The 281,810-nt window shown below is 38.3% G+C and overlaps 34 protein-coding genes, 1 long non-coding RNA gene and 2 pseudogenes across 40 annotated transcripts in view; 20 read left to right on the top strand and 17 right to left on the bottom strand.

Moving 5' to 3' along the window:
- LOC141814145 (thaumatin-like protein 1) overlaps window positions 1-970 on the top strand; it is a 1,498-nt gene extending 528 nt beyond the window's left edge. The window contains exons 2-3 of the mRNA XM_074702105.1: window positions 1-561; window positions 654-970. The exon at window positions 1-561 is cut by the window's left edge and continues 118 nt beyond it. Of these exons, the coding sequence (XP_074558206.1) occupies window positions 1-561; window positions 654-867 (775 nt within the window). The 3' untranslated portion in view covers window positions 868-970. The remainder of the gene's footprint in view (window positions 562-653) is intronic.
- Window positions 971-6,903: 5,933 nt separating this feature from the next.
- On the top strand, window positions 6,904-9,431 carry LOC141815320 (subtilisin-like protease SBT1.6). Its single transcript, XM_074703255.1, has one exon. It carries the CDS (start codon window positions 6,929-6,931, stop codon window positions 9,299-9,301), a length of 2,373 nt encoding a protein of 790 aa, XP_074559356.1. The 5' UTR covers window positions 6,904-6,928; the 3' UTR covers window positions 9,302-9,431.
- Window positions 9,432-9,908: 477 nt separating this feature from the next.
- LOC141815697 (uncharacterized) lies at window positions 9,909-13,138 on the bottom strand (annotated as a pseudogene).
- A 2,014-nt stretch (window positions 13,139-15,152) lies between these two features.
- Window positions 15,153-17,443, top strand: LOC141815321 (pentatricopeptide repeat-containing protein At1g20230). The gene has a single exon (XM_074703256.1). It carries the CDS (start codon window positions 15,153-15,155, stop codon window positions 17,439-17,441), a length of 2,289 nt encoding a protein of 762 aa, XP_074559357.1. The 3' UTR covers window positions 17,442-17,443.
- Window positions 17,444-17,518: 75 nt separating this feature from the next.
- Window positions 17,519-21,144, bottom strand: LOC141815322 (putative protein phosphatase 2C 60). Its single transcript, XM_074703257.1, has 4 exons — window positions 20,375-21,144; window positions 19,504-19,871; window positions 18,758-18,994; window positions 17,519-17,900 (listed from the first exon to the last, which is right to left on the bottom strand). The coding sequence occupies exons 1-4, from the start codon at window positions 20,691-20,693 to the stop codon at window positions 17,634-17,636; spliced, it is 1,191 nt and encodes a 396-aa protein (XP_074559358.1). The 5' UTR covers window positions 20,694-21,144; the 3' UTR covers window positions 17,519-17,633.
- A 4,430-nt stretch (window positions 21,145-25,574) lies between these two features.
- LOC141815390 (uncharacterized) lies at window positions 25,575-26,807 on the top strand. Its single transcript, XM_074703338.1, has 3 exons — window positions 25,575-25,765; window positions 25,873-26,149; window positions 26,412-26,807. Exons 1-3 carry the CDS (start codon window positions 25,660-25,662, stop codon window positions 26,635-26,637), a joined length of 609 nt encoding a protein of 202 aa, XP_074559439.1. The 5' UTR covers window positions 25,575-25,659; the 3' UTR covers window positions 26,638-26,807.
- Window positions 26,808-30,838: 4,031 nt separating this feature from the next.
- On the bottom strand, window positions 30,839-33,468 carry LOC141814515 (L-ascorbate oxidase homolog). Its single transcript, XM_074702471.1, has 7 exons — window positions 33,331-33,468; window positions 33,102-33,217; window positions 32,735-33,008; window positions 32,393-32,498; window positions 31,856-32,201; window positions 31,271-31,636; window positions 30,839-31,175 (listed from the first exon to the last, which is right to left on the bottom strand). Exons 1-7 carry the CDS (start codon window positions 33,466-33,468, stop codon window positions 30,839-30,841), a joined length of 1,683 nt encoding a protein of 560 aa, XP_074558572.1.
- Window positions 33,469-33,830: 362 nt separating this feature from the next.
- On the top strand, window positions 33,831-35,675 carry LOC141815630 (mitochondrial import inner membrane translocase subunit Tim13-like). Its single transcript, XM_074703579.1, has 2 exons — window positions 33,831-33,976; window positions 35,306-35,675. Exons 1-2 carry the CDS (start codon window positions 33,851-33,853, stop codon window positions 35,453-35,455), a joined length of 276 nt encoding a protein of 91 aa, XP_074559680.1. The 5' UTR covers window positions 33,831-33,850; the 3' UTR covers window positions 35,456-35,675.
- A 596-nt stretch (window positions 35,676-36,271) lies between these two features.
- Window positions 36,272-37,913, bottom strand: LOC141814166 (flavanone 3-dioxygenase 2-like). The gene is made up of 4 exons (XM_074702120.1): window positions 37,695-37,913; window positions 37,375-37,622; window positions 36,974-37,298; window positions 36,272-36,514 (listed from the first exon to the last, which is right to left on the bottom strand). The coding sequence occupies exons 1-4, from the start codon at window positions 37,881-37,883 to the stop codon at window positions 36,272-36,274; spliced, it is 1,005 nt and encodes a 334-aa protein (XP_074558221.1). The 5' UTR covers window positions 37,884-37,913.
- Window positions 37,914-40,072: 2,159 nt separating this feature from the next.
- On the bottom strand, window positions 40,073-46,126 carry LOC141814556 (MADS-box transcription factor 6-like). Its single transcript, XM_074702503.1, has 8 exons — window positions 45,945-46,126; window positions 42,039-42,117; window positions 41,459-41,520; window positions 41,159-41,258; window positions 40,708-40,749; window positions 40,551-40,592; window positions 40,291-40,418; window positions 40,073-40,163 (listed from the first exon to the last, which is right to left on the bottom strand). The coding sequence occupies exons 1-8, from the start codon at window positions 46,124-46,126 to the stop codon at window positions 40,073-40,075; spliced, it is 726 nt and encodes a 241-aa protein (XP_074558604.1).
- Window positions 46,127-50,282: 4,156 nt separating this feature from the next.
- On the top strand, window positions 50,283-52,700 carry LOC141815639 (scarecrow-like protein 21). The gene has a single exon (XM_074703590.1). The coding sequence runs from the start codon at window positions 50,800-50,802 to the stop codon at window positions 52,555-52,557; it is 1,758 nt and encodes a 585-aa protein (XP_074559691.1). The 5' UTR covers window positions 50,283-50,799; the 3' UTR covers window positions 52,558-52,700.
- A 16,244-nt stretch (window positions 52,701-68,944) lies between these two features.
- LOC141815612 (brassinosteroid-responsive RING protein 1-like) lies at window positions 68,945-69,607 on the top strand (the record flags this gene model as incomplete). Its single annotated transcript, XM_074703560.1, has 1 exon — window positions 68,945-69,607. A coding segment is annotated over one exon (567 nt), but the record flags the coding sequence as incomplete, so codon positions are not given.
- A 4,613-nt stretch (window positions 69,608-74,220) lies between these two features.
- On the top strand, window positions 74,221-74,929 carry LOC141815664 (brassinosteroid-responsive RING protein 1-like). Its single transcript, XM_074703617.1, has one exon. It carries the CDS (start codon window positions 74,346-74,348, stop codon window positions 74,922-74,924), a length of 579 nt encoding a protein of 192 aa, XP_074559718.1. The 5' UTR covers window positions 74,221-74,345; the 3' UTR covers window positions 74,925-74,929.
- A 586-nt stretch (window positions 74,930-75,515) lies between these two features.
- LOC141815522 (uncharacterized) lies at window positions 75,516-77,472 on the top strand. The gene is made up of 2 exons (XM_074703468.1): window positions 75,516-75,763; window positions 76,959-77,472. Exons 1-2 carry the CDS (start codon window positions 75,557-75,559, stop codon window positions 77,352-77,354), a joined length of 603 nt encoding a protein of 200 aa, XP_074559569.1. The 5' UTR covers window positions 75,516-75,556; the 3' UTR covers window positions 77,355-77,472.
- A 220-nt stretch (window positions 77,473-77,692) lies between these two features.
- LOC141815474 (expansin-like B1) lies at window positions 77,693-79,519 on the bottom strand. Its single transcript, XM_074703416.1, has 5 exons — window positions 79,135-79,519; window positions 78,964-79,070; window positions 78,573-78,754; window positions 78,309-78,441; window positions 77,693-78,204 (listed from the first exon to the last, which is right to left on the bottom strand). The coding sequence occupies exons 1-5, from the start codon at window positions 79,274-79,276 to the stop codon at window positions 78,004-78,006; spliced, it is 765 nt and encodes a 254-aa protein (XP_074559517.1). The 5' UTR covers window positions 79,277-79,519; the 3' UTR covers window positions 77,693-78,003.
- Window positions 79,520-82,462: 2,943 nt separating this feature from the next.
- Window positions 82,463-83,218, top strand: LOC141814288 (uncharacterized). The gene has a single exon (XM_074702223.1). The coding sequence runs from the start codon at window positions 82,463-82,465 to the stop codon at window positions 83,216-83,218; it is 756 nt and encodes a 251-aa protein (XP_074558324.1).
- An 803-nt stretch (window positions 83,219-84,021) lies between these two features.
- Window positions 84,022-85,394, bottom strand: LOC141815464 (BOI-related E3 ubiquitin-protein ligase 1-like). Its single transcript, XM_074703407.1, has 4 exons — window positions 85,140-85,394; window positions 84,955-85,022; window positions 84,597-84,865; window positions 84,022-84,528 (listed from the first exon to the last, which is right to left on the bottom strand). Exons 1-4 carry the CDS (start codon window positions 85,184-85,186, stop codon window positions 84,022-84,024), a joined length of 891 nt encoding a protein of 296 aa, XP_074559508.1. The 5' UTR covers window positions 85,187-85,394.
- A 2,177-nt stretch (window positions 85,395-87,571) lies between these two features.
- Window positions 87,572-90,586, bottom strand: LOC141815006 (ATP synthase subunit delta', mitochondrial-like). Its single transcript, XM_074702967.1, has 2 exons — window positions 90,257-90,586; window positions 87,572-88,191 (listed from the first exon to the last, which is right to left on the bottom strand). Exons 1-2 carry the CDS (start codon window positions 90,530-90,532, stop codon window positions 87,847-87,849), a joined length of 621 nt encoding a protein of 206 aa, XP_074559068.1. The 5' UTR covers window positions 90,533-90,586; the 3' UTR covers window positions 87,572-87,846.
- Window positions 90,587-96,409: 5,823 nt separating this feature from the next.
- LOC141814281 (uncharacterized) lies at window positions 96,410-97,942 on the bottom strand. The gene is made up of 3 exons (XR_012600475.1): window positions 97,700-97,942; window positions 96,757-96,958; window positions 96,410-96,493 (listed from the first exon to the last, which is right to left on the bottom strand). It is a non-coding gene; the product is annotated as an uncharacterized LOC141814281 (long non-coding RNA).
- A 4,526-nt stretch (window positions 97,943-102,468) lies between these two features.
- LOC141814513 (uncharacterized) lies at window positions 102,469-109,684 on the top strand. Its single transcript, XM_074702470.1, has 3 exons — window positions 102,469-102,561; window positions 108,469-108,903; window positions 108,998-109,684. Exons 1-3 carry the CDS (start codon window positions 102,469-102,471, stop codon window positions 109,682-109,684), a joined length of 1,215 nt encoding a protein of 404 aa, XP_074558571.1.
- Window positions 109,685-137,110: 27,426 nt separating this feature from the next.
- On the top strand, window positions 137,111-138,232 carry LOC141815625 (E3 ubiquitin-protein ligase ATL4-like). Its single transcript, XM_074703575.1, is given in 3 exon segments — window positions 137,111-137,161; window positions 137,164-137,229; window positions 137,231-138,232. Coding segments are annotated over 3 exon segments (1,119 nt in total).
- Window positions 138,233-139,883: 1,651 nt separating this feature from the next.
- Window positions 139,884-187,320, bottom strand: LOC141814315 (uncharacterized). Of its 2 annotated transcripts, none has more exons than XM_074702252.1 (24): window positions 187,153-187,320; window positions 179,117-179,332; window positions 178,242-179,016; window positions 174,143-174,255; window positions 172,824-173,032; window positions 162,272-162,391; window positions 160,025-160,153; window positions 159,813-159,938; window positions 156,893-156,948; window positions 156,707-156,806; window positions 155,059-155,176; window positions 154,704-154,916; window positions 151,425-151,749; window positions 145,935-146,028; window positions 144,656-144,764; window positions 144,263-144,531; window positions 144,003-144,130; window positions 142,907-143,141; window positions 141,796-141,984; window positions 141,416-141,708; window positions 141,124-141,325; window positions 140,798-141,037; window positions 140,603-140,685; window positions 139,884-140,405 (listed from the first exon to the last, which is right to left on the bottom strand). In XM_074702252.1, the coding sequence occupies exons 2-24, from the start codon at window positions 179,181-179,183 to the stop codon at window positions 140,258-140,260; spliced, it is 4,341 nt and encodes a 1,446-aa protein (XP_074558353.1). In that variant the 5' UTR covers window positions 179,184-179,332; window positions 187,153-187,320; the 3' UTR covers window positions 139,884-140,257. The 2 variants fall into 2 exon arrangements, with proteins under 2 accessions (XP_074558353.1, XP_074558352.1); XM_074702251.1 differs by having other exon boundaries at window positions 179,117-179,286.
- Window positions 187,302-252,797, top strand: LOC141814316 (ranBP2-type zinc finger protein At1g67325-like). Of its 2 annotated transcripts, XM_074702254.1 has the most exons (9): window positions 187,302-187,305; window positions 249,227-249,241; window positions 249,431-249,473; window positions 250,137-250,255; window positions 251,176-251,407; window positions 251,653-251,750; window positions 251,824-251,884; window positions 252,320-252,432; window positions 252,518-252,797. In XM_074702254.1, exons 2-9 carry the CDS (start codon window positions 249,227-249,229, stop codon window positions 252,662-252,664), a joined length of 828 nt encoding a protein of 275 aa, XP_074558355.1. In that variant the 5' UTR covers window positions 187,302-187,305; the 3' UTR covers window positions 252,665-252,797. The 2 variants fall into 2 exon arrangements, with proteins under 2 accessions (XP_074558355.1, XP_074558354.1); XM_074702253.1 differs by lacking the exon at window positions 187,302-187,305 and having other exon boundaries at window positions 249,154-249,241.
- On the bottom strand, window positions 188,436-191,297 carry LOC141814506 (putative casein kinase II subunit beta-4). Of its 2 annotated transcripts, XM_074702464.1 has the most exons (6): window positions 191,164-191,297; window positions 190,841-191,077; window positions 190,469-190,687; window positions 189,618-189,727; window positions 189,376-189,541; window positions 188,436-188,809 (listed from the first exon to the last, which is right to left on the bottom strand). In XM_074702464.1, the coding sequence occupies exons 2-6, from the start codon at window positions 191,049-191,051 to the stop codon at window positions 188,679-188,681; spliced, it is 837 nt and encodes a 278-aa protein (XP_074558565.1). In that variant the 5' UTR covers window positions 191,052-191,077; window positions 191,164-191,297; the 3' UTR covers window positions 188,436-188,678. The 2 variants fall into 2 exon arrangements, with proteins under 2 accessions (XP_074558565.1, XP_074558564.1); XM_074702463.1 differs by having other exon boundaries at window positions 190,841-191,297.
- On the bottom strand, window positions 192,368-198,315 carry LOC141814421 (calcineurin B-like protein 1). 2 transcript variants are annotated; one of them, XM_074702386.1, is made up of 9 exons: window positions 198,227-198,315; window positions 197,640-197,791; window positions 196,259-196,341; window positions 195,171-195,230; window positions 194,317-194,425; window positions 194,191-194,243; window positions 193,307-193,387; window positions 193,118-193,230; window positions 192,368-192,714 (listed from the first exon to the last, which is right to left on the bottom strand). In XM_074702386.1, exons 2-9 carry the CDS (start codon window positions 197,716-197,718, stop codon window positions 192,651-192,653), a joined length of 642 nt encoding a protein of 213 aa, XP_074558487.1. In that variant the 5' UTR covers window positions 197,719-197,791; window positions 198,227-198,315; the 3' UTR covers window positions 192,368-192,650. The 2 variants fall into 2 exon arrangements, with proteins under 2 accessions (XP_074558487.1, XP_074558488.1); XM_074702387.1 differs by lacking the exon at window positions 198,227-198,315 and adding an exon at window positions 197,895-198,168.
- LOC141815687 (serine/threonine-protein kinase SAPK3-like) lies at window positions 203,823-207,268 on the top strand. Of its 2 annotated transcripts, XM_074703639.1 has the most exons (9): window positions 203,823-204,157; window positions 204,401-204,475; window positions 205,307-205,408; window positions 205,534-205,587; window positions 205,664-205,756; window positions 205,832-205,924; window positions 206,507-206,611; window positions 206,703-206,801; window positions 206,866-207,268. In XM_074703639.1, the coding sequence occupies exons 1-9, from the start codon at window positions 204,035-204,037 to the stop codon at window positions 207,139-207,141; spliced, it is 1,020 nt and encodes a 339-aa protein (XP_074559740.1). In that variant the 5' UTR covers window positions 203,823-204,034; the 3' UTR covers window positions 207,142-207,268. The 2 variants fall into 2 exon arrangements, with proteins under 2 accessions (XP_074559740.1, XP_074559738.1); XM_074703637.1 differs by having other exon boundaries at window positions 205,664-205,924.
- LOC141815688 ((S)-ureidoglycine aminohydrolase) lies at window positions 207,503-215,742 on the bottom strand. The gene is made up of 13 exons (XM_074703640.1): window positions 215,602-215,742; window positions 215,421-215,543; window positions 214,848-214,935; window positions 214,684-214,760; window positions 211,826-211,865; window positions 211,256-211,322; window positions 209,505-209,590; window positions 209,186-209,267; window positions 208,975-209,031; window positions 208,466-208,504; window positions 208,263-208,333; window positions 207,806-207,859; window positions 207,503-207,719 (listed from the first exon to the last, which is right to left on the bottom strand). Exons 1-13 carry the CDS (start codon window positions 215,648-215,650, stop codon window positions 207,650-207,652), a joined length of 903 nt encoding a protein of 300 aa, XP_074559741.1. The 5' UTR covers window positions 215,651-215,742; the 3' UTR covers window positions 207,503-207,649.
- Window positions 218,172-219,881, bottom strand: LOC141814509 (uncharacterized). The gene is made up of 4 exons (XM_074702467.1): window positions 219,855-219,881; window positions 219,727-219,766; window positions 219,511-219,647; window positions 218,172-219,428 (listed from the first exon to the last, which is right to left on the bottom strand). Exons 1-4 carry the CDS (start codon window positions 219,879-219,881, stop codon window positions 218,172-218,174), a joined length of 1,461 nt encoding a protein of 486 aa, XP_074558568.1.
- On the top strand, window positions 220,503-238,983 carry LOC141814508 (DNA replication ATP-dependent helicase/nuclease JHS1). The gene is made up of 34 exons (XM_074702466.1): window positions 220,503-220,820; window positions 220,899-221,069; window positions 221,162-221,386; window positions 221,463-221,516; window positions 221,599-221,796; window positions 221,881-221,934; window positions 222,033-222,094; window positions 222,785-222,917; window positions 223,053-223,163; window positions 223,269-223,365; window positions 223,460-223,542; window positions 227,518-227,583; window positions 231,073-231,228; window positions 232,472-232,527; window positions 232,625-232,685; window positions 232,753-232,863; window positions 232,942-232,998; window positions 233,094-233,228; window positions 233,311-233,544; window positions 234,352-234,426; window positions 234,640-234,761; window positions 234,845-234,917; window positions 234,995-235,099; window positions 235,339-235,506; window positions 236,313-236,382; window positions 236,474-236,622; window positions 237,138-237,215; window positions 237,295-237,387; window positions 237,490-237,627; window positions 237,704-237,743; window positions 237,819-237,892; window positions 238,045-238,179; window positions 238,577-238,696; window positions 238,813-238,983. Exons 1-34 carry the CDS (start codon window positions 220,503-220,505, stop codon window positions 238,981-238,983), a joined length of 3,993 nt encoding a protein of 1,330 aa, XP_074558567.1.
- Window positions 241,965-242,850, bottom strand: LOC141814443 (ethylene-responsive transcription factor 1A-like). The gene has a single exon (XM_074702403.1). The coding sequence runs from the start codon at window positions 242,814-242,816 to the stop codon at window positions 242,172-242,174; it is 645 nt and encodes a 214-aa protein (XP_074558504.1). The 5' UTR covers window positions 242,817-242,850; the 3' UTR covers window positions 241,965-242,171.
- On the top strand, window positions 248,066-248,786 carry LOC141814441 (ethylene-responsive transcription factor 5-like). Its single transcript, XM_074702402.1, has one exon. The coding sequence runs from the start codon at window positions 248,066-248,068 to the stop codon at window positions 248,768-248,770; it is 705 nt and encodes a 234-aa protein (XP_074558503.1). The 3' UTR covers window positions 248,771-248,786.
- Window positions 252,798-253,240: 443 nt separating the features above from the next.
- LOC141814707 (transcription factor-like protein DPB) lies at window positions 253,241-258,045 on the top strand. Its single transcript, XM_074702649.1, has 9 exons — window positions 253,241-253,606; window positions 253,965-254,047; window positions 254,224-254,267; window positions 254,974-255,036; window positions 255,136-255,282; window positions 255,401-255,469; window positions 256,421-256,519; window positions 256,995-257,065; window positions 257,342-258,045. The coding sequence occupies exons 1-9, from the start codon at window positions 253,359-253,361 to the stop codon at window positions 257,574-257,576; spliced, it is 1,059 nt and encodes a 352-aa protein (XP_074558750.1). The 5' UTR covers window positions 253,241-253,358; the 3' UTR covers window positions 257,577-258,045.
- A 3,263-nt stretch (window positions 258,046-261,308) lies between these two features.
- LOC141815047 (putative cysteine protease RD19D) lies at window positions 261,309-264,270 on the bottom strand. Its single transcript, XM_074703009.1, has 3 exons — window positions 263,626-264,270; window positions 261,981-262,100; window positions 261,309-261,912 (listed from the first exon to the last, which is right to left on the bottom strand). Exons 1-3 carry the CDS (start codon window positions 264,079-264,081, stop codon window positions 261,388-261,390), a joined length of 1,101 nt encoding a protein of 366 aa, XP_074559110.1. The 5' UTR covers window positions 264,082-264,270; the 3' UTR covers window positions 261,309-261,387.
- Window positions 264,271-265,804: 1,534 nt separating this feature from the next.
- On the top strand, window positions 265,805-273,091 carry LOC141814996 (U-box domain-containing protein 33-like). Its single transcript, XM_074702954.1, has 10 exons — window positions 265,805-266,231; window positions 268,740-268,861; window positions 269,024-269,145; window positions 269,543-269,647; window positions 269,951-270,455; window positions 270,747-270,887; window positions 271,025-271,549; window positions 271,658-272,416; window positions 272,527-272,823; window positions 273,037-273,091. The coding sequence occupies exons 1-9, from the start codon at window positions 265,979-265,981 to the stop codon at window positions 272,722-272,724; spliced, it is 2,730 nt and encodes a 909-aa protein (XP_074559055.1). The 5' UTR covers window positions 265,805-265,978; the 3' UTR covers window positions 272,725-272,823; window positions 273,037-273,091.
- Window positions 273,092-273,135: 44 nt separating this feature from the next.
- On the top strand, window positions 273,136-274,088 carry LOC141814995 (uncharacterized). Its single transcript, XM_074702953.1, has one exon. It carries the CDS (start codon window positions 273,278-273,280, stop codon window positions 273,938-273,940), a length of 663 nt encoding a protein of 220 aa, XP_074559054.1. The 5' UTR covers window positions 273,136-273,277; the 3' UTR covers window positions 273,941-274,088.
- A 1,607-nt stretch (window positions 274,089-275,695) lies between these two features.
- Window positions 275,696-277,096, top strand: LOC141814994 (aquaporin PIP1-2-like; annotated as a pseudogene).
- A 3,881-nt stretch (window positions 277,097-280,977) lies between these two features.
- On the bottom strand, window positions 280,978-281,553 carry LOC141814505 (cytochrome P450 86A2-like). Its single transcript, XM_074702462.1, has one exon. It carries the CDS (start codon window positions 281,551-281,553, stop codon window positions 280,978-280,980), a length of 576 nt encoding a protein of 191 aa, XP_074558563.1.
- Window positions 281,554-281,810: the final 257 nt, after the last annotated feature.

Here is a 281,810-nt window from a genome sequence, read left to right as displayed (position 1 = left end):
GTCTCGCGCCGTCGCGGCCCCTGGCGGCTGGTCAGGCCGGTTCTGGGCCCGCACCGGCTGCGCTGCCGCCGGCAGCGCCGGAGTCTGGAGCTGCGCCACCGGGGACTGCGGCTCCGGCCGCGTGGAGTGCGACGGCGCTGGAGCGGCCCCGCCCACGACGCTCGCGGAGTTCACCCTGGCGCCGGCGGCGGGGCGGGATTTCTACGACGTCAGCCTGGTGGACGGCTACAACCTGCCGCTGCTGGTGGAGGCCAGCGATGGCAAGGGGTGCCCCGCAGCCGGCTGCCTGGTCGACGTGGGCCAGCGCTGCCCGGCGGAGCTGCGTGTGGCGGGGCAAGGCAGCGCGTGCCGCAGCGCCTGCGACGCCTTCGGCAAGCCGGAGTACTGCTGCAGCGGCGCCTTTGCCAGCCCGGCCACCTGCCGGCCGACCATCTACTCGCAGATCTTCAAGGCGGCGTGCCCCAATTCCTACAGCTACGCCTTCGACGATCCCACCAGTATCTTCACTTGCTCCGGCGGCGCAGACTACACCATCACCTTCTGCCCTGACTCTGTTCCAAGGTACACAAACACTATCCTTTAAAGTTGATTTAAAGATCGCAAACTACGAAAGCATAATCAATCACCGATCTTTGCCCGATCACCAAAAACAGCATGAAGTCATCAAGAAATTCTTCTTCCTCGCCGTCACCAACTTCCGCAACAACTAGCAGTGGCGGTAGTTCGACGTCAACGTCAAGGCCGGCAGGCGGCATGATGCTCGGCGACGACCCTTGGCTCGCAGATTTGGCCACCGACGGCGCAGTCCCCTCGGCGAACAGCCTCTCATTCTTGCGCCACTCATTAATCCTCATTCTGTTGTTGTAGGCGATCTGTGCCACTGTTCGTGTATCCGATTAACAGGAGAAATGTCTCGGATTCTTTTCCAAAGCAATAATTCGATGTTCTTGGGTTAAAAAAGAAGAAGAAAGGAAAGAAATTGTTATTGTTACCGTCGGAGTTTAAGGATCGAACAGAACAGCGCTAGGCGGAGGCTCTTCCTCGTTCGGTGCCGTGTCGCAGTCACCATTCTGATACCGACAACCATATCACTGCTGCTAGTGATATTGGACAGTGACGCACGACAGAGACAGATTCATTAATAAACTGGACGATCTTTTTATCGACACTGACGAAACGAAAGCGTCGGAGGCCATCAAGAACAGAGTCGGCGCATACTTTCACATGCTCACGACTAATTTGGAGCATATGCTGCGTCCAGAAGAGAAGAGATGGATGGCCAGGAGAAATCCCTACGCTAAACTTTTCTCTGCTTGCTTTATTCTCTGCTGGTTTCGGTGATTTTAGTGGAAAAGATATGGAGGAGGATCAGCCTCTGCCGTTGGAGTGGCTCGATCCCTGTGTTTTGAGTTGGAGTAGATAGATATGGTGCTGGTGCAGATGGAGGGAAGAGAGTCGTTGCCTGTTGAAGTACTTCTCGTGATGTTAAACGATCACCAAACAACTGACAGCCAAATACTTCGGTCTGAGAGAGAATATTCCAAAGGACACTTTTTAGGTGGCATGTCTACACCAAAACCTATAAATTAAATTGGGAAAAAAAATTATTTCATAAAAAATATTTCGATAATGGAGCAAGCGTAGACCACTCCAATCCAACCCAACGGGCCCATTCTGATAGCTCTACTCGTTCCTAGCAAGGCCCGGCCCATTAACATACGTGCGCAGTCCATTTATTGCTCTGTTAATTGAGCATCTCCCTTGTCAGGCGCCTGGTGCCAACGCGACGCGCTGGTCGTTTAAAAGCTGAATTGTTCCTTTAACGAATGGTCCCTCCCTGCTGATGCAGAGACGAGGACTGACGACTCCTGCTTTCTCCTTCATTTCGTCTCCACTCTCATTTAAACAAAAAAAAAATGGAGCAAGCGTAGACAGTCGTGCTCATACTTAAACTAACTGTATATCAAAAGAAATTATTCCGGTCTAACACTATGGACGATCAAGTCATCAATCAATAAATCTCTAACTCACGCACCGCTACTCACACGGACAAAGGAACCTGAGAAGAAGCTGAACGAACGGATTAGTTGGCTGTCGAGAATTTTTGACAGACCACTCCGACGCTTAAATCAGTATTAAAAAAGAAGAATAAGTATATCAAATTGCTGAAGTTACAGAAGAAAACCCTTTCGTACTTGCGTGGTGGAGGAGGGGGGCTTATATACTTATGAGAAGAAATATCCATGTCGATTTGGGGGCAGATATACTTATGAGAAGAAATATCCACATCAGGGGGGCAAACCTCTGTCAGGGGGGGGGGGACAAGTTCGAACGATTGCTGCCAAATGGCTCTGACATGAGGCATTTGGGGGACCAAGCTTGTCAACCTCGTAACCGCCCTGTGGTTTAACAGTGCTGATTATTCTTAACTTTTGACTACAGACGCATACACGAGGGGATTTAGGAAACTGGGCCTGACAAACTTGTAGCTGTCCTAATCCTTTGGTAGGGATTGCATGCTTGAGGGATTTTGGTAACTTCTGGGGTCGGAATGGCTGAATGAGACTGAGATGGTCTAGATCAAGACCGAGAGACCAAAAGACTGAGATGGTCGAGATCAAGACGGCCGAGAGACCGAGAGGGTAGAGGTCAGGATGATCGAAAGATTGAGAGATCGAAATGGTCGAGATCGGGATGGTCAAGAGGGATGACCAAGAGAGACCGAGATGGTACGGGATGGGAGAGACTCGAGATAATCAAGGTTGGGATGATTGACATGGCCGAAAGACCAAGATAGTCAAGATCGAGATGATCGACAGGTCGAGAGACCGAGATAGTCAAGATCGAGATGGTCGAGGTCGGGATGGCCAACTGAGACCGAAGTCTGAGATAGTCGAAGTCAAGATGGTTGAAGATCGGGATGGCCGAGATAGTCGAGGTCGGAATGGTCGAGGTCGAGATGGCCGAGAGGGAGACCGAGGGATTGAGATGGTCGAGATTGACAAGAGATACCAGATGGAGGCGCTAACCCACTTACGATTGATATATTGACTTTCTGACTTGATACCTCGATCTGCTTCTTGACTTTTTCTGTCACACAAAACTAATCACTAGATCCACCACATCAGACATCTAAATCTTTCTTAAATTATATTTTAATATATATAAAAGAAAAACATCTGTCATTAAGGAGAAGAAGATTTTTTAAAAAAAAATTAGTCACCAGATGGTTATCTCTTAAATTAAGCCTCTTAATGTAATTTTGGAGATGTTCCGATCTAAAATTTGAGAGATAATCATGTCAGTTGCTACCGGATCCTTGATTCGTTTCCTTTAGATGGATCGACCTCGTCGAGCACTTTGCTTCATCTCCTCGAGCACCTTGCTTCGACTCCTTGAGTACCCTATTTCTTTTTCTGAAATAGATCAAGCGGAAGTTAGAAGAGAGTCCCGGTGTACCTTAGTATAGTCCTTCCGATAGTTAAGTTAGTTTTTATTAACCGAGTCAAGATTATACCACACAGGAGAATTAGCAGAGACATGAAGATTAAAGGGGTGAATGGATGCAGTCAAATTGGTAGGTTGATTTGTAGGGTCTGCGTGTTTCACTCACTGCTTGATTCCCTCCCTGATGCACTTTTAATTTCCCTTTCTTTCTTTGTTTTGTATTATTGGTGTTTTCTTCAGTCTGAAAGAACAAAAATCTATTCTTGTGGGTCACTTGTGTCCTTCAGTATAGGGTTGCTCGACAAGAACACAGGTAAGGCTGCAGGAAAAATGAAAGGAATTTGGGATTGATTCAGTTGAAGCCTAACTTTATGTTTAACTGGATGGATTGAAGCCGTTAGTTGACTGATCACTTTTATCATGAGCCACTTTCTTCTTTACCAAAAGTGAGGAAGTCTTTGGGGAACGAGAGTTTTAATCTCATTTAGGGGATATTGTTTGGAGTGTTTAAAAAATTTATGATGCAGCTATTTAGTGATGAAAAAATTTTGTAGGCTGAGCCGGTCATCTCCAGAATTAGTTGAATCATAGTGAGGAAGTCCCACCATTGAGCACGGTGGAATGGTAAAAAGTTTAAGGTGGATACTCAGAGTGCTACTTTAGTATGCGTGAACATTTAATTTAGAGGAAAAGACTGTGTAGAGGGATCCATATATAGTTTGAGTATCCAATTTGAAGCCTGCACAATCTTATAATGATGGATGAACTATGAAGGTCAGTTGTCGATGAACTACCACAAGTGTTTTAGGATTTACGTGGTGCGTGAATTAGGGGGTGTGGGTGAACTAGAGGGAGAATCGTTTATCTTCAGGATTAGTCACGTCTGAACACCTAGATTACTAAAAAAAGTTTCATTGATTTAATATAGTAGTAAAATACTTAGAGAAATAAATAAAAATATGAGAGTTCGAATCTTAATAAAGATAAATATTTTGATGATGGATAGGTGAATTAAAAGGAAATGTTATTTACCTTCAAAATTAATCTAACAAAATATAAACCCTTAAAATATAAAAAAAATAAAAAAGTAAAGATTAAAACCTACCTAAACTTGATATGTGTTGCATCATTTTTGGTCACGAAGACTTAAACACATCAATATTAGAAACCCTTTAAAAGGGTTTTTTGTGGTCCCTACAATGCCACGTTAAACCAAACAATTTCACCATCTCTCCACTGTCATAAATAAACCTCCCTCTCAGTCTTTATTTAGATTATATATTAGATATAGATTAGAATTTTATAAAATTTTAAAAGAATGGGTACAATATTAAATAAATTCTTACAAGTCATTCGAAAAATACATAAGATAATTAAGTATATCATATTTAATAAATTAATTTTTTTACATGCCTATAATATGCTAAAAAATGTTCAGCCAAATCGATGACGATGATGTAGTTGATTATCACATAGCTTATAATTTCTCCGAAGATATTTTTAAAATTCTTGGATGGAGCCCTGAAATATTTATGATGAAGGATCTCCTTCATCATTTGGCTAATTTATTACTACATCCCTTCATAAAATGATAAATCTCAATTAGCCTCATTGACTATCCCTGAGGGTGATCGGTCCGACCCTACGGAAGTTTTCCACCGGTCATCAAGGTAATCGAAAAGTGTACGCAATGACCAACTCAGATGCCCAGCATCCTTTGATTGTACTACATCCCTTCATCCTCAATAATCCTGTTGTGCAAAATAATGCAGATATACATGATGTCCTTCAAATTATTCTTGTAAAAATCATCTTAGATTTCTGATTATTACCCATACAGATTAGAGCACCCCAAATGCCCCTTCGACATCCTTTCTAAACATCTTTGAGATCCTCAGGGCATGAAAAGCTTTCGGCAAAAGTAGCCATCCCATTCTAGATATATCCCATCGATTATATAATATACTTTTGTATAAATTATATATTGTTAATCGTAAAATTAACCTCTGATACATTTTTGTGTAAGACGTTGTTGAATAAAGGTGATTTGTTAAGCACATTGATATCATTACACGATCTTGCAATCTCAAAAAGATGTGTCATATCCACAAGTCCACATATATGGTCGTTTCAAACATAATTATCCAACTGGTGGGGTAATTTTTACATTGTCAATGCATACAATTAAGATCATCCAACAGTCGTGTCCCTGCTCATGTATTTCAAATAAATGTTGGAAGTCAGTAATATAGAATCTTCTCATGTATTGGACCCCAAACATTTGAATCACATATTGATAGAAGTTGAATAAACATTCGATGACAGTTGTTTTAGCAACCCGTATGTATTCATCGTAATAATCGACAGAGACCAATTGACGGATAGTCACTATGCATTTCTAAACTGGCGACAAATTTTTTTTTCCCATGTCATCGATCCTCCATTGAAAATATTCAGAATGATTTTTTAAGACAAACTATGCGAAGGAATAACTCTCTTTGCATTCTGAAATCGATGTCGAAATACGTCATCGAATATACCAATTCATCAAAAAAATAATCATTGAAAAGACAAGTATATCTGACTTCATGATCTCAGTTCAAATATTTTCTAGTCAGAGTATTATTTATTCATTTATATCTTTCGTATCTTCCGTCAATTCATTTCTTCATAATTCATGGAATAAAAATGTAAATATAGAATGAAAAATAATAAAAAAGAAGTAGAAAATCGTATGATAAATGAAAAAATGAAATATTAAAGATGTATTTATAAACATTTAAAAATAAATAAATTAATCACGGTTAATTTTTAACTATTAAACAACAAAAAAATTTCATAAAACAAAATTATATTTATAAAATCATTTTTTAAAAAAATTAATAAGGAATGACTTCTCCTTCGAAACTTCATAAGGAGCTTTTTCCGAGCACAAGGAACTTTCATTCATTGATGGATGCTCTAATCAAATAAATCGGATCTATTACCACCACCATAATTTGGTCCTACGCTTGATATTGTTATACTTTAGAAGAGGTTATCTCATGTTTAATATGATAATTGTGTCACATTAACGAACCACTTAAATCAAGGCTACATAACTATATTGGTCGAATCAAATCATCTTTGAACTAGAGCATAGAATTAAAGAACATATAGCTACATAACTATCTAGAAGGCTCGATTGACTCATACCTCACTCAATGTAACGCAAATAGCCAAGTTAAAGAAACATCCTCCTTTCTACCTACATTCTTCTAATTAAATCAAAGGATAAACCTTAAAATAACTCATGGTGAAACATTTAAACCTCGAAAACTATTTATTTATTTATTCTTTAAAAAAAACAAAAAAAAAAATTAAACCTCATCAACACACACCCCCACACGAATTGTTCATTTATATAAAAATATACCCGTGAAGAGTGGCCACTCCACTCCACTCCACTGCCCACGCTTGACCCACATCGAACACCTGTTCCATGGCTTCCCCCTCTTCCTTGCTGCTCCTCATCCTCGCCCTAATGGCGGCGGCGGCGGCGGCGGTGGGGATGGCCGAGGCAACCGTCTTCGCCTCTGGGGCCTCGAGGAAGAAGACCTACATCTTCCGCGTCGACCATCTCGCGAAGCCCTCGGTCTTCCCTACTCTGGCACACTGGTACGCCTCCGCGGCCTTCTCCATCGGCGCCGCCGATCCGCTCCCTCTCCTCCATGTCTACGACACCGTTTTCCACGGCTTCTCTGCCTCACTCTCTGAGATCCGCGCCGCCGCCCTCGCGGCGCACCCTAATGTGCTCGCCGTCTTCGAGGACCGCGTTCGCCACCCCGACACCACCCGCTCCCCGCAGTTCCTCGGCCTACGCAACCAGGTTGGGCTCTGGTCCGATTCTGACTACGGATCTGATGTGATAGTCGGCGTGCTTGACACCGGCGTTTGGCCCGAGCGTCGCAGTTTCTCGGACCGCAACCTCGGCCCCGTGCCTTCGCGGTGGCGTGGCGCCTGCGAGACGGGCCCTGGATTTCCGGCGTCTCTCTGCAATCGCAAGCTCATCGGAGCCAGGTTCTTCTCCAAGGGGCACGATGCAGCCTTCGTCGGTGGCGGCGGCGCCGGAATCAACGAAACGGTTGAGTCGCGCTCCCCCCGCGACGCCGATGGCCATGGTACGCACACCGCCTCGACCGCCGCCGGCCGCCACGCTTTTGACGCGAGCATGGCTGGCTACGCTGAAGGCATTGCCAAGGGCGTCGCGCCGAAGGCTCGCGTGGCTGCCTACAAGGTTTGCTGGAAGGGCTCCGGATGTCTCGATTCCGACATCCTCGCCGGATTCGATCGCGCTGTTGCTGACGGTGTGGACGTCATCTCCGTCTCCATCGGTGGTGGAGATGGCATGGCCTCGCCTTTCTATCTCGATCCTATCGCCATCGGTTCGTACGGCGCCGTCTTCCGTGGCGTTTTCGTTGCCTCCTCAGCTGGCAACGATGGTCCGATCTCCATGTCCGTCACCAACCTTGCCCCTTGGCTCACCACCGTTGGTGCTGGCACCATCGACCGCAACTTTCCGGCTGACATTTTGCTCGGCAACGGCCGACGTCTCTCTGGCGTCTCCCTCTACTCGGGGAAGCCACTCAACGGATCTGCTTACCCGCTTGTCTACCCAGGCAAATCCAGCGGCCTCTCCGCCTCCCTCTGTATGGAGAACTCCCTAGACCCCAAGTTGGTCGCCGGCAAGATCGTGATCTGCGACCGCGGCAGCAGCCCGCGGGTGGCGAAGGGACTCGTGGTGAAGGAAGCGGGCGGTGTTGGGATGATCCTAGCCAACAGCCCTTCTAATGGAGAGGGTCTCGTCGGCGACTCTCATATCCTTCCTGCCTGCGCCGTCGGCTCCACCGAGGGCGAAGCCATCAAGACCTATGCAGTCTCCGCTGCTGCTCCTACGGCCACCATCCAGTTCAAGGGCACAGTGGTGGGCGTGAGGCCGGCCCCGGTGGTGGCGTCCTTCTCCGGCCGAGGTCCCAATGGCATCGCTCCGGCTGTCCTCAAGCCAGACATAATCGCTCCCGGGGTGAACATCCTCGCAGCGTGGACCGGAGCAACTGGACCAACCGGCCTAGACTCCGACGGCCGGAGGACGGAGTTCAACATCCTCTCAGGCACCTCCATGGCGTGTCCGCACGTCAGCGGCGCAGCGGCTCTGCTGAAGTCCGCCCATCCCGACTGGAGCCCAGCGGCGATCCGATCAGCGATGATGACCACAGCGAGCATCACCGACAACCTCCGGCGTCCTCTGACGGACGAGTTAACTGGGAAGCCAGCGACGCCGTTGGACTTTGGAGCTGGGCATCTAAACCTGGGTCGGGCCATGAATCCAGGCCTCGTCTACGATCTATCAGACAAGGACTACGTTGCTTTCCTCTGCTCCATCGGCTACGATCCGAGGACGGTACAGGTGATCACCCATGTACCAGTGGCATGCCCTGCCAAGAAGCCGACCATGGAGGACCTCAACTACCCGTCCATATCCGTGGCGTTCGACGGAGTGTCTGCCACGAAGAACCAGAGCAGGACGGTGAGGCGGACGGCGACGAACGTGGGGGCGGAAGCGTCGGCGGTGTACCGTTCGAGGGTGGAGGTGGAGGCCAGTCACGGACTGGCCGTCGATGTGAGGCCAAGGAAGCTGGTTTTCACGGCCGGCGTGCGGAAACAGAGCTTCTCCGTGACTGTGACTGCCACGTCGTCGTCGTCGGCGGCGGCGGCCGGGAGTGACGGAGGGGGGCAATACGGTTACTTGGTGTGGTCGGATGGGGCGCATCAGGTTCGCAGCCCGATCGTGCTTTCATGGATGCAACCGCTGTAGGACTGTAACGGTCAAGCAAAGCTCCAAGTCAAGGTAATTCTCGATGCTTTTTAGGTTAACCGGGTTTATTTGTTAATTAGACCTGCTGGTTTGGATCGATTTAATGTATGTTATTTAGTGGAATCTACTACACTCCCATAATATATGAAATCACCCCCCTTATAATATATGAAAGTTCAAAATTTCAAATAAGGAGAACAACAAGAAAATGTTTTGGGTGGAAGTCTTTGATTCCATCAGTAGGTATAGGTTTTGATGGAATGTTTATAATTAGCAGACTAAACATAGGCAGTGTCATACTGTCATCAACTCAACTGTCTCTGTTGCATACCCTGAATTATTAACAATGAGTGCACAAGCACTGTGCGTTGGCTCTTCCATGCAGACAAAACTAGTATTTTAGACCATTGATCATTTCTTTAGAATATGCTCAACACCTGTTTGGTTTTGATTAGCAATATATTTCTTCTCTCTTTGACTCTTGTGTCAATTTATTTCCAGATCGATTGATTTGGAACTACGATATTATGATAAGATGCAGCATTTAAGTTGCCTCTAATCAGACGCCAAACTGGTAGAAAAAAAGAAACAATAGAACGGAGTTAGAAATTTCGTATTAGGAGTCTTGGTCGTCATTTGACGGTCAATTAGAGCCCACCTGCCGCAATAATTCGTTGTACGATAAAGAAAAACTTGCTTCTTTTCGATCGAAGCAAAATCAAATCTTGGCGTTGCATGGCACGCGTACTTAGCTTGTTGCGGAGGTGACTCTGGAGGTTAAACGTGAAAAACAGCAAGGTCTGCCAAGTTCGGCCTTGATCTACCTGGTGGGAAGTAATGGATTACAGTAGGGAATGAATACAATCAGACAAATAGAGATTTTTTTTTTGTTTTTTCATTTCAAGATAAATTGAATGCTTGAGGCCTACCCACCTAGAAAATCTCTGCCATTAAGAGCTGTGATCCATGTTTCTGCAGCTTCATACAACGAGGTACGTTCATCTGTAATGCCATATTTCTTCTTGAGTTTCTTGGACACCACGAACATGATTGCTGCTCCTGCATATTTCACAGCGAGTCTCTCTGTAGTAGTGAAATTTCCTGGTGCCACACCAACACCGTTGCTTATTGAGGTTAAACTTGCAGTTTGCAATTGATAGATTACGAGAGGATAAGGTTACAAACTGTAATTGACAAATCTGCGAGAACAAGTATCGCAGTACAAAATACCAAAGGCACTGCTGAAAATGATCACTAAAGATGATAAAATATTTGCTTCAAAATGTGTATTTCACATGCCGACAAATTTGTTGAATGTAGAATAAGTTTAAGAGACACCAAACTCCAACTACAAAACGTACAGAAGGTGGCATTTGCAACTTGTATGTATACCCATTTGCCTAAATTCTACTGGAAATCTATTTTGCCAAGACATACTTTTAAGCACTCAATTAGTGTACCAATTTTTTTTCTGGCTTTAAAGCTATCTCATGATAAAACTAAATACTGCATGATTATACAAAATTATATAAACACAATGTTTTAAATTACCTATGCGATGCTTGGGTTGGAGGACAAAATTATATAAACATAATTGATGATGTTGGGATTTATCTTGATATAGCTGCATTGAAGATTACTTATTGTCAATTATATACATCATTAACAGTTTGCGTTCTCAAGGTTTGTTCTTCATAGTGCCTCACATGGAGGATATACTATTATTTTATTTTTATGTACTATTTTGTGTTATTTTCAGTTTTTAGAATCTTAATGTCAAACTTGAATATTTTATTTTAACCCCCAATATTCTAATTTTTCACTTTGCACCTCTGAAGTTTACCATTTTTTTCATTTGACCACTAAATTCTAAGGTTACTCAAATTTTCCATCTTACCTCTTGAAGTTTTCCATAGAAACCAACTTACACAAATTGACAACCTCCAACTCAGCAAACACGAATGCAATTTGTTACTGATAAAGAATTTCCTTCAAACACTCAACAACTCATTCACCATCTACTTGTGCCTCAAGACTGAGTGCCACAACTTGCTAAAATTGTTTTATGTCGAGTTCAAAAATTATATATAAATATGAAAAAATACTTGCAAAATCTTGTTAAAATGCTCTCCCATTTCACCTGCCATGCGCGTGGGCTGCCATCTAGTTGTTTTAAATGACAGTTGTTCATATGTTTTTTGCTTATATTTAAGACTTCAGACAATGCAAGTGAAACTGTGATTATAATTCTTCTAATCCAATGTATATTTACCTTATGAAAGATAAGTTGTCATCTGACATGTATTACGTAGTGAGCTCAAGTATTGCATGAAGCACTATCTATGAACATTTAACACTTATAGTACAAACTTACCAATGTTAGCTGTGTAATCAAAAGATTCCAGCGCCTCTGAAGTTGTTCTGTAAATGTTTGGTGCCAACATATGAACAAGGTGATCATCAACCCACCTACAATGAGAAGGAAAAAAAATCCCATAAACAATCAAAGTAATATAATGTCGTTGAACTCTTACTGATCATCAATAAATGATCCAATCCTCAAGATAGCTTGCAAGTCTCAGTATGTACAAAATCATATAGACCTTTTCTAAGTTTTCCTGCAGTATTTTTAGTGCTCACGCCATTAAGATTGATAGGCTGTGTGACTGAACTTATTCATACAAAAGGATTGTGATGAACTTTCTTGATTCAGTCCAATTATGCTCTCTCTGTTTGAATGTTTTAATGAAAGGTCTTTCTTGCTGCTATGCACATAAACAATGTTAGCTGAATCGTCTAATTAAGTTATTCTTGCACTCTTATTCCAATTTTTCCCTTCTTATTTTGTTGATTGAAGAGTAGCTCACTAGGTGAAATCATACCTAATCCATTTTGCCTCTTCGTCATCAGTGACTTTCTCAGGATGCAACCTGAAATCCAAGTTTCTCACTATATCTGCAGAAAAGAACCGAATGAAGTATTGGTAAATCTTGCTAGCCAACTACCATATTCCTATGTCTCAAATAACAAAACCAGCCCTTAATTTGATTCAGTTAATTTATTACAAAGAAAGAACAATCAAAATAACCTGATGAATTAATTAGCTGCTCCCCATCCACAACCAGTATTGGAACTTTCTTATAATCAGGCCACTCTATCTCCTTACTTAAAGGATTCACCTCCACAATTTTGTATCGTATATCATGATAGTCAAGAAATGCTGGAAAATAGCAGCAATTGATTAAAAGATACAACACACACTGTGATGGAAAGCAATGTTATATCAAATCCAAAGTGTAGACCAGCAACCAAGGACACTTGTTGAATGCCTGCTTAACTGAATCCAAAACAGGACAGTTATGTGAACAAACTTAACTAGATATTGGAAAGGAAGATTGCCCTGAGCCAAGAAACAGTAATTGTAGATCACCTAATTATGGTGCTTACTAAAGATACTAAAACCTAAAGATAAATGATTACCCTTGGCCTTATTGCAGAAGGGGCAAGCCTCATCCCCCTGGGAATCCGCTCGGGAGAGTGTTGCTCCTTGGCCTCCGCCATGGTCACGAGAGCCAACGAGAAGGTCGCCGGCCGAGCCAACGGGGAAGGTCTTCGACGCAGCGAAAGGTGGAGGTGAAAGGCACCGTCTCGACCAATGCGTTATCGTTAAATCAGATCCGCTGGCGAAAAGGGCGGCCTTCGGCACGGTCCTCGGGGCAGCGACGGCCGAGAAGGAAGATAACGGGTGAGGAGGGAAGTCGCGGCGGAGGACGGATTGGATGAGGTGACGCTGCGCAGCCCTTATTATCGCTTCCATCTCGACGCAATCAAATCCTTCGACTTCGAGAGCAGGCCTCGCCGCGATCGCGGTTACGGCGGAGGAGGCGAAAGTGAGGAATCCGCGAGAGGGAGGGCGGAGGGCGGAGGGCGGAGGGCGGAGGGCGATCGGTAAGGGGGGTTTGCGTTATGTTATTCCTCTGGAACACATTTAGGCTTTCCGATTCCACTTTACACGTAGAAATTAAGTAATTATTACACGTTTGCAACATTGTATTAGTTATTACAGCAACTATAGATAATTGCTGTCTCGTGGATGAATTCGTCAATCGAAATTACTGAGATTTATTATTTTTAGATAATTATTATCCTCAGGATAATGATGTAACGGTACGGATATCCGGATTGTGATTCGACGAAGGTTAACTCACGGTTTGATCCCGACTATGTTATGGCGTATTTGTAAGATTTTCTTTCATATTTTATGGGGAACGCAATCAAAATATGTTTTCACATTTCCTTCCCTTCCTTACACCCCAAATCGATGCTGGGCATCCGGATTGGCTGCCGTATGCGCTTTCCGATTTATCCTGATGGTCGGTGGGGAAACTTGATGGAATATGATAAGCATGGCCAATGTTATGAGGTAGGACGAAATTTTAATTAAGAAATTTTACAAAATAAAAGATTTTACCCCCAAGGAAATAAGTTTTATTATTATTATTTTTTTGATAATCCATAAGACTGACTGAGATTTATCTTTTATTTTAGATAATTGTTGTCCCCGAGGCAATGGTGCCACGGTAGGATATTTAGGTTGTCACTCAGGTATCTAGATCCCCAACTACAGCGTATTTGTTTTTTAAGAATTTTTCTCTAAATGGAGAGCGCAATCAAAGAATGCTGAGTGTCTGGACTGACCGAAAGGATGCTAGGCGTCTGGACTGGCCGCTGCGTGCACTTCTCGATTTACTCTGGTGGCCAGTGGAAAATTTTCATGGGATCGGACCAAAAATATTCTTTATTAATTTGATTAAAATTACCCCATTTTAACTTAGAGATAGTCAATGGGGCTAACTGAGATTTATCATTTTTTTAAAGATAATTGCTATAATATTATAATAATATTATATTTGTTGTTATAGTATTATAGTAGAGATTAAAAAGTTAATATAAAAATTCTTAAGTGATTTTGACTAAGTTAAAATAATTTTGTTAAAGTTGATAAAAATATTTTGATATAAAAATATTTTATGTATAATAATTTAAATTAAAGTGAAATATTATATCAACGAATCTGAAAGTAAAAATATCCTATTGATAAAAAAAATATAATGGGTGTCCATTTGACAGTTTTTATAAAAGAAATATTGATTTAATAATTCCTTAAATGTGGGATGTCTTTTTTTTTAATTTTTGCTCCAAAGTTAATGTTTGATTTGTAGTTAGAGATGGAAAATTATTTTTAAAATTTTCTATTTGTTTTGGTTTGAAATCGTCAGTCGAAAAGCAATTTATATTAATAAAATTTATTTCTCAAGCATGACTTTATTGAAATTACTATATATTTAAAAATTGAATTTTGATAAATTATCTCTTGTCATTTTCTTTTCCAAAATGTGAGATTTGCAATCTACATTAATATTAATGGATCGTTTCCTCCCCAAGCCATTCTCCTGTGAATATTGGCATGTGCACGAATTAGACCACGTGACAGGTGACCACGTGACCACGTGGGAGATTTCTGCAAAGAGCTGACGGCGAAGGAACACGTGCGCATCAACTTCATCGTGATGTACTGGGCCATGCATCCTGATGGGCCAGCTATACTGAACAAGGTAGAAACCGTATTGGGCTTCGGCCCATAAAAGTGGGCCCAAGTAGACCCTCGTAAGATACATACTACGGCAGCGTGAGCAGCAGGACGGCCATATACCGGCTGGAGAAGATGGCGGAAGAAGGGTGGAACCGAGGACTGTGAATGGGGATCCATACTCTCTTTTGAGGGAATTCTAGCGAGAAATCGAATGGTTTGAGAATTGTTGACGATAGTAATAAAGGCTGCAGGCGATAAATGGTCATGGTTTCTTGTAGTTTGTCTCACAGAGGCATTTCGTCGTGCATGTTAGCAGCAGTCGAATTCCTGTTCCAAAGCTCGCTTCCTTCGCTGTCGCCGACGCGGCAGGCGCACGCTGGCCTCCTCAAGTGCGGCATCGTCGCCGGCGATGCCCGCCACACCGCCAAGCTCCTCGCGTTCTACGCCGGCCATCGCTGCGTAGCCGATGTGGAGTTACTCTCGAGGTCCCTTACTCGTCCTGACCCCTTCGCCTTCTCCGGCGTTATTTCCGTCCTCGTCCGCTCGCGCCTCTTCTCTGCTGCGCTATCTCTTCTTCCCTGCATGCTCTCTCTTCGCCTCCCTCCCGATCCCTTCGTCCTCCCCGTCGCTCTCAAGGCCTGCGCCGCACTCCATTCCCTCCCCATCGGCCGGCAGCTCCACGCTCTTTCCCTCGTTGGAGGGATCTCCTCTGATCCCTTCGTCGCCTCCGCCCTCGTCGACATGTATCTCAAGTGTGCCGCAGTGGCCGACGCGTACCAGGTGTTCGACGAAATGCCCGAGAAGAGTATCGTGGTCTGGAGCGCCATGATCGCTGGCTGCGCGACCCACGGTCGCACAGGGGAGGCTTTCCAGATGCTCGACAGGATGCGGAGTTCCGGCGCCGAACCGAATTTGATCACTTTCAATGGATTGATTGTGGGGTTGAACCGCAGTGGGCGGCCTCACGAGACTCTGCCTCTGCTGCGGAGGATGCACTCCGAGGGCTTTGAACTGGACGAGGTCTCCGTTTCGAGCACCCTGTCAGCCGCCAGCGACGTGGAGGATCTCACGATGGGTAGTCAGATTCATGGATACGTAATCAAGACGAGGTTGGAAGCCAACAGCTCCGTGGTGAGCGCTCTCCTCGACATGTATGGCAAATGCGGTTGCGCCGACGAGATGATCCGAGTCTTTGATACGGTGACCTTGCCGGACGTCGGTTCCCGCAATGCTTTGCTCGCCGGACTCTCGAGGAATGGCCGCGTCGACAACGCCTTGAAGGCGTTTGCCGAGTTCCAAGCGCAAGGCGTCGAACTAAATGTAGTGTCTTGGACGTCAATTGTAGCTTGTTGCTCACAGAACGGGAAGGACATGGATGCTCTGCAGCTCTTTAGACGGATGCAGAGTGCAGGGGTGGAACCGAACGCAGTGACCATCCCTTGCCTGTTACCTGCTTGTGGAAATGTCGCCGCCTTGTTGCAGGGCAAATCTGCTCACTGCTTCTCTCTTCGAAAGGGCATCCTGGTGGATGTGTACGTGGGTAGCTCCTTGGTGGACATGTATGCCAAATGCGGCCGAATCACCGATGCTCGGGTCGTGTTCGACGCAATGCCATCGAGGAACATCGTCTCCTGGAACGCGATCGTCGGAGGATACGCGATGCACGGGAAGGTGAAGGATGCGATTGAGCTGCTCCTCTCCATGAAGCGAAACCGGCAGAAGCCAGACTCCATCACCTTCGTCTGCGTGCTCTCTGCCTGTAGCCAAGCTGGGCTAACAGAGGACGGAGAGCGGTACTTCGACGAGATGCAGAGAGAGCATGGGATCACAGCCAGCATCGAGCATTACGCGTGCATGGTGAGCCTTCTCGGCCGAGCAGGAAGGTTGGACGAGGCTTATGAACTGATAAGAAAGATGCAAGTCGAGCCTGATGGCTGTGTGTGGGGAGCATTGCTCAGTGCCTGTAGGGTTCATAACAATGTCACTCTGGCGGAGATTGCAGCAGAGAAACTGTTCGAGTTGGAGCCGGCGAATGCCGGAAACTACGTACTGCTTTCGAACATCTACGCTGCAAAAGGAATGCTGGATGAAGTGGACAGGGTGAGGGATACGATGAAGACCATGGGCGTGAAGAAGAACCCAGGATGCAGTTGGATCGAAATACGGAACAAGGTTCATATGCTGTTGGCTGGCCACAAGTCTCATCCCCAGATGAGCCGAATCACCGAGAAGTTGGAGAAGCTCAGCGAAGAGATGAAGAGACTGGGCTACCTCCCGAGCACCAACTTCGTGTTGCAAGACGTCGAGGAGCAGGACAAAGAGCACATTCTGTGCGGCCACAGTGAGAAGTTGGCGGTGGCTCTGGGACTCATAAGCACTCCAGCGGGGACTTCGCTTCGGGTGATCAAGAATCTTCGCATCTGTGGAGACTGCCATGCTGCGATGAAGTTCATTTCCATGTTCGAGGGCAGGGAGATCCTTGTGAGAGATACGAACCGGTATCATCGCTTCGAGGATGGAAGTTGTTCTTGTGGTGATTATTGGTGACCAAACTCTTTTGCGTTCCCAGGAAGAGATCAGGAATCTCTTCTGTGCAGAAAATAAAAAGAATAACATATCTCCTAATGAGCATGACATTGTTAGCAGGAGAGTAGTTGATTGCAAACAAAATTGAGACCACCCCACTTTACTTTAGAACATAAACATATGGCTCACTCAACCTGCCTTCAGTTAAACGAATTAGAATCCGCCATTCCCATAAGTCGAAGAAGAAGAAGAAGAAGAAGATGGAGGCAGTGTCGTACCACCTCTTAGTGACAAGCTGGGACCTCTGTTAGAGCTGGCCATGCTAATGAGGTTAGAATCAAGGAACAAGATGATGATGGTAATGTCATCATGGAAATGTCGGCGAACGCCTTTATCAATCTTCTTCAGATCCGAGTACCTCATCTCTCTTTTCTTCGCTGCTTCTTGTAGTGCAGTTTTAACAAGCCTTCGTGCACTTCCCTGCGAGTATTGATGACATGTAACAAAGTTAATAATTAACTCGATAAGTACTTCTGAGACTAAAGTTATAAATTGGGGAGCAAAAAAAAAACCTCACAAAAAATTATACCACAGAATGAAATATAGCGAGCGGGACAAAAAAGCAAAAGAAAGAATAAGTGATCTTTAGTTTGGTTCATGGAATAACATAGAAATATGTAATAATTACTCTTATAATGGTTCATTAGAATATTGCAAAGAAAAGAGAAGGAATAATTTTCACATTGATAAAGCATCCCCATGTAAAATATTTTGTTTGATTCTAGCTGGCACTATGAACCAAATGCATCATTAAAATACTTCACCAGGATCCGGCCACACAAATAAATGTTATTCATTTGGATGAACCTAGAGACATTTCTCTTGCACAATACAATATGGTAGTGTACTATGGAATGGAATATATTATCCAAAGTAAAAGGAAATGTGGGAACTACCTAGCTGCAGCTATCAATCCATTTCAGAATAAAGCATGAAGTTCTAGTGGTCCAAGTAGAAATGCAGGAAGATTGTAGGAGAATGTACTAAACCAAATGGAATATTTTATTATTCCTCTTAAACAAATGAAGAACATTATATATTTGCTGAAAGATTAGCACTGGATGCTCACAACTATTGTAAGTATATACATGAAAGAAGGTAGCCAACACACTAACATGAAAAATAGAACATGGCCATTTAAAAAATTTTGCAAACACAATTTAGAATGAGTAGTGATTAGTTTTAAATTATTAGGAACTCAACTTCTTTCTGAATGTAGAAGTCTTAAATGGCAATTGACTGAGAAATACACGAATACTTTATGATAAGAAACATACATTGCGAGGATTCTTTTGAACAATATCAACTGCCTCCTGATTGCTTAGATGCTCCCAAAGACCATCTGAGGCAAATATAACAAACTGATCTTCCAGCTGCAATGTTTGTACAAGAATTGATGGCTCAGAACCTAGAATTGGTCTAGCAAATGGCTCTTTAAGGCGAAACTTTGGAAATAAGGGCTCGCGGTTAAACTCTGTTTTCTTGAGGTAGACATCTCCAATAGATCTAGAGATCTGCAACCAAGATCATAAAGGCTGAGAAATCAAGGGTAACATAACCAACTCCCAAGAAGGTGAGCCCTAGTACATACACACTGTATAATATACAACCTTGTGATGGTTTATTGTATTAATACAAACATGAATTTGTCATTATTTGTAAAAGCACATTATGCTACTTTCTTTTTCTTCACTTGTTTCACTCAAGCACTATTTTAATGCATAAACTACTTTGTCTGTGATCATAGTTTTTTCTTTAAAAACTTTTAGAATAATCATTCTATCTTGTTGGAGTACAAGTAATATGCCAAAAGAATAGTTATGGGGCTGATGTAAAACTAAAAGGACAATAAAAATTCAATTTTAGATTTCCAAAAATAGTGACTGAACCCACTAATTTAGTTTTGGCTCGATTACTACCAATTGTGGTGCTAAGTGCTACTAAAGGTGGTCCAATATGTGAAGTTAACAGCAAAATTTACCTTTTTGGTTTATTGCAAGATGCAACTAACGAAACCACTTGCCTGTATGATTCCTTTGACACGCCAAACATTGTGCTTTAGAACGACAATCTGTGGGTCATCAGGATGCAAGGACTGCAATTCTTGTCTAACTGACTCAATTGCTGCATTGTGCTCTTCTGATAACTGGAGTGCTAGAACTTCTCCAGTGGCACTCACAAGTCTGCCTAAAACAGCACGGGAGTCCCCAAGATTTGCAATATACAATGTTCCTCCACTGATTACACCAACCAAACAGCAAGAGCCAACGGCTGCGATCTGAGGTTTCACAGGCCATTGTCTAGTGACAAGAGACAAAAAGCCTTCTTCTGTAGCTTGGAACGCCTTTCGTATTATATCAGCTGACATTGTATGTTCCTCTGATGCAAATCCTATCAAACATCATGTGGAATATAAGATGTCATGCATTTCTCTGATGATAGTTGGTGTAAAGAATTGGCTATTTAACACGTTTGAATCATCCACAAATGCAGAATGCTCTATACTAGCTTACAAGAAATATACAGAAAGAGTAATTAACTGGAGTAATTATATGAGCATAATAAATCCATTGGCCAAAAAATTACAAATGATTATACAGCAACATAGGAGACAAAATGGCAGAGATTACTGAAATGAGCTAAACAGTATCATAGTTATCACAAATCATGTCTGTAGATTGAATAAATGATGAGTCAAGGAAAAAAGTAACTGGAGTGATAAACAAATTGCAGGATGTGCAACATACCAAACAAGAACACACGAAGACCTTTAATTACTAAAAACCTCAACTAGAAAAGATGTAAACAGTAGGATTAACAATGTGGATTAACGACCAAGATAAACCAGGGAAGAGAGGCAAGGCAGCTTAAAGATTCCAGCTTCAGAACCTTACTCTTGAGATGATGGAAAAGATGATCGTTTATGTACTGGGAAGTTTCAGGACCACCATGTCCATCATAGATGCCCACGAAGGTTCCGAAAGGGCCGCACTCGTTCAAGCTCAGCGAACCTGATTCAATCTGGCTCTGGTCTTCAATTAGGTTATTAGCCTGGACGATGGCCATGGAGAACTCCCCGCCCACATGCCGCCCCGCATCCTTGTACCAAAGCAGCCTATCTTGCCGCCCGGACGAGTCTGCAGGTGAGTTGACGTAGCGGCTCGAGGGCGGCCGGAAGCAGGCCTTGAGGAAATTCATCAACCTCCCTATCATCCCTCATGTCATCTCACAGATTGCCTCCGCCGTCTCGTTGGCTAAATCACTATCCAATGAATCCCCTTTCTCCGCAATCATAAAGCACAAGAAGACAACAAAAATCCGCTAAACTACACCAGATCGGAACCTCTGCCTCCGGGATCGGATTCACGCATAAAAATCCCTGCAAAACGCGCACTCCCACATGTCAAGAACCGACCTCGCGTCCTCAGACCCGAAGCGGCGTCGACGAAGAACCACCACACTCGGTGCCTCCCTCAGATCTCAAAAGCCGCGAAGGAAAGGTGGACGGAGCCCAAAAGAAAGCTGCAAAGCGAGGCGACGCGAGGGATTGCCAGAGAGGAATCAGGCGAGCAGGAGAGGGGAATCGAGGAATGGATGAGGGATGGGGAAGCAGGAGGCGGGCAGCTTCCGGTCGCGGATGGATCGGCTGGATTTGGACGAGGCATCCGGGGGAGGGAGGGAGGGAGGGGAAGTAAGAAGAGGGAGAAAGGAAATAAAAAATAAAAAATAAAAACAGACGAAAGAAACAAAAGAGGGACAGAGAAGCCATAAGAATCCAACAAAATAGAGCTCAATGACAGCGAGGCGCCGGACCCACCCGTGGGATCCACCACCACCACAACCAAACAAATTGCCCGTCCAGATTGGAATATATCAATATAAATAAAAGAGGAGAAAAATAAAATTAAAATAATTGTTAATGTAATGATGCTATCATGGTCATATTTACCACGTTAATTATTATTTTTTTATTTTATCATAATTTATCTTTTTTGTAGAGATAGAATCATAATCATATGTGAACACAGTCAGTCCCACAATCATTTGCGATGAGGTAAATCGAAAAACTACAATTGCTCACGATTTTGTCGAAATTTAAACTCTTGTCTTTTTCTGTAAGTTTACTCCATCGTAACCAACTCAATTATGTCTCAAGAATCTTAATTTATCTTTAAAGTGATGTTCAATCTGTTTGGCTAGTTGTCATCCCTAACCAATTTTTTTTTATTGATATAGTCGTGCAAAGGGAGCATGTGGATGTTGGTGCAACATGGGACCATTTAGTGAAAATGGAAGTGGTTTAGGTCACGATTGGGATGTGTGAAGGGGAATGGGAGACGATATGGATATTGATTAGCTTGAATTAGGGTCTGCCCAACTAAAGTCAGAGGGACGATTCATTTGGAGGCGATGATCTAATTAAACTAACTGATGGTTTTGTTAGGTTCTTATGGATGGAAACATGAATCCGAATTATGGGCTCCTTTGTACATCACCCTCAATTAATTAATTTTATTATATTTAATTAACTATGTGGTAAAAGGTGATCGGCCCTGAAGGGAGATAAATCATGATATTAAACGATCTCTCCATGTAGGAGAGATTTTATTCTCCATGAGATTATTCCCTCGGAGATTATATTTCTATTTTCATATGATAATTTATCATCTTGAATGCTTTTAGTTAGATCCGACTCTGATTCGGAATCGTCGGTTCGATAGTTCCTGGTAAGTGATTATAGTGCTCACGAAACAGTTTAAATTTACATATTAATTTAAAAGAAAATTTAAGATGGGTAAAATAACTATAGTTCACGATTTAGGACTAGTTCATAGTTCGTCGCCTATTAATTTAGAACCGGTTCAGTATTATTATATTAAAAAATTTTAAAAATATGTTCATAGTTATTTAAGTTGCTTAAGTATCCCCTTAGGATATAGAAGAATCAAACTCACATAGTTATCTTATATTTTTTTTATCCTTTTACCTCAAGAAATGATATGGCTACTCTCTTTCATTTCCCGATTCTCATAATAGTCGGTTCTTCGATTTTAAATTCTTCAACTTCGTCATCTGAAAGTTGCATTCTTGGCAGACCTTTTTTTTTGTCTCTTGGCTCAATCGTTGAGTAATGCTTGAGCTTCCAACGAGTCGAGAGACAAAATCGATCGGCGTTCATCAAATATGTTTATCGCCAACATTAAAGATCTGTTCCACAACAACTGTTGATACTAGACAAGCTAAAATTTCTTTGATGATCATAGACAGGGCGGAAAAATTTTGAGTCTTGTGTGACTACCACTTTAAGATATTGAAATTCGCTTCGTTATCTACTTTATTAAAATCAAAAGAAATTGAAAAATAATTCTCAAGTTATTGTGTGTAACTTGAGGATTCTCGTAGACTTTTCATTCGTTCATTTAATAAAATTTATATTTTTGTAAGGTTTAAATTACTACTATTAATATTTTATATTTCAAAAATATTAATTTGTATTTCATATTTTATACTATATTTTTTATAAATATCATATAAATAATTTTTAATATTATATAATAATATTATTAAGAACAAGAAAAGAAGAATCTTTAAATGAATTAAAGTGTCATAATATAAAATTAATATTTTTTTGTAAAACTTCTAATTTATATCTAGGGTCTTGAGCAAATGCAACTAAATATATTTTTAAATATTAAAAAAATATTTTTCTTATTTTACTTTCATTGTTAATAAACAAAAAGATAAATATTCATTGTTTCCAAGTAGAATAATAAAAATCAAAAAGTTATCAATTACATCATTAAATACTTTTAAAATTTTAAAAATATTACTACAAATATTTTATTGGTGTGAAAATAAAAATATATTAATATTATTAATAATTTATGTAAAAAATTAACATAATAATTCTCTATATTGAAATAAATCTTATAACAATTGATATATTGAATTAGGGTACATCACCTGAAATTTTTTTATTAGTTTTACAAAATGTATCCCATTGTTTCATAAATGAATGTGACCATAAATAGAAAATAGTAGTTATAATTATTTTAATATAATTTTCTAAAATTTTTAATCCATAATACATAAATTTAAAATATTACATACATAGCGAATATGAAAAAATAAATCACTAATAATAGGTTGACATATAAATTTTAGTTCATGAATATTATCAATATATTAGAACTAGTATTATCAAATGATATTGAAAATATGTTATGAGTTAATTGATATTCTTTTAAAATTAAGCATAATAATCATGAAATGTTATGAATAGTACGTGATTAATTGAAAACTCTATAAATTAACAATATTTTTTAGATATTCTAGAAGTTATCAATCTAATGATAAATCATTCATATACATGTAGGCTAATGATCACTTCAAATATCAAAATATAAAAAAATTTATATTATTTAATTTACTAAATTTTTTAATTAAATTTTTTCTTATTTTACTAATCTTTTAAATTTTTTTTTGTAAGCATAGTTCTAAGAACACGTTTAGTAGATGGATTGAAAGATTCTTTACAAAAATCTTGAATAATGCATTTAGATCCAAAACTAAATAAAAAAATATTTTACAAAAATAAATCTAGCTAATAATTCTTATAATTATTATCAAAATATAAAAAAGAAATCATAATCAATACTTCCACTAGTGAAAAATCTAGATAATTGTACTTGAGAATGATCGATTTTATATTCAGTTGAGTGCTTTATTTTTACATGTCATTTCAACGGAAATAAATGAAAGATATTATATAAAAATAAATATAACTAATGATTCTCATAATTTATTATCAAAATATAAAAATAAATCAAAACCAGAATTTTCACTAATGAAAAATCTAGATAATTATATTTGAGAACAATTAATTTCATATTTTGTAGGGTGCTTCATTTCTACATATCGTTTCAAGGACCCATAACCGTTGCCGATTTTGAATTTATATGAAGCATTGCAGTGCTTGCATTTTACACGCAATTCTATTGACAGAAAAGTGACCTTCATAAAATATTTAGTAAAATTATATAGAAGAGAAACTTCCCAAACCTTAGAAGTAATTATATTGACACTTTCTTGTGTTTCTTGTGTCATAAGTTGCTCGATCTCATTATCGATGGATTGAATGTTTTAGTTGAACTACTCGGTCTCCTTCCATTGTAGTCGAAACTGGAAAGTGAAAGTCGAAAATATATAGAATTGGAGTCAAAAGCGTATAGAGATTATGGAGTTAAAAATGAGAGTAGAGAAGATGTGTGTAGAAATAATAAAATAAACTTTATTTTGGAGAGTAACATCTACTAAATCATAACTTTAATAAAAAAACGCTCTAATCATCTCAACTGTAAAAAAAAAAAAAAAATCAATGGCTAGAAATGGATGGTCAAAACCATTGATTTCCAATGGTCACACCCAAAAAAAAAAAAATCTCAAATTAACTCCAAGTTCAACGATCTTTAATGGACTGAAATTGTAGCCATCCAACACCTTGCCAGATGGGTTACGATTTAAGCCCATGAGCTAACAGTTGACTCAGTTAGGAATTCAGGTCGGGTCTACTTTTAGTCTACTTGACGTGGATTATATTAAATAAATTAAAAATATAAACTACTTTATTTTATTTTAAAATTAATTAAATAAATTTACATATTATCGAAATATATATTATTATTATTATTTATTTTTTAATTATCTCTAGGGTTCTAAATATTACTTTTTTTTATAACACGATCGATATTAAAGACCACCAAATTAATACCGCTACTCAGAATAAGTTTGTTATTAATAGCTGTTTCTTGGACGACAGCGACGATCTTTGACCATTAGTTGGCGAACGACGAATGAATTTATTTCTGTCAACAAATTCATAACCCCGTCGCTTGACCATTCAAAATCAACGGGACCACTCGGGTACGTTTGGGTAACAAATATTGCTTTATCTGGTTCCGATGGGGACGTCGCCACGTGCCGGTTCGGCCCGCTCCAACGTCGCTACGAGAGGGAAGATTCCCTCCGAATATTCTTGATTTCAAATTAACTCCGTCGTCCGTTGTGACTATGCCCGCCGTTACTCCTGTATAAAGCGCCCCATCTTTCCGTCCCGTCTTCCTCGCTCGGTTCCGAATTCTAACCTTGCATCTCTCTCTCGCATTCCATCGAACAGGCGATGAGCAGCGATCGGACGGACCAGATCCTAGAGGAGGCCTTCAAGATCGGCGGCCGCGACAAGAAGGGCCGCATGGTCCTCCGCATCGTCGGAAAGTTCTTCCCAGGTGAGGGCGATTAGGCGTTTAATCCTTGAATTGTACATTTTTTTTTGTGTGTTGTTGTTTCGGATCGATAGATTTGGGTCGTGATTCGGGACTCGGATGCGTCGCAGCGAAGGATTTAGCGGCCGGCGGAGGGATGGATGCGTTGCGGAGCTTCCTGGAGAGGGCGGTGTTCCCGAACCTCGGACGGGCGCCGTTCGTGGTGGTGTATATGCACGCGTGCGTGCAGAGGGCCGACAACTACCCTGGCGTCGCGGCGCTTCGTTCGGTCTACGAGGCGCTCCCCGCCGATGTCCGCGACCGGATCCACGCCGTTTACTTCGTCCACCCGGGCCTTCAGGCCCGCCTCTTCTTCGCCACCGTCGGCCGCTTCTTCTTCAGCGCAGGGTAAGCCCTCGATCCCCTTTCCTTTCCTCCTCCCCCGTACCGTGCGCACATTAGCAACACCGCGCAAGTTAGCGCGCGGTGCCTTTACATAAAGAAAAAGAAGAAAAATCAAAAGTGCTAACACGCGCCGGAATTTTTCTTTCTCCTCTCGTTGTCTTGTTCCCCTCGCGCGGCCGAGCAGATTCATCGCGCCGTTTGCGTTGATGGTGTAAGCTTTGGATGATCCAAGATATATGACAAATTTTGTGGACTTGGGACGCAGGTTGTACGGGAAGCTGAAGTACGTGAGCCGGCTGGAGTTCCTGTGGGAGTACATCCGGCGAGGGGAGATGGAGGTGCCGGAGTTCGTACAGGACCACGACGACGAGCTCGAGCACCGACCGCTCATGGACTACGGCCTCTTTGAGAGCGACCGCCACCATAGCACCTTCGACGCGCCCGCTATGGACTCCACCGCCTCCATGCACTCCCTCCGATGCATCTCTTAGCCCAGCCCTCCGGTGGCCACCGGCCTCCATGTTTTGTTAGTGTCTTGGCCCTTTATTTTCGTACGGATCTAGACAAAGCCTCCATGTATAGATAAACATATCAGTTCGTTTTAGTAGATGCTGGTAACGAGGAGAAAAAAAGTCTGGCCCACCTTTTATTTTGGTGAGAAGGGCGTTCTATATTAAAAAAAAAAAAAATCATATGTTAGTCAAATTATTTGTGACATCGTATTTTTCATTTGAAAATACTTTTATAACGTTAGTCAAATTGTGAAATATAAAATACCGCATGGAGTATTTTTATATAAAAATTAAAAGATGTCCTAACTTATTTACATAGTCAAAAGAATAATTTTTTAAAAAAATAATCATATGTTTTATTTCTCGAATATCTTTTATTCTTGATTATTGTAGTAACTATAGAAATTATTTTATAATTGTTACAAAATATTTTGAATTGATTTACTTTGATTAAAATAAAATATATAATTTTTATATTATAATAATTATTGAGTAGTTGTTATATATTTATAATTAAATTTTAATATTTAAATTTTTGATCTCTAAACTTTTTATTTTAAATATTATTATATCAAAATATTTTTTATTAATTTATTAAAATTATTTACATTTTATTAAAATTATTTTAAAATGGTTATAAAAGATATTAAATAATTGGTACAATATTATAATAATATTATATTATATAATACGTTATAATAGTTACATAATAAATTTTATATATTATAGTAGTTAATTGTAATTGTTACAATAATTTTTAAAATAAAAAAATAATATTATAGTAATTGTTCGATAACAATAAACTTAGAATAAGGGATAATATCTGCCATCTGATTGGGTGCTTTTTTATTGTTTACCGTATCTTTTAATTGAGGATGTTTTTTAAATTTTTATCCAAAAATATTTTTTTAAAATTGATTAAAATTCCATATTAGCATGAACCGCACAACATAAAATTGATTAAAATTCTTTTATAGACAATTCGATTTTTTATTGGTACATGCATCGATGTTAATTTAATAAAAAAAAACTTAGACTGAATACCATGGGCCGAAGTATCCATGGGTGAAAATCCATGAATTTGTCTTCATAAGCGAAAGTACCGATTTCAACGTTGGAACAATCTTACAAGGATGATGAAGATTGCGAAAATCGACTGATAAAGCCTTGCTGATGCGCTTTTGGAATTTACCTATAGGGATCTATGAAATTTTTATGAAACTTGATCTATCGGAGACTTCATCATTGTTTGACATCCAATCAACCTTAACACTTCATGCTTCATGTCAACTTCATGTTGTATTTCCGACCATCAAATGTCCAGTCAACCATGATTCAATTAGATTTCCTTCTTATGCCAATTTCATATTAGACTTCCTATCACAAAGTGTTCAAGTCAATGATAACTCACTTGAACTTTTCGTTTTGTGCCAATTTCATATTGAACTTTAGATCATCAAGTGTTCGGTCAACTCTGACTTGCACTTTCTACTTCTTTGTTAAGTACCCATTCAATTTTAACCTACTTAACATTTCAACTAATTAATATATTTCAAACATCGAAACCCCAATTTGAGTCAATTCAAATTTAGTCAACTTGATCAAACCTTGACTAGACAGGATCAATTGCACCAACAAAGAAGCGTCGCAACCGCTATAGGAGCAAGAATCTCTTTTATTTTTTCTCTTTATATAAGTTAGTCAATAAGTAAGGTATGCACAATTGATTTCTAAATTACCATTTTCTTACTATTCCCTGTTCCTTTCTCTATTCTTTTCTCCCACCCTGATTTGAATGTCTGAAGGGTTACATCAAGGTGTATCTTAGCCTCTTTCTGACCTCTTATTATCTTGTTCAATCAGGAAGAGAGAAATCGATCCATCAAAATTTTTATTGCTCAATCTGACAATCTCTACCTACTAAGTGCAAACTATTCTGCAAAAAAGGTGGATCAGTCACCTTAGCAGCCCCACACGATCGGTCTTACAACCATCTGTGAGGAGGTAAATCGAGAAAGTGCAGTTGGTTACGACGCAGGAGGATATTGCCTAGCTTCGCCAAGATCCGAACTCGAGCTAAAGGCAATTCGATTGAAGAGATAGATCAGAAAGAGTTGCTATTCATTACCACTAAAGTTATTTCTTGATATGTTCATACTCACGCTTCCCAAGAGCAATGCTTTTCAATCGATCAGAAAGAGTGAAGAAAAATATCGAATGATCTCTCGCAAGGTATTACATCTTTCCTGAGTTATCCATTACCTTGTCTAAGTTTCTTAAACCCATCACATCAAAAGCTGCTGATAATGCACACACACGTTTGGCTTTCTAGTGTTGTACGTGTTAGTTTTCTTTTTACCTCAACCACGTAAGCACAAAAACAACGTTAAACTTTTTGATGGTTGTTTCGGCTGGATGTTATTAGATGGTCAAATGATCAGTCAATGAGCAATCCAATATGTGTGATTTTCTAATAGAGTTCGAGGGAAAGGATGATGAAGACCTGAAATGCACTTTAATATATAGATAGTGAAAATGATGTCGGAGAATCCCGGTAGGCCACTTCGATGCTCCAGTTAGTATTAATTCTGTGGAATAAAAAATGAAAATATTGAAGAAGATGAAAAGAGTTCAGAAAGTTGAACCAGCCAGCAGAGAAGAAGAAGAAGAGCCTCCCCCTTTGAGAAAACCTTGTTTGTGATTTATATAGTCGTCCAGAGGACCTCCCCACATTTGCTAGAGTGGTATCATTATGTAAATGTAGAGGAGACCAAATCTAACGAATATTGATCGCTTCTGTTTTCTTTTTAGCATTATGTGCAGAAAAAAAAGGAATTCAAGGGCACCAGATCTAACAACTTCATAAATGCTTTTTTATGCTTATGTTATCATATGTCTTGGGAATATTCACAGTTTGTTCATGAATTCACAAAAGATAAAGATTGACACTAGTTCATTTGACTAGTACTGCCAAGTCAGCCATAAGTATGACTTTCGTTTGACTCTTGACCTCCATCCGAAAAGAAACCACGTCATCCATTGCCCCTGCATCAATAGTGCTCGATTATTTTTTGAATGATTGGTGCTTCTTGATCAGCCAATTTTAACATGGAGGTACCCCAAATGTCGGTATCTTCCCTGAGCACTAAACCTTCAGCTTCAAAATGACATCCTCAAATACTAAAGGAGGCCAATGTCTCTAAATACTAAATGGGGTCAACATCCCTAAGCGCTAAATGGAGCTAGCATATCGAGTACTAAGTGGGGATAGCATGTTGGAACACTAAATATAATCAACATCATCGAACACTAAACGTTCATCTCTAGAACGACATTCCTGAGTACTAAATGGGATCAACAACCATGAGCACTTAACTTGCACGTAGAGACATCCACTCGCATTCTAAAAAGTTTCTTAGGATCTATTACTTGAGTACTCAATGCTCTTTTTAGGATAACATATTTAGGTTCGGAAGATGCATCTTAAACACTCCGTAAAATTGATACTTGTCTTTAGCTCTTGGTGATTGAGCATACTTACATCATCCACATGAAGAATCTCTTCAATGACTGTTGCCCTTTGGTTCCCTATTAACCCACAAATGGATAGCGGGTGATTATAAACATTTCAAGTAGAGATTCTCCCAAAGATTGATTGTCTTCTAACAATCTTTCAATAGGAAAGCTGACGGACATGCATTACCATCATGGGCATATATCCTAGGAGGAGCGGCTTAGTGGTTGTCGCTCTTTTGTTCCCTAACTATTTCTTCGAGGATACTCATATGAAGATCCTTTTCGCAAGTTATATAATAATTGAGAAAAGTAGATTAAAGATATGATTTTTTTTCTTACCCCGTAAAGTCATCTCTTCTTTGTTCTCTCGCTTTCTCGCATGTTTACGAGCTTTCCTTATTATACCATAGTTTTAACTTGAACATCAGAGTGACCACATCGATAGAATCGGACAACTTTGACACTGGAGTTTAGCCAGCCCGCTAGGCGCAGTCCAATCCGCCTCCATCTCTATTTGGGAGACGTTCGCGAGAGGAAAAGTCCGAACGAACGAATAAAAAGGACACCATCACTTCCAAACCCTGAACCTTGCAACTTAAACACGTATTTAATTTTGCTGGTTAATCTTAATTTCTTAAAACACAGTGAGAGCTAGCTGCTCGTCTTATTCTTCCAACTCTGAAAAGATAGAAACGTTGATAGAGCCGGAGTTGTGCTTGGCACTCAGCTCCTTCACTGCTCTGCCGCAGAGGAGGGCGTTGTCCGGCATCGGGTACTCGTCTCTTCTGGATTCCACAGGCGAGTAAACCCTCAAGTAGAACTGCTGGCCCAGGCTTCGTCGCTCCCACGATTGCGATCGCACATTCCACATCCCCACGTTGTCCAGCGCTACGTAAACCGCAGTCCACGAATTAGGATACACCTGAGTGGTGCAGCGAGACACGGCATCGTTAAGGTTGTAGTCGTTTCGACTCGCCGGACTCCATTTCCCTTTGTTCATGCTGCAAGCAAAGAAGACTAGTGGTGGTGATGGGATAATTTTCACATCAGTCCTTGTAGTTTCAGAAAATATCAAATGCTCTCAGTTTATATTTACCCTACGACCCAGAAGCTGTAGCCGTCCAGATGCCAGCTCTGCACGGTGGGCTCCTCGTTCTCGAAGACCACCTCCACGAACGCGCGGAAGTCGGCGGCCATGACCGCCGTGTCGAGGTGCACCGCCGCGCCGGTGGGGCGGTCGCCGATGCTCCCCAGCGTGAAAACGCCGTCAATCTTGAAGTGGTCGGCGAGCTTCAGCGGCGTGTCGGCCTCCACGAAGGAGACGCTGTTGACGGCGTAGCGCCGCTTGCCGCCCACCAGGGCGGCGGAGTTGGCCAGCTGGATCGTCCGGGTCACCGGGATCGAGCCGTAGTGGTAGGAGCCTTGTGGGTTGGGCCTCGGCCCGCTTGCGCTCAGATTCGTGCTGTCGATTAAAAATATTTTCTTTTAGCACCTAAAGTTTACTTTGTTTTCGAAATTGCCCTTCGATTTTTAGTGATAAACTGTGAGGTAAAATGAGAATTCCACTTGCTTTACTCACCGTTTTAAAGTTTTTTACATTTTACCCCAAGACCTTTGACCACGACCTTGAAATTTATATATCAAGCATACCCTAATTTAAACAATAATATAAAGAAATTACCGAATGGTTCGAGCTTGGTTCATGGACCAATCGAATTGCTCAGTTGGACCCGTGGGGATTGGACCCGAAGCCTTTTGCTCAGAATTGCTATAATGAAGGATGGCAGTAGTGGTTAAGGTGGTGGCGGTGAAACGGGAGGAGACGGCAATGTAGTAATCCTTTGGTGATTGATCGGCCGCGACAAGCACCGACATCGATTGGCCTACATGGATATCGAGGGAGGGATAGTAGTTTTGGATCGTATGGGTGCCCTCTGCCTCCACCAACTTCATCTCGTGGCCTTGGATTCGAATGTTCAAGGAGGTTGTTAATCCTACATTTGAGATTCTCAATCGATAGGTTTTTCCTACAAATCACACCTTATTTGTTGATTAATAGAAACTTTATGCTTAAATATCATCAAAAGAGAGAACTATTGATAAGTAAATATGATGACAAAAATCAAAGAATGAGTTTAAATATCAAATTAAATATAATATGAAATTAAATAATATGCCATCAAATAATAGCAACTTGTGGATAGTTAGGAAAATTCACCTTGATCAACGGTGAAGGATGCCCCATCGGAGCTGCCACGACCGTTGATTAGGATGGCGTCGGGGAAGGGGAGTTCCATGCCACTGTCTAATTTTGCTTTTAATATCTAAGAAAGAGAAAACAACTGCATTTAATTAATTAATTGCTAAGTTGTTAGACAAAAGAAATTAAATAATATTCAATCAATTTAATGAAAATTAGTAACGTTGTATCATAAGTCACTATTATGAGAATCACTTTTATTTAGGACGGTAGATGAATCAAGCATTGATGAGTAAGTTTGATATTTGATTTAGTAAATTACATCATAATTAAGTACTTAATTTGTTTAAATTAACATACCGAGTGAGTAGTCGTCTTATACCAATCACCAATGAGAAGTGTGTATTCCTTGACGGGATCAAGAAATGGCACTGGAACGCCAGGCCTGCTTAGAATACTGATGCCACCGTAACCTCCCATCGCCTTCTGAAACCCTAACGAAGGAAAGTAAAAGAAGCTTCCGATCTGATCCTTGAGATGCATCACGTATGTGTAGTTCTTCTTTGCTGGTATCCCGCAGTTGGTTCCCGAAACACCGTCTTGCCATGAGTTTCCTCTCAATTGCACCCCGTTCCTTATAATAATTCGATCATCAAATCACTATATTATAATTTAAAACAATTTAACTCTTCTGTTCAAAATTAATGAGATAGCTAGGATCACATGCCATGTGATGAGGAAAGGCTCATCGGTGTTCAATCCATTGTGCACGTTGATGATTATGTTGTCATTGGTTTGAGAATATATTTCTGGCCCTGGAAATTGCCCATTGATCAATATTACCTACATGAATAATTAAACAAAATAAATTTCTTTCTTTTATATATATATATATATATATAAAAAAGATTCAATTAAGACTAACTACAAATTAATATATATATAAGATATATAACTTGCTGTCGTATTCCCAAAGGATAGATATCTCCATAGGTGACTTCCCAATCGAAGAATCGATAAGGATCCTCGCCGCCGACAAGCGTAATGTAGGTAATACTTAGAAAAAAGAAGAGAAATTTGGTGTCTTTGAACATGGTTGAGGCCGTGAATCGAATGAATTAGATTGGGGATGAGAAGAGGAAGAAGAGTCTTGATTTCATTGTTCTTATATTAACAAATGGATGGTGAAGAAGTATTTGAAGGGGAAGAAACAATATGTTTGGAATGACAAGATCATGCGATTTGAATTGAGGATCTTTATATCTTTCCTTTCTGGTTATTCTTTCTTTCTCAGTCCAAATAAACGTGATCTAGCGAAACCACACGCTACCTTACCTGGGCCAGGCTACTGTAATATATCGGGCCGCTACCCATTTCGTGGCGGTGCTACCATTATGTTCTCGTAGCGGTCTTTATAAATATGCTGATCTAGGGTTTAGGCTCTCCGTGAATTCAAAGCCGTAGTAGGTTTTCGGAATGGATCCCTTCTCTTCGCCATCGCCGTCGGGCGTCTCGTCGGGACAGTCGGTCCCCTCCGCCGATGTACTCATGGACCAGGTCAAGACGCAGCTCGCACAGGCCTACGCTGAAGAGTTCTTCGAGGTATTCCCCCTGTATTCCATGACGAATTCACATTTTAATAGGTTGCTCTCCATTTTTCTTTCTTTCTTTCTGTTCCTTCCTTCTCTCCATCAGTAGATGCTTCCATGAAGGCCAAATCGATTCGTTTTGAGCGCCGTTTGTGAGGATTTTGGTTGTTACCTTGTACAGACTATTGAAGGTATTCGTTTTGGACAAATGCGTCTGCTGCTTGGTAAAAACTTGCACGAGTCGATTCGTTCGAATTGTTCAGAATATGATCCATACAGTGGTGTCTTGCATATCCAATTCTTCCATGCATTAAATGTAGAATATCATATGTCTCAACTCTTTTGATTGTTGACGCATATTAAGCTGATCTATTAGTCTGAACCAACTGTGTTTCTTCAGAAAATATACTAAACGAAGATGAAATATCGAAGTGTAACTTTAGTTAGTCCAAGTATTGAGAAACAGCGAAGCATTATGATAGATAATCACTTATGTTAAAGGGTAGGATAATCAAATAAATGATTGATTGTTGTTTATTTATGAACACGAGAATGTTGCTGTAGGATCTAGCGTGCTATTTAATTGCATGTGGTTTTCAACTAACCAGCTCCATGTCGATTTTATAACTTTGTTGTGGTAAAGCTATAACAGAGTATATGTCTGCTAGCTACGGCAATCTAATTTTGATCTTGGTTTGCAATGTGACTAAAGGGGTTTTGATCGAGGTGCGTTTAAATTGTGTTGAGTTCATCCTTGTCGGCTCCGTTCAGTAGAGGAGTCAACCTGGGAGTGTGATTTATTCAGCTTCTTCGAACTGCAAATGGTAGGGGTTCAACTTGTTTGAACCACAAGTTGTTCAACTGAAGTTGGGTTGGGTTAGGTGCGTCATTGCCCTTATGGACTTAGGTGTGAGTAGTGGAGGAGCTTTGGATGCGAAAGTTCTAAGCGCTGGTGGGTCGAAGCTTGTACTGATCAGAGTAGAGCTAGAGGCTGGCCAAGCTGGAGAAAACTTTTGTCATCATGGTTGGAAACCTCTTCCTTTTATAAGCCCTGCCAAGCTAGCCCCTTCAATGATGCCTTGCACTGTGCTTTCACCAAACTGGCTTACTATCTCCTGTTGTAGCTCTTCTCTTCTTGGACACTAGTTAAACTCAGATTGAGCTAGCTCAATTCTCTTGAATATACATTGTTCAAACTGATTGATCCATACACCAGACAGTGTTTCTCAGAGCTATTAATTTTGCCCACATGAAACCCCATATTAAAACTAATGAATCAAATTTATTTATCTTTTACTTGTTAAACAAGTCTGTAAATTTTTTCCTCCGATTTGTGCTGCAGACTGTGCGGAGCAAGTGTTTCACAAAGTGCATCACGAAACCTGGTACAAGCTTGAGCGGAAGCGAGAGCAGTTGCATCACACGCTGTGTGGAGCGCTACATCGAGGCAACTGGAATCATCAGCCGAGCTCTCTTCAGCGCCCACCGTTAGTTTCAATCGAGGCTTCAACGGACTCTGTTGCCTTCTTTGGGACCTCACCGACCATGAGTTGCCTAAAAACTTGCAATTTATTTGCCTTCTGAATCCAATGATTCAATGGCATTACCATCGCTTGAGCATTAGATGTCATCAAGAAGATGAACATAATTTATGAATGCATTTATTGAATGATGCGCCAATTCTGTGCGATGTGATATTAAATTTTTTTTTTCTTTTTCTTTATCTACTTAAGACCAAACATTCAAACTTTGATCCTTACATTCAGACAAAGTGAGACAGAATTCTAGCCTATTTCTAATCTGAACTAATAGTTTCCCTTCATCACCATCATCCAATGGGTTTCTTGCAGCTATTTAGCATCCTTAATGTAGATCAAATAGTATAACAACACATCCTTTCGGATAGACTATTTGTGAATTTCATTACATTTTTATCATCATCAAGCGTGCAACCAACTATGTGGGGCTTGCACCATCCGAGACATAGTGTGATGGTAGAGATAAGGATGATTCTTATGCAACAAGGGGTCGAAATGTCCACGGAGTTTAAATCAATGGTGATGTTGGAGTGTCATACCATTACTCACCTACACTTTTTGGATTTACTGGATGGTCGGTCTGTGAGGCCAGACCGTCTATCTTTAAGATTAATCGGATAATAAAAATTGAATACCTGAATTAACACACAAAAAAAAAAAACTGGGGCTTGCATTTTTTATTATTGAACAAAAATATTCTTATTTGGTTGCTGTCCCACCATTTATTTAAAAATCAGAAGGGGCATTGATAGTTTTACATTGTTAGATAATCAGCTTTGGAAGAGCTCCAAACAATGCACATCGTCCAAGTTTCTGCTCCAGAATTTCTTGTAATACTCATCGTAGGTGTAGCTCCGGTACATGGCTGAAGATCCATCTGCGATCAGCTTCTCCGGTGGGTTGATTATTACGTCGTTGCAAGGGCACAGGAAAGTCGCCACTGACGTCCTACCCTTATCCTTGTTAACCACAGCCCGATGCCATACGCTCTTGTATCTCCCATTGCTCAACGCCTGCACTAGTCCAGTTTGGATAAATAAGAGGTCACACAGAGTTCAACATAGCAAGAAGGTACAGTAAGGAGCAGTGGTAGCTTGTGTTTGCTCCTGTAGTAGAAACGACTTAAGTTTTCTTTTAAATAAAAAATCTTTAGAAGAAAATTCTCTCCGAAGGATTGTTGTGATCGATCACTCTTGGCGACGAGCTCCCTGGTCTATCGGTCACTCAGATGTCTATGTTTTGTCTACGTTGCCGGCTAAAATGAAAAGGAAAGGGCAACTATAAGACATTTATAACTGGAAGAGAGCAATTGACTTCAACTACCTCTGACCTTTCAACTATGTCTACTTTGGCCACAGAATAAGTGCACAAAATGACATCTTTTTCTTGTTTAATGAGTTCATTAGCACCTTATTCGAGTCCTTAATGGACAGGTGAGAATGGACTTGTTAAATGTAGGAGAGCTTGATTACCTGCAGTTGGTCTCCGATGTTGATGACCAGTGCATTAGGCTGGGGATTGACAGCGATCCATTGGCCATCCTTGAGAACTTGCAGGCCAGCCACGGTTGGGTCCTGGAGAAGGATGGTAAGGGCATTAGGATCTGTGTGGGCTTGCAAGCCGAAAGTCAGCTCCGGTTCTGGGCACTTGGGGTAGTGGTTGATCGCCATGTGCTGCTCTTGTTCCCCCAGCACCTTCACCAAGTAATCCTCCTCCAGCTCCAGGCTTAAAGATATTGCTCGGAGGATCCTCATCCCCAGTCGCCGGACTTCTCTACAGTAACGGCTCACCACTTCCCTGCAACGTCAATTTGCAGGTTTTCGAGCGCATGGAAATAATCAATTCCAGGTGAATAGTAGTGAATGAAGCTTACTTGAACGAAGGCGGATTGGAAGGCCAAGCAGGCGCAAACTCCTCGAGCGGATAGCAATGGAGGCGGAGGTAATCTCGCCAATTCCGCAATGTCTCCTTCTTTATGTTGAAGCTCGTCGACAGCCGCATCTTCTTTGCAGGGTCATCGGAGTAATGCTTCGCCTTCTCCTCCGCCGGCAGCCGGAAGAACTCCAAAGCCACCTCCATCATCTCCCGCATCAGCTCCACCTCAACTCCATGATTCACAACCTATTCATCATAGAATAGAGAAGCCTCTGTTGATAATTGTTTCTTTTAGATAGATAGAGGAAGAGGGAGAACCTGGAAGAAGCCGTAGGAGGAGCAGGCGTGGGCGACTTGGGCAACAACGTTGAGGGAGGTGAGGTCAATTGTGGGGATGGTAGCGTCGGTGATGACTTCCTCTAGGCGCGGCCTTTGGGACTCCGGCCGGACGTAGCTGCTGGGGAGGGAGGCGTGGTCTGCGACGTTGGAGAGGAGCTCAACCGCCATGGAAATTCAATTAGCACGGTGAATGCAGGGCGAACTTACTGAAATATACAAATTCAATCGGCCCTTTGAATCGTCTGTGTTGAAAATTAAAAAAGTAAAACAAAAAACCAAATCAAATTCTTGCTTCGAGCAAAGACTTGAACATATTTTCATGCCTTCTTCTAATCTTATCTTTATAAATAATGGTTCTAAGTCAATCCTATCGCATTCGCCATGACTCTTCCAGCTCGTTCTATTTCAATTTAGCTGACTGCATGAATTTGAATTCGAGCATAACTATTTTACAATTTTCTGTAGTTTCCAAGAAAAGAGAGAATATAGCAAGGAAAATACAAAAGGAAACTAGAGAGAAAATGATAAAATTAATTTGTCCTAATTTTGCATCAGTTTTTTTCTCCATACTTTTCCTTTCCATCCACTTTGGAAAGTGTATATATACTCCGGTGTGTATCTGTCCGAAATCATGGGTTATAAGATGCCCCCAAGCAAATGATACATTAAGAGAGGGAGCATGGTCTGGCCGGATAGGTGCCCTGAGCAGCAGATGGTATGTTAAAAGATTATATGGATAACCCTAAATCCTAAACTGATCCAACTGTGCATTCATTTTGAAAATATTTTCGATCAAAAATATCTTAGAAATAAATTATACAAGATTTCAGTCGTGCACTCATGTTACGGAGATAGTAAGTAAGACCCGGAGGATCCGACTCGAGTCCGACCCGAATGGATGACTCAGTGCTATGCCAGACGTTCGGGTGGGCTCGAGGACTTGCCTGAGTCCTTACTCGGACCGAGTCCTTACTCACGCCGAGAGCCGAGTCTTTACTCGTGCCAAGAGCCGAGTCTTTACTCGTGCCAAGGGCTGAGTCCTTACTCGATCTCTCTCGTCATCGACTCCTCTCGTGCACTTCGAAACTTTTAGTCGACTCAGCGACGGTGCTCCCACTCGGACTCGGTTAGTTGGAGGTCCGAACCGATAACCTCCATTCACTAACTTCTCGCCCGAGCCGACACCCTATCCGGCCCCTCAATTCACCGACTCCTCTTACGAACCTGAAGGGCCTTAGCCAGCTCGGTGAGACGGCGACACTGTCCCTGTTCGGACTCGGCCAGTTAGGGATCCAAACCGGGAACCCACACGGTGCCCTGCTTTACTACGTCCCCATCATTTCTTCTGATAGCCCCACACCCCTTATTTATTAGCGCTGCCCTGACATCTGTGATTGCCGCTCTGACACCCACGTGCGAAGTGACAATACCCTCGCATATCCACGATGGAACTGATATACTAATTATTTCTAATAAATCATTACCGATGATGGGATATATTCCTTAATTGCAACATGACGGTACACTCCTCTACCCTATATATAGCGATCACTTCCCTCCATCTGAGGTATGCGCGCGCATACTCGACTCACATCTTTTTTCCTTCATCTACACTCTCGTTCTCTTTCCCCTCTCGCTGAAGCATCGGAGTGGTCGCGCCAAGACACCCCTGGCCGCCCCGCTCACGAGTGCTCCCTATGCAGGTGCGGAACACTCGGCGCTCTTGTTTTTCCTAGTCCTGCTCCACCCTGGTGAAGAGGTTTAATCGGTGCATGACACGTCCAGGAGTTGATTTCAACCGGAACAACTCATTTTATGAATATCCCTAATCGGGAACATCCTTAAAATAGACTACACGACTCTAGTTGTGTACTCAATTTAGAAATATCTCCGACTGCTAACATCTCCAAAATAAGGTATATAGGATGTACTAGCATCCTATATAACTTAAAATAGACTATAGCCTCCTCGATCGGTCATGTAGTCTATTTTAAGGATGTTTCCGATTGAGGAGGTTGAGTCACAAACCTCTTTAATTTTGGACCGGTCGACCAAGGATATATATATATATAGTCTTTTTGAACCAATTCCCAATTAAGCAGCTAATTAATTTAATAATTGCAAAACAAATCCACACACAATCAAATTAAACCCACAACTTAAGGCAGCATCACGATCTGTTTTAGCAGCATTTTGAGATAAAGAGTACACTGCGCGCATGCATAATGCATGCAGGAATAAACACAATTAATTAAATGCACTAATAATCATAAATTATTGCGTGCAGATCACTTCATATATAAACCATTAATTAATTAATTAGCAGCTTTCTCTTAATGAATATAATAATCTTGCCATTAAGGAAACCAGCCCAGCATGAAATTGTTCTCCTCGACTTGATTCCTCACCATCATCATGGCTGCTTCAGGAGGAACCAACTGGTGATATCTATTATCATTTTGTTAATTAATTCCCAAAAGGAAAAGGAAAAAAATAAATCAGATTTAGTATATTAAAAATGCTATATGTTTCTTCATTAATTTAATGAAAATAATAATAATAATAATAATAATACCCTGTTTGTAGAGTAGGTTGGCAGAGTGGATCAAGTGAGAAGGAATTGCCTGCTACTGTTACTTCATCATCAGTAGTCACCCAAGAAGGTCCCTGAAAAGCTCTGAAGGTGGCACCTTCTGCCTCAAGCTGGAACTATTATTATCTTAATTAAAATGTTTCAGGAATTTAATCAAACAAATTAAATCGTGGATATTTCTTGTTCTTAGAATTAAATTATTTTGTACTAAAATAAAACTTGCAAATTGCAAACCTAGCTACCTGCTCTTTCAACTGCTTGTTGATTTCTCCAAGACGGCGCTCCTGCAGCAGGATATATGTTAATGTCGACAGTCAACAACTAAAGGTGGACTAATTAATATTGTTATAACTTAATTTCTTTTGATTTTGTATTTTTAGGATCATTGTAGTTGCTTACTTTCTCACGAAGTTCTTCCATCTGATCCAGCATCATCTGAGTCTGCACTTTGAAATTAATAGCTGTTAGTAAACTAATTATGCAAAGAACAAACCAACTAAACCCTAGTACATCTATAGCATGCAGGAACAAATAACCCAAATCCAAAACCTTCAAATTCATAAGGAAATAATATGTGGAAAAGAGAATCATAGTCCTGCCTATATATATATATATATATTCAATCACACATTCGAGTTTAGTTTAATATCAGAATTAACTAGATTAGAAGTTTGAATTAGTCTATCTCCCTGTAAGTTTGTATGATCAAATGATGAAGTATCAAGCAATTTCTTCATGTCTCTAAATTATCATCCAAATAATTAATCCTGATTCAAATGGAAATAGCAATTAACACTGAATCAAAAGACAATAGAAGGAAATGAAAAAGTGAAACAAAAAGATACAGGACCTTTCTTCGCCTAGCCTGTGAGAGTGCAGACTCAAGTTGTCTTTCTAATTGTTGCAGTTCTTTCACACTTAATGGACCAAGGTCTTCCCCTAGCAAATGCCTTCATGTAATGGCAACATGTATTGTGAGAATAAATTTTTAATTTGCTTACAGAGTTTAGATGAATAACTGAGAAGGTCATTAATTTCCTAAATGTTAAACTAAATATATACATCCACATTTACATGTTAATGATAATTAATTTTGATAAAAATTAACTAATAATACTATTGATATATCATATTCGAAAACTAATAGAACCTTTGCGAGCGTTGTAGGGATTCAAACTTTGTCTTCAACTTTGACATTTCTTGGTACCGATTCTACAAGTGATGACATAGATTACAAAAGCAAAAATAAGATGAACATTAATTTTACACATGGTCTACACAAATACATGAATTAATGCATGATTACTTGCAACAAATACAATGGGAGTGTTTGAATATTGTATGGATGCAAGTTGTTTAATATCGGAGTGCATGGTTTTATTGAGTTGTGATAATTATTGTTTTGAAAGAAATGAACTTCAAGCATGAATTAAGTGTATAATACCTAACCCTATTCAATTACCTCAATTGTATTTCCTTGGCTAACTTGTTTAACATAAGCATATTATTGCAATGATGAGTTCAAAATGACTAAAACTCAAACTCCTTTTATGTCAATATAATTAACTTTGCTCAACACTCATATGGTGAGATTATTTTCCACATAGATAAATACCCTTTATAAGCATATTTGGTTGATAGTATACCCTCAAATTAATTCAAAAACTATGAAAATATATGACAAGTTGGGAAAAAATTATATACAATGATAAATACCAAATAACATTTACCTGCGCTTCACCATTAGCAACATTAGAGTCTTGAGATGTATAAGAACAATGTTGGTACCGCTCTAATGTTTTAGAGGTTCTACAAAGAAATCAAAAAATGACCAACAAAAACTCATGAATGTCTAAAATAATATAATGGATTGCTCTTGTAAATGATAAAAAGTTAAAAACAAAAATTATGAAATTTTCATGATGACATGAGAACATCTACTCAATGCATATATGAAAGTTTGTTTCCCTTCAAAATTAGTTTCATGCTAGCATAATATTTCAAGTTGCAAATCATAATATTGAACAATTGTTAAACATATACTAGTTTATTTGATCATAACACTAACTTGAATGAAAAGCATTTGTTTGTTCATACTAACATGTTTAATTTCAATTGAATAACAATGATATAGCGCAACCAAATATTTTCTTGGAGACAGTTAGTATGATACATATATAAGAAAACTAAGTTAATGATTTCCTTATGTCTTCTTGAACAAAGAAAAATTTATGGTGGGCCATTAGCCAACTGTGAAACCAAAAACTAAATGTTGGGGAAAGGAGGCAATTGTTAATATCTTATTCTAAGGAAGGGGAAAGCATGATTGTTTAATTTTTTTCAAAAAATAGAAAATGAAATTTCAAGAAAAATTAGATTCTATGAAATTTCAAGAAAAATTAGATTTGATAGGAGTATTTTCTATTGTTTAATTTGTTTTAGGAATTAATCAAACATTTCTCAAATTAATGTTGATAGTTAAAATGAAGATAGCCTTCGATCTGGGGGAAAAATTAAGATTGAAAGAGTTATTCATGAAAAATTGCACATATGTGAAAGATAAAAATAGAAAGAAAAAAAATCAATAGGAGAACAATATTCAATTGGTCATTCAACCGTTGAATAAGTGAACATTTTATGCTTCATAAAACTAATTGATTTGCCTCATATACATTTATCCAGTATATGTAATTTGTGCTATATCTATGATTCAAGTGAATCAATCATACAATAAAATAAATTTTTAAGAAATGTTTGTTTAATAGTTTAGAGGGAAAAAATAGACACAATTAGCTTAAATTAGAGCCTATTTAGATCCAAATTAATGTTGTTATCAGTGTAGCTTTTATCCTCCATTTAGTGAGATCATCAATTCATTGATGGCTTGACATGGAAAATTTAAAGCTTGATGGTGTGGATCACCACTATTCAATTTCCCAATGTATTCCTTTATGTAATTGAGTCACTCTTTTAAGTTGACATATATGTGTTTTCAAATAGTTGAAGCACCCCTTCAAATAGATGCACTATCTTCTAGTAATCTTGAGATCCCTTCAAGTTGCTTAGATATCTATTCAGATATAGTTAATGGCTCTTCAATTGCTTTACACACTCCTTCAAGTAGTTGAGTTACATTTTTGGATTAGTTATCTCGATGCATAGTCGTTGGACGTAGTCTACAGCTTTTCAGGTAGTTGATATACCTTTTCAAGTTAGTTGTTTCTTTATGTAGTTGTTGGTTTGATCAACACACTCCTTTCTCTAGCTGAAATACCCTTTCAGGTTGATCGAAAGGTCGAGGCTAGAGTTAGACTTTCTTTAAGATAAAATTACCCCCTTCTAATTTTTTCATATGATCAGTAGTATATATCAGCTTTTACAGTAACTAATTTTTTGAAGGAAACCAACGCAATAAACTTGAATGTGAAATTAACTATGGCATCTAATTTGCATATGGGTATCAAATTAACACTATAAAAGATAAAACCTTGTGGTATCATGCTTCTTCTATTGAAGTTAGTAGACCGTATCAGGGGTAAAGCAACATAGTAAAAATTCATTTCAAATGACCAAACAAAATTAAGAAAATTTGAAGAACTAAAATCTTAGATCTTGTTGCATATATAATATCCATTCACTTGTATAATCACACTATATTAACTAGTCTAGGTCAAAAACACTTATCAGCTAAAAGTTATGAAGTTGTGGAACTTTTGTCAGGGAGACATGGAGCCAAGCATAATTATGTTAATATGCAGTAGATATAAAAACATTTATCGACATATGCAAGTATCAGTTTCAACTCTTTGATATTAATTAACTACATGAGTCTTATTCTCTCAATGGATTAATTCTATGCAAGAGGATTTTCTTTGATTTACATTACTCTTTTCATTAGGTTATCTAATTATAGAATTCATCTCTTTCATTAATCTATTTTCTCTTGTTTTTATCTTTTATCAAACTTAGCTACTTCATCTTCTATATCAGTGCAGAAGTACCAAAACTGAACTAAGAAGTAGAATTCATTCACAAGATTTTTGCTAATATGTATACGTAGCAAAGATATTTTAACAATCAAAGTAGATAATTAGACATAATTAACTTATTTGATATAGATAAAACTTTTTTTAGTTGGCATTGGGCTGACTAATCTTGGGGTGATTGATCCGGTCCTATGAAAATTTTTCACCCACCATCAAAGGTAAATCAGAGAAGCACAAATGACGGTTCTCGGATCCGCTGCCAATTTAAGGAAAAATCTTACCAAATTCACAATAGATGAATCTCAAAGTACTCTAGATGTCTGATATGTGTCGTTGGTGGCCCTAACCATCGCATCGTGTCTCCGAGAGCAACAAAAATAAAACTTTGATTCACCTTGATGTTGCCCTTCTATAAAATGAAAGAGAGCAATGCTACCAAATTGCTAAACCTAAAATCTTGAAATATTTTAACAATAAAATAATCTACTACATCATTATGTTTTTTGGAATAATGTGAAATTGTTGCCTTCATTTGAATATAATTAATCAGCTGTGCAATAACTGAAGGTAATTTACTTATAAATTAAAAAGAAAACAGGAGAATACAAGAAAGTAAGTAATCTATTTTCTTAGAATTGTGTTTTAAAATAACCCTTCTGTAACTTGAAATAAAGATGAAAAAAACTCAATATATCGTTTAATTTCTAGCTATCATCTGTTCATCTTGAATAGTATGATTACTTGTTACAACTAAATCAAAAATTATTTGAAGAGTCACTTGAGTAATACATATATAAATGTATGTATATATACATAATAAATAGTTCATTAATGAGGATGTTAATTGCTGCATCATCTGAAGAAATATTTAATTAAATCTACATTTTCTTCTGCAAATGAATTCTGCTACCAACATATACACAGTTCAAAATCTAAAGATACATCAGATATATTTAATTGCTTGATTTCATAAGGCAATTCATGATATCAGTTGAGGTATCTCATGATATAACAAGTAAACAAATAAAAAAAACTAGAAACTAGACACATAAATATATACAGACAAGAAAGAAAAAGGAATCAGCTTTGAGAGAGAGAGAGAGAAATTAACAAGAAAAAGGATAATAAGCTTTGCAGAGAACCCTAAGATCCAGAGCAAGCAGGCAGGCATGCGTCGTCCCAATCGAAAAAAAACAAATCAATCCGTAGAAAGAAAGCTCATAGCAACTTAAATGAACGGGCCAGAAGTTCATACACCAAAATAGAAACCATGGTCCATGAGTTCTTCTTTCTCTTTCTTCTCCTTTCCCAACTCATGGATAATTTTATATTATTATTTGTTAAAGATCCATGCATGATCTTGTTACCATAAATAACACGAAAAAATTAGGTTTTTTAAGAGAGATTCAAACCTAACAGTCAAGAAAGAGCAAGAATTAAACAAAATCACTCAAGCAGCAAAAAGTAGGCTTCACTTTCTCCCTGTCCTCCTAGTTCTTAGCATGAAAAAGGCAAGAATTAGACGAATGAAGACCTCAATCCTTGCCTAGAGGCCTTTAGAGTGAGAGACAGTAGATAAAAAAGTGATCTTGAAGACAAAAGAGAAGGAGCATAAGGAGATGGAATCCAGATCGAGTTACGGTATCATACCCGACGCTGCCGAACTCGTAGAGCTTCCCGCGGCTGGAGAAGACGATGAGTGCGATTTCTGCGTCGCAGAGGACGGAGAGCTCGTAGGCCTTCTTCAGCAGTCCGTTGCGGCGCTTGGAGAAGGTGACTTGCCTGTTGATCTTGTTCTCTATCCGCTTCAGCTCCACTCTTCCCCTCCCCATCTTTCCTCCACCAGAGCTACGAAGAGCAAATCAGAGAGAAGAATGTAATAATGCAGAGTGCTAGAGAATATCTGAGGAGGTGACAGAGATAGGCCACAACAACTAGTAGTCGTAGTAGTACTGCTACTGTTCCCCATCTCCTTCCATGATTCATCTTATTTTGCAAACTCACCTTGCTTAATCACACTAACACACTGTTCTATATTCTTAATCCTGCATCCTTAATCAATTAATCGAGAGAAAGAGAGAGAGAGAGAGAGAGCGCTAGGATGAAGTTGAGGCATTTACCCTTCTGAGATTACTAGGTTGAGGTCAGTGGAGGCGTCATCGCCGAGTACACAAATCAACATCCTGTCACACCCATCAGTCACCAAAAGCTACTCCCCACATTCAATGGTGGCGCCATGGCCACCGTGAACAATAAACAGTAGACACAGGCAGCGCATAGAATCAATTATCCCTCTCACGGCTTATCAAATTAAAACAATTGCCGTATCTGAGAAGGAAAGAGAGCAGATTGGGCAAGGTCCGGATCCATGGTACGTGCCGTTGATTCCCATGGCAACGCAAGCAGGTAGATTTCCACACAGGCAAAGTAGCATATTAATTTGCAGCAACTTTCTCTCTCGTCTTCTCCACGGAAACCCTTCCTCCTCCATTTCGCTACTGCCAAGATCAAGCTCCGCCATTTACTCTCTTTGTCTTCTTCTGCCTCCTTGTCGTACTAAATTTATAGCTGCAACCCTAACTGGACCACTCTAGTCTAGGAGACGAGATCTCGCCGAATCCGGAAGCAGGTCGCAACCCAGACGTTTGACGTAATGCTTGTGTGAATAATTTCTCCTGGATAGATGCCTCGATCGAAACCTTGGAGAGTGCAGCACTGCGAGGAATTCGTTATGGAGTAGATTCTGTGACTGTGATGCGATGAACGAGATTGAGGAAGGTAGGCGTGGCGTGGTGCTAGCTCAGCTGATGTGTGTTGTGCAGTGTAGGCATGAATGAAGTAGTTAGCCATAGCACTGTGCACAACTACACTGAGCATGGAAGCTTGTGCATGTGAAAAATAGCCTTCTAAATTTACTATAACATTTTTTTTTATTTTATTTTTCCTTTTGAAAGATTTCGACTTGGTTCAATTTCAAAGTTATTTTGATATTTTTTATTCAATATAATGAGTACTATATTGTTTTATATAGTCTTAAATTCGTTAATTTAGATTGTGTCTGTCGGATTGATTCAGTCCGTCAAATAATTTAAATTTGAATTAAAATTTTATCAATCCATTTAAAAAAGAAATTAAGTGAGTCAATCCGCACGAGTTGCAGAATGGACTTAGATTGGTGCGCGAATTAAAAAGAAAAAAACTCAAAATAGAGCTATATATATATATATATATATATATATATATATATATATATATATATATATACAAATTAAATAATATATTCTTAAACTACCCAATCTAATATACTCAAATTAACATATTTTATATATCTTTTTGATTCCACATACTATTTAAAAAATGAACATGTGATGTACCAGAATGTAACTTAATTTTTTAAAAACAATTAAGTTATATATATTTTTAGTACCTTCTTACTTAATATAATAAATTAGAACCTTTTAAACTTTAAATATACAAAATAATATATTTTGAGGATGAAAATCGTGATATAATTTTTATAATATCAAACGTAAATTTAAAATCAAACTAGTTATGAGTTATAATTTAGTAAAAAGCAACAGAAACAATATTTTATAATATACATATATAAAACCCTAATAGGTGCTCTTAAAGGGAAAAATTCAAGGGATGAAATGGAATAATCCTATAACTATGGGTAAAGACTACCAGTCTAAGTCCGAGATAAGTCGTATAGAAGATTGACTTGACCTTACATTCGCCCCACTAGGAAGTCTGACTCGGCCACTCACCCACCACTTGAGGGCCGCCACTCACCCACCACTCGGAAGCCGCTACTGACTCACCCACTCGGGAGCCCGACACCTAATTCAGCCATGCTCTGCCCGACTCCCGGCTCGACCACTCACCTAGCTTGCTCGGGAGCTTGAACCCCAGCTTGGCTGACACAACCATGACATTCGAGCACCATACCAAGAGCAAGAGCCCTAGCTCCCGATTCATCGAGAGCACTACCTTTATATTGAGGCCAAGCTCAGACTTCACTCAGCCCTGCCAGGATTCCACTCGGCCGTGCCCGATCCCTGCTCAGCCCTACTCAGGGCTAACTTCTCCACCGGCTAGTCTAGCCCTACATCAAACTGATTCCTCCTCCTGTCTTTATTAGTCAGTCAAATCACCACCAAAAAATTAGGAGAAATTATGTGACATGATCACCTGCCCCCTGTTATCACGGTATGGTTCTGAATGATACGACTTCATGTTATTATGACAATGACGAGATATTTTCTACACTTTGATGAGATATATTTTCTGACAAAATCTCTGAACATGGATATTCTCTTTAATTAACGATAATACATAACTGTATGATTCTCTCACTACTCTCGCCTATATAATCTCTATCTAGTACATATACAGGTATATGCATACATACGCCTTCATATATCACACTCCTTCAATTACATTTTCTCTTTTTCTGGTGACTGACTCGAGTGTTGAAGGGGTCAAGTCAGGGCAATCCTGGTCTTCCTTCTCACCTTGGTGTTGCTTGCAGAGTCCTGGAGATCACCGTCCTCTTCCTCCTTGCACAGTCAACCTCGGTGCTGAGTGCCCGGTGACATGTCCACGAAGCGATCTCAACAGAAACATCCTATATTAAATTTGAAGTAGCATTAGCTCTTTGAGTCCACTTCAAGGGACCACTTCTTTGTCTTTCTTTTAATATGGATATAATTATCATATTTTTATTGGATCACTCATTTTACTGTTAGGGATGATATTTTTTCAAAGCCCGATCCGACCAAAATTGAAAAGGGTATGAAGAAATTTTTTTAGATCTAATTAAATAATTAGGTATTCGGGTATGAGAATTTTCAGATATGTATATGGAGACGGATCTAATAAAACTATCCATATCCGACTTGAAAACTAGCTAGATTAAATAATATATATACACACACACACCAATGATAATTAAAGAAAAAAATGAGAATATAAATGCGATCTTCTCCTTCTCAGCTTTTACCCTCATAGTCTATAAATATTTATTCTATTTTTATTGAATTATATTTTTGTAGATATGATATTAGTTTTAATATGCTTTTGTTGAATAATGAATGATGGTAGCATAATCTTATTGAAATTATAAGGGCAACTATATTTATAATAATAATAAATAGATAAAAAATCATAATAAAATATATCAATCATAATAAATGATTTGTCTAAATTTATGATTTATTTTAAATTAATGATTACTTATTTCTTATTTTGAAACATTATTAGAAATGGGCATCCCCATTTCGAGTGTCGTTAAATGGACAACTAATGCAATTATATCCATTTTTCTTGAATTATGAACAAATCATTCTGAGAGAGTATTTAAATTATAGCTGAAAAAATAATTGTGAAAAAGAATCATAAATCATATGAGAACTAAAAATGGGGCACTTTTGATCATTGTTATAAAAAAAACATTAATAATAAATATATAAATAAAACAGTGGCTGTCGTAGATTTGACTGACGTGGTAACAAAAATGTGAATCTGATTTGATTGAAAAAAATATAAGAAATTTAATAAATTAGATCATAATTTGTTGAAGTCGGTAACTAGTTGGTATGCCTAATCGATTGGACTGCACCCATAATTCATGTTTTCCTTTCCCTTTAATTACTCATACTTTTTATTGTATAAATCGGAATTTATTAATATTTATTTCGTTTTTTCGGGCATAATAAAATCTAGTTTAAGATTCTTTGTGATCCACAGAGAGTGGATACCACTATGCGCCATTCAATGCCACGCCCCTTTATTTAGGTTCTTCTACAACCACGCACTGTCTGCACAAGGACACCAATCATCGATTCAGGAGCCACCGAAGTCTCCAGGCCCACTCTTCCGACGTTACCGGAAGCATTTCCGGTACTCGATTTGCTCGAAACGCTGTGCGGTGATCCTAATCGCAGAGGGAGGAACATCGCCGTCGGGCCCACGGAGTCGCCAACGATCGGCGCCGAACCCGCTGGGATTTCGCTTTCCGTCTCACACGTGGCGCGGACGAAGCGACTTAGGTTCGGCGTCCTGCCGCGCCGCCCGCGACTCGGTGAACTCGGTCCTTCGCCGGGCGAGTGTCCCGGTGGCGGACGACGTCGTGGTCTGCGTCAGGAACAGAGCACTCGCAGCGTTCGACGGCGTCCAATTAGGCGCTGAAGGGGCAACAGAGCATCTGCTCCGCGTGTGGACAACACTTCGCCAGCGTCGCTTCACCCTCAATCTCTCTCTTTCTCTCCCCTCAATAATTAATTACTAATTGGCGTATCAATCTGGCGAGATATGTCTTCGCCTTTCTCCTCGATTTTCAGTTTTTAGACGTAATAAAATGAGGGAGAGACGGAGATTACTCTGTTTCAGGGGTTGGAAAAGAAGGCTGTCATGTTGATATGAGTCGCTCTTTTTAGATTTCTTTTATCTTTATTCGTCGTCTTCTTCTCCTTCTCCGGGCGTTCCAGTGGCGCAGGGAAACATGGCGAGTACTGGTTTCCCAGGGCGAGAGGTCGGCTTTAGGATTCAGGCGCTGGAGACTGGAAGTGGCGGCCTGAGGAAGCGGCCGCTGTCGGATATGGAGAGGTCACAGCTGCAGCAGCAACAGCTGATGCAGCAGGCGTTGTTCCTTCGCTATGTGAAACAGAGGACACTTGCGTCTTCTGTTTCTCCGTATCTTTCGACGCCTCCGCCTCAAGAACCCTTTTCGGGCTCGTCTGCCTCTCCGGCTTCCTTGAATTTGATGGCATCCGGGTCGTTTCGCCGGCAGGAGGCGCCGTTCTCTGCCGCGAGAACGGAGATCGGTCCCTCATCTGCGCTGCGGGACGGTCTTCAGGAACTGGAGCGGCGGCTTCTCATGGAGGACGACGACGAGGAGGACGTGGTGAGTGCTTCTGGATCCGCCGTGACGACCTCCGAGTGGAGCGAGACGATGCAGCAACTTATAGCTGCGCCGGTGCCGTCGTCTGTGCCGAGCGTGTCAGGCGCGAACCAGTTCTCCACATCGCCGACGAACTCTTCCTCATCCACCGTGTCATCCTCTGCTTCGAGCTCGCCTCCATCATCGCTGGCCTCCGCGATCCCTGCTGGGGCTTTTTTGCGGCAGATGCTCCTTGACACCGCAAACGCCGTCGCCGACGGTAACATCAACATGGCCATCGCGAACCTTGCTGTCCTGAAGAGCGCCGCGAACTACAGAGGTGACCCAGAGCAGCGGCTCATGGCGATGATGGTCTCCGTACTGTTTGCTCGCTTGAAGCCGGTCCCAGCTGTCAGCTCTTTTCCGCCAGCTGCGGAAGTTTGCGGCGCGGACTACTTCGCAGCTTCCCAGATGCTCTACGAGGTATCTCCTTGCTTCAAGATCGGCCTCATGGCCGCCAATTTGGCGATTTTGGAGGCCACCAAGGATCAACCCAAGATCCACATCGTCGATTTCCAGGTTTCGCATGGAGACCAGTACGCTGCCCTCATCTACGCCCTCGTCGACCGACAGCGCCTCCACCCGGCTGCGCCGCCCCCATCACTCCGCATCACCGCCGTCGCTGATCGCGCCTCCCTCTTCGCCAGCAACGACATCGACGGAGCTCTAAGAAGCGTCGGCGACCGCATCGAGAAGCTAGCTAAGCAGCACTGCCTCGCCGTCCGCTTCGACGTCGTCCACCGCGCGGCGGTGGCCGAGTTCGACCCCGCCGCGCTGGGGTGCGAGGCGGGGGAAGCCCTAGCGGTCAACTTCGCGTTCGCCCTCGCCCGGGTCCCCGACGAGAGTGTTTCTCCGTCCAACCCCCGCGACGAGCTCCTCAGGAGCGTGCGCGCCCTCCGCCCGCGCGTCGTCGCGCTCGTGGAGCAGGAGATCAACACTAACACCGCCGCCTTCGCGGGCCGCTTCGCCGCCGCATGTGCTCATTACGGTGTGCTGCTGGAGTCGCTGGACATCACCGCCGCTCGCGACAGCGCCAGCCGGGCCCGCCTCGAGGCTGGGCTGGGGCGGCGCGCGGTGAACTCGGTGGCGAGGGAGGGCGCCGACCGTGTCGAACGGTGCGAGGTATTCGGCAAGTGGCGGGCCCGAATGGGCATGGCCGGCTTCAAACCCTCCCGGCTCGGTCCAGCCGTGGTCCAACCGGTCAAAGCTCGATTCGAATCAATCCGGCCCAACCCGGGGTTCTCCGTTGCAGTGGAGGAGAACCGGATCGGGTTCTCATGGAAGGGGCGGATTCTCACGGTAGCATCCACGTGGTGCTAGATTGCAGTGAAAATTAATCATAATTAATTATGTGACTAAAGGGCATGATCCAATATGGACCGGACCGGACCGCATTGTTTAATATTGAATCATATTTATTTTCCAATCTATTATTAATTCCTCTTTGTAATGGATAATAATTAGAGTAAGCTATTTATGACGTCATATTCTTCAATTTTACTTTTATTTCATTTTACATGTATCCCTTTACGTTCGGGAACTGAAAGATATGGGCAGGTCTGCATACTTCACTTATGGGTGTTTTTTTATTGCGTTGTTCACTTGTTCTTGTCGCCATCTGTTTGTGTTTTAGTATATGAAAAAGTAGTTATTAATACGTGAAAATTTTCATATTATTCAGTTTCTCTCTTCTTCTGTAATAACTTTTACTTGAGATTAAGATAGATTGATAATTAATAGGACGTTTAAAATCTTCAATCCAGTGTGAAAATAAAATCATATCTTCTTGTTTACCTTCGTTGACTATTATATAACTCATCAAAAATGAATTTCAATACTTTATTTTTAGATGCGGGCCTCTTTTAAAAAAATTGGTTAAGGGACAAAGGAGTGTCATCCTCTAAGTCGTACCTCTAAGGATGGATGCCCCGGTGGATTGCAGACGTTCGCTTGCTTTCTTTCCAAAAGGCGGTTAGGGGATAATCATTGGGGAAACCTCCACGTCGACTGCCACGTACTCACCTACTATCCTTTTGTGGGGAAGTTAGCAGAATGAGGGGTAACAACCGTTGAAGAGAATCTCCATATAGACGACGCTTATCTGTCCGATAACCTAGAATTGAACTCGAATATCAATCTACCTGAGCACTGTTAAGTTGTCCTGAAGGAATGTTAATTGTTCGAAGAACAAATCTTAGACGACTTTTCGGATCCCAAGAGGAAAGCCGTTGTGCATAGATCAGTGCTTGGAGTTGCGACCCTACTTAGTGTTCGAGAATGTTGCCTCCTTTAATGTCCGAGGATGCTGTTATACTTATGTCAGGTTCTAATACGTAAAATAAACACAAGCACAGCGAAAAATGGAACCTACCAGAGATCTATGCGAATTCGATCGAATAAAATATTGTGTAGAATATTACCTCTTAATATGCAGAATCTTTGTGAATCCAGAGAGTAAAGTCGATTTAAGCATGATTAGTGTGACCGTGTCTCTATGGTATCCACACGAGCACAATCGTCGTCTCTCATGAACAAAATTAGAGTATCACATAGCCCATCACATTTTCATGATAAAAAAAAAATACAAACGTGGGTATTAAAATCATGGCTTTATTTAAACTCAAATTTATATTAGATTAACTCATTAATCCAATATATTTTAGATCCATTTAGATTAATCCATTAATCCAACAAGCATAGGCACATATTATTTTAGTTGTACTAATATAAAATAAATTTCAAAATCAATGCGGATTTAGAGGAAAAAATTCTATTGATAATAACTGTAAGATCTTGAGTCTTCTGATAATCAAAATCATACGATTTTAAAAATTCAGGAAAAATATAAAGATGAGCTAATGAATGAGACAACATAAAACATGAACTATTACATCGACTAGTCTATTGCCTTTTGATCCAATCTTCTACTACTACCTTCTTGATCCAATCTTCTACTGCTGTCTGTGTATTGGTGCAGTGGAAGTGATTCGATCACTAAAAAAGAGAGATAAATAGCAATATGTAGATAAATAAAATAATCTAATTCTCTTGCTAACTATTTAGCACATACACATACATTAATTAAACAAAATCAAATACAGAAGAAACTCATTAATTAGTGATCGAATTTTATTTGATTTTTAATTTAGCCACCGAATAAATTTTCAATCATTAATTTATTCGGTCATTAATTTAGCGATCAAAAATTTATTTGATGGCTAATTAATCATTAAAAATTTATTTGGTCACTAATTCAATTGTTAATCGATGGTTTTCTTATGGTGAATGGAGATCTTGCTCGATCTTTACTATGCTCTAATCATCTCTTATTTATCTTCCTTTCCACTTTGTACATGACCAAATTCTCACTATTGTTCGAGCAGTTTGGGAGTGAGTACCACAGGAGTAGTTTGGGAGTGACTACCACATAAACAATTTATTTTTATCAAAAGTATTATATTATAATAATTATAAAATCATAATTATTATAATAATATTAAAAGTAAAGATAACTTTAAAAAATAAAATATATAGAAGTGGGATCGAATGAACTTTTGATGATAAAAAAAACGTGGTTTAAAAAAAAAACCTTTAACGATTCAGTTAAAAAAAACGTGCTTAAAATCCTCTTCGTTTATTATTCTATTTTCATACATGTCGGATATTTAATTTTCATTGCCATCTCCATCACCATACCCGTTCAAAGGATCGAATATTCATACTTTATTCAAATATTTTATTACCACATATAATTATATTTATATATATAATAATTTAATTAGATATTTGGTTCGGATATAGATAAGATTCTATCAAATCCGTCTCCGTATTCGAATTCAAAAATTTTCATATTCGATTATCTAATTATTTAATCGGGTCTAAAATATTCTTGTATTATTTTCTCTTTCATTCGAATATTAGATAGTTTTGATAAAATTATCATCCTAAGATCAAATATAAGGCAAAAAAAAAAAAAATTTATTTATTTATCTCAAAAGAGATATTAAAGTAAAAATAGGAAAAAAAAAGTCATCACTTTGTCTCTTCTCAACGGAGGCCTTGCTTAATATTCGCCATGCTTTGATCATTGTCTTATTTAACCTTTACGTACATGATTAAATTCTTACTATTATTTGAGCAATTTAGGAGTGACTATAGAGATAATTTATTTCTAATCAATTAATATATATATATATATAATAATTATAAAATAATAAGTGTTACGATAACGTGAAAAATAAAGATAATTTAAAAAAGATCGAACGTGTTTTGATAATAAATAAAAAAATGTCCTTACAGGAAAAAAATCCTTTTGAGTTTTGCCCTTTATCCAACTCATTTTAGGAGTTTTTTTTTATATTTTTAATCAGACAAGAAACTTGGTATTAAGCAGGTTTAAGAGCATCTCCAATAGACGTGCCGTTATAACGCCCACGTCACTTTGGTGGTCGACCACTGGTCGGCCACATGGTAGTGGTCGACCACCTGATCGACCACATGGTCGACCACCTGATCGACCACCACCACATGTGGTCGATCAACTGATCGACCCCCGTGTAAAAATTCAACCGCGCACGTAACGTGGAACCCACCCACTGTCCCGATTAACACGTTCAATGTTCTGAACGTGTTAAATATCTCTCTCCTCTCTCACTCTTCCACGTCCTTTCCTCTTTCTTCCACATCACCCTATTAACGCGCGATTAACGCGCGTTGCGGATGCTTAATACCAGTCACATCGGCACCGGCGATGCATTGTCTTCTAGATTCAACGGACGATCCAGGTTCGTAGCTCCTCGTGCTCCATGTGCTTAAATTCATGCTTTACATATCACAAACCGTAACCATCGAATTGTGCTTCATGCTTTACATATCACAACCGTAACCATCGAAATGTGTTTCAGGCTTTACATATGACGACGTAACCATCGAAACTGTCCAATCGGTTACTCAATTAATTGCAGTAAAAAAAAGGATTTCAGATTAAAGGTAATTATTATTATTATTATTGTTATTATTATTATTTATGTTTGTGTTCGTATGGAGATAATATTTTTTTTACGATGGACGTTAAGTTCTATCTTATTTATAATATGTAAAGATAAGAAATGAGACAGAGAATTGAATTATGATAATGAGTGATTGAAATATATAGCTACGATATATTGATCCTTATTGAACGATTGGATAATGAAAAACACAATCAAAGGATGTTGGACATCTGGATTGACCGTCGTATGCGCTTCCAGATTTATCCTGGTAGTCGGTAGGAAACTTCCGTGGAACCGGATCAGTCACCTCTAAAGATTGAGTCCATGAGACTAACTGAGATTTATTATTTTTTTTTATTGAACGATACTTTTCTTATTGTCATTCCACGTCCATTGATTGCTATTTCGGCGGCTACGAACAAAGTCCACGCACTAGTTGATTCTCTCCGTTCAAAAAAAAAACACTACTAAAAAATCTCAATTTTGCGGCGGTTATTTAGCGGCAGTTTTTAAAACCGCCGCTATTGTATGTTTTCCCGACGGTTTTAAGTAACCGCCGCAAAACCAAATTATTAGCGGCGGTTTAAATTTGATTTGCGGCGGTTTAGTGATTCGCGGCAGTTTAAAATTTAATTCGCGGCGGTTTAAATTTGATTTGCGGCGATTTACGTAATTCGCGACGGTTTAAAATTTAATTCGCGGCGGTTTACAATAACCGCCGTTATTTTCTTTTTTTAACGCGTTTGAACCCTACCCACACCCTGTTGAACCGCGGTCTAAATCTCACGCCGCGGTCTACACCTCACGCCCTTCACGCTGCGGCCACACTTCACGCCACTTCGCGTACGAACCCTACCCACCCTTTGCTCTTCCTCTCCGCCGACCCTTCCTGCGATTGCTTGCCGAGGCTCGTGGCTCCTACGATTGCTTGCCGAGGCTCGTGGCTTCCTGCGATTGCTTGCCGCCGAGGCTTCCTGCGATTGCTTGCCGAGGCTCGTGGCAGCCGCGGTGGATAGGGCTGCTCTACCTTGGCCTTCGGAGTAGGTTTCGGTTCATCTGGACGGCCCCGCCAGGATTTGGAGCTCGAAGGCTTTGGTTTGCAGTCACCGCACTCTCGGTTTGCAGGAAATTGTGGTCGAGTTTGAAGGGGAAGAACGAGGGGCTGCCGGCGGCGGAGGAAACGGGTTCCACAGAGGTTGAAAGAGATAGCAGTTTGAGGTATCTATGAAGCGAATTTAGTTTTTCCTGTTCCCTTGATTGCCTGGTAGAATTTAATATAGATGATTCGTTTCAATGTTTCCCTCACTTGTTGCTCTGATATTGAATGAAAGAAAAAGTTTGTTGCCTTTTTTTCTTATGGTATTTTTTTCTCTTTCAAATATTGATTTTGCTAGGAAGGAGATATGCTGGTGTCTTTCTATCTTATGATGGTGTCTATGCACTTGCTGGGATATGATTCTTGGTCGTAGGCACACATGTTTAGGTTATCAAAGGAACCAGTTTTAGTAGTTGGGTGTTGATGAATCAACATGGTCATGAAGATATGAGTCTCCCTTCAATAAAAATAAGGTCTAGGAAGGAGATATGCAGTCTCACCAATGTAATTAGGGCGACTCTTTTTGTAGTTGAATTATAACATCATATTTATCATTTGTTATTCTATAATTGAGAATAGGAATGATAAAACTATATAACTGAAAACAGGAACGATGCGACTATATGATCAATCTCGTTAAATTATATCTTTTTAATTATCTCTTAGCTATAACCACTAGTTCCACCTCATTCCCACACTCTTGTATGGAGCAAAAATTCACTACAGTTCAATTCATTAATCACCACTCCATTTTAATCCAATAACAACAAGCAATCATGAGTCCCAACTATTTGAGGTTGTTTATTTGGAATTTTATTTCCTTAAATCCTAACACCCTAACTACGGATTCCTAATTTGACTCTACACTCAGTTCTCACAACTAAACCAAGTATTCCAACCATTCAAAGTTTTTCAGTAGTCATTTACAACCTTTTTGTGTTGAATGAAGCCACAATTAGTAGCCAATCAACATTTCCAGAAGCCCTCTCATGCAAATTGTTGGAATCACATGATTCACTACTTAAATTTGTACATGGTATGAGTCTGATGTAAAGGAATCACATGATCTACTATGATTGAAACTTGCAGTAATTTATGCCTTAAAGTTAACACTTTTCACTCTGGAACTTGTAGTAAACTTGCTTTTGCCCCTTTTTTTATGCCTTATTTAATGGTCTTTTTTTAGCACCTACTATAGCGTGCTTTTAATTTAATTATCTATTATTGAATTAGATATGGACAAAAGTTGGATTTTGAAGCCGCGAGATACTCCTGAATATATAGATGGATTATTGAAATTTTTGGACTTTGCATTTGCTAATGCATCATCCGATAATAGGATAAAGTGTCCTTGTTCTCGTTGTGGATTCAGACTATTCCAGACTAGAGAAGAGGTGTACGATCACTTGTTGTTAAGGCCCTTTCCACCGGGTTATACAGTTTGGCTATTACATGGTGAGAGAGGTGAAGGGGAGACTTCTAGTTATGTGCATGAAACACAACATACTAAATATTCTGAAGATCCAATCCGTGATATGATTCAAGATGCTTTCATACTCCCTATACCAAATGTCAGTCAAGATTCAACAATGCATGATCCATTAAATGAATGTGAAGGAAGAATGCCACATTTACAAGAGGGTCCGAGTGGTAAAGCTAAAGAGTTTTATGATTTGCTTAAAGTATATAGGCTTAAAAAGCTTTTGAAGAAGGATTTTTTTCAATGATTGGAGAGCTCCTCTTCTATAGACTTATTCGTTGTCTTCAGTTTATTACCATAGATTATCTTGCAGTCTCATTGTAATTCTATGTGTTACATGTGGAGTTCATCAGTTGATGTTTGAGGTTTTTGAAAGATTATGCTGCTTCTATTTTCCAATATTCCTTTATCAATTAGTTGTCAGCAAGAATTAGCATTTGAGAAGTTTTTTTTATATGTTGAATCTTTTTTCCTTATTTATTTGTATCATTTGTTCTAAAATGTTTTTATGAGCAATTATAATTTCTTGATTGTTCTGCAGAAATATCCTCAGGGTCACGCACACCAACATCTTCCCCTAGTTTTGTGTCTTCAAGTTCTGTTTCTGCTGAAGCTCCAAAGCAACAATTACTTACTGGTCCTGTCAACAAAAATTGGCATACTTACCACCTTACACTTCTTCCTGGAATTGGCATTGCAGTTATTGGTCTGTCAATTTTGCTAATTCTAATCTTCATTAGTCTATGTGTTATGTGTTACCATAGATTATCTTGTAATTTCATTGTCTTCATACAGGATGTTCTATTGTTTAGAGTAGCACCTAAATTCTTGTGTTATGCTTTGTTCAGTACCTACTTATAGTGAAGTTAACCTACCCATAACGCCTGCGTTTATGCTAGTTTAGGTTATAATTTGTCTCTTCTAATTTTTTTTTATACTTGTGCAGGCATGACTACTTTACAAGTTTGAAGAGCTCTCCAAAGATGACTACTTTTCAAAAAGCAATGAAGGAAAAGCGATTGATCTTTTTCTAGGATTTGACATCTGAGAAAGCTAGAGAGATTTCTCAGTTTTTTTGTAATCAAACAAAGTTTCAATTTTTTTGTAATCTAAATTCACTGTATTTGACATCTGACAACTTTGCTTCCATGTGTAATGACTCATATTTGTTTACTAGTTTTGCAAGAAATTAATGCAAATAAAATTTTCTATTTATTACAATTTTTTGTTTAATTTTTTTATTTATTTATAAAAATCGCAGGTTGAATATTCTGTAATTGCATACTAAAAGCTTAAACTGTCAGGAAATTATTTCGCGGCACTTTTAGCAAACCGCCGGGAAATCATTTCACGGCGGTTTTGGAAAACCGCCGGGAAATAATTTCAAACCGCCGGTAAATGAACCGCCGGGAAATTATTTTAAACCGCCGTAAAAAAAACCTCCGGAAAATCATACCTAACCGCCGTTAAAAGAACCGCCGGGAAATTATTTTAAACCGCCGCTAAATAAACCGCCGGGAAATATTTCAAACCGCCGCAAAAACAACCGCCGGGAAATATTTCGAACCGCCGCAAAAACAACCGCCGGGAAATCTACTTTAGTGGCGGTTATTCCAGCGGTTCTCTAAAACCGCCGCTAAATGGTTTAACGACATCGGTATCAGCGGCGGTTTGGTAAACCGCCGAGAAATGATTTTGCGGCGGTTCCAAACCGCCGCTAAACGAATTTAAAATCGTCGGGAAATTTTTTCTTGTAGTGTGAGTATAAAGAGATTTTTTTTAATCTGATTAAATAATTAAATATGAAAATTTTTAAATACATATAGAAACAAGTCTAATACAGTCACTTATACTCACTCGAATATCAAATTAAATAATATATATTATTTAAATTTATTAATTTTTTAATTTCATCTATCATCAATTTAAAAAAATATAAAAAAAGTTGATCTTTTCATCTTTTCGACTTCTCCTTTAATAGCCTATAGATGTTTATTCTATTTTTGTTGAATTCTATTTTCGACTTCTCATCTTTTGAATGATAATAGATGGATGAAATGCTAAAAATTATTAATATAGAAGATATTGGATCATTTGATATGAGAATGAGGATGAAAATTAAATACCTGATGGGTTAAGGATGGAGATGAGAATAGATAAAATAAATGGAGATCAATACAAAGTATATAGATTTGGACTCAAATCCTACTTATATATTATTATCCCTATCTGTTACGTGCACACCATAAATTTCATGGCCAAAAATAAAAATTAAAAAGGGGTATTTATTTTATTAAAAATAATAATTGTAGTATTATTAGAGCAACTTTAATCAACATAATTTAATTTTAACATTCTCAAATTTACTAAATAATTATAATAAAAAAATATTTTAATATTAATTAAAACAATTTAATATTAATAAACAATATTTAGATTTAATTAAAATTAATTTTGGTTGAATCAAAATTACTATAATTAAAATACTTTTAATAGCAATTTAAATAATTTCAATTGTAATAATGTTAGGGAAATTAAGATGCTTTCAATTCAATGGTACTAGATTTGATTAAAACTACTATAATAATATAAAAATACAAATATTTTCTATCAACATGCAAGGACCATCGTCTGCTCCTTTACAAAATAAATGGAACCATCAATTGGTCGTCTATCTCCCAGATTAATATTAGTATGTATATCGGAATCAAATAGGGCTCAGAGAAGCTAGGTGTCGAGCAGTGGAGAGTCAAGGGCATGCCATTTGAAAGCAATATTAAATTAAAGTTTGCACATATAATTAAACTGGCAAAGAAAACCCTCAGCAAATAATTTGCTGACTAATTGCACAATAACCATCTTGCTAGCTAGATAGATTATCTCTTTTCTTTTCTGTACGACCTGTAGACTCAATTAGGATCCTTTGGTTTGATGTCTTTCTTCTGCAGTTTCAATGAATCGCATGGCTGCTGTGCACTACAGATAGCAAATAAGCCACTTAGAAAAGTGCAGCAGTGCACTTGTTATATATTGCTGGTTGATTTAGGGCTGGTGGCGGACAGCACCGTCTCAACAAACACCCGGACGACGTTATAGTTGACAATGATCACCCGGATAACTAAAGCGTCATCACGTGACATGACGACTCCATCCAAGTCTTGAGGTCCAAAAGAGATGGACGGACCATGCTGTAATCCCCGACCGTTATCAAGGCTGACTACTTCTAACCGCCGCCCATGAGCCTTGCAGGCCCGGTTGGAATCCCCATCAGTGGGGCCGCTCGCGATCATGCTGATCTCTCCGCGATAAGGGATATTGCTTCGGTTATCCCTTGATTCTTCATGCTCCTCTGAGTGTTGCTCCAATAGAGACGTGCGCTCACGTCGCTGATCATTATGCACCTGGAACCGCTCTCGATCGGGAGGGGACCTTCTTGGTATCTCCACTGGCCACCGAGGAGGAGGATCTGCCCTTCTGGGCACTACTCGGCACTCCTGGTCATTCCTCCAACCCAGGCCGCCGGCCACGGGTCGCCCCCTGGCTAGGCATTTCTTGCCCTGTGTTGGCGATCACAGATGACCCTATTGATCTCCTGAGCCAGATGCATGCACTCTTGAGTGTTGTGTCCGGTTGTCTGGTGATACGCGCAGAAGCGGGGCGGCTGTCCGGCTTCGACCGGGTTGATTGGTCCAATGGGAGCGGGCAGGACGTTGACAGCTTGAACGGCGCACCCTTCTCGGCGTGCAAGAGCATTTTAGAGGGGACGAACTGGGACCTCTCTCCGAGGCGGAGGCTGAGGAGGTGCCGGCCTCCTGTTCGAAGGAGGAGCTCATTTCTGCTGCCGCATCATTTCTGCTGCCGCATCATCTCTAGCAGCCTCTGGTAACTGGGCGGAGACTTCTTCACCAGAGACCGGAAGAAGTCTCCGTCGAACATCCCTTGGGTAAAGGTGCTTGTGAGTATATCTGAGGAGGTCGAGGGCACCTCCCACACAACCAGGTTAAATCGATGAAGATACTCCCGCAAAGTCTCGCGGGACTTTTGCTTTATTGTGAAGAGGTTGAGGGGGTTTTTTTGGTAGTTCTTACTGCTGGCGAATTGATGCAAAAAGATCTCCTTGAAGTCTTTGAAGGAGTGGATGGAGGAGGGGGCAACCGGTTGAACCATCGTCGTGTGGAGCCGACGATGGTGTTGAGGAAGACCCGACACTTGATTCCGTCAGTGTATGGGTGTAGTAGGGAAGCATTTTCAAAACGACAAAGGTGGTCCTCTGGGTCTATCGTCCCATTATACTCCCTCAACTGTGGTGGTCGGAAGTGTCGAGGTAGCTTCTGTAAGAACCGATAGAATCAAAATATCTTCACAATAGTATGATATTGTCCACTTTGGGCCTAAGCTCTCATGACTTTGTTCTTGGGATCTCCTCAAAAGGTCTCATACCAATGGAGATATCTTTCATCCTTTTAAATCTATGATCTTTTCCATGTATTTTAGATGTGTGGTTATGTTTGCACCCTTGCAACCCAATAATTGTTAGGATCGGTTGGTTCGCTAGAGGGGGGGTGAATAGCGTTTCTCGATTCTTCTTGATTGTTTCTCTACAAGAGTGTTAGCGGAAGCAAAATATAAAAGAGAAAACAAGAGATCAACGCTAACCCGGTTTGTTTACTTGGTATCCACCTCCGCAGAGGTGACTAATCCAAGGATCCACACGCACGCACACACCCGATGCACTATGAATCTTCTCCTTCTCGAAAATCTCGAAGGCGGAGAAACCTTTACAACTCTTTCGATCTCCTCAAAGATGATATGAAATAGTGTTTAGGAGGAGAGGAAGAAAGTACAGAATAGAGAACAAAATACGTTCTCAAAAGAAGCGCAAAGTAATGAAAAAATAACAGAATTCTTGCAAAATCTTGAGTTGTTCTCGCGCATGTTTCTTTTATAACTCTGCGACATCAGTCGACTGCTGGCAGGGCCAGTCGACTGATGGCTTCAATCGGCAACAGAATCTCGCATTAAAGCGCATTAAATGCTTGCCAATCTTCGTCAACGTTCAAATAGCAGTCGACTGATTCAAGACCAGTCGACTGGCAACAGTCGACTCACCATACACCAGTCGACTGCCCAGTCGATTCCTGTCTTCCTCTGGCTCGACTGATTTTTCTGTGTGCGTCTGATTTATGAGCAGTCGACTGCTGGCAGGGCCAGTCGATTGGTGAAGCTGAAAAATCCCATTTCAGCTTCTCTTGACCTAGACCTCGGCCTTCAAACATCTCCCACAGCCTCATGCCTTCCCTGGATGCTCCATCATCCTTGCACTAGCCTGAGATGCTTCCATCAGCTTCGTCATGTCAAGTCCTTGCCAAGACTACCCACTTGGACTTTTCCTTGCCAAGACTACCCACTTGGTCTTTTCCTTGCCAAGACTTCCCACTTGGACTTTCCTTTGCCAAGACTACCCACTTGGACTTTCCTTTGCCAAGACCACGCTTGGACTTTCCTTTGCCAAGACTACCCACTTGGACTTTCCTTTGCCAAGACCATGCTTGGACTTTCCTGCAAACTTGCATCACACATGTTAGATCACAAGTATTGCCTAACTTTAAACATGGTTTAGCCAAACATTGAAACTCAATGCACTTGGGGCAAAGATTGCACCAACAATAATCCCTCATCAAACAAAAGACCACAGGCCCTCCTCAAATGGAAAGCCTCCGTTTGATGTCTGAATCCTCGACCCACCAGGACTTTTTGCCCCTCGGTCCACCCGACCTACTAGGACTTCTCACCTAGCCACAACTAGGACTTTTTGCCCCTCGGTCCACCCGACCTACTAGGATTTCCCACCTAGCCACAACTAGGACTTTTTGCCTTTCGGTCCACCTGACCTACTAGGACTTTCCACCTAACTGCAACTAGGACTTTTTGCCCCTCGGTCCACCCGACCTACTAGGACTTCTCACCTGGTGTCTGGTCCTCTTGATTCAGACACGGGAGCACCCACTTCCTTTGTTTTTAAGGTTCAACTCACATGATTAGATCTGGATTATGGCTCTTCCATCGGTTAGTCCGGTGAAGAGCGATCTCGCTCTGATACCAATTGTAAGTCCCAAGGATGTTCGTATCTCCACAATAGTATGATATTGTACACTTTGGGACTAAGTCCTCATGGCTTTGTTCTTGGGCTCTCCCCAAAAGGCCTCATACCAATGTTTTCCATGTGTTTTAGATGTGTTTTAGACTATGTTTGCACCCTTGCAACCCAACAGCTCCTGCTGTAGTATTTCCTGGGCGAACGGGGTCTCCGGCATGACATCCGGGTAATATACTGGAGTCTTACCCTTGCGCTGGTCGCACATCCCCTCCTCCGTGTGAGACCCTCGGGAGTCCGCCTCAGCATGTCCCCCATCGTGGTTGGTGGAGCCCATTATAAGAAGTAACACTTCCTCCACTAGGGGACGACCTCTGGGCCCCTAGAGGGGCATTCGTTGCGGGTGTTGGCCGGAGGAGGCGGAGGCGGGGCGTTCCGGGGCATCGATTCCATGATCTCCCGAATAAGCTGCTGGAGGCCTTCACGCGATACCGTGATGAGCTCCTCTGGGTTCCATTCTTCAACGGGCTCGCGGTTGTCGGTGGTGCGCCTGATGTTAACTATCTCGTCTCTTAGCTTAGTGTTCCCACAGACGGTATCAATTTTGTTTCGGCTAGATACCGAAGACAGTCAAGCCACCAGTCAAAGGTTATGCCACCCAGACCGCGATGAACCCAGTCAATCGAAGAAACATGGAGAAAAGAGATATGAAACCAAAGGATTAGCTGGCCGCCGGAGATTCCGACGGGGTCACTCCGATGCTCAAGTCAATACCGAAACGAAGAGGAAGAAGAAGCAGTAAGGTTTGAAAATGCAAAAGATTCCAGAGAGCTTTCTCATACATGTCCCGAAGCTTTTATACTTACTGAGATGAATGGCGGTAAGGTGGGGCATCCGAGGAGACAACTTCTGTACATTTCTGACAAGTGTGCAGACATGCCAGCATCTAGGAGACCAAATCTGCGGCCCTAGCAACCGCCTGGCGACTTGAGCGTGCGAACCATTCTTGTCCTTTAGTTGAGAATAGAAACCTGAGTAGGTAGGAGCCTAATAACCGTCCTCATTTTATGGTATGGCTCGCGTACGTGGGTGTCTTGTAGCTGAGCGTCATGGGACTGCCTTTAGGTTGCGGAAGGATAAAGACAATGTCGGAGTGGCGTGGAGGGCTCAGGTTTGCCGAGGCAGGGCTGAGCAATATGAGCTGGTATGGGGGAGGGCCCTGCCTGCGTGAGGCTAAAATAACTGAGTGTCGGGATAGTCGAACAGCTGGAAGGCCGAGACAGCCAAGTGACATGAAGGTGGAGATGGCCAAGCAACATGGAGACCGGTGTGACCGAGCAGCAGGGAGGCCGAGATGACCAAGCAACATGGAGGCCGTTGTGCCGAGCAGCAGGTGGAGATGGCCAAGCAACATGGAGGCCGGTGTGACCGAGCAGCAGGGAGGCCGAGATGACCAAGCAACATGGAGGCCGGTGTGGCCGAGCAGCAGGGAGGCCGAGATGGCTAAGCAACATGGAGGTCGGTGCGGCCGAGCAATAGGGAGGCTGAGATGGCCAAGCAACATGGAGACTGGTGTGGCCGAGTAGCGAAGAGGCCGAGATGGCTAAGCAACATGGAGGGCCGGTGTGGCCGAGCAACAGGGAGGTCGAGATGGCCGAGCAACATGGAGGCCGGTGCGGCCGAGCAGCAAGGAGGCTGAAACCAAATAACATGGAGACCGGTGTGGCCGAGCAGCGGAGAGGCCGAAATGGCCAAGCAACATGGAGGCCGGTGTGGCCGAGCAACAGAGAGGCCGAGATGGTTAAGTAACAAGGAGGCCGAGATGGCCGAGTAACATGAAATCCGGGACAGGACCAATCATATAAGGTCCAACCGTTGACCATCGACCACTGACCACTGACTATTAATCCTTGACTTATCAGGTCGGATGGATTATTGACTCTCCTATTGTCACGTCAGGCCAGGGGCGGAGTCAGGATTTTTGCCGAGGGGGGGCCATTTTTTAACATCGCATTGTCACATTAATAAAATAAATTTTGAATTAACTAAGAAATAAGTTACATTCAACGTAATCTAAGTTGCGCTCTTTGCTTTTTTATAGACTCAAATTCATCTATGACAGAATTGACATCAAAACTGCGAGCAATATCCTTCTCAATATACATTATCAAAGAACTTGATAAGAAATTATCTTCCATTTTGTTTCGCAACTTATTCTTCATAATTTTCATTGCAGAAAATGTACGCTCTGATGTTGCAGTAGAAACTGGTAGAGTCAAAATAAGTCGAATCAATTTGTCAAGAAGAGAATAACTTCCGAACCACGTCGACGTGACTTCATCTTCGTCACAGCCCTCCCCAATTTCCGCCCGTTTCTTCTCTGGAGGTGTGGGGAGGACGTGGCTTCTGGACCAGCATCTTCACGCCCACACACCACCGTTCTTCGATCCCAAATGGCAGCCGTAGTCGTCGCGCCCAGCTCCGCACCCGCCGCGGTTCACCCGGCCCGCGTCCGCTTTCTCAGGCCCGGCTCCCCCTCCTCCTCCTCCCCTTCCGGCCCCGTCGTCTACTGGATGTTTCGCGACCAGCGAGCCGCCGACAATTGGGCCCTCCTCCACGCCGCTGATCTCGCCGCGCACTCCGCCGTCCCCCTCTCCGTCGCCTTCTGCCTGTCACGCCGTTTTCTCGACGCCCACGCCCGCCAGCTCGACTTCATGCTCCGCGCTCTCCGCCCTCTCTCTCGCCGCCTTGCAGCCCTCGGCTTACGAGGAAAGGTTCGAAGGCTAAAAACTTCCAAGTAATCTGCATGGTGACATGTGTGATTCTCTCAGGCTACGAGGAAAGGTTCGAAAGCTAAAAACTTCCAAATAATCCAAGTTTGGTGGGGTTTGGCAGCAGGTGGCTACTCGTCTCTGAGGGGGACTATTCAAGGTACGCCACGCCTTCTAGCACTGACCACTCGAGCTCGATTCTCTCAGCCTCACTTCGATTGGATCAGCAAGTTCCAAAATGCCTGAAGAGCGAGGGATAATAAAAGTTAGTCAGGGGGGCAGGGGGGCGACCGCCCCCAGGCGCCCCCCTTAGCTTTACATATCATCAATTATGATAATGAGTGATTGAAATAGCTACGAACATTGATTGCTATTTCGGCGGCTACGAACAAAGTCCATGCACTAGTTGATTCTCCCCGTTCAAAAAAAAAAAAAAACGAAAAAAGAAAAAAGAAAAAAGAAAAAGAAAAATGCACGTTTTGCATGCTTGTGCCCTTGTGTCACTCTCAATTTATAAATTAAATTTTCCTGAAAGCATAAATCGAATTTAAAACGATAAATATTTCGGCTTTAATTTTAATAAAATACGAAGTTTTTAGGTGTTCCTTAATAAGAAAGTTGAATACGACATATTTAAATTTGAGCTTGCTGAAATATTGAATTCAGTGGACGTGAGTTTTCTCACGTCTACAAATCTATTTTTATTATTAATTTTAAAAATGATTGATTCGGTCCTATAAAATATTTTATTAAAATAAATTTTAAAAAATAAATGAAACGTAATACAAGGTGAGCACGTGGTAGTCACCAAATGCGCGGTCGAAGGAGGGTTCAAACCTTCTTTTTCTTCTGCTTTCAAACCTTCTTTTTCTTCTTTTGCAAAGAAAAAGAAGGTTTGAACCATCGCTGCATGAGAGGGAACACTAAACCGCTTGGCACCACGCTATTCCCCTGGGGGCCCGGTTTCTAGATAATCAAATTCATGATTGATTGACAATTAGTGAACGACTACAATGAACAAGTAGTTTGAGATTTTGGATGAATGAACTGTCCGTGTTCCTGCTGTCCTCTGTTTTCTGCAGTATAAATTGCCATGAGCAGGGATGCAGAGGCAGAGAGGACTTCCCACCGGCTCTTGTTCTTGAGCTCGAGGAGAGAGAAGAAGAGGGAGAAAGGCGCCAAATTTATGCTCTTGTGATTTCTCTGCATGCGCTAGAGAAGCATAAAAATCAAATTTTGGGGTCGCCGGAGTAGTACCTCAGCATGCTCGTGGGATTCCCGGTCGGATGCACCGACCAGCTTCTTCTGCCGAGAGCTCTCCTCCACGTGGTCCTGCTTCTCGGCCACCTACGGCGGCTCCTCCTCCGCGCCTTCGACGCCGTCGGCCTCGGCGACCTCCTCGACGCCGACAATATTAGCATCCCCTTCCCCGAAACCAATACGGCCGGCCTGACCCGCCAATTCCAGCCGTCGGCGGTGAGGATCCAGGAAGCCCTCCCGGCGGTGCGGTACGGCGAGCTGGGGGAGTTCGAGGAGGAAGGAGGAGGAGGGCGCGGCTGCGTGGTGTGTCTGTGCGAGTTTGAGGCGGAGGCGGAGGTCCGGCGGTTGACAAACTGTCGCCATGTGTTCCATCGCGGGTGCCTTGACCGGTGGCTGGAGCACGGGCCGGGGACTTGCCCGCTCTGCCGGGCTCCGCTGCTTCCGGAGGCGGCGAAGGTGGAGGAGAAAATGTGGACCGACGACGTGCCGTGGGAATTTTACCTCGAAGATCTCGCTCCTGTCCAGATTGCTTCGGCGGCGCCGCCGAGGCCGGGGCTTCTCCTGCCAGTTCCAGACCTGTAATCGAATCGAAGAAAATACTTTAAAAAAAAAGAAATGGGAGTTTATAATTCTCCATATTTGTTATAAATAATTAGAAAAATAATATTTATGGATTATCTTGCTACAAAACGAGAAAATGTTGCAGCCTCACATTATCTTACTGCAGGACTTGCAATCATTCTGTGAGATTGAATAATTGTTCCAGCTGCATTATCTGAAATTTATTTATTTATTTATTTTCCTGCTTTGAGTATGAAACAAAATAACAAGCCAAAGAAATGACAAGGACGATCAAATCAAGGGATAATAAGCTAAGTGGTTATGCCAAGGACAAGGCTGAGGTGATTAATGATTCTCTTAACTATTCTCTCTCATGATGATAATTTTCTAGGATCCTTTGGTTTGATGTCTTGGCCCGATTGGAATCCCCATCAGTGGGGCCGCTTGCGATCATGCTGATCTCTCCGCGATAAGGGATATTGCTTCGGTTATCCCTTGATTCTTCATGCTCCTCTGAGTGTTGCTCCAATAGAGACGTGCGCTCACGTCGCTGATCATTATGCACCTGGAACCGCTCTCGATCGGGAGGGGACCTTCTTGGCATCTCCACTGGCCACCGAGGAGGAGGATCTGCCCTTCTGGGCACTACTCGGCACTCCTGGTCATTCCTCCAACCCAGGCCGCCGGCCACGGGTCGCCCCCTGGCTAGGCATTTCTTGCTCTGTGTTGGCGATCACGGATGACCCTATTGATCTCCTGAGCCAGATGCCGCACTCTTGAGTGTTGTGTCCGGTTGTCTGGTGATACGCGCAGAAGCGGGGCGGCTGTCCGGCTTCGACCGGGTTGATTGGTTCAATGGGAGCGGGCAGGACGTTGACAGCTTGAATGGTGCACCCTTCTCGGCGTGCAGGAACATTTTAGAGGGGACGAACTGGGACCTCTCTCCGAGGTGGAGGCGAAGGAGGTGCCGGTCTCCTGTTCGAAGGAGGAGCTGCTGTCGCATCATTTCTGCTGGTTTCCTCCAAGCTTCATCTCTAGCAGCCTCTGGTAACTGGGCGGAGACTTCTTCACCAGAGACCGGAAGATGTCTCCGTCGAGCAACCCTTGGGTAAAGGTGCTTGTGAGTATATCTGAGGAGGTCGAGGGCACCTCCCACACAACCAGGTTAAATCGATGAAGATACTCCCGCAAAGTCTCGCGGGACTTTTGCTTCATTGTGAAGAGGTTGAGAGGGGTTTTTTGATAGTTCTTACTGCTGGCGAATTGATGCAAAAAGATCTCCTTGAAGTCTTTGAAGGAGTGGATGGAGGAGGGGGCAACCGGTTGAACTATCGTTGTGTCGAGTCGACGATGGTGTTGAGGAAGACCCGACACTTGATTCCGTCGGTGTATGGGTGTAGTAGGGAAGCATTTTCAAAACGACAAAGGTGGTCCTCTGGGTCTATCGTCCCATTATACTCCCTCAACTATGGTGGTCAAAAGTGTCGAGGTAACTCTTGTAAGAACCGATAGAATCAAAATATCTTCACAATAGTATGATATTGTCCACTTTGGACCTAAGCCCTCATGACTTTGTTCTTGGGATCTCCTCAAAAGGCCTCATACCAATGGGAGTATCTTTCATCCTTTTAAATCTATGATCTTTTCCATGTGTTTTAGATGTGAGACTATGTTTGCACCCTTGTAATCCAACAATTCCCCTTTCAAACAAAGGACCACAGGCCCCCCTCAAACAAAAAGCCTCAATTTGATGTCTGAATCCTTGACCCACCAAGATTTTTTGTCCCCTCGGTCCACCTGACCTACTAGGACTTCTCACCTAGCCGCAACTAGGACTTTTGCCCCTCGGTTCATCCGACCTACTAGGACTTCCCACCTAGCCACAACTATGACTTTTTGCCTCTCGGTCCACTCGACCTACTAGGACTTCCCACCTAGCCGCAACTAAAACTTTTTGCCCTTCGGTCCACCCGACCTACTAGGACTTCTCACCTGGTGTCTGGTCCTCTTGATTCAGACACAGGAGCACCCACTTCCTTTGTCTTTAAGGTTCAACTCACATGGTTAGATCTAGATCATGGCTTTTCCAGCGGTTAGTCCGGTGAAGAGCGATCTCGCTCTGATACCAATTGTAAGTCCCCAAGGATGTTCGTATCTCCACAATGAGTATAATATTGTCCACTTTGGGCCTAAGTCCTCATGGCTTTGTTCTTGGGCTCTCCCCAAAAGGCCTCATACCAATGGAGATATCTTTCATCCTTTTAAATCCATGATCTTTTCCATGTGTTTTAGATGTGGGACTATGTTTACACCCTTGCAACCCAACAGCTCCTGCTGTAGTATTTCCTGGGCGAACGGGGTCTCCGGCATGACATCTGGGTAATATACTGGAGTCTTACCCTTGCGCTGGTCGCGCATCCCCTCCTTCGTGTGAGACCCTCGGGAGTCCGCCTCAGCATGTCCCCCATCGTGGTTGGTGGAACCCATTATAAGAAGTAACACTTCCTCCACTAGGGGACGACCTCTGGGCCCCTAGAGGGGCGTTCGTTGCGGGTGCTGGCCGGAGGAGGCGAGGATGGGGCATTCCGTGGCATCAAATCCATGATCTCCCAAATAAGTTGTTGAAGGCCCTCACGCGATACCGTGATAAGCTCCTCAAGGTTTCGTTCTTCGACTGGCTCGCGGTTGTCAGTGGTGCGCCTGGTGTTAACCATCTCGTCTCTTAGCTCAGTTTTCCCACAGACGGTGCCAATTTTGTTCCGGCTAGATACCGAAGACAGTCAAGCCACCAGTCAAAGGTTATGCCACCCAGACCGCGATGAACCCAGCCGATCGAAGAAACCTGGAGAAGAGAGATATGAAACCAAAGGATTAGCTGCCCGCCGGAGATTTCGGCGGGGCCACTCCGACGCTCAAGTCAGTACCGGAATGAAGAGGAAGAAGAAGTAAGGCTTGAAAATGCAGAAGATTCCAGAGAGCTTTCTCATACCTGTCTTCCTGCTTTTATACTCACGGAGATGAGATGGCGGTAAGGTGAGGCATCTGAGGAGACAAATTCTGTACATTTCTGACAAGTGTGTAGACATGCCAGCATCTAGGAGACAGAAACCTGCGGGCCTAGTAACCGCCTGGGACTTGAGCATGCGAATCATTCTTGTCCTTTAGTTGAGAATAGAAACCCGAGCAGGTAGAAGCCTAACAACCTAATAACCGTCCTCCTTTTATGGTATGACTCGCATGTGTGTAGTGTCTTGTAGCTGGGCGTTGTGACTGCCTTTAGGTAGGGAAAGGATAAGGACAATGTTGGAGTGGCGTGGAGGGCTCGGATCCACGAGGCAGGGCGAGCAAGATGAGCTAACTACATAAAGAAGGGTCTGGCCTGTCTTCGTGAGGCTAAAATAAACGGGTGGTCGAATAGTGAAGGTAGAGACAGCTGGAGGCCGAGATGGCCTAGCAACATGGAAGCTGATGGCCGAGCAGCAGGGAGGCCGAGATGGCCAAGTAACATGGAGAGGCCGAGCAGCAGTGGCCAAGTAACATGGAGGCCGAGTGGCCGAGCAGCAGGGAGGCCGAGTTGGCCGAGTAACATGGAGGCCGGTGTGGCCGAGCAGCAGGGAGGCCGAGATGGCCAAGTAACATGGAGGCCGAGATGGGAGGCCGAGACTGGCCAAGTAACATGGAGGCCGGTGTGGCCGAGCAGTTGAGAGGCCGAGATGGCCAAACATGGAGGCCGGTGATGGCTGAGCAGGGAGGCCGAGGTGGCCGAGTAACATGGAGGCCGATGGTCGAGCAGCTGGGAGGTTGGGCTGGCCAAGGGAGGCCGAGATGGCCAGGCACCAGCAACATGAAATCCGAGACAGGACCAGTCATATAGGGTTCAACCGTTGACCATTGACCACTGACTATTGACCCTTGACTTGTTAGGTCAGATGGATTATTAACTATCCTATTACCACGTCAGACCCTAAGAGACCCGTCGTATCAATTATATCATAAGTGATTGAAATAGCTACGTACATTGATTGCTATTTCGGCGGCTACTAACGAAGTCCATGCACTAGTTGATTCTCCCCGTTGAAAAAAAAAATAAAAAAGACAAAAGACAAAAGAAAAATGCATGTTTTGCATGCTTGTCCTTGTGTCACTCTCAATTTATAAATTAAATTTTCCTGAAAGCATAAATCGAATTTAAAACGATAAAAATTTCGGCTTTAATTTTAATAAAATACGAAGTTTTTAGGTGTTCCTTAATAGAAAGTTGATTACAACATATTTGAATTTGAGCTTTATGAAATATGAATTCAGTAGAAGTGAATTTTCTGGTGTCTACAAATCTATTTTTATTATTAATTTTAAAGATGATTGATTCGGTTCTATAAAATATTTTATTAAAATAAATTTTAAAAAATAAATGAAACGTAGTACGGTGAGCAAGTGGCAGTCACCAAATGCGCGGTCCAAGGTTTGAACCCTCGCTGCATGAGAGATTGAGAGGGAACACTAAACCGCTTGGCACCACGCCATTCCGCTGGGGGCGCCCAATTTCTGGATAATCAAATTCATGATTGATTGACTGACAATTAGTGAACGACTACAATGAACAAGTAGTTTGAGGTTTTGGATGAATGAACTGTCCGTGTTCCTGCTGTCCTCTAGTTTTCTGCAGTATAAATTGCCATGAGCAGGGATGCAGAGGCAGAGAGGACTTCCCACCGGCTCTTGTCCTTAAGCTCGAGGAGCGGAGAGCAAGAGGAAAAGAGGAGAAAGGCGTCAAATTTATGCTCTTGTGATTTCTCTGCATGCGCTAGAGAAGCATAAAAATCAAATTTTGGGGTCGCCGGAGTAGTACCTCAGCATGCTCGTGGGATTCCCGGTCGGATGCACCGACCAGCTTCTTCTGCCGAGAGCTCTCCTCCACGTGGTCCTGCTTCTCGGCCACCTACGGCGGCTCCTCCTCCGCACCTTCGACGCCGTCGGCCTCGGCGACCTCCTCGACGCCGACAATATTAGCATCCCCTTCCCCGAAACCAATACGGCCGGCCTGACCCCCCAAGTCCAGCCGTCGGCGGTGAGGATCCAGGAAGCCCTCCCGGCGGTGCGGTACGGCGAGCTGGGGGAGTTCGAGGAGGAAGGAGGAGGAGGGCGCGGCTGCGTGGTGTGTCTGTGTGAGTTTGAGGCGGAGGCGGAGGTCCGGCGGTTGACAAACTGTCGCCACGTGTTCCATCGCGGGTGCCTTGACCGGTGGCTGGAGCACGGGCCGGGGACTTGCCCGCTCTGCCGGGCTCCGCTGCTTCCGGAGGCGGCGAAGGTGGAGGAGAAAATGTGGGCCGACGACGTGCCGTGGGAATTTTACCTCGAAGATCTCGCTCCTGTCCAGATTGCTTCGGCGGCGCCGCCGAGGCCGGGGCTTCTCCTGCCAGTTCCAGACCTGTAATCGAATCGAAGAAAAAACTTAAAAAAAAAAGAATTGGGAGTTTATAATTCTCCATATTTGTTATAAATAATTAGAAAAATAATATTTATGGATTATCTTGCTACAAAACGAGAAAATGTTGCAGCCTCACAGTATCTTATTGCAGAACTTGCAATAATGCTGTGAGATTGAATAATTGTTCCAGCTGCATTATCTGAAATTTATTTATTTATTTATTTTCCTGCTTTGAGTATGAAACAAAATAACAAGGCAAAGAAATGACAAGGACGATAAAATCAAGGGATAACAAACTAAGTGGTTATGCCAAGGACAAGGCTAAGGTGATTAATGCTTCTCTTAAACTATTCTCTCTCATGATGATAATTTCTAGTTATGAAAAATATTGGAATGTGGAAAATATTTTTCATAAGAAAATGCGCATTGCTGAAGTTGTTCTCATGAGACTGCATCCCATAGTAAGCTTAGATCAACTTCATTCTGTGATCGGCGTCTGATGGCCGTTCAATCTCCATCGAACGGCCTGCGAACGTTTTCGCGTCCTCCTTTCTAGTTCGTGCGGGTACGGGGCATAGGGCTACGCCCCAGCTTTCCCCTTTCGCTTACCCAAGTCGAGCTCGGCCACGCGCACGCTAATGGCGATGCCTTGGGCTGCCCTGGTTTCCTCTCCTCCGGCTACGGTTTCTCTCTGCCGTGCCCCTCCTTCTGTCTCTTGCACTGGCAGTAGGAGCCCTCTGGCGAAGCAGTACGCTTCTCTGTCGTGGTCTTCGTCAATCTCACACGTCCAGATCTCCTCTCAGCAGCTCTGCAGATCACCCTCTCCCTTGGTTCCCAAACGAAAGGTTCTTTCTTTTCATTCTCGATCAATTTTCATGCAGTGTGCCGGAGTACTTCGTGGCTGCTAGAGAATGCGTGGGCTCTAGGATTTAGGGTTTTGGAAAATTTGTGCCTCCTTATCTGAATAGACCATACTCACGATCCCGATTGCTGAATTAGTACAAGAGTGTGGGAATTGCTTTCCTTCACGTTTGATCTCTGCGCATGAAATCCAGGAAATGAATGAAATTGTAGCAAACAAGTAGGATTAACGATGCTTTTATTTCATTGTTTGATTTATGATATCACTGCAATTTGAACCGTCTATTCTTATAAAACAACTTTATGATTTTGTTGGAATTTATAAAATTTCAAAATAACATGAAATGAAAGTGGAATTTTGAGTTTCTTCTTGCTCAATTCTTACTTAACATGAAATGAAAGTGGAATTTTGAGTTTCTTCTTGCTCAATTCTTACAATTGTTTGGTCCAGTGAATGAATGGATTGAGCTTCGTGGTTCCAATTCTGATAAATCAAAAGGCTTATGTTCTTAATTTGAATTGAATGATTGGAGACTCCACGTAGCATTTTCTGTTTCTGCGTTGGTATTGTTCAGATAAAATGTCGTGGACCTTTTGTGGTGGGCATAGAAATCGTGGGATTGGCTGTTTGTTGTTTGCTGGTGTGTAATGAGATAGGTGTGGATTCTTTCTCTGTTGTTAAAATCACCTCCTGTTTTTCTTTTTCGAATTAAGGTACAATATGAATATCAGAGTTTGGGCACATAAATATCACATGAGTTCAGGTTTCTATAACACTAGTTGGCTTATGACATCCGCAATTCAAAAGCTTACATTATTGAGTTTGGAAAACCATGCTTACCATTGTTCTATTACAGCATTTGGATTCACTTGCATAACATTATTATGTTGGTTTCAATAATTATCAATACTGATAATTCCTTCCCAACCGAATTCTACTCTGTATAGATTGCCATACTCTCTGTGTAGTTCTGTAAGCTTTTTAACTCATCTCATAGATGACTGGAGATATCTAATCAATAATTAGTACAAAGCAGGCCTCGATTGATATTTATGCTTTTGCCAAATTAGACACAGTAGACTTCATCACATGTTTGACTAGTTAGATTTTCAGATTGCAACTTGTAACATATTTGTATACTCTATTTAAGTTACCATTTCTATGATTTACTCTTGCAGGTTGGTATTGTTCAGGCTGCATGGACTCGCAGATCAAGAAGTGAAGCTGCAAAGAGGCCCAACAGAAAATCATGGAAGCAAAGAACGGACATGTACATGCGTCCTTTCCTGCTAAATGTTTTTTTCTCCAAGAGATACATTCATGCAAAAGTGATGCATAGAGGAACGAGCAAAGTTGTATCTGTAGCAAGCACTAATTCTAAGGAACTCAGGAATACTTTGCCATCTCTTGTTGACGATGATGCTTGTAGGACCATTGGACAACTGATTGCTGAGCGATCAAAGGATGCCGATGTTTTTGCACTGGCTTATGAACCCAAGAAAAATGAGAGAATTGAAGGCAAACTTGCAATTGTACTGGATACCATAAAAGACAATGGAATCATTTTTGTGTAGACTACCTTTGTGTACTTTAAAAGTGTAGCAGGATATATGCTTGTTCTACATTAACATTGTCTGATGTACCAAAACAACATGCTGAATAGAATATTTCCAACTTTGACCATTGACCTTCTCATATTATTGAAGCAAGTTGCATGACATTTATGAATATCAGCAGGAATCCATGCTTTCTTTCATTGCTTTTTGGAATCCATTGAAATGTTGACGGTGAGCAACAAGATGACATGTCTTTTAGTCTATGTAGTATGGCTGATTGTTTATACAATTTTCACTGTGTTAATTTTTTTTGGTTTGTGATATGTGCTAGAGTTAACATAAACTTCCTAATCAATTTGTGTTTTTCTTATTTGGTAGGGATGAAACTTTGTTGACTAAACTAAAGATATCTGCTCTCTTGTTTGTTGTGTTTCCCTCCAGCACTCTCTAGCTACACATGAGAGGTTAACATGACAACATCAATAAGGCAAGTGATTCTGAATCCCTTTTCCCTTGATACAAGACAATACAGTTCATACTTTCTATATTTGAATTTGTTTTTTTTCCTTTGAATTATTTTGATAACTTGTGAGCAAATATGGAATAAATAAGATATCAATTGTTATAAGGTGTTAAAAGCATCTAGCTAATACTGCCGTAGTTGCTACTAAACTTGTATTCCAGAATCATATATGACTCCAGAAGTCCAATTTTGCGGTATATTATTGGGGGGCACAACCCATGTTTCATCTCCGTCATCGCTTCCACTCAGTAGCATCCTCACAGAGAGAGTTCCACTTGGCGGAGATGCCACTGCCCACACTGCTCCATGGCTTCTCTCCAACAACTTACATGTTAAATTTTCAGTCTACAACAAACAAATCCACAATCATCATCAAACCATTATAGGTCAATATTTAATAATATTACTTGTTGATTCATCTATCGAACATACAAGTGTTTAGGCTTTACCTCACACAATTGAACTGCTATTATATCCTTGTTCCCTTGAAGATACCATATTTGAAAAGCAAAGTAGAAGGGGTAGTTGCTGCTCTGATCAATCTTGAAGGCAATGTTCCTGTTTGTGTAGCTGCAAGAGACCCTGAAATGGCAATAATGTTTAAGTCCAGGTTCTTGGTGGTACTCTAGGGTCACAGCTGAACTGTAGTAGGTGTTGGTCAAAAAAGACAAATAAAAACAGGAAGAACATTATCTCTAAGAAGCATTACATACCTCCGATACTCGATGCCGATGAAACCGAGAGATAAAAGGGATGTACCTGCATCAGCATTTTGGCCCATCCTAGCAAAGGCATGCTGGCTAAGAATAAAATCAGTATTGCCGCTTGCACCCAAATCTGTAATAACTATTGTAACACCGTTGTTTGAGCATAATTTGGCATTGATACATCTCACCTAATATGATTTGTGGGCTAGTATGTTAGAAAGGAGGTGTAATTAGCATAAATTATGTTAGAATGTTACAAGCTATTTTAGGAGAGAGATCAATGGTCTGAGTCCGGATTCAATAGGAAAATAGCTAGAAATAGGTGCAAGTTTGTCCCAAACTTTGCATGTTACTATCTCTTAAAGTATTGTTAACAATATTTGTGTTGAAAAACTACCTGATAGCATGCACCACAGCCCACACCGTTTCGATAAAGATTAGACGCTGCTGAAACATCCCCGCCATTAAGTGTTGCTCCAAAAGTGCCATACTCACATGCACCAGCTGTAATCAGGTAAACTTATAACTTTGAGGCATGTTTACTGATAGTAATGTCTTTGGATCTTACTCTCTGTTCCTTGTGTATCAGAATTCGGATAGTAAGCTGCCCTAGATTGGATGAAGCAGTCACCGCATGTATCACCTCTGGCCAAATGCTGATATGGAAGTGCAGATAAGAAAAAGAGCAGTAGTTGAGAGAGCAGAGCCATCCAAGCAAGAATATTAGAGTTAGTAAACCATGAAGCAAGTAGTTTAAGATGGTGAGGTGAGTAAGCTGGAGCACTTATAGGGAAAATTAATGATCCGCACCTGGTAATACTCTGGTTTCTGACATTCTTCCAACTTTTGGAATTGAATGGTTATTGACATTTATCTTTAGTCATTGGTACTGACAAGGTTGGATCACTCACTCACTTTTTGGACCAAAAGATCAAGTTGCTTAGATAAGACAGCCATGTACTTCTGGTCTATATGATAGGTAACATATGGTCTATTAGTGATAGTATTGAGCAATTTCACATGAACTCGTTTCATTTAGAAAATGTTGATCAATGTATTCGATGCCCACCTATCCATACCTAGCTATTGACTGTGGTACACAACTTTCGCATGTGGATTGGATCGGTGTTCACCACATGGCCACTCAAATTGGCTTTTGAAGGCCTATGCAGAGTCGGTAAGTCCTCGGTGTTCCATAGCAAAAAAGTTGTTTGAGAGTTTTGATTCTTTTTTTCTACCAAGTGCAGCTTGATGATTCTTCTGCAGAGATGATGATGAACACACGCATTTTGTAATGGTTGAAAAAACAATTATATTCAAGCATCAAATTTTGCAGGCGATAGATACATGCAATGAGCCCAAGCTGTACGCAACCTCAAGGATCGAGACAAGCAAGAAGGTAGAAAGCAGTAATTCTGAAGGCATCTCATGGATCACGACACCCCTTTCCTCTTCTGGTCCTCCTGATTCAATTAGCCACTCCTGTTCTAGTGAGTTGAGATGATAAGCATGACCTTTGACAGCCATGTCCATTGCTAGACCTGGTGGCCAAGTTGGTGTGTTCAAGATAGTTAGGCAAGCGAGCACCCACCCAAAACACTAGGCCAAATGGTGGAGGCTTTGGACAAAGGTGAGAAGCCATGGGGGGAAGCCATCTCATCACCTACAACACGACAGAATGATGAGTTTTTGGACCATTCTCTTGTGTGGGATTTATCCCATCACAAATTACAACACACGAGACAGGTGTTGTTTCCTAAATCATTTTATATGTAAAATGGACATCCTGTGGTCTTTGAAGGGGTACCAGAGAAATCGATTTGAATGAAAATTATAGAGCAAATTAATCTCAAAAGCCATTACGATAGGAGTATTCTATAGTGCCCAAGCACAATTATCGAGCGTGTATCTCAAATTTTCCCAATCAATTTCCATGGAGAAGAAAGGATTGCTTTTGGTAGTTCAATTCGTTTTTTGGTAGATGTTTATGTTCCATGGATTCGTTTTTGTCGATAATCCAGGATTTTAATTACTTGTTTGGCGAAAATGTTTGTGGGAACAGTTTGTTTTGGGAACAATATGTTCTTGAACAGAATTCAATAAAATTTAGGATTCTCGTGCTCCTTTCATTCTCATTGCAGTTCAGAAGAATCATCTTTCTTGTTCTTAAAAAAATCTTTTGTTTATTAATTAAACCTAGAAAAAGAAGTGAGGTTAGCACGTATAGACTATGCAGTTTCCTTGCAATTAAAATTGAAACAAAAGGAGACCGAATAGTTGACTGAATGAGCAATACAAATCTACTCTAATTCCAATTTCATGATTTTTCTGGTTCTATAGTAATACGGCAGAATTCGGATGCATGTAGTGGAGTACTTTGCCGAGCCGAGCACTCCTTGAGTTCTCTGTATCAAGTAGAACAATTTCTTAATATCATTACTATCTCTGTTTAGCAATGGTCGCATTTTCTTTTGGTAACGCTTCACTAATGAGTATTGACTTAAATGAGATTTATAGACTCCCGACACCAAATTCTAAAGTCGAGCCTTATGTGATTCGATCCCGATTTTCAAGTACTATATGATTCCGAACCCGCTTCCAAAGCACTGTACAACTCCGAATCTGATTCCCAAACATTATACGACTTCAACTCTGATTCCCTAACACCATACGACTTCGACTTCGATTCTCAAGTATCCTATGACTTCGACTCTGATTCCCGAGCACTCATTGATTCCTGCTTCATATAAAAACTCATGTGCCAAGCCCACTTCTTTATGGGCCCTACCTAGACGGCCCATCATAGATTTATTACGGAGCCCACTTCTTTATGGGCCCTACCTAGACAGCCCATCATAGATTTATTACGGAGTATCACATGGAAACTTCATTTTTTTTTTCTCTTGTTGCAGCAAATGCTCCTTATTTCATCTTGCTCCATCAGAAGCCATGCTGTTTGACTTTGTGATTCGGATCCTATTCATTTCTATGCTTTCAGAGAACTTCTACACCAGGTACATCCCTTGGCCAGTGAACTCATTATATTAAGCATCTTGGGTCATAAGTTAACCTATCAAGGTTAAATGAGTGTATTTTCTCTTTGGATTTTCGGTGATACTTTGATCGTACATTGTGTGATTAGGATTTCTTCTTGTCAAATGAATAAATTAATAAAATAAAATATAATATACATGCATTTTCAATCATCAAAAATAACTTATATTAAATAACAATTGATTTACAGCTTGTAAGCAGAAGCAATTAATTATCTCAATCAGAAAGGGTTTATCTCTTGCTGTTGGCGTCATGATCACCTCAACTTATCTGTTTGAAAAAATATCGTTGAATTTGAAAAAAAAACTCATATCTTTTTATTATCTGGTTTTATTTAAAAATTATTTTTTTGATAATCTGTATACCAAGAAATTTGAAACTAATAATCTGATACTTGTTTGATTTTAGTCCATTAAAAATTATTTCTATTTAAATTATTATTAAAGGTGTGTCATACCATCTGTAATATGTTTAATAGTAAAACTTCGTCCCTGGGGAATGATGCAACGGTAAAACATCAGCAGGATCGTGAAAGGGTTTATCTCTTGCTGTTGGCGTCAGCTATGACGTATTTGTAAGAATTTTTTTCAAATGAGGAACGCAATCAAAGGATGTTAGGCATCTGGATTGACCACTGTATGTATTTCCTGATTTACTGAGATTTATCATTTTTTTTAATAGTAAAATTTCAGAAAAAATAAATAAAGATTTTGAATTTATAAAAGGGCGTTTTAAAAAAATTTATTTATATTAAAAATATTTTAAATAGAAACGGTTGACTTTGTTAATGATGCTCTTTTTATTCAGCAAGAGGGCGACGCCGAGAGGTCGCAGCAGAGACTATGACTTGCAAGCGCCACCCAGTCGAGAGCGGCGCCGGCGTCTGCGCCACCTGCCTCCGTGAGCGCCTGAACTCCGTTGCCGCCGACACAGAGCCTTTAGAGGAGCCACATCCTATCCTTTGCTCCACCCCCGCCGCTGGCCTCGCGCGGCCCTCCCTTCTCTCGGTCTTCTTCGCCCGCCGCGGCCATAACCGCGCCCTAGGAGAAGAAGGCGGAGAGGTAAAGACACACAAGTTTCGTAAGTCCGCCTCCTGGCTCTCCGCCCTTCTCAACCGCCGCCGGCGGAAGAAAAAACTCTCCGGTCCTGCCTCCGCCGACGCTGCTGCAGCGGTTGTGTCGGACAGGGGAATGACGCCAGAAGACCATTATACGAGACGCCTGAATCCTTCGATGTCCCATATGATGAGGGCCGACTTGGTGATTTCGCCGGAGAGTGGGCGCCCCGACGACGAGTCTCCGCGGCGGCTTCCGTCCCATAAGAAGAGAACGACGTCGGAATCGTACTGGAGAATGTCTCCACGAAGGGTGTCCGAATCCTCCGCTCCGCCTTTGCTCATGAAGCCGCTTCCGGCGAGGCGTTCAGCGACGGAGCGCCCTGGCGGCGAACTGGCCGGTTTCGCCCTCTGCTTCCGCCCTCTGTTGACTGCGAACCCGGCTCGGCGGAATTTCCAGATGGCGGGGATCGGATTCTCCGGCGACACAACTAGAGTCTCGCCGCTCGGACCGCCCCAGCGCCGCCGCGCGTCGACCGGTTAAGTTCGAATGAATTCTAGACCGGTCAACTTATATTGATAAATTTCATTCCACCTCCAAAACTTTTTCAATTCAAAAAAGAGTCCTGTAACATTATATTATAAAGGTAATTTTTTGTCTTTTTTTTCGCCAATTGTAATTGGGCGCGATTACAATCAAATAAATAATTACACAAAAATTAGAATTATTAAAAAAATTATATAAAGCATATATATATATATATATATAAAAGAAATTGATATATTGTACGAAGTATCCCGTGCGACCCCTACGCGACACCTCCGATTCATCACCGTTGCCGCTGTCCCGTCCGGTCACCGTCGACAGCCGCCTCGGGCGCGATCGATGCGCAGTTCGCCGGCGCTCCGTCTGACATCGAATTCCGATCGGGTAGGGGTCGGAATCCGACGAATTTGGCCTGAAACGCGATGTCGGTCCTTCCTCGGTCGATCTCCGATCGCGATTTGACTATAATCCGATCGTGATTTTATCGGAATCCGATCGTGATTTCGTCGGAATCCGATGCTCGAAATTGCCGACCGCGTTTCCAATTAAATTTATCGGATTCCGATCACTATCCGATCGGAATTTACTGTCGGACGGAGTGCCGACGAACGCCGAGTCGATTGGGCCCAAGGCAATGGCCGGTGGTGGCTGGACGACGCAGCGAGGGATGCGGCACAGCGGCAACAGTGATGAGTCGGAGGTGTCGAGTTACGTGGGATAAATCACGCAAGATATCAGTTCTCACATACTCTCTCTCTCTCTCTCTCTATATATAAATATAAAAAATATATATATTCGTATTAAGCAAGAAAGGTTTGGATGCTCCCCGTTCCAACACAGCGGCAAACCGGGCATGACTCGGCCGGATGCCGCACGCCATCGCAGGCCTCGCACAGGCAGAGGTGGCGGCAGGGGAGGAGCACCACCGACGCCTCCCGCCACCCACACACGCGGCACGCTCTCCCCGGTTTGATTCGATCGGGGTCGACGAAAGCCGACTCGGCGTCCGCTGCCGGCAGCAACGATCCCTCGCGGCGGGCCACCGGCGTCGTGGAAGTGGCCTGTTGGAGCTGCGCATAGAGAGAAGCGGCCTTCTCCTGGCTGGCCATGGTCATCGCTTGCCACGCCATCGACTCGGTTCGGAGGCGGGCGATGCGGTCCTCGAGCTCGGCGCTACGTGCCGCCGCCTGCTTCACCGCCGCTTCCTTTTCTTTCAGCCTCCCCGCGATCGAGTCATTTGCTGCCCCAATCAGAGAACGGAAGTTCCGCCGCTGTTTCCGCGCCAACGTCCGCCGTATCTGCTTGCCCTAACAAAAAGGGTTCGACGGTGAGTTGGAGCCAAGCAATCGGGGAGGAGGATCGAAATTGAAGCTACCTGGGCGTAGATTAACTGCTCGATTTCATCCTTCTCTCGTTTAATTTGAACGGCAAGCTCTTCACAGAGTATAGAAGAAATAGAGGCAGACGAGAGGCGGAATCCAGTGGAGACAACGGCAGGCAGTTGGCTCTGTTCCTCGTGGAAGTTGACGGCAGGCGGGGGTGGAGGCAGGTTGGAGATGTTACCGGAGCGGCTATGCTCCAGGGGCGTCGTCCCCGTCGGAGCGCCGACAGCCTCTCTAACTCTTTTCGCTCCATTCGGCGCAGCTGTCGCACGCAACCCATCTCAAATTGCAGACAGCGATACAGAGAACGGAATCACAAATCAAAAACCAGAAGGAATAACTCTTCCTCACCTCCATTGGGTATCAACGCCGCCGAAGGATGAAAGAAACCAGGCGCCGATGGCTTCAACTCCATCTCTCTGCCATCGGTCGTCCATCCACCGAACTCCAACCCAAAACTCATCAAAATCCCACCTTTAACACAGGAAATCCCTCAAATACTAATCAAGATCGCAGCTTGCTCGCAAAGGAATCACCTATCGATGAGCCAGAAATCGCAGAGACGCTGAGATTGAGCTGTCATTACTTCCGCAAGCGAGCAGCAGAGAAGACTGTAAAGGAGGAAGAAAGAATCGGCTGTGGTGGTGCTGGAAGCGAATCAAAAACGGATAGAGCTTTGAATGCGACCTTCGTTTATCTGCCGCTCCTCCCCTTCCACCTTGTCCTCTTCAGTTCAATACTGAATACAGGCACTCCCGACGATGGAAACAGTCTAAAGAAGCATGCGAGAGCTGGCCTCTTCTCAGGAGCAAACGCAAGAACAGCAGAGCGCCATTAAAGCTGTCTCCTTTTTGAGTTGGACGGAGCCTCTCGCCTGCTAGCTCGCAGTTGAGGCTCACCGTTTCATCTCGTGCTGGGAATTCCTAGGCTTTGGATTGATAATGGAGGCTGCGACCATGGGGGAGGATATAAATGGGTCCCCTGCTTTCCTTGATGCATAGATTTTCCATGTTTTCTTCTTCATCGTTGGAGTATTTTTTGTTTTCTTTGTGATGTATTCTGATTATTATCTTCCACCATGTCTATACTTGTATTAAACTAAATTTAAATGATATCAACGTTCATTTATGTGTTTTGTGTTATTGTTTAATCATTTTTTTCTTGTCACAAATACATATATCCACTATTAATTTATTATGTTAGAAGTTTCTTATGGAGTTGTTAGGGATTTAGAAAAAGGGTGTAGAAGTAGCAAACAATTCAAACTTCTCCTTTTGATGGCAACTCTATACAAACTGAACTTATCAAACACTTGTATTCTTTAATATTTTAATTAGCTTAATAATTTAATGAAATGAAATTTGGACGTTGGAGGAAAGAAACTTATAAAAAAATGATTTTGTTTGGAATTTAATTAGCACCTAATCTTTGAATAATCACAATGCGTAGTCTTCCTCCAAAAAAAAATCCAACAGCATCGTCATCAAAATGTATGAATCATGAAAGCCCACAATTTGACGAGTTAAGGAGATTAGCGCAATGGAAAAGGGAGTTGGGAGAAGATATTTTTATGTCAACTTTCTTCTTAAATTACTTTGGAACACTAATTAAATTTGGAGTTAATAAAATATAGACATTCAAAGAAGAAAACATAACTCATCGACCCATTTGTATTTTGTGTTTTTAGTTTTTCTCCCTTGAAGTTGTCCATGCTAAAGAATTTTCTAAATTACTTTTTAATTATAAGTAAATCTTTTACTAATACTAGTTCATAAGTTGACTTATTTAATCAAATTTAACATAAGTTAAGACACATATTATGATATTTAAATACATTTATATTTAAATCCATTATAATATTCTTATAAAGAGTTTGATTTTATCACTCCTCCAAATAAAAAACTCTTTCAACTAATACAGACATATCATCTGGTTCTCAATTATTATTATTATTATTATTATTATTGCTTGAGCCTTAATACTACCTTAGTTTTAATGACATCGAGCAGTGCATAATAAGCATCATTGTTTATTAGTAGGTTTTCATTGTTGGCATATGTTAATGAATAAAAATTAAAAGATTATCTCAAATTATACAAATCTGATAAATATTCCACATTATTATAACAGCTATCGATAAATAACTATTACAATTTAAGACAACTGCTTGATTAAAATTATTTAAATTTTATCATAATTATTTTAAATTCATCAACATTATATTAGATATTACATAGTGTAACAATTAATCATAACTACTACAATAATATTAAAAATAAAAAATAATATTATAACAACCACTCAATAACTTTTACATATTATAGCATTACCACTACACGTTATAATAACTACCAATAAGTTACAATAATATTGGAATGAAAGATATTCTCAAAATAAAACATCTGATAAGATATCTTTTGACAATTTATATAATTTGAGATATCCTTTTAATTTTTATTCTATTTTAAATTTGTACAACACTATTTAAAAAATAATAATTCTATCAATTATACTCAGATGAAGAATAATTAGCCATCCAATATGTTTATAATCAATAAAAAATGCCACCCAACTCATTCTTATGTTCACAATTCCAAATAGTCCCTATCTATACAATCTCGTTCAGCTACACAACCTAGCTAGAACCATGTATTACTAGTGACAATGCAGATCTTGTCATAAACAAGACGTGTCGTAACAAAATGTGATATTCAATCTATTATATACTTTATAAAATTGATACATGAACTATTTGTTTGTATCACATACAGACTTGAAGACACAACAAGAAGTCAAATGCCAATAGTTTGAAAGATGGCATGCAGATTTTCCACAAACGTGTGGTCCTCTAACAACTAGGTTTTGATAAGCAGTCACCAGAGAAATGGCAATAAGAAAAAAATGAAGTAGGCTAAATGACAGAAATGCAACCAAACAAAGGTGGAAACAAAAACTTTGGCAAATAAACTGAGTGATCAAACACAACAAATATGCGATTGAAACAACATAAAAGAATCTGACAAATCTGCATCAACATGATATTAAGCATTTACGACTGAGAAATCTGACAATCTAGAAGCACAGAATGCCAAAATAACTCACAATCGTACAGTGGTATCACAATGAAGTTGCCAGAGTACAATGCGATTGCAGCAGAAAGTATGATTTATTGAAGAAGTTTTCTTTCATCTTGCGCAGGAGTTTGACTTCTATTTGTGCTCAAAATAGGAATGGAGAGTAACATCAACCAGATAGTGCTGCATTTAATGCACTATGAACATCAACACCAATCTGTGCTTCAGCCTTTTCCAAGTCAGTTGTAGCTGAGTTCAGCTTCTGGGTGAAATCAGCTAGTCCTTTTTGGACCAGAGTTGGATCAATATTATCGAGAGGAGCAGCCTCAACTGCAATTATATCTGTAACTGAGTTAGCATGGATGAACGCAAACCCACTGCTAACAAAGTATTTGGTAACATCATTCCCCTCGTGTACAGATAGAACACCAGGCTTCAGCTCTGCAATGGTGGCTACATGTCCAGGCAAAACACCCATTTGCCCTGTAGTTGCAGGGACAATGACCATATCAACCTGAAAATAGTCGAGTTTTGAATAACCAAGTGAAAAATAGTTAACACACTTAGCAGCTTAAATAATATACTAGAATTTAGACACCACGTAAACTTCAATTCATGCACTTGAAAACATCAATGGATTGCCAAGCATTTAGAATATAACAATCAATAAATAATAGTTGCTCATAAATATTTCAGAGAATCACTGCTTGATGATAATGATGATGATAGAGCGCTCCATGGTATACCTCTACCCAACACCGTCAGCACCTTATTTTTTCATAGCAGATGAAATCATTTCAAAGTGTGGAATAAAGCTGTCTATGTTTACATAAACCGTGCTATTCAGTTATTGATCCCATTTAATGAAGACAATGGAATTTCACATTAATTATTGTTGTCTTGGAGATTCAAGCCTCTGGACCATTTATAACAATTAATGTTAACTCTATCATTTGAACTAGCCTCGTCTAAGGAATTACATTTAGGAATTAGCACATTTGTGTTGTTTTTTGCAAGCAACTATTGTCTTTGGTAGTTGGTCATAGAACAGTACACGTTTCAAAGGAAAGCTTCCTGACTAGTAAAAATATTCACTCTAGGATGGGATATGCCAAAAAAATTCAAAATAAATTATCACAATCTGGTATCAAGGAATGCCTAAAAAGAAAATATCTTAGAAGGTTATTACAAAGTATCCAATATTGAGTACAGTGTAAATCTTATGAGGAAAAAAGGTGTTGGTTGGATAAATAACTTCTAGTGATTGATATGCCAAAAGCAATTGTTACCATAATCACCATAAGTCCAGCTATTCATGTCTTCTACGATCAGTGTATTCTAGTTGTCCATGAAGCAAAGCTTAACTGGCAGCCTTACGAGGCTAATCAGATTGGATATGGAAAGCCTTCTAAAGTTGACAAATTTCCTCTTCAGCTCTTGTTCATAATATACACAACATAATAAGTTGCAAGGGCTATGTAGTCTATAAATTAACCAAGAAAATTATATTCTCCTCGCTTCTCTATGTTGAGTAAGAGATTACATAGTTCCAACAAAACATTAATTATTTTATATTCACAAAGAAATTATCCACTATGCCGAGTAAGATATTACGTAGTTCAAACAAAAATGAATTTATTTTATATTCACAAAAATTTACTTCTAGCAAATGTGCCAAGGTAGAAATTATGAAAAAGCTTCTACTGATAGAATATGCATAAAATTCCTAAGGCATCAATTCTAGGCAACCTTTTCCAACTTTGAATTAGACCTGGAAGCTAGTCTGAGATGAAAGTCTACAATGTCCATGCTGAGCAACAAAGTAACACATAGTCAATGAAATATTGATTTCATAGAATGTTATCGACTTCTGCAAGACGACCCCACCTAGTGGGATAAGGCTTGGTTGTTGTTGTTGTTATGGACTTCTGCAGCATGAGTTATTTCCCTAAAAGGGAAGGCACACTTAAACCACAAACTTTATATCTAGCAAAATATTGCTTCCTGTAATATTACAGATGTTTCAGAAAAAAAAAATCAGTGCAGAATTTTGATCCCTCTGTTAAGGACACATACCCATTACTTTGTGCAGTACTTACTCCAGAGATAGTTTAATTGGCAGATTAACATCAAAAAAGAAATGAGCAAATCTAAATTAATCAAGCCTTCCACAGTCCATACCTCTGATGCAAACATATCAATCATAAACAAGCATCTATTTAGCGTTCCAGTTTTTTCTTCCAGAAATACAGAAAATGTCAAGCTTCAAATCAACCCCATACTAAGATTGTCAGAAATCAATCAAAAGATGGGCAATCAAACCTGAGTCATTCCTATCAAAACAATTCATTTACAACTTGGGATCAACAGCATTGTTATAGCCTTTTATCTAGTATCAGAAAATCATCATCATGTATCCATTTGTAATCCTTGAACAATTATCAAGTAGTCTTCAGTTAAAAACTATCAGATCCTAAAACGTGCAAATCAAATGGATCAGTATAAACAGGATCAACCAAATAACAGAGTGAAACCCTAGGTGAAATGTACGCAGATCTATCAAGGACGGAAGGGCGAACCTCTTTATTGGCGATCTCGGATTGGTAAGGCAGGACGAAATTGACTGTGAGCTTGGTGGGTATGGAAGCAGGGGTGGCGGGGCGGGGCTTCATGAAGGCCAAAGGCGTCTTGGGAGGATCAATATTGGGAGCCACCTTCCGCCAGGCCTCCACGAACGCCGTGTCCTCCGTTGGGGCCGCCGGGAGGTCGGTCGAGAATGGGCGGGCGGCTGCGGCGCTGCGACGACCGCCTCCGGCGATGATGCGGGTCAGGAGGCACGGGGCGCGGCGATACATGGCCGGCTGCTGCTGCTCGCTCGCTCGCTCGATGCGGAATTGGACGAACCAAAATGGCAGCAACACTTTGTACGGCGTATTATAACCCAGGCTCACGGTAGATTAAATCAACTGTCTCCAACAAGCCACCAAAGGAAAAAAAAACAGATCCTAATTATTCATTATCATCCCGAAACATTACGGGCCCCTGATAATGCACCAATAGAAAGTAGGATTTTCCTGTTTCGTGACTTAAATGTTTGTCCAGATTGACGAGCTCAGGTTCGATCTAATTCGCAATTATAACAAAGGCCTACTATGAGAAACCCACGAATTGGGCTTTTATAAAGGCCCAATAATCAGCCCAGTTGATGACTGTGGCTCGTATGTATGCCTGGCGAGTGTCTTCCGGCAGACAGGAGCGACGCCGGCCAAGGGTGGCGATGGCGGTGGTGGCGTTCGTGAAGGCGGAGTGCCCCTCCCTCGAAGGATCCCAATATCTGGATTCCATATCGTCCTTATCCTCATTTCTTGTCGGCCGCTCCTATCATCGTTCATCACATCCACTTCCATTTCAACGACTTATCAATTGGAAGAAGGGAATTCTTTTCTTCCTGTTTCATCGCGTCCTCAATCTTGATTTACTCAGCGCCTTCTCTTTGTCGCGGCGCCATTTTACTCCTTATACCTCCTGAGGCATTGCTATAGGGGACAGCCTGTTGAAGGCGATGGGAAGGTTTCTTACTATTGGCGCCCGTTTGGTCCATTCTCTACTATGTACATGTGGTTTGTTAATTCTTGTATCGAGTTAGTTCTGATCTGCACTTCACTGAAAAAAAAGTGATTGGAAAAATTGATCTTTGGTATGCGAATTCATTACTATCTACATGCATAAAGCTTTCTTGTATTTTGTTGGAATGACCACTGAAGGTTGAAGAAAATTTCTGGAAAGTTGGCGGTTTCCTTCCTTGGTCCTGTTGGGATCAAATTTATCAGAGAAGGGATCACGTCTGTTGTTAGATGAACTATTTTAAGTGTGAAGTCTGAATTTTTTTATGCAGGACTTTGTATTCATATAAACCATGCAAATTAGATTGTATGTTTTCAAATGCCAATTAAGATTTACTAAGCCCTCAATCTGATAACCTCATGAATGTAGAATATTTTAGCATTTATTCTGCAATAACATTCATCATCCAGTTCTCTCTTTTGGTGCTCAACATATTTTGAGAAGGCATAGCTTTAGAACTTTAGGCTCAAGTGAGAAAGCAGAAGTACATCTTGATTGGATTATAGGTATTAGGAAGAGATTCAAGTGAATGTAGGTATTGATGTTTGCAATTTGTATACTGTTGATAACATGTATTAACAGCAAGACAATGCATCATATGTATTTCTTCATGTCATGACATTATGTTAGGACTTCATCAAGTTTGTCCTCGTCTCCCATTTCAACAATGGAGTGCTTACTTGAAGTTATTAAAAAAATATTGTTTAGATTATTCGTGATTACAATGAAGCACCAGTTAATAGTTGATTCATATATCAAATGTTAACCACCACCATTGCTTGCAAATTGCTAGACAACTACTATCTCTCTATTTAACTCTGTCCAAGATTGTATTACTTGTAATGTTCTTAAATCACTTTTAATTACCTCATCTTGAGTTTTTTTATAATATAAAAAAATCTTCCTCTACCCCTCATTCCTTTAACTATAATAAAGTAAACATCTAATTACCAGCCGTCTACACCACATAATGATGTGGAAGAGAGAAAAGAGCCCAAGTGCTGTAGTAGCCTAATGGTTGTCCAGTCCGAAAACAAACGTGGTATATCTTCCTTGTAAAGGGAGGACCTACTTTAAACGTGTTCAAGGCTAAACAGCCATTGACGATGCATGAAGCCATGGAAGGCCTGAATATACATGCTACTAAATACACCAGCCATTGGTCATTTGCAGACGAGAAAGAAAAGGAAATTCCTTCGGTCGAAACTTAGCTGACCGATGTATAGGACCATGAAGCGCCAGTTAATAGTTGATACATATATATCAAATGTTAACCACCAACATTGCTTGCAAATTGCTAGACAACTACTATCTCTTTATTTAACTCTGTCCAAGATTGTATTACTTGGAATGTTCTTAAATCACTTTTAATGTAATTTTAATTGCATTTCTCTTGGAACCTTTAATTTCTGAAGTTTTCCTTCACAATCTAAACTTTTATTTATCTTCTCACTCACAGATATTAGTTCATTTTATTGAACACATTGATGTATTCATAATAACTGTAAGTAAATAAATCATCATCAGAAAATTATTTTGATAGTTCTTTTGTGCTGCAGTTGCTTCTTATATGCCTATTCATCTCTATTTTTATAACCTGAATCTTAGAGCCTTTTCTGATGGTCCGTTCTTTGATTTTGCAACTAAATACATTTCTTTTATAGAATGGTATTTTCATGTTATATGTTTTTCTCTAGTACTTTAGCCCTAGAAATATCCTACTTATGTGAATTGACTTTTCCTCTATTTCAGGTTACGTGTTGTTCCTGCACTAACTAAAGCCTAAAGTTCACGTGCTTTTGAAAAGAAACAATCATTGACCAGATTAATTGGATTGCTATCTTGGGATTTCTGGAGTTATGGAGTCACCTACTGGAACCATATATTTTTGCAAGTAGGTTTCCATGTCTGCCTCAGTGCTGTGGAAATTTTAAAGTCTATATAGCACGGTCTTTACTTCTCGTATATAAATTGTGATGTGACCTTTACCTTAGAATATATTGTGTTTTCTTAAAGTAAATACATAGGCACAGACTTTGTTAGAGAACTAGCAAAATCTGAACTCAACCTTCAAAGAAGTGAAGCTGTAAATACCATGTAGTTCAATGGAGATGAAATAGTAACAGGGATTTCATTTAGTTTATTTGAAAGGGAAACTGAGTTAGCCTTGTGAGAGTATGATTTGTAGTCAATCTCAATAACTTTGATGATTAGATAAAGACAGAATAGTCTTCTGCTAAACAAAATATTCTTTAACGTTGGGATATCCCTATCCACTATGGTCGACATGCTTGATTGACTTCATAGACTTGTAACTTCGATATAATTGCATGCACATCACCGTCAATTAGTAAGCTCATTTGACCCATCGAAGTCTTTCTTTTGTTTTTTTCCTAATTGCATGGAGATTGTTGATCACTTTGTGGTGAAGGGAAGATCTTCACTGATTTGCATGATTGTTCGTTGCAATTTTGATGCTTAAATTTCTATACAATCTGAAAGATTGCGAGTGTGGAGTCATCTAATTATCTAATGCATCAGACTTTCTTAATAAATTTCCTTAACTAAATTTTGTTATTGTCTTAACAAAATCTCTTAATAAAATTTTATTAATTTCTTAACAAAATTTCTTTATTAAGTTTTGTTATTTTAACAAAATTTCTTAACAAAATTTCTATGAAAAAATCATATCAAAATTTTGTTTATGCTTTAGAAGAAATAGAATTCTTAACAGAATTTCTTAACAAAATTCTTAACAAAATTTTTTCACAAGAAAAATTCTTAACAGAATTTCCTATCCAAAATTCTTACCACAGAATTCTCTTAGGTGGATTCGAGGTTTTATCCAGAGGCTATGGTAGGGACCTAGAGGAGGAATTGGTTATGACCTCCTGATCAGCTTGGGCTTCCTGTGTTCTCCCTAAACACCCAACTCAAGTTCATCAATAATAACTCATACCACTAAAGGGTTATTATTGAAATACTGCACCAATCTCATATTATAATATGAGCTCTTTCTTACATGAGTACATTAATCTCCCTGTGTTTAAGATATCATATGTCCATCAATTAATTGAATTACTAACAACTCAATTAATTAACTTCTGATTCTGAGAGTAGTACCACTCAACATTATTATCATGCGGAACTAAGTCCACCTGTAGGGTTTACATGATAATCCTTATGAGCTCCTCAAGGGGACATCATCAGCCTAGATTATAGGACACAGTTTCCTTCTATAATCAACAACATACCATATACATAGCATTATCTCCAAACTCATCGGGTCTTTTGATCTAACGAGATAAATCTCACCCTTTGATGAATTAAAGAAATGCATACTAAGTATATGTGCTTATTATTATATCGGGATTAAGAGCATGCACATCCATAATAACTGAAGTCTAATTCGATTATATAGTTAGTATAAATCGAATGACCTCAAACGGTCCTGCTCAATACACACATAGTGTACTAGTGTAATTTATTAGTCAAGATAAACTAATACCAATTACATTACAACCACTCCAATGGTTTGTCTCTATCCATCTTGGTTGTGAGCTACTATTTATAATTTATAAAGAATCGGTAACATGATCTTCTGTGTGTGACACCACACACCATGTTATCTACAATATAAATTAAGTGGACAACTGCATTACATAAGAAATGCAGACATTTTGACCAAGGTGATTTTCATTTCAATATTATTGCAAAATAGATGTTTATACAAAAAAACAAAGCTTATAGTATACATTCCAACAAAATCATGACTTCTCGAAACTGATAGTAGGCAATGAACGCATTTTGGCAACTTTAGAAGCTCCCGGACCAGATTGCTAGCATTTGCCATGTGGTCTTCACACGGGAAGGATTGGCCATGTGGTCTTCACACGGGATGCAACAAAAGATGAGTCTGTTTTCTTGTGGTCAACAACACAAAACTTAGGACTCCTCTCTGGCTTGCTACGGTCGGCAGCACAGAGCAAACTCTCCCTTTCCTCTCGCGTTCAACCCCAAAGCATAGAAGCCTCAGATCAGAGGATGCCAGTGGCTGCAGCTTCGACACAGTTCTTCTCCCTCGAGGCTGAAGGATCAGAGCACGACGGCGGCGAATCCGACAGCTCTGACTTCTCTGGTTGTGACGTCGAGCTCACGAGGAAGAAAAATAGCAACACTCCTCACTGGCTATGGCGTCGAAACGGGCAAACTCTTCTTCCCGTCGCTTGTCTGGCGGCCGGCAAGGAGACCAACGTCGGCACGATGGGCAGAAGCCTCCTCCGGCGCACGGTTTCCGTCGGCCAGGGACGGCGGCGTGTCGCGCGGTGGGAGAAAGCAAGGGCGTTCGACACGGGAAGAAAACCTCTACTTAGGGTTCCTCACCACCGTGGTCGGCCTCCCTACACTCTCTGGCCAGCTGCGAGAAGAACACGAAGGGTGCGCCGTGCGAAGGGGTTAACCTTTAGGTTCCTCATCGCGATCCTTTAAAGGATCGCGATTCTTGTCTTGCTGCGTCGCGGTAGAGAAGAGGGACTGAAATGCAGAATCTAGAGACCATGTAATGACTGAAATGATTTTCAAGTTGACACCTACCACTGATCCTGCATAAAGAGGTGCAAATAAAGCATTGAAGAGACCATGCACATGTAAACTAAAGGTTAAGGAAGAAACAGAATGGTGAGCATAAGACAATGAATAAACATGGCATACTCATCCAGTAATTTGATGCACCAGGAATATTAAGGAAATCATGAAGAAAGCATGTGTTTGATGCTTCTGTGTACAAGACTAAGCTGGAATTTGATGAACAAAATTTTCAAACCAAGTTTCATATTATATCAATGGAAAGTAGACAAAAATTTGGATATGGTGTAATGGCAGACAATGCAGAAAGTGATCATGACATGTATACTCCCAAGCTTCACTCAGAATTTGGACCTGAAAAAGCCAAAAGGCAGTCTCTATTACTTCCTTCTAACAAAATAAAACTAGCTATTCAGCTTCATGACATGTATATGCCACATTTATATCTAACACTTGAATTCCTTAAAAACCAGAGCTAAACTTTTCAGAAAGCAGTTGTACAAAAAACAATTTTCTTACTTGAGAAACTATGTTGTTGTGAGTGTAGACAACACCTTTAGGTTTGCCAGTTGTACCACTTGTATAAAGAATCAGAGCAGGATCATCTCCTGTGAAATAAGAGTCAAGTGAACATGGAGAATTCAGAGCAAGTCTCAGAAACTATCTGCAACAGATGTTTGATGGTCCAAAAGAATATGAAAAATGCAACAACAATATGAAATCTATCCAATTGTCTGGATAGATTATATTAGATATTTTTAACAAAATATACCCTCCCCCCCCCCCCCCCCCCCCGCGACACACACAGATGACTACTTCATCATGACGAAGACAAATAAAAGAAAAGGATGGACAGCATGACATTAATTACCTTTTAGCAAGCTTGAATCCTCAATTTTCCTGATCAAGTCAGCAACCAAATTAACAGTCGTTTGCCCTGAATATTCATTCAAAATATCTCTTGATGGCATACTGCCAAGTGTTGGAAGTAGAGAAAGTTTAGCAGAGCATTTAGCAGCCACATTCTCCATGATTCCTTGATAGTCTTGAGTGCTCAATATCATTGATATGTCCTGAAAAAGAGAACAAGTTAAAACTCTTACAGTAGCATCAATATGCATGGTTTGAGTCTGTCATGAGCCCACACCATAACATGCATCTGCCCACAGTATTTAATAGCCTTAAGAGCTTGTATATTTTCTTTAGTTATTTAAATGAAATGTGCTGTCGATTCCAGTGTTCCTCTTGTGCCACTAATGGTGCGTAGTGAAATTATGTGTATGGTAGAATTTGCATACAGAAGCTTCCTATACTTTGCTTGTACTAAGATCAAGACTTGCCTTCTACTCAACGTTGAGCTATCACTCTTATTTACTAGGAAACTATTGATTCCAAGACGAGCCAATTCTGCAACTTCAAAACAAGAAGAAATCTTTCTGTCTTTTATGACTCTCAGTTACTGTTGAACTTTATCTGTCACAGGAGACATTATTTGGCCTCGAGTCACTACGTACTCTGGTACACCAAACATTCTTGGCAACCTAAAGAAGCAACTATCACAAGTAATACAAAAGGAACCAAATGAGAGATGCAAACAAAAAGGTTCGTTATGAAATCGCAACAAGAACAAGAGAATTCACTCAGAGCCAAGAGCAAAAAGAAGAAAAAAATCCGAGAGAAAAGAAAAGTTCTAACAAATCTGGACCCAACTGACCGATCAAGAATACCAAATCAATGCGGAATCCAAGAAGCAGCAAGGAAAGAAAAAAAAAGGTAATTACGCAGAGAGGAAAGGGAAAGGATGGAGTGCGCACCGATGGTGGGGGAGAGGTCGTCCACGAGGTTGTTGGAGATGAAGGAGACGAGGAGGCTGCTCTTGCCGACGTCGGTGTCGCCGATCAAGAGTATCTTGAAGGAGTAACGGCAGCTAACGGCAGGCCCAGAGGAGGAACTCGTCATCGTCCCAAAAGCAAAGATCAAACACCAAAACCACAACGCGCACACAGATATATCTCTCCGGCGACGGGATGGCATCTCCTCCTCCCCCTGGCCTGCCTTCTCTTCACTGCTCTCTTGTCTCGACTCCGGGGCGCTATAGAAAAGGGGGCCCGAGAAAGCCGTAGAACGAAAAGTCAGGGCGGTAGGGTTTAATCGATGGTTAGCGACGAAAACATAAATTCGTCGCTAATCCTTGGTGGGCGTCTAATGTTAGCCACGATTTTTGAAGTTTCTGTCGCTAAATGTTAGCGACGAAAACATAAATTCGTCGCTAATCCTTGGCAGGCTAATAGTTAGTCTAATATTAGCCACGATTTTTAAAGTTCCGTCGCTAAATGTTAGCGACGAAAACATAAATTCATCGCTAATCTTTGACGGGATAGTGGTTATTCTAATGTTAGCCATGATTTTTACAGTTTTGTCGCTAACAGTTAGCGACGAAAACATAAATTCGTCGCTAATCCTTGGCGGGATAGTGGTTAGTCTAATGTTAGCCACGATTTTTACAGTTTCGTCGCTAAATGTTAGCAACGAAACTCAAATTATCGTCGCAAATAGTTTTTTTTGCGACGAGATGTTTTATTTTGCCGCAAATAATTTGATTTAGCGACGAAATATTTAATTTCGTCGCAAAGATTTATATTAGCGACGAAATTAAAAATTGTCGCTAATAATTCGTCGCTATTTTTACTATATCTTGTAGTGAGTGTTGAACCGGAGGAAAAAAGAAAAGAACCAACCGGCTAAAAACCCTAAATTGGATTATTGTAATAAATCAAATTGGACCGGGTTCAAAACTAACTCTCTTGGTTCACTAAACAAACGAACTCGGATTTGACCCAAATTAATTTTGTTCGCTTCGTCTTCACAAGAAGAATCTCCTCATCTCATCCGTTCAGCTAAAATCTTTTCCATCGCGAACCAAACCAAGTTGGTTCAATTCAGTTCAAAACCAAATCATTTGGTTCAGTGACCAAACGATCTTTGATTTAAACAAAATCAGTTTCATTCATTTCGTCTTCATAAGATGACTTCCATCATATTGTCCTTTGTCTGGTTCAACCAGACTTTATCTCTCTCATTCTGAGAATTCAATTCTCAAACTCGTTTTAAGTCCTTCGGAGAACTTGTAGTGCATGTAACCCAATAGGTTTCTGGTTATGTTGGTCGTCCGTAATTAACCATTAATTATAGAACGATCATGAGTGACACCTAGTAGTATATCATGATCCCCAATAGATCAAAAAAATCAACAATTGATTTCAGAATATCTTCTAAACCCTTCAGCAGCTCCACTGAATCATGCTTCGTTCCTTTCACCGTCTTATACCCGCTTGGTTCAGGATATGGTCTATGTGTCGGTCCCCACTAGGCTGACTATGTCACACCTAGCCCAAGCTACTTTCTTGTCTTGTAGATTTAAGTTACTTGTACACATATCTAAGAGTACTATACTCTTAACATGTAATGCTTTGGCCAAAGACTTTTAGTAACAATCCTGATAAGCGGCCGCAAGGTATACGTTCCCTTTTCTAAGGAGCGGTGAATCCTCTGTGGGCTATTCAAACACCTTCGGGCACTTCGTCTTATACCCAATCATCTCGGATCCACACCTCCTCGGAGATGTTTGCTTAAAATGTCAAAGTATAAGCCTCCGTGACCAAGGTGACTTGAATACCGCAAGTCAAAGGAAACTCGTACTTAAACTGCACTGAGATCTTCATTGACATATATATATCGAATCATATGAAGTCTCAAAGCAGGTCACTCCAATGAACTGATTACCTTTAACTAGCATTCACGTTTAACTCTCAACATCTAATGTCGACAGCAGTGAAATTAGTTGCTTGGCTAACCAAGGAGTTCAAACGTGCTAGTCTCGACAGAATCGATGACGTCCATGCTCATCAATTCCTCGACTAGGGATAATTCTAATACGTTCATAATTACACGTGTAGAGATACTCACTAGTTGTGATCCAATTACAAATTCTCTCACGCTATGAACCGTATTGCAGACATTCAATATTTGAGTTTAAGATCCAATCAAACACATTTGGAATGTGCACTCAAATAGTGAATTGCTATTTAACCAATAAATAGTATAACCGTAAGGCGATTGCCTTAGAACACCTCTCAAATCTAACAGCTTCCAATCAATTTCCTAGACCAAGTAGAGAGGGACATGGTTAGACCGTGTTCCCTAGTGTAATGTGCCTCGAACTCCCTTTTTGACTCCAGTTGACACCCTCTTTTGATTCTTTATAAAAAAACATTCATATTTTAAAAAATAATTTAATAAATATAGAGAAATTAAAATAAAACTCTAAGTTAACCTTTACATGTAAAATATGATATGAATCAACATTTAAGCATATGAGAGGATTAAAATATTAAGTATAATTATAATACATCAAATCGTTAGCTATCACCCCCGAATTAAAGAACACATCAATATTGGAAATATAGTGCATTCATGATAGGTGACTAGCCAACAAGATTTTATAGATGTGGGGAGTAGAATCACTTTTATGTAAAAGGAAAGTAATAGCTAGATTTAATGAAGGCTACACAGGGAGGTTTGAATTGAAAGCTACTTTATCTCAAGCACAAAAATCAAGTCTTGTTCCTTGATTAGACCTCTAGTCCAAGGGTTAACCTTCCCAATTAGGTTGGCCTGGTAATATCTTTTGAAGCCAAGTGAACAACAATTGTCGAACTTCTTGTGTCCTTTTCCTATTTCTCGAAGCTCTCCAAGCTCCTTGCCTCTGACTTTACATGCTCTTCTCTCTGATGCTGCTGTGAGTTCCCGTTGATCGGGCTCTTTTCTCTAAGTTTCCTAAACTTTTTATCCTAAGCTCTTAATATCGCTAACTCTCCATGCTGCTAGGTCATACCTAGACATGCCTGCCTTGCCAATATGACTATATTTGGAAATGGAAATATAAGGGTGAGTAAAAGTTCGGTTAAATCGACTAAATTAATCGAATTTAAAAATTTGATTCGATTATTTTTAGAATTTTATTAAAAAATCAGTTAATTCAGTTTGATTTTAATTTTAAATTTTTTTATTTAGTTAAATCAAATGAATTAAAATAAAAAAATAATTGATAAATTTCTAAATAAGTGAACTTATAAATCCCTAATTAATTATTAAATTTTCTATAATATTTAAAAATTTTAATTATTTCGATTAAATTAGATTTCGATCAAATTAATCGATATTTTATCGGTTCGATTTATTTAAATTTTATTTAAAAATTTATTTAATTCAAAAAAAATTAATTCAATTTAATTTTGATTAATTCATTTTGATTCAATTTGATTTAAATCAAATATTCAATTTTATACACTCATTTACGACATTATCACTGCAAATCCAACCCATACATAGACATGACCCGTTGCTAGATGTCATCCTCATATATGATTTCTCAGCTACCTTTGCCTATAAATACTTAGTTATTTCCATCGGGAAAGAGGTTTGTGTTCTTTCACACTAGTATTTTTGCATTCTTTCTATTCACATGCAAGACATTTCCGACCATGGTAGAACGACTCCTGCTTCGTCATCGTCCAGTTCAACATCCGACTCCAATGGCAGATCTCAATTGCATCACAGGAGATTTTAGAATCTTAAAAGAAAAAAAAAAAGGTAGATTTGCAGATGATTGAACAACACATCCACTTTTGTATAGCTTTGAAAGTGTTATCTTACAAAGGTATCACTAACCCAAATCTTTCATACATATACAATAGTGGGAGAAGGTAAATCTAAAAATACTAATACTGATGGATCATCTTTGATCATTATATATAAAGAAAATGATAACTACAAGATTGGCTTCAATCTTTGCTATATATCTAGTACCATTACGCTGTTTGAAAACGGCGTTTACATTGAAGTTTCTATTTTTGAAACACTGGAAAACGTTTACATTCGTCACTTACAAGAAACGGCCAGATTTGATGATTCTAAATTTTTGCTATATCTGTCTAGGGGCGGAGGCGGATAATCTTAATTCCGATCGGAGATAAGGTGATTTATCTCAAGTACCATGTTGACTTGATAAAAACCATTAATTTCATCCTACTTGTTAAATAAATTATTCATTATCATAAAATAATCTTTTAAATCTCAATACAGGAGAGGAGACGTAAAAGATGTATATTTATATTGAGGAAGATAATCATATAAATATTCCTCATTCGTCCTTTTTTTAAAAATTTCTTATATATTATTTATATTTTTTATATTAAAAAATTGAAAGAGAAGAAGGATTCTCAATGGTAAATTTAGGACCATCTCCTTATGAATATCTATTTAAAATTTTAAAGATAACAAATATTTCCTAGCGGTAGAAAGCAAGAGAGGATCTGTTTTTTATTCAGCCAATAACACTGTCACAACCAAAAGAAGAATAAAGGCAAAAATAAAAAAAGGAAAGAAACAAGAGAATAAAGATGAAAAAGATAAAGAAGAAGAAACGGCTTGCGAAGGAAGACTCAAAATCCAACTCCAAGTGCATACCGCCATTTCTCATGGAACCAGAAAGCATCGATCATTTTTCTCGTTCCTGCCCGAAATGGCGATCTTTGCTTCTCTAGCGGACAAGATCGGAGGGGTCGTGAAGGGCATGTTCCCTCCCAAAGGCACAGATTCATCTAGGCAAAACCCGGTAATCACAGCTTCTTCCTCACATTGTTTTTCCTCACATCAGGCGAAGAATGCCATGGCTTCTGCAGGGCATTTGATTCAACTTTGTGGAATGTTTGCTGGTTCATGATTTAAATGGACACATTATGTTTTTGGTCGCTGGATTTGCCTAGTGTTTAGTTATGCAATGTGGTAGCTTATGCCCATTGATGTTGCTGCGTCTTGTCATTTCGATGTTTCACTCAATGATTTTGAAGTAAAAGAGGACCGACCAAGTATGTTGGTGCTCGGATGGAGGCAAACATATTTCTTTGCCTCCTCTTTCTTTTAGCATAATGTGCAAGAATCTCCAAGCCATTTTCATAGTTTGTGATGGCTCTCGTAATGAATAGAGGCATTTAGAAAATAATTTTTTATTTAACAAATTATTATCATCGTTATTGTAATAGTAACGTTAAATTATTTCTTGCTTATAGTCTGTAAGTTCCTATCTAGTTAATAGCCAATTGACAACGTTTGAATATTTATTGAAAGGGCTGCTCGGTGTGCGATGATCCTAAATAAGAAGATATAAATTAATCTAGGGAACTATTTCATGATTAAGACATAAAGCTCCCGGACAAGTTAACTTTCATAACCTTATCTCCATTTGCTTGTATGAATTAAATTAGCTGACTAACATGAATAAGCAATCTCAAACTAAATCCAGTTTAAGCTAATTGGTCACTTGATCTTTATTGAAGAAAAAAAAAGCAAACTTACTATTGAAGGCTTTCTATTAGGCCACCTACTACTAATAGCCCAATAATCTATATGACAATGTAGCCAACTTTTTGATAAACAATCAACTTCTTTTTGATGATTTCATGTTTACATGTCTTTTGTTCATTTTATAATTTTGAAAGCAAAGAACTTCCTTTGAATTGCAAAGCACATTTTACTATACTTTTTTTTCCCAATTAAAGATAAAAATAACATTCAACAATTGGCCACTTGAAGTGATTACTTCTTTTTATATTCAATTGTTGAAATTTGTATGAGTTTGTTAACCTGATTTGTAGCATTGCAATATAAATTTTTTTTTTCAGTATTTGAATGAAGGGGAGCCTTGGCGCAACGGTAAGGTTGCATGTGACCTAGAGGTCACGGGTTCAAATCCTGGAAACAGCCTCTTGCCAACAAGGTAAGGCTGTGTATTTATACCATTTCTCCTTTTTCAGTATTTGAATAACCTGATTTATACCATTTATTTTTGATCAACCTAGTTGTATTGTGCATACAAACTTTGGTGCTAATTTTGTTATGTTTTTATTTTTATTTTTATTTTTTTGCTTGTTAGACCAGATCATTTTATGTCTTGCTAATATATGTTATACATAAAGAACAAAATAGTGTTAGGATCACTGTAGTAGATGCCAAACAAGCAAGAAGGGGTGAATAACGAAGGTTCCTGCATTTTAGACTTAAGATCTTGCTAATATCTTAGCATTAATTAGGTAAATTCAATGTAACATAAGCATCAAAAATGAACTAAACAATAACACTTTGATGTAACATTTTTTAGAACTCTCATTCCTACTTCAGTTTGTAGTGTACCAATGACTACCTCAGTTGACTAGAATCTATTATCAGTCGGCTGATGCATTTTAGGCTTTAGGTCATCAAACCATTTGCCATTTTGTCTTATCAGATAAATGACTCTTTGTAGCTTTTTTATTATATTATTAATCGACTTATGTTAGATTAGTTAACTGTCCAATCGACTCAAACGTGAATAAAAGTATTCTGTTGGTTGACTTATCAACATGAGTTGACTACCTGGGCAATTCTGTCACCATCAATCAATTGAAATTCTTCATTAGTCAACTAGGTTTTCCATTAGCCGATTGACAATAGAAGTTGACTATCCAATTGACTCAACCACAAATAGAAATTTCCTATTAGTGCAATCTAATGTAGTTAAGTCGACTACTTTGGCGACTCAAACATGAAGTGACCGAAGAGAACGTTCATTTGATTAGATTGTTGATTATGACAATCCTAATGATAGAGTATTCACCTAAGTTAAAGACTATTCTCTCTCAGGTATAAGTCTCTCAATTTTCAGCTTAAGAATTTTGTCTTAAAGCTCTTTTCCACAAGGCTATCTCTTATCAAGCTACTTGTCCTTCAGATTCATTGAGTCCTCAACTTGTTCCATGTGCCATCTTTTATCCTTCACCTATGTAGTTTTCCCCTTCTGTCTCAACTACACTCTAATGCTCCTCGTCTTATAATCCCTTAGATGTCTCATACCATTCTTCTTTGATCTCCAATGGACTTTGAGCCATCAAGTCATCAACAACCTTGGCTATGGCAAGTCTCTATGTATATCTCAAGTTCTACACAACTCATACATATATAAGATACAAATTTGATCCTAATTTAAATTTTTTACCCAAACATCAAAACTTATGATTGAATTTGATCACCAAGGGCATGATTGCACTAATAATCTCCTCTTTTTTATGTTTGGCAATATGTTCAAGTTAGGTTAACCACAAATAAAGCTCCCCCTTGAGTTAAGAATTTTCGAAAATCACTAAAGGAGAATAAATTTTAAAATTTCTAATTTAAACTCATTTCCCCTTCTCCCCCTTGATATATATTAAAAAGATTGCACTAAATACAATCTAAACTCATAAATTAATAATTAATTAGTATTCCTAATCCCCATATTGAATCTAAATGTAACACACATCATCACATGATCAAAATAATGTTGAACATTTTATTTCTAAATATTCTTCATAGTCTTAGTCGATTGTTAACAGACATTGCCAATCAACTAGTTACCTGTCATAGTTGATTGACATCCAAATTGAACAACTGTATCAAATTAAAAAATGTATTTAAAAATACATAAACATCTAACATTATGAAATTTTTGCATTTAGGTTTATCTAATGTACTTTAAAAGGGCAGTTCGGTGCACGAAGCTTCCGTCAATGCGGGATCCCAAGGAAACAAACTAAAATGCATTTCAAATCTCAAGTTTAATGCAAACATGAAAAATAACTAAAAATTTCAATTATGTTACAACTTTTAAATCCTTATTTCAAACTATAAATTTGCTAATAGATTCTAAGACATGCAATTGTACTTTCAAAATGAAATTTCCAACTATAATCTTTAAGTCAAATATATACTAATGAATATATTAGCCTTTCCTAAAGTTGCTCAATGATTACTATAAATCTATGGTTCAACTCAATGCATCATAATAAATATTATGAACCATTCGGTATTATCTTATACATTTCATTTAATATCTAAGTTTCTCAATACAAAAATATCAAGTTCAATCTAAATTTGTGTGAGATATAAAATGAGGTATTCCTACTTTGCTATGTGATTATGTAATTATAATCCAAACAAAATATTAAGTCAATCATACAAAATAGATTTTTTAGTGAAACCCATCAGGGTTGACTTCTCAATGGTGGATGACTTCTATCGTTGAGTGCATTGCTAAGGAGATCCGGTTTGAAACTTCTTCTCTAATGATAATAAGTCATGTATAAGCACTTTGTATCGAGCATGAATTTGAGCTATCTTTTCTTCCTTTCGCATCTTGAAGGTGCTCAATTGTGTCGGTAGGAGATCTTTCCTTAGAAGCTTTGCTTTAGAGGTCCCTTCATCCATTGCTATCACTTTTCCCTACAATTCCTTAGCATTTTAGCATTTGTAATTTTTCGATCGTATTCATCTCTTGATAGGAAAGTGTGTTCTCAAGAGCCAATTTGACTTTTGTATCCATGACAAGCTCTTCCTTTTGCTTCTTTGTTAACCTAGACAATGACAACAATTTTCCATAAATATCTAGCGAGAAACTAATCCTTTTTCTACAACTATTGCCATGCTGATGTCAAGTCAGAAGTAGAGAGCCATCTTTTTTTATTAGTTATTTGCTTGGTCGACAATTAGTCCTTTGATAGTGGCCTTGCTCTGATATCACTTTGTTATAGTAGTAATCGGAGGGCCTTCTTCTATCCCATGCTCTATTAAGGACTAGTCCAATTAAAGTTTCCTATCTCTATTACCACTTGCCACTTGTTAAAATCGACATAGTAGATGTTGGATAAGCTAGAGGGGAGTGAATAACGAGCATTATAGAATTTATACTTAAGAACTTGCTAATGACATAGTAAGGTTAATTCAATATAAAATATGCTATAAAATATGCATCGAAAGTGAAATAAACAATAACATAAATGCTAACGCCTTGATGTAATGTGGTTTGAAATCCTTGTTCTTACTCCATGGTCTATTACTCTGTTAGTGTGTCACTCTTGAAAGCACCATTAAAATTTTTTCCTTCTATGATTTCTTCCAAAGGTAAAAAAAACCTCTTATAAGCTCTATGCAAGATTACAATTTGAATCTTAAAAGAAGAGAAAGAATATACAAAAAAGCTTGAATAATTAGAACAATATCTCAAGAATAATATCTCAAAACCATTAGCCTTCAAATGCTCCTTGTATTCCACTTTTATAGGCTTCAATCCTTGTCAACTTTTCACTTTTGTGTACACTATTGTACTGATGCCGATTGGTTGATTGGATCCACCATTAGTTGACTTTTTTTTTATTGCTTTAGCCTACAGTGCTAATGACTATCTTACTCAATTGAAATCCACCATTAAATAACCCATCCACTATAACCTTCAGGTCATTAAACCGTTGATGTTTTGCCTTGTCAAATCTATTGATTTCTATAATTTTTTACTATGTCATTAGTTGTTTGGAATTTATTATTAGTCAACTGATGCTAGATCAATCAACTCTTAGTCGACTCAGCCATGAACAGAAATATTCTGTTCGTTGACTAATCAGCTTGAGTCAACTACCTGATCTACTTTATCACCATTAGTGGATTGGAATCTTGACTAATGGTGACAATAAATCAGTCGATTGTCCAATTGACTCAACCATGAATACCAATATTTTATTCATTAATTGATTCACTTGACCTTCTATTGGTCGACTCAATTGCCAATCCACTAGAGACAACCTTTAATCAACTGGATCGTTAACTACAACCATCTTAATAGTCAAGTCATTGCCTACATCGAACACTACCCTCTCCCAAGTACAAGTATCTCAACTTGCAACTTGCAACTCACAATTCATATAAGAGTTTTACCTTGCAATTCCTTCACCATGAGCTATCTCCCATTAGGCTATTCGTCCTTCGGATGCATGGAGCCCTCGGTTTGCTTCTTGTGTTATCCTTCACGCTTCACTTATGTAGTTCACCTCTTTCGACTTTGTTCTTTGATGATCCTTATCTTGTGGCCTCTCGAATGTCCCATACCATCTTTCTCTTATCTCCAACGTGCCTCGGGTCATCAAGTTATCAACAACTTTGGTCACATCAAATCTCCATGTGCATCTCAATCAAATTCTACGCGATTTTATACACATGAGATACAAATATGATCCTAACTTAAACTGTTTGCCCAAACATTTAACTCATGATCGATCTGATCACTAAGGGCATGATTGCACTAACAAATAGTGTTTAGTGTTTGTACAAATATGCTAAACCATCCCTACAATGAAGCAAGGATATTAACAATCAATGGCAGCAAAAGTGGTGTTCTTTTGTTTTTTGAGCTTGCTCATGAAGTGACTTTCTCATTCTCCACTAGAGTGACAAGGTTAAACATTGGCCAATGTTGTTATGGATTTGAACCTTCACCATTGGCAAAAAGCCACCATATCTAGAATGAGTATCGCTAGACCAAACTATTGTAACCTCTATAATGATCCCTCTTATTTCTCCCATGAAACATTAACATATTTTAGTTCTATATTGTCTAACTATTGTGTTACCTTATATGGATTTCAGTAATAACTCCATTTTTTCACGAATGAAACTTTTGCAGATAGTGGAAGTAAAGAATTTACATCAAGAAGCAATTTCTGAAATAATGAAGTTAGCCGACAGGCAGGGCAACATTGAAGACATGCTTCCCTTTAAATTTGGCAAAGGATGGCCTTCCAAAAAACAAACTACTCAAGTGAAAGGAATAATTGATGTGGTTGGATTTTTGTTGTTTGGGGAAAATGACGTCCAACAATCATCTGGTGTTCTACATAGAGCTGGAATAAAGACAGGCATCAATACAAGGTTAATATTTGAGACATTTGTCAGGCATAAAGATTCTCTAATTGCAGAGTTTGTGACTGGGCATGTTCATCCTCTGGCATTGGAAAATCTGATGTACTCAACACATCTTAGCAAATTAGCATCTTCAATCTCCATCGCATTAGGTGCACAAGGTGGTCACTTTGCCACCAGTCATCAAAGTCATAAGCAGGTGACATCTAAAATGTGAAGGATATTGAGAAAAAAAGTTGTCAGAACACTCTTAATGATATCTGTGCTAACACTACAGTGAATGTTTTGTGCAGGTTCATTGTCGTAGTGGTTTTGCTCCATCTGGGCCACCTTTATTTGACCAACATCATGATGGTGCTATTGGTATATCATTTAACGGATCAAAGATAAAAGCTTCTTTTGCTGAATTGTTTTCTGGCATCGGAATGCCACATGATTCTTCTAGTGAAAGGACTTTCTTGAGCACATTTGCCAGAGTTTCTTATCAACCATCTGAGGAGGTGAAAGTAAACATTTCCAGTCTTTGGCAAACTCCGGGAACTGGCTTTATGAAGTTTGGTATGCTTGCTGTGCCACTCAACAATGTGAGACAACAAACTGAATCTAGTGGTGCTGCTCGAGCATCTAAGATTAAAAAGGAATCAGTTGACACTTCATTAACAAAGTCAGCCGGAGCAATTGCAATAATGCTAGATTCGGAGGTCGATGACAGCACCAAACTAGGGGTTTGGTTGGAGGTGCAGAAATCAAATTCAGGCGTCCTGAAATGGGGGATGTTTTTATCTGATATCCCTTACGAAGAGGTAGGATGGGGGTTGAAAGTGAGAGGAATGGCCAAAAGTCAACTTGATCTCCAGATGGAAGCCTTTCTACAGTTTAGTCTTGGCAGCAACTTTATCTTGCAACCTGGTGTTGTATATGTGACGGAAGGGCGTCACAGAATCCCTGCAATCATATTTCAGTCAAGTTGGTGTATGTAATCTTTGAAATCTTACGTGGATGCATCCATTTCATTACCATCCCCATGGAAATATAGCTAATCCTCTGATCACCACCCCTCTATCCTTGTATCAATTCGTAGTGTTCTGATTATCACACCCATACAAATCATTATCACCACCCCTCTATTCTTCTAATTAACACAACTAACACCTTCTTCATTGCCAATATTATCCCTACATAGTGACTTTTAAAAGATTACATTCCATTATTCTTTAAGAATGATGAGATCTAAATCTAATTATGAAAATTTCATCTCCCTTGTCTAGTAATATTATCCTTAATCCATTTGAAGCATTCAAACAACTTTTTTAACCTGGATAATATTTGTATTTCTCTTTTCTTTCTTTCCTTCCTTTTTTGTTATTTGTTGCTGTTCTTGTTCATAGAAACTCTTAAAAAGGGTTGTTTGTTTAATGATCAATCGTTTCCAACTCGTATGAATGAGATATTTAATCTTTAAGGAGTGATTTTCATTGAAAATAGTCACCAAAGGTTTTCTGTGTACAACCTCTTAGCTTGGAGGAAATTAAGGTACCATCTTATTTAATATTTTTAATTTAATGTGTTCATCAAGGAGTTTTGTTGTCCTTCATAGGTTAAATTAGCCATAATAAAGTTTAAGAATTCTCTTATAATATATGCAATGACTAAGAGGTTTCAGTACCAACTATGTTATCAAGAGCTTATAAAGTTAAAGCTTGATCCAGTTTATGTGATTAGAGGATTGTTACAAGAGGTAGTGTAGATATCAAGATTATAACGTTAATTTCAAAGTTTCAATTCTGGCTACTACAGTGAATGGGAATAATAAATTGCTACCTCTTGTCACCACCTTTTGAATAGTATGATTGATAAACCAACCTTTAGACTATTTGGACTTCGTAAACTTTTCAAATGACAGACCAAAATGTTCAAAAAAATTTCAATGAGCGGCTGAAGGTTTATTTGTTCTCTAGGAAATTTCTTTCGACCAATCTATGATTGTTTTATATACCTGAATGCCATTAGTTGATTTGTAAATTAGTGCACCAACAATTTTGCAAGATAACTTTGCAAATTAACTTCCAACTAAATTTTGGACTAAAAATGTTTTTGGATAAAGAGTTTTAATTTAGACATTGCGCTGTATATTTAATATGTGTTTGAGTGTGTAGGAATATGTCGGAACACCTATGGAGCATAGAGAGCCCATTTGCTTGACACAATCATGTTGGCAACTTGATGGCTTGAGGTCCATAGAGGAGAAGATTGCATGAGGTAGATCGAGGGATTGTAGGACGAGGAGTATCGAGACAATGAAGAGGACAATTGATAGAGGTGGACTTCGTAGGTAAAGGGGTGAAGGATGACATGTGGAGGAGACATGAGCTCGTGCATATTTAAGGAATTAAGATTTGAATTTGTTAAATTATTATTTAATTTAGAATTTTTAATTAATTTATTAAGATTAGATAAATTTTCTTTATTTTTAGGATCTACATTTGAATTTTTCAATTTAGAATTATTCCAATTTGAATTATTTAAATTATTATCTAATATTTCTAAATCTGACTTTTTCAAATTTGAATTATTCAAATTTGATTTAGTCAAATTATTTAAATTTTCTAATTTTTTTTCAAATTTGACTTTTTCAAATTTGAATTAGATAAATCTATCTTATCTAGGTTTGAATGTTTCAAATTTGAATTGTTCAAATTTGAATTAGTCAAATTTTTATCTAAATTTAAATTTTCTAAATTAGAATTTTTTAATTTATCTAAATTTTTAAATTTATCTAGATTTGATTTGTTCAAATTAACTTTTTCTAAATTTTCTAAATTTACAGAAAAATTATCTAAATTTGTAGAAACAGTAAATCTAGCATGGTCATGCATCCTAGGGGTATTTTTGTAAATTAAACTACTTACCGGAATCGTTTTCCCCAATTCTGACTTTTTCATCGTCTTCCTCTCCGGGCACCGGTTCTTGTAGTGACCGTTTTTCTGGCACTTGAAGTATTTGATGTGGTCCTTGTTTCTTCGGGCTCCTAGCATCGGTTGCTCCTTTGCCGCCGGTGGTGTCGTCCGAATCTTTCGAGTAGGACACTTATTTTTATAGTGCCCTCTCTCCCTACACTTAAAACAAATAATATGGTATTTAAAATTAACTTTTAAAATCATACCTTTTCCCCCTTCCATCTTTGCCGTCTTGCTCCCTTGGCGGTTAGTCCAATCAGAAGCGCATCGGCTCTGATACCAATTGTAGGATCGTGTACGCGCTAGAGGGGGGTGAATAGCGCATGTAGCTTTTTCGAAATCGTTCGCTTTTCTATCAGAATACTAGCAGCGGAATTAGTAAATAAACACAGGGGACACACGGGATTTACTTGGTTCCTAACCCCTCAGGGTTAGTACGTCCAAGGCCTAATTCGGGAGGCGCCCGTCCACTAATGGTCTCCTTTCCGAACGTCGTTCGGAGGTGGAGCAACCCGTCTTACAGTCCAAGAAATAATATAACTAAAATAATGGAAAGACAGTAATTGAAAACAAACACTTGTCGCTAATCTGGAAGTCCGAGCGCCGCGCACTCCTCCTGGATCTTCCCCGGTTGTAAGCGTCTGACCTCGTTTGCGTTCGGTAGCGGCTCTTGTCGGAAAGGAGGACGTATGAATTGTTGTTCTGAGCTGCTGGTCGAAAGCTTCTTTTATATTGGTCCTGAGTCGACTCAACTCCCCATCTGGGTCGACTCCAGCTGACGTGGCAGATCAACTTTTATCGCTTTCGCCCGTTATTCTGTCTGAGTCGATTCCTGTTGCCTTTTGAGTCGACTCCAGTTGATGTGGCGTCAACTGCGATAAGTCTTGACTCTGAGTCAGCCTGAGTCGACTCAAAACCTTATCTGAGTCAATTCTACTGCCGAGTCGACTCAAGTCTCCGGTTGAGTCGACTCAACTCAGGTTTGACCTGAGTTGACTTTGCTTGCTTCACCTCTGCTTTTCCCTCTTGCTTCCATCTCCTGGTTCCTACAAGACAAGCATACAAGCAAGCAAACAAAACAACCTAAAGCCTTATTTATGGGTCTAACTTTAGATTTCTACCGAAATCTTGGGTTAGTCAACCCACTCCATTCTGGAGAATTTATGTGATTGCCAACCGAGTCCTTCTGACTCGTTGGACTTGTGCTCGGCTCTGTCCTCGCCCTCCAGGATTTGTGCTACGGTTCAGTTCTCTCTAACCAACCCAGACTTCTGCTGCGACTCGGTCACCCAGACCAGCCCAGACTTCTACTGTGACTCGGTCACCTAGACCAGCCCAGACTTCTGCTGCGGCGTGGTCCTCCTGACCAGCCCAGACTTCACCTGGTGCACTTGACTTTGCCAAGACTTCAGCTTGATCCTCCAAATCAGGACTTCCCTTTGCCTAGCCTACAACTAGGATTTTCCCTTGCCCAGCTTCACTCACTAGGACTTCCCTTGTTCAATCTTCCAGATTAGGACTTCCACTGCCTAGTCTAACCGACTAGGTCTTCTCGCTAGTCGTCTGACTATACTTCACTCACTTCCATACATCCAAGCATCAGATCCTGTTTGGGTTAACCCTTGGTCAAACTGACCAGACTTAGGTGTATTGTCAAACATCAAAACTCTAGGCAAGATCTTAGTGCATCTTGCACCAACATACTTCACTATTAATTCTTGTGAAAGGAAGAGATCAGTTTGTGAGGGTTTTCTCCACTTTCGAAGCGTGCTTCAAAAAGGAGGATTTTCATAGTGGAAACGGTCGTCTGTGTGTATGGATCCTTGGACTAGTCACCTCGTTGAGGTGGATACCAAGTAAACAAATCGGGTTAGCGATTGTTCTCTTTCTCTGCTTTTATTTTTGCTTCCGCTAACAATTTCACAAGAAAACTCAAAAATCGCTATTCATCCCCCTCTAGCGAACGCATCGGTCCTAACAAGAAGGTGAATTCGTAAGTTGACTACACGCACAGATTCAGGACCTACTCAATGGACTTCATGCCATAGGGAAATCCATGGAAAATCGAGACATAATAAGATACGTATTGAAAGCGTTCCCCAGGAACACCTTGTGGGCATCAATGATTGATGAGTATAAGGTCTCCAGAGACCTTTCAAAAATTAAATTAGATGAACACTTTTCTGAATTTGAGCTGCATGAACAGACTAACATCAATCCTATCAAGAAAGGGATTGCTCTTATTGCAGGTCAAACAAAGGAAAGAAAAATAAGACGAGGAACTGAAGAAGAGTCTGAAGATTCATCGGGTTCATAAAGCAATAACAAGGTTGCTACCGAACTAGTTAATCTAGTTCAGAAGATGCTCAAAAAGAAGCATGAAATTCGGAGATTTGAAATGAAGAAGATGATCCAAAAGCCAAGCATAACTAAAATGCCAATCAACAAGACCGAACTCATTTGCTATGATTGTAAGGAGAAGGGGCATTTCAAGGTTGATTGCCCAAATCAAAAGAAGGAGGGCAAATCAAATAAGAAAGCGCTCAAGGCCACCTTGGATGAGCCTTCCTCAGAAGACTCAGAGGAGGAAGCAAACATGAGCTTCCTAGCTCGCCCAACAAGAGAAAAAATTATGGAGACTGAGATCAAACTAGATATGGAGTCAGAAGCTGAATCAAATTCGAGTTATGGATCCGTATCCGGTTCAAAAGGTTCCAATAGCTCTGTAAGTACTAACCTAATAGAAAAATTGTATTCATTAATTTATTGCTTGACTAAGAAACTGGCAAAGTCCAGTGCCCAAGTTAACTCTCTTCAAAAGGAGGTAACACTTTTCAAGGAGAAAGTTAATATAAGCCTGTCAACTAAAAGTGTTCAGGTTGGAATTTCAACTCAAGTCAAATTTGAGAAAGAAAAATCCAATCTAAAACTTCAGATTGATGATTTGAAAAGATCTCTAGAAAAGTTCACTTTTGGCTCTAAGTATCTTAATATGATGCTTGGAACTCAAAGGGTTGTGTACAATAGATCTGGACTTGGACACAAAGCTAGACGTAGGTCTTACTTGTATTTAGTTAATCGACCCAAAAAATCTCGAGTTCAAGCATGGATTTTTAAGTTCAACCTAACCAATCTAGTTGGACTGAACCACTACTAGGTTCCCAAGGATCAAATACACTATTTGATCAGACCCAATAGGGTTACGATCTAGGGGATCCAAAACTATCAATGTTAGATAAAATTGTTTGCTTTTATTTTTGTTTTGTTATTTTATTTTTTTGTACTTAGATTGAATCTAGGCTAGTTAAGGACACAGATTTGATTAATACTTGCTCAACCTAGTAGCAGGGTGGGGTGAGAAGATAGTACACTAGGGAAATCCAGTATAAGTGGTCAAGTGAGGTAAGGAGTACCCTATTTAATTTACTTAGCTAAGTGGAACTAACCGAAGCTACCTCGCCAGACCCTAGACTAGTTAGACCAACATTTTTTCCTAGATTGGCTGTGTATAATTTCTCAAACTAGCTTTGTTTTAGAAGGTGGTCGTTGTTTTGATACCCAAGAAGGTCCCTGTGCCTCGCCTCTACCTAGAAGCTGATTCTTGAAAGACACACTTGATTAGCCAAACGGTTAAACTTGAATCTAATTCAAGGTTAATCGAATTGTAGATAATTACAAGTCCATTAATAATTGAGAATCATCTCACACAATCCATAGGAATAATTATTTGATAATCTAGAAATGGGTGAGATGGAAGCTAGGTAAGATCTATCTACTTTTTAACTCCACAATGGATCCAAACCATGTATCTTATGTGTAGGAACACAAAGATTTGGACCAATGGATGTTGGATAGTGGATGCTCCAAACTATGACTGGAGACAGATCAAAATTCACAAAGTTAAAGTTCAAGAATTTAGGATCTGCTACCTTCGGAATTAATAAAAAAACTTAAGGTAATTGGAATTGGCAACATTGAACTAGACTCTAACTTCATTATTCGCAAAGTACTTTTAGTAGATCAATTTGAGTTCAATTTGTTAACCATCAGTCAATTGTTCAATGCTGGATATTTGGTTAGGTTTACCAAAATAAAGTGTAGTGGCCTAACATAGATTATCCTAAAATCACACTTAAGGGAATTAGAAAAAAATAACATATACAAAATTGACCTACCAAGCTCCTCAACTAAGTATCTATTGACACAACAAGAGGAAATCAAGTTGTGGCACAAGAGACTAGGTCACGCTCATGTTAGACTCATCTCAAAGATGAGTTAAAATGACTTAGTTAAGGGTCTACCTAAGCTAATCACCTTAGAAAATATAATTTGTAATGTTTGTTAATAAGGTAAACAAACTAAGTCAATCCACAAAGTAACCAACCTGAACCAAACGAATTTAGACCTCTTTGATTCACATGGGGCTAAGTCACTAAGCGGAAACCAATACTACTTAGTAATAATAAATAATTACTCTTAGTACACTTGGGTAAAATTCTTAATAACTAAGGATGAAACTTATGAAAAATTCATAGACTTATGCATACTAATAGAAAATGAAAAGAACTTAAAAATTAAAAAGAATAAGAAGTGACTATGGTGGAGAGTTTGAAAATGATAGATTTAATAAGTTTTGTCAAGTTAATAGATACCACCATGAGTTTTCATGCCCTAGAACTCCACAACAAAATAGAATAATTGAAAGAAAAATAGAACTCTACAAGAAGTAGCTAGGATAATATTAAATGAATACAATCTAACCAATCAATTTTGTACTGAGGCAATAAGCACAACATGTTATATACAAAATATAATATTAATTAACAAACACCATAATAAAATTGCCTATGAAATATATTATAACAAGATACCTAATTTAAATTACCTAAAAGTATTTGGATATAAAGTACATATACTTAACACGAAAGATTACTTAGGGACATTTACACCCAAAACCACCAAAGGAATATTCTTAGGATATTCAACAATTAGTAGGGCATATAGGGTCTATAATCAAGATACCTTAAAAGTTAAAAAAAACCATAAATATAATATTTAATGAAGAATTTAATAATAATTAACCTAATGAACAAATTAATAATCCATAAAATCAAGAAGAAGAAGAAATTCAACCTAATGCAAATATAACCGAACCAGAAGATAGGACTCACTCAAACCTAACCGAACCTAATACTACACGAGCATCGAGACTAAGAGCCAATCACCGACCTGATCAAATTTTGGGTGATCCTGGGGTTCGAACTAGGTTAGCCTATAGAAACCTGAGCCAAATAACACTAATATCCAACATTGAACTAAAGATTATAAAAGAAACCCTACCTGACCCTGACTAGATAATAGCAATGCAAGAGGAATTAGAACAATTTGAACAAAACCAAGTATGAGACTTAGTTCCCATGCCAGACAACAAATCTATCATAAAAACTAAATGGGTATTTAGTAATAAAATAGATGAAAAAGAAGAAGTTGTAAGAAATAAAACTAGGTTAGTAGCTAAAAGGTTTAACCAAGTAGAAGGGTTAGACTATGACGAAACCTATACATCTATAGCTAGACTTGAATCCATTAAAATGTTATTAGCTTACGCGGCTTATAAAGGATTCAAGCTCTACCAAATGGACGTAAAGTCTGCATTCTAGAACAGGTTCATTAAAAAAAAAGTTTATGTAGGCCAATCACCTGGGTTTGAAGATAAAGACCATCCAAATTATGTCTTCAAACTTAAGAAAATCTTATATGGATTAAAACAAGCACCTAGGATATAGTATGAAAGACTATCAATATATCTAGTATCTAAAGATTTTAACCAAGGACAAATTGACTTCTCTTTATTTGTTAAGACTATATATAGTCTAAATTTATATAGACGATATTATTTTTAGTTCAACCAACACTAAATTTTTAAAAGAATTTGTTGAACTAATGAAAAATGAGTTAAAAATGAGTTGGGTAGGTGAACTATATTTTTTCTTAGGATTACAAATAAAACAAACCAAAGATGGTAACTACAGTTATCAAACCAAATACGCCAAAGAATTAATTAAGAAATTCAGTATGAAAAACTCAAAAGAAATAAAAACACTCATAGCAACAAACACCAACATTGATAGCGACCCAAAAGGAAAACAAGTAGACTTAAAATACTATAGGAGTATAATAGGTAGTCTACTATACTTAATTGCAAGTCGACTCGATATTTTATTTGCAATAGGTATGTGTGCTAGGTATCAATCAAATACTAAGGAATCTCATCTAACATTAGTAAAAAGGATACTTAGATATGTTAAGGGAACACTAAATGTAGGAATGTGGTACTCTAGGAGTAATCACTTTGACCTAGTAGGGTATTCTGACTCAGACTATGCTGGTTGCTAACTAGACAGAAAAAGTACAAGTGGAGTATGTCAGTTTCTGAGTCTATGTCTAGTCGGCTGATGTAGTAGAAAGCAATAATATATTGCATTATCTACTACTGAAGCAGAGTACATAGCTTTGGGAGAATATGTTACGCAATTACTATGGATGATGCACACATTAACTGACTTCAACTTGAAATACCTCAATACTAAAGTGTTAATCGATAATATCAGTTCAATCAATTGACCAAGAATCCAATCCATCACTCTAGAACCAAACACATAGAGGTCAAACACCACTTTATTAGAGATCATGTTGCTAAGGGAGAAATTATACTCGACTATATTGAGTTCAAATCAAACTTAGCTTGATAGTAATTAGGATTGTGTTTGGTAGACTAAGTACAGATTTGTTTCATATTTCAAAACTCATGGTTTCAAATCTACTACTACTTAGTTTTTCAAAAGTGTTTTCAAAATTTTATTTGTCTTTGAAAAACTTAGTTTCAAATTTTATACTTTCAAAAGTAAAAGGAATATTTGGCCTTAGTCTAGGTACTACCAATAGAGATCATGCACCTATAGACTTAGGTTATCGCATCTCACAAAACACACTAGATAACTTGATTGTGCATTATGAAACCTAGAACGGTGTGAGATGCATAGGGTCAAAGCCTGAGTTTTTGATACTTATGTCCGTGCATCAAACTAAAACTTGGGCTAAAAATAAAAATCATGGATCAAGTTAAGTGTTCCTACTTAGTAAAAGCTAACTGGAATGATACACATAAACTTGAATAACTTAGTTAAGTTGTTATCTTTTGATAGTCAACCAATACCAATAAGTTAGACATGTGCCTAAAAGATAAAATTTTTTTGTCTAAGTATTTTTATATATTATACGAATAACATGCTTGGACTCAAACATAATTTTTCATGTAATTAAAATTTTATAATTTTTTCTTACAAAAACAACACTCTCAAGTTTTATCAAATATTTTTGATTATGTCAAAAGGAGAGAGTATGGTCAGACTTATTGACTTGAAATTCAAAATTTTTTTGCCATGGAAAATTTTTCAATTTTGAGTTTAAAAACATTTCAATGTTTACAAAAAGCTTTCAATACTTGCAAAATATTTTTTCAAAAACCTAAGTATGACTTGAATGGTTTGTAACCAAATTGACAAAAGCAAAAATCATGCCAAGTTCAGGGGGAGAGGGAAAAGAAATTTTTCTCAAAATTATTTTTCTAAGTAGACCTTAACTTTAGGGGAAGAATCCTGAATTAAGGGGGAGTCAAAACCTTAATTATTTTCTAAATTTTTGTTGACTGAAAACTGTGATGAGTTACTTATATTAAAGCAAATGTTTTACTTAACTTAGAACCTAGGTTGTCATAATCCAAAAGGGAGAGATTATTGGTGCAAGGAGCACCAGATGGTCGAACCTGAGTTTTGATAATGACAAAGAGTTCAAGTTAAGTTTGAAAAATGATCTAATAAGCTGAATTGAGTGTGCAGGTAGCATAGGGAAGTCCTAGCTGCGGCTAGGCAAAGGAAGTCCTGATCTAGAGGATTAGGTAGAAGACCTGATTTGGAGGACTGGACAAGAAAGTTCTGGTCAAGAGGACTGGGCAGGAAGTCTTGACAGATCAGAGCACCAGGCCGAATGTCTAGGCAGGTTTAGAGGACCGGATGTCTAGTAGTGGGACCTGGGGGCCAAGGATCAAGGCTGAGCAAAAGTCCAACAGGTCTGGAGGACCTGGTTGGCAAATGATAAATTCTCCCGAGTGGAGTAGGTGAGGACACGTTCCCAGTAAGGGGAACAATAGGTGTTGGTCTGACCTAGAGCTTCATTAGAAACCTGAAGTCAAGACCAAACAATTTGTAAAAACTGTTATCCTTCCTGTTATCTTTGGTTTTGGAATAACTTGTAATGCAAGAAAGGAGAGGTTGGTACTTTATATTCTGGGCGCCCTTATTTGGATCCAAGCGACCAGACGATCCAGGCGCCCGGATGGTATCCAGGCGATCGGACATCAGCCAAATAGGCTTGCGAGGTAGATGAGGTGGCAGAGTCCCAGTGATCGGGACACCTCAACCTTTAGCGCCCGGATTTGGATAAGGTGTTGCAGAGTCAAAGTTGATCCGACAACCTCCACATCAGCATCCAAGCGCCCGAAAGGGATACAAACACTCGAAAGATGTCGAGTTAGCGTTGAAAGTGGATCGATAAGTTGAGGTGGAGGTGCCCGGAAGGACTTCCAGGTGCCCGGATTAGGCTTTATAAGTAGTTGTGAGGGGAAACCCTAATAGCAATTCAAGACGCTTCTACGATGACCTCCTGAGCGCAAATCTTCGATCCAAAATGTCGTCGTAACGTCGAGGAGCTGCACCGACTACTACAAGTCTATTACTACTCTCAGTCGGTAATCTCTGTATCACTTTTTGTACTTAAGATTCTTAGGACGATATAAGTTTACCGATCCTAATATATTTGTAAAAGCGGCATACTCTTTCTCGTAAGAGGGGAGTTATTATAGTGAATTGTCCATCAGAAACGATCACAGATCGTGGGCCTTGGAGTAGCAGCCTGTGGCTGTGAACCAAGTAAAAATAAACTTGTTCATATTTATTCTTTCCGCTGTACTTTCTGACATCCTATAGTTGTGTTTTACGCAAGAATTCTTAAAAGAGTGAAAATGAGAAACAACGTTATTCACCCCCCTCTAGTGCTCTTACTCAATCTCACAGTGATGACACACTCCATGATCCACTCTATATAAGGTGTAGGAAAGCCAAAACCCTATAGTGATGCCCTCAGGTAGCTCTAGTCAACTGTGTCAAAAACCATCTGAAGATCTATCTTAAGAACACATCCCAGGCAAACTTGCTTCCTAGCATATGTCCTTAGTAGCTCCTGTGCTAGGTAAATATGCTCTTCAATAGATCTACCCTAAACAAAGGCTACTTGAGTTGGATCAAAGAGACTATCAATGACTATTGCTACCTGTGTTGCATGGACCTTGGAGATGACCTTGTAGTAACTGCTAGTTAGTAATTGCTAGAGCATATGCAACCTTGGGAATCAATGCATTGAGTGTGTGGTTCCACTCTCAATACTTTACTAGAATGAAAAACTTCATGACAATATCCTGAAGATCTGAGTCCACTTTGTCCCATGTTACCTTAAAGAACCTGGCACCATATTGATCAGGCCCAAATGCCTTGTCATTCTTAATGTCAAATAGTGCATTCCTTATTTCCTCTAGAGTCACTGGCTATATCAAGTTGTTCTGTTGTTCCTCACTAGTACTGTTCGTTTGCTACCAACATCAAATGCCAATTGAGAACATGACACTATAGTCCCTCAGTACTGCCTCATAATGATGAACAAACTCCATGACTACCTCTGCCATACTGATGGTGTATTCACTAGGAGCCTTAGCTATTGCCACTGCCACAATGATGTTCCTTTTGTTGTTATGTTTGACAAGATCATGGAAGAATTTGCGAACTAGGCACACTTGGCTTTCTCCTATAAGAATTGTCTCTTTGCCTATACTAGAAGAGTAGCAGGAGTTTACAACCTACTATAGTCATCGTTGGCCTCTTGGAGACCAAACTGTTCAAGGCATTCTTGGATGGTATTCTTCAAAGGTGTTTTCTAAGTATGATGAAGGCTCATAATTTTTATCGTTGGCCTCTTGGAGACCAAATTGTTCAAGGCATTCTTGGATGGTATTCTTCAAAGGTGTTTTCTAAGTATAATGAAGGCTCATAATTTTTATCTTTCTAATCGTGGGTGTATCTTGGTCTTGTGAGATATGAGACATGTGGAGGTTCTTGATATGGGCATCCAGTTCATGCATTGTCGACTCTTCTCTGGACTTCGAAGGCATACAATCCTAGCTACCTTCATATATGACCTTCATAGAATTGTGAACATATGACTATTATGGAGGGCACTAATACAGATGGGAGAGGCTATTGTAGAGTCATGACTGATTCTTGGGGAATTTAATGCGATGTTGACTGTCGAGGAAAAGACTGAAGGGATTCCATTGACACATTATGAGCTATAGGACTTGAAGGATATGGTACACAATATGTGTATTATGGATTTACAGTCCATTTGATGTCGGTTCACATGGATAAATGAGACTATTTCTTGCAAATTGGATCCTGCCAGGATTAACATTCATTGGCTGCTAAGGACTTCAAAGGCTATGCTTATAAGATCCTCCCATCTGGATGTTTGTCAAATCATTCTTGTTGCGTGGTTTCTGCATTACTAGAGGAGTGGAAATCTCAAAGAACTTTCAAATTTTTTAATATGTAGACTTTGTATGAGGACTACCAGGGATTGATGACGGATGTATAGGTAGATATAGTGATTGACACAATACTATTCAAGGTTGAAGCAAAAGCTGAACTAATTGAAGGGTCAACTAAAGATTGTTAACCAATAGTATTTTTAGCACATCTCTCAATAGGTTAGACGTGCTCAAGAGGATCTTGAGGCTTCTGGAGGTGTGATGTTAAATTTTACAATATAATATGCCTAGCCTATTTAAAAATATAAGTATTTGAAAGTTGAAAATATAGAAAGGTGTCTTATTAGTTTTAGACAAAATAGATCATTTTATTAGTTTTAGACCAAATAGATCATTCAATTCTCATATTCATTTTTTTCCTTTTTAGTAAAAAGATAAAATTTGTCATCAGATTTTTTCCCCCAAAATAGTAAAAACTTTATTCTTCGCCTAACAATTATCCATCAATGTCTATCATTTTTAGAGAGTAAATATAAAGTTCAAAAAGCTTCCCATCACTTTCGTCGCGTCCGTCCGATGGAGACATCTTCCCCACCATCGTACGGTCCACATCGAATGGTCGGCCGCCGCCCAGAAGCACACTCGATGATTCCGATTTCCGACCAAGAATAGAGCACAGACACACTCGCTCCTCCGTCTTCCATGTTGGCGCGAATCCTATCCATTTCGTATTCATTTTATTCTGATTTCTGAACCACAAGATGTTAAATAGGAGCCATGCATCTATCATAAAAGCATCCATATCCCTGCTCTGCTGCATTCCAAGGGAGAGAGGAAGAGGATATAGTTGCTGCATGCTGAAACAGACAGATTATAAATGATCTGAACAGATGAGTATAACATGAATACGGAGGGCCTTCTGATAGATCAAACAAAGGTAAGCTCAAGAAGAGTTTCTACGGGAGGAGGAGCTGAGATCGTGAGACCAAGATACATGTCCTTCGATCCATCGTCCGTGAATCAACTCCTTCCAAATCACCAGCCACAGCAGCAGCAGCGGCAGACTAACTTCTATGGCTCTCTTCCTCCCACTTTTTCCTTCTCCCATCAATTTATGACGACGACATCTCCTCCTAATTATTCCACGGCGCCGCTTCTCCAACCTCCTCTTCTCCCTCTCCCACCGAGACCGAGATGGAGAGAGAAGCCTGCCGTTGCTGCTTCAGTGAATAGGAGGAAGGGAAACTCGAAGGAAGAGGTTCTGCCGGAGTCGTCTGTTTACTCGCTCTCGCCGCCGCCCAGCACCCTCCCACTGCCTAGTTTTCTCCTGACAAAGCAAAAAGATAAGGAAATTGGCGATCTTTAATTAAACTTGATGTTTATAATGGAGGAACAGCCTCAACATGCATCAAAGATATAGACTGATATATATACGCATCATACAAGTATGTTTGGTTTTTTGGCTTTGCTTGGGAGAAGTGCAAGGGGTAGGAGTTTAATTTACTGCTACTTGTATCCTGCTTTCAGTGGACAAGGCTAAGTTACTGGTGTCTGATTTGGGTGGTTAATCATGTACCAAGAAGATATTATGCAATTTATATTTCTAGTAGCTTCATCCTCATGTGTAATATATAACTCTTGCTCAGGAAATTCGGCTGAGGATTAGATTGATCATGTGGTTAATTTCAATAATAGATAAAATTTTAAGTTAATTCAGACTGACCTTATTTTGGATTTACTGTTTTAATACCTATTGTAGGTCATTGAGTGATACTGAAGTGAAGCTGTCATCTTGTGGTTATACTAGCTTCAAGATTATCCTGAAATTTTGTGTGAAATTGTACTTAAGATAAGCATTGATGGAGGTTTAATTTACCTAGAGAGTTTGTTCCTATTGCTTTTGAAGATGTTGTGTTGGTTGAAGATGCTGTGTTGAGTTTTTCATAGATGAAATAGGACTCAAACTTTAGGGTCATACTTTTAATCAGTGAGATTGATCTGGATCAGGTGACTATAAATAACATTTTGTCTAAAACCTATTTAACAGCAAAACTAATTTCTGTTTGGTTATTAGCCGACTAGAAGAGTGTTAGTCAATCAAATATAATTTTCTATTGAAACTTAGCAACTAGAAATCTAATGGACCAAAGATTTAATTAAGCAACTTAATTAGACATCTTTTAGTGAATAAATATATTATAGCGAGTGGCTAAAATATGATTTTTAGTTTTAATTTGTCGATGGGTGATTCTATTTGTTGTTAATCAATCAAAGTTAGACTCGTCGATTAATGTTTAGTAGATATACTAGTACAACAAGATTTGGAAGAACATTTTCACATGCCTTTTGGAGATTCCTTCTCTATAAGGAAAATACAATTGCAAAAAGTTCAAGAAATTACGAAAGGTCAAAATGTGTGATAACTCACATTTTGTAAATCTATTTTCATTCTTAAGATGATCTTTAACTTTTAAGATGGCACATGGTTGATAATCTCATTGTGTTATCTATATTTCTCACATTTATTTGTTGAGATATATTGTATCTCCTCTTTGCAAGCGAAGCTTGTTCATTTCGATTTCGTACTTGAAGTCTTATAGAGATTTACTCTATTACTTTATTCCAAGGAGTGTTTTAATGATTTTAACATTTAAGATTATTATAGCCCAGCAACAAGGCTGTGGGAGATTGTTCCTCTATAGGACAATGTTATATTATATTGATTTTAATATCACTGTGATCTTAATTATTGTTTTATTTTTGTGCAAATATTTTTATCAATTGATCTTAGCACATACACATATATAACTCATGAATTTGAACTTTGTATTTGTGAGTAAAATATTGATGCATACTCCTGATCAAGGTTGACCAAGGTATGAATTATATTTTGATATTTAAGGAATATATTTGTTATTGGGAGATTATTGGAGAGACTATTAGCGAAATCAATCCTTGGTCAAGGTTGATCATGATGTCGATTATATTTTGATGTTTGATCAATATATTTATCATTGAGTATATGTTTGTATAAGTTAAGTAGGTAAAGTTTAAATGGGTTGAGGTAGATCAAATATTTGATATAAGGGAAGTTCGACTAGATCGAAGTTGACTAGATATTTGTCAGATGAAAGCCCAATAAAGATTTAGCAATTAAAAAGTCCAATATGTACCAACATTGATGAAAGCCCAATGGATGTTGGTAATGGATCGAAAGTCCAACAAGAGAGTTTATAGATGACAAAAGTCTAGATAGATCTAGGTAGACCATATGTCTAGCAAATGATAGAAGTTTAAGTAACGTAGGTCATGCAGTATCAAACATTGGACATATGAAAAAAGCCTAAGTAGGTCAATGAGGACCAAATATTTAGTAGTGAAAGTCTAGGTAGATAAAAAAAAATCAGATACTTGGCAGTAAAAGTCCTAACAGGTTAATGAAAATTAAATGTTAAATAGTGGAAATCATTGAAGCATAGGGGTTACGTTTCTTGGCATAATGGAAGTCCTAAAAGCATAGAAGCTTCTTGGCACAAAGGAAGTCTTGGAAGCATGAAATGTTACTTAACAAATTGAAGTTTCGGAGGTGAGGATTCCCTTGGCAGGTGGCCGCGAGGGCACTGGTTGCTGCTCGCTGGCCCTGAAATCGTTGGGTGCGAAGCCGCTAGCCAATGGCCGTTACACGCGACGGTAGTTGTCACTACCTGCGAGGGCGGTGTGTTAGTGTTAACCCTTAGAGTTAATTATGAGATGATTGATAAAGAAATTTTTATATCATATTTTATTAATAAAAGATAAAATTTATAGTTATTATATTTACTTTAGATCTATGCCAGATAAATAAGTATAATAATATCATAGGATAATAGGTTCTAGTCTACAACATATCAATTGGTTGAATTGATAGTGGGAGGTTGTAGATATATATAGAACACTATTCTTAACTATTCCTAATCAAGCTTTAATATACAAGGGCAATATTAATGTGTTGAAACTAGTATGTAGGTTAACTGATGACTTAATCTTACAAATCATAAATATAAGATATCATTTGACACATAGGTATATATTAGAGAATATATATTGAATTAATGACTATGAGAATGTTTCATAAATAGTTATATGAATGTTATAAATATTCTCATAGTCATTATTAGTATAAATAGTCCTTAGACCTGAAGTCACTACAACATGCACTACAACATGTTGTAATTCATAATACAGCCTGAGTATCGTGTCTTTTACCTTCATACTTCCAGTTGTAAAATTAGACTCCCCTCGAATGTAATTGGGGTTTTTTTTTAAAATTTGTAATATACAATTAAGAATAGTATTAGTTTACTGGACGATAATGGAAAGGGAGGAGGCCAACAACACATGACAACCAAAGAAGCATTTGGGAAGATGCAATTCCCTAGGTTGACCTTTCGATCTTCTCATTAGCTTAAGAAGATCGTAGTAGACGGGTCATAACCATGTCATATTTCTAATTATGTATATATGTTGATATGTGTTATGTTTGTATGTGATACATGTTTAATTAATAATATTATGAACATTAGGTCAATTTTATATGTCTGCCAAAGTTTGGTACTCACTTTTACCTTGATCAATTGTAGACATATTTGCCAAAGCAAAGTGACTCAAGTTATCTTGATAGAATGCGATAGGACAATTATGATGCCCAAATACTGAACTTTAGGTGAGACTTAACTAAATTATCTCAATTAGATTGAGAACTTAGAGTCATATTGATGGGGATGTTTTGTTGGGAATTATTATTATTATTTATGTATTATATTCCCTTATTTATTGTGTCACTAATACCCATCAAAATTAATTATTTATTTATTTATCAAACCTCTAACTATCGCTAAAGTAGTATAGATAGGTCCGAGTCGTCTCTCTTGGACTCAATGATGAAAGTAATCCTAGACATTTGGTGTAGGGATTTTATTATGTTTTATTCATTCCTAACTATTTACAGACTTCATTTATTCACAATTAAATCCTACAATTTACAATAACAATCAACTATCAACAATCTTATTTACAGTAACATACAACCTACAACATTATTCACCACCATACAACAACACATCAATAAAAGATCCAACAAATTATTATATGAATTTCATTTATTAATACGAAGTCAATACACAACATGAAATCCATTTATTCAACATGTACAATTAAGCAACATTCTACTTATATTATTTACCTAACCGTACAATATAAACTCTACATTATGTATCATACAACAAGTCTAACATACAACATTCATTTCATACAACCATGAATCTAACAAATCCTATACATGTTACAATCATTACAATTGGCCAACTTATTAAACTTATTCTTATTCTAGGATTACAACAACATAATCACCACTACATGTAGCACATACATACATCATGCATTCAACCTACATATTCAATCAAACACTCCATGGTTCAATAAACACAACACTGAATTCATATTGGTACACAATTCTAAACAAACACCAAATTTATAGCATTTAACACAAATGGATCATGTGATACACTTCAATTCAATTCAAATCGAAGCATTTGATACAACAACTCAATCGGTTAACACCTTGCCCTCTTTCACGTCTCACAACAGAACATGCTACCATCAATTCAATCACAACAAAACATGCCAACCGAACAACCTACAAAACATGCCACTTTATTGATACAATTCAATTCATATTCAACTTGATTCACCACAGAACTTCATCACCACTTATCATCCCAACCGAACAACCTAAAAGATCAATACATTCAATAGATGTAAGTATCAATTCAAAGTTCGAATCACAATCCCTAAACAAAATATGAGTCATTGACAGAAATGCAACAAATCAACAAATAGGGTGTTTTTGATCTACATAGCTAACAACAGAAAACCCAATTAACGTTAGAGGTTAGAGTTAGGATTAGGTATTTACAGGTTATAACAGGATTAGGGTTAGCACACACTATTCACAAGGGGGTATTTTTGGTATCGTATGTGAAACAACATAAACAGAACAAGAAAGTAAACAGAGAACAGATATGAACATGGGTTTAAGGTTTTCTTCCCTCTTCTGATTAGCACAGAGCATGGACCTCAGCAAATCTGGCTGCTAAGCACCCACGGGACGGCGATGCACGTTGGAGAACCACCCACAACGGCAGGAACGGAGAGACGAAGGTTCAGGTCCTCAGACGCTGGTCTGATGCCATGCTGAAACCACAGACAGAACCTTAGGAAAAGGAACTGAAATCTAACCCTTACCTTGCCCCATTTTCGATGACAGTGGCGACGAAGACGACCGGCGACCTCTGCTGAACCATAGACAGAGTCCGACAGAATCTTGCTGAACCACAGACAGGACCGATAAACTCCGTCGCTTCTGAGGAGGTGGAGGATCGAGCTGTCACCGGCTGCCGTCGCTGGAGAACCACCCACAACGGTGTAGCCAATGTCGGAGAGGAGAAATGGAGCGCCGAAGAGGAGAAATGGAGCTAGGGTTCAGCGAAATGGAGCGCCGGAGAGGAGAAATGGAGAACCACTCACACCCAACCTCTCTGGGCTAACTACCGTCGAGCACCGATGACCGGAGAACCACCCACGGCCACCATTCCGCGACGACGGGGAAATGGATCTCAGCGCCTCCGAACCACTTCGGCACAGATCCGGCGATGGCGACGGTGAAATCCTAAGGAGATGAGGCTGATCTGTGTGACCGGAAGGTTGAATGAGGGGGACGGTGGTGCGCGACAGAGCCCGGCAGAAGAATCATCGCGACGGCGGAGAGGAGTCGAAGACCTAACAGAACCAAGCTGATTTGCGTGAACTCCTCTCGGGATTTTGCTGTCGTCCCACGTGACTTGATCAGTCACACCAGAGACTAAATCGGACTCGAACTTGACCCATGTTTAACTCTGATCCGAATCCAAGCTGATCAGATTCAATTGATGTGCTTTAACCGGCTTCCAAATTGATTCGGATTCAGATTTAGTCCAGGTTGAGCCAGATTTGCATTAAATCAAAGTTTTGGGACCTATCTGAACTCAATCTGAACTCAATTTTTGATTTCAAGCCTCTGAATTGGGTTCAACTTTTGGCCTCATCTTGATTCCCTACAAATCATCAAATTCAAATCATTAATTCCTGTAAATTGCTAAAATATTGAATGAAGCAAAAAAATTATCCAAAATTAAGAATTAAGCTTATAAACCCAATTATCACATGAAATACCACAAATATAGTCCAAAATATTCCATAATTAACCCTATCAACAACGAATTATCACATATCCCATGCGTTGGGCAAATGAACAAATAGTTTTGTTCACCTAACTATACAAAGTTGCATACGATGTAATTGTACACTTTGCCTACCTAAATTATATGAGTCTTGGACAATTAGCCAAAGCTAACTCAAGATGAGGTATAATATGGATCTTGCCCCACTTGAATGTCATTGGTATTGGATTTGGAGCTAGTAGTGTGGGTAAACTCTAGTTGCCCACATCCATGACTTGCTCCTACCAAGCTTTATAGTTTAGTGGGAGAATTATTTAATTAAAGGTATAATTAAATAATTTAAATATGATACTTATTTCTATATGATACTCCACCTGTGATAAGTTTACCTTATCATTGCCGGTCCCAAGCCCGGATAAAGGAGGAGGGTTGCGTTAGGTTGCCAGCCAGCGTTAAACTAAGGCAAACACTCATGAATGGATCCATTAAACTATTGTGCTAATGCTAGGATGTTCCCCGGAAGGAACACGTTGCAGGGTCCGACTGTAACGTCTCGGCAAGGACCGCTACATCTCCATGAGAACTTGGGTGTAGTGTTAAATGAGCAAAAGTTCTCACACCATAGGTTGGGTAAGAATAAAAATTATAGGAAAATTAATAGTCTAAGATTTGAAACATGGAATATAGGAACCCTTACTAGTAAAACAATGGAGGTAGTAGATACGATGATTAGGAGAAGAATTAGTATTTTGTGTGTACAAGAGACAAAATGGGTAGGCGAAAAGGCAAAGTTAATAGAGAACTCGGATTATAAGTTATGGTACACAGGGAAGAGTAAAACAAGAAATGGAGTTGGTGTTATTGTAGATAGTTCGTTAAAGGATGAAGTTGTAGGAGTAAATAGAAAGGGGGATAGAATTATAGCTCTCAAAATAGTAGTGGAGAAAGACACTATAAATGTAATTAGTGTATATGCACCTCAAGCAGGATTAGATGAAAATACCAAATCAAGGTTTTGGGATGACCTAGATGAAGTATTACAAAATATTCCATCAAATGAAATGGTTTTAATAGGAGGTGATCTAAATGGACATGTTGGAGTGAAAAATGAGGAATGAGAGGGTGCATGGGGATTATGGGTTTGGAACAAGAAATGAGGAAGGTAAAACTATACTGGATTTTGCGATAGCATATGATCTTATACTAGCTAATACGTTTTTTAAGAAAAGAGAAGAACACTTGATCACATTTAAAAGCGGGAATAATAAATCGCAAATTGACTTTCTTATGGTTAGGAAGAGGGATAGAAAGATTTGTAAAGATTGTAAGGTCATTCCTGGAGAAAGTTTAACTACCCAACATAGGTTAGTAGTATTGGATATACGTCTTAAGCATAATATCCATAAAAAGAAAATATCCACTACTCCTAGAATTAAGTGGTGGAAGTTGAAGAATGAGAAACAAAACATATTTAAGGAGAAGGTAGAAGGACAAGTATTAGGTGAAGTATACGGTGACCCTACTACGACATGGGATAAAATGGTATCAAAGTTGAAAATAATAGCCAAGAGTATACTCGGCGAGTCAAAGGGGCATGTACCACCAAGTAAAGAATCTTGGTGGTGGAATGAGAAAGTACAGGAAAAAGTGAAGGAAAAATGAATAGCCTATAAGAAATTATATATTTGTAAGAATGAAGAAAATTTAAAAAAATATACATTAGCTAAGAAAGAGGCTAAAAAAGCAGTGAATGAAGCTAAAAATATAACTTTTGAGTAGTTATATCAAAAATTGGATACAAAAGAAGGAGAAAAAGACATTTATAAAATAGCTAAAGTGAGAGAGAGGAAGACAAAAGATATTAGCCAAATAAGATGTATTAAAGATGAATGCAATAGGGTATTAGTAAATGATGGAGAAATAAAAGAGCGGTGGAAGAGGTATTTTCATCAACTTTTTAATGAAGGTGTAGGTGATCAACTTAACTTAGGTAATTTAAGCAGGTCAAATGAGTATAGAAATTTAAATTTTTACCGTAGAATTCAAATTTCAGAAGTAGAACAAGCTTTAAACGGAATGAAAAATGGAAAAGCCGTTGGACCAGATGATATCCCGATAGAGGTATGGAAGTGCTTAGGGAAACAAGGTATTGAATGGCTTACAAAATTATTTAACATGATATTAAAAACAAAGAAAATGCCAGATCAATGGAGAGTAAGTACTCTAATTCCCTTATATAAGAATAAGGGGGACGTACAAAATTGTGCAAATTATAGGGGCATTAAATTAATGAATCATAGCTCAGTATGTAATGACCTGGGACAGACAATAAATTAATTAACAAATAGTTTGATTCACAGCATTCTGTTGCAGCAGAAGATAACAATTATTTGCTTTTGTTTGCAGGAAGAGCATGCTTTGCTTCCTCTCCCACAGTTCTTGTGTATTCATCTGCACAAAAAGCTTTGTAAGTACAGGAAAAACAGTCATTTTATTAATCCATCATAAGATTTGTTTATATAATTTTTGTACTTGCTTCATTATGAAGCCTAGAAGGAACCAAAACAGAAACGAGAGCAAATATTATCCACTAGTGAACAAGTCATCATGACAGTATATCCCTAATGAACTAGTCTGAATTTAGATACCCTATTGAATTATTATTTGGTGAAATATCACAATCTATTTCGAAAATTTCACAAAAATTATTTTACCAAATTAAGTGGGTGTGATATGCTGAGTACCTATAATTTTAAACAAATTCTGAAATACATTACTGAGCATGATTAGGTACGCGAACTGATCAACTTGAACAACTTGGATATTCATTACTTGTTCATTAGAATACTTAGCTTATGAAGTTAAAAATTTAGTTTAAATTAATTTCTTAAGAAGTTTCAATCAATATAATCGGAGACAACAAAGTTACTACTGCCGTTGAATTATCAACCTTTCCTATGAAAGAAGCCTTGTTGGAGCAGTCGAGTAGCAAATTAAAGGTCAGACATGAATGACTCTGGTATCATGCTTTTGGTGAAAAACAAAGAGACTTTTTGTGTATCTTTTTGTGCCCCACTAACTGGCATTTACAATGACACAGAGAAAGGCTGGTACCATCTGCAGTGTACTCATGATGGCTTTCATTTGTTTTACATTAAACCAAGTAGACATGTCTGCAAGCCAAGAATTTGATGAAGATGCAGCAGTTCAAATATTTCTTCAGGAATATATTTCAGGTGCAATCTCTGATCACAAAACAAATGTTTAATTCCAAGGAAGACTACACACTTTTGCTCAGATTCACTTATCCTTTAGGCATATCTTTTCCATCTTGACAGTGATCGTAAATCAGATTAGGGGTTACAGTACTGACTTTGTTTTTTCTTCAAATATCCATGACTATTCGACCTATATAATTGAGTTTGAATACGGAATGAGTTTAAATCATAAACAGGCTTGGAAGTCCATACTTGTAGAAACAGAAAAAAACAAACATTTGTCATTATTCTTATTTTTTGACAGTCTTAAATTTATTTCTTGTAGAATAATATAAGTACTAAACATGTGTTAGTAATTTACAAGCTAGTGTAGATCTTTTGGGTTGGTCGACTGAATATACCCAACTAACTGACATGATTAGTTGCTCTACATTTATGTTGATCGTGCCGATTTGAACATCTTACCGACTCACTCAATTTTCGATTCACTCACTTAAATCTCTAATCTATTCTTTGCTTTCCTTTCCATCTAACTAAGATTTCTCTCTTATGTGTTTCTATTCTATTTAATTTCTTTCTCTCCAAACAAACATAACCCAATGAAATATGGTTGTTTGCTCTTATGTTTACCAAACCAAGGTTGCTTGCTCCCATGGTTTTCCACGTGCATGTATTTAAACAACTATACTTGTTTTATTATTATTTTATTTTGTTGAAAACCTTTGTTTTATTGCCACAACATAAATTTGTAGGTGTTTATTGTTGAAACAAACAAACAACTCTTTACTTGTTAACTTGTTGGTTTTAGCAAGTTAAGAAGGGGGGGACATGATCAGCCTTGATGCCGAGATTTTGCCGAATGTTCGATAGTAAATTTGATGCATTATGAGTGTGCCCGATTGACAATTCGAATGTTAGGATCGAACTAGGGTGCATTTCCTATTAGCACCGACGATATCCGTCCCCATTTAAGGTTGAAGGAGATTGAGACATTCCTTCTCATCTAAGGTTAGGGAATTGATACATAATTAAGAAACTAGGGTGGCATCGAATACCCTAAAATTGTGCCAAGGATTAGTGGAGCATCGTGATGCTTAACTATTATGATTAGGTGAAATTATTTCTAAATTATCCTTATCCTAATTTGCACAATTTTTTATCTTGTATTTTTATTTCATTCTTTAATTTCCTTTTACATTCATTTTAAAAAATACTAAGTAAATATAATATTAAAAATTAATCAAGATATTAACAATGATTAAACTCAAAAGCACTTTATATATTATTAAAATTTAAGGACAACAATATCTGTTAAAATTAGGGAAACTAAGAGCCCAAATTGAATTAATTAAATAAATTGGTGGAGCTAAAATGACAAATTTTAAAAACTTAAAAGAGCATTTGAAAATTTTACAACTCTAGAGGATATTTTTGAAAATGAATTAAACTCTGTAAGGTAAAATGAAAATCTTTCATAAATTTGTCATTATTTTTTTAATAAAGAAATAACCTTAAATAATATTTATGCCTCACATGATATGTTTCCGGCCAAACTTAAAATTTGAAAGTGCTAAACATTTAAAATAATATATTTACAAGAATTCATATGTAATTATACCTACTTTAATTAACTAGAACAGTGAAATTAATTAAGTGCAATGCAGTTATAAATTCATTGTTCAACGCCCTTTAATTAATCCCCACCTATAATTTTTTATGTTATTTATTTGTACTCAGAACTTGCCTCTTGATCTAATTTACATAATGGAAGTTGACATCTAATTAATAAATTGTTATGATATACGATCACATTTTTTACAATTAAATTTTATTTTCATATTAATTTTTCCCAATTGTTGAAATTATAATCTAAAACACACCTTCGAGAGGATTTGTATATATTTATATTTTGTAGTAATAATATGACCTTTGTGATCCCTTAAATATATACTCATGACAAGTATAATGGCAACCCCCAAGACTATGATGTGATAGTAAAAGGTAGTCTTCAGGGCATATAACTGAGTTGGTTACGATGAAGCAGATTTGCATAAAGGGACAAGGGTTCGAATCTCGATGAAGCCGAGTAATATTCTCTTCCGTCGTGATCAATTGCAATTTCTTGATTTACCTCCTCATAGATGGTCGTGAGACCGACCGTGTGAGACCACTGGGATGGCGGATTCCACCTTATTGCAGAAGATAGTAAAAGGTAGATGAGCTCTTTAGACAACAAAATTTTAAATTTCATCACATTATAATTAGGAAGTTTGAACTTATGATATTGGACTGATTACCTCTAAAATTAATCAAATTGTACAAGTTAGATAATTAGATTATAAATAATAATAATAATAAAACAAACAAGTATAATGCCCATGATTTGTGTAAATATTAATTATTTATATTATATAAACATTACATTAGTATTTAATTTTTAGAAAATATTTATATAATCTCTTTTTAACTTTTTCTACACTAATATTATTTTGAAAATGATGATTTTTATGAATAACTAAGATGAATTTTAAATTAATATTTTCAATGTTTATTAATTTCAGATTATACATTTATATTTTCTTTAAAAAAACTTATTAGATAACTAAAGTGTTTAAGAAATAAAATATCATACAAATTAATTGTAGATATTATTTTTATAATTGTTTTTGAACTAAGTAAATGGTTAAAATATATTAATGTATTATTATTTACATAGAAGTATTACATTCCATGAAACTTAATTTTAAAATATATAAACTCTGAAAGAATTAGATAATTTTTATATTCAGTTAATATTATAAATTATTTAAACTTAAAATAATGGTAATTTTATGGATTATGAGGGTAAATTATGTTATATGAAATGTAATATTCTTTGATATTTAATTAAATTCAAAATGAATGGGAAACAAATGTCGGCATCCTATTATACATAATTGAGTATTGGGGAGTTTTTCTCTCTTTAAACAAAATAATAATTTTATTTCTAACAAACTGTTTTATAAAAAACATATTTTCTAATTGATATATTCTTTTTCTGCAAAACGTGGAATCCGTTTACGGCCCCACGACTATTTGTGAGGAGATAAATCGAGAAACTATAGTTGACAATCCTGACTTTGCCAAGATTCAAATCCTTACCCTCTTCTGGTCTACTGCGCCGTAACCAACTCAGCTATCTAATTGATATATTCAATCAGTGGTTTATGTTTCATCACAAGAGTGACATGATCTAGATTCTGAAACACTGATTGCTCTTGATTAATTCATTATCTACCACTAAAAATCCATTTTTTTCCTCTTTAACATGATTACATCGTTTTAATCTTTGAGACGCAAGAGTGAAAGAAAAAAAAATGTAAAAAAACACTAGAGAGTATGGAATGATAGGTTAGAGATTATCATTGATTATTTACTTAAAAAATATTTGTCAATTATATTAATCCCTTCACATATTTCTTAATTAGCATTTTAATGGATAGAAAAAAACTATTAAGAAGATGGATTTGTTAGGACTTTTAAATCAGGAGACTATCTCAGACAAATAAAAAAAAATATTCGGATTAGAGAAAATCTTTTTTTTCTTTATTAATTGTATATAGATGGGTAAACAAGCCAACTCCTTTAAGCTTTTTTTTTTTTTGTTAAAGTTGAACTTGAGCTTTTTATCAAACTTATTGTGATCTTTATAATTTTAAATAAATGTTAATCTCTAATATATATATATATATATATATATATATATATATATATATATATAGGGTTACTATGCTGTGCGACAGGGATTTACACGACCTGTGCGCGACACCCTCGACCCCCAGCTGTCGCCGTCGCCACGCCGTCCGGCCACTGGAGATCGCCGCCTCGGGCACGATCGACGGCCCACTCGCCGGTGCACCGTCCGGCGTCGGATTCCGGCCGGATAATGGTCGGAATTCGGTCACTATCCGATCGAAATCCGGCGCCAGACGGTGCACCGACGAGTGGCCCGTCGATCAGGCCCGAGCCGGCGACTGGCGGTGGCCGGACGACGCGCTGGGGGAGGCCGAAAGCGGCGGGGGTCGGAGGGCGTGTTTACTGTACATTTCCAGTTTGGACGGTCAGATGGACTCGCGATCGTGTGATGGACGATGATCCCGCTATCGTGCATGCGCGCGTAGGAAATCGACGCGCAGCATAGCAAAATATTATATATAAATATAAATATAAATATAAATATATAAAGGGACATTGGATTTACATAAAGAGAAGCCGACGAATACAAGAGAAAGCGCTCTTTCCTCTCTCTCCACCTCAGCCTCCGCCTCCGCCTCCGCCTTGCATGGACTCCGACTCGCGTCCTTCTCCTCTGCCACCGCTCTGGCGCCGTCGGGTTTTTCTAGAGGACAACCTCCCTCCGCCCGTTCCTCCTCCTCCTCCTCCTCCTCACCCTACCTCACCCTCCCTCAAACCGAGCCTCTTCGTCATCGCCGCCATCATCGCCGCAGTCGTCGTCGCCTCCCTCTCCATCCAACTCCTATTCCGATTTCTCTCCTCCCGACGCCGCTCCAACTCCTTGGTCGCGGCCGTTCCCCTGGCTGTGGTCGATCCGCTCTCTTCCTCCTCCACCACCGGCGCGGCCGAATCAGACGGCCAGGCGAACGCGGTGGCACTCATCGATACGCTTCCGGTATTCACTCTGGCTTCCGCCCTAGCCTCCCTGCCCAAATCGACGCCCGATTGCGCCGTCTGTCTTTGCCCTTTCCGCCCCGACGACGAGCTCCGCCTCCTCCCGGCCTGCCGCCACGCCTTCCACTCCTCCTGCGTCGTCCCTTGGCTTCAAACCACGCCTTCATGCCCGCTTTGCCGCTCCTCCATTGCCTTCCCGGCTCCTCCTCTAACCCTGCCGACGGCGCCGCCTATCACTCGCGACCGGAGCTCCTCGAGATCCGGCAGCTTCCGGATAGAGATCGGCAACGTCAGTCACCGAAGAACCCTCTCCGCTGAGTATCCTCCAATGCCTCCTCCTCCTCCCGCGCCACTGCCGACGCAGTCGCACCAGAGGACGTACTCGATAGGATCTTCGTTCGAGTACACGGTGGAGGAGGAGGTGGAGGCAGTGGTGTCCCGGATCACGCGGAGTAAGGAGAAGGTGAAGAAACGGCGCGATGAGTCCGGATCCACGGAGCCGGCAGCAGAGCCAGGGGACGCTGTGGCAGCTGCAGCTGGGGGTGGAGGAGGACGCTCGGAGGCCGAGGGGTGGCTGAAGGACTATGTGGATCGTCTGACCTCCTCCGCGTCTTCGTCCCTTTCGTCCCGCATCTTCTCCGGCCGGTGGAGCTACCGCTGCGATGGCGACGGCGGCGGCGCCGGTCGGAATTCGTGGGACCTGGAGGCCAGCGCGCGGCGCGAGGCGGAGGAGGGCGGTTACTACGGCTTCTACCAGTGGCTAATAGGGGCATAAACGTCATTCCGTAGGGTACCCCTGCTCTCTCCTGCCGCCACGAAAGTTTCTTTCAAATAAGCCCTTGATTTTACAGGAATGCCCCAAACCTTCTTTCTTTCTTTCGAGAAAGACTGGCGCTGAGCCAGACTCGACAAGACAGATAACACAAGGGTCGTCGGAAATGTATTGGGGAGGGGAGGTGGACAATTATTGCCACCGTAAGAAAAACAAAACAAAACAAAAAAAAAAAGTATACATTTTTTCTGGTACCCAAAAGCCAGAGAGAATTCATTCAATTCTATGCATTCTTTGTGCGTGTTTGCGTTCAATGATCAAGAACAAGGACGAGGGAGTTTAAAGAAAAAGATTGAATGATATATACACACGTACATAGAGGTAACAACTGAGAGTGCTAGAGTGTGAAGGCTTAAATGCTTTCATCAGTTCCTGCTTGCTCACGCACTGCAGCTCATTTAAGTGCTGCGGGGTTGATGGAGGAGGTGAAGGCAGTGATGGTCGAAGATTGGAGTACACGTGATACACTTTCTATATTATTGCAGCAGTACATGTGATATACTTTCTTGTGCTTATCTCAAGGAAAGTGTTGTTTTCAGTGGTCAGTGTGGATGCAATTGTTTGCCGATGCTAATTGTACTGAACGTCATGCATCTGGCAAGATGCCGTTGATACGTCCGAGTTTCGTGCACTTAAACGTGTGGAAAAAATGGTTTTTATAGACAAATAATGTCTCGAAGGTCATAAGCCTCTTTCCCCAGTCAACTCAAGGGAGTTTGCGAAAGAATGCATGCATCAGCGTTACATGACTTTATCAGTGATGAGATAACCATGACCGTCCATGCTACCGTGTATGACGTGTTCTAGACTGCGTATTCCTTCTGCTACAGCTGAATAAGATACGTATCCCACTTGAGAGTACTTGGGTCTTTTGTCTTTAAAGAATACAAAGATAGACACTAGGCGACAATGCGTTAACTATCAACATTAAATGTTAGAAGGTGACTTGATTAACATAGATTTTTAACATATGGCTCTAGGTCTACATGACAAATTACCATACAGTAGCTTTGGAGTGTGGTGGACCAATGGAAGGAACGTAGAATGTGTGGTCAATGAGTGCAAATCGCAAAGCCCCGAGCTAACAGCCGAAACTAAACCAGCCAAATTTATGCAACTGTACGCCGGAATGTCAGGCGATTTACACAAAGGCCAAGCAAATGAGGATAAATCAATACCAGATCTAGCAACTTTAGAAGGGGCCTTGAAGGAACCTCGCGTAAGTATACCTTTCGTTCAAATTTTTGTTTTTTCCCCCAGCATTCAGTGCAAGCATTTGTTTGAGCTACTACCGTATTCCTATCACATGTAGAACATCAGACAAGCTTATGACCATGGCACCACGGCCCTACTTTGACAGAATAAGATTGTGATTTTGTATATTATAAGACTTGCGATATAAAGGAATGACATGCAGGAAAAAGCAAGACATTGTTCGATTGCTAAGTTAGAGTGGGCATGCAAAATAGAAGCATAACCTTACTAAGGCAATTGCTAGATACTCGAGTCACTAGCTAACTCAACAAGCTCCTTGTCCAGCATATCGACAGGCTAAAACTTGGGTAAAAATTTGCACGTCAAAATACTAGTTAAATTAAACAGAGATTGTAATCTCTAAATCAAGCATATTCACTATACGCAATCAATAAATAGCTTTTTATCAAAACATCCTGTAAATATTAACTCAAAACTCTCTACATATAAACTCAATTTTAACTCACGATCACACACGCAGACCGGGAAGATCACCATATGCTCCCTAAAAATGGAGTGAGAAGCAACACAATCCCAATACCAATTTGTGTCATCACTCGCTGCTGATGTAAACCAAGCAAAAATTAGGAGATACGGGAATTTACAAGGCATATACATATGAGATAGTTAGAGTTATCTGCTTGTCTGCTATGGTGGAGATTAATCTGCTGTGTAGATTGCCTCAGCTTTTTCCTTATTTGAGATGCAACTTAATCACATTGTCCAGAATTTCTCTGGATCTGGGCTAAACAATGACAGGTCTTGGATTTCGAGATTTGCTATGTGCCAATTTACTAGGCAGGCATTCAACGGCTTGATCAGGAGGAGGATTATCAGAAGAAGCCACCATTCATTGTCCTCCCTATTGAGCAACGAAATTCATCCAATTCCATGATTAGTTCTTTAGATATTACAGACAGGGTTCTTTCTTGAAGAAGGAAAGCAGAAACCAATAATATTAAATGCGGAAATTAAAACAATAATTTCTGCGTAATGTTCAAAGACAAAGTTAACAAGAATAAAAACGTATCACATGAAGAGAATTAAAACATAGCACACCTTAACTTTGACGTGTCAAGAGCTTTACCAAATTCTGCAAGAGGCAAACCACAATATATAATTCCACAGAGAAATGCCACCATCTGCATAAAAAGGAAAAAGATGAAAATCATATGAAGAAGTATACAACAAAGGACCTTATTAGTTGCACCGATTCAACTTAGATAAAATCAGGTTAGCCATATGCGAACTTACAATATTAACTATTGATGTGGCATTCCACAGCGCATAAACCCGTGCAAGTGATGATCTTTTTGGTCCTCGACTAAATAAAGCATTAAGACCAGCAGCAAAAGGGGAAAGCATAGACAAGGGAAGTATGAGCAAGACAGCAAGAAAAGCCCCAAGAGACATCCAATAGAATTGAACAAGTGTAAGAACAGTAACACTGAAATCTCCTAAGAGCATGATACAGATTAGCAACTGCAATGTTTCCTGAAACAAAAAACAAGTTTCATTTTTACAGAAGCATCACAAAATTGGCCTATAAATGCTCAAGTTGAGAAAACAAATGTGATTACCTGGAATCCCACTGGCCTTGTGTTCTTTAGTAAAAGAGAAAGTGGGAACAGATAGTCCCTTCTATAATCCAATGATTTTAACGTAACTTCATTAATTATCCCACCATTTACTCCTCCAGTCAGCCCCTTTGACATTGTGTGGCTAGGGCTAGGTTGTCCTTGCTGCAATTGCTTAGAGTTACTTGAAACATGCATATTTTTCCTGGGAAATGTAGAGAGGAACGGTTCATGTGTAAGAAAGCAACCTAACTTTTGCAACTTGTTGAAGAAGATAGTTTAAACTTCCTCATACTTGTTTTTACTGCCTCTTGGACTGTTCGTATTTATCATGTCTGACTGGCACACACTATTGAAGAAAACTTCACGCAGAGCAACCAAAATTCCAAGTTGGTAATAGCCAGAAGCAGTAGCCTGAAACCAACCCAGTTCAACTCTCAGACCATGATGCCCAAGTTGCGCATTTGTGTGACTGTTCAACCAAGCAACAACAGGACGCAGTTCAGAACGAATGCATTCTCGTCTTACTGTCCGCAATTGAGCATTCAAACCAGCTACAAGTCTATTCCAGGCTGCTGTTGATGCATACTAGGAACAAGAAAAACAATAGATTTACAGTCACAAAAAGGATAATGCTTGATTGATGCAAATTGAAAAGTGAATACAGGTACATACCTGACCAAGTAGATTGGTCAATAGTGAATCATTATGGAGATAGTAAGGAGACATATAGCTACCATCGCCACCAAAAATTATGCACATAGGGAACCGTTTCTGGATAGTTGAAGCCACATCAAGTCTTTTTTCATCACCACCAAGAAAGAAATCGATGTAGGCAACCATCAAATCAGGTGATGAACCAACCTACATTTTAAGGTGCTAGAAAGGTGATGTTCCAAATAACCCCATTATTAACATTAGCTTACTATGTTAAGTACATCATAATTAATTTCAGAGTAGAAAGACAAATTTCTGTTTTAAGGTCTCTTCTTTTGCTGGCAGAGGAACTTAAAAGGAAAACATTATGCTGTCAGAGTAAAAAAGCTCAAGAAATATATTTACTTGTCTTTGCTTAAGAATTTAATTCCTCTTTTCCTTTCTTGATTGCCAATCATTTCATCCTTTATCTGGTTTCTACAAAAAATATTAGATTGTTTACAGCTGAAGCATGGCAAAGTAAGTCCAAACCCAACCAAAAGTCAGGCAAATATGTAACTTTAATTGAGTCCGACTTCTGTTTTTTTTTTTTTGTATCCTAGTTAGTGGCCAATAGAAAAGGTCAACTACATCTTGAACAAGTAGCTGTATTCCTGTCAATCAATATTGCACAATTAATGAATTTATATTGTCTAATTTGAAGAAAATCAAACATATTACTATTAGTCATCTGATCATCAATGTGTTTGAGTACTAAAAATAGATAAGTGTACTACATTTCAGAAATTTGTAACTGCACAACATATTTACTTCCAATAATCCTAAGATTCAAAGACATACTTTAAATGATAAAAACTAAATGGGATTACGGAACAAGTTTTACGACCCATTTTAAAAAGTAAACGAAGTACTAAATAGGATTGATTAGTAAAGTTGCCAATTTTTCACTTTGTCAAATGGATTTTCAGTTTGATACTATCTAGGTACTTGTTTGACTCTGCTATCGGGAAAACCAGAAATTCAGTATCTTATCTGATATGGCTTTGTTTTTAATCCCCAAAAACAAACCCATGATTTCCAAATGTTTTACATATCAATTCAAGAAATCCATGTCTAAAATAGGCCAAACCTTCATCCCTTTGTAAAGAGCTCGTGATCTGCACGAACGAAGGCATGAGTGGTCATATTCTGATTTGACATATTCCTGAAGGCGATGAATTTTCTTTCTTCGCCGCCATTGCTTCCAAGACCAAGCACAAGGATATGCAAGAACGAAAAGTATGCTATGTACAGATCCCTCCCACCATTCATATGCAGCAACAGAATTGATCTCATCAATGAACCTATTAAAAGCATCTTCATACCTGTGGATATTTGCCAAGAGAAATATTTAGGAGAAGAGTGCCTGCAGACTATCCAGCAAACATATTATACTCAGACAAACAAGTGGATAAATTGAGGTTCGCCAAATCACCTAGACCTTCTAGAATAAATATGATAAGATACACAATGTTTATCATAACCCAAAAGAAATAACAATTAATACAAATGTGTTGAAATTGTCTTTTAACATGAATTATACACGCCAATAACTATTTTATATAAATCAACCCAATAAAACCAAATCATAATCTAGTTTTCAATTCTATTTTAGTTTTTTAAGTCAACTTTTGTTGTTTCTAACTTAATCTAACTTTCCTGAGTCTTATAAGATTGAGTTAATAGAAGGTCTACTAAAGTGCTTCTCTCTCATTATTTTCATTATTCAATCAATAGTACAATTTATATTTGAAGAATTTTTCCTCTTTCACGTGATCACTGGCTTCATTGAGGCAGGCAACCCCATATGATCACTATCAAATGAATAGAATTATCCTTGCACCAACAAGATCCAATAAATCTGTCTAAGGCATAGGCCTTACTCTTGTTGCATCATTATGTCTAGCATGTATGCAACTTAAAGCCTTCAACCACTGTAAGAACACATGAATAAATAAATATTGAATCCTATGTTATTGGTTGATAACTTGATGTTTCTCTTGGAAAATTTTTGTGTAACCAAGCGTAGGATCAGTCTCTATACCAGAAAAAAGACTGTTACAAATGATCTGATAAGAATGTTGCATGCTTGGTGCATGTAGTGGGAAAAAGACATAAAACAACAAGCATAAACAAACCCACAATTAGCTAGTTTGTCTTTGCTTACTAGAAGAAAACTTTCTTACACAATTCCAATAATTGCATTAGGTGGAGAATAAGAAAGATGCCACGGTTCTCTAAACGTATTTGAACCCATGAAGTACATTCTGTGCACATGGCTTTGAGTTTCCTCAGCTCTACTAGTACCTGGAACCTGAATTTCAGATCAGTATAACAGAAATATCATGTTACCATTTAGGTGAAAAATTGAAACGTATAAAAGATTGAGAGAGAGTTGAAGCCATTAACATCCGTCAAAATCAATTTTTTAGATGCACAGGGATACCTCTGCAAGAGAGAGCAGATAGGGGAAAGAATCAGAACAATCATGCTGAATGGAGCTTGTAGGACAATAAGAATGATCCCGTCCAATCATCTTAACTCTTAATATATTCAATAAAAGTGCTAACAGAACCAGAAAAGTAGAGAGAAGAATAACAAAAGGCCATGGACCACCAAAAGCATACATCAAATCTTCAAGAGGGGTATAACAGTTTGGCATCTTGTACTTGTCTGATAGACATTTATATGGGCAGGATGATTGGGTAACACCTCCTGAAACAGTTTATTAACATTCAATGGTAAAAATGCCAATCCATAACACTTTTTGCTATTAGAAATCAAATGTTCTCCACCAGAGTGCTATATATAAAAATTTCATATAATGTAAAGGGAGTACCTCTGACATATATAAAGCTTGCCCGTCTAGGAAGTACATCTAAAGAGCAAGGAATACAAAGTGATGAGTTAGATCCATCCATATCCTTGTATGAGCCAACAGGGCATTCCTGAAAATACATCCACATAACAGAAGAAAACATGTGAACTGGTCTACATGGAAAATAATCAAATTGAGACAAAAGTAGTGATTAATCGAGTGAATCAAATAATAATAACATCTTTGAAGGAATTGAAGGTCTATGCTGCTAATGCAATTGGATACACTCCTGACAACTAAATGATATGAAACGGGTGGGTTCAGAAGCAGCAGCAACACAATGCTTTTCTCTTCCTATTTTGTAATCACAACTTACATATCCCATTAATTGAAGCACAATTACCTGCCCTACCTTTCCCTAAAGCCATATACAACTTTTTTCAAGCTCAACCATCCAACATTGGATTCAAACATAAGAAGGATTGAGTGTAATCCTTAATCCTCTTAAATCATCTATTTGATGAGTTTGCTTTTTTCCTGCACTTCTCATAGCTACTCTACACAAATAAGATATTCATTTCATCCTCCTCAAGTTTCATCTTTCCTCACTTTTTTACACTTACTCCCCATCTGAAAGAACAAGGTGCTGCAATGAAGAACAATAAATATCAAAGGAACCACACAGACAATGACAGTTCAAGAAGGTTTCTATACTAGATAGATTTCACAAGTAGTCTGATAATTAGGCCTATCCAAGATACACTAGAAGGCTTCTAGTGTCCATGTTAAAAGTGCAATATCTGTATCAATTCATAGCACAATGGCAATGTAAGAAGACCTTTATCCTAGATAGATTCCCACAAATGTTTTGTTGATGAGGATACTACTAGATAAATTAAAAGGCTTCTAAGTGCATTATTTGTACCATTAACCATCATTCAAATAGGACAACCTAATTGCTCAACATTTTGACCATGACAATTAGTTGCACCTTAAGCACTATTCTTTTTCAACTAGAGAACACGACGAGCTAAGCATTTTGTACATCCCAGCTTTTACTATCATATTGAACTGCAGAGCTCCTCCAACAAATAAAGTCTGAAATTGCTTGAGGTATGCAAATTAAAATATCAATGTGATAAGTAGCAAAGTAAACAAAAAGAAATTTGACAGTCTAAAGAAAAAATGAAAAAACAAATTAGCATAAAACCAGATAAGCTGAGAATTGATAGACATTCTAAACTCAAATAATTGAAATTGCAAAGAGAAGGTAAAGAAACATCTCATTGAATACACATACAGTACAGAATGTGCCATAGAGTCCCTTGGGACATTTCTTCCCTGTGATTGTTCCTACTTCCCCATCAAATCCACCATTGCTTCCAGTCCCACCACTTCAAGAATACAAAATTTCATGAGAAATAAGTTAATTTGAGGAGAAGCTACAAATAATATATATGCACAACAAAACAACTTTCTAGGAACTATACAACACATGTCAGGCATACCAGTAACAGCTAACAAGTTACAACGTACCAGTTTTCTAGGCTAGAGACCATAGTTAATCATTTGTGATCATTGATGACAACCAAAAAACAAACATCATTTACAGGTAATAGGGTGTCAGAACAGAACATTGACAAGACAGCAGGCTAGACAAGATGATAAACTACACAGACAGATAAGCTGATAAGGGAGATTCTAAACATTTTCACTCATGATTTACTGAGGAAAAAGGATGTCTGATGGATAGCAACTGCATTTTGATTGTTATTACATTGTGAAGGAAACCTAAAACATATTCCATGTTCTCATTATAATTATTACTATGTTAACTGAAAGAACTAGATGTGCCAGAAAGATGCAATAAGGACTCCGAAGGCTTTTACAGAAGCATAGTAACACAGCACCAGGTTGCCGAAAGAGGTTAACACAAAGCACCAACTTTATCGAAAGAAAATATTACTAACTCAAATATAAATTATAATGGGAAGTTGTTTGTTTCAAGGCACCAACCCAACCAAAATTAGAAAATAAAATTAAACAAATGGATAAGAAATACACACTTACCCGAAAAGACTCAAACAACTTACAAATAAATTGACGACAAGGAAATATAAACCCCTAACAAACTAGAAAAATTATCCAAATTCCTAAAAACACTTTCTTCTAATTAGGATTGATTACCAAATAAAAAGGTTATCAAGCCTTTGACACCTAAAACAGAAAAATTTACAAAATGGGTTACAATTTAAAATTTAAAAGAAATTTTAATTCCTAATTTACATCATTTTCCTAAACTGAGTAGATTGACTTTAGGCAAATTGTAGATATTTTTAATTAGGATCCAATGTATAAAGAAGAATAACAATATTGTCTCAGTTTTGTCATTCACATAATAAAGTAGTTTTCATTTTCTTCTTTGGATGGTCACTTCCATTGGGTAAGAAAGAAGTTCATATTTATTTTTCCTTCTAACCTTTGACTTTGTTTTCCTTATATTTGGTCACACATTCCAACAAATAAGAAAAATTCGTCTGTTTACCATAGGGTGATAACAATGTACATGCCTTCACAAGACAAACAATATGTGAAAGTAGTAATTTCAAGGATGAAATCACAAAAAAAAGTTGCGTCAAAGATAGCATATGAAGGTGGGTGCTTAAATTTCTCCATATAAATTTCAATATCCTCCAATTTTAAAATTAAATTAAATCTTAAATAAATTGATAAGTTAAACAAATCTGCATTGTAATTAACTTTCCTCAGAAAAATGACAAATAATCTAGATACAATGGATATGCATACTTCAAAAGTAGAAACTATGAGAAAATTTAAATGCATGCAACATGTAAATTTAGTGTATGAGCAGGTACTTCAAAATAATCATTGCTCTATACAATTTCATTCCTACTATTGATAGATCAAAGAAAATAAAAAAGGAAACATGTAAATGAAACACTTTATTGATTTGCAAACTTTTTAAATTGATGTTTTGAATTCCTAGTTCACTAGCTTAATATATTTGTTTTATTCAAAATTTTCTTTTGGTTTCTTTGTACAACATGAATAAGACAATTTGTGAGCCTAAGATTAGATCAACATCAAGTTGATTGTTTTATGAAGGGATTAAGTCAAGAGAAGAAGATTCTACTAAAATTATATTATTAAAGGGTTCGTCTAAGATGCTATTAGGGATTCTTCTAAAATGTTTTTAGATGGTTCTCCTAAAATTGTATCATTAAGAGATTCATCCAATTGTTGTTATTAAGCACTTTTAAAATGTTATCTGTACACTTTCCTAGGATCGACTTATCAAAAGGCTTTTTAAGTCCAATTCTTTTGTTTTGACTTAAAGTTCATTAACTGTAATTCAATTAGAATCTTGAGATGTTGTCTTTAAATTTGGGTCACTTAAGGATGATGATTTTGGTTTTGCAAATTTATTAGGTAATTGTACCTTAACATGTCGTGCCGCATATTTTTCCACTAATTTTCATTTTATTAGGAAAATATAAATTTATTAGGTAATTTCACCTTAACTATTGTGCCACATATTTTTCAACTAATTTTCATTTTATTTAGGCAAATATGTTATAGATTCTGCTATTATCATATAATGGTGGTTTTGAATACTTTACCAAAATTCCTTTATGGTTCCTATGAGTTTGTTATCGACAAAACAAGCTTGTCTGATTGAGGTGAAGTTATATTGGTCAAAATAATTTACAATATCATCTACCGAGTCTATAAATCTATTAAAGCCTCACTGTTCATCAAAACTAAGATTGTCATTTAGGCCTATTCAATCATGATTTTAAGGATAATAATTTGATTCTTTAAAGATGATAATTTGACTATGTGCATGTCATTCATAGAGTTATGTGTAAAATAATAATTTGGATGGTTTGTTCTAGTACTCATGAATCTAAGCTTGTCTTCCACATGAGGGTCATGGGGTTTATGTTTCTGACTCAAAATTTCATTATGTCATGTAATATATAAAAGTTGAGAGGAAATGAAAATCAAACAATTACACTTGTGATAGTTTTTTATGAACAAAAACCAAACTAAACAAGAAATTAATGACATGATGCCATTTTTTGCTCTTTTTATTAATGAATGATGGTATTCAAAAATCTATAGGAAAAAATTAATTAAATGTAAGTAATTCGAAATTACTAATTAAATAAATAAAAGAACATTTTTAAGAGAGGAAATAGGTTTACACAAAACTTGTGCGAGCCATGTGGTTTGTCACTCACTTGATGAGATCTATTTGTACTTGAGAATTCACTATCTAGAAATTCATAAATTCTTCTTCTAAAAGGTGCTATAAGAATCCTAACCATGTATTTGATCCCACTTACATGGTGGGACCCTCAACATTTCTCCTCCCTCATTTTTTTTTTAAAAATCAGCAATATTTTATATATTTATTTTCCTTAGCTGTTGTTTACCCTTTATGTTTTAGCTAAATTGGATCCTTATTTGGGATTTAGCTTTTCATTGCATGGTGTCGAACTAGGAAAAAAGATAAGAGGGAAGCATCCAGGAGATGATGCTAGGCCCAGCACATGAGACATTGACTATCTTTTGTGGTATCAACATAATGTGTCTGATAAAGGGCGGAATTAGTGGCTAGAGAGAATGCAATGTCACACATCATCGAAGTAGAAGAGTTGGATTGAGTTCAAAGGAAGAGTTGGAGATCCAACAATGGGAAAAGCGGTTCTCCATAAAATAGACAAATGGGCTATAGCCCTAAGTGCTAAGAGCACCGAGATAGGGAGCTTATTGGTGGCGAAAGCATTGATGAATAAATGTTCCAAAGACTAGGCACCAATATCGAGGAGCTCTAGCCAACAACCAAGGGGAGGCGATTGATGTAAGTTGACACAAGAGGAAGAAGAGATATGTAGCATTGGACGGAGACACTAGGGTCAACGATGGTGGTGTTGGATGCATGATTTAAAATTTTGAGTCGTATCGGAATTTCGATTTATAATCGAAACGATATGGTTTCAATATTGTATCGTATCATACCGATATAATTTCGATATTTTTTAAATATAAAATATAATAATTAAAAATATTTTTAAAAATAAAAAATTTAACCTAAATATTAAAAAAATACAAATACAAAAAATAATAAATAAAAAATAATTTTTAAAAAGAAAAAAATTGTGCGGTGCCCCCACAACCCTGCGGAGGTCACTGCAGGATCGTGGCAGCCCACAGTGTTGGTGCCGGTGGCAAGCAGAATGACAAATTTCACCGATGAGGCTCAACAGTAAAGGGTGAGGGTGAGGTTGGGAGCCATGTTGTGGGAGAAAGGGCTGCCAATTATAGATAGGAATTGGAGGTTAAAAATGGTGAAACATGGAAATTGTGGTGGAAAGGGTTAGTAATGTGGTCAACTGTGAATGGTATAGAGGTGGGATGTGAGGTTAGACACATTGTTGGTTTACATAGGTCTGTAAACATGAGGATGGAAATGTGAATCCAATTGAAAAAGAAGGTATAGAACTAAATCCAATTGAAAAAGAAGGTATAGAACCAGTAAACTTTGGCTCTAATAATAATTGACACACAACCATACTACAAAAAGAGACAAATATGAGAGACCAAGCTTTAAGAATGATAAACTTATCGACAAAATATTGTTGATTTAAAAATACCAACTTACCTTGGATTCAAACTTGGGAAATAAAATGACTACAACTTGAAAATATAAAATCATACCAAACTACAAAAATTCTAGAAATACCTAAGCACTCCTAATTTGGAGAAGCTACCAAATCTGACAACTAAAATAGGACAATTTCCAAAATCAACTTCAATTTAAAATTTTTAAAAAATAACAATGCCTAATTTGCATCACATAGTGTACACAATTAAAGAAAGTTCTAACACTAGCTGATTGTAACTAAATTAGAATTCATACATGCAGTATGAATTCTGGGACTGCCTGGTCCTTTAACTATTGCACAATCACAATGCATCAAATTTGTCTTGTTTCATACTCAGACATGTACGATACACATCCTAATATCATACCAAACATTGGTTGGCACTGGAATGCTCAGTCAGTTCCTTAGAACCAATAACAATGTTTTCTTTTATCAAGGATATAAATACTAAATCTCTTTCAATCTTCCTAATGGTCATAATCGTACTCATCATCCCACTCTTTCCAGCAAAAAGTACTAAGTTTAATGAGTCTTCAATCATTAGGTGTGTGTTTTGACAAATAGTTAAGGAGATTCTTGCTTCTTTTCTTTGCTGTTAAAATAAAAAGGAGAAGCATCCATTAGAGTTGAATCACTTAATTATCTGAGGTGGTAGTCAAGTTTATGAAAATTGATTTTGAACTAATATTACCTCTATAGTTGACCTGTGAATCAGATGAATTATAATACAAGGTGTTCTGAGTTTTTTGTTACTCAACGAAAACATTACTTATGCATTTGTTAAACACTCCATGCAAAGATCAAAGTGATCATAACCACTGGTCAAAGTCCCTAGGATAATCCTAAACTTCATTGTCTCCCCAGTCTATCTGAAGCTAAAAAATTGAAGCAATGAATAGATAAAATAATATTCTTGGCAACAAAGAAGGCTACAATAGAAATCTATTACATTAACATAAATAGATTGAGAAACAGGTAATTTGATATGATGATATCATATTAAAAGATTAATTCGTAGGCTAAGAATCTGAGCTGCAGTATGAGGAACATCATATAAGATTAAACTTCATCAGAAGCATTATAAGAACTAGTCATACCTTGACATAATGGAGCCATTCACCAAAGCAACTTGAACATATTCTTCTCCAGTAGCAATATCGGACCAATCAAAATGAATTCTTCCACCACCACCACCCCCACCACCAGCAGGTCCACCATTCCCACCAGCTACTGATAATAATGAATTTTCCTCCAGAATAAGAGCTTGCAGAAAGAGAAGTATTGTACCACCAGAGCCACCACCAACACCACCCATCACTGTTGCATTATAGTTCATTGATGATTCTCGATGGCTTTGACCATCCACTTGTAGAGAACCATGTATCTCTAATCTAGAAAGCGGCCAGTTGATGGAGCCCATAACTAAAATAAAAAAATTGTATTAAAGACAAAAACATTAAGAATAAAAATATGATCTAGTATGTGTATGGATAATGAACACCAAAAGATCATTTCTTATGTCTCAAAATAAGGGAAAACTGAGGATTGAATAGTTCCATTTAGGTACTAAAACCAAGAACTACAATGAAGAAAATCCAGCAACATCCCATTTGTGTGAATGTAGAGGTGCTTGTTTTGCCATATATTTTTTCATTCTGCAACTGGCTCAAGATGTGCCACCTATACTGAGTGGTGGTGTCAGAGAGTGTATCGAACACCAAAAGAGAAGAGGTGAAGGAGACAACGAAGAAGAAGATCAGGTGCATTGTTGGTGATGAAGTGTGTGATAAGCACAAGAGGAGAAGGGGGAAGGAGATGAGAAAGAACATTCGGTGCATCGCTGAGTGCCCAAGGGTGTGTTGAAGGCCTGAAGATGAAGTTGCTCGTGAGGTTTGATGGAGGTTGCACCACCCACAAAAGACTCACACAGACCTTGCAACACTCTCAAAGTCTCATGACTTCCCCTTTGTTGTGTAGTCATCATAAAAGGGTCAACTTTGTTATTCACTATTTTCAAAGGTTGCATCTCTGGCAAAAGACTTGCGCCAACCTTGCAATGCTCATGGAAGATTGACATGATGTTGTGGTGCTTGCAGCCAACTTGTGTGCCTGGGGGTTCCCCTCGGGTGTGTTATCATCACGGAAGGTCACCACCTAAATATTTTTTCTCATGTTGACCGACACATAATAATATTTGATACCTTGATTTTAACTTGCAAACAATTTACTAGTTCATAATTATCTGAATTTGGTACTGTAATCCCTAATAGAACATTACATTGAGTCAATTGGAGAAAAGAGAAAATAGAAAAACTGAAGTTCTTAATCGGCAAAGAAAGCAAAACATGAAAATTTAAGATCTATCCTACAATTATGCATAAAGCTAGCCTGGTGCACAAAACTCCCACCAATGTGGGGTCCCGAGGAAGGGTCGGACCACATTGGGTCTATCATACGCAATCTTACCTTGCATTTTGCAAGAGGTTGTTTCCGCGACTCGAACCCGTGACCTCAAAGTCACATGGCAACAACTTGACCGTTGCATCAAGGCTCCCCTTCTATTCTACTATTATGCATGAAAAAAAAAAACTATAACACACAACAAATCGCTGTCTAATGATTCTCGTGTCTTCCTTGTGACCTATAAGTCATGAAATGATCCCCATTTATTGTGCAAGTGATTGCAATAATCAGGGATGCGCTAAATAAGATAGTTAATTCAAAACCTACATTGCCAGAAATGAAATTATTTAGGTGTGTTATAATCACGGAAGGTCACCACCTAAATATTTTGCCCATGTTGACCGACACATAATGATATTTGATACCTTGATTTTAACTCGCAAACAATTTACTAGTTCATAATTATCTGAATTTGGTCTTGCAATCCCTAATAGAACATCACAGTGAGTCAATTCGAGAAATAGAAAACAGAAAATTTGAAGTTCTTAATCGGCAAAGAAAGCAAAACATGAAAATTTAAGATCTATCCTACTATTATGCCTCAAGGGCAGCTCGGTGCACAAAACTCCCGTTAATGTGGGGTCCCGGGAGAGGGTCAAACAATATTGGATCTATTGTATGTAGCCTTACCTTACATTTTGCAAGAGGTTATTTCTGCGACACATAATGATATTTGATACCTTGATTTTAACTCGCAAACAATTTACTAGTTCATAATTATCTGAATTTGGTCTTGCAATCCCTAATAGAACATCACAGTGAGTCAATTCAAGAAATAGAAAACAGAAAAATTGAAGTTCTTAATCGGCAAAGAAAGCAAAACATGAAAATTTAAGATCTATCCTACTATTATGCCTCAAGGGCAGCTCGGTGCACAAAACTCCCGTTAATGTGGGGTCCCGGGAGAGGGTCAAACCATATTGGATCTATTGTATGTAGCCTTACCTTACATTTTGCAAGAGGTTATTTCTGCGACTCGAACCCGTGACCTCAAGGTCACATGGCAGCAACTTTACCGTTGCACCAAAGCTCCCCTTCTATCCTACCATTATGCATGAAAAAAAAACTATAACACACAACAAATCGCTGTCTAATGATTCTCGTGTCTTCCTTGTGACCTATAAATCATGAAATGATCCCCATTTATTGTGCAAGTGATTGCAATAACCAGGGATGCACTAAATAAGATAGTTAATTCAGAACCTACATTGCCAGAAATGAAATTATGGGATATCTAGACAATTGTTGTTATGTAGCAGGGTATTGTGAAGGGTTAAGGTCTTGGTGCTATTTCGCTCAACCAGTCTAAGATGAAGACAAGATCAAAATCAGAGCCAGCGCATCCATTTCATGTCAGCAGATGATAAGTGCAGGCAATCTCAGCCAGGGGGCATAAATGAAGTATGCATGTGTTCCCAACAACATGGAAGGGCAGTCAACTGATTTCTCTAGAGAAATCCGCAAAGGCAACCATTGTGGAAGCCTTCGAAGATGAGAACAACAGGTATTTTTTTGCTTAACATTCCTTTTCCTTGTCTTCTTAATCTTCTTCCATCCACCAAGTCACTGTCAAAATGGCACCACCTCGTACCAATACATGGTGTGTCAGTTAGAACCAAATTGATCTCAATTCAACAAATAGCCAAAACTGACACTAAACTGACACCAAAAACCTTGATCGTGACAGTACCACAAGATGATCCTAGTGTGCACATCAAGCCCTTTTGCTGACCAGTGACCATCAGAAGAGAACTAAATAGTTTCCAGCTAGTAGCTTTAATAGTTCTTGCATGAATGTTTAAAAAACGTATCAACAAGAGTCAGTTGGCAAGGCAAACTTTGACAATGATATTGCACTAACACCATCACGACAGAACACAAAACCAAAAAATAATGTAACAAATATAAGATACCTATCATTCCTCCTCCAGCCACAAATACTAGAGACTCACTCGATCCACTGCTTCCGCTTCCTAACTCACAAGGAAGATCTGCATCACCGTATTTCCGCCCACCATCAATTAGCAAGCCATTATAAAATCCAGATCCACCCTTCCCTCCATGCCCGGCGCCACCTCCAGCTCCATATTTTAAAAACTTACCCTTTCCAATTCCCTCTTTGCAACCTAGAGAAGAATTTAATGACGGTGATATTAGAAAAAGAACAAAAAGAAGAATTTAATTAGAGTGCATTGGGAAGAAAAACAGCTCAGTAAACTATTATAAATATTTTTGGTAACACCTCCAAATATAAAAAGGTTACATCACCTAACTCTGAGGCACTAATAATGCCTTCTGTATCAATTGTGACAGTCCTTGCTCGGTGAATATGAATGATACTACCACGAATAATGCCACTGACAGTAAGATCATCAACACGGCAGATCTAGAAAATAATATAAACTGTAAATCATGATAATACATAGTTATTCACTTATCCAGAATCAGTATGATGACAAAAGAACAAGAAGAAACAGAAGTACTTCAAAGCTTAGGAATGTCGTATAGAATGCACTAATCAGTCATATATAATACCAAAGAATCAATGCTGGACTGAATTGCTGAAATTCTAAATGAAAGGTATCCAAGCAACAGCATTACTTTCAATAAATTGCAATTCAATATAATGAGTAAAGTCTGTGGCAGATTACTGACCAACTACAATCATTAATAACAACTTGACATTCAAAGGCCCCAAAAGCTGCTTGATAATCATTTGCCTTCCGCAAGACCACTCACTACATATGTGATAAAACATATGCACTTATCTTGAGGTGTGAATAACAATACATGCATCCATGCCTATATTATTAGTACAAAAAAGAATCTTGTACAAGTTTTTAGATATCTCTAGACCACTGGAAATGCCTTGCCAATTACACCACATCTGCAGTATCACTTTGTATCTTGGCATTAATTAACAAATCTATCCATCATTCAATGCATATGGAATGCATGTTATATTCTTCTGTTTTTAGTTTTATTTTGCTATCATAATGATCCAGTTCTTCACTTTTTATCACTTTTACTAAACATAATATTCAATCCTCAGTCCACTTTCAAGTCTGGGATTTCTAGGTCGTGGTATTTTGGCTTATCACTACAATTTAACTCATTAGGTTTTTATTGTGCATTTGATGTCTTTATCTTTTTGTTTTGTACTTTCAAATGAGATGAGGCTTAAATTTGAAAATTCCATGAATGTCCAAGATCCAAACAATTAAACAGCTAAGACTGTAGGAACTTGTGCCAAATTATCCTACAGACGACCTATATGGTTGGGGATCTCTGTGCTGGAGAGGCGGAGCTATATTGGCGCACTAGACAGTAATTTTAGGCTGATGCACAGGGAACACCTATGTCGAGCATGTAAGAACAATGGCCACACACCAGATGATATCTACTTGGGGCTTTATATGGTAATTAGTGAATTTTATATATTTGGTTACAATGTGAAATAGGAAAATTATGTCGTTATTACATGTTTAATGCTTATTTATCAATAATGACTTGTTTATTTGCTTAATTTAATTTGCTTCTCTTTCGTATTTTAATATTATTTAAGTATTGATTGGCCTAGGCTGACAGCCTATTGCCTAGGCAGTAGGCTGACAGCCTACTGCCTACCACCTGGAACTGCCCCTAATATCTTGATTTTTAATACCGATAACATACCAATTTGTCACTGTGCCACAAAAGAGATAAACAACCTTGTGTTTTAAGTGTTTTTTACCATAACCATGTAGAAAGTTTGTACCAGAATGCATAAAGCATCTCTAGGCTTTTACAAACTTGGAGAAAAAAAAGAATAATAAGCTGGACTAACTCTAGTTTCTCTAGAAGGATTGTAATTTACATTCTACAGCAAAAGACCCAAGTAATCAATCAATCACATGCCAAGTTTCAAATATCTTACTTGCAAAGTCAAAGATAGAGAATCATTCACATGGCAATCATCAGGAGGCATGAGTAGTTCTTTTGGGCATGTTTGACTCTCACATAGTGACTGAGTAACCCTGACAAACAAAATCAAATTATGACAATTGATTGCTAACTTTTCCAAGTCTGTAATGTGCAGATGATAATCAACATTTAAACTTACAAACTGCTTTCTACATTCTCATCTAATGGTGCCTGTAATAATGAACCTGACCCAACCTGCTCAGAAAAGGAATAGATGATGATTACAGAATACTGGATTAGAAAAGCTTAGCAGCGAGTAGCATCTATAGAATTAAAACGTCAAACATGATGAATACAGAAGGCCAAAACATGTCCCAGATATACCAAATGGAGCAACAGTGTTCCTGGATTGAATTAAGTGGTTCAACCATACAGTAATGATCACATTTTCCAATTCAAATTGTTATTAGTAGAGAAATTAGCAGTATCATGTATGCCTCTCAATTTAACTGATACACCTATGTTCTTACCGTATCCACTCCTAGAACATTTCAGGCAACTTAGATTACCAAACAAAGCAAATGAAATTAGCTCTGAATGAATTCCAAATATCAAATAAATTCTTCTGTAGTTCTGCGAAGCATCAACATACAGGATATGGGACTAGTAGAATATGGATGCATCAAGGTGGTATATTTCAATAACTCCAAAGATTTGTATATCCCAACTACTTAGTGTCAGTCTCATAAGGTTACGCATGACTCTTCAAGAACAATAACATTCTTCAATTTTTCATGGACGCATCTAGAGCCGTCAATTTGGATTGGACCCGTCGGATTGGCCCGCTCCACCAAACAATTTAAGCAGATTAGGTTGAAATTTTATCAACCTATTTTAAGACGAGTTCAAGTGGGCCGACCCGCCTAGGCCCGCGACCCGCGACCCGCGTGGGTCGACCCGTGGCGGGCTTGGGTTAGCCCGTAGGTTGAGAAAACTTTTTTTTTCAAAATTTAAATTAAAATAGAAAACTCAATGAACTAGTGGGCTTGACCCGTCTAAACTGCAATCCAAACTTTAAATTTTCAACTTGACTAAACTGTAATCCAAACTTAAAAATTTTAATATTTTTATACTTTTTTTTTACAGACTCATGGGTTGGCCCGCCTAACCCGCAACCTGCCTTAGGTTGGGTTGGATTGAAGATTTCCCAATCTGCCAAGTTGGTGGGTCGGCTCGTCCCGCCCCACGATATGATGAATTTCTGACGGATTGTCATGGGTTGATCCATTTGGTAGCTATAGACGCATCTAAACCTTCTCATCTCTTTCCACAAATAGCTAAAAATTAAAAAAAAAAAAGCATGAAAAATTTACAACTAGCAGATCTACATCTTCAATTTACTATTTAATGCCCAATTTTCCTATGATTTTCTCTAAACTTTTGGACGATAAAGCATGATCCGTTCCAAAAAACTAAAGATCATTAAAGAAAATAATTCAAAACATCACCATTGTCATCGTCGACACCAAGACACTTTTGTCCTACTATTTGGGATTATCTACATATATGTTATCCCGTCGTTAAGCTCTATTAAAGGCTATATCAAAAATAATATTACGCCAACACAAGATTGTAATCCCTTATAATATTCAAATTAATTAAACCATTTTTATTGAATTGACTAATATTTTCTCTTGCATCTATCTACCCCTTGCCCTTTTCACTCTAATAAATTCAACACCTCTAACTATGGAACCTATTTGTCATCTAAAAGCATGTCCATAACAACTAGAAATACTTCCTCCCATTTTATCATCCTAAAGTGCCATCCAATTGCCCTTTATATATTAATATATTTTTATTCTATTTTAATAACTCATTCATCCATCTTAGCATTTTACCATATCAATTTTTTGTATGAGCTGCTTCTGTACAGCCTCACTCATCATCTACAAACTATAGCAGATTATTCAACAATCTTATAAAATTAAATGACAGAAATTGAAAATTATACTTCAAAAGGGCAGCCTGGTGCACGAAGCTCCCGCCATGCGGGGTCCGAGGAAAGGATCCATTGTACGCAGCCTTACCTTGCTTTTGACAAGAGGCTGTTTCCAGGATTTGAACCCGTGACCTTTAGGTCACATGGCAGCAATCTTACCGTTGCGCCAAGGCTCCCCTTCAAATTGAAAATTATACTTCAATATATGAAATTCTATATGGATCCTAACCTTTTTTATAGATTGATAACATAATTTATTCTTCATAAAATATAATCTTGCTTTTCTAATAAAACCTCTAATTATCCTAATAAAAACTCTAACAAACTTTTTTAAAGAACTTGAAGACCTTTTTATGAAACTAACTATACTATCAAATCTCATAATTAATGAAATCATGATTAATGATGTATGGAATATTTTTAACCCAATAGTTGTTTATCATCCCTAACTTTGATACATTAGTTCAAAACAATGAACTACTTAACCCATTAGTAAGTATATTTGAAAGTTATCCTTGTGTAGATACGTAAGGCTTACAAAGCAACCTACTCTAGTTTCTCCTTTAAACAGAATACTTTTTCCTTTCATTGAGATACCGCAATATCTTTTTATTTTTTAATATTTAGATTAAATTTTTTATTTCAATTAATATATTTTATATTTTAAAAATATCGAAACTATACCGGCATGGTACGATATGGTACCGAAACTGTATCGTTCCGATCCGGGACCGAAACTTCGGCACGGCTCGATATTTTAAACCTTGCTAGCTACTATTGGTGACACCATAGACACAACACCAGAGCAGGAACTTGAACTTTTAACAATTCATGCAAATGTAAATATTTCCATCATTATTCCATTTATGAAGAAAATCTATGAATAGTCACACTAGAAAGGCTTTGACAAGCGCTGTCTGCCAATTTAGTCATACAGCTAAACAAATCTCACTAGGATGCATATCATATAATTCCACTATTCTTAGAGCATACAACATTTTGACATCCTAGAAACTAATGAAGCATCATAAGAAAATAAAATCATTGCTCAATGATGTAAGTTGCCAATACGAATATAGAAGTATCAACATAAAAAACATCAATAAAAAAAACTTACTTCGATGTTATAAAACAATGACAGAAAAAGTCTCTGTGCTTTGATTTCATCACCACTCCCAGATAATTTGAGAAGCCCTTGACCGTAAACACCCAAGTTGGCATTTGAGGAGATGACAGAATTATGCTGACAGAGATCCATTTCTTGGTAGGGCAGAATGAAGCAGAATGCTAAATTATACTGAATAAATAAATGTGTCAAAAAAAACTTACCCTGAGGACTACTAAATTTCTAGCTTCAAGCACAGATGTAGAAACTTCACTGTTGCCCCCACCATCTATCTGGATTCTTGAGTCCCACATAAGAAGCATTTTAACATACATTCTAAATGCACCATAAACCTTAAGGAAAAAGAAGAAAGATGTTTCACTTAGAAAGTTGACATATCTTAATCAAAAATTACATGTTTATATACAAATCAGACTACTACAACAATGTGTGGCTAAAATAAATAAATAAAATCATGCAACTGAAGTCAGAGACATAAAGTAATAGTTGTCATAATTGTCAGAATTCTTTGGTCTTAAACTGATTATTCCTCGAAGGGGAAATCACAATATCTTTCACAACATCTCTTAAACTGATTATTCCTCGCTGGGCTTGACAACAAAAAAGGCAAAAGGCGCAAGGACAACATTGCAATGGGTGGGATAGACAGTACCCACCCTAACCAAAGGTATTAAATTGAATGGTTTAAACCTGGATTAGGAAAAAATCTACAAAATGCAGTCATTGTACCTGCTTTGATCAGGTTCAAGCTCGACTAGACCAGTTTGAACTCATCTCTGATTTGAATATGGTTCAAGATCAACTCAAATCCTAGCTAACCTATTTATGAGCAGTACCTGTGTATTACTTAAAATTGAGACATACAAATATCACCAATCTAGTTATATGTAGTTGTTACGTATACTTGGGTCAATTTATGATAATTTTGGCAGCGGAAAAAAGGACAGGCAGCATTGCAATGAATAGCATAAACAAACCTACCACTACCTTGTTTGATCTGGTTCAAGCTCAACTAGACCAGTTAGAACCATCTCTGATTTGGATATGGTTCGAGCTCAACTCAAATTCTAGCTAGCCTATTCATGAGCAGTACATATGTATTGCTTATAACAGAGACACAAAGTATTGCTAATTTAGTTATACACAGTTGGTATATGTACTTGAGTCAATGTATGATGACTAATCAAACTACACACTCTGTATGTGTAGTGTAGTTAAAAACTTGCTTAAGAAGCCTTTTTTACTTCTCCTCGGTGTAGGGATTCACCAATGGTCTCACATTCACAAGTCACAACCTTACTAAATGATCATGGTAGGCTATCATGGTGTTTGAGTATGGACATTAAGATTGAGTGCTTGCATTACGAGATGTTGCAGTTGGCAAATGCAGTGGCATGCATAGATGTGACATACCTAGAAATGAGTAAAGAGATGATTTGGGCAATACTTTACATAATTTCTATTATTGTTACTACTAGTACTCCCTTAAAAGCTAAACGACCTTGCTTGCTTCTTGTTTGTTCTGCACATCCTCAATTGTGAGTACTAGATACCAATATCCTTGGTGCAGCCTGCGTATGTCAAGTACAACAACATCCTTAGCAGAGTGATTTTGCCAGAAGAATCTTTATTATTTCCCAATTTCAGTACAGTTTATCTATATGTTACTGTCAAGTATTTTATGAGTATGTCCTTATTTATGAGTTAGGAAACATGTAACAAAGTGACCCTTGAGTTATTGATTGTTAATTTTACTGTGGTTACCAGTTTTAGGCTGGTCTTATGTCAGTGAGGTTATAGTAAAAATTATGTTCTTGCTGAATTTCTATTACCTCGTTTTTGCAGATTTATTATGAATTTTCTGATCAAAGTTATTTAACGGATAAGTTACTAGAGATAGTAAATTGGATGAAAATGCCCTTGTTAACTTACAATATTTTGAGAAAGTATTTGCAACTGTATTCTTTTGTTTGCCAGTCTTAAAGGGGTTTGAGATTTATGGAGATAATTGTGGTATTTCATTTTATGTACATCAATTGACATTGTAGTTATTATGAGGATTAAAAAAGCTTAAGCCAGATGAAAATAGAAACTCATCAGGATGTGAAAACAATAGAAGATACAAAAAGAGAAAACAAGTTAAGACAGTAGTTTGTAGTTTAAAGGCAACCAATAAATTCTAATAGAGTTGGACTAATCAAAATAAATCAAGAATAATATAGAAGATTCGTATGTAACTGATGATATAGCTTAGCATGGAATTCAGTGACAGGACAAAATAATTGTTACTTATCCCAAATAATTAGTGGGATGAGCTCCGGTTATAGTGGTTGTTCAAATGCACAAAAAGAAGTCAATTAGTAGCAAAAAAAGATGATGAAAGTAATAAATATGTATTGAGCTCAAGTCATGCTACTACTACTGAAAAGGTTTATAATGAAATCACATACCTTTATTACAGAATCACTTAAGAGAAGCTCCTCCGCAACAAGCTCGAATTCTGAAACTGGGTAATCCATCAACCCAAAACAAATGCTGCCGCCATCTATCAGTTTAATTTGGCCTCTTACCTTTTTCAACAAATGAAAAAAAATAGCTATATACTCTTGAGGAAATAACAACTGGAAAATTCATTCACCGATCCAATCTCTAATTTATGAAAGAAAGTATAGAGAGAAAAATACTTTTCATTCAAAGTATGCCTCACAACACTAGTTTGTAAAGCAAATCATCTGTCAACAAATGAATTATGGAAAAAACATCTCTTCCAAGATCCATGGATCCTGTAGGCCGGTTAAACTTTGGTAAATGATTTATAGGTAAAAACACCTCTTCCAAGATCCATGGATCCTGTATGCCAGTTAAACTATTGTATTTGCCAACTCTGACAAAACATTTGCATCAGGACATATGAATTGATACAACTAAATAGTCCTATTTTTATACATTTTAAGTAACTGGATGAACCAGTACTATTTGGTAGACCACTAAATTTCCAGTACAGTTTGGTACATAACTAAAAATAGGCACCAATGGTCTCATAAGTCACAAAACCAAAAATACACGACCAAGAAATAATGGAAGCTACCTACTGAAAGTTTTTTTTTCTCTTTTAGCTTGATGCATATGTAAACAAATTTGAGATTTCATAGAAAGCCTAATGTTATATCCAGCATTTAAGTAAAACAATAATAGAGTTAACTGACTCAATAAAGTTGAATTTAATTGGCTAATTGGACATAAAATCTCGACCAAACTAGACACAATAGAAGGGATTATATTGCCATCCTACCCTTCTCATTTTCTTAGCAGGGACAAATCATGGAGAGGGTGGTACCCAAGAAAATCTTTTAGTAGAGGTCATAAGGGGTCTAACCAAGAAGCAATCATCAACTTCAGTATCTACAACCTGGTAATATGAGTCGCATAGATGGCAGAGACTATGGTTAGGGCCAACATTGGTTAATCAATAATAATCAATAGCGATGATTCCAGGTAAATTGTATATTCAGCAAAATATGCTTTGGGTTGAACAGATCCATAATATCCTATCTTATTCTTTCACATTAGTAGTGACCAATCATGGAGAGGTTGGTCCTGAAGACAATCTCTCAGGTGAGGTGGTGAATCAATAAGTTGTGCCTAAAACCTAGCAATCTAAGTCATGTGGTTGGGTGAACATTGGTTAATTAACCATGACCAATAATGATAATCAAAAGGTGGTAGTGAAACTCAATGATCCTTGTGTTGACTTGCAATTATAGACCCATGATTTTGGGATTAGACTGTATGTGCATTGAATAATAGTTTATCATGATTTTCTTTACCTCTAAAGATCCTTCATCATAGAAGTAGGAATTGAATCAGAGCATGCAAAGGTGTATAATTTACCAGGTAGAGATTCATAGCCAGTTGTCATTATAAATAATTAACACGAAATAGCAGATATTCCTTGGAGCAATAATTAGAGGGAATCTTGATGGCTGTAACTTTACTCACACAAGAACTGGAATGTAGAATGATTAATTTGAGAATTGAGTCAATGTCAATATGGTAATAATGATTTAAATTATGCTTTAAACTGAAGTGATAAGAATGTAACCGATATGATTCTTATTCCCATTTTTCATGAGCAGTGGTGAATCATTGAGAAGGTGGAATTAAAGGCAATTTCACGTGAGAAATCATGAGGGTCAAGGCAAGCAACAATCAACATGTAACTACAATCTAGTAATCTAAGTCACACAAATGGCAATCAGGGGTAGAGGCCAATATTGGTTAATTAACAATGGTCAATAAAGGTGATCTGACGATGTATGTGACACTTGACGATTGTATCAACCTGCCATTATAGTTCCATTAATTCAGAGTAAGATTAGAGAACACGTAACCAATAATACTTTATCATGATTTTCTTCAACTATAGGGATCCTTCATCATAGAAGTAGGACCACTATCATTCTATTCACTGAATCAGAGTTGACAAAGGCCCATGATTTTCAAACTAGTTATTCGTAGTGGGTGTCCTCATGGATCACAAATTGGGTGGAGCAAATTTAGCGGGCACCAAGTTCAGGGTATTTTGATATCAAAGTCAGAAATAGGTTGGTCGAGAAAGTTGAGTTGAACTTGATGTTGTCTAAGTGTGGTGGGTTATCAGAGCTATTTTTATATTGACAAAGAATAGTGTATCAGAGTAGATGGTCGATAAGGATCAGATACAATGTCAATACAACTATGTTGTGTGAATTATGAAGCATTGTGTGCTTTAATGTGTGTAACAGATAGGGTGATGAAATGTACATAGTTTTACTCATTTGAGAACCCAAGTAAATAAGAAAGGTGATTCGAGTGTGAAAATAGAGGTTGTAAGTTGTATATCCAATCATATTAATATGAGATATGAGTCAACACCGATATAGTAATAATGATTGAGAATTCACTTGCCCTGAAGAAATCATATTGATCCTATCTTACTAATTATCATGAGAAGAAACCAATCATAAAGTAGAGTGGTACTGGATAGAGGTCGAGAAGTAACAAACAGCAAGTACCTTCAACCTTGCAATCTAAGTCATATAGATCTCAGTCTGTGGTTCAGGCCACAGTGCTTAAAAAACAATGGTTGCTAGCAGAGCTCTAGAGGTGGTTGTAACACTCAATGATCCTCGTGTCAATCTGCAATCATAGACCCGTGATTTTGGAGTTAGATTGAACAAATATTCACCTCCAAACAAATTGTGTTTCTCTTTAGCTCGTAGGATCCTACATTATAGAAGTAGGATCACTAGTGTCCTTAATATTGAATCGGGGATGCATGATTTGCCATCAAGAGGTTCATCATGGGTTAATTCAGTAACATTAATCAGAAAATGTAGATATTTTGGGTCAGCAACTATTCAAGGATATCATATTGTTTGATTCACTTACATCTGTTTCTTGTTTGCTGATTGGTGATGCTCAAAGAGATTGGTGTGTTGCTTTTATCAAAACTAGGGATCAATATTGTTGTATCTAGTAGAAATGTGCAGGTCAGCGAGCTCAATTGAGCTCGGTATCCTTAAAGCATGGTGGGTTATCAACAAATGTTGGTCCATGTAACATTGTAATGGCTTGAAGTTATTGTAATATTAATCAATAGCGATTATTTTATTAGAATCGATGGTTAATAAGTATTATCTGTATATATTAGTTAATATATATTCTCAATTAGGTAGTTGTCAATTAGTCTAATTATAGTTTCCTTAATTGGATTCTTTCCTTCGAAAGAATCTTAATTTGTATATAAATAGACCTCTTCTTATGTAAAAAGAATAATAAGATTTTCTTTTGAGTATTGCAATTAACATGGTATCAGAGTGGCATTAGGTCTATACGCCCTTTCGTCTTTTCCTTTGCTTTTCCTTTCTTTCTCTCCCGTTTCGGCGCTTCGTTCGCACGCGAGTCCTCTCCTCTCCGACACCCGCAGGTGCGACTTCGACACTCGCAGGCGTCCTCTCCGACACTAGCAGGTGCGACTGAAGGGCGACGTCGTCTCCACCGTCTCCCCGCTCCCCATCGCGGCTCGCGAGCAGCCGCTGCTGACGCAGGTGTCCCCTCTCTTCTGCCCCATCGCGAACCTTGTTCTTCGCGGTTTCTTCCTCGATCAAGAGTAGCTTCCACAGCCTTCGATATCTTCCACAGCCTTCGGTAATCTAAGGCCAGTCTTCTCCCAATTTCTTCCTCGATCAACAGTAACTTCAACAGCCTTCGATATCTTGTTCTTCGCTAACGTAGTGAGCCAGCCTTCCCCTCTCCCTGATTTGGAGTAGCGACCTCGGGATTCGACGCGATTCACCGATCGAGCGCATTTCCTCCTTTTTTTCTCGTGCGCTCGATTGTTGTCTCTTGCTGCCACCGTCGGTATTTCTGACTTGCTTCGCCTCTGCCGATTCCGAAAAAGAGAGAAGGCGCCTACAGTTTCGTTTGGAGAACCTTTGCCCGGATCTTCCTCTGTCGCTTCCTAGGGCTTGCTAGATTGTGATTTGCTGGTCTTCTTTCAGTAAAATCTCATGGCTGATAAAAAGTCTTCTATTATGACAAAGGTTGTACTTTTGATATCTAAAATCACCGATTACAAGTTAAATAGTTCAAACTATTTGGATTGGAGTAAAACGGTTCGTCTATACCTACGAAGTATTGACAAAGATGAGCATTTGACTGATGACCCAAGATGATTTAAGACAAACATGGTTGAGAGAGGATGCTCGCTTATTTCTTCAAATTCGAAATTGTATTGATAGTGAGGTAATTGGATGAATTAATCATTGTGAATTTGTTAAAAATTTGATGGATTATCTAGAATATCTAAATTCTAGAAAAGGAAATATCCCCCGAATGTATGAGGTCTGCAAAGCCTTTTACCGTGTGGAAAAGCAAGATCAACCACTGATTAATTATTTTATGGCATTCAAGAAGACATATGAGGAGCTTAATATATTGCTGCCCTTTAGCCCTGATGTGAAGGTTCAACAACGCCAACGAGAGCAAATGACTATCATGAACTTTCTTGCTGGTTTATCTCCTGATTATGAATCAATCAAATCACAAATTCTCTCTGGTTCTGAGGTCTCCTCCTTACAAGATGTATTCAATCGCATTCTCCATACAGAAAATACTACCTCTATTCCACTTAATGGTGCTTTGGTGAGTCGCAATACTAATTATGTGCCTAAAAAATCAACTATTTACAGTGAAAACAAAGGAGGAGGCTCACAAGACATTGAAACTCGAATGTCAAATTCTAATGGTATTATATGCAACTATTGTCGTAAGCCGGGCCATACAAACTTCGAGTGCAGAAAGCTTCAGTATAAAAATCAGCAAAAACATTTGGCTCATATTGCATCCACTAATGATATCCCTGAGAAATCAGTTCTTATCTCCGCAAATGAATTTGCCAAGTTCTCTCAATATCAGGAGTCACTCAAATCTGCATCTTCACTCAAATCTGCATCTTCCTCTGTCACTGCTATTGCTGATTCAGATAACCACAACACATGTCTTGCTTCCTCATCCTCTAAAGGGGTCATTGATTCTGGGGCCACGGATCATATGATAGGTAATTCTAGTCTCTTTTCTATTTTTTCACTCCAATCTAACACTCCAATTGTTACTTTAGCTGATGGGTCTCCTTGTGTTCGTGGGTCTGGCACTATCAATCCGACTCCTTTGTTTTCTTTATCCTCTATCTTACATTTACCTAATTTATCTTTTAATTTGCTCTTTGTTAGTCAATTAACTCGTAATCTTAACTGTTGCATCTCATTTTTTCCCGATCATTGTTTATTTCAGAATCTTTTGACGAAGAAGATTATTGGTAAAGGACATGAGTCTGGAGGCCTCTACATTCTTGACCCATCTGTCCCAAAATCCCTTGCTTGCTCGAGTATAACTTCTCCTTTCGAGGCTCATTGTAGGTTAGGTCATCCATCTCTTCCTTTGCTTAAGAAGCTTTATCCACAATATAGTAGGGTGTCTTCATTAAATTGTGAGTCATGTCAGTTTGCAAAGCATCACCGTCTTAGTTCGAGTCCAAGAATAAATAAACGTGTTTTTAGTCCTTTTGAGTTAGTTCACTCTAATATTTGGGTTCCTTGTCCTATTTTGTCTAAACCTGATTTTAGGTATTTTATCACTTTTGTAGATAATTATTCTCGTATAACCTAGTTATATTTAATGAAAAATCGTTCTGAGTTATTTTCTCTATTTTGTGCATTTTGTGTCGAGATTAAAACTCAATTCAATACGTTCATCCGTACTTTACGAAGTGACAATGCTAGGGAATATACGTCTAATCTATTTCACTCTTACATGAGTCAGAATGGTATACTTCAAAAACCTCTTGTGTTGATACTCCATCCCAAAATGGTGTGGTTGAGCGTAAGAACAGACATCTTCTTGAGACTGCAAGGGCCCTTTTATTTTAAATGAATGTTCCTAAATCCTTTTGGGCAGATGCGATTTCTACAGCTTGTTTTCTCATAAATCGCATGTCATCGTTTGTTCTTCATGATGAGTTCCCTTACAAAATTTTATTTCCTAATAAGTCGTTATTTCCTGTTACTCCTAGGATATTTGGTAGTACTTGTTTTATTCGAGATGTTTGTCCACATGTCACTAAGTTAGATCCCAAGTCTTTAAAGTGTATCTTCCTTGGTTATTCTCATTTTCAAAAAAGTTATAAGTGTTATTGTCCTATTGGATGCAAGTGGGTGTTCACAGTTAAAGTCAATCCGGATGAGTCAGTTGCTAAACTAAAAGTCCGTCTTGTTACTAAGGGCTATGCTCAGACCTATGGTGAGGATTATTTTGATACTTTTTCTCATGTTGCAAAGTTGACGTCTGTTCAATCATTTATTTCCCTGGCTGCTACTCATCATTGGCCTTTACATCAACTTGATATCAAGAATGCTTTCCTTCATGGTGATATTCAAGAGGCAGTGTATATAGAGCAACCTCCTGGTTTTGTTGCTTCAAGGGGAGATAGGGCGAGTTTGTCGTCTTCAAAAATCTTTGTATGGTTTGAAACAGAGCCCTCGTGCTTGATTTGGAAAGTTTAGTCAAGTTGTTGAGAAATTTGGCATGATGAAAAGCAAGTCTGATCATTCGGTGTTCTACAAGTAGTCAAGAGCTGGTATCTTTCTGTTAGTTGTGTATGTGGATGATAGTATTATTACTAGAAGTGATACTATGGGAATTTCAACTCTGAAATCTTTCATTCTTACTTAGTTTCATACAAAAGACTTAGGGGTGCTAAAGTATTTCTTAGGCATTGAAATTATAAGGAGCAAAAAAAGTATATTTCTATCTCAGAGAAAATATGTTCTCGACCTATTGAATGAGACGGGAAAGTTAAGGGCAAAGTCTTGTAGTACTCCAATAACTCAAAACATGCATCTCACAGAAGATGGAGAACTATTTGAAAACCCTGAGAGATATCAAAGATTAGTTAGGAAGTTGAATTATCTTACTATAACTCATCTAGATATTGCATATTCAGTTAATGTTGTTAGTCAGTTTATGTCATCTCCAACCGTTAATCATTGGGCAGCGTTAAAGCAATTTTGTGTTATTTGAAGGGGGCACCCAGACGGGGTATCGTATATAAAAATCATGAGCACACCCATATTGAAGGTTTTTCAGATGCAGATTGGGCAGGTTCTAAAATGGATAGAAGGTCTACTTCAGGTTATTGTATTTTTGTTGGAAGAAATTTAGTCTCATAGAAGAGTAAAAAGTAGAATATTGTGTCACGATCTAGCGCAGAATCAGAATATAGGCTATGGCACAGTCTGCATGTGAGATAATATGGATATATCAACTGTTAACTGAAGTAGGGCTTAAAATTTCAGTACCAGCAAAATTGTGGTGTGATAATCAAGCCATTATTCACAGTGCATCAAATCGCGTGTTTCATAAGCGAACTAAGCACATTGAAATAGATTGTCATTTCGTTCGTGAAAAAATTCAATAAGGCTTGATCACTACAGGATATGTGAAGACTAGAGAGCAACTAGGGGCATCTTCACAAAGCATTAAATGGGGTTCAGATTGATTATCTTTGCAACAAGTTGGGCTTGATTAATATTTATGCTTCAACTTGAGAGGAAGTATTATCTGTATATATTAGTTAATATATATTCTCAATTAGGTAGTTGTCAATTAGTCTAATCATAGTTTCCTTAATTGGATTCTTTCCTTCGAAAGAATCTTAATTTGTATATAAATAGACCTCTTCTTATGTAAAAAGAATAATAAGATTTTCTTTGAGATATTCCAATTAACAATAAGAATCATGAAGTGGTGTCGATATGATTACATTGTGTGAAGCAAAGCATACTTTTATGTACTTTGCATGTGTAAAATGTGCATGTAAGGTGAGAGCGCTGAAAAATATGTAGTTTTACACATGTGAGTACCAATATGTAGGAGAGGTGCTTGGAGTGTTAAAATAGTAGTAGTAGTATATCCAATCAGATCAATTTGATTGAGTCAATATCCATAAAGAAATAATGATTTAGACTATGCATTGACGTGATGCATCATATTGCGATTTAAATGATCCAACTGACTCTTTTTCATGAGTGGCTGATCATTGAGAAGGCGGTAATGAAGACAAACTCCCAGAAGTGGCAAGCAACAATGAGCAAATTAAATACTTACAAGCTGGCAATCTAAGTCACATAGATGGTAGATGGTGATTGGTCCAACATTGGTTAATGAGCAGTAGCCAATAGCAGTGGTCTGAATCTAATTGTGATACTCAACAATCCTTGTGTTGACTTGAAATTACCCATGATTTGAAATTAGAGTGAGGAAGAAACACACATCCAAAAACATTTTATCATGTTTTTTTCAACTCTGGAAATCACCATAAAAGAAGTAGGCTCAATAGTATCCTATTCACTGAATAAGAGTGAAAAGGTGCATAATTTGCAAACCATAGATCCGTCATTAGTGTCCTTGGGAATCAGTGAAAATAATTGGAAACCACAGAGATTGGGTGGAACAATATCTAGAGGGTATCCTAGTGTTTCATTCGCTTACTATTGTGCCTTGTTTGTTAATTGGTGATGGCCAAAAAGATTGATGGTTGTTTTTATAAAAAGTACCAATAGGATCAATATTAGTGTACCTTGTCAGCATATCGTTATCAAAGTAAATTATTTAGTACTGATGGAATCCACGTATCTCCACAATGATATAATATTGTCCACTTTGAGCCTAAGTCCTTGTGGTTTTATTTTTGGACTCTACTCAAAAGGTCTCATTCCAATGGAAATATCTTCCATCTTATAAACTCATTATCTTTTCCATATGTTTTTAATGTGGGACTTTGATTGTAACCAAACAATTCTCCCCTCATACGAAGGAAGATAGTGTTTATAACCATAACTCTAATACAATTGTTAATATCAATTGTTAATATCGATGGAATCCAAACATCTCAACAATGATATGATATTGTCCATTTTGGGCCTAAACCCTTGTGGTTTTATTTTTAGGCTCTATCCAAAAAGTCTTATTCCAATGGAGATATCTTTTACATTCCAAATCGGATTGATTTGGGAGTAAGTCAATATCAATATATTAATAATGATTTAGATTATACCTTAACCAGAAGGGATCAGATATCGATCCATATGATCCTATGTTAGTGTTTTCTGAGTAACAACCAATCATGGAAACGGTGACACTATAGATTATCTCTGAGGAGAGGTCGTGAGGGGTTGGGGCAAGCAACATTTAGCCAGTGAAGCATCTACAACTTGGCAATCTAAGTCACAGATGATAGAGCCTGTGGTGGGGGTCAATAATGGTTAATCAACAACCATTAGTAGTGGTAATCTGAAAATGGAGTGACACTAAAGGATCCTTGTGTTGACCTGAAACAATGGCCCATGATTTTGGAGTTGAAATGAGGTAGATGTGCACCTCCATTAACATTTAACATGAATTTCTTCAGCTCTGTAGATCATTCATTATACAAGTAGGGGCAGTAGTATCTTAGTTATTGAATCAAAGTATGCAAAGTTGCATGATTTGCAATCAAGAGATTCATCATTGGTGTCCTCATGAATCAATGGACATTAATAAAAAAAAAAGTGAATATTGGGTGGGGCAACAAAAGTATTTAATGTTAGATTCCCTTGCCTCCGCATATCTTGTTTGCTAATTGGCTTAAGGCCGAGGTGATTAGTTTGTTGCTTTTATCGAAAGTGCCAACAAGGTCAATATTGTTGTGTCTACTTGCAAGTATTTCAATATCAAAGTCAAACATGTATTAGTCAATCGAGCTCAGTTAACACCATGAAAGTGTGGTGGGTAATCATCCATGCATGGACAGTGTAACAACGTTTTCTATATATGGCATAAACTTGGACAAAAGCAAGTAACGAGCTAAGTGATAGCTATCTGATGTTTACCTCGCAGCAGTAAGAAAAATTAAACTCTAGTACAAAATAAAAAACCAAAAAAGTGCTGCTGGGGTAAAACTCCTGGGATGCTCAAGATTCTCAGTAGACAATTTACAACAACCTCAAAAGTTAAAATGCTTGCTCCCTGCTACTGTGACATACCAAAAGGGATTTGGTTACAAAACATAATCTAATAACAAAGACGTTAAAGACTGAGAGAAAAAGAACTCAAGACTCATTTAAAAACTAGAAGCAATACTATATAATTTAGAAATTATATGGTAACAACAGCTAGGGATTAGCACGAGTGCATGATTACTAGATATGACATAAACCTAGACAAAGGCATGTGACAGTGATGCTGATAGTGTATCAAATGTTACTAGTTCATCATGAACAACTAGACGATAATAAGGCAACTAAATATATTCAAGTAAAAACGTTTTGATCTAAGTCCAAGCCAACAAAGCAAGATTAATAACAGAGAAGCATAAGACACTCAACAAATTAGCAAAAGAATAGAAGTAGGATAAAAGGAGAGAACCTGCACTCTTGTCCAAAGTAACGGAACTAAAGCTTTTGCCTTGGACTCCACAAAAACATTGGACCAAAGTGTAGACACAGGAAAATCAAGAAGAGGAGTTTCAGTTTTTGTTGTGAAGTTGTCATTGCTGACCCTAAGACTTTCTAGCGCCTTATCAAAAACTGTGCCAGCTGCACCAGCATTTTCAGGACAGCCATTACTGAAACCACCTGAAAAAAGAAGTAATTGCAAGAGATGAAACAGTAAAATAATTATGCAACAAAAAGAAAAAGATTATGACTGAAACAATTTAAGCAAAGCAACAAATCAAGAACTATGCAATTTTTTAACTCTTACAATCGGAAGAAAACAAATCCTTTACAAGGGCTCTATGCCTAACCTATCTCCCATATATCAGAAGCAAGTAAGAACAGTACCATCCCAAACAATTTTTTATTGAGACACATCAACATGCAAAGAGGCATAAAAACGACAAACCTTTGCACTTAAGAAAAGACATAATATTCTTGGAGTAACTAAGCAGCATAAAAAGATATACTCTTTAAACAAACTCAAAAGGATAATACTACTAGATGAGGATAATATGAGAAAATAAGGCAAAGTTAAATAATGTGAATATATTTTTCAAAGTGGACAACAAGCCAAAGACTTTGTCAAGCACTACTAAGCACTAACACAAAAAAAGAGACCCTGGAAAGAGCTCGAAGAGAAAAGGATAGTAAAAGTGGCTTTCCTGATGAGAATATAACATATAAGAATATGTATCAAGAATAAAAAATATTGGATTTTAAAAAATTGCTAAACAATGTCCATAAAAAGCATCAAAATTTGATTTCAGATTGAGTGGCATCAGAATTTTGTCTCAAGTATCATTTTCACTAATAAAATTTAACATTCAATCTGATTTTTGTTATTAGAATTAAGGAAAACAAAGAAAAAGTTAGGTAACTTTGCAGCTTATTAGTTAGAGAATGCACAATAACAGATGAAGAAATAGGCATAAAAAACATGAGATAGGCATAATTTAACCAAACTAGACATCCATACAAGCTAAAAGTTACAGTCAGTATATCAACCCATACAGCTAGAGGAGTTCTTGGGAGAAACATGCTGAGTTGTAGAACCCATTAGGAGGTTAAATATCAACCAGCAGCTCACCTTCAGTAAATCCCACATAAAAGTAGTTCAACAATAACCCTAGTCTAAACAGAAGTGAGAGTTGAAAATTGAAAGATAAAGATTGTTATACCAAATATGCTTATTAATTATATATCATGGAAAGATTTCCTTTGAATTTAATCCATCCAAGTAGTACAAACCATGAGCTGTGATCTTAACATCTTGTATGCTGTAACACTCTAGAGAGATTCGTCCACCGCCACCTCCACCCCATCCGCTTCCACCAGCAGCACTAATAATACCAGTTCCCTTCCTAAGCATTGAGGTTGGAAGTGGATGAGTGTGCAATTATAGAACTCCAAAAGACAGTATGATTGGCAAGAATGTAATGTACAACACAACAATAGAAAGACTATAGCGTAAATGTAATTCTACAACAAAAAATAATTGACATGAATGGAGTTAAGAGTAAACGATGTGGAAATGCTACTTTTATAGAAAAGTGATTCCATGTGTCATTCTTATGAGCCTATTAAGACACCATTTTTAACATTATTAAAGCCATAGCTGGAGCATACCCTCAATGGGTGGATGTTTTACAAGAATGAAACCAGCATAATTTTTGTGAACCTAACAAGGCTCATCCAGCTGTCTTCCACTGACTACACACCATCCTTAATCATGGAAGTAATAAAAAAACTTGAATCCACATGTTTTCCCTTCAATTTATGAGACCTTAATTTTTAACAACAAACTTTTCAAGTGCTACATTTTTCGATTGCATGATTTGGATGCATACTAGTGTTAGAATGAATCAGTTTCCATAATCTTTCATAACTTTTTACTCCTTCCTAAAGATAATAGCAGTTTTTTACATGACATCATCCAAAAGCTTTTGGGTTTTACAGCAAGAATGGTCAGCCAGCATAGTAGCCCAACGCAGTGGCAAGGAGCCTGCTTTTGCTTGCATATTATATACACTTGATATCTTTTCGCCATGAAGTAGGCTAAGACTGATCCACCTTGTATTGTTTTTGGTATTTTCTTGTGCATTTGTTCTTATTCTACGACAGGAGATAGATTCAACCGCACTAGTTCACAACACAGGAGATTCTACCTCCTAGAAGAATTGAATTTCCATATAGAGCAGGTCATTTGAAGGCATGACTTCTGGTATCTATTTTTATATAAAGTAACCTTACCAGCGCTCTTTTGTTAGTATTGATTTTGACAAGCAATCCTAGAGCAGCTTTCAACACAACCAGTGGTATTAGAATATTTGTGAATGTACAAGTGGTATCAAAGTGTAGATTGCCAAATTCTTAGAGTAATGCATCTAGGTCTTTGTAGAGGGTGGAGCAATTAGCATTAGAGATAGACAAAGTGTTCATCCGATGGTAGAGACTTCAACAGAAATATGAGGGATCTCTATTCCAATGTTCGATTGAAGGATGAGTTTTTCATTGTGGTGACTAAGTATGTCAGATTTGTTGGCACAGAAGAGTTTGATGGGTACTCTACTTGGCAAGCAGAAGGACATGCCATCAGACATCATAGAAAGCAATTAAGAGATTATGAGATTAGAAGTAGTCAATAGCATCAGATTTTGCCATGCATAATGTCATTATATATGGTGGTCAGTGAGAAGACATCACAAGGTGTGATGCAAACAATAAATATATTCTAATGTAGCCACATCATCAGGTGTCAAATGTCATCAGCATAGTTCAATATGCAATTTGAAAGTACATATTCTAACATTCTCTAAGGTGTACATATACTAACAGTTTGGAACTGAATAGTAGATATAATTCATGCTTAGCTAGTCAAAATAGAAAAAACATTCTAATTAAGATGAGAAGCTTGGTGAAGGCATTAACAATTCATTCTTTTCCTTAGTATCTCTTAAACATAATATCCCAGGGATTTGAAGTAAGCAAATATGAAAAAAAAATTCTAACGTATTTTAAATATAGAGAGGAAAGATAGGTTATGCATCAAATTTGAAGAAACAAAAAGGGGAGAATCGAGTGAAAGAAAAAATTTTGGCATCTACTCCATTAGAAGAGCAACTAGGAAACATGTGTGAAGAGAGAAGATGATGGAAGAGCGAGGTTTTTATGTTGACCAAGAAAGAGAGAGAAACTAGCCTCTCTTTAATGGTATAATTAATTGATTAAAGACATGAGAGAGGCATTTGGTGATGGAATTAAGGACAGTGATTCATCTTGAAAAGGAATCTGGAACACATTAGAACACAACATTAGAGAGAAGATGGTTATGGTCAACATGTAGAGTCGCAGGTGACAATGATCCGCAACATGTAGAGTCACAGGTGACAATGATCCAAACAATCAAAGTTGATGCATGAAAGGCAAATGTCAGACTTGAAAGCAGTGATCGCTGATTCTATGCTCGAGGAACCAGACCACTGACTACAATTGTTACTGATTGATCTGTGTATGCTTTGATAAACTGAAAAGAACAAAGATAACAGCAAAAAATGGAAAATGTGAACGCTTTGATATACCAAAATGATGTGCCTGAACCATCAATTGAATGCTGATCAGCATCTGAAACTCTTGTTGAGGGCGAAGGAAAATCTTGTTGTGAATATGCAACTGGTGACAGGGAGCAAATGCTTCGTGTGGATCCCTTATATGCTCAAGAGTAAAGCGATTGATCCTGAAGATCCCTTGAAGGCAGAACCCAAGGCAAAGGTCAATGGGCAAACGTTGCAACAGCATCCTTGAAATACACTCTTTCATATTTAGCTTTAGTAGTTGTTTCTTATATTTACTTCTTGTTGTTAAGTTACCCGACAAGAAGCGTGCGACTAGCAAGATGCACATTTAAGATCTGGTGGAAAACAGTTGATCAAGGGCTGGGATGAAAAGGAGTCTTACATAACGCTTAACCCATAAAAATTTATAGAGTTTTCATGTATTCAGATCTGATGGTAGTTTTTGTTATTGAACAGTACACAGGAAAATGATCACAAGGATGGCCTCTTGCTTTGGTCATTGCTCTAAGCTCGATAAGGATCACATCTTAAAGTAGTACAGAACTACTAGAATATGGAGTTTCTTCCCTAAGTACAAGACAATGTCAAACATGATAACCAGCTTTCCTGAAAATATAAGAGACTTAACAAAGAATTTCCAAGGTACGTTCTCAAGATAGAATACAACTCTGAAGTTGTACTTGTGCATAAATATGAACAAGAAATGAAGATGTGAAACTGTGTTGCTTAAAAATGCAACAATTTCAAAGAACACAAAATGCAATCAACTTTAAAAATAAAAAATAAAAAACTCCAATATCTTTAATCATTAGGACAGTCACCATCCTCAGAACTCTACAGCGAGAGGATGAATTAGAATAAACAGATGCAGATGGACTAACTAGAAAGAATCCAATAATGCTTCAAAAGTGTTTCATGCAATCGCATATGCACCAAATGTATCCCAGTGCTTCACGGCACCAGAAATGCCAGCATAAACATATAGTCAATCGCATATTAAAAATTTATTGCTAATATTAAGCTAGTTTATTAATTTTGTCAAACTTTACACAACTTGAAATAGATTAGACAGACTAGAAGGGGGGAAAAAAGACAAACAAACTAACTGGATCAATCAAATCCCTGAGGTATTTATAAGGGAAAAGATCCATTGCTATAAAAGAGAAAATAGCTTAGAAAAAACAAGTTTTGCACATAAGATTTAGAAACTTGAATATGATTTCTATTTTGTTATCATAAATTATTTATATAATTTTTTATTTTGAGAAATCCCTTACCAATTGTGAAAATTATGTTTTCCCAAATGCAAGTGATACTAAAATATTTTTTAGAATTGAATGCAATTCATCTGCAAATGCTTTAGTATAACATATGCATCAAGAAGTGTAAATGCAACCACATGCTTCCTATCTATAATGCACTTTCCAATAGCTTGCATCTAATGTTGAAAAAGATGAATACAATGGCAAAAAAAAAAAAAATTCAACAATGATTGTAAATACATCTGCATCCATAAAATACATGAACCATGCACTAGCCCGACAACATGCTGCCTACATATACTTTCTAAAAGCCTGCAACTAATGTCAAACAAAGATGAATAGCTCTAATAAACATATCATATTATCTACAAGAAACTAAAATCTTACAATATCACATTCACAAGCATATGGATTCAAATAGAGGCAACCATATCAAAATTCACAAGTAAACCTAGAAGCATAACAACAGAAAGCAAATAGAAAGTGTTTGTACAGAGCAGCAGGGATTCTCACAGCTTGAATGCATGGACAATGATGCTTCCTCCAGATCCACCTCCTCCTTTGAGACCTCCTTTTCCACCTTCTGCAGTAACTGATCCATCCAATTGCAATGTATCATTGATGTTGAAGAGAATACAGCCCCCACCATCACCTCCATAGTGGTTTTCAGCAGATATGCTACCTCCCTTACTCCCATAACTCCTTGGCCTAAATAACGTTGACCATGCATAAACATCCCCACCCCAATTAGTCTTGTTACTTTTTACACAAGAAGCACCACGACCCCCATGGCCTCCACCAGCACCATCGTAACCAATAGGGGTGCCACTTGTCTGGGAAGGTGGCGATCCACCCAAGGATGATGTGTTTATTGTAGCATGGTGATCCAAAGAAAGATTTTTAGCAACTAAACTAACAGATCCTGCTACTATGTTTGCATGTTCACTAATTTTAATGCTTCCAGACATGTGAAAGATAACTGAGCATCCTTTAATAAGACATATGATGGAAACATGAGGGGAAACCTCAATGTTTCCTGACCCATATACACAGAGATCTCCATCTAAATACAAACTTGAGTTCAGTAGGCAAGTTGTATTGAAAGTTCCAAATCCTTTTAATTGCTGACAAGAGCCAGAATTATCCTCATAAGATAAACAGAATGGATCTTCATTGCCATACACTAGGTGTTCACTGTATGCTCCAATGAAATCCGGAAATAGGGTTCCAGGACTTATACCCTTGGAATGCTCAAGTACAAAAAAAAGTATAAAAATACAAAATTTTCCTGCATGGTACCAACACAAACACCCAAATTTTAGAATGGAATACAGGAAAAAAATTAAACAAGCATACTGCATACTTTAGCAAATTGATTGCCTTCATACCATAAACACTGAAATTCAGACTTTGCTTATTTGTTTGGAGATTCCTCTTCTCTAGTGCTTCAGGCATGAGATAGCTTTGAAAAGCTAGGTGCTCTCAACGGTAATGCGTCCTCTGTACAAACAGGGAACTTCAGATGCTCACGCATCCTCTGCTCGCTAGCAAACTCGACCTATCAATTATTTGCTTCCATATATGGTGAATTGATAGAAATGTTTCTGAGCAATATATAGACAAGTAAATATAACTACAAAGTGGATCACACTGTTCAAATGAAAATTTTAGAGTCTTCAAAAAGCATCAATAAATTATTTAGTAGTTCAAAATCAAAATGCTGCTCTATCATCTAAATAAAGCATGTCTCCTGAGCAAAGTTAGAACAGTGAAGATGTTTCACACTCAGACCACAAGATTGAAAATATAAGCAAGTTTTTGTTTCAATATAGCTAGGACTCACATTCAGAAGGTCTATTCCTTATCAAGAACTGCTGTCCCTACGTGAAATGGTGAGAAGTTTGGACCTGGGGCAATTTGTTGAAGCTAGTTGGAGGTGTTTGGTAGGAAATTCTTCTATTTCCTGACCATATCAGTTCTTGATGCATAGGAGAGCTTGGAGGATCCCTGGAACAAGGTGATCTGGTATTCCAACTCTACAATTAAGGTTAAAGTCTTCGTATGGTAGACTAAATACTAAGGGCATACTCAAAAGAAAGGGAGTAACACTTGGGGAATTCTTGTGTCGTGCACTAGGCAGATTGAGGAATATCATGTCGCATTTTCTTTAACTGCCCATGTCTTCAAGCAGGATGGCACTATGTGCTCTGCTCTTTCTTTTATGATGAATGAGCTGATCGTCGACTAGAGCATGGGTGGATGCTGCTGGGCATCTGGGCAAAGATACGAAAAGTGGTCAACTCCATTCAAGCAAGGCTTCATAGCATCTAGTGCTTTCGATGCTTGATGGTGTTCAGTTCTGATATGCCAGGGTTTATGCAGATTTGGTCCCAGTTGCTTTTGGCTCTGGAGAGTTTGGGTCCAAGTTGCTGGATGGTTTTCATAGCACATCTAAAGACTATCCAGGTTATGTGAGCTCCTACATTGCTGAGTAGTGCTAGAATTGTCAAACGGACCAACTCATAGCTAGGCGGGCCAACCCACTAAAAAACCATCATATGACGGGGTGGGGCGGGGCAGGCCGACCCACCAACTTGACGGGTTGGAAAATCTCCAACCCAACCCAACCGAAGGCGGATTGCGGGTTAGGCGGGCCAACCCACGGGCCTGTCAAAAAATAAAAAAATATTTAAAATATTAAAAATTTTAAGTTTGGATTACAATTTAAATTGATCAAGTTGAAATTTTTAAGCTTGAATTGTAATTTAGACTGATCAAGCCTACTAATTCATTGAGTTTTCTACTTTAATTTTAAAATTTAAAATAAATAAATAAACTTTTTCAACCCATGGGTCATCCCACATGGGTCGCGGGTCTAAGTGGGTCAACCCATCTGAAACCCATCTTAAAATGAGTTGATAAAATTTCAATCCAACCCGCCTAAATTATTTGGCGGGCCAGACCAACCCGATGGGCCCAACCCAAATTGACAGCTATAAGTAGTACTCACAACTTCTTTGATACTCCATGACAAGCAGATTTGTTTCAGGACCGCTTAAAACTCTTGGTGTCTTTATAAATACTTGTAACTAAATGAAAACTGAGTAGGAGAATGCTTAGTCCACTCAAAATCCTTTTTTCAGAAATATATATATACATATAAGAGGAATATAACACTGTAGAATTGTCAAATGATTTCCTCAAGGAAAAACCACAGGAAGTTACGGAGAACTGATAATATTTAGCAAAGTTATGTAGACAGGAATAGAAGTATAAAGCTTTTACATATTAAAGTACTGAAAAAAGTTCATCGAAGTCATATCAAAACACTGGGAACTAGTCTTAAGTCCTGAATTACTGAAGATCATGGCAAGGTTCTTCTTTGTATTTGATGTTTTGCTAACAAGTCACAAGTCCCCACTATTTGGATCCGCCTTATATTCTTCCCATCGTTGAACTCTAAGTGATTTTATATGCTAAGAATATCTAGATATTTTAAATGTTTTAGTTGCAACAAGTAAATTTAGTATCTATCTACCTCGAACACCTTCGACTTTAATCAGTCTAATGTGGTCATTGTGTATCCTTTTGACAAAGGAGAAGTTAACAATATCATCAACATATTTTAAAGGATCAGTTTGTTGTTAGCTGTCAGGAAACAACACGTACAAAAATTAATGTAGTGGCAATGAGAATGCTAAAACAAGTGGGTAGAGTTACTAAGAAATAAAAGGAAGAAGCCAATATTTAAAAGAAACTAGGTGTGGTGCAAATCTAATGGATAATAAAATAAGAGGAAATAGATTGAGATGATATGGCATGTTCAAAGACAACAAATAAATTGTACAGTTAGAAAAGTTAAACCTACATGGAAAATATATAGAATGATCAATTGCCTAATTAAATGATTACATTCACAACCAGAAGATCTGAGCTTCTATCGAAAACTAGTATTGTGTTACCCAACAACTAAGATTCAAAGGATCTGAAACTATATTCAGATGATTTAGTGATAAATGACTACCAAGAGCTTCTGTAGTTCTGAAATAGGCATGGTTGTTTGGAAAAATGGAACTTCTTTTCTTTCCAAAAGGATCATGATTGAACATCTTTCACTTCTTTGTTGTTAAATTTGTGTGATCATATATGGTGTACCAATATGTTCTCTAGTCCATTCAAGTATAACTATGAACGGAAGGAAGGTAGAAAATATCCTCCACTAGATTGGCTTCAATTTTTGTGCAATCTGTCTCATTTTTTTTTCCTGATTGACCTTTACATTATATATCATTTAGCATCTTACCAAATTTGTTTTCCCCTTTTATGCATTTCCTTTTCTACTATATTGTCGCCTCTATAAAATAAAAGTGGCCACTGAATTATCATTATCAAATACACTTTGATCCTAATCTAGTCATCATAAGAATTTGCATTGAGGAGACGCCACTTTGAAAACTTCTTGCTCTCCCTTTCTCAAATCTGACTTCAAGACCCTGCTACTAGATTTGGCAATTCATCCTCTCGTTGAGTCTACCACAGCCTTTGTGTTTGTCCCTGCTCTCCTCTTTGGACTCCTATGCTGATCTTCTCCCTGATGTTCATTTGCATATCTAGATTGATTCTGTTGATCCCCATGGCTGCCCAGTTTTTTTATTTGCTCAAGTATATCCTGCCCTGCTGTGGCTGCAAAGAACCAAATCTGCTAAAAAAGATAGTCATGCAATCTTGAAAGGTGATGAACTCCATAACTTCCTGTTGAACCAGGTTCTTGTCAATGTTATTTGTAAAGGTGTCAATGCCAACCTCCAACCTGGGAGAAGATCCCTCTCTATTGTCCTCTTGTTGTGACTTAATGAAGGGGAAAGACAAATTTCCTAGATATTGCACTTGTCTCTAGCAATAGCACCTCTCCAACCTAGGCCATCACCGGCTACTTTTCTTGGTTACGTTTTGACTAAACGGCAAGGCATCCTCCTCTTTCAGTTACAGCTTCTCAAAGCATATCACAAGATCTGCACAGATCTACATGCATTGGAGATTACCATAGATAGGGCATACTGTGTGCCACTAAGACACCAAATTTTACTTTCATCTTTTATGACGTCTAAGTGACCACAACATCAATGGGTTCTTATCATATAATGGCAGATGATGAACTACAGTACTAATAGGTAGTTGATGAACAGGAGGCAAATCAAAAGCAACCATAGTTAGAGGAAAATTATGGTTGATGGAACCAGAACAAATGAAAAGAAACTCTTAAGAAAAAGGAAGTTATATTGGAGTCATAATCTCAATCTCTAGGTTTGATTAGTTCAGGTAATTCGGTCCAGCTGTCACTTTTTCCCTCTCTTTTCACGGCATATGGCATTCATTACTCCATCTTCATCAGTGTTTCCCAAATTGATTTGTGTCTTTGCGGTTGTCTTTCATCAGCATTTCAACATCAACCATGCCATCATTGGCTATCTTGGCTATCTTCAGAGATTAGGCACATTGAACTGAAGATCAGATTCTTCCACTGTCAAGGCACCTCTCAATCTGATGCATCACATTATCAATCACTTCATCAAACGATTCTTAGTAATCAATAATTCTGCAAAAACATGCAGACATACCATTGGAGAAAACAAGTAATTCAAAAGTGCTGCATTAGTGGAGCAATTATCTCATAATCCTGTGAACACACTCAGATAGTCATTAATAGGCCAAGAGAGCTTTTCGATCTAATGGGGGCAGTAAATCGGAAGTACTGGTACAGTGGTTATCTTGTAATCCTGTGAAAAGATGCAGTTCATCCATCCAGGCCAAGTGGATTGTTCAATCTGACATTGTGCTTTAATTTAAATCTTTAATTGGTTGAGAAGTCACAAGCATCCTGTAATCTTGAAGGTTTTCGATAGATCATCTTTCAGGCAAAACATGCACATCATCTGACTTCTACAAGTACAACAATTCCTAAGGCGTCTAACATTACTTCATGTGTTGAAAGCAAACTGAAGATGTTAGTTGCAGCACCTTCAATTTGAGAGGGAGACTAGAGTATAGTTAGTGTTCTAAACAACGATCAAGAAAACCGAGGCGGCCGCCTAGACAACATCAAGGCGGGAGGCAGGAGGCGGGCATCAACCACACCGCCTTTGCCTTAGGCGGTGCTTTAGGCAATCAAACATGAGGCAAGACTAGTGAGGCAGTGGTGAGGCGGTCAAGGTAGTATGTGAGGAGGTCAAAGTCAACAAAATTTAAAAACCCTAGATATATTAATACACGTTCTCTTCCTTCGAAAACACAAATAACTCCACCAACCCACCAAATCACCCACAACCCACCTCCTTCCACCTAAACCTCCCCTCCCCCCGCTTGCTGCCGCCACAACACACTAGGTTAGCTTTTATATATTTCTAGTAAATTCTTATTCTAATTTTTTATCTTTTATTTAATTATTGAAGATTAATGGTGGAAAATGAAAAACAACCGGAGGTGGAATTGAAACTAAAGTCTAGTGATATTGTTTGGGATTATGAGGTGTTGTATTGCAAAGAAAAAAGATATTGGATCACATGCAAATTATGTAAGAGACTTATTAAGGAAAGAGTTTATTGGATGAAGCATCATATTGCAGTTATGGCAAGACAAGTTGAAGCATATCCTAAAGCATCCAATGAAGACAAAAAAAGAATAAGAGTTTATCTTGAAAATAGCAAGAATAAGAAGCGAGAAGGGTGGAAGAACTAAAAGAAGAGAGGGTGGAAGTAAATATAGGTGTTGATGTAGAGGATGATGATTGTCAAGTGGAGGGAAATTCTTCCAAAAAGAAGTCAAAGCACCTCGATCCTATTGATAAGTGAGCATCCACAATCGATCCAACAAAAGCAAGACAACAAAACATAAATGATGCATTGAAGTTAAAGTTTACAAATGATGTCCATGAGTACCTTACAAGATGGATTTATAAGGCTGGAATTCCTTTTCGTGCAATTGACAATCAAAGCTTTAGACAATTTGAAAAAGAAGTTGGCCAATTCGGCTCAGGCTACAAACCGCCTAGCTAATATCTTCTAAGAGAGCTACTTTTGAAGTAAGAAGTTGAGAGAACCAAATTATCTCTAAAAAAGCATAAAGAAGAGTGGATGAAAAATGGATTCTTAATTAAGACCGATGCATGGACGGATCGCAAGAGGAGAAGCATTATGAATTTATGTGTTAATTGCAAACTAAGCACTTCATTCCTTGGCTTTATTGAAAAATCCATGGAGGCACACACTGGAGCTTACATCTTTGAATTTGTGAAAAAATACATCAATAAAATTGGCTCTCAACATCTTGTTTAAGTAGTGACGGACAATGTGACAAATAATATGGCAGCAACAAAGTTGTTGAAGGTTACACAACTTCAAATTTTTTGGACCTCTCGTGCAAATCATACAATCAATCTCATGCTTGAAGCAATTGGAAAACTACCCAAATTTAGTGGAATGCTTGAGAAAGCAAATGCTCTAACAATATTCATCTATGCATATCATAGAACTTTGGCTATTATAAAGAAATATACCAAGTAGAGGGATATTGTAAGGCTCGGGGTGACTAGATTTGTTACTTTATTTTTGACCTTGGCAAATCTCAAAGGCAAGAAAGATCAATTGAGACTTATGTTTACATTCAAGAAGTAGAGCAAAACAATATTAAGTAGTGTGAAGGGGAAAGCGGCGGAGGCAACGATAATAAGTATCTCTTTTTGGAATGGTCTTTCTTTGACTTTGAATGTTTTCACCCCTTTAGTGAAAGTTTTACACCTTGTTGACATGACAAAAAAGCCCTCAATGGCCTTTTGATTGGATGCACTTCCAAGGAAGAGATTAGAAAGGCTTTCAAAAATGAATAAAATGTCACCCCTATTTTAAATATTATTGATGAGAAGTCTAAGGGTAGACTTGATAGTCCTTTGCATTGTGTCGCTTACTTGTTGAATCTGATTTTTTACTTCCAGATCCAAGCATACAAAATCACACCAATATTATGAATGAGTTCTTGAATTGTGTTGAGAGAACTTTTTCCATCGACGAGGGCATGTACCATTTCTAATGATGAATTGTTGAAGTATAAGAGTAAATCCGAAAATTTTGAAAGAAAAATGACGGTCGCGGCATATGAGAAGATGGATGTGTACCATGACTTTGATCCGAGTACATCTCTTTCCTTCTATTCACTAACATGCATGTCTCTTTTACCTATTTTTTGGTTTATTATTTTTTTGCTTCTTTACTTTTTTAAGTGGGATGGTGGTGACACTCCAAACTTAAAAAAATAACCATGAGATTTCTCTCTTTGACAAGTAATTCATCGGGGTGTGAAAGAAATTGGAGTCAATTTGAAAGGGTAAATGATAATTCATAAATTATGTTATCTATTCTTTTTTTATTAATTTTTAATAATTTTCTAATTGTTTAGATACATACTAAGAAGATGAATAGGCTCGAGACATCAAGATTGAATGATCTTATATAAGTCAAATTTAACATCAATCTTATAAAGAAGAAGAGTAAAAAAGAAATGGACAGAGATTTGCTTCTATCCTCTCAAGCTAGTGAAGCTCAAGGTTGGCTTGTTGATGATGGTGATGAAGATGAGGTCGAGCAAGGTTCAAGACTCGGAGATGGTCGCGAAGGCCTTGGGAGCAAATGAAGTGTTACAACAAAGGAGGAGTGCAAGGAACATCGCTATTAGATAACTTGATGAGGATTTAAATACATCGGAGGAGAAGAATGAAGAAGATGTTGATTTTAAGCCCGATAATGAGAGGATTATGAATGTAGTTGATAGTGCATGTGTAGATGATTTAGAAGATTAATTATATTTAGTCTAATCCTTGTTGGCTTGTTGCCATGTTGGATTGAAATTTTAAACTTAGGCTTTTAATAAACCTAGGCAGTCACTAACCGCCCAGTCACCCTACCACCATTTACAACACTGAGTATAGTCTCCACTCATCACTTGAATTACTAGTTAAACATGATCACACCCCAAACAGTGAGATGACACAAGACTTCGATCAATGTTGTGTAATAAGAGGTATTACACTCTACTAGTAAACAGATCAAAACTATTTTATGGAACTAAAACTACACTCGGAGAGTAAAATTCTGGTCCTATTTTCTTCTTATCCTTTCCCAATAAACAAAAAAAAAATTAGGAAATGGTAAAGCTACACTACGAAGTACCGAATACACAGTTCGTAAACCATAAGAGAGAATATGGAAAGGGTGAATCCGGCAAGCGTGCGATTAAAAGACCTAGCGAACATCAGAAAAGTTTTGGAGAAGGAAAATGAACGAGCGATCCAAGAAAATGCGACACCGATTGGCATCGCACCGGCAACCACCTCATCAAGAAAATAGAAGCCATCCTCGAGGATGAACAAGCTCACCTCGTCCGCTTCCGATTCAAGAAATCAAAATCACGCGGCCGATGCGAACCCTAGATTGGCGCGGCTCTCCTTCTCGCTCTGGACGTCAGTTCTCCAGCCGGCTGCGCTTCGTCTTCGCCGCCTCCGTCCTATAGATGGGCATTCGCCTCTCTCTCTCTCTCTCTCTCTCTCTCTCTCTCCCTCGCTCTCTCTCTCCACTTCTCCTGGTCTCGGCGTCAACTGATCTGGCTTTCCTGGTGAGCGCTTTAGTTCCCCGCGTGCTACAAGCACCCGCATATAATTGTCATGCGGAGCTGGGATCTTGACGTGCATTACACGTGGACAGTGCAGATCTTCTACGCGGCTGCCACCGAATGGGAATTCTGGTGCCGTTCCTGTGGCTTATCCACTTCAGAACATAGCCTTTACTTTCAGGAAAATAACTAAGCTGCCACTCTGCCATGAACGATGTATATTGATTCGCAGTTCTGAAATATTTTGACTTTTGAATTTTTATCAGTTCACGAACATAAAATTTTGTTTAATCAGACTTTAGGCCATAATAGAAATAAAAATAAAAACGTAAATTTATCCTCATCAGTTACTCTCCTAACCCCGCTACTCCTTCCCATTTACCTTAATAATGTAGTCCAGCTTCTCTTGTTGTTTCATTATCAAATGTTTAATTTTAACGTCCTTAATTCAATTACTTTATTCCATTTTCTCAATTAATGTGGTTAGATTTTAATCTCGTTAAAACCTTTTTTATTTCCTATTATTCAAATAAATCATTTTTATGTATTTTGTGTCACCTTGTCTATCTATGAGTATGAGACGCAATTGGTTACCTAAATCACTCTTTGCAACTTGATCTCCTAATCCACTCGTATTAGGGCCATTGCTTCAAACTCATCATTGTCGATGGAAGAGGTTAACTTTGGCAGAGTGGATCTGGTGACATTTTCAGTGATAAAGAAGTTAATCAAGCATTTCTATGTTGAGGTCTAGATAAATACAAATGTCCTAAAACAATTCAGTGATGACAGATGACATCCCACCTTGTTGTGTTGGGTTTTGATAGTATCAACATGTGTTTAATCTTATTTCATTCTTGTGCATCACTCGGACCATTATGAAACCATACTAAAAGGGCAAAAAGTAAAGCCATGCTTTTGATGATGAAGCAAGTAGAATCCGGTGCAAATACCCTGTCTTTGGGTGTGTGATTTAAACTATTGGTTTGTGATGAAAGTAACTAATAAGATTTAGGACGAAATATAAAATATGAATATATATATGTGTGTGTATCAAGGTAACGGCTGTGCCACAGAACAAGATACCATTTCTGGAAGCAAATTTCTAATCTGGCGAAGCAACCCATAAGATGTTATAGTCATTCGGTAGTTTTAACAGGAGATACGAGCAGAATGATGCTGGTATAGAGCAACCCAACAAAGCTAATACCCTAAATCATTGAGAGAATATAGTTGATGCTTGTTGAAGTCTGGAGTTTACAGTATGATTCATCTTGCTGCCTGACTTGATCCTCATGGCCTGTGAAGTTTGAAGCCAAAAACCCTCGGAACGTACTGTTGTGACGGCTTTTGCGGCTTGAGGTGCCCGTATGTCATCAGAAACAAGTGAGGGAACGTTGTCCCAAAGTGAGCTCCATCAATATCTGCGCAAGCATGGTCAAGGAAACTACGTAGGGCAGCTTAGCAGTTAGATAACTTTGTAACACTTCATCTAGAGTTTTTAAAATCAGCAAAATACCACAGAATAATGGCATGAGTTGCATACCGCATATATGCCTCATCACTTTCCGTCAAGTAAAATAACAGTATTAACGATTAGAGGTGAAATAGCAAAAGTTTGGAAACGCTATTAGAGATGAAATAGCAAGAATTTGAAAATACTGGAGGATAGTTGATGATTCTGAAACTTTTAGAGTCATATTGGGAAAAAGAGGATAAACTCCAGGATATGGTGAAATGCAATCTAATCCTTGTGCAAAATCCTTTCTCAGATATTCACATATGCATATTTTACTGCTAAATTTATATTCTACGATAAGAACTTATGGACCATTTTACTCTTAACATCAATAGACGACAAGAACCATAAATAAACTATTATGCATTGAAATTTAGAAGGATAAATATCATACTAGGGAAACAGTTGGTTTCAACACTTATCAAAGACGAACATAACTGAAAATTAAGTAATTAGTTGGAGAAAGGATACTGCCTTGGTACTTCGATCTTGGATAGTATATGTCTTCACATTTAGGACAATAAATTTTCACAGTGCTTGATCGAGGAATGTCTGATTGCCCAACAGGAAGACAAGGTTGGCCACTACAGTAAACTCGAGGACATCTTCCAAAATCATAGTTCTTGTATTTCTCTAGCTAGGTTGCCACTAATTATGTCATCACAATTGAACAATTAAGTAATCATAAAACACTAACAGTGTCATGATCTTACCATGGCAACCATCCCTTTACTAGTTAATATATATCGAACATGTATCAAACCATAGAGCATCTCTGCTGCTGATTCAACTAACTCATTTTGTTCTTCAGTAAAAATGTCTCCTGGTCAGTTTGAAATCCAGGGAAAGATTTATCATCAAATATATGCACATAGAAGCTTATATGAAATTGACACATGTATGGCATTCTCAAACATCTGCAAACAAAAAAAGTATGTGGGGCATGCACTAATCTATAATGCTACGCATCCGGGCCATGCACTTATCTATCATACTACTATTCTTCATCACTATGCTTTTAGATGTCAAACATACAAATTTTATGTATGCAAAATATATTGGTTGTTTGACACAATATTAAGAATTTGAAATGTTCAAGAAACAATTATCACTAATCATGGCAAGCAAAGCAATTCTCTAGTCAGTAAATGCTTTAGCCTCTCTAGAGAGCATCATTGACCTGTGTGCTTTCATGAAACTTAGAGAAAACAAAAGTGTTAAGCTTGTAATAGTGGCAAAGCTAGTAAAGTATACAGAATATGTGTCCAGCAATTATCTTCTCTGCTCAAACTGGTTGATGAAACTTTTGGGAACCGAAAAATACATGAAAAAACTAAGAATAAATAATAGATAAAGGATGGATTACTTCAAAACATGAATATAGGGAAGAATGATTATCCAATCATTGTACTTCGCCAAATATGGAATGAAGGGCTAAAAAGAACAAAAAAAAATTGATAAGATTGAAAAGGTAGATATTATCTACAATGTAACTATTTTTAAATTCAGATGGGAAAAATAGTGTTCATTCATGAAATTCTGTAGACGCATTAGTGAAGCTTACCATGAGAAGACTCGATATCCAAGATCAGTTCAAGAGCAAAATCATAATAAGGAACTTGACTGCTTATTCCACATAGGTTGAAATCATCTTGAATGTATTCTTCATCAACTTCACAGAAAAATTCATTCCCCCTTAGATTACAGAACCATGAAATCCAAGATGTGTCTTCCCCATCAGAACCACTGATATCAGACTCTTCGCTATCTGTTTCTGACTCTTCTGCGATAACATATCCAAATAAAGTTATGCAAAGCGACAGACAAAACACTACCAATATCTAGATTGACTACTCATTGATTCTAGCTTAATGTCCCAAAATAAGGTTCCATATCAACTTTTTCAAAAATAGACCTCTCAAGGAAGAAACTTTACCGTCGGAACCCTTGTTTTTTGGCACGGAACGGTGTTCCGGCTGCTTCCCGGAGGCTGAAGAGGCTATCGGGAGCCTGTCTTTATCCTTGCCAATCAAGCCTCTTGAGGCCGACGGCAAGGACTTCTCTAGGTGCTTGTCGAGCGTATCATTGATCCGCTTCCGATCCAAGGATCCAGCCTCCACCTTGGATCCATTCCCGCTCCTATACATATCTCCCACTCGCCGGTCAGCCAACCCTAATCCCAAACCACAGCTCAAAAATGATTCATCGCGCCATTACACAATGAAAACGATCGAAACCATTATGGTGTGAAGAAATCACCATAACTGGTGCCATGGAGCCATTGATTTGTAGGAACGGGAGAAGGAATTCGAGGCAGAAGAAGCGGATATGGGGACAAATCTCCGGCTCTTTCTCACGGAAGATCAAACGGGGGAGGGGACGAAGCATGATGAAGGGTGGTAACGATACAATCACGACTGTACTAGGAATTTCACGATTCATGGGCCGGCCCATTAAATAGTGATAAATAAATATTTAAAAAATCATTTTACCAGGTGGATTTTTCTTTTTTATTTCCCTTAAGTCCAAGTTGGGCAAAATAGAGGGAAGAATTTTTCTTCCCAATATCTCGTTTCTCATTCGGATCGAATTAGGTTGAGACAATAAAAATATATATATATATAAATATATTGATTAACTACTGTGAATTCTCATTAGATTCATTCTTTCTTTATTATGAACCTCACGTAATTGTATATTATTCTAAGCACATCTCCAAGAATTATCGTAAAATGATATTTCCTACAAATACGTCGTAGCTGGGGATCGATAATCCCTGAAATCCGGATGTCCTATCGTTGCACCATTGCCCCGGGGAATTATTATGTAAAAGGATGCTTCACATAATTAAATTGATTACGATAGAATAGAATTGTTAAAGTGGATAAAAAATCGACACCACCTTTATGCTTAAACGTATACTAAATTGAGAATAAAAAAATAAAAATTAAAAGGCATCTTTTTTTTCCTCAAATCAAAATGTAATTTTTTATCAAGCGTCCCACCTCAATATAAAAAGACACAACTATATCAATCGGACACGTTGTAATTATTTTGAAATCATAACATATGCACATATTATAACAATTATAATTTTTTAACTGTTATAATTATTTTATAATAATTATAAAACAGTAACTAAAAAATTTTAAAATAAAAAAATTAAAATTCTTCAAAATATCTAAAAAATGATAATATTTTAATATAAAACTAAACAGTTATAAATTACACTGATTATACCTATAAATCTCTCAATGAATTTTAATTTGATATATTATATATTTTATAATTCAAAATAAAAATTATGATCTCCCAAAATTTATCTAATATTCATAATTATAACAATTACGAAATTTAATTGCTACAATACACCCCACTCCCATTCAAGATTGATAAAAAAAAAATAATAATAAAATGACACGTCATCTCATAATTTCAAAAACAAAGAAAAAGGAAGAGCAAATTCAGAAATAAAAAATTTGTATAACCTCGTTGAAAAAACTTAAACAACACTATCAGATCATTACAAACGAAAGTTAAATGACTCAGTTCATTTCAAATAGTTAATAGAAATATCGGAAACTTGTGCTTATCTAATACACATATGTATCATAAAGCTTTTGGCTGGAAAACTTTTGCAGAATGGCGATCATTTGATGGATAGTTTAGTTTGCTCCTTTTCTTTAAGGAATAGCAGCTGCCTATTGTCTTGTAACCTCCTAGTCTCTACGCTAACACAATATTCTTCAGGTAGCAATATCCTCAACCTCAGAATGGAACACAAAACTTGGAAAAGTTGTAGTTATGTCCCTACACATTTGACGCACATCAAGTTACAAGTGAAGTGCTTTTGCACATGTGTTAATAATCCAAATAGCATACTGACTATTCAAATTGCCACAAAAAGATTCCTTTCAGTCAAAAATTCTATCATGCAGTGACTGTGAAATGTAAGATAATTTTCAGTTAATTTTAACATGAACAAGGAATGGTTTATGAATCGCATACAAAAAGTATTAAATATGGAAGAAACATCAACAGAATTCTTCTGTTATAATAATTAAAGGCGATAAGCAGATTCTTCAATTTAATTATCATTTTGATATTTTTGGTATTTGTGCAGAACCGCGGAAGGTATAGAAAGTAACACATCAATCATTGAACAAAGAATCCTCAGCTATACTGTTTACTTCCTAACTGCGGAATCACTTGCCTGAGATATGGAAGGGTCATGATCTTCATCAACGATGGATTGCGCGAGACAAAATTTTCCCATTCCGTTTTATCTATTTTTCCATCTTGATTAGCATCAGCTTCTTGAAATGTCTGTTCAAGAAAATGTAGGAATTGTTAGAGGTTTTGCTAGCTTCTTGCAGTTGTGAAATCAGATGTGGCAACAAACCTTGTCTATAATTGACTCCACAACCTCATCGGCCAATCTCATCTCTGATTCAGACAGCAGAGCAATCAGCATCTGCTTCACCTGCCAGCCAGATTAAATGGAAAGGACCATGTTTGAATACATCATAAATAAAACACAAGATTAATGCATTAATCAATAAGATTAATCATAAAGTGCATGAGCTTAATTAGTGCTTCATTCCGGAAACTTAGTATTTGCCTTGCATCTTGCCCGTTATGATTCAGCATGAGTTACAGAATATAGAAATCGAAAAGAAGCAAGGAAAGAAAAAGATATGAGGATTGAGTTCATAAGTTTTCATCTTAATCTTACTATATGACTGTTGGGAGCGTTCTTAAAAACTTCCATAGCAAGTAACACAGCCATTTCCTTTGCACTAATTTCTGTGTGGCCATTTCCTTGGGACTAATTTTTTCAACCTATCTGCAGTTGTTGATATAAAATCTGGCAAGAAACAACCAACCAGAATATTTTAGAAAGAACAGGCTTAAGTGGGAGATCAGTCTGCCAAACCCTAAACCTATATCACTGTCTTCAAATTATAAATTTACAACTTCAGTAAAATGTACTGATCTGGTTCTTCTTTTCTCAAATAGTTTCCTCTTCTACCTTACCAATTCTTCACTCAGGAAAATCAGAATGTGCCACTCCTATGCAACAGAACATAAAGCATTACAAACACATTACAGCATAACACAAAGAGTAATTGCATGTCTCAGTATAGAAAACTTAGATATTAAGAACAAATTTGAAATTCAAAGGTCAGAGTTCAGTTTATGAGGTCTTCTATACAGATGTATCTAGCATCTACTAATTGTCCATAATCCATGTGTTAATCAACAATTAACCATTCATCAAGATACCTCTTTCCTTTCAATGAAGCCAGTACCATCCAGATCATAAAGCTTGAAGGAAACTGTAGATTAAAATGCTGTTTGCAATAAGCTTCCTAGTTACTCAAATATTCCATAAAAACCATAAATACATACAATCAACTTTGTCTTCATGTGGAGCATTTGGATGAAAAACATTCAGAGCTCGAACAAAGTCCCCAAAATCAATAACACCTTTTTGCTTTACATCAAATAGATTGAAGATCTGCAAATGGAATTTATAAGTGATAACTAGCCAAAGAGTATATAAAATGTAAGAACAGCTCTAATAAAGCCAATTTATGGCGTCTTTTATTAATTAAATGACAAAAGCAAGAAGAGAAGAATGATATATATAGTGTCATTTTAAGAATCTTGTGGCAAATTAACAGGATACACTCTGTCATCAACCTCTACAATATAGTAGAATATTGGCGCAACGGTAAGGTTGCTGCCATGTGACCTATCACGGGTTCAATGTCTTGCCAAAGGCAAGGTAAGGCTGCGTGCCTTTCCCTGGACCCCGCAAAGTCAGAATTGTATGGCATGCCCCCAAAAAGATTGATGTATTTGGAAAAATTAAGGTCTGGTTTAATATGTTTCCAAGCAGAACAAGGCATAACCATTTTTGCAATTCATATTCTTAATCTGACCAAAAATAATACTAGATTTCATTAGCATGTTGACCTCTCACAATTATGTGGACAAACTTTCTCTAGCTTTTCACAAACCTAACCATCCTCAACTCATGGCAACAAACAAGAAAAGCTTGACAGAGGAAGCAGTTTGCATTAGCAATCACAATATGATAATGCTAACTAGATTTCATGCAATTCTCAATTGACAAGTAGAAATTTGCATGCCATTTAATGAAGCAATGTTGATAATCCTATTCACGTTAAAACAGATCTTGATAACTTTGGATAGTAATATGGACAATATGAACTAGGAGCTCTTTTATAACATAGTACCCTGTTTGCAAAAAGATTTTCCTTCTTCCCATTTTTAAATAACGCAAGTTGGAACTCCTCCTGCATAAAAGGCATGTAAATCAAGACACTCTAAATAGTAAATAATTTGTTGCTTTACAAGGGAACCCTCAACAGATCAGCATTACATAATCAGCATATACAACGTGACTAGCAAGAAAAGCATACACTAACTAGCTATACAAGTTATGCAGAACATGAGCCCTACTGAAAATATAGATTTACAGCAATTTTACATGAAATAACAGAAAAAAAAACAAGAATGAGGGAAAATGTAATTATTGATAAGACAAACATCACCAATCAACCTAAGAAATGTTTAAGTATGGCCATTTGGCATCCACACTAACTGAGATAAACTTATGGATGTCTCATCTTCAACTCACTTTGATAAAGCAATATTAAGCAAATTGCAGATATTGTGAAGCGTTGGTTTAGTTTGCTGAAATTTCATCAAATGAGCAAAAGATTGGTTACGTTCATTGGAATACAGGATAGCGTCAATGATAAAATAGTCATTTTTGGTAGCTGCATACCAAATACAAATTATCTGCAAAGTAATTATATAAGTAACTAACTGCTCAAATATTGATGCACAGAAACTCATATGGGGATATCAGAAATTTTACAAAGCCAGTAAACTATGGAAGACCTGAGTCTTTAGTCACATATTGATTGTTGTGGATGAAAAAAAAAACCAGCTGCAACTGGTTAATCTTCAATAAATATAGAAAGATTACATTCACATGGCATTTCAAGTATTTGCAAGAGGTACATGAATGACCCTGTACACTCCCAGCATCATAATGTCACCTTTGATCAGCTTAATTTATTCAGAAGCACCAACATTGAGCATTATGTTGAAGAGGGGAAAATATGGTAATTATGGCAACGAAACAGGGAAACCATAATCCTATCTAGTCATTCAAGAGAACATGAAATGATAAAATTATTTATAAAAGTCAGCAATCCAGAATATTCATGAAAATAACAATTCATCAATGAAAATAAAGCTCAGGAACATAACCATAATGGAAGAGAGCAGGAACAGATAGCAGAATCTTGTTTACCTTGTTGATTAATCCATCATCTATTACAGAACTGCTAATGCTCTTGAAAAGTTCAAACAATGCCTCAACTTCACTGACAGTGACTGTAACAGTAGAACATACATGAATTCTCCAACTTATGTTCCATCAGAAAAATACTAAAAGAACTGGATTTCAGTAAAAATGGCATCTACCAATCTCCATGTGCATTATTCTCACACGAACAAATCAAACCAGTAGGAAGAATAGCATTTATATTACAATATGCTTGACCCATATGTGGTGCATGAGAATCTTAACTTATACCACACTGACTTGGCTGTAATATTTCTACTGCAATAATACAACATATAAGGAGTTTGATACGATGGTGTGACCTCCCCTTCCCTACCACCCTAAATCCTAATTCTCTTAATCCTCTTTCTCCCCCCTCTATGTAAGCTCAATCCCTTCCACTAGTATAGACAATAGAAAAGCACAGCAATCAGATAGCCTAGGTTAGTGGCATGAGAGGAATCCACTTAAAATGACAATTTTGACTCACTATAACCTATTTCGAGTCCCACCCAATTACCAGCTTTGGCACACAATGGAAATGGTGAAATAATTTACACAATACAATACCATTCAAACCATAACCACATATTAAAGAGAAAGCTAAAGTTTCTAATTCAAACCATGGCCACATATTAGTAATAGGGAACTATTTTTCGTTGGCTACATGAATTTTGTTACTCATTGAAACACATCAAGCACGAGCTATAGAAAATAGAATAGTTTTATTAAGCATGAGAATAGATGTTATGTGCTTCTTTCTCATTTCAGCAACCAATTCAACTATGGATGAGTTGCTTGAATAAAACTTCAGTTCTAAATCAACAAGAGCAGGATAACTGTCTGGATAAGTCACATTGTCACATTTGTAATTGGTTCTTTTAGGGAATTCTAAATCCACCATGGGCCAAGTATTTAGGAATGAGTTTATCTTGAGTGAGACCAAGTTTATAGGAGTAGGGAAAAGAGTAATGTGGTTACAATAATACTCAAGACAAGTTTAATCTCAAACATTAACTTCTCTTTCATCTATCAACAAAATTTGGATTTTCTTCTCAATTAATCCAAGAAGGACTTGTGTTCTCTCTTCACTACAAATGAACGATAGTGATTTTCACTAATGGAATCCAATCCCAGTGTAGCTAACAGAAGATAACGCCTAGATCAAAAGCATGTGATCACTTCAATGCCTAAAGTGCTGCAGCAATCAATCTGGAAAAAACAAAGTTCAAGTTTCTTTTGAATAAAAAACTAAGATAAAGCTCAGGGTTGAAAGCTAAAACTATCGTTCATAAATCTGTAGTTGGATTTTCCAACGATAATAAAACCAATAATAAATTTTAATTACATGCTGTCTGAGAAGCCAGAAAAACGGGGTCCTCGTATCCTGGGAATTGCCTTCGACCCTTCGATTGAAAACAGCCCATCTAGAACAGCTATAAACTGCCCTAGACCTTGGATTCACAGCACGCAACCTTCTCGATGATCCAGCCAATTCGTCTAAAAGTAGAAAAAATAAGAGAAAAATACATTCATCAAATTTAACAGAAAAAAAAAACAAATATCTTCTAGATCTCGGCAACTACTATATCAGCTACCGAACCCCTAGATTGAAAAAATGCAGAAGCCTTTTTCAGGGACCAAAAAGAAGAATCGAAGGCGAACACTAGATCAAGCTAAAAGCTTTATGCTCAAAGACGACCAAATGTCAACAAAAACATAAAAAAGGTACATCGACCACAGGAAAACAACCTAGGTAAAAAAAAGTACCAATAAGGGACAAAAGAAAACAGTTTCGATACTCAAAAGAACTAAATAAATAAATTTCGAGCAACAAACATCAAAAAGGAGTGCCAAAAAAACACAAGGATACAATCAGAACGGAAAGGAAACAAAATTGAAACCTCCCTAGAATGATCTCTACCGAGCGCCCACCTGACGGGCTTCCATGATGACCTCGCCGAAGGAAGCGACGAGACCAACGCAACCAGACAGAGAAGGCGACGGAGAGAGAAAGAGAGGAGGAAAGCGAAACAAGCGCACGCGGACCCGGAGGCAATATTTGTTTGGATTCTCTCGACCGTAACGGCGGTCCTCACGGAATGGTCCAGGAAACAGCGACCCGCAGCGGGGCCGGACGAGCGCCGATCGCCTATTGGTGGGTGGGAATAAACAGCGTTGGCGAACCATCCGCTCTTCGTACCGGGTTCCGACTTTGCAGAGTCGCGGCTGGATTCGCTACACATGGGTAGGTGGATTCGTCGCTTCACCACTGTTACCTCTGTCATTAAAATGGGTCCCAACGAAGCTACCAATAACAAAGCGGGTTGTTGGCGTCATTTTCAAACGGGAGCATCTAATGTGATTCTACTATTTAGAAAGCAAACGATGAAAATTTACTTGACAGTCAACTACAAGAATATTCCTTGTAATATTGAACGATTTTAAATTGGCATAAAAGTAAAAAAAAAACAGAGTAATTTCTTTTTAAATTTTATTAAAATCATATTTTATTTATAATTTAATATCTAAAATATTTTGAAAAAAAATCAAAAGGATGCATAAAAATCAAGATAGACCCTCATCATATGTTTTATTTAGAGAATAGTTATTATAATATTATAATAATTCTTACTTTTCAGTACTATTATAACAAATAAAATTAGTTGTTATAATATATAACAGTTATAACATGTAATAATTGATATGTAATATTATAGTAACTATTATAATTAATTTTGATGAAGTTTAAATAATTTTGATCGAGTTAATAAAAATTATTTTAATATAATAATATTCAGAATTTGAGATTTAAAATTTTAAATTTTAAAATTAACTATAATTATATAGTAGTTATAATTATTTTAAAATTAATTTTGATTAATTTAAAATAATTTTAATTAAATTGATAAAAAAATATTTTAATATAATAATATATTATATATAATAATTTTCATTAAAATAAATTAATTATTTTTTTATATTATAACAATTAATAAGTAATTGTTATATGTTGTAGTGAAAACTAAGTAGCAGTTTATGAGAGCGTTCGAATAAGAGTTATTTTTTATATAAAATATCTTATGAGATTCTCTTTTATTTTATTTTTTTTTTAAAAGACGTTGATTTGTATAATTTAAGATATTGTTTTTATTTTACTAAATATTTTTTCACAATAAATTTTGTCAAAATCAGGGTGAGACACTATTTGTCGATGAATACATTTTATACATTAAATTTCATTCAAAGTTTGAATAATTCAAATCAAACTCAAACTCAAATTTTATTTGAAATCGAGCCCAAACTAAAATTATTTATATTTTTAAATATTAAATCAAATTTGAATATCATTTATATTTTCCAAAATTAAATTCAAATATTAATATTTTCCATATTATTTTCATTAGCTAATCACTTAATAAAAGAACATGCATTTTTCAATCTACAAAAGGAAGGTTAGATAAATCAACATGCAATTATTTAAGAAATCACTATTTGTTGGTGCAATTTATTCTTTAAGAACATGATTTGAGGGTGATTTTGATGTTGGAGGAAAATTTAAGTTAGTCAGACATTATTGATTTTTATATGTACGTGAAGAAAAACTTGACATATGTTATAAATAAAGTCTGATTACCGTCTAAAATTGGAAAGCAAAGAGTCTCTAGGTATGGAAGACTCAAAATTGTAAGGGCTTCATGACACAACGAAATCATTGAAGACATAAAAAAACCTCTTAGCGCGAAGGTAAGCTCATTTCGGAGAGCTTGAGTTTATATGCAATGACGGAGCCAGAAAATGAGTAGCCTCCGAGAATTCCGAGCTCCCCGGACTATCTTTTTTTTCTCTCTTATATTTTTAAATTTTTCTACCATAAATTTAACTAATAAATTCGTCGGGCCCTCGGGCTAAGGCTCAGGTAGCAAACCATTTGGTTCCATCCTTGTTTATATGTACATTGAGAACGAAGGGGAGTAGACTTTGAATAGTGGATTTGGTTTCAGAAAAATAATTAAATCAAAAGTTTAGCCAAATTTTCAATTGATTTTAAATCGAACCTAGTTAGTTGACTAATGACTAATATTGGTTATTAGTAGATTGGTATGATCATTAGCGGATTAATTTAAGTTTCTAATAGACTAATATCATTAGCTGATTAAAAGTTCGTCGAATAACCATATTAAACACTTATGTTGATTTGTATTAATTTATTTATTTTTATTTTTATCTTATACGTGATATATTTCACTTGTGCAAACTAATATTGGTGTTATGGATGTTATGAAGTGGTCAGACCCGACTCGCAAAGTCCACGATCGGTCTAATTAAGTATGTGGCACGTTGGACAGAAGGTTGACTTAACCTCATGTCCCAACTTGCATCCCGACCTGGTGACTTTTCAACCCGATGCCTAGATCAAGTCGAAATCTCATATTCCCTGGTCTTTCGTTCAGTCACCCGACTTGGCAATTAGGCTCAGCTCGAGTAGGATGACCAACCTCTCTCCCAAGAGTCTAGTCTGTATCTTGGACCGAACTCTGACTCGACTTTAGGCCTCATGGCCCCAGCTCAGTCCTCTCTCAGTTCGGTACTTTGTTCAAACATGGGCGTCCGAGCTCAGCGGGTAGTTCAAGTCGGGGTCGAACACCCGATAGGTCAACTTGGAGCTCGACGGTCGACTTCTCCGCCGACTAATCCCCTTTTTCCTCAGGGCCCTACTTAGCACTAGACTGATTTCCCTTCTCTTCCTCAGTGAGTCAATTCGCCACCAAAAGGATATAGGTAATCATGTGATAGGATGACTAACCTACTCCCTTACTTATGCGACCTGATGGCATAATATGATGGCTAGCCTACTCCTCTACTTATACAGCCTAATGACATAATATGATGATGAATGACATGACTTCTCGCCATTATGGTTATGATGGGATATTTTTCTCATCTGGATAGGACACATCGTCTGATAAATTCTTCTGCGCACTGATATTCTCCTTAATTAAGAACAAGACAAGTTTCTCTCATTCTCTCATCCTCACCTATATAATCTTCATTTTTTGCAAATACAGTTACACAGATACATTTTTGGGGACCTCTTCAATTAAGTCCTTTCTTCTTCCTTTACCTGTGACTGATTTAAGTGTCAGAGTGGTCGAGCCAGGGTACTCCTAGCCTTCCTTCTTACTGTTTTGGTGCTTGCAAGATCGATAAGTTCGTTGTCTCCTTTCTTCCTGTGAAAGTCAATCCTAGTGCTGAGTGACCGGTGACATGTCCAAAATAGACAATCTCAACCGGAATAATAAGAGTGTTATTATCTTGGGTTATGTCCTTCCCACCTAAAGGTGTAAGGAAGGGGAAGTAATTTTATTCCAATTTTACCCATCTTCTTTTCTCTTCTCCGTTCTATTCTCCATTGTAAAACCATCCGCCGCTCATGAGGGCCAAAAGCCTAGCGGCGTTTCCCTCTTCCCTTTCTTCTTCTTCTCTGTTCGTGACGCACCGCCAGCTCCGCCGCTTGTGGGAGAGAAAGAAAGCGTCAAGCTGGAATTCTTCTGGCCCTCTCCTCTTTCCATCCACCGTCTACCGGAGAAGTAAGGTATATGATGTTACGAATGCAACTTTCAATAATAAGAGTGCGAATGCAACTTTCAATAAGAAAGAAGAGAAAGAACGCTTGGATGCTCTTCTCCTTCACTCGTTGACCATCCTCCACCTCATTTCACAGATTTCTTTCTTATCTCGCGTACCTTTCTTTCGTGTGCAGTCCAGAAGTCCCAGCCCCACGTCGAAGTTGCTGCCGGAAGATCTCTCTTTTGTTGCAGCAGATTATAGTCTTGCCCCACGTCGAAGGCGCTTGTCCTCTCGAGCAAGACCAATCCCGCGACACCGGTTTCCCCTTTCCGTGCGAGGTTCAATTTTCCGACAGGGACCCGATGCGGAGGTCGAAGACGAGGAGGAGGAGGAAGGAGATGGAATCGGGGAGATTTTTGACATTTTATCTCTTTAACTCCCATTTCCTTTCCTTTGGATCTTCCTTTCCTCCCAAACAAGGTTACTTTTCTTCTTCTCCCTTCCCTTCCCTTTCCCTCCTTTCCCCTCCCTTCCCCTTCCATTAATGAACCGTCCCTCACCTGATCCAAGCATATGTTAAGTATTTGATTTATTTGTTTGTATTTCATTATAGGATTGACGATATTAGACCACTTGAGATGAACAAAATCAATTTTTTTTAGGATAAAAGAGAAGAACGAGTTCGAACAAAAGATATTCACCCCTCCTGGGTCCCAACTTGTTTGACGATCCAACACTAGCAATCTTTTCTCGATTTTTTCCTTCCCTTTTTGTGCATCGCTTTCGTTGGCTTCCACATGGATGGAAGGAGATGAGTTCCACATTCGTGGTCTTCAATGTTCAATTTCAAGTCACTCTCTACGACCCAATTGGTGCCACATGCCATGACTAAAATTGCTACTAGGAAAGCAGATAGCTGCTTCGGGAGTCAAAAGTAAACAAATCCATTGTCGGCCGAAATGAGAGCGAAAGAATAGAATGTAATTCAATTGACACAACCATTTGTAGGTAATGTCGGCGGGAAGGTTCATTCAGGCAAGACAAAAATAAATAAATAAATATCACCGATGCAGAATAGTCAGCGCCACCACGTGGCATGATCAAATAAAAAATTAAACTGAGTTAGAAGTGACGTCTTAAGACGAGCTGGAATCTCATCAAATTGTGTTAAAGATCCAGTCAAGACAAATTCGGATCCGATCAAATCCAACTCGGATCGAATCGGCCCCACTAACACCTCAACTCAAATCTATTCGAGTTACATCCGTCACAGTTTAAAATTATAATTCAACATGATAATTATTAAAGTATTGACCATCAAAAGGTGTGTCTATAGATGGAAGAAAAAATGTGGAATCTGTCATCTTAGTGACTCCACACGATCGGTCACACGACCATCTGTAAGGAGGTAAATCAAGAAATTGTAATTTAATATTTTTCTTAAATATATTCAAACTTCGATTTTTATAGTAGTCGACTTGACGGAAGTTGATCTCATTGAAGCTCAACCTAACAAAAGTCGATTTTATTGAAGTTCGACCAAACTAAGGTCAACCTCATTGAAAACCAACATGGAGAAAACCCGAGTCGAAATAAGTTGATCCAACTTGTATTCAGTCCATCGAAAATATTGGACGGATCAACCACCATAAAAAAAACTGAAGGAAATATAATTGGTTTTTTGAAAAAGGAAGGGGATTAGTAATTTTAATTCTTTCCTTGTTATGTGCAAGTAAAGCACAACATTAGGAAACCATTAAAATTTGAAGCACTAATTTGGAAACCTCGTTGCAGCGGATCCAGACTCGAACGAATCAAACGAAGCAGGTCATTCCCATTTCCAGTCAATCTCCATCGCTATGCATGCCACGTAGCAATGAGCTCGAGCCCTCCAGTGACCTTCCTTAAAAGCGACCTTCCATTTTTAATGATCGCGACCGACGAGCCATCCCTACCAACGTCCGCCCAGCTTGTCCGCCCGCTACGCGTGTCCTAGCGGTGGCGCCGCCCCGTAGCCGAGCCCACTCCATCGCCGTTACGTTTCCCTGAGGGGAAGGGAACTATTGGAGCGACGGCCGATTTATTGACCTCGGCGGTGTTCGATCGTTTGCTTGAACCGAGCAGTTGCAAGTTTGCGTCCTTTCGGTGCTTGCCCTCGGGTTGGTTGGCGGGATGGAGGAGAGGTACGAGCCGATGAAGGAGCTGGGAGTCGGGAACTTCGGGGTGGCGAGGTTGGTGAAGGATAGAAGGACAGGGGAGCTCGTCGCCGTCAAGTATATTGAAAGAGGAAAGAAGGTAAAGAAAGAATCTCGTGGCGCATAGATCCCTCTTGTTTTGTTTTGCCCTTGTGGTTTTTAACCTCAATCTTTGTGACGAACGTGTTGGAGACTTTATTGACTGTTTGATATCTGTTTGGGTGTTTGATTTGAGAGTTGAATCGAGTTTCTTTCTTTTTTTTTTTGTTTGTTAAATTTGTCGTGTGAAATTGAGATTTGAATTGCTCTGAAGCTGAATGATCCCCTTTGTTGTTTCTTTCAGATTGATGAGCATGTGCAGCGAGAAATAATTAACCACAGGTCATTGAGGCATCCAAATATTGTGCGGTTTAAGGAGGTAGAAATTTATATTTTATTTTCAGGGGTAGTTGTCGCTGATAAGTTTTCTTTCACTTCGTTGTCTGTGCTAATTTGCAGGACTGTTTTAGATTGTTCGAAACGCAGATAGCCCACCATTATTATGTTGTTATGTTGGCAGCTATAAGGATTAAGATTAAAGTTCATCTATATTTTTCTTGTGCGATGTTTGTTGTTCCTGTATACGTGTTGACAAGTAGTTTTAACTGTTTCTTTCAAACATCGTACTATTACTCTATTCAACTTCTGGTTATAAATGCACGATGATACAATTATTCTATTTTATAGTATCTAACTGAGAATTTTGTTCTTGCTGCAAATTAAGCTTCTTTCTCGCCTTCAAAGTTCTTAGATTAACCTGATCCTTAATTTATGGTAAAGTACCGATAGTATTCCTAGTTTCATGGCTTACCAGTCCGTGCTTAAATGCTGCTGATTTTATCTGAGATTAGTCGTCATGCATTCTTGCACTCTAGATGCGCCCCTCTAAGCTAGGTAATATTGCAATCATGTGCAATCCCAATCATTTAAATATGAACATTGAGAAACTATATAGAAGCCCTTTTCCAAAGGTTTAATGAGAATCTTCTACGAAGAGGTTCAGCCTAGATTTACCTGATTTGTGTTTATAAGATTACCTAGCATGCAATAAAAATGTTTGTCACATACGTGAATATACTTAAGGAAAACAACATGAAAAAATCTTCTCATGTATATTGGATGTTTCTTTATACTTTCTAGTAGGTTACCGTTTGAGATTCTGAGTTAATAAGAACTTGTATCACTCACTGAAGGAGATGGGTTCTTGCAGGTGGTGCTAACACCAACACACCTAGCTATAGTTATGGAATATGCTGCTGGTGGTGAACTATTTGAAAGGATATGCAGTGCTGGTCGGTTTAGTGAAGATGAGGTTGTCTGAGTACTAAACATGTTCTCTTATTTCAAGAGCATCTCAATTAATGCGTTCTTTTTCTTTTCATACTTTGATGTGTATCTATTTTTAGTTATAATTTCTGTGTGTTTTTTATCCAACAGGCAAGGTTCTTTTTTCAGCAGTTGATATCAGGAGTCAGTTATTGTCATTCTATGGTACATCACAAGTTATGTTTGATCTGAATTCATTTAGGGAATTGGTAGTTGTTCAGTAATATTACTATTTTTTCAGGAAATATGTCACCGTGATCTTAAGCTTGAGAATACACTCTTGGATGGAAGTCCCACACCACGTGTTAAGATATGCGACTTTGGTTACTCAAAGGTGAACTTATCTGTTGTTCATGCATTTCTGTCGATTTCAGTGATCATGAGTGTGTCTGTCCCTGTTGTCTTGCAGTCGGCTTTGTTGCATTCACAGCCCAAGTCAACAGTGGGTACTCCTGCTTACATTGCACCAGAGGTTCTATCAAGGAAAGAATATGATGGAAAGGTAATTATAATACTTAATTCCATATGTATTGTCTGAGCATTTGATGTGTGTTTTGAGACAGAAAATGAAACAATATAATCATAATTGCAATGTGCCTTACTTTCGTTAAGGAAGGATTCAAAGGGCCTTGAGATTTCTGAGAATAGCACATGTAGATACCAATAGTTTTGTTGTTTTTTCTCCATTTGCCTTGCTTTTTGAGAAATTATATGTAAACTAGATTGAGCGCGAAACAGTCAAGTAGGAAAATCTTTAATTTCTATTAACTTTAAGAATTATATATGATCATTGTCATTGGTTTGTAGGGAAATTATTTGGAAAAGGTGAATAAATTAATGCGGTTTGAGCATAAGATTCCCAATTAGTCTTCTTAAACATGTATCAGATCAGAATTTTAAGATGAAAAATGTGAAATGGTACTATGCTCTACAACTTGCATGATGTTTTCTCTCAACGTATTGATTTGTTTGCAATTTCTAGCATAGAAGAGTCATCCCTACAACTTGTATAGTGGCTTACAGTCTGGTTTGTTAGGTCCTTATTTGTACAACATTAGAGATGTTTATTTCTTTCCGACTCTAGATTGCAGATGTTTGGTCTTGCGGTGTTACACTGTATGTAATGTTAGTTGGCTCCTACCCATTTGAGGATCCAGAAGATCCCAGAAATTTCAGGAAGACTATCAGTGTAAGTTTTTTTTTTTGTTCACAAAAATGTTCCTGCTCGCTTCCTTAAAATTCTTTTCGAGTAAGTCTCGTTAACAATGACATCGGAACAGAGAATATTCAGTGTTCAGTACTCCTTTCCGGACTACATTCGTGTATCACCAGGGTGCAGACAAGTTCTCTCTCAAATTTTTGTCGCTGACCCATCAAAGGTTTCCATTTCTATCTTATCCAACTTCCCCTTCTGTATTGTTGATGGCCTTGGTTTGCATGTAGAGGATCACAATTCCAGAGATAAAGAAGCATCCATGGTTTCTGAAGAACTTGCCTAAGGAAATTATAAACGGCGAGAAGACAAACTATGAAACAGGGAATGATCAGTCTTCACAAAGTGTGGAAGAGATAATGCGCATCATCGAAGAGGCTATGAAACCATCCGAATGCCCTACAGCCCACGATCGCACACTCTCAGAGCTAGCAGAAGCTGATGAACTCGAAACCGGTATCGACAGTGAAGTTGATAGCAGTGGTGACTTTTTGCCATCCATTTGACTTGTAACACTACTGTAATAACGAGTGTTTCTAATCAAACAGTCACTAGCTTGTGCTGCTTCATAAAAGAAATTTGTAATGGCTATGGATTGTGTATCTCTTATATCCAACCGAATCAACTCGAATAGATTGGATATGCATGGGTACTCAACTGAGAATGATACATGGATATCTTTCTCAGAAAGATGTATACTTTTAGTCACAAGTTAAAACAACAGATTATACACAAAACACTTCCATGGTAACCAGCACTGATGAAGCTTTGGCAAGCAATTGAGCTTTGGGAAAGCAATGAAGCTTTCACAAGTGACCATGAGCGCCGAGCTTCCACGAGTGCCAGGGGTTGAGTTACAAAGGAATAAAACTAGCAAGATATCCACATTTTATTTATCAAAAGTAAGTCATGTTTATCATACTTTAAACTAGCAACTATGGGGGTGTTTCCCATCTGCCATAACGGAATTCAGGTTTAAGCCATTGACATTCTGGATATTGCATGTAATAATAGTCATAGTGGATCCCTGTTGACGTCTTTGTAGAGCAAGTATCTCGTTCTGGACTTTCCAAGAGCTGCGTACCTGGAATTCAAACAGCAAGAGAATTTTAGACACTAACCAAAAACTATACTGATTACTGAGGCCATTGATTTCGATCCACATCATACCACTGAGGAACAAATGGTGCCATCCAAATCACATCGCCTGCTTGAACAGGATACCTGTCGCAAAAGACGATATTAACAAAGACATGAAATAAAATCACATTTGTAGCTGAAGCAGCATGAAGAAGAAAGCAAGACACATTGAGTCTAATACAGTGGGCATTGAACAAATTCATCAAATTGTTCATGGCTAAAAGGAAATTAACTGGGAAGCAATATATTGTTCTTTGTTGTTATCGATCACGTCTTAATAGTTTTAACATGGTGTTCTTTTGACAATATCATTATGAATAGTAGTTTTAAAAACAAAATAAGTAACTTTAATGACAGTAATGCTCGACAAACTAAAACAGGACAATTGAAAATGGCTCAAAATTTTAGTAACTTTAATAAGAATGCATTCTTATGGTGCTGAATCTAAATTAACAACACAAATTTAATTTTCTGTGTTTATCCTGACCAGCTGTCGCCCAGGCGATATATTCCTTGTCCCTCCAATAGCAGTAGACCATGCTGATTGTAGTGAACCTCCTGTTGCAGCAAGCAAGGGAGAAAAAACAATCTACATAAGCAAAAGAGGGTACCAATCTAAGAGTAAATGACCAAAAACTGAATCCCTTAAGCATTGGCAGCAAATATAGTTGGAGAAGTAGCCAAACAAACCTTCACATTAAGATATTCTCCAGGTTGGAAATCCATAATCTGCAATTAGAAGGCATATGGATGAAAATTAACCATGGTGCTGCGAAATTGTGAATTTAGAATAATAACATTAAGCTAGATTGCTATGAATGACCTTATAAGCATGAACTAGCAGATATGATTTATATAGCAACAATACTGGACATGTGCAATATCTTATTGGGGTTAATAATCAATGTGTCAAAAAGAAAGCACAAATATACTTGGCACTGGAATTGTCAACTGCTGCATAGAAAATAAATAATAATGCAACAGTAGCCAGCAAGTCTCATGACCAAGGTAAATACACAATGAAAGGGTTCACAAAATTATGATTGTTTATTACAATCACAATTTCCATATATTTTCCACAGAATATGAATCTTTTCCTAGCTCGTGAAAATTTTATTCATTACCAACGAAAGTAATTGAAAATGGAAAACAAGCCTACCAGTTATAGGTAGGGCAGTGGAATACTTGAAGTGACTTACGTGGATATTGAAGTCATAATGGGCAGAAGTTGGCAGCAGCTTCCTTAGTTCAAATACCTAAAGTAAACAGATGAACTGAATATATCAACGTATATTAATCAGCAGAGACGCAAAAAAGAAGTCCATATTTGAAACAGATAGACACGACATAGAGAAAAAAAAACACATTTATTTGTGCATGAGAAGATATCCAATGTGATGAAAAGTTTACCTCCCCTGGAGTTTCTAGAAGTGGCTGCTCCGCTGTTGAACCAATGATTTGTTCTGGATGATAATTTTCTAGGCTAGCATGTCTATTGGGAAGAATTTTAGAGCAGAATTAAGATTTAAACAAAGAAAAAAAAAAGTTGGGAACTGATGTATTATTTATGTAGGAAAATACTAAATGAGCTGATATAGAATTAAACATATATGCCAATGAATGATTCTTCACATCTATGAAGAGTTTCCGACAGTCAAACACAACATTGAAAGAAGAAAGAATCTTTGGGATAAACAATGTCTACTTCAATAGGGACAAAAAGAACAACCTACGCTCAAAGATTACAACTGTAGCTGCCATGTCAGACTTCAACATGTGTTCCACATTTGGAGGTAGATAGACATATGAATCAACCTACATTAAAACAATATGTTATATCCACACAATCTGATAAATACAAGGCAAAGAAAATGCAAGTTAAACTGTTTTACAACTAGATCGGCAATGCCAAATTACTTCCTAACTAGCACCTGCCAGACTATTCCCCTACCAATTTGTAGTGAAGCACGCTATGAGCCTAAAAACTTAGGCCAGCAATGCCTGCATATCTTGATCTAAATATGATATTTTTTCAAATGAAAGATCGATCCAACAGCACAAGACCCACTACAATTTTATGCTCCAAGGAAGTCTTGATTGAGATATTCTTTTAAGTTATCAAACTCGGACCATTGACCTGAAGAAAGCTTCAGGTCACTGATCCATGGACAAGTGATTAAACAGTCAAACTTCATGTCAATTTGGGCTTCTATCAGGCCTAGTTCTTTGGTCAGACCGACCTAGATCAACCAAATGGACCACATATCCATCTAAAAATAATTTATCTTCATCATTCTCAGTCATATCTTATGCATGATAAAATATTTTTGGCTATATTTTTAGTCATTTCTAAACGAAAATACATGTTCTTTATTTTAGGGGCATGGGAAAGATGGTTAAGGTTTAATTTTAAATTAAAAGATCGTCTTGCCAAAGTTTCTATTGTGGTGAAGTCACGAAGGGTAGCTTAGGATTTTGTGGAATTTATGAATTGTTACAAAACTCCATTAGTTCTTTATTTTAAAGGCATGGGAGAAATGTTTAGGTTTTATTTTTAAATCTAAAAGATCATATCACCCTTTTTTTTATTGAGAATTTTAGGAAGCATATCTTAAGATTTTATGAATTGTTATAAAACTAGTACGTGTTGAAAGTTGGCCAAGTCACCCGGATTGATCCAGGTTTTTGTCTTTCCCCAATTTCTAAGACTTACCAAACTGGGTAGGTTGCTGGATCCCAGGTTTTCCAGTTGGGTCAGCCAGCCGAGTCCAATTTTGATAACTATGCATATAAGGATCATTAATGCAAAAATTTTATGTTTTTAGACACTCCATATAGCATGCAATAGAGTATAACCAACCATCCTGACAGTCTCTTCCCTACTTTTAGTTACAATTGCTACCAAATTACCTTTTTCAAGTTTTAGAACAAAATCTAGTAGTGAACGTACTGTTTTCCCTTGCATATCTTGGAAAACTTCCAAGGTACATAAAATATAGTTTTTGTTCTCTTACTTAGCAGGACAGTGTAGTTCCTGAGCATGGAAGCCTAATCCCAAAGGTAGAGAGATTTCAGATAAGCATCAAGAAATGATAAATAGCTCTACCTGCTAGCTATTAGATTCTTACAGGTTCTTGATTAAGATTTATTTCTCTAAAATCAGGTAAAATTTGTGCAATAAAAATGACCAAACGAACCGTTTGCTTTATACTTCAATTGTTTTTAGACGATGATAGGAGCATTAGATGTAAGAGTTCAGATTGGGCATCTTTTAGTATAAAGCATCAGAGTTAATGCAATATACAAAAAGAACTAGTATTAGAAAATAGACATAGCAAAAAGGCAAAATGAACTATCTGCAAATATCTTCAAGAAGTGTTGACATCTAACTGAGGATAGATTAGATCTACGAAACTATCATCGTGAAGAATTAACTAAGGCAACAGAAAGTTAGGTTGGCAAAATAAATAGAAATCTTACAGGCAATTTATGATGAATTAGGGAACCATTTGAAAATGTCACACTACCCTCGATAACAAAGACAAACCTGAATGAATAAAGAACACAGTATAAGTAAAACATCAAATTACTATGTCTCAAACAAATAAAAAATAAAGATTATCCAAATTATAGAAGAAGGAAAAAATACCAAAGAAAGACCCCTAAAGATCCTAGAAGGCATGCAAAAGGTTAACTCAACCTGGACAAAGACTGTCCATAGAGATTATATTACATTTGCTATCTAATTTTGTGAGACCATATAATCATTGCTACAGACAAACAGCCTTATAGTTATATAAAAACTTAAAATAATATTAATCCTCTTGAAAATTTCAGCTTTGTTTGTGAGAATCTCACGCTAACTTGAAGGCATTTTTAGTTCTAGCCTTTATTGCAAGAGATGGACAATCACACTAGTGCTATCACATCAAAGAGAAAAAAAAATGATACTGCCATTAGTATGTAGGCAACATATATTACATGGAAGCAAGTTCAATTTTTTGTGTCCAAAAGAGCTCCAACACAAACAAATACTGAATGAGAAGGTACCTTTCAACATCTTTTGGAGGTAGCCCTGATCTAGAATTCTCTGCATGGAGAATCAGAAACAATAAGGCACACATATATAGTATCAGCAAAAATAATTCCTAGGATAAGAATGTACAATTTCAACAATGAAGAACAAAATGTAGATACAACCAATAGCATACAAGCCAAGCATCATCATATGATCAGCATGTGACAGTGTGGGCGGTGCACCAAGCCCATTATTGACCATCTAACCTCCATGTAGTTCATTTTTGCACTCACCACATGAATGTCAGCATCAACACAAAAGCAGAGTAAATGGAGTTTGTAGGACCAAAAATAACAATAGAGGGGGGGGGGGGGGGGGGGGGGGGGGGGGGGGTGAATATCGCATGTTGAAAACTTTCTTTTATGAAAACAAACACATAGACAAAGTTGCAACAGTAAAGCGAAAGTAAGATCAAACATAATTCTTTTTTACTTGGTTCACGATTGCTACTCCAAGGCCCACGATTTCTTAGATTGTATACGAATGGACAATCCACTAAAACCTCTTTCCGAAACCTTTCGGTAAGAAGAGAGATCGTACAAGAAATGAGGAAGATAGTAACAAGCCACTATCCTCTTTAAAATGAATGCAAGTACAATAATATACCGACAATGTTAGATTGGAATTTTGGCGTAGTTGTCAGAGAGCCTCTCAACGTTGCAGCAGTTGTACTTGCACGGATTGGAATAACAAAGAAGACAAGAGTTGATCAATAATTCAATACTAAGTCTCGGATCCTGAGGCTTCTTTTATAAGTTCCATCCGGTCGACTGAACGGGGTTCAAACGACTAAACCTATCAGATGACTGAACCTTCTCTTTCCTTGTGTGCTTCGATCAGATTAGATCAATCCCACGAAATTCATTTTTTTGATCGACTGAACCACCTAATCAGGTGACTGAACTTTAGATTTCCTTTACTGTTTGATCCGAGCTTATCCAATCTATGCTTTCCATACTTATTCGGTCGATAGATCCTCCTGATTAGTCGACCGAACCTCTGTTTCCATTTAGGTTTGAATACGACCTGATCTATGCATTCTTATTATGATTGGTCGACCGAACCTGCTGTTCGGTCGACCGATACCTTCGGTCAATCCAAAGTTTATTTTTCTGCAAAACAAAATTAGCACGACAAGAATAGTAATAGTCCTGCAACACATAGTTAGAACAATTATATAGATGCATGAGTTATTTGACAATTAGACTGTTTGATTTCGACTAAGAACTCCGAGTTGATTTTTTAGTTGGATCATCGCCTAAGTATTTTGTCCCAACTGGGGCATGTCAATCAAGTAGTAATATAAAAACTATACTTCGATTGACTAAATATGCTAGTCCGTTCGACCGCGCACGGTCGACTGAAAATCTTGTTTCAGTCACACTTGCTTGGAGTTCACTCCAAAACTTCTCATTACCTAAGGTTCACTCCGTTAGGATTTGACCCTTGCTTGGAGTTCACTCCTCCAAGGCTTTTCATTATCTAAGATTCACTCTTTTAGGGTTTTTCCTCTTGCTTGAAGTTCACTCTTCCAAGATTTCTCACTACCTAAGATTCACTCTCTTAGGGTTTTTCCTCTTGCCAAACATCGAGTCACCCTTGATTTGCTTAGGACTTTGCCCTTTATCAGTCATCTAGTCAACATTGACCTGACTGGACGTTTTCTTTTGTTATTCATCCAGTCAACTTTGACCTAACTAGACTTCTTTGTTGGTTATATTAACCTTGACCAAACTCCATTAAATATATTATAAAACAAACATCAAAACTCTTAAGGTCGATTGTACCAATAGAGTTTAAGTGCACAAGATGACAATTTGGTGTCTCAAACACTTGGCCTCTCAGGCTCCCATAATGTCCTAAATGCATTATCCACCTAGTAAGGAGTGTATTTGTCACATGGACAGAACCATAGTTTATTGAATCTTTTCCATTTGTGTTTTCACCTTTTTGCAAATCTCAGAAATAGTTTAGAGGAACTTAGCAACTAGAAACTTGATATAATATCAAATGTTACAACCCTACACATATAAGAATGAGAAACAAAATGTCCATGCTGAATTTAGTAAGTTTTATACTGATGGAACACAATAGCACATAAGAAAGAACTAAGTTAACTAATCCAAGTAATAATACATGTTGTGAAAACAGAATGAGTGGTCCTGAGTTCAATCTCAATCGATGCTATAATTTAGATTGCCAACAAATTGGTCAACTGACAACCAACATTTTCTTTGTTTTATTTACCTCCTTTTTGTGTTTCTACAAGTGTTTGGGCTAAATAGGTTGAGCTGATTGTACCAATGACTGAACTGACACAACAAATGTTCATGATTAAAACCACAGATCAACCATCAAATACCACAAATCAAAACCATTAGCATAAAAGCATTGCAAATAGGAAGGAGAAGCGCTGGTTTTATTTCTGCATGTTAACATTCAAGTGGTTACAATAATATAAAGTGCTTAAGTTGTTACAAAAGGGCTTTGATTCATTAGTATTAATCTCACAAACCGCAACCATCTAACAATGCTAATGAAAGATATTCATAGCTTATACATTCTTAACATCAGCAATTTACACAGTTTGTGGAGTAAAGTTCTTTCAAAAAGGAATTATAAAGTTGAGTCGGAGATTATTCAACCTACTCTTGTTGTCCAGATGCATCATCATGGATCCAGATGATATATTCAGCTAGTGAATTGATAGCTCAATTTCCTTTATGCAAACAAGCTAAAATGATCCGAATTGAACTTGGTAATATGTTGCAAATCTACTGAGTAATTGTCACATGTTGTATGTATTTCGGGTGAATAATGATAGTCATACCTTGCATCCTTGCCAAGAACATTGAAAAGTGTGACCCCATTGCTGGGGTAACCAAGTATGCTCCCAATGTATTCACCCTTTAAATATTATAAAAAATTTTGGAAGACAGGTAACTTCAATATCGGTTTTTCAGCCAAAAATCTAAACAGAGCATAGTAGTTTACCAATTTGGTAGAGGGCTGAACACATGGCTTTCTGGTGTTATGACAGCATGGTCTCTTTTGTACACACTCCGCGTAAAACCAGGCAAGTCTAGCAAATGGCAAATTAGTCTTATAATTTGAGATTTTGAAATCACTATCTTTAAGAATATACTTGAGTCAAGCAGCAACAACATAAGTAATATGGGAAGTGGCACTAAGGAGCGTGCGCGTAAATAAATAATATGGGAAGCGACCACGATGAGTGTGTGCGTAAATAGTTAAGCTAGATTATAAAAAACAAAAAAGTTTAGAAGAAAAAAAATATATTGGGTCTAGCATTTGACAATAAGGAGCAAATGATAAAGATATAATTTTACAAGATAAATTTGGGTGGTCAGAAATTTGCTATCAGGGGGGAAAAGAAATAAAAAAAACCCCACTTTTAGAAGAAAAGAAAAACTTTGAAGAGCGAATCTTTTTTAATATCCAACGAGGACGAAGAATCGAAAGAAGGTGGTCCATTCCGCATCACGAATAAAATAAACAAATTTACGGAAACATCAAGAACGGCGCTTTTTGGGATTCCGGCCATACCTTGGAGATGGGAGGGGGAAAGGGTAGGGTTTGTGACTTTCCAGTAAAGTGGCTTCGTGGCTGAGTGACTGACGATGGAAGGAGGAACCGAACAGAAGCCTTCCTGCCCAGCCGCCCATCCCACTGAGAAGGCAAAGGATTAGCTGAAGAGGGAGATGAAGGCGAGTGCAGCTCGACTTACCGGTGGAAAGCAAGAGGAAGAGGAGAGAGTGAGCGGCGAGGAACGACATCGAGGGCGCCCTCTGCAACAACACTCGGGTTCGTTTTTGACGGATCTCGGAGAATTATCATACGCTCTCAGCGTCGCCTTTTCAAGGCGAAGTGGCTTCGTCACGATATTGTCCCAACTCACAAAATTTCATTATATTTTACCAAAGGCCACCTAACTTTTAATAATATTTTAAAAATACGCTATATTTTAATATTTATATTTTGCAAGGCGAAGTGGCTTCATGACGCTTAGTATATATTCGGTAATGAAAATGATAATGATTATCAAATTTTTGATGCTATATACTGATATATACTGAAATAATCGATCAGACGATCGATTAAGGTTCTCGATCGATTAAAACATAGCTTAATCGATCGTCTAATTGATTAAAACATGGTTTAATCGATCAGAAGATCGATTGAGGCTCCATATAATCGATTATGTGATCGATTAATTGTCATAATTTGTTTCTCAAAAAATCCTATAATTGATTAAGTGATCGATTACACTTGTTCATAATCGATTAAGTGATCGATTACACTTGTTCATAATCGAGCAAGCAATCGATTATGAACATCCATAGCGCTTCACCTTGTAGATTCTTCAAACAAGTAGACTAGGAGAAATGAGCAGAAAGGAAGAAGAAGAGGAGGAGGAAGAAAAGGGGAAGGAGTGGAGGAGCTCGACCGGCAGAGAAAAGAAGAAGAGGAGGAAGATGGGGGGGGGGGGGGGGGGGGGGGGGGGGGGGGGGGGGGGGGGGGGGAGTTTAGATGAACGAGGGAGAAGAAAAGGGGGGCGGCCAAGAGGAAGGGAGGCTCGCGGGTGGGAAAGAAGAAAGGAAGAATCGCGGCGGGGAAGAAATCGCAGGGAAAAAATCGCGACAAGATGGGCGCAGGGTACCGCTGTCCACGGGGAAAAAAGCTGCGCCGCGATGGGAATGAGTTTAGCGATAACCGGGGGGGGGGGGGGGGGGGGGAGGGGTAGGTTATGAAATCAGGGATATCAAATCCTTATTTTGATTTCCATTCCCGTCTACCAAACATTAGAGGCGCTTGGTAGGTGGGTTTAGGAGAGGGGAATGGGAATGAAATCTATTTCATTCCCATACTTAATGCTTGGTAGACAGGAATGGAAATCAAAATAAAGATTTGATATCCCTGATTTCATATTCTATCCCTCCCTCGGTTATCGCTAAACTCATTCCCATCACGATTTCTTCCCCACCCCGCGCCCATCTGGTCGTGCATCGGCCGACTCGTCCTTTCCTCCACACAAGTCGTCGCTAGTAGAGGAAGATGGAATCAGCCGTGCTCGAGTTCCTCTCGCGATCGGGACGGAGCTCCCTCTTGCGCAGCTAGGTTTTTCAGCCTGTTTCTCTCCGACGGACAGCAAGCAGCAGCGATCTGCAAGGGGCAGAGTTGATCCGCGATCGGAGCAAAGAGCAACGTCGCCGGGGCAAAACCGCGCCGCTGTTCTTGCGGCCGGCACGCGATTTGGAAGGAAACATCAACCGGAAGGAGTATCCTTGCCCGGGACAGACTGCCACACTCGTCGGAACGCCGTCGACGTGCGGTTGGAAAGAGGAAAACAGGGATCGGCGCCGCCCTGTTCATGTGGGAGATGAACAGGAACGTGCTTCCAGGGATGGCGGCACTTGTGGGAAGAAGAGCAGCGCGCCAATGCCTTATTCCTTCGGGGTAGCCAGCAGCCGGACGCCGCCAAGCATAGGAGGAAGAAGAGACTGGAAGGAGCATCCTTGCCCGGGACAGGCCGCCACACTCGTCGGAACGCCATCGCCGTGCGGTTGGGAAGAGGAAAATAGGGATCGACGCCGCTCTGTTCATGTGGAAGATGAACAGGAACGCGCTTCTAGGGATGGCGACGCTTGTGGGAAGAAGAGCAGCGTGCCAGTGCCTTATTCCTTCGAGATAGCCAACAGTCGGACGCCGCCAAGCATAGGAGGAAGAAGAGGTGTCAGAAACCAGGCAGCACCATGCAAGTATCTATACCAAGCACCAAAAACAAAAAATTCGATAATCATTCCTATTGCCATTAACCCCTCGATCAAAATCATTACTATTCCCATTACCAAATGTATACCAAGCGCCCTCCCATTCCCCTCTCCTAAATCCGCCTACCAAGCGCCCCTAAATAGCACTCTCTTGTTCATCAAATAAAAGGTGCGAAGCGAAGCAGATGTTTCTATATTTAAAAATTGGATAAAGTGGTGGGTGTGTTTTGAATAAATGTAATTTTATTTTGTAAAGGAAAATTATATACGATCCACCCAAAAATTTTGTTTTTAATCAATCGTCCCTCATAAATATTTAATTTGTGATAAATTTTATTATAAAAGTTTAGATATTTAAGGAATGAAATATTTAATTGATGATGTGAAAGTAAATATTAGAAGAAATATTTGATATTATTCGTGGATGACCTAATTGATACAATGGCAAATGTGAACTAAGAACAGCAAAACCAACAAAATTGTAAAAGCTACAGACTTTGAAAGGTTTAACACCAGTGATATACATCTATATGATCCTGGAATGGCTGTTAAGCAGTCGAAACCAGCGATCTAATCGGAGTTGCTTCATCGGAGGGCCTATATCAGCTTTAGCCTTTCGTGGACATTGCCATTCATCAGGGATTGCTTCTTCAGTAGAACTATCTGCCCTATCCGGCAAAGCACTTCTGCGTCCACCATGAGTTTGGTCCTCCTGTGCCAATGCTTCATCTTTCTCCTGCAACTTGAAAGATGGCTCATGGTTCCCTTTCCAAGTTGTTGCAGTATCAGATGGGGAAATGGATTTCAGTCCGTGAACAAGACCTTCTCTTTTGCCTCTGCACTTTATCGAGATGAAGCCGTTTGTTTCTTTTGGCACTTGAGCATTTATATCGAAACATGTTGGTTCGATCTGTCGGCTACCATTTCCACCCTTGTCAGCATTGCAATGCATGGCATCACTTTCTTCTATCCAACTTTTGTCCTCCCGCACCAAAGCTTCATTCTTGCCCTGCAATGCGAGTTCATGTATCTCTTGATTACCTGTTGCAGTCTTAGAAGCTACGAATCCACAATTCACTGGCAAAATTGACACTGATCCAAGTATAAGATCTTCTCCTCTACAGCTTTCATCCTTGTCGTTAGAATTGCAATGCATAGTTTCACTTTCTTGAATCCAACATTCATCTTCCTCCATCAAAGCTCCATTCTTGCCCTGCAATGTGGATGATGACGGCTCATGCACATCTCGATCAGCTGCTGCAGTCCTAAAAGCTGTGGAACCATAATTCATTGGCAAGACTGATTCCGATCCACGTACAGGATCTTCTTTTCTACTATTTGGTTCTTTCAGATATTGAGCATTGACATCACCACATAATTGAACCTCCTGTTGGTTAGCATTTTTTTTCTTATTGATGTTACTTCCATCTACGCCCTCGCATCCTTTTGAATCTGATAACAACATATTTGAATCGCTAGCGAAGAGATCCTCACCGAGAAGCTTTCGCAAGCTCACTTTTTTCTTTGGTTGTGCATAGGACGTTCTTACAAATTGCTCTTTTTTAGTGTTTCCATTGTTCTTCCTCCTGCTTGAATAGTCTTCAGCTGTTTGCATTTGCGAGAAACCATCCAGCCCCTCTTCATTGTATGCAGTTAATTTCCTTGAAGAACTTTGATCATAGTTTCTTGAGATATTCACCTTCTTTACAGGCACGAAACCGTCCTTATCATGGACAAGTGGATTCTTGGTGTCATATGGTGGAAGATCAGTGAAAGTGTTCTTCTATTGTTCCAGAAACAATAAATAACAATGAATTCCTCGTCTTATCACAAGAAACAATCAATAGGAATACAAGAAGCAGTACCTCACATTCTGGTGGTTCTTGGGTTTCGCTCTCATCTTCTTGGTGCAGCATGAAACTGCCAATCGGATCAGGAAGACCCAAAGACTCCGGCGACTCGTACACATAGCTCGAGAACCAATTGGTGATATCCGGAGGTTCTGAAGCACACCGAAAATTGCAAACGTGAGACTACTCTGTCCGAAAAAAGTATTGAATCAAAAGGAAAGTAGGACTCACGGGACGGCAAGGAGAACGGAAAAGATCGATCTTTCAAGCCCTAGGCGGAAGAAGGAAAGAAAGGTGATAAAATCGGAGAAAGTTTTAATATGCGAATAGGAAAGAAGCAAAGGGAGTATGATTTCTACCTGGGAATGCTGCGAAGAGAGATCCATGGCGACGAAGCGATGAGGGATTGTAATTCTTGAGGCGCTTCTCCAGGGGTTTCTGTTTCTTTCGATTCCTGACTGCTTCGATCTATTTCCCGCCGCGAGCTTAGCGCCATTTTTTTTCGTGGATTTTGAATTTAGCGCGTCAGATTGAGATGAAGCGCGCCATATGGCATGATGTTTCTTTGGGAGGGAGAGAACAGGGAGAGGCCGGTCTAGTTGGGCTAAATTTAGACCGGTCGAGCAAGAATCTAGTTGGTCCAATTAAAATAAAACGATTGGTTTGTGAGTTAATTGATTTAGGTAAATAAATTTATTTAGTTCAAGTTGACTAATTAGACCAAGTGGTTCGGAACTGTTCGAATGATGAATTTCATTTTTTATTAAAGTAAATTAATTATTTAAATAAATAAATTTATTTATTTCAAGTCAAAATTAATAGCTAAGTCAGTTAGACCGACCGGTTCAGTTCCAATTCCTCCCATTGTTATCCTTTTTAAACGGGAAAATGTTCCATTCCATTCCCGCCTTCTCACCTCGCTCGGTAATCGACGCCGCGTTCTCCGCCTCCAAACCCTAACGCTCCTTCTTCTCCTCCTCTCCGTCGTTGTCCACCTCCGCCTTGCCATGCCTCCTAGAAAGAGAGCTACCGCCGCCGCCACCAGAAAACCGAACCAAGGCAACCAGCCATCTCAGCCTTCCAAGTTCGGGATCCAGCACTTCTTCGAGCGGCACTCCCAGTCCCAGGCTGCCGCTCCCTCGGTCGCAGCATCGGGACCCTCAAAGCCTTACCCTGTTAGGAATCCTAACCATCCTTCTGCTAATGGCCAGCTGCCGCATTCGCCAGATAATGCCTCTGCCGATGCTGGCGAAGAGTCGTCGCAGATCTCTCCGTCGGTGGTAAAGTCGTCCGCCAAAAAGAGATTTAAGTTCTCCCCTGGAATGGTTAGATTCTTGATGCTTCCATCGAAAAAAGTCTATATTTTTCTCTTTCCTGATCCGCTAGTCTGTTTGGCTTGTTAGTTGATAAAGCAAAGTCAAGATGATGGGGTAGACGTGGTTACTTGGAAGATCTCGCCGGTCAATGAACGACTTCGCTCAATCTCCTCGAGACAGTTGTCTGGGAAAATGAAAGACTTCTGCGACACATCGAGGCCGCAAGTATCCACCCTTCGTCCTTGCTCTTCGAATCAGGTATACTGTAGATAGTTTACTTCCATAGGATATGTGGAAAGTGGAATGTTCCTTTTTTGGCTTTGGACTTTACATGTTTTATTTTGGGTTAGGATCCTCGTTCTAATAGCAAATTCGAGAAGTGGATTTGTTCTGAATCTTCTGTTACGAGTGATAAGCTCTTGAAATTGTCAGAAAATATGATTAAAGAAACAGAGGCATACCCCAGCCATCAGAGCAATGCCGATTCTTCTGCAGTGGACTTAAAGAGACCTTTTAGAACGCCCCCATCTATGCCGTATGAGCCCAAAGAGGTCATTATCCTCATATTTAGACAGGTTTTTCTAGTTGAAGTCTCTGGAAATTTCTTATTTGCTGACATTTTCTTCTATGCTATCCATCGATGGCTATCAGTTCATTGGTAGTAGTGGAGAAACGGAGCAGTTGGGCTCCCAGAAGTACCAGAAGGTTTGAGTTTCTGTTGTTGTCTATTTCAGTTGTGCATATTGATTGAAATAGATGGCGTGACTTTTTTTATATTTATTTATAGGCATTACTGGAGCTTCTAGATCAAGTTGAAGATGCAATCACCGATGAACCAGTTCCAGGTAATCAGAAGGACTGTGAGCGTCGTCATGTTACAAATGAAAAAAATCAGCCTGAACCCAGTGTTTCTGGGAGAAGCATTGGAGCCATGTCCGAAAGAGATTCATCCTGTACACGTTACGATACTTTTCTGGTGCTCGAGGTACAATTCTTTTTTTCCTTTCATTGGCACTTCTTTTTTCAAGGTTCGTACATTAATTGCCACTCTCTTGGCCTTCAATTGTAGGTATCAGAAAAATATAAGAGCAGTGATCCCTTGTGCTGCCAAAGTCCTTTAAAGGTACATCTTAATTTGGAAAAGCACGTGTTGTCCTTTTTTAATTTTCATACAAATTTAGGCCCAAACATAAATTGGAAGGTGTTGTTTCTTATTTCTAGATTATTCGGTTGCTGAATGAACAAAGTGGCCAGGAGAGGATTTTGCATCTATGTGATGAGTGGTTAGTCTTCTTAAGCACACATGTATCTGGTTGGGATCAACATTGCACAAGGAAATTCTCTCTTTTTAGGCTTTTTTGCTAGAATTTTGAACAATTAGAAGCAGTATAAGAAGATGCTGCTTTGACCCTTTTTTTTATTCAACTAATGTTTTGTTCGATGGAATTTTTGAATAGCTATCTTAACATACATTAAATCACAAATAACTTAACACAACTCTTTTTTTGAGGCTATTCCATTATTATACTGATCTATGCTTAAATGATAGTAAGTAGAGCTTAGCTCTTCCACATTTTCTTTAAAGAAAAGTATATTGATATGACCAAGCTTGTCAGATTGTCTTGTTTCATTACAATTGGGCACTGATACAAAATAATCGTTAAAATATAGTAATCTTGGCTTTTTTGATATGCACCTCTCAATTTCCTCTACTCACTGTAGCTAGAGGTAAGATAGTTTCCCATTCTGTTTCAACTGTTCATCCTGTTCGTATTCATTTTTATGAGGTAAGTTTGTTGTTCTTGAGAGAGCTAAGATTTTCTAAACGGTTGATTTTATTTTAAAAATCTTGACTTTGTAGTTGTGTCCACGGAATAGGATTGCTATTACTATAACTTATTTGTTTTCCTTTCATGCTTAATGAATATACTATCTGTCTAAACTTGCTGTCAATGGAATTCCTTCTCTTCTAGGTTCTATAGTGTCGTTGGACCTGGTGACACCTTAAATGTGGTTGGAGAGTTTGATGATGCAGGGAGATGCATCGTTGATCGTGCTAAAAATCTTATCATTGTTCATCCAGACATACTTGTATCTGGAACTCGGGTAATGCTTTGATTTTCTTTTAATAGTTTGGTATATCCTTTGCCATTATTTAAGCAAGGATGCTAAACTTTGATCTTTGAATTTTCAATATATTTTTTGCTATGTTAAAGTTGATATGGTTACATTAATTTTTAGGTTGCCTCCAGTTTTACTTGTCCTAGACGAGCTGTGCTAGATGAGAGGTTGAAGAGTGCTGAGCATTCTTCTGTTGCATTACTTGGTACCTTGCTTCATCAACTCTTTCAGGTTCTTGATTCTAGAATACTAACCTTATTAACCATGCAACTTTCTCTTAGTTCATAATCAGTCTCCTATAGGCTAGAGTCATCAGTAATTTTGCTATATCTATAGGCTGGACTTCTCAAGGATTTGCCTTCTAGACAGTTCTTGGAGGAGTATGCAGGAATTGTCATTCAGAGAAACATTGAGGATATATATGCATGTGGAGGTATGGTGAATTGCTTTAATAGAATATCACATGATTAATTGATGCTACTGTAAATGTTCTAATCAAAGGACATAAACAATTCTTTTACTTGCAGCCAATGAGAAAGATTTTTTCTCCAAGCTTATAGATGCAATACCAAGAATATTAAACTGGCTAACATGTATTAAAGAGAAAGAGGTACTTTTTTTTTTAACAGAACCATTTTTTTTTCTTTCGTGGTGATTTTTTTTTCATAACCTATCCTCTAAAAACAAAATACAACAAAAAATGGTCTTAAACAAAAATTAAAATTTAATGGTTTGCTTAAGGTTCAAAAGATCGTGAATGTACAAATTATTCAATAATTTATGAGAAATAATGAAATGACTTTTATAAAAATCATGCAACTTTATGGTAATGTGGTTTCGACAGAATTAGAGCAAGTTTTAGAGTAACAGTTATCATAAGTGTCACACAAAAAATAAGATAATTAGACTCAATCCTCATTAAGTATATGCAAACCATCATCTTAATTTATTAACATGGAATCCATCATTAACTCATAACCACATGCAATCCAAAAACTTTTTCATGACTATGAACCTTCAAAATTGATAATCTAATTAACTAGACTTTCACAATTTCTAAAATGATATGGAGTTATGTAGGGGGAAATTATTAAGAAAAAATGATAAGCAATTCTACACATCCTAAACCAAACAAAAATAAAACAAAAATAAAGCAAGAAATGAAATATATAAAAAGTAGGTGAGATCGAATAACTCCTTTTCAAGTTGGGTAGACAACTTGTTGCAAAAGTAAGACTCTTGATCACTAAGGATCGCCTTGGGTACTCTAAATTTGCAAAATACGTGAAACCAATTGTTCAATGACTGATGGAAGTGATTTTTGGGGTGTTGCTTTCAGTGCGCAAGTCTCTACACTTTCATATTCTTCTCCAAAAGAGAATGAGCCACAGGTAGGTTTTAATGCAACTGGGCTCCTATCATCATTCTTAAAGTCATCAAAATAAAAACATAATTCAGAAATATTAGAAATAACCAAATGAAAAGCAAACTCCAACAAACATATCCATACAATCTAAATCATCAGATAAATCATAATAAGAAGAGAATGATCCTCCTTTGGATACTTCAATCTTGGTTTTAGCAAGTTTAAGGAAGGTCTGTTTAGAATGAATAAGGCTCTATGTGTAGACAACTCATCTCATTGTCAAATGACAATGTAAGAATCAATATGAATGAATGAATAAAATGAAGATGCAAGAATCAACAACATCAATATATAGTTTAAAACCAATAAACATCAATTAAATTCCTCGGCAACAATGCTAAAATTTTGATGATGGTGTTTTGTAGATAAACATCAATTTATTTGTCATGCACACAATCCAAAATTATAATTTATAAATTAACCACAATCTCTAATTGTCACTCAAGTAGCATAGTAGAAGTCCAAGTCATTTTTCTTGTGGAATCAATGATAGGAAGTAATAGACAACATGACACTAGATTTTTATTGTTGACCTTATTCACTCTTAAGAATTCACAAAATTCCTTTATTAATAATTAAATCCTACACTTAACATATGAATATTAATTATACATAATTCACAAATTAATACCTATCATATATCATACTCACAAATTTATTCAAACAACAACCAAAATAACAATCTCATCCCAAGTCACATAACTATAATTAAATCTCAAGGGTTAGCACAATTACATTAAAGTACAATACTTTCACAAATTTACAATTTATTTAACTAAACATTTACAACTAAATCTAAGTTATCTAAACATCCAATTGTCTTAAATCAAATCCACGTGCAATTTCTACAATTCAATTCCATTCCTATCAATTTCAAAATAAACAACAAACACGTTCTTTATCAACAACTTCAACAACCACAACATCCATTCATTTATACAAACTTAACATGAACTAGTTCATTTCCAACAATTCTTCAAAGTACATAGAAGAAAAGATGTTCAATTCACTTTCTAAACAATAAAACACATTTCATTCCCAACATTCTAAACAAGAACATCATCAAATCACCATAGTATTTCCATTACCTATACATCAAACAACACATCAAATGGTTCAATTATAAACACATTCAACAACCAAACATGCTTGGTTACCATCAATTTCAATCCAATAACAGAATCACATCAAGGACAAGTTTATACCATTATCCATTGCAAACATCAAACAACAAAGCTAAACATCACATTACATCTTATAGCTTCAAAACAACAACTATTCAATTCATTTTCACAAGTGCAAAAGAACAGACACATTTATAAAACTCAACTCAACAATTCGTGATCAATTTTAACCCATCCTTACTCAAGAACAGATTCACATAATCATCCAAATTCAAGCATCACAGATTGAATGAACTCAAACACGAACAATTCAAAGGATCACACAATGGGGGGTCTTTGGCAAACAATTAGAACAAAATAAATAGATTTTTCAAGGAAGGAATTTAGGAAATAGGGTTAATGGGATTGTTCCTCCTGGATTGACTCAAAACAGAGGCATATAGAAGCTTTGGTTGATTTGCGCCAACAAGAACGAAGAACCTCGTTGGAGTTGGATAACTCCAGCGGGATTTGATCAGAGAAGTTGAACTTTGGATGCCTTCTTTTGCCCTAACCCGTGTTGTCCACGAATAGAGAGTTAGAATGGAGGAATGGAAACCCTTACCTTGCTTCTCCAGTGGATGAAGAACGGTTAGGAGTCTGAACAGAACTTCCCTTGTCTTTGCCAACCACATCGGCGAGTCTGCCTTTGCTCGGAGCTCTGGTGGATGAGGCGGGATAGGGAAGAGTTCCAGAACTAGATCAATGTCGGAGGGCGTTCCTATTGGATGGAATGTCGTCAGCCACCACTCGCTGGAGCTAAACCACCAACGGTGATTGATCCGTGATCGACGGGGATAAAAAAGTTATCGTCGGAGCTGGACCACTTTGGTGAGGATTCTTGTGGGTTATCGTTGCTCGTCGACCTTAGCGATTGCCCATTAATGTTCTATGTCGATTGGGAAGGAGAATGGAGAAGGAGATAGGCAACAGAGAGAGCTCAGTGAGGAAGAAGATCACGAAAGAGAAGCTATAGTGTCGCGATCGCGAAAAACCTAGATTTAACCAAGCCCTCCATTTGCGTGAACCAGATGCAACTTATAAAACCAACCTTAAATCGTACTTTAACCAAACTTGAATCAGAATTGAACCAAACTTGAAGCAGATCGTTTTTTTTTTTCAAATTGGGCCTTTTCGTTGGCTTTTTGAATTTGTTTTCTTGCCTTGATTCTAAATATTTGTAATTGGGCTTGATTGCAATTATCTACAAATTATTATCTTCATCCTAATTTTTTGCAAAACCAAATTCCATAAATTACTCATCATTAATTGCCTCAAATTAATAAGAAATAAGATGAAGACCTCAAATGAATCAAAGTTCATGAAATAGACTAACAACTCAATTTATGATACAGAAATGATCAAAACAATGCAATATAACCTTAATTTATCTTGTCCTAAAGCCACTTATCACTAACATGTTTTAAAGAGAAAGAGGTACTTTGCAAGTTTTTTTTATTGGATCCACATTCTTTTAGCTTGATGATTTTCTGGAAAGATTCTTTTGTTTCTTTGTAAAATGAATCAATGACAATTGCCTCTAGGACTGCTTTATCCTCAAAATTCTTGCTCTTGAAGCTAGTCAGTTTTTTTTTTTGGCATTTTCTGATTGCTGATTCTTCATATTTTGTGGATACACAAAATATGAAGAATCAGATCAACTCAGATTTTTTGGTGGACATCAAGATTTCATTTTTGTGCAAAACTTCATATAGGGATTTGTTGTTGGGCATGGATTAAGCAAGTTATGACTTGAAAGTAAATCGGACAATTATCCTGATTCTTTTGGGCACATGTTTTTTGTAATAACAACTGGTGATAGTGTTTTTTTGATGGCATAAACATTTTGTTTGTTTACTAAGCTGGGCATTTTTTTCCCAAGCCATTCTTTGCATTGTAACTGTTTAATCTTTGTAATATATTATGATATTTATAAGGCTATTGATTTCTTTATTTAATTGGGAATAATGACTATGAAGTTTTTTTATTTTTGCAGGAAGGAAATAGTGTGCCTATTGATTTTGGACAACTGGATGGTGTGAAGGGTATTTGTATAAGTGAGGTAATCCATCTACTTGTTTGGACCTTCATCAATTGTTCATTTAATATGATATTTATTTTAATTTTTTTTCTTCCATTTGTGTATAAATTGGTTATGAGCCTCTAGAAGCAAGGAATGATTTTGATGTTGCTTTGTGAGGACATGTTAGTCTTGATGGAAATTGGTTTCCATAACTAATAGTCTAATAGGAATATGGATGGCTATTTCACTAGTAGAATGTCACAAATTAATTTTTTGAGTGAATGAAAAATTAATGTACAAGATTATTCGGGTTATGAAGTGTCTACTTGATAAGATTAGACAAAAGCATTGACTCGAACTTGAATACATGTAATTGTTAATTCTTGTGTGACCATTAAAGAGTGTGAAATTGATTGAGAATCAAGGATCAATTCTTGATATTGGATTGTGGAAGGAAGGATGAAAATTAATTAATATATTATGTCCGTTTGAAATCATTACATGCATATAGTTTTTGAGAAATTCAATGAGCATGAAAACTACATAGAACACACGCTAAACTTCAGTTGAAGTAATGGTTCTCATGCAGCTTTGTGTAATCCATTCCTTGACTCACATGGGCTGCATGTAATGACCCGAACAAGAAACAACAACTACAGCCAATGGAGGGGCAGCTTGGCAATGGATCAAAACAACAAATAGGAGTTATGAGCAATTGATCCACTGTATGAATGCATGCGTCGTCTAGACATTTGCACTGAACACTTCTCAAATAGGGGCTTCTCTTGCCAATGGAACTCAAATGTAATATAGAACAGGGAACACAGTTAGCATGAACAACCAATCATAGACCAATAAGAACAATTTAATTTAATTAAACAATTTTGCAAAAGAGAATACACCTTTTGTAAAATCTTTTCACTTTGAGGATGTCTTTTCAACCTTTGAACGAAATCCTTTACATCTATAAATTAATTCTTTGTCCTCTTGCTTAATTCACTCAACTCTTAAGTTGTTGTGCCTCTTGAGTTCTTTATCATTTAAAAAGAGCATTGCCAATAAATCATAAGCACTTGGGTGGGACAATAGGGTCTTTAAACAAAATAAACAATTTTCATTCCCTAATCTCGACCTTAAATTCTCTTATTCAATGTGATAAGTTGGCCTTAAAGGTGATTCTACAACTGACATTATTAGATTGGCGATCAGTGACAATATTGGAAGGGATACATCTACCACTTGAAAGGGTGACTCGACAGTCTTGGGGTGTGTCGAGAATCTAAATAGGATATAATCTGCATTACTATATTGATGCTTTATCGATTTGAGCCATTGACTTGTCAATAAACTGATTAATCAAACCCAACTAACCTGTTGAACCAATCTTGTTAGGTGATAGAAATTCCAACAAGTCTCCCATTGGTTAGGATTCGCCTCTAGTCCTTATGAAGCTCAAAGTGATCACCATTCAAAATACCTATTCAGAAGTTGTAAAATCATAATGCCTGGCTTGCAGTTCAGAGGAATCTTGCTAATTGCTATGCCTTTTTGAAATGGATGAAACATGAACGTCTTGCTCCTAATGTGGACAATACCTTGAAGAATCTATGATACATGTGATTGTTTTGCTTTTGTAAAAGATGTCTGAAATAATTGTGGAGATCCATGAGCTCTATGAGGGCCTAAGCCTTTGAGGTTTCCTGTTCTTTTAATGTAGGGCTAAAGCATCTCCAATCAGAAGGGATTCATCACCCATGTGACCTGAAACCAATGCCTACAGAATTACCTTATAGATTGGCATTGTTAGCAGCAATGATATAGGATTCCTACTCTCTGCTAGAACCCTGATGATGGTGCTTCAATGCAATTGACAAGGAGTGGGGACTGGGAGCCTCAAACCCTTACAAAGCAAAAGATATTTCCATTCTGTGACATATTTTGACAAAAGAGTAAAGGAGTGGGGGACTTTTTTGCCAAGACACACAATGCCTTCAATGGACCCATGCCCACATGATCTAAGTCAATGCTTGCTAAATAGCTAAATCACATAGCAGTTAATTTTTGTTAACCTATTCTAACTTTCTGAAAGATTTTATAGTTTAAATTATTAAATGCATTTTTTATTTTTTTAGAAAAAAAAATATCATGGTTATTGTTTCATACTGCTATTTGCTAGACATACATCAGCTTTTATACATACAAGGTGGTAACATGTCATAAAAAGTAGAATAAAATAACTTCATATGCATAGGAAATATGCTCATGTAATTCAATTTGAGTCTTAGACCAAGAATGTTCCATGCCCCCCTGTGCGCTTGGTCTTTAGATGATTATATGTGGGTTGTTATCTTTGTTTGTTACCCTTTTGGTGTTAGCTGTTGAATCTTTATTGTTGGTCTAGGTCTCACCTCTCCTTATAGATAATTGTTCATTCTAAAATTCATGACATGCCCATGCCCTTGACTTTTTTCAATTGAGAAATGCATGCATCAAGTTCAGTAGGAAGACCATGTGTATCAATGTAAAAAATGGCATGCAATAGTTTGTCAGTTTTGAGACTGTGCTTTATAGCCATCATTGTGATCTGAATACTGATGTCCATTTGAAAGTTGAAAGGTTCTACTTTAATGACATTTCTTCTGCTTCAATCTGCCATCCAAGCTTTATGCATTAATATTACTTGTCTATCTCTAGTTGAGATTTTGACATCTTTTAGTAATTATTTAGCTAGTCTTTAAAACTTATAGTTATGTTAAACATCTATAAACTTAAACCCATGATGAAACCTTCTATGTTGCACATGGAATTTTTTTTTTTTTTGAAGTTCATAATTCTAAAGTTGCAGATGTATAGTCAAAAATAAAAAGTAAAAAAAATCAAAAGAGCACCCTTTATTGTTATAGTCCAAAGGGTACCCTATGTTTAAGAAATACAAAAGGTGTCTTATCCTAAAATTTTCTTCCTAGTTTACCTTTTTTTGCCCAATTCACTCAATACTGTTGTGGCGGCTTTTAACAGTTTTGGCTAAAACTGATTTGCATTATAGCAGTTTTAGTCAAACTTGCTACATCATGGAGCACTTTTGGTCAAAATTATTCTAATATTGGTTTTTTTTCTAGATAGTAGGTTTGGCCAAAATTACTACATTTATAGTAGTTTATGCCAAAATTACTACAGTAGTATTGGAGCTCATTTTGGCAACTTTGAAGTAGTTTTGACTAACATTAAAATAATTTTGACTAAAATTGTCACAAAAGTTCCGAACTAGTCTGCCAAAAAGGGATATTTTGGAATGAAGGATTAGGGTGTGGTGTCCTTTTGATTTTTTTTCAACATAGATCATCCTTTTGATGATAATGAAAATAAGGGGCATCCTTTTGATTTTTGCTCCAAAAAAAACAAACTAGTTGGATGCGTTCTGATTCACATATCTACTACCTATATCATGATCATCTATATCAAGTTTGATTTTTGCTACTATCATACACATCTGTGATTTGTCAATATTGTGTGGGTTTTGACCTTCAGGTGATAGACATTGAAGAGATGGCAAAAGCCCCAACATATGGCATGAAGGGAGTAATTGATGCTTCAGTCTGTGTAAAAGTCACTCCTAGCAATAATGAGTCATATGAAACAATAATGCCTTTGGAATTCAAGACTGGTAAAAGAAACAATGGTCAGGTAAGATCATAAGATGTTTCAGAATTTATTAGATCATGACATGTTTGTTTTGCCAAAATTTATCTCCTGCTTTGTTTTTTTGTGCAGATAAATTATGAGTAACGATTTGATTTTGTTTCTGTAAATCATCTTCTTAATCAATGTTGCTGTGCACATCACTAGTGAATGTTTTACTTGTAATTTATATAATTTCTTTGCTGATAATGTACACAATTCTAGCTTCATCTTCCAATATTGCACATTTTACACATATATAATGGATATGCGTATGGAAGCAATCATTAAAATCATTACTATCACATTTATGATATGCTTTTTCCTATTCTGTTATATACCTTTATGAATTAACAGAAACAACTGAAGGAAAACTGAATCAAGCACTTTTGTCTTATATCAAATTGTGTTTGCCTCATCTTGTTGGGGTTGGCTCTGCAAATTGTCCTTTGAGCTCTATGCAAGTATATATCACCACTAATATTCAAATGCATTAAATCTTTTATTTGTTGAATAATATTCTATCTTTTTTCTCAACCCCTTGTATCTTCCATTCTAATAAATCTAGCTCTTTTAACTGTCATATTGTCTGGCCTCTTTTGAACATGTCAATACCATCTCAATCTATCGTCAATCACTTTATCCTTTATAATAATTCCATATATTCTTTTTAGCGTTGTCATCTCTACTAAAGTAATTCTTTATACATGCTTTCTATTAACCCAATACAATGACATGTAAAGTATAGCGGTGATAGCACAGCAAAATTTTCTTTTAGCTTAAGAGGGACACAACAATTGCACAAGACCTCAAAAACTCTTCTCAATTGTGACCACTCATTTAACTTAGTAATGATCTTTAGATAATATTCCCTTTTGTTGAATAATAGATAAATATCTAAATTTTATATGGATTTAATACCCAATTTCCCTAGAACTTGTGTTGTCCTAAAAATAAAAGATATATTAGTTACAATTTGTTCATATGTTTTCTAATTAAGAGAATTAAGCCTATTTTTCATTTGGCTTTTTAGCTTTGAAAATATTCCCATTTATGGTATTGATGGTTGCTTGTTTCCTGATAATCACATCAATCAAGTGCACTGCCATCCAGGTCAACAATGAGATTGTTGAGGCTATTGGTTTAGAAATGTTTCTGTAACACCATTACACTACAATGTGACATTTACTGAGTAGATTTTAAATATATTTCTAAAGGCTTAAATCTCTTAATGTCTGAAACTGTGCAGGCTGCAATGGAGCATTCTGCCCAGGTGATATTGTACACTCTTTTGATGTCTGAAAGGTAATTCTAACATGTACTATTCTTGCTATTTCTTTTTCCTGACATTTCCTTTGTTGTAGGCAAAATTGGTGTTTTAATTGGAATACTACTCTTTCAGATATTTGAAAAGGGATATCAATATTGGCCTTCTATATTACCTCCAGACAGATCAGACAAGGGTAAAGTGCTATGTCATAACAAATTATGGAGCACTAGGTGTTGCCTTGCTTATAAATTTTCTTATAGGGTGTCAAAGTTCAACGATCTGACTTAGTTGGGCTAATTATGCGCCGCAATGAACTAGCAACTGATGTCCTGAAGGCTTCAAGAACACAGCACCTACCTTCAATGCTACAGGTATTATTACTAAATGAGACTTATCCAATTAACTGGATTGGAGGATCTCCACTAATATTTTAGTGAATGTTTCTGTAGAATCTAGCATTGTGCAAAGTTTGTCGCCATCTTAATATCTGCACAATCTTTCATAAGGTACATGGAATAATTCTGTCTTTTCAATTCTTTATTAGTCAGACCTATTATTGCCATCTAACAATGACATGATGTTTTTTTTTTAATGAAAATAGGCTTATGGAGGTGATTCTAATAGCAGTGGACTTGGCGATTTCTTTGATGACCTTGCGGGCCACTTAACTGTTTCTCATTCTAATTTTCTTAAGCATTGGATTCGTTTGGTTGACTTGGAAGCTCAGGCATCTAAGGTTTAACCTACTTTTATCCCTGAACACTATTTTTTGCATATGCTCTTGATGGGCTAAGCTGGAGAAATACTTGAAATCTCAGGCCAATAAGAAAAAGAGGTTCTCTTCACATACTCTATGGGATGAGAACAGTACCAGAAGCAGTTCTTACATCCTTGTGGATTTTAAGAACGAATTTTCAGGCAGTGGTTCTTCTAGAAATGACAGATTCATTTATCGTTTTGTGCGGAATGAACAGAAAGCTCAGGATCAATATGATTTTTCTGAACTCAGAATGAGCGATCATGGTTCCACACTTAAACATGGTGATCACGTGGTATGGTTCCCACATTTTATTATGCTATTTCAATTTACCCTAAATAGTTTTTTTAGATTTTCTTATTTCTCTGTGAGGATGACTGCTGCTACAAGTTGTGTCTACTACATGTTAATGGGGGATTGATAGTGAGTATTTTCATGCTACCTATTTGTTAACAACAAGATTTTCAAATGAACAATTGGAGAACCGATATATCTTAGATGGAGACAGACAAGACTAGCAACATCACCTTTGCATTGGAAATGTTTATTTATAGTTGTCAATGTGAAACCAAAGTTTCTGCATAATGTGCATCTATATTTGAAGATGACAATGATCACTCTTCACCATTGTTCTTTAACTAGGCACTTTCGACATTTATGTAGTGTATTTATTAATGGCTGTTCTATTTAGGGCTAGAAAGTACTCAGACACCAGAATGGCCTAGAAATTCTTCCTTTTTCACAGATTTTGGATGTCTTGAAATTATAGTTTTCGATTTTCTATAAATATTTCGAAACCCCTGACCTCAACTTGGGTTTGCATGCTGAAATACACTACAGTATAAGTGCAATCTGATATATTACGCAGTTTAGAGCTTGATGGTTTCAAACTGTCAGCTTGTGTGTTTGTGCTGTTATAAGTGAGCAGAGGCACCCACCTTAATAGCTAGCTAGCTTTTTTGAATTGGATATGACTACGCCCAGGCCTTCAATAAAAGTGGATATATATCTGATTATCTTAGTATGCTTTACTCAGGATGCTGTATTTGTTACTTTGGATTGTCCAAACCTTTTGATTCCTTGTCTTTGTTCTTGATTGTAGGTGCTTAGCACACAGTCTGGACATGTTGCTGTTGCAACTGGAGTAATAGATGAGATTGGTAAATCACATATATCTGTAAGAAATCCTTTCCTTTGGATATCTTGGAAAATTTTATTATGAACCTTCCACATATTTAGTACTAAGAAATAAAGTGTTTGTATTGAGCTTAATGATCGGATAAGTAACATTATAATTGATGGTTAGAAATTGTAAAATTTCTATCTATTGGCATATTGGGTTCATTTATAGCACCACATTTTTTTTTAATTTTATCTTGGTTTATGTCAGGTTTCCATCTCTCGGCGATTACGACTTCCAATATGTGAACGTTCACTAGATCTAGATCGTCTTGTTCAAGAAATTTGGAGGATCAATAAGGATGAGTTTGCTTCATCTTTTACAACCATGAGGTACTTTTCATGTCGAGGGTCTTTTCATTTAAGGAATTTTATTTAAACCCAAAGATACATGATTTTTTTTAATCCATCTTCAGATACAATCTTGCACTGTTCTTTGCTCAAAGTTTGCAATTTGGACGTTTGAGGAAGATGATTGTCGATCTTGAGGTGATTAGTTTTCTCATTCCATGTTTCCCCTACTTTTCATGTTGTAGAGTCTTCTGATATTTTTTCCAGTTCTGCAGGCACCTAGGTTTGACAGTGGAGGAACATTGAGTCAAGATCCAGCACTGTCATATATACGCTCACAAAAAAATTTGAATGATGATCAAAAGAGATCCATTCAAAAGGTACTCCTTGTAGTATTTCTTTTTGTATGTTTCTTTCATTTGTTTTTTGAATGAGACTTATCTGGTGAATTTCCAGAGAGAATTTGATATTGGCTAAAGGGTATAGATTTATAAATCAGCACTTATATCATTTAATTACATGAATTTAGTGTTTTTTTTTTTGTTAACGTAGAATGCTAGCATTTGTTAATGTTGGTCTGAAATCCGTGTTCTTTTGACTTGTTCATTACAATTTTCAGATTCTAGCTGCAAAGGATTATGCTCTTATTTTAGGGATGCCTGGCACTGGAAAGACATCCACGATGGTGCATGCTGTGAAAGCACTACTGATGAGAGGATCTTCCATTTTACTCACTTCATACACAAATTTAGCTATTGATACCTTGCTTATCAAATTAAAAAATAAGGTAAATTAGCAGGGTTATGGCGCTGTATATTTTTTGCTAATATACTGTCATCTTTGGAACTTGAATAATGACCGTAAAGAGTTGCATTTATTTATAGTGCTCAGTCACTTAAATGAGTTTGATGTAATTCCTTGGTGTGCCATATTCTAGTTTATGTTTCTCTGTGTTTCACTGAAAGCTATTTCCAGTAGGAACCATTTTATATTTTGGTGTTTTGACTTGACCGAATGGGAGGCTTGGCGCAATGCTAAAGTTGCTACCGTGTGATCTTGTGGTCACAAGTTCAAGTCATAGAAGTAGCCTCTTATAATGCAAGGTCAGGTTGCATATAATAGATCTAATATGGTCCAACTCTTTCCTGAGACCAGCATCGGTAGAAACTTCGTGTATCGGACTGTCCTTTGGTGTTTTGACTTGACTCTGATATTATCCTACTACAGATACTAGTAAACTGCATTTGTTAGTATATACACCTTCAATTAGGAATATAAATTTTAGAGTACTAAATCTTTTACTAGTTTGTATGATGTATTCAGAGTTCCATCTTGTGTTTTTTCTTTGTTGACTTAAGGCTGAGAAATCTAAGACCAGTTGACTGTTTAAGGGTACAAAGGAAAAAAACATTTGTTAACTGTTTATTGCGTGTGTCAAAGGCATTTTCATGGCTCTTTGTATGCTATCTTGCTGGACATAAGGATTTTGTATGGCTATGAAATTTAACGTAACAAGGAACACCTACTAATCAATAAATTTGATCAGTGACCTGCAATTCAAACAATCACCAGATTGACAGATCATCTTTTTAGGGCATTGATTTTGTGCGTATTGGAAGACGTGAAGCAGTGCATTCTGACATTCTTGAGTATTGCATCCCAGGTGATTTTTCTTCCGTTCTTAATTTTCAGTATTGTTCATTATCATTGGTTTTAGGTTGTTCAATGAGGTGTTTTTTTCTGTGGGACAGCAGAGAACATAGGCACTGTGAATGACATCAAAGAAAAGATGGAGCTCACTCGTGTAGTTGGAGTAACTTGCTTAGGAATAAATCATCCATTGCTTACGAATAAGAAGTTCGACATCTGCATAATAGATGAGGCTGGGCAAACCACTCTTCCTGTATGTCTCCTTTTTTGCTTTTGTTGTAGGAATATATACTGTTATCTGCTTGTAAACTACCGAGTAATAAGCATAAATGCATATTCTCTGCAGAATTCTAACTAGCATAGTTTGGGAACCATGTCAGATCTAGCTAGCTAACAGATCAGTGTGGTATGCCGGTGAAGATTGGTAGCTTATGTATGAGTCGCCTGTTATGTTACATCATAACTTTGTCCACAGTGATTACTTAAGGGTCTATTGCTGGATTGCGTGTGATATTTATGTGTTTTTGATACTTGTAATAAACTAATGCATCTTTGAGAAAAGTATTTTCTTCTCCATCATTTGTTAATTTTCTTGCGTCCATTTGCATGCACAGAAATATATGGTCTGTCTTGCATAAGTGATGGACTGGTAGACGATTGGGGTTCATGAATTGGAATTAAGTGTTGTATCCGCTTCTGTTATTCATTTGTTTAATGGAAAAGAAGGTTTTAGAAAAAAAAAATATTCATGTAGCTATCTTGCAACAGATTTCATTGGGACCTTTGATGCTTGCCTCAAGATTTGTTTTAGTTGGAGACCATTACCAGCTTCCACCACTTGTACAGGTTCATAACCTACTCTGATCTTTGATAAGCCACCTTGTTTCATATGATTTAGATGAATAAGTCAGCCTCTCATATGTAGAGCGTGGAAGCACGTGAAAATGGAATGTCCATTAGCTTATTTTGCAGGCTATCGGAAGCACATCCTCAGGCAATATCAGCACTGCAGTGCCAGGTTCTGTCAGTTATTTTGGTGTTTGTCTACCTATGGACATGGTTGCTTTATTTTACCTGCAACCTTGTGGTCATATAAGGTTGATCTACCATTTTTTGTCAGTATCGAATGTGTGCTGGTATTATGGAACTTTCAAATGCATTGATATATGGGAATAGATTACGGTGTGGTTCCTCTGAAGTTGCAGATGCAAAGCTCAAATTTTCTTGTAGTAAACCTGTCACATTGTGGTTACAAGAGGTAGAGTACATCTTGCATCTTAATATGTTTTAACTTTTGTACTCATTCTTCTGGCAACATGAATTTTCTTTTTCAGATTCTGAATGCAAACAAGCCAGTCATCTTTGCAAGTACAGGTTAGTAATCTTTTTGATTCTTGGAAAAATGTCATAAATTTTAATTAAAAATTCTATTCCACTTTTCTTTTTCAGATATGCTATCTGCTAACGAGGAAAGAGAAAATAGTACTGTGGTAAATCATACAGAGGCATACATCGTAGCAGAGGTACGATTTTTTATTTTGGCATGGCGTTGTACTCAGCAACTTATAGTCATGCTCCTGCCTTTATCCATATTGCCAAGTTGATCGTCTAGGTAGTGTTTGTTTGTATCTGGCACTTAACTTTGTTGTCATGCCTTCTTTTTTTTCTTATCCAGATTACTAAAGAACTAATAAAGAGAGGCATTTCTGGAGATAACATTGGGATCATTAGTCCATACAATTCACAGGTCAATATCATACGGCAAATTCTTGATGCTTCTATAGAGGTCCAGACAATTGACAAATATCAGGTAATGACAGGAATCAAGATTCATGTTTGTAAGGCAGTTGTTTTATCTCATTCATTGATTTTCTCCTCCAAAAGTTCACAAGGTTTCATTAAGGAAGTGGCTGCACATTCGTTTTTCCTACTTCTGGATCCTATATTAACAGTAACATGTCTCTCATAAAATCTTGCGGTCTTGCAGCTTAGTAGCAGTAATTCTTTTACAGTAATTTTTTTAAGCTTATATTTTCTTTTACTTCCAATACAATTAGGAGATGATGAATTATCAGTTTCTTTCCTTCAAAAAGTTCTACTTTGCTAGACTGATTAATTAGGTCATTTTGACGAAGACTTCATCCCTTGTCTCTTTCCAAAATGTGTATGGTTTGTTCCATTAACTAACACCATGGTATGAGCTACAGGGAAGGGACAAGGATTGCATACTCTTATCATTTGTACGCTCTTTGAAAAACTCCGGATCCTGCATATCTTCTTTACTTGGAGAGTGGCATCGGATAAATGTTGCTATCACACGTTCAAAGGTTAGCTCGAGCAATGAACTCAACTGTCAGAAGAACTTGGCTTTCTATTTGCAAATTCTGTTCTTTTAGTATATATTTTTAGTCCTTAACTCTTCTGCTCATGTTTTGCGCTGCAGAAGAAACTTATCATGGTTGGATCTTGCAAAACACTGTCTAAAATTCCACTGTTAAAGCTACTGATCGAGAAAGTAAGTGAGCAGGATGGCATTATACATCTTTCCAACAATGACATTCCTTGCTTGGAGGAGCTAAAGAAGTCCTGCAATCCAAAAAGTGTACAGTTGTGAAATCTTGATCACCACATTGGTAATCTTTGTTGTGTAAGTCGCTCCCTTCAGTCTCTAGAGATTTTTAATTCCTGTTTAAGTTAAATCTCACATGCAAATAGTCTCGTGCTCTTGCCTCCCAATTGATTTAATAAAATGCATATCTAGAAGCTGTGAAATAAATAATAAATGTTTTGATCCATCTGGGCACAGTACGAAAATTATCTAGTGAACAACGGTAATCATCAATAGCTATCTTAGCTGAATTCATTTTTGGCATTGGGTAATTGGAAATCTGATGTAAGTATTTATCTATCAAACTACTAATTATTTACAAGTGAAACTAGTATTTGAAATTAATGAAATCATTTGCTCTTCTTTTTTTAAAATTTTCATTTGTAAATTGTAATTGTGCTTATTCAATTAAATCATGAATATTCTCTTGTAGCATATTATAACTCGAGGAATTCAAATGTGTTCTCACAATAAAAGTAAATGATTTTATAAAAATTATATACCTTTTAGTAAATTAGTGTAAATATTTTATAACTAGCTATTAGAAGTCTACTGTTGGCCTGTTAGTTTGCTCTTGAATCATATTATGAAGCATAGTAGAATTTTTTTTAATTTTGAATTCGACTTGAAAAATCTTATTATGACATCTTTCCTGTTTGAGGTCTGCTTTGAAAAACCAGGTATAACTTCTTATCTTTGTATAGTTAACTTGTCTCCAGTCTCTAGATCCATTACTCACACAATCACAACATATTTGAAGCACATATTTATAGATAACATTTTTACTCATCCTCCTTGGAAGCTAGAGAACAACATTTATATTTTTATTTTATGGTTGCATTTGCGATAACATCAATCTGTGCCATGTTTCCATCCTGCCTATATGATACCTCTCCATGAAACTTTTGCAGCATAGAGAACAACATTTATATTTTTATTTTATGTACGCATATAATCCTCCTATATGATAATGAAACTATAGACCTTTGTTAGACTGTCGTCAATGGGAATCTCTTCTGCTCGAGTTTTGTTAATCGACACCCCATAAGATGTCAAGTGCCTTGTCCATTAGAGGTGATGCAAATCCAAAATGATATAGATCCTCCCACCTGAGATAGGTCGGGCTTGAATCATGATTAGACTTGTGTTAACCATCTACCTGCCATTTGCCAAGGATTGTTCCAACTCCTGATCTTGAACTACATCAACTTGAAGTTCAAATTTTGTCAATATAATGTTTTTTTAAAAAAAAGATCGTAATATTGCCGTGCTCAAACTTTATTCAGTTTTGACAATTCATTCCAAATCCTCCATCCTTCGTAATATATTTCATTTTATTATTGTAAATATGTCGTCCCATCTCAATTAATTGACTTAGTTTGCTAGTGGAAAACTTACTCTTTGCAACCTAATTTCCCATGCGTTGACTCTTTTCCCTATTACGTTCGACCAAAGATATTTATCTCTTGAGCAAAATAAATATACATAACCAAAGTGCTTCAAAAAAAGTGGCGAAAATTATTTTGCATTGTTTGTATCATTTCAATTCTAAACTTTTTTTTTTATGTGTTTATATAGTTCATTAAGAGAACTAGGGATCATTTCACCATGTTACAGTGGAAGTTATTTAATTATATAGTTTAAGACGCCATATTAGATAGATAGAAGATATATTAGTGGAGAATTCAAGAAGCAGTAGTTGTTTCTTTGTCAAAGTTTGGAGCTTCCTAGAAGTAATAGGGTTTGGATTTACTTTCAAAGTGAACGCACACAGCTTGATGTTTTATTCGAGACCAAAGACAAAAAAAAAAAAAGTTGAAACCAGACGATGAACATGCAGTTTCTATCCGCTGCATTATTGACAAAACAACAATGGAATGAATAATTTATTATATATACATGGACTTTCAATTCACTTTTATTGTTAAAGATCTATGGGCAAAAAAAATCGTCATTTTTTACTTTTTCCAAATTTTCAAATGACGTTCCATATTTCTTTTTAATCAAAAGTATGCTTCTAATATTGGTTAATCTTGTATAATTATTTAAATGTGTACTATTCAACATTGTTATTTTTCATCTAAATTTTAATTTTATTTGAATCTGTCTCATGTATTTTAATAATTATGAAATTATAGTTGTTAAAATGTGAATTTAAAATGAATATATATTGAAAATATTCATGTTATAATAATTGTTGTTTTGTAATTGTTATTATGTATATTTAATATTTTAAAAATATTCATATTGAATAAGGTTGAATTTATATTGTAGTAATGATAAAATTATAATTATTATAATTTGAATATTTTTTAATATATTTATGTTGTAGTAGTTATAATTGTTTAATTATTATAAAGTAAATAGAATTGAATTCATGTTATAATAATTATAAAATTATAATTGTTGTAATGTAAATATTTTTGAATATATTTAAGTTGTAGAGCTATAATTTTATAATTATAATAATATGAATAAATTGAATATATATTATAATTATTATGAAATTATAATTGTTATAAGATATTTGATCGATTTAAGATTTAATGGGAGATAACAGTACTCAAGGGTACAGTATGGTAAATTTATTTAATTAAACAGTGCACATGGACTTCATTAAAAAAAAAAGGAGATATTTCTTTGAAGATATGGAAAAAAAATAGAGGCGCCGTCTTATTTTAGCCCAATATCAATCATGATGAGTTTTTTTTTAATGTGATCGGCACATCGATTTATGATAATAAAGATGGCATGATTTTCGGTGCCACAATACAATTTGATCTCGTATGATTTTGATGTTTGGAATCAAGTGTCTGACATGACCTATGACGAATACAGTAGCATGACTCAGTTTTCGATTGTGATTGAAAAAGTCGACAATTTTTCCATGTCTAGTCAATGAGGATAATGGAAAAACTGAACCAATCTTTTGTAAATAAGTTACGTACAAACAATTTCAGGAATTAAATTCTAAGCGGACCAGCACGGAAATAAAAGTTGGAGAAATAAATATTAAATAAAAGAACAAAGTTATCAGATTGTGCTTTTCTCTTTTGTAGGGGGGAGAACAATTGAACGAATTGAAAACATGCACAAATCGTCGACGCATTCGGCTCAATTTTCGTCGAATTTCCCGATTCCGAAGCACCAAATCAACGATTTGAGATGTCGAGCTTGATGATTAGTGTTGAGTCTCAGCTCGCCGAGACATGGGCGAGATCGCCCGATTGCTCGGGCTCTGGGAAGATCGCCAGTTGATCTGCGGGCAACACGGTTGCCGCCGGAGCCGCTGACGCCGCCCTCTTTCTCCGCTTGGGCGAGGGCTTCTCTGTGGAGGAAGAGGAAGAGGACCAGGAAGGTGAATCGGGGGAATCATCGGCGGAGCCGATGAGGTGCGGGAAGTTGAGAAGGGCGCGGGCTCCGCGGATCCGGTAGGCGGCGCGGTCGTAGGCCCGGGCGGCGTCCTCCGCCGTCAAGAACGTCCCCAGCCACACGCGCGCCCCATTGCGCGCCGGGTCGCGGATCTCGGCCGCGAACTTCCCCCACGGCCGCTGCCGCACCCCTCGGTAGTGCTGTCCCCTGGCGGCGGACGACATCGGCGGCGGAGCGGCGGGATCGGGGGCGGATGCGGATGAGGGCGAGGGCGTCCATCCGTGGTGGAAGGCGTCCGCGAGGGCGCCGAAGACGAGCATGTCGTCGGGGTCGTCGGGGCGGAAAGGGAGGGACACGGATCCGGAGCCGTCGGTGACCAGCGGAAAGGGAAAGGGGGCGGGATCGTCGAGGAGGTAGCCGCAGACGCCGGCGAGGAGGGCCAGCTCGGCGTCAGCAATGCCGGACATGGCTAGTAGCGTGTGGGAAGCAAGCGATCTGGAAGAAGCCAATGAGAGGAAAGGGTTGGAGTGGAGGTTTATATAGGAGGGGAAAGGGGAAGAAGGCGAGGGGGTCCGAGTCGAAGCTTTTCTTGGTCTCCATCCCTCGTGTGCTTCTTTGAAGCTCCGTGCGTCGTGTGTTTCTTTGAAGGTTCCTTGTTTTTTTCAGCACGTGAGGGTATTCAATAAGCCGTTACGATTTCAAGGGAAAATTAATATTTCCCCTAAAAGTTCCATTCCATTTTGTGTTCATCCTCTTTTGCGTTCTGAGAATTTTTTTATTTTAATATTAGTTTTTATATTTGATTTTTATCCTTATTTTACTTCCACCCTCGATGATTCTGTGTGCTAAATCAACACCAATATGTGATTAGTCCAGTGATATTTTCATCGAATAAGTTTTAATTTAGATGTATGTTATATTTTGATACATGTGTTTAAGTATACATGAATTTAAGAGAATACTTGATGACTAAGGAGTATCGGAGATAACAAAGTCATGACAAAACATTCAAACAAGCTAGAAGGATGACATAGGAAATAAGCTAACAGGCTCAGTGCATTTGAGATACGAGAAGCTCTAGAAGAGTACTCCGATGGAGCAAGAAAGATATACAGGAGCGAGTCCAAAGGGCTCGATGCATTTAAGACATGAAAATTTTAGGAAGATTGTGCAAACGACTGAGATATAGTCCAAACAAATATTCATCTGGGTGATCAGAGTTTCACCAAGACAACTGGAGAAGATGAGCTCAACGAATAGTCAAGTTCAGATGTTGACCATTCTAGGTGTCTGGATCTGTTCGAGGTGCTTGAACTCCAAGTGCTTAGATCGGTTTCAGGCGCTCGGATACCTAAGCCACGTCAGAACGAGTCGTTGTTGAAGCGGATCAAGATGACATCCATGTTAACAGAATCCAGGTGCCTTGATAGTTTTCAAGCGCTCGAAATGCAAGAAGTCATTTAAAGTCGTTAGCGGACTATTATTAAAGTGGATCGAGTTTGAGAAATCTAATCATTAGAAGATGAATTTCTTCTGGTAGAAAATTGAATATAAAAAAATTAAACGGTTGAGCCATCTATTATGATAATACTTTTGGATTTATCTGGAAATTTTTAATAGGATTAAATTATAAATTAATTATTGGTTCTAAGAATTGAATAACTGATGCTAACTTAAAAAAAAAAAATCAATCAATCAACAAGGATATCCAATGTGGGCTCCGCATTAAAGAGGTTCCCTTTTATTGAGGTTGTATTGATGTGATCCTTTCTGTATTTGCACAAAGATATCTTCATTTCATCGTCACTTCGAATTCCCTTTCACCGAACACAAGTTTCTCTTTAAATACTATGGGCACACAGTTTGTCTTTATAGTTGTCACTTGGTATGTGATCCTTCGAGTTGATTAATCTTACGAGCTGATTAATTATAAGGTGATTGATCTAATCTTATAAATTTTGTTTATCAATTATCAAAATAAATCAGACAGTGCTCGTAATTGATGGCTCAGTAGATCAATGTTCTTAAATCAACTGTCCATTAAAAAAATGTATTTGATAATTTTCTATAATTAGAATAGATCTAATTGAAAAACTACATAGGTTTACTTAATATCAGCCCACAGTTTCTCTATTCCTCTATTACTTTCGTCATAAAGGGTCATTTTGTTAATAATTAAACTTAAATTTAATAAATTATCACCTTACTTACACACAATGTATACTATATATATTTAATATGATAATCTTGCTTCATCATTTCATCATCCACATGCTAATTGCTTGGCTGCTACCCTTTCGTTGCCGTCTTCTCTTTGAACTGTGTCTTCACTTAAAGGATATTTAATTCATTCTCAAGAAACTTATAGCTACAGCTCCACTACATTAAGTATATATTATTTAATAGATTAGAGGATAAATGGTCCTTATAAGTGTAATTTTAATACGTATAATTCTATTATATATAATTTTATCTTATATTTTATAAAAGATTATTTTCACGATTTAAATTCTTATAATTATACTTTAGGGGATTTCTAAAGTAACTTGGCTTTTATATTGAACAAAAAGTTTATAAACTTTAGAATCTACAATAAATATAGTTGTAGATGTGAATAACTATTTTTCTTGGATTGCCACAAATTAAATGGAAAATTAAACAAAGAAGATATGTTGAAAATAAATTTGAAGTATAAAAATTAATAAAAAAAAGTAAAGGAAAGGAAAAAAACAACAATGAGCAGTAAATATATCATGTATGTATGCATCAACGAGAGTTTGTTTGTCACGGAAGTGTTATCCATTTTTTATTTTTTGTCTCTAATTAATTAATCTTTGCTAAGATCATCAATTTAAGGATATAATATTTTTAGTGAAATATTTTTTTGGTAAAACGAATTGTTTTCTTTATGTTAAACACCTTACATAAAATTGACAGACAGTGTTAGATTTAGTAAGACTTAAAATTATCGTATCAAATTATATTAACACTATAATTATTAGAATAATAGTACACTTACTATTTCAATCTTAATTTATTTTCTTTGCATTTTTTTATTTAATATATTTTCCCAATTATTCTTAGTTTAAAATATAATTTATACCTTAATCGACGGTTGTGATGCAGCTGCCAATTTTTGTTTGACTCGGGTTAAACACATAGCTCCAATATCGTCAGAGGTCAACCCTTATCGGAAACCCCAAAGCGGCGGTCAGACGGAAGGAAACCACAAAGCGGCGGTCAGACGGAAGGCTCGTCACTTTGACCAACTTCCTTTATTCCTAATGTTTTTTTAGCCCATAAAGAAGATGATAAGTATTAATATCAATATCTAACATTGATGGTTGAGTAGAGGAGGCTCGCTTGAGAGAGTGTACGAGTTCCAAAGAAAAGAGACGGAGAAGATTAGGGGGCGTTTGGTTTGGAAAATATTTTCCATTTTCTGTTTTTCATTTTCTATTTCTAGTTTTCTATTTTCTGATCTAGTTTTCAGAAAACAGAAAATATGTTTGGTATGATATGCTGTTTTCTATTTTCTAGAATAGAAAATTGGAAAACGCGTTTGGTTTGATAACTATTTTCTATATTTTTTATTTTTTTATTAAAATAAAAATCTAGAGTTTTAATTAATTATCTTAATTAATTCAACAACCTTTGTCTAATCCCACGAGTTTTAATTAATTAACTAATCTTAATCCAATTCATCAATTAATCTTTTATCAAATTACCTAATTACACATATTAATCCTCAATTAATTAACAATCTAATAGTTATTAAACTAATTGACTAACTAATGATTTAATTAACTAATTAATCTAATAATTAATTAACTCAATTAATTAAAACTAATCGGTAAAGTTTCCTTTACCGATTTCATCGGCAACTTCTCGCGTAGCTTGGACCGACGCCAGAGGCGGCGTCGACAGGCGGCGGCGACTCTGGCGTTGGTGGGCGGCGTCTTGAGCGCAGGCAGGCGGCAGGCGGCTGAAGGGCAGCGAACGGCGACGGCCAATCTGCGACGGTGAGCAGAGGTAGAAGAAGAAGAACAGAGGGGGCTGCGGTGTCTTCGTGTAGGGGGTGGCGGAACAGGGGTGGCAGCGTGCGACGGCGACGGAGCGGCGGAGCTCCTCGGTTGCTGTCTCCTCTTCGCGAGCTGGCGACAACTGAAGATGGTGGCGGCTGGATGTTGGCGACGGCGAACAGAGGCGACAACGGAGGAAGAGTCTCTATGCCTAGCCCCACACCAGGCAGCGAAGCGAAGCGCGTTTTCACGTTTTCTGATTCTCAACCTCCGCATTTTCCATTTTTTAGAAAACGATGTTTCATCGTTTTCCAGTTTTCCAGAAAATGAGAATGAATTTTCTAAAAAATAAAAATAAAAACGTCAACCAAACAGGTTTTCTGTTTTCATTTTCTGGAAAACAGAAAATGAAAACGGAAAATACTCGTACCAAACGCCCCCTTAATGTTTTGATATTTATTTATTTTAATAGAATCTTATATAATCATGGAAGTATAAAGTTCACATATACTGCCACACAAGTCTTGAGCGAGGCATTATCCATTGGTCGATTGCACCAGCGAACTATTTTGCTAGGGGTGACAATTATTAGTCTGTATCATTAATTGGTGTTGTTTGGTTATTAGTCCGATATCACTTTCTAAATGGGTATCCTTGTTGGATCAATATTGCATGAGAAATTATTGAAGATTGAGATTAGAGAGAGCTCACTCGATCAATCAAGAATCCTCATTCTTTTAGACAGAGCCAGAGTCATCCTTGACCTAGGATGGGTTCTAGCTCCACTTATTCCTTGAGTTCCCCAACTACAAACTAGACAAATCTGTTATTCCTTAGGCGGCAGCCTTTAGTTTTAGGTAATACACCCTTGATCTTAAAATTGCTATAGCCGCGTAGATAGAGGAAGTCGGAGCTTGATGAAATTCTTTTATGATTCAGGATGATTGAGAATGTCAATTGAGTGTACGATGTCTTGATAGGGCGATGATCCAATCGGATTCACCCGGATTACATCAAATACGATGATGGAAAAATTGAAAAATCTAGAGAGCTAGGCTTAAAATAGAGATAAAGATGTAATTTTAGTTTCTATTTTTCCATAAGAAGAGTCAAAAGCCTGGAAGGGCGTCGTTTGACTTCTGGTCAATGTGTACGCTTTAATTTAATCTGGTAAGGTTACGTGCGATTAGATTCTGTCGTCGAACGTCCTCTCTCTCTCTTTATATATCTCTTTTTTAAATCCAATTTGTTCTTCAATTTATTTATGATTTATTTCTCTGTCGGCATATCTACGATCGTTAAAATTTGTTTATCAAAATTTGATGATGCGAAAGTGAAAGGAAGCACCTTGTCTATTTACTCCATGTATTTTACCTTTGTCTGAATGTCGTGTTTATTATCAAGTTGCAGAGATATTTCGATGGACTAAAATTTTGAATTGTGCATTGCATTTAGCATATCTGTGATCCAACCGGTTTGATTGAGCCCGGTTCAATTTCATGCGCTACGGCATTGTTCGATAGGCGGTTCATGTCCTGCATAGTGAGTGCTAAGTCTGGACGATGGCCCTGCCCCATTAATTTCCGACACCATTTCTGAGAAGCATTTCGTCCCTATAAATATCCATCCACCGCATCGGGGAGTTCGTTCCAGTCCCTTCCCTCTTTTGAACCCTAAAGTTTTCCGATTTTAGTATGGACTCACTCGTCGGTGGCACCGCCGGCGGCGACGCCGCCCTCGGGTTCATCCGCCAGCACCTCCTGGCAGATCTTCCTCAAACTCCTCCCCTCAAGACTCCCTCCTTCCGCTTCCCCTCGCCGCGGGGCTCCATGATCAGCTTCGGCGCACCCGATCCGATGCTTTCCCCCTCCTCCCATCCATGGTCCTCCCTCACCGTCGCCGTCCCCCTCTCCCGCCACCTCGATTATGGCGTCCCCGCAGGACGTCGGTTCCGCGGCGTCCGCCAGCGGCCGTGGGGCAAGTTCGCGGCGGAGATCCGCGACCCCAACCGCCGTGGATCCCGCGTCTGGCTCGGGACATTCGACAACTCCGTGGACGCCGCCCGCGCGTACGACCGCGCCGCCTTCCAGATGCGCGGCCGCAAGGCAATCCTCAACTTCCCCAACGAGATCGGCCTCTCCGCCGGCCAATCGGAGGATCCCCTTCTTCCCCCGCCTCCTCCGGTTCTTTCATCTGGCGGAAAGAGGAAAAGAGCGACGGAGACGGAGGCGCCTAGGGAGGTGAAGAAGGAGCGATCGGCGCAAGCGGAGGAGGTCGAGGACCTCCTCTGGAACAGCGTGTGGGAGGTGGAGGAGGAAAGCAAGGACGGGTTGTTCGCCATGCCGCCGCTGTCGCCGATTTCGCAGCGGTTCTTCGCCGAACTCCGAGTGAACTGCTGAGGAAGATAAATAGCAATTCCAGGGACGACAAAATAAATAAATAAATAAATAAATTGTAATAAGTTAGCTATTTAAATGTCGAATCCGGATCTTGTTTATTTTAACTCGTAAATTTGATTAAAACAGATTTAAAAATTGATTAGTAATAATAAAATAAAATAAAATTTATTTAAATATAAATAATAATATAATATAAAATTAGGAGCAATCCGTTAAAAAAAATAATTATTTTTTCTTCAAATCTTGAAAATGCAAAAAATAGTCAGAACCGGGCCGGGCCGTGGATACGGCCCTTGTACACGCACGTAAGCCGATCGAAGCCCATCAAGTCGCTTTAAAAACAGGAGATCCTGCTACAGCGAGCAAACCCTCTCGCTGATTCGAGAATCGTTGACCCTTCGAGGCGGCTCCTCCTCTCTCGACGTCGGACGACATCCGCCTTTCCTCTCCTCTGTCATGGCCTCCGCTAAGGTGATCTTTCCTCTTCCTTCTCCCGTCTCCTCTTCAGTTCCTTCCACGCCGCTTGGGGTTCTGATCTGGCCAGTCGAGATCGAGATCTAGGGTTTCGGTTCAGTTCTTTATTCTGCTGTAATCTTGCTCTGGTTCAGGGATTTTCTCGATGTGGTGACGTTTGGTTCTTTCTGGTGTTTGTTTGTTTAGGTTGACGATCGTGGCTTAGGGTCCAAAAGGTCGCGCAGTGAGGGTAGGGTTTATAATTAAGGAAGTCGTTCTAAGACTTTCTTTTACTTCCTGTTGTTTCCTATCCCTATCAATTGGTGTATGCCTCTTCCCGTGGTGGTTGGTTTCGTGGCGTTCATGCTGCTGTGGTGTTGTTGTTATTGCTTTTGATTAGTGTATTCAGATCCCTGTTTACATTATGTTCTCTGAATGTTGTTTTATTGAATGTTTCACTTTGTTCTCTGTGTAAAATCTGTCAGCGTTTGGTACTCAGGTAATTATCTATGTGCTCACTGTTATCCTCTGAAGTTAGGTTTGGTTGCTTAAAAGTCTGGTTGGTTGTCTAATGAAGTCAGGCCGGGTGAGCTGTAATAACTGATATGGCTTCCTGTTGAATTAGTTTAGCATGGAGTTGTCTGCAATGTGTCTTGTTCAGATATGGCTACTCTTCAACTGTGAGATGATGATCTATAAATGTGGTGAAGTAGAGGTTCTATGGTATATGCTTATGTTGTTATTAATGTCTTTTCATTGTTCTAAGTGCAGACTGGGTTTGTTCATTGAACTAGCCAAAGAATTCTAAGATGCTCTTCCTTCCATTTAATAATTTTGTTTTAAAACGTTCCTTATGTTCATTAGATAATATAAATATTTTTATACTGTTATTGCAAATTATTTTCATGTTAAGGTTTTAGGCGTGATGGAGATTGGACTTGCCCTAAATGTGGAAATGTGAACTTCAGTTTTAGAACAGTATGTAATCGTGGAAGTTGTGGCACTGCTCGCCCATCTGCCAGTCCCAGTCCAGTAAGTTTTCACATTTTTATTTTTTCAATTATCTGAATGCATGTGTAATTTTAGCTGTGTTCATTATTGTTTATTTTACTGCTGCTTATAATGTAATTTCATATGATATGTTTACAAGCGCCAAAGTTATAGATTGTTTTGCCAACTAAGTTTGGCAGATCAAAATAACCAATGCAAGGACTCACACTTTATTGAATGAGAGGCTGATTCATTTTGTTCTGTTCATCATATTTGAGACTGCCAGGATTTAAGTAAGATTTTTATTCTGTAAGTGCTAGCCCAATAAATGAAACTGTACTTCATCTGCCAAGTGCCAAACAGTGTCTTTTTTCTTTTTCTTTTTTGTTATTGAATAATTGATAGCAATCAATTTATATTGTATTTTGAGAAGTTGAACCAAATAAGCATGGAAACCTTTTTGTTATTGCGCTGAAGATTGGTTTGGGATTATCAGTTTTGTTTGGGTTTAATTGAATTATCAATGCATATTTCTTGTTTTTATTAATTATATCAAATTGACTCTCTTAATGGTGTAAAATGATACAAAAGAAAATTGTGTTTTTTATTTTCCACTTTTATTTGAAGTGATTTAGTAAGAAGTCAAACCAATCCTTTTTTTTTAAATTTAGTTTGTTTTGGTTTATAAGTAGAATTAAATGATGGATTTTCTAGGGTTGTTGGATGGAATTACAAAGGGAGCTTCATTATTTATATACATTTTTGACACTTACCCTCTTTTCCCTTGCATCCAAGTAGTTGCACCTGTACTGTCTAATGAGTTATTCTTTGATGATAGAACTGAGGGTTTGCCTCAAATCTCCAATTTTGTTTTGGTCTTTGTGTTATGTTTGTATTTACTTGTTTTCTCTAGTGGAATAAAGATAATTTATGTAATATTAGCTGTTTTTATTCCACTGCAGAGACCTGGAGCGGCTCCTTACCCTGGTGGTTTTGATCGTCAGTTGCCTAGTTATTATGGTGGAGTGGGGGGTCCACCACCTATGCCACTTGGAATGGCTGGTGGATTTGGTTCTCCTCTTCCACCTCTTCATGGTTTGCGCTATGACTATGGGCCACCAACAGGTGCTGCTGGTCCATACGGCCTTATGTCTCCATATGGTCCGTCAGGGTCAATGGGAGGGCCAATTGGAGGTTCGTCATCTGTTGACCTCTATTAGGCAATGTTCTTGCAGTCAACCTTTATTTTTTGTGCACATTGCATTTTTCGCCCTACTAAGTGATGTTTAAGAGATTTGCTTGTTTCGTGGGTTTGTTGTTGGTTGTATTATCATTGTTGTTTACTTGTTTGTCATATATTGGCCTATGGATTTTCACTGATTGTATATAGATTGTTTGATGAATTTTAAATATGATGCCTTTGCATTTGTGTTTTATAGTGTATGGCTATGGACCTGGCCCTGTCATGGATAGATATGGTGGACTTGATCCCATGATGAACAGATATGGTTATGGTTATCGTGGTTTTCCAATGCTGGTAATCCTTAATTTATTTCCCACATCATTTTAGGGCTATTGCATATCCTTATGTTGTTTTTTTACTCCTGCAGCTTTCAGGTCCAACAAGTGGAGAGCAATTAGATAATAGTGCTTCAAGGAAACGCCGTGGAGGTTATTTTACTTTTCTTTTTCTGTTGTGCATGTTGATGAGTTGTTGTTTCATACATATTACTGAAAAGAATTGCATTTACCCTAGCAATGTTTTGACAACAGTATCCACTGTTGTGTTTAAGTCAGTCTAATCTTATGTAAATTGCCCTGAAACCTATATGCATTTAGCATATTAGATTCTCTTTAATGATGCATCTTTTTCTCCACTCCTGGAAAGCCCATGTTACTGAGGAAAATGGCAAAACTAGCTGTTGACACTACTTGAATGTGGAGCTACGTTGTGTGTGCTTCATATCACTTGAATTTTCATGAAGCATTATAACACCTATTTCTAGCACTTTTTGCCTGTAGTTCTATCTATTAGAACTAGATGTTATCATGCCTTTTTCTTCTTAATTCGACACTGGTTATGTTTGGTATTATTTGAATCTCTAGGTCCGGATGGGTTATCAGAGGGCGATTGGGTATGCCCTAAATGTGAAAATGTTAATTTCGCATTCAGAACAACCTGTAACATGAAGAAATGTGGTGCTCCTAGACCTGCTCTGGTATTATATAACTTAAATTGGTGTTGTTTTCTTGTTATGGTTCTATTATATAACTTCACTTGATTTTGTATTGGCTGTATTTTAGGCTCCTAACCGTGGCAGTGGCAAGGAACAATCTGATATCCCTGAGGGTAGCTGGACTTGTGAGAACTGCAACAATGTCAACTATCCCTTCCGCAATGTTTGTAATCGGAAAGGGTGCGGAAATGAGAAGCCATCGTCGAGCAACTAACTCTGATTTACGTGCGTTCAAATAGTAAAATCTCGTGTAGCTCTATGCTGCTGTTTGATGGGCACCTTTTGTTGTGTTGCTCTGAATGCTGGTTGGTAATTATTAATTTTAAACTCGCAAGAACTTTTCTAAATTCTAAGAGTTTATAGTCGTGATAGATTGTGTTCATATTAACAGTCTATTGTGCTATTCGGCTGTTTTTCTCTCTCAGTATTTGATTGAATTCAACCAATTTTGTTAAATATAGATTATTTTTGTCTCCTACGGCAATGCGCAGCGGTTAGTCAAGCAATAAGGCGGCAACAAGGCGTGGTTACCTGAGCTATAAAAAGCGCACACGCATCATAGCATGTTCGCTGTATCAGTCCGCACAGTCATATACGAACTGGCTGCGCGTTACGATGATCCTATTCGTTGATCAGAGAAATGGTGAAATCAGAATGGTCGATTTCATCATGTGTTAGTGGAACGAAACATCGTGCATAGTGTTTGGCCAGACAGAAGTTCCCACGTGTCACGTCTAGCGTCGTCCCCACTTGGCTTTTTCGTAAGCAGCCTTCAACCCGCCCGCGACCAAACAAACGAACAAACACGCTTCTTTTCCTTTCTTTCTCCTTGCTCCTTCTCCGTTAGGGTTTGCTCCTCCTCCCTCGTTCCGCTCGCGTGATCTTGTCCTCGTTCGGCGATCGTGGAGATGGAGGGAGGAAGCAGTAGCGCCACGAGCTTACCCAAGGCCCGCGGAGGCGCTGGTGGCGGCCTCTTCTCTCTCGGCGCGCCGGCCTTCTCTGGCGGCCACTCGGCCTCCACTAGCGGCAGCGCCGGATCGCCCTCCAGCCGGAGTGAGACAGTGGCTATGACTCCCGCCAGCGAGAATACCTTGGTCAGTCTGAACCACCTCGACATCCACGGGGACGATGCGGGGACGCCCAAAGGAGCCTTGAGGTGAGGGGGGTTGTTTGGGTTTTGCAGTCGAATTGTGTTCATTGGTGGACAATTTGGTAACCCGTAGAAGCAAATTGCAGTGACAGCGCAATTGGGCGTGATGTGGTTTCTGTTTCGTCGGAACATATGGGAATTTAGAAGCATGCATCATTGAGATTCCATATACGATTGTTCTACTGAATTACTTGAAAATTCGATAACTTCTGCCATCCGACTTGCATAAAATAATTCTCCATTTATTTAGTTACTGTTGAATATATCCAATGGGAAAGTTTCTGAGGATTTTGTGAATTCAGTATATCAAATCTCATTATGGAGAAGAACTATTAGTAGGACTGATGGAGAGTGTTCTCTGCAGCGGTAAAAAGAAAAAAAGGAGTGCTCGAGCAGCTGTTGCAGGTGATAAAAGTGGAAGGGGACTTCGACAATTCAGCATGAAAGGTTATTCTCTCCCATATTAGCTGTAATATTTTCTGGATTGGCTGTTATGAAAATTTGAACCAGTACGTTTATCGTATACTATCTGATTAACTACTCTATTTTGTTTTCCTATTTCTATATTTAATAATTATTTGAACTTTTGCTCTTTGGTTTTCCTGTCATATCTATCTGCTTAGTATGTGAGAAAGTTGAAAGCAAGGGGCGAACCACTTACAATGAGGTTAGCTTTACCTTGGACTTGCATGTTTTTCTTTTTGTTGAAATTTTAATAATATAGGATTGGTAAAGTACACATTAATAATTTTCTTTATTACATCTTTTCCTCTTATGACATCAGTCGATATGAATGTACCTATCAGTTACCAGAAACTAGTAATGCTGATCTCATGTTTCAAGTACTTCTAGATTCCTTTACACAGGTTAGAGCTATTTTGACAAAGGCTGGATTTTGTGCTCCATGGATCATTTTATAAATCTGCCAAACTGAACTATACTGCTAAACTTCCTTCTTAAAAAATGCAGTTTTAGTTATTGCTGCTTCGCCTAATAAGGATGTCTTAAAACAATCCTTTAGTATCATTTATTTTGGCGCAATAGATTGGTGCTGTTAAGTTATTCATGATACTGCTTCTGTTACCAACTGCTCACTTTCAATGACCCAAATTTCTAATTGCTTGACTATCTTTCCACTGTTTTATCACTTTCATGCTTCACACAGTTGCTTCTAAGATTTTTAAAAGTGAACAATGAGGGTGCCTGATGTGTTGGATGTCTAACATGGAGGGGCTAGATGATGAGTCTGAGTAATCTTAAGTTGATTGATGTTATGAAATTCCAGTTCACTTTTAGAATTCTCTGTTGGCTTGAAGTGTATTTGTCTGACTTTTCTGCTTGAAGCCTCATATTTCTTTAAATTCATTTATCAGGTTGCAGATGAACTTGTTACTGAATTTGCAAATCCCCCCAATAATCCAGGATCTCACGATCAGGTACCTGACCTGTGCTATTGAAGATTCTATGTATGGTTTACTTTCTTTGACTAGTTTGATCTTGGAAAGTGTATTATCTGATATGTATCTCTGAGGCAGCAACAATATGATGAGAAGAACATACGGCGAAGGGTGTATGATGCACTAAATGTTCTCATGGCTATGGATATTCTCTCTAAGGATAAAAAGGAAATACATTGGAAAGGTTTACCTCGAACTAGTCAAAATGATATCGAAGAATTAAAGGTATGCTTCTATCTTATACTCCAATCTACTATTTGCACCATGTTACTTAGCTTTTAAGCATAGATAGTCTTATAACATGGCTTGAACTACTGATTTGTAATTATGTATTTTGTCACAGGCAGAGCGAATTGGATTGAGGAGTAGAATTGATAAGAAAACTGCATATTTGCAAGAATTGCATGATCAAGTATGATTTGTTGCTAAGATTTTTTATCTACTTCCATTTACAAATGGTGGTCTCTTATGCTTTTTTATTTGATAGTCATTTCTCTATCTGTACTCAGCTATTTCTAACTATATCTTTAGATTCCCACTCTCAATGACTCATCCGAGTAGGGATAAAAGTTGCTAGTAATTCTAGGATCAAGCAATATTGTTAGCTGACAAATTAACAATGAAAGCCACTGTACTTTGTAAGTTTGTAGTGTCCGTTTTGTCAAATTGGTGGCTGGTCTTTTGCTAAAAAAGGTGAATATATGCCAAATTATCTTTATTCATTCCCAATTAGTCTTCCTTTTTTAGTTTCTTAAAGTGTATATATTTTATATGGTAGTTATATAGCCACCTCAATGCCTGTTATCTCCAGGATTTTCTTTTGTAACGTCCATTTCCATTTTCTTAGTATTCATTAGTATGAGGGTCCCTTCACAAAATTCAGATTTTTTTATGCTGTCTATCATTAACTTAACCGAAGTGCTAACAAGTCTAAACAAGCATTATAAATCAATCATTCTAAAAAAATGTTCCTGTTGAGTAAAGTATTGTCACTGAGTCATATTAGTAGCAGTATCTATATCAAATATTAAAAACCATCTGAATTGTCTTAATGCCAATTGCCAACCAGATCTCTATTGTGAATATGTTAGGCTAGTTATTACTTGTTTTAGCAATCTCTGTTCATTCTTTGCAAGCCAGTTCAAAGTGCTAAGTATACAAAGCTTCAGTATGGCCATGGTAGCTTCATGAATTAACAATAGTGAGAAGAAATTTCCTTTTATGCTCTGTTATGGTGAAATGATACTTAATCCATTTTCTAAAGATGATCAGAAAATTCCATAATGCTAGCCTATATTGCAACTGGTTTATCGCTTTATCTCTTCAGCTTAGTAATGATTTAATTTTCTCCATTTTTTACCAGTACGTAGGTCTCCAAAAATTGGTGCAAAGGAATGATAAGTTATATGGATCGGGAGATCTGCCATCTGGTGGCGTTGCTTTACCCTTTATCTTGGCTCAGGTAGAAGGTTGAATTTTTGTTTTATGCCTCTGCGTTTGAGATTTTTAATGGCTATTGGAGTTTCATTTTAAGAATTGGTCAATTGTTTCCAGATAAATGTTTAAATGCTAATTAGACATTATTGAAGTGTGGATTTGAGATGTTTGCTTATATTTGGTAACAAAAACTAGTCTACTGCAGTTTATTGACATGTAATAATAGATGCAAGCAATTTGGTTCCTCAAGTTGCTGATATGAATTCGTAGTGCTTCTCCTACTTGTATACAATTTCAATTTTGAATTCTTATATAAAAGGGTATTGTTTAAATTTCTAGAATACACTACATTTGATCGCTTATGAAATCTAATGTTAGATCATGCATGCATATTTGGTTGCTTATGAAACCCTAAACCCGAGGCTTAAAGTCCTTAGGAACTGCTAATGCAATTTAGCCACATGATAAGCTAATATTTTCTTTTAAATGATGACCAACAGACTCGTCCACATGCTATGGTTGAGGTAGAAATATCAGAAGACATGCAGCTTGTACATTTTGACTTCAACAGGTAACTTTTTTATATTCTCATCTCTCGTTGACGTCTATTAGACCGAACATTATCTTACAGCCTGCTTTCTCAGTAAAAACTTAGATTTTCCAGCGTTATATTCTTGGTGTTCTCAAGTAAAAAAATGCAATATTAATGATGATTATCAAATGATTCAAACTAGCTGTTTGATTTGGAGATGTTGCTCTCTGCAATGTTCTCCTTGACCCGTTTCACAATTTAGATCATATCCACTATTCTCTCCTTCACTGACTTGGTGGTAACTTTAAACTGCAGTACCCCCTTTGAGCTACATGACGATTCGTATGTGGTTAAAGCGATGGGATTATGCAAACGAGAGAAAAGTGATGGTTCATTAACACCTTGCTCTAATGGAGGTGATGGCTCGAGCCTGATGGGTGCGAGTCAGAATCATACGTCACCATCTTCCAGGCCTAATTCCATGGCCAGAGTATTAGCTTCTCCTCCAAAACCTGGAATTTTAAAATCACGTGTGAAGAATGAACATTAACTTGAAAAGTTCACAACCTCATTGTTGTCTCGGTGCTCCTTATCAGTCGTCATTTTCTTCACGAAGTAAATATAAATAAGTGATAAGCTGGGGAAACCAATTGGGGTGATCGGTTGCTAACATAGCCTTTTTAACAGAGTCGGAATAGTTGCTTAGGGTTCAACACTTGCTTTTGTGATTCTCAAGCATTTCCTTCTTCCCAAGTCATGTTATTGTAAGATAATCGTGCCTCATTTCTTCTCCCTTCATGCAATAGTTCTTTTCTTAGTTATATAGGAAGTGCGGTTGGTACTCAATACAATTTGTGTGCAGTGGGCATGTTCTTTTGTTATTTACCAATATGAGGAAGCCATTTTATTGTGTAGATCTGTGCTAACAAAATTGGATCGAGAAAGATCTTAAAATTCTATGCTATTTGTAATTTGCTTATGTAGATGTGGTTCATTAAATAAGTCTTTCAGGTCAAAAATATTTATGCACGTTGGTGATGTGTAGTGATGCTGTTGTAGAATGTCAAATCCGTAAATTTGTTTACATCTGTTGGTTGGTTGGTTCATTAAATAGATTTCAAACTAAAATTATATATTGTGATAATTTTTGAACTTTTAAAATATATAGATTGAAATTTCAGAAGGATTTTGGCATTATTTGGTTTTTTGAAAAAAATTTTTGGCGTAAAATGAGATTGGTACAAGTTAAATCAAATTTTATGATGTTTAAATTTATTTAATAAAATAATTAAATTTAAAATAAATTAAATTGTTAAAATAATTATTTAAATTTGATTTTTTTTTTTATAAATTTAAGTTTGATTTATATTTAATTTAAATTTGATTTATTTAAATATTATCAAATTTTTAATTATTTTATATTTTTATATTTTTAAATTTATTTGATTGGTTGTTGAGATTGATAATATAATTTTTATTTATTTATTTTAAAAAATTTTATTTACGTTGATGAAAATTTTATTAGAATATGATTTATAAATTTTATGTTGGTGCGGTAGCACCAGATGATTGAATTTTAATTTTGATAATGATATTAGGTTCAAGTTAAGTGTGTGTTGGGCTAATATTGCTGATCTAAGTGTGCAAGGAGCAGAGATAAAGTCCTAGTTGAGATTAGGCAAAAGACTAAGTCTTAGTTGGAGGTTAAGCACGGACAAGTCCTGATATGGAGAATCAGACAGAATATTTGGCAGAGTCAAGAGCACTAGGTGCAAGCTCATGCAGTGTCGGAGGACTGGGAAGCATGACCCAAATCTCAATCATGTAAGGTTAGGATGATCAGAGGACATGGTGAAGTATGGGTGGTTGGGAGGATTGAGTCGCAACAGCAAATCCTGGGGGCTAAGGACAGAGCCGAGCAAAAGTCCAACAAATCTGGAGGATTTGGTTGACATCAGGCAAACTCTCTTGAGAGGAGTGGGTCAGGACGCGTTTCCAAGAGGAACATTAGGCGTCGGTCTAACCCAAGGTCTCACTGGAAATCTAAAGTTAAGACCAAGAGACGAGTTATAGGAATTGACTCTCCAATTTTACTTTGCATGTTTTTAAGCTAACTTTTAGTGCAGGTTGGAGGGGTTAAGTATTTAAACTCCGGACTAAGTTATCCAAGGATCAGAAGTTGGAGTCGACTTGAGTGACACTAGAGTCGACCTAAGCCTAGATAACTGCAGCGGTAGTCGACGTATATCAAAAACCCTCCATGTCGGATTAGGATCGACTTGAGTAGGTACTCCAATCGACCTGAGCAACAAATAACACAGCGGAAGGCAAAACTTATCGGTAAGCTCTACGTCGGATTAGAGTCAACCTGAGTAGGTACTCGAGTCGACCTGAAGACGAAGTCAGCAAGGAGAAAGAGGATCGCTGCCTAGTTGGAGTCGACCTGAGATCAGCTAGAGTCAACCTGAGCATCTTATATAAGCAACCTCGACCAGAGCTCGAGATATAACTTTTTCTATCCTTCCACGAGCAAACTCTGTCGAGACAACGACGCCTTGAGCAACCAGCAACAACCCTAAAGCGACCGTGACATGGAATCGCATGCAATCGAAGATCAAGACTTCTCCGGCTATTGGGTAACATTTTCTTTAAATGCATATTGTAAATTCGATAAAGTTTATCGAGATATCTTTGTATCATTCAACTTGTTTCTGTAAAGGAATAAGTTTTCTAATGGATTGTCTATCGAAAACGATCAAAGACCATGGATCTTAAATAGCAGCTCTTAGCGGTGAACCAAATAAGAAAACTTGCGTCTTATTTCTCTTTCTTGTACTGTTCTCTATTTTAATATTCCGCTACCACACTCGTGTTTTATGCTTTCGCAATCGAACTTCAAAAATCGATTTAAAAACGCTAAAGCGTTATTCACGCCTCCTCTAGCGCTTTACTCAATCCTATATTTTATTTATTAATATTATTCATAAATAATTTATAATTTTTATTTATGAACAAGTTAAATATAAATGTATTTAAATTTATTCATTTAATTCAATTAATTATTTAAATTTATTTATTTAATTAATATATATATTAAATAAATATAAATAAGTGTTTATCAAATCGAGTTTGTTAAAAAAAAATTATAACTCATTTACTGCCCTAGCTTCAAACAAAGAGAAATAAAATAATGAAAAATATATTATGATAATTTTCGAACTTTTAAAATATATAGATTGAAATTCCAGAAGGATTTTGGTATTATTTGTTTTTTTTCTGAAAACCCTCTTTTGGCTACAAACAAAGATCAATAAAATAAAGCTGGATCAAATTAAAACATGAGTCGATACCAAAAAAACCCAACTAATATCAGAAACAGTAACCAAAAAACAGCATTTTGAAAATAAAAAAAACGCTTTAATTCAGCAAAATCAATATACAAATCCTGAAGAAGAAAAACACAAAAAACAGCAATTAAAAACAACTGATCTCAAGTTCCCGAGTGAATGAAAAACATTTTTAAAAAAAAAATTGGATGGAAGTTTATATCTGCTATTTTAAATAGGAAAGCTTTTTTTTTTTTTTTAAAGAAAGAACATAAAAGAACCAAAGAAAAAGAAAAGATGGAAAGCAAACCGTTGCATTGGCCACTGCACCTAAAAGAATGAGATCTATCTCAAGCTTGTTCATCCATTACTGACACATACGTATACCTCTTTAGGTGCAGGTGCAAATGCAGCCATTTGAAACCATCTTGAGCTTCAGCTGGAGCTGCCCACGGAGCAAAAAACATTAATATCAGAGAAGAGAAGAGAAAAAGAAAATCTCTCCTTGTTTTCTGGGAGATCTCACACAACAGCTGCCCAGCTGCCCTTCCAGAGAAGGGGAGAAACAAAATAGAGCATTAAAAGGAGAACTACCGAAAGCGACTAGCTCTGCTTTTTAATTCGTTGGTCGCCGTCAAGGAGTTGTCTGGCACGTGAAGTAGGGTGCCCGTTCACGTGGCTGGAATGTGCGCAGCCAATGCGTAACGACGCAGGACGTGCTCTTGTCGCCCTGCTTTTGCGGATTCGCAAGATGCCAAGACCACATCCTTTTGTCACGGGAAAGAATTCCCAGCTGAATGATGAGAAAGTTGAGTGGAATTTATCACTTTAACGGTCTTATACAGTCGATTTCACGATTGACACAGCAGGGTATTATTTGACTTCGTCAGAATTCGAACCCTTATCCTTTTCTGCAAGTCTACTGCGTCGTAATCAACTCAGTTATGTTCCAGAAGCTAAGAGTCCTTTTTCACTTAAACATAATTGCAAATCCAACATCATTCATTCATTCATTCTTTGACAAAGTCATCCCAGTTATTCAGGATGGATGGATGTTGCTGCCACAGCAGAGACCATGCTATCGATCCCACAGATGTTGTGGCCTCTGCAGAGCCTGTAGTACCCTCGCTCGCCCCACTGCTTCCCCCACGAGTTCTTGATGATCCAGTAGGGCCTGTACCCCAGCCTGAGAACGGAGTACCCTCTGGCGCCGTATCCCACCAGCAGCACGCCGTGGTTGATCCATTTCCTGGGGCAGATCAACGGGCAAGACAAGCCTTTGACGTACGTCTGCATGAACGCAGCGTTCAATCCCACTGCGAGGGGGCCGCGGCGGACCAGACTGGCCATCATTTGCTGCTCGTCGAGGGGGATGACCGTGAAGTTGGTCACGCGGACCGCAATCTTTTCCTCGTCGAATTCGCATTCGCCTTGCCGACCGGTGTAAGGGTAGGACTTCTCCTCCATGAGGCCGCCGGACTGCAACAAGTAGTTGTAGGCGTTCGTCATGAGCCCCCCTCGGCAGCCATTGTTGCACTCTTCCTTCTCGACGGCATCGCACTGTTAATTATTTGATGATTTAGCAAACGATAATAATGTAATGAATGATGGGTCGATGATCAACCAACCGTGTGATCGCAGTCGATGAGCTGCTGCTCACTGAGGTCGACGAGCTTCCCGGTGGCCAGAAAGTTTGCCCCCTCAACAGCCCCTGTCGTGCTGAATGCCCAACAGGATCCACACACACCCTGCATCAAATCGCACTGAGTTAAAATTCAGTCTATGGAGCCATGCATCAGTAATCTTTTGCTACATCTGTGCCAAACAAAATCAATATTGTTCATCAAGACAGTTAAAAGGGAATTCACTTGGCTATTAGTCATCTCAAACAGCACCATTGATGCCTAACCAAATCCAGATTCTTGGTTACTATCAAGATGTTGACACTAGCGTTCTATTTGGATGGGATGAGAGAAAGTTCATTAATGTAAAAGGAAGGGAGGGAAATGAAGAGAAAGTATTTATATTTATATTCTTAGTTGAAGAAAGGGAAAATTCATTAATGTAACATGTATTAGTGTTATGCTCCACTCATATTGGGATTTTTCATAAAGAAAAATTTTCTTTAAAATAAAAGTTAAATATATAAAATTATAAAAATATCTTTATTTTTTAAAATAAATTTACATGTGCAAAAAAATATGTATAGTTCATTAAATAATTTTTCTTGTCAAAACTACCTATGTGAGAACAACTAAAATAAATATTTATAACTTAAATAAATAAAAAAATTTAAAAAATAATGAATAGACATACAATAAATATGCGAAATATAAAATATGTATACTTTGATACGACAAAGAATAAATCAGTATTTTTACTTATATTTCTATAAAAATTTATTGATGTAAGAAAGGAGTAAAAAATTGTACTCAGCTAGAGAAATTAAAAAAAAATAGATTAAATAAATTATTTAAGAATTAATATGTTAAAACAGGGATAAAATTGAAACAAATAAGATTTAGAGTTACCTTTTCCCTTTCCTTATATCCCAAATTGAAGTGTAAGAAAATCTTCCTTTTCATGAGTAAGAACTTAAGGAAAGTTAAAACTTACTCTTTCCTCGTCTTCCCTCCTCTTCCCTCCTCTTCCCTCACTCTTTTACAAACAAGATTCAAAGTTCTCCTTCTCTTATTTACCCTTCCTTCCTCTTCCCTCACCTCCTTCCAAACAAAGCGTAAATGGAAGATAAACAATTGAGTAGTTAAGCACCAACAAGAAAAATTTGTGACTATAATAAAATATCACCTAAAAGATCAGTATAGATCACGACGAGTTCTCCCAGCTCAATTTGTTGTTCATGTATGTCGAAGAGCTGTTAACAATAGAGTTAAGCAATGCTGAATTTGAATAACCAAAAAGAACTAGACACTCTCCATCCAATTATTACACATCTATAGATCAACTAATGATGTCGACGTTGTCCATGAAAGTCTGTTGTTGCTCACAGAAATTCGATGAACATGAACTGTTTTCTGCAGAGTGTGACAACAAAAGTGGAAGCTATTGTGAAAAAATCATGAGATTGGTAATAACCAATCTAAGATCCAGAAGATAAACAGCATAAAAAAGCATCTGTAAATAATTTTTCGGAAGTGTGAATGTTCACTAAACTATCACAAAAATCATCAGATGTTATAGTGAAATATTGGAAAGGGTAGAACACTTGGTCTGCATGGTTGTCGATGTCACCCTTTTTTGAGTCTAAAGTACCTGGATCTTGACGTCCGTGACGGCGCCCTTCTCGCGCCAATCGAAGCTCGAGGGGAGTCCGCCGACCTCCATGGCGGCGGCGGTGGGGAACTCGGGGCGTCGCGTTACCGAGCCGGGTGCGCCCAATCCCGTGAAGGCCTCCTCGAATTCCGCCTCGGTGAGGTCGGAGAAGGGCGTGACCCCGTGGACGGCGGTGGGGTCGAGCATCTGATGCTCTGCCGCCCGGGCGAGGTTCCGCGCGAAGACTCCCAGCCTGTGCGCGTATTCCTCCCGGCTGCGGTACTCCTTGTTGTACTTCTGCAGGAAATTGCGGAAACGCAGCTCCGTGGCTCCCAGTGGCCGGCGATCGGTAACCTGGAGGATCTGGGGGTCTTCAGGGAGGTCGGATGCGGCGGAGGCGGAGAGGATCAGAAGGACGAGAACAGAAGTGAAGTTCAAGGGGACGCGCGGATCCATAGCTTATCTCCTGCAAGAGCTTGTTGGTTTGCCAGTAAGGGATTGGAGAAGGGAAAGAGCGATCTTATTCATATATATGGCGATTTCGGGGGAGGATGAGGCAGCGGCGGCATGCAGCGGGAGCGAGGGAGAAGGCAACACCTGGAAGAGGTGCGCAGGGAACGTGTCGCCGCCATGGCGTGGCTTCTGCAACCGAAGGAACGGCGCTGCGAAAGAAGGCGAAAAGGAGACGGGCCACGAAATTTATGGGCCGTGGATCGGATCCACGGCCCTTTCTCCTTCGCCACCTCTCCACCATCTCCGGCCGACAGACCACCTGGATTCGCAACGTCGTCTCTGGACCTACGCTCTCATCTTCAGCTGCGTCTCCGGTTCGTCTTCTACATCACCCCCACCGATGCCATGGAGAAGGCCGCCGCGAATCCCACCAGGAACCACTTCCGCCTCGGTGGACTCCGTCACCCCTGAGATGGAGTTCGTCATCACCCACTCTTCTTCGCTGGTGTCCTCCGCTACTAGGGTACGGGTCCCTTCCCGCGAGGGCCACCCGGATCGGATTTGTGGTGTCCGAGAAGGCGAAGAGTCGAGAGGGCTTCTTCAAAGCCGCTGAAGTGCTGCTGGCGAAGGACGATGAGAAGTTCATGCAGACGCATTGATCTGCAACAGTCGAGCTTCCCTTCGGGTGCCCGCAGCGCATGCCAAGTCGCATCGCCCTCCGTCGTCGGACGGCCCAACGGCAGAGCTCGCCTCTCCGCCGGGTCCCTCGGGTTGCGCTGGTCGCCGACAGGTTGGTTGCCGCCCCCGTACTCCAGCAGCTCCTCCAGCCTGCCGACGTCGGCTTCCGCCACCGAGAGCGATATCTCCTGCCACCGCACCGCCTCCAGGAACGGAAGCCGAATGCCGTGCGCGATGACCACCGGAACGCAGCCCCGCGCCCGGTCGGACGCCTCCTGCCCGCTCTGCCGCTCCACTGACCTCGCCGTCGTCGCCCCTCTTCCTGAAGATCGTATTCGCGGAGACTGAGGACGGGAGGAGAACTAGGCGGCGGCGGCGGCTGGGCGGCCGTGCAACCGACGGATCGGGTGGAGAGAAAGGCATTCACAGAATTTGATGGATTCTACTCATTGATTGTTTTAATTAATTAAAAAATAATTAAAATTTAATTGAGTGTTAAAGATGATCTTAATAGGATGGCATTGCTTGATGTTGAAGACAATGATAAAATTAGAAGAAAAATCAAGAAATTAATATTCAATAATTTACCATGTACGAAAACTATCAAAGAAGTCATGGACTTTAGAAGTCAACGCCTGCCTCATGGTCAACCATACAAAAGTCAGAGAGGTGTATAGACGGGCAACCAACCTCTCTTTGACTTTAAACCTCTGGGTTCCAATCTCCGAGTACAAAATTAGAAAAAAAATTTAATATAAAAAAATTTAATATATAATATTTTTGATTAAATTAGAATAATTTAACTCTATATTATTTATTAGGATTTAGGATTCATAATATAATTTTTTTTTTAAAATAAATACAATTTTGAAATATATTGGTGAATTAGATATATGTTTACCGTCATCCGACGGTTGAGTTTTTCTGTTGATCTTCGGGGTTATCGCTTTATATCGGAAGCAAGTCAGCTTGAACAATCTCCATCGAGGTCCACGCTTGATATCGGCAGGAAGCCTGGCTGAACGATCCCCACCCTTTTCCATTCCAATTCCCAAACTGTCATCTTCCATCCATCTCCGATTCAAAATGTGGACACTCGAATGGCTCCGCCCGATGTAGTGTGCCTAGATTAAAAAAGGTCTCATTTTTGGTCGATTCGTTAATTCTAAGTCCCAAAAGATGCAAAAAGGAGGTAGCTTGGACTGTGACTAGCGGCGTGGTGATGGCGAGCAGGCAAGTCAGGGGTATGGGCGGCTTTGATAGCTTCAGCTCGACGAGGAGCAGCGGGGTAACAGAGATTGAGGAGGAGGAGGTGGCGCCGCCGGCGCCGCCCTCTGAGGAGAAGCTCTACGTCGCGGTAGAGGCGAAATTGAAGGCCGGGAAGGCCACTTTGTTCTGGGCGATTCAGAACTCTACCAGGGAGCGAACCATTGTTCTTGCCCACGTTCATGTCCCAGCGAAGATGATTCCCATGAGTACGAACTAAAATTTCTCTTTCTTTCTCGAATTTGCATAGTTCTATCTTTTAGGCAACTCTTGTTCTTGGATTTAGGGTTCGAGGAACTCGCTTATTGTTTGGAATGTTAATTAATTGTTGCTAGAATGATCTTATAAGTCGTATTAGATGGCGTGGTGTATTTTCTCTTGGACCCTGAACTGAACAATTTGTAGAAACTTATAGAGTTTTGCTCACGAACTTAGAAAATGAAATCCTGTTTTGCTATTTCTTACTTTGCTGTAGGATCGATTGATGTAAAACATTTATGCCTTTACAATGACTCCTTTCGGTTGTTCTTGAATTGGTACGTCTTGCTTAAGGAACAGTGAATAGAATATGATGGACTGGTGAACCTTAAGGCCCTAGATATTCGCCATAGTTTTGGCTAGTCCATTGAGACTTCTCTTGCTGTGGTAAGTGATTGGGTAAAACAATCCACTCATCCAAGGTTCATTAGATGGATGGCACATGCTGTTGAAGGAAGCTAACACTGTGAATGGGAACTCAACCTGATCCGACCAAGCCTTAAGCAGTTTAGATGAACTAAGCCTGACACCTTATCAAGTACATGTGATTGTTCGCCTGAGACCGCTGCAAATGAGCCACCGGACAGCTGTCTTCTACGTTGACGAAGTCGTTGAACATCAAGGGAGAACTGAACCGACTGGAGAGTCTGTATAGTTTAGGGCATCCACAGTAGTAAGGAATATTTCCATTAAATATTTGTGATCCCCACATTCACATCATCAATCAAATATCCCATCTCTCAAATATCCCAACTTCCACAATGAAATATACCACAAACCAAATATTTATGGGTCCCACCTATCAAATATCTCACTTCCAAATATCATAATTAAATATCTCACCAACTAAATATTTATGGGTCCCACTGTCATTTTATTAATTTATATTTAAATAAAATTATTCATAATTTCTAATTTTTTAATTAAACACCAACTAAATATCTCATTTTTATTTAATTCTAATTATTATATTATTTTTTATAATATAATAATTAGAAATCACCATGCAAAACTTTTTGCCCGGTGATTTCTAATCCCTTAACAAATATCCCCCCCAATGGGGGATATTTGATATATGGGGATATGCCTTTAAATATCCCCACCAAAAACCCCCATTGGAGATGCCCTTAAGAGAGAGAGGGTTAGAATGGAGGCCGAGTGCCCTAACTCATCCACTTCGACACTCAAGTCAAGTCTCTGACGGGGAATGTAGAGAAGAAGAACAATAAAAAACGGGAGAGAACAGATAGATAGTTAGTGAATGTGTATGTCATTAGCATACCTTGGCCCACAGTAGCAGCCTTCTTTTATATCACCAAGAATAGTACCTTCTCACTTCCTTAATGGGTCGTCCTATCATAGTAAGCTATATGTTCCATCGCCATGTCTACGAGTTAAATCACCCACACCCTCTCATGTGGACGATCGTGTGAGATCACGCTATAGAGGTCTTACTATTCCATGTGTTATGATAGCCCACGTGAGGTCCCGTGTGTTGCTGACCAATTGGGGGACTTGAGCCAAGGGTTTGACATGTTAATCGGAGAGGTCCTATCGGCGGGATCGAGGTGACTGAATAAGAACATTGGGTCAGTAGAGCTGAGCTAACTGGGGCAATGATGTTGGATTGGGGGAGCTGAGTGATGGAGCCCCTCATCTTGAGTTAGTCGGGCTGCCCGTTTGGGTCGATAGAGCTGAGTCAACTAGGACGATGGTGTTGGATTAGCCGAGCCAAATGGATGAGCCCCTCGTCTTGGGTAGGCCGAGTGATGTTAGTCCTGTTGACTTATCTTGACCTTACTGACCTTCACCTCAGCTAGGCTATTGATCTTCTTGCTACACGTGAAGTGAAAGCTCCCACTACGCTCCACATCCTCGATCATATTCGATCTCCTATAGCCAACTTCCTTCCCTAACCAAGACAATAAGAGTTAGACTCTATATCTAGTAGACTTCAATATCTTTCATAGTTTTGACCATAAAAGTAAGTGTTTAATGAAGCTGAAATATTTACTAGACTTAACGACACCTTTTGCAAAGCACAAATTGTCAGTCTTCCTTTGCTTCTCTTGCCATAGATATGGAATGTATGATTGGATCTCCTATTGAGTGTTAGATAGAATTATTCACTTCTCTTGCCATAAGTTTATATACTCAGACAATAAACACATATATAAGAGACTTTCATATACAGCACAACATACAGATGAAACTCTTCAAGGTTAAAAGACCAGCTTTATTGAAGAAAACCAAGAGGTTAATTTATCTTCTGCTTTCAATGGTAACTAGTGTTGTTGGATGTGATGCCATTTTCGAGAAGTTCATGACTAAAAAAAAAGGTTTTCTTACATTATTATTGCAACAAATTGCTTTGCTTTGCAATAAAAGTTAGTATTGTCGTACTGGTTCTCTTATATATGAAACTTCACTAAAGCAATTTCTTTACTTGTCTGTTCCAGTGGGAGGCATGTTTCCTGTAAGCTCCTTAACGACACAACAAGTCAATGCTTACAGGATGTTGGAAAGAGACAAAATGAACAAGAGTTTGAATGAATACATCAATTTATGTTCAGAAATGAAGGTACTTCATGTTTTGTGTTTAATGTTGGTTCCTCTTTGATAGTATCATCACATACACATTGTGGGAAAGCCTGGTGCTTTGTGTTCATCTTCTTGCAGCCTTTGTGTTCATCTTCTTGAAGGAAATTGGATATGTTTCTAATTTTGTTTATATACTTCTCAGGTAAAAGTGGAAAAGGTGGTGATTGAGATGGAAGATATTGCAAATGGTCTTGTCGAGCTCATTGAACTACATTGTATCACCAAACTTGTGATGGGAGCAGCAGCCGATAAGCATTATTCTAGGTAAGATCTGATATTCTTTACTATTTTTAGTAGATTTAGTCACAGAATACTTGCAGTTCTCAATCAGTAAAATCTCAATTAGCTGCTTTGGCTAATCCACTAATGTTTCACTTAATCATATCTAGAGATGATAATCTAATTCTTTATTACAGTTTCATGAATTAAAAAAAAGAAACAATAAAAGAAAAAGGTATCTAAAAGCACACAATATAGTGGATGACATTCATCACAGATCCACTAAAAGTTACTAGCCTTGTGACACTCTTCATTCATGATGGTACTAAATTAAGTGAGTGTATTTCTTTCTTGTTAAACTCTCTAAACTGATTCCAGTGTGGTTAGAAGAAAACTAAAAGGTGTTAAGTTCCTTAACTAATACAATATGCTTGCTTCACAGGAAAATGAAAGACATTAAGTCCAAGACGGCGATCAATGTAAAGCAACTAGCTAATCCATTGTGCAAAATATACTTCATTTGCAAGGGACACCTGATCTACACCAGGTTTGCGTTTGCTTGATGATGAATATGAGAACCTCACTATACCAATTTTTAAAATGTATTAGTTATCAGTCTTTATTAGTTCTCCGATGAGATGCTAACATTGTAAATGATCATACTTAACACTATCTATTATGAACTTTAAGTGATGCCTATAATCTTGATGGAAATACCATGTCCAACATGTCTTATTACCTGTTCTGCTTTAGCTCTTTTCTGAAGAACCTTCATAACTTATGACCTACGAATCATCGTAAGTCATAACTTGTATCTTATAAATGTATAAATTCACACTTTTTTACACAGGGAGTCTACTTTGCATGGATCTTGGATGGCTCAATCATCTATGTATAGCCAAAGCTCCATGGCCAGGTCAAGTGAACAGTCGAGGGTGCCAAGTTTATCCCCAAGACAGTCCTCCATAGCCAGCTTAAATGAGCAGTCAAGGGCACCAAATGTATTCATGAGACAAACTGAATCCTTAAGTTCCTCCTACATGAGTACTACCGAAGATTTTTCCAGACAAACATCTTTTAGTTCTTATGGAGATAGAAATGTAGCGGAGTTGCCACCCACATTGCTTGTTAGGATTCCACATAGTAGAAGTATTGGAGGTTCTTCGATTGATCCATGGGAAGGAATTACGAGGAGTTCTCACACTTCTGGTCGATCATCTGTTAATTATGAAGAAATCACTAGCGCAACACCATCAGTGGCCAATTATGAAGAGAGTGAAGCTGGATCAGTGGTCTTGCCTTCCCTCAATAAACCTGATAAGGAACTTCCCTTTTCACCTCCAAATCATGATCTGGTGAGTCACATGACAATTTTTGGTAATCTTGTCGAAAAATCAACGAATGATTATCAAGATATTCTTGTAATTTAGCATGAGCTAAAACTGTTGCCGAGGTGCTTGTTTTCTTTGAAATAGCTATCAAAGCATCATGTTGACAAGCAAATCTATATGATTGTAGTTTTGCAAATTGTTTGAAACTATAGTTTAGGCTCCGAAATCCTGGAATAAAGTAATATTGTCATCTAACAAGTTGTGAACAATGTATTTGGATAATTTTATACAAAAGAACTACATACTATTTTACAGGAACACGATGTGCCAGATGACGACGTCTATAATAAGCTCCAAGAAGCCCTAAAAGAAGCAGAGAACTTAAAAAATGAGGCATACGAAGAGTATTGCAAGCGCCAAAAGGCAGAAATGAATGCAGTTTTGACTCTCCAAAAGGTATCTTTTTCTTTATCTACTCATGCCAAATAGATTTGAGTATTTCTGATAAATATTACGATTGTGGCTAAACTGCCTGTGCAAAGAAAAATATATATATCTTCTCAATTCACTCTATTGAAAAATTTCTGTTTCAGGTTAAAGCATCAGAGAATAAGTATGCCAAGGAGGCAAGATTAAGGAAAGAAATTGAGGAAATGCTTGTAGTTGAAAAACTGCAATTAGAAAAACTAAAAGGGCAGCATTCTGAAATATCTGAACGACTTGAAAAGGCAGTCGAGGAGAAAGTGAAGTTGGAATTCCAGATTACTGAAGCTGAAAATGCTGCGAAAGATTATGAAAATAAGCTATCAGAGGCACACGGACTTCTCCACTCCCTTCAGTCGGATTATGATGCACTACAGCAGGAACATGACAAGGCAGTTAGAGAGGCTGAAGAGTTACTTCAGAAGAGAGATCAGACAGCCAGCATTTTTGGATTTTTCAATTCAGAATTCTCTGCTTTAGAGCTTAAGAAAGCAACTGAAGACTTCAGTAATAATTTGAAGATTGGGGAAGGAGGCTTTGGAAGTGTCTACAAAGGTTTTCTGCGAAACACGACTGTGGCTATAAAGTTGTTGCATCCACAAAGTATGCAAGGCAGATCTGAGTTTCATCAAGAGGTACAAACCAAATTAACCTTTTCTTTTTGTTGTTTTAGCTCTATTTTTTTGCTTTCTCATAGTTAGACATCTCATTTGTTCTTATGAATTCAATATCTGATCTATCAGGTGGCCATCTTAAGTAGGGTGAGGCACCCAAACCTTGTTACGCTTATCGGTGCTTGCTCAGAAACTCTTGCTCTTGTGTACGAGTTCCTTCCTAATGGAAGCCTTCAAGATCGTCTCGCCTGTGCAAATAATTCAGAACCTCTCACGTGGCAGGTCCGGACACAGATCATTGCAGAGATATGCTCTTCTTTGATCTTCCTTCACTCCAACAATCCCCATCCTATAGTCCATGGAGACCTTAAGCCTGATAACATTCTTCTTGATGCCAACTATGTGAGTAAGATTGGTGATTTTGGCATCTCGCGTCTTCTTGATCAATCCAGTATGTGCACCACTCTCTACCACAACACGACTAATCCCAAAGGAACTTTTGCGTACATGGACCCTGAATATGTTACCACTGGGGAGCTCACACCACAATCTGATGTCTACTCTTTCGGGATTATAATTCTGCAGCTCTTGACTGGAAAACCTCCTGTAGGCATTGCCAGAGTTGTAGAGGAATACATGAATAATGAAAAACTGCATGAAATCATAGACAACTCTGCAGGAAACTGGCCATTTGTGCAAGCAAACCAGTTGGCACATCTGGGTCTCAGATGCTGTTATATCAGTCGGAAGAACAGACCAGATCTAGCTGGGCAGGTTTGGAAAACTGTTGAACCCTTGATGAAGGTTGCTTCATTGTCTGCAACAACACAGTCAAGTAAATCGTTCAGCGACCGCATACCTCATTACTTTATCTGTCCCATCTTCCAGGTCAGTATTCATTCCTCTTAGTAAACAATCAGTGAACAAAACTGAAAGGTGTTTTCCTTGAAGTGGACTTGTATCATTTCTGAAAAGGCTCGACTTTGAAACAATTTCAGGACATCATGAGAAATCCACACGTAGCAGCTGATGGCTACACTTACGAAGCTGAAGCTATGCAGGGCTGGATCGACAGCGGCCATGATACATCACCGATGACAAACTTAAGACTTCCAAATTGCGAGCTTATCCCAAACCATGCACTGCGTTCAGCCATTCAAGAATGGCTTCAGTCACAACCACAGCAGTTTCTGTGACTGTTTCATACCGAACAGCAGAACTCTATCAGCCCCCCAAAAAATCGCAGAGATCTTCATTCATGATCCGCCATGTTATGTTCTGATATCTGGAATCAGGTACGTGTGGTGTAAATATGTTTGTTTCTTAGAAAAATGAAAAACATAAGGAAAGTTGCAGTCTCCAATTGAGAGTTGCATAAAGATGTTGTTGATCTTGTGTGATTGATAACATTTCTGTGTAATTTAATAGCATTCTTTTCAACCTATACAAATGATTCATTTGTTTCTTTTTTGGCAACTTTTTTTTTTCTGAAAAATTGAATTTTTCAGTGGATTAACAGGGCCACGATCGACATTTCACAACCTTTTACTCTCTTATCTCACTAGCCACTATGACCATACAAATCTTATCTTTTTGCAAAGCCAACCATTCCCAATTCTCCATTTCTCATCCTGCAGATCTCCGAAATCCCCAATTTCACTGCAAGATCCAATTTTTATAGGAATTGGATCGTCAAAATCACTTTTTTTTCTCTACCGTTGACGAAAGATCCATCAGCGCCGGCGAACGATGTCTGATGGTGTAAGCCCCACCGCTGCCACCGGCGACATCGTCCAGCCGGCGACACCGCCCCGCCGCCGCTCTCTCAACCCCCGCCACCTAATCTGCCTGGCCGTCGCCGCCGTCCTCGCGGCCTACCAAATGGTCCCCTCCACTGACCTCGCCTTCGTCCCCTTCTCCCTCGCCTACATCTACTTCCTCTCCGCCTTCGCCTTCCCACCCCTCCGCTCCGCCGACAACAGCCGAGTGTTCGACCTCCGCAATCGCCTCCTCGGCCCATACATCTCTTTCGCCGCCATCCTCGGCCTCCTCCTGCCGCTTCTGCACATCCTCGACTGCGCCTCCGGCGGAGACAAGGGCGGCGCCGCGGCCGCCGCCCCGCACCTGTTCCTCCTCTGCATCCAGGTGTTCTTCGAGGGCTTCACCTTCTCGCGCGGCTTTTCGCTGCCGATGTTCGCCTTCGTGCCCATCCTCTACAACAGCAAGCGACTCGTCACCATATTTTGGTGGGTGGCAAGCGAGTTCGAGAGGGCGGAGGGAGGGCGGCGGATGGTGGCGGGACGCGCCCTCGCGGTGGCCAATTCGATCCTTTGGGCCTACAATCTGTTTGGGTTTTTGCTGCCCGTTTACCTGCCCAGGGTCCTCAAGCGCTATTATTCCGGATCAAAATAATAACAATTAGTACGAGGGGTTATATGCAAGATTCTCATCTAAAACGTTCTTCAATCTTCTATGAATCTTCATTTGCAACTAAGCTCGTGCATCATTAGTCTATCAAAGAATCCCAACTTTATTTTGAAATATATTTATGATTTTTTTAGGTCTTTTGAGTGGAAGATGATTAAAATATAATACCATCAATGTAATATGCTTCTAGGACATGATTGAATTGGTTATTGTGAGATAATTTTATTATAGTAAATGAAGGATTGAATTTTAACGAAATCAAGACAATATCTTTTCCGAAATGGTCAATTGTAACTTTTTGATTTACTAATGTCTTCTCCGTAGTAGTCAATTATATTTTTTTAATTTACCTTTTTAATTATGTAAAATCGTTGGAATAACGGATTTCATTTTTACCGTGGCAGAAAGAAATTATTAATTATTTAATTTAATAAAAAATAATCAGATATACAATTAAAAAGTTAAAATTTAAGTCTATATGATAATATTATTAAAAAGATATAATTAGCAAGTTAACATTGACTTGCAAAACTAGTTAAAATCGTTCAAGTCATACACTTTTGTGTTTATCTCATTCATAATTGCTCTATGAAAAAATACAGCATGAAATCAACATGACTTGCATGGCTGTGAATTCCACTGTATGGATGTGGGATCCACTGTATCAGTGTGTCATGTTAATTTCATACTACATTTTTTCATACTGCATATCATTACTCTTAATAATATTTAAAATACATATCTAATTTTGATATTTATTAAATAAAATTAGATTTTATAAAATTAGTACAATAAATGAAAATAAAAAGGTTTTTTTATAAAAATAAAAGTTAGCGAAGGTAACGCTGTCAGGCTGGGGCCCGCAATCATGTGGTCAGCAGCGGTGCTGGACCGGCTGGTTATTGTGCTCCACGTGGTGCCAGGCTCATGCGGTCCCCCATCTTGTCATCATTCTCCTGAATCTTATCCCATCACCCAAGAGAACGTGACCATATTATTTCTTTTTGTATTTATTTCTCTCTTTTTTTAAAAGAAAAAAAGCGAAAAAAAATATTTTAGTATTGGACAATATTACACGTATTAATACATTATCTCAATTATCTCTTGCATTATTGCCGCAAACGTTTAAATCGATCACAAGAAATCCATGGAACGCTGTAGAAAAATCTAGCCGTTAGAGGAAGCGCAGACAGCCAGCTACCTTTCTTCTTCCTCTCTTACGTCGCCTTCCCCAACGCTCATATCTTCTACCTCCCGTCTCTCTTAATTACATTTCTACCTCGTGTTTTGTTGTTCTCGCATCGATCATTTCTGCAGTAATCCTAATTTCTCCTAAACAAAAATCAATTAGTATCCAGGGTCATGAACTGAGATTAACAAAGGTCCAACCGAACGAACTGTGAGGAGCAGTAAAGTAAAGATCACAATAATTTCTCGAGTTTTTGCAATGGCCAAGCAATCGGAATCTAATAAAGAGGAGACTTGGTGGTAAGGCTGCCTCCGGCAGCGTCGTAAAGAGCAAGAGACAAGAATGTCCTACTGACCTGCCCCTGTCTTGGTCCCTGCTGCACAGCATAGCACACATCACCTGTACCTCGTTTACAGAATCGATTATCGTCAATCTTTCATGATAATTCAAAGTTTATCGAGCTTGTTTCTGTGACTGATCCGTCAAACTATCGGTAAAAACTTTCAAAATCTAATCTTGATACTTCTAAAGTGAGTGGATCGACAACTTCGACCGTGCTGTAAAAGTATGATGGAGGCAGGGCCTATAAAGAGAACCAGAGCAGGGCTTAATTTCCTTCACATCCTTTTTCCTGAGGTCAAAAAAAGAGTTGATAGATAGAGAGAGAGAGAGAAGATGGAGGGGAAGGAGGAGGATGTGAGCCTTGGAGCGAATAAGTTCTCGGAGAGGCAGCCAATTGGCACGGCGGCGCAGGATAAGGACTACAAGGAGCCGCCACCGGCGCCTCTGTTCGAGCCTGGTGAGCTCAAGTCATGGTCCTTCTACAGGGCCGGCATCGCGGAGTTCGTGGCCACCTTCCTCTTCCTCTATATCAGCATCCTCACCGTCATGGGCGTCTCCCAGGAACGAAAGCCGGTGCGCCACCGTCGGCGTCCAGGGCATCGCCTGGTCCTTCGGCGGCATGATCTTCGCCTTGGTGTACTGCACCGCCGGAATCTCCGGTACTTGATCAAATAACTCCAGTCGCCATTCATTATTCTGATCTTTTAATGCGTTCTTGATCGTCTTCTTTCAGGCGGGCATATCAACCCGGCGGTGACCTTTGGGCTGTTCCTGGCGAGGAAGCTGTCGCTGACGAGGGCGGTGTTTTACATCATCATGCAGTGCTTGGGCGCCATCTGCGGCGCCGGTGTGGTGAAGGGGTTCCAGAAACATGCGTACGAGAGCAACGGCGGCGGCGCGAACGTCGTCAACTCCGGCTACAGCAAAGGCGGCGCCTTGGGGGCCGAGATCATCGGCACCTTCATCCTCGTCTACACCGTCTTCTCCGCCACCGACGCCAAGCGGAAGGCCAGGGATTCTCATGTTCCTGTAAGCCGAATCCACCACTTCAAATTGAGCTCCAATTGAAGTTTTACTGCTAATTTCTCCTTGTTTATGATGGCAACAGATCCTTGCGCCATTGCCAATCGGTTTCGCTGTGTTCCTGGTGCATCTGGCCACCATCCCCATCACCGGCACAGGCATCAACCCTGCACGGAGCCTTGGGGCCGCCATCATCTACAACCGAGACCATGCCTGGGATGACCAAGCAAGATTCTCCATTAATTCTAGCTCTATAATACTCCAATTTTTTCCAAAATAGTTTCAGATTTCCTGAACTTTTCTGGGTTCAATCGCAGTGGATCTTCTGGGTTGGTCCCGCCATTGGAGCTTTCCTTGCTGCAGTCTACCACCAGGTGGTGATCAGAGCTCTCCCATTCAAGAGATCTTGAGCATCATCGCCACTACTGTTGCTATTACTATGGTGTTGCTAATTCTTGTATCTGTGATTTGTGGAGCTTCATTTCGCCATTTTATGCTGTTTAATTTCACCAATTATTGATTGTACTTGAGACCTAGCTTCCTATTAAGTGTGTAAATTTCAGTAATGTTTACACTCTTACGATTCAGAGCTCAGTTTTCTCAGCATGCTTATCAGAATCATAACTATGGTTAGGGCGAGTCTAGTTAAGTTCTGTGGTATCCAAGTTTATTTGAGAAGGTAATTAGGTGGAGTCTAAAATTAAACCGTTAAAATAATTAATCAAGTTTGGCGTGATTTTAATTTGATTAAGTTTGATTTGAATTTAATTTGCTTTGATATTATCCTGTTTTAAATTTAAATTTATTTGATTGTTTAAAAAAATTATAATTTTAAATTTATTTAATTAATTATTAAATTTAATAATATATATTTGTTTATTTATTATATTGATACAAATTCTATTAATATAGTTTGTAAAATTTATTCGTAAATTCATGGACAATTTAGAATCGTTCATGAATGAATTAAATATATATATTTAAATTATTATATTTAATTTAATAAATTATTTAAATTTATTTATTTAATTAATTTTATATGCATTGAAAGAATACAAATATCAAATTTGGTCGTTTAATTCGTTGACAAATTTGGATCAAGAGGCCATGCAATATAGAAAGGAGACCAAAATAAAGTTTTAGATATTAAAAGGTATTAAAGAAAAATAGATCTTGACAATTAATTCAATTTATGTGTTCTTGATCGCTAGAGAGTATTTCTCTTTTGCAATAAAATAAAATTTGTCATCATAGTAGTCCTACACGATTGACCTTATGACCATCTATAAAGAAGTAAATTAAGAAATTACATATGACCACTTTTACGACAGAGATTATTACTCAAATGACTAATTATGGGTGAAAATATAATTGAAAGTCCAAAATAGTGTTAATAGTCATTTAAAAAAATAATCAAATATATTTTAGTTAAGTCATCTTAAATATTATGTTGGTGTAAAAAATTTTAAATGATTATTTAAGTAACGAGGGTTCAAATCTCATCTAAGTAATATTAATATGAAGGATTTAGATTAGTTGGATTAAGAATTGAATATTTAAATTATCATAAAAAATTTAAATCAAATAAATTATTACAGAAATTCGGTAATTAATATAGATAAATGCATAGCTAAACTACAAACAAAAATAAAATAAGAGATATATTTAAAAATTACCTAGTTGAATTAATCAACGATAATTTTCAGTTCCAATTATTGGAATATTTTTAAAAAAAATCCTAAAATTTTAAATTATGGGACAAACTTTTTTATTTTCTGCTCAATCGCCGCCCTGGAGGAGCAGACGATGCCGCTGCCGCGAATGCTTCTGCGATGGGGACGATCGTCGCCGTCTCAATGGACGGGGAGCCTATCTGCCTGGTAATCGGTAATGTTCTGGTTCATCGATCGCGTAATCGTTGCCATTTCGCTCTTCCCTTTTTATGCGTTGCGTGGTCATAACGAATGGTGTTGATCGCAGGCGACAGGAGGGAGGAGTTTGAACAGATTCGAGTCTCATGCCTTCTCTCTGCCTCATTGAAGCCTCATATGAAAGGGATGGCGCATCATCTCTTCGTATCAGGTCCTCTCTCTTCCTGCGTCGTGCTCTTGTTCTTATTGTTATCGAAAGTTTGATATATAATTACTCCAATGGTAAACTCTGGACGAACAGTAGAGAAAAAAAAGGATCAAGTTTTTTTAGTTGAAATGGGAAATTGGGGGTTCTTTAGGGTATTTGAACATGACAAATTTTGCCTGAAGGATTCATAGCGACTCGAAGTCTATTCTCTCCGTAGAAATTTATGTATTTTGTTTGCATGATATAAGAAGCAATAATTGACATTTATATCCTGCCATGTGCTTTGTTGATTCACTACTCTAGAATGCTGCTTCTGTTTAAATCAAATTAAATTTTGTGGAATGTAGGAGATCCCAAATTCAAGACTGTATACGTTTATAAGGTTAATTGTCATAAACTTTCTCTTTTGTGGCATTCGATTGCAATTTCTCACTACTGCTTCTTGCCTTCTAAGGCACATGATGAGCCTAAGGAAACATTATGAGCAAAACTAAGCAAGTTTGAAAGTTGAAACTGACTAGAGTTCATGGTGGTGGAGGGTGATGAAGTAAAATCTAGCTTAGATAAAGGGTCTGTTTCATTAGATGCAGATCTAAATAGAACTATGATACTAAAGAAGTGTGTGGAACAGACCATGTAACCAAGATCAAGTTCAGGTCGACTGACATGGTTGGCTGACTTGACCTGAACCTACCACAGTCACAAATTCCAACCCTGATCTTGTTGCCTTTGAATGGGGTAGAGTAATCGCCCCTCTTTCTGCTTACAATAGCACATCCCTTAATGCAGCCCTCAATCTGCTTTCGTAGGCTCTAAAGGACCCTAGGCATTCTCAGTTGGACAAGTGTCACTCCACGTGGATATTTTTATCCATGATGCAGACTTGCAGCCCCCTATCCACATGGTTGGACGTAAGGAGGCATATTGAAGCTATGATGTTCTATGCCTATTACTTCTACATGGAAAACTTTCATGGTATGCCATATTTATATGTTAAGATGATATCTCCCTCTCAAATTAGTAGTCATTTTGCTATGAAATGCCTTCACATTGATTCAAGGTGGTATTATAGCTTGAGCCCATGTACTTGAGTTAAGATGGGCATGAAGAGATCTGTCGAAGGTAGAATGCTCCATGTTCATTAGTTCACATGGACAAATACAATGAACTCCTATGCATATATATTAGAAGAGTGTCATTGCTTAAAGGACTAGCTTTTTAAGACAGAACAAGCTTCACTCGATTCCACACATATGTTAAGCATTATTAATATCTGTAATGGTTTGGTTCACTAATATGATGATGCCAACTAAATTTGTGATTCTTTGTAGCAAGTTGGCAAGAGGAATAAGAAATAGTTGCATTTTTTTTAAAAAAGGAATAGATGGAGGTTTCATTTGCAAAGCATTTTGCGGATGCTGTAGGTTATTTACACTTTTCAGTGACCCACTACCTGTAAGAAATGACAGATAACCTAGACCAATCTGCTTTTTAAGCCTTGTCAAGAATCATTGCAAATGAAGGCTGTTAGAGATAACTGATTATTGTTCATTTAGATAAGTCTCAAATCTTAGTGCCTCTTAGTCAGTGGAATAAACTCAAGCAAACAAGCAAATGAAAGTACTATTATATTTTTAATGCCTATCAAACTATCTTTTCTCGTAGTAGAGATTAATAGGAAGCTAGCTGTTTTTTTTAATTAGATATCTTGCTTGATACGTCCTAATAAATTTTATTACTCTACCATTTTGTTCATGCTGAATCAATTTTATGATTTATTAAGAATATTTGTGTGTGTGTGTTGTAAATGGCCGCAGGTATCTGAACTCCCAACTCAAGAAATCATTAGACGTCCGAAATACTAGAACTATTTCATGGGTAACATCCCTTCTATTCCATAGCACTTCTTAAACTTTGCTTTAGTTTCTTATAAAGTAAAACTCTTATGCATCTTATTATTATTATTATTATTTGTTTTTTTTTTGACCTTCTCAAGTAAACATAGTAAAATTGCTTTCCTATTTATTTTCAGAAAAGTCAATCGCTCTTAAAGCATTTAATGGACCTTCTCAAGTAAACATAGTAAAATTGCTTTCCTATTGTTGTGGTTTTATCATTCTCAATAGGAATTGGTTGACTATGGAGCTTATGAAATCATCTTGATCTTGTATTCTCTCATGCGATCTGTAACATATGCAAGGTCTTCTATTGTAAAAATCCCCTTCATATTTTATTTAGCACCATAACTTAATCAGTAATACAATCCCTTCCAAGAATCCATTATAAGACACTAATCTTTGACGTCTTGCTCACACTGATGCCAACCCTGTTGACTTGCTATCTATCTGTACATTTGGCCTTGCTGCAAATACTTTTCATGGTGAATAGCTCAGCAAGTTGCAACCACCACCTCGGCTACGGGAGCCGGCGCCACCACGTCCGGCTGAGACGGGCTGAGCTCGGTGGCGATGGAGCTGAGGTCGCGGTCCTGCACGTTCATCCTCAGCCCGTTTTTCATGAACAACGTGAGCGACATCTTCTGCTCGATGCGGTGGCCGGGGGCGACGGTGAGGCGATACCTCAGCAGCACTGCGGCGGCGATGGACTTCATCTGCAGGTAGGCCAGGTCCTTCCCGAGGCAGACGCGCGGCCCGGCGTTGAACGCTACGAATTTGAACGAGTCGTGCGGCTCGAACCGCTTTCCGTCCGGTGAGAGCCACCGCTCCGGCCGGAAGTCGAGGCAGTCCTCCCCCCACACCGACTTCATACGCCCAGCCGAGTAGATGGAGTAGGTAATGGAGGAGCCCGCTGGCACAAACGTCCCGTCCGGGAGCACGTCGTTGGCCATCACATACTTGGAGTCCTCTGGCACCGAGGGGTACAGCCGGAGCGTCTCGGACAGAGCTGCCTTGAGATAGACGAGCCGGTCGACCTCCTCGAATGCTAGCGGCGCCGCGAGCCACATGGCGGGGTCGCGACCGCGGGAATCTGCGAGGACGCCGGCGAGCTCGAGCAGGATGCAGCGCTCCACGGCTGGGTGGGTGGCCCCACCCCCATCTCACGGATAAAAAAGCATAGGCGAATAACAAACTATGGGAGGCACCCTCCGGGGACAGGCTTGAATTGTAAGCTATCGTAGACCCAGTAGGCGCTCTTGTAAAGCTAATGAGGGGGAAAGAAAGGCCTAAAATCAATCTAAATTCAGCAGAATTAGCGAAAAAA

The sequence above is a fragment of the Curcuma longa genome, chromosome 21 (assembly GCF_044706935.1).
Source record: "Curcuma longa cultivar G26 ecotype Majalengka, Jawa Barat chromosome 21, ITB_CL_G26_1.1, whole genome shotgun sequence".
NCBI classification, from domain to species: domain Eukaryota; kingdom Viridiplantae; phylum Streptophyta; class Magnoliopsida; order Zingiberales; family Zingiberaceae; genus Curcuma; species Curcuma longa.
The sequence above is the reverse complement of the archived record's forward strand: the minus strand, read 5'-3'. Positions and strand labels throughout refer to the sequence as shown.

What these genes read in the sequence shown, in the direction of transcription:
- LOC141815320 (XM_074703255.1), top strand. Translation starts at nt 6,929, where the DNA reads ATGGCTTCCCCCTCTTCCTTGCTGCTCCTCATCCTCGCCCTAATGGCG.
- LOC141815321 (XM_074703256.1), top strand. Translation starts at nt 15,153, where the DNA reads ATGGTCATGGTTTCTTGTAGTTTGTCTCACAGAGGCATTTCGTCGTGC.
- LOC141815322 (XM_074703257.1), bottom strand. Translation starts at nt 20,693, where the DNA reads ATGATAGGGAGGTTGATGAATTTCCTCAAGGCCTGCTTCCGGCCGCCC. An exon ending in TCTTTTCCATCATCTCAAGA is followed by an intron (nt 19,872 to 20,374) that starts GTAAGGTTCTGA and finishes GATGTTTGATAG; the next exon opens with GATTTGCATCAGAGGAACAT. An exon ending in TTCAAAAGAATCCTCGCAAT is followed by an intron (nt 17,901 to 18,757) that starts GTATGTTTCTTA and finishes CAATACTCGCAG; the next exon opens with GGAAGTGCACGAAGGCTTGT.
- LOC141815390 (XM_074703338.1), top strand. Translation starts at nt 25,660, where the DNA reads ATGAGCAGCGATCGGACGGACCAGATCCTAGAGGAGGCCTTCAAGATC. An exon ending in CGTCGGAAAGTTCTTCCCAG is followed by an intron (nt 25,766 to 25,872) that starts GTGAGGGCGATT and finishes GATGCGTCGCAG; the next exon opens with CGAAGGATTTAGCGGCCGGC. An exon ending in CGCTTCTTCTTCAGCGCAGG is followed by an intron (nt 26,150 to 26,411) that starts GTAAGCCCTCGA and finishes CTTGGGACGCAG; the next exon opens with GTTGTACGGGAAGCTGAAGT.
- LOC141814515 (XM_074702471.1), bottom strand. Translation starts at nt 33,468, where the DNA reads ATGTTCAAAGACACCAAATTTCTCTTCTTTTTTCTAAGTATTACCTAC. An exon ending in ATAAGACGACTACTCACTCG is followed by an intron (nt 32,499 to 32,734) that starts GTATGTTAATTT and finishes TCTCTTTCTTAG; the next exon opens with ATATTAAAAGCAAAATTAGA. An exon ending in TACAGCTTCTGGGTCGTAGG is followed by an intron (nt 31,176 to 31,270) that starts GTAAATATAAAC and finishes CTTTGCTTGCAG; the next exon opens with CATGAACAAAGGGAAATGGA.
- LOC141815630 (XM_074703579.1), top strand. Translation starts at nt 33,851, where the DNA reads ATGGATCCCTTCTCTTCGCCATCGCCGTCGGGCGTCTCGTCGGGACAG. An exon ending in ACGCTGAAGAGTTCTTCGAG is followed by an intron (nt 33,977 to 35,305) that starts GTATTCCCCCTG and finishes TTTGTGCTGCAG; the next exon opens with ACTGTGCGGAGCAAGTGTTT.
- LOC141814166 (XM_074702120.1), bottom strand. Translation starts at nt 37,883, where the DNA reads ATGGCGGTTGAGCTCCTCTCCAACGTCGCAGACCACGCCTCCCTCCCC. An exon ending in CCTCCTACGGCTTCTTCCAG is followed by an intron (nt 37,623 to 37,694) that starts GTTCTCCCTCTT and finishes TATGATGAATAG; the next exon opens with GTTGTGAATCATGGAGTTGA. An exon ending in ACATCGGAGACCAACTGCAG is followed by an intron (nt 36,515 to 36,973) that starts GTAATCAAGCTC and finishes GGACTAGTGCAG; the next exon opens with GCGTTGAGCAATGGGAGATA.
- LOC141814556 (XM_074702503.1), bottom strand. Translation starts at nt 46,126, where the DNA reads ATGGGGAGGGGAAGAGTGGAGCTGAAGCGGATAGAGAACAAGATCAAC. An exon ending in TCCCTACAACGCTCGCAAAG is followed by an intron (nt 41,259 to 41,458) that starts GTTCTATTAGTT and finishes CATTACATGAAG; the next exon opens with GCATTTGCTAGGGGAAGACC. An exon ending in CAACCTACTCTACAAACAGG is followed by an intron (nt 40,164 to 40,290) that starts GTATTATTATTA and finishes AAATGATAATAG; the next exon opens with ATATCACCAGTTGGTTCCTC.
- LOC141815639 (XM_074703590.1), top strand. Translation starts at nt 50,800, where the DNA reads ATGGCGAGTACTGGTTTCCCAGGGCGAGAGGTCGGCTTTAGGATTCAG.
- LOC141815664 (XM_074703617.1), top strand. Translation starts at nt 74,346, where the DNA reads ATGCTCGTGGGATTCCCGGTCGGATGCACCGACCAGCTTCTTCTGCCG.
- LOC141815522 (XM_074703468.1), top strand. Translation starts at nt 75,557, where the DNA reads ATGGCGATGCCTTGGGCTGCCCTGGTTTCCTCTCCTCCGGCTACGGTT. An exon ending in CCTTGGTTCCCAAACGAAAG is followed by an intron (nt 75,764 to 76,958) that starts GTTCTTTCTTTT and finishes TTACTCTTGCAG; the next exon opens with GTTGGTATTGTTCAGGCTGC.
- LOC141815474 (XM_074703416.1), bottom strand. Translation starts at nt 79,276, where the DNA reads ATGGCTCTGCTCTCTCAACTACTGCTCTTTTTCTTATCTGCACTTCCA. An exon ending in GCTGTGGTGCATGCTATCAG is followed by an intron (nt 78,755 to 78,963) that starts GTAGTTTTTCAA and finishes AAATCATATTAG; the next exon opens with GTGAGATGTATCAATGCCAA. An exon ending in ATCGGCATCGAGTATCGGAG is followed by an intron (nt 78,442 to 78,572) that starts GTATGTAATGCT and finishes TTGCCATTTCAG; the next exon opens with GGTCTCTTGCAGCTACACAA.
- LOC141814288 (XM_074702223.1), top strand. Translation starts at nt 82,463, where the DNA reads ATGACTTGCAAGCGCCACCCAGTCGAGAGCGGCGCCGGCGTCTGCGCC.
- LOC141815464 (XM_074703407.1), bottom strand. Translation starts at nt 85,186, where the DNA reads ATGACAGCTCAATCTCAGCGTCTCTGCGATTTCTGGCTCATCGATAG. An exon ending in GATTTCTGGCTCATCGATAG is followed by an intron (nt 85,023 to 85,139) that starts GTGATTCCTTTG and finishes GACCGATGGCAG; the next exon opens with AGAGATGGAGTTGAAGCCAT. An exon ending in GGCGTTGATACCCAATGGAG is followed by an intron (nt 84,866 to 84,954) that starts GTGAGGAAGAGT and finishes TGCGTGCGACAG; the next exon opens with CTGCGCCGAATGGAGCGAAA.
- LOC141815006 (XM_074702967.1), bottom strand. Translation starts at nt 90,532, where the DNA reads ATGTATCGCCGCGCCCCGTGCCTCCTGACCCGCATCATCGCCGGAGGC. An exon ending in CCGAGATCGCCAATAAAGAG is followed by an intron (nt 88,192 to 90,256) that starts GTTCGCCCTTCC and finishes GACTATTTTCAG; the next exon opens with GTTGATATGGTCATTGTCCC.
- LOC141814513 (XM_074702470.1), top strand. Translation starts at nt 102,469, where the DNA reads ATGGCGATCTTTGCTTCTCTAGCGGACAAGATCGGAGGGGTCGTGAAG. An exon ending in ATTCATCTAGGCAAAACCCG is followed by an intron (nt 102,562 to 108,468) that starts GTAATCACAGCT and finishes AAACTTTTGCAG; the next exon opens with ATAGTGGAAGTAAAGAATTT. An exon ending in GTCATCAAAGTCATAAGCAG is followed by an intron (nt 108,904 to 108,997) that starts GTGACATCTAAA and finishes TGTTTTGTGCAG; the next exon opens with GTTCATTGTCGTAGTGGTTT.
- LOC141814315 (XM_074702252.1), bottom strand. Translation starts at nt 179,183, where the DNA reads ATGCCTGAAGCACTAGAGAAGAGGAATCTCCAAACAAATAAGCAAAGT. An exon ending in TACTTTGGACAAGAGTGCAG is followed by an intron (nt 162,392 to 172,823) that starts GTTCTCTCCTTT and finishes TTGTTGAAAAAG; the next exon opens with GTAAGAGGCCAAATTAAACT. An exon ending in TAAGTGATTCTGTAATAAAG is followed by an intron (nt 160,154 to 162,271) that starts GTATGTGATTTC and finishes TTTTTCCTTAAG; the next exon opens with GTTTATGGTGCATTTAGAAT.
- LOC141814506 (XM_074702463.1), bottom strand. Translation starts at nt 191,051, where the DNA reads ATGTATAGGAGCGGGAATGGATCCAAGGTGGAGGCTGGATCCTTGGAT. An exon ending in GGATATCGAGTCTTCTCATG is followed by an intron (nt 189,728 to 190,468) that starts GTAAGCTTCACT and finishes CAAACTGACCAG; the next exon opens with GAGACATTTTTACTGAAGAA. An exon ending in GTAAAGGGATGGTTGCCATG is followed by an intron (nt 189,542 to 189,617) that starts GTAAGATCATGA and finishes GTGGCAACCTAG; the next exon opens with CTAGAGAAATACAAGAACTA.
- LOC141814421 (XM_074702386.1), bottom strand. Translation starts at nt 197,718, where the DNA reads ATGGGCTGTTTTCAATCGAAGGGTCGAAGGCAATTCCCAGGATACGAG. An exon ending in GCTTCATTGAAAGGAAAGAG is followed by an intron (nt 193,388 to 194,190) that starts GTATCTTGATGA and finishes TCTGGCTGGCAG; the next exon opens with GTGAAGCAGATGCTGATTGC. An exon ending in ATGACCCTTCCATATCTCAG is followed by an intron (nt 192,715 to 193,117) that starts GCAAGTGATTCC and finishes TCAAATGTGTAG; the next exon opens with GGACATAACTACAACTTTTC.
- LOC141815687 (XM_074703637.1), top strand. Translation starts at nt 204,035, where the DNA reads ATGGAGGAGAGGTACGAGCCGATGAAGGAGCTGGGAGTCGGGAACTTC. An exon ending in GGAAAGAATATGATGGAAAG is followed by an intron (nt 205,925 to 206,506) that starts GTAATTATAATA and finishes TTCCGACTCTAG; the next exon opens with ATTGCAGATGTTTGGTCTTG. An exon ending in ATTTCAGGAAGACTATCAGT is followed by an intron (nt 206,612 to 206,702) that starts GTAAGTTTTTTT and finishes ACATCGGAACAG; the next exon opens with AGAATATTCAGTGTTCAGTA.
- LOC141815688 (XM_074703640.1), bottom strand. Translation starts at nt 215,650, where the DNA reads ATGTCGTTCCTCGCCGCTCACTCTCTCCTCTTCCTCTTGCTTTCCACC. An exon ending in CCTCCAAAAGATGTTGAAAG is followed by an intron (nt 211,323 to 211,825) that starts GTACCTTCTCAT and finishes TTATTCATTCAG; the next exon opens with GTTTGTCTTTGTTATCGAGG. An exon ending in TAATTCATCATAAATTGCCT is followed by an intron (nt 209,591 to 211,255) that starts GTAAGATTTCTA and finishes GTTTTAATGTAG; the next exon opens with GTTGATTCATATGTCTATCT.
- LOC141814509 (XM_074702467.1), bottom strand. Translation starts at nt 219,881, where the DNA reads ATGGATCTCTCTTCGCAGCATTCCCAG. An exon ending in TCTCTTCGCAGCATTCCCAG is followed by an intron (nt 219,767 to 219,854) that starts GTAGAAATCATA and finishes TCTTCCGCCTAG; the next exon opens with GGCTTGAAAGATCGATCTTT. An exon ending in TCCGTTCTCCTTGCCGTCCC is followed by an intron (nt 219,648 to 219,726) that starts GTGAGTCCTACT and finishes GGTGTGCTTCAG; the next exon opens with AACCTCCGGATATCACCAAT.
- LOC141814508 (XM_074702466.1), top strand. Translation starts at nt 220,503, where the DNA reads ATGCCTCCTAGAAAGAGAGCTACCGCCGCCGCCACCAGAAAACCGAAC. An exon ending in TCCAGACAGATCAGACAAGG is followed by an intron (nt 232,686 to 232,752) that starts GTAAAGTGCTAT and finishes ATTTTCTTATAG; the next exon opens with GGTGTCAAAGTTCAACGATC. An exon ending in AGCTTCCACCACTTGTACAG is followed by an intron (nt 237,216 to 237,294) that starts GTTCATAACCTA and finishes TCTCATATGTAG; the next exon opens with AGCGTGGAAGCACGTGAAAA.
- LOC141814443 (XM_074702403.1), bottom strand. Translation starts at nt 242,816, where the DNA reads ATGTCCGGCATTGCTGACGCCGAGCTGGCCCTCCTCGCCGGCGTCTGC.
- LOC141814441 (XM_074702402.1), top strand. Translation starts at nt 248,066, where the DNA reads ATGGACTCACTCGTCGGTGGCACCGCCGGCGGCGACGCCGCCCTCGGG.
- LOC141814316 (XM_074702254.1), top strand. An exon ending in CATCTGCCAGTCCCAGTCCA is followed by an intron (nt 250,256 to 251,175) that starts GTAAGTTTTCAC and finishes ATTCCACTGCAG; the next exon opens with AGACCTGGAGCGGCTCCTTA. An exon ending in ATCGTGGTTTTCCAATGCTG is followed by an intron (nt 251,751 to 251,823) that starts GTAATCCTTAAT and finishes TTACTCCTGCAG; the next exon opens with CTTTCAGGTCCAACAAGTGG.
- LOC141814707 (XM_074702649.1), top strand. Translation starts at nt 253,359, where the DNA reads ATGGAGGGAGGAAGCAGTAGCGCCACGAGCTTACCCAAGGCCCGCGGA. An exon ending in GGCGAACCACTTACAATGAG is followed by an intron (nt 254,268 to 254,973) that starts GTTAGCTTTACC and finishes TTCATTTATCAG; the next exon opens with GTTGCAGATGAACTTGTTAC. An exon ending in TGCAAGAATTGCATGATCAA is followed by an intron (nt 255,470 to 256,420) that starts GTATGATTTGTT and finishes ATTTTTTACCAG; the next exon opens with TACGTAGGTCTCCAAAAATT.
- LOC141815047 (XM_074703009.1), bottom strand. Translation starts at nt 264,081, where the DNA reads ATGGATCCGCGCGTCCCCTTGAACTTCACTTCTGTTCTCGTCCTTCTG. An exon ending in TCACGGACGTCAAGATCCAG is followed by an intron (nt 262,101 to 263,625) that starts GTACTTTAGACT and finishes GATTTGATGCAG; the next exon opens with GGTGTGTGTGGATCCTGTTG. An exon ending in TCATCGACTGCGATCACACG is followed by an intron (nt 261,913 to 261,980) that starts GTTGGTTGATCA and finishes AATAATTAACAG; the next exon opens with TGCGATGCCGTCGAGAAGGA.
- LOC141814996 (XM_074702954.1), top strand. Translation starts at nt 265,979, where the DNA reads ATGGCGAGCAGGCAAGTCAGGGGTATGGGCGGCTTTGATAGCTTCAGC. An exon ending in GGACACCTGATCTACACCAG is followed by an intron (nt 269,648 to 269,950) that starts GTTTGCGTTTGC and finishes TTTTTTACACAG; the next exon opens with GGAGTCTACTTTGCATGGAT. An exon ending in GATCTGAGTTTCATCAAGAG is followed by an intron (nt 271,550 to 271,657) that starts GTACAAACCAAA and finishes CTGATCTATCAG; the next exon opens with GTGGCCATCTTAAGTAGGGT.
- LOC141814995 (XM_074702953.1), top strand. Translation starts at nt 273,278, where the DNA reads ATGTCTGATGGTGTAAGCCCCACCGCTGCCACCGGCGACATCGTCCAG.
- LOC141814505 (XM_074702462.1), bottom strand. Translation starts at nt 281,553, where the DNA reads ATGTGGCTCGCGGCGCCGCTAGCATTCGAGGAGGTCGACCGGCTCGTC.